This window comes from Giraffa tippelskirchi, chromosome 11, assembly GCF_054371585.1.
Source record: "Giraffa tippelskirchi isolate mGirTip1 chromosome 11, T2T-mGirTip1v1.2.pri, whole genome shotgun sequence".
Taxonomy (NCBI): Eukaryota; Metazoa; Chordata; class Mammalia; order Artiodactyla; family Giraffidae; genus Giraffa; species Giraffa tippelskirchi.
Window position 1 is genome coordinate 107,989,452 of NC_137285.1, and position 235,346 is coordinate 108,224,797.

A 235,346-nucleotide genomic window follows, 5' to 3' on the forward strand; every position below is an offset into this window, starting at 1 on the left:
CCGCCCCTGACTAATTTGTCTCAGGACCTTCCCCTGAGGCGGACACACACCCCTCAGCCAAGATGGATATCGAAGTAAAGCCTTGTGGAAAGAGCAAGACTCATTGTGTCCTAGAATTATCCCCTGACTTTTGACCCCAAGGAGCCTTTCTGCACATGTGTAGTATCTCCCTTATCCCCAAAAAAGGGAGAGTAATGATCCCTTTTACCCTAAGAGGGTTTTTCCCCTCTTTGTCCTTGCCATGACTATTATCTTCAGGCATTCCCAAGAGACAAAAGACTGGCTATTTAACCTGTTGTTACTTCCATTTTGGAGGGCAAATAGAAGACAAATGATTGTAAATACCTTAACTGGAGGCTATCTATCTCCTGTCTCAGGAAATACTAACAGGAAGCTAGTTGTAAGTATCCAGCCTGAAGCCCATAGAGGCCAGTTGTAAATGTCTAACCTGGAACCCATCAATCTCCTACCTCACTATTTTTCTGCCTCAGAAAAAATTGTGTTTCTGTGGATGAAGGTGCAGAGAAAAAGTGGTACCTACATACAATGGAATACTAGTCAGCCTTGAAAAGGGAAGTGAAAGTGTTAGTCACTCAGTTCAGTTCAGTTGAGTCGCTCAGTCTCATCCAACTCTTTATGATCCCATGAACCTATAGCCCACCAGACTCCTCTGTCCATGGAATTCTCTGGCAAGAATACAAGAGTGGGTAGCCACACGTTACAACATGGATGAGCCTTGAAGACATTATGCCAAGTAGAATAAGCCAGACACAAAAAGACAAATACTGTATGACTTCACTCATATGAAGTAGTGGAAATGTCAAATTCACAGACAGAAAGGAGAATGGTGGTTACCAGGGGCTAGGGTAGAGAGAGGGGGGAGTTATTTTTTAAGTTAGTAGGTACAGAGGTTCAGTCTGAGAAGATGAGAACATTCTGGAGGTGAAGGTGGTGCTGATGTTTGCCCAACAAAGTTAACTATTTTTAATGTCACTGAACTGTACACTTAAAATGGTCCAAAATGTCATGAGTTTTTATGTATATATATTTCAGATTATATATGTTTCAGGTTGTATTTTACCACAATAAAATATATAGTACTTATTTGATAATTTTATGAATTAGGAAGTTGTTCTTTCTGTCTCCATCCCTCCTCCCTCCTCCCTCTCTCTGCTGTTTTCCCGTATACCTCATCTCAAATTCTCTTTTAAATCCGAACATTTGGCACATATGTGTCACTCCGAATGCTAGATGTAGGTCAAAGACGTCACTATTTTAAAAAGCAAGAAAAAGAGAAGCTCAGTCCCTCCCAGTGTTTGCAAGGTGGGAAGCCCACGATCAACTTTTCAGCAGCTGCGCTTCTCAGTAGAGAAGGCACAGAGTTCCGTCTACACACTGGCACTTGGGTAAACTGCTGCTGCCAAATGAATCAGGTGGTTGAAAATGTTAATTATTTGAGTAGGCATTTCAGAAAAGCTCTGGAGGGAAAAAATCTATAACTAAAACCAGGTCAAAAAAAGGCACTGCTTCCCCTATTTCTAGTCAGATTTGCCCAGGGTCCTTAGATTATTATCAGGTCTGACTCTGAGTCCCCACCTCTGCCCTAGAAATCAGACATTCTATCCCCCTTTCTTTGTTGACAGTCTCTCTCCTGAGCCTCTCACCCTGGCCCACTGTATACTCCATCCCCAATCTTTCTGACCTCAGGTCTCATTTTCTCACTTCACTTTTGGGTGGTAACACTTGGCATCACATATGGCTTTACTATTGCTTTGGTTTAGTTTGGTTTTGCCTTTTTAGACAAAATGTAGTCCACCTCCCCTGACGTTTGGCCACCAATATCTGGAATCTGAACTTTTTTTTCTTTAATATTTATTTACCTTTATTTATTTATTTGGCTGTGCCGAGTCTTAGTTGCAACACACAGGATTTTTGATCTTCCTTGCAGCATGCAGGCTCTTTAATCGCTGTATGCAAACTGTTAGTTGTGTGGCATGTGGAATCTTGTGCCCTGACCAGGGATCAAACCCGGGCCCTCTGCATTGGGAACACTGATTCTTAGCTACTGAACCACCAGGGAAGTCCCTGGAATCTGAACTTCTGCCAAGGAACTCATGACTTGTGTCCCTGTGGACTCCCCCTCACCTGCAGGCACTTTCTCACTTCCTTTATTTCTTTGGCCATGTTGCCAGGGTAACTGGAACATCCAGAGGGAAAGAAATTAATCCACATTAGGAGGCAAGTAGATTTCTTCAACTCTAAAAATGAGAGAGGAAATGGAATTCAGAGGGAAAATAGGCAAAAACAGTCCAGTCCAGATGAAAAACAAACTCAGGTCTGAGCAGATGGATCTAATTTCACTTGGAGAGACAGTGAAGCATAGTAAATATGGTCTGGGCCTGGGGAGCAGACATTTTAGGATTCCAGTCCCATCTCAGCTCTTCAGTGTTCAGACAGGTGACTTTTCCTCACTGAGCCTCAGTGTCCCTACTGTGATAATAATACCTACCTCACGAGTTTAGGAGAATTAAAAGAGATAATATTTGTAAGCAATTCACCACAATGCCCAACACAGAGTCAATTCTGCATTAAAGATAATGATAATTATAACCAATCCCAAGTGAAGTGAAGAGCCAAGTGAAGTGAACCAGTGTCAGGTGAAGAATCAGGAAGACCAGGATGACAAAAAAGTGAAAATTGTGTCATGGCATGAAGTTTTTACCAAGGAAAAAAATAGATTCAAAAGTTCTCTTTGAGTATAGGGTGGGGTATCCTGTAAACAGTGGATTTTAAAGTGTTTTGTTTTCCTAATAAACTTATCTGTGGTTGCCAAGGGGGAGGGGCGGTGGGGGAGGGATGGAGTGGGAGTTTGGAATTAGCAAACGCAAACTATTCTATTCATAATGGGTAAACAACAAGTTCCTACTGCATAGCACAGAGAACTGTATTTAATATCATGTGGTAAACCATAATGGAAAAGAAAATGAAAAAGAATATATGTATGTATGTATGTGTGTGTATATATATATGTATATGTAACTGAATCACTTTGGTATACAACTATACTTTGATAAAATAAATTCTTTAAAAAGTGTTTGGTATTCCTCCTGTAGATAGGTTTTTAGATCAAAGATGAAAGCTGAAGGGAAACAAGTGTAGCTCAATGTAAAGAAGGCTTTCTTTCTGAGTTGGCTTCCCTGGGGTTTCCCTGGGGCTTCCCTGGTGGGCCAGCAGTTAAGATTCCGCCTTCCAATGCAAGGGGTGTGGGTTTGATCCCTGGTCCGGGAACTAAGATCCCACATGCTGTGGGATACAGCCAAAAAATTTTAAAAACAAATTTAAAAAAAAGTGAGATGACTGTGCTTTGATAAGCCATAGAATCTGAGAATGAGACTCGTACTGGCAAAGGGAGAATGGCCTTTGACTGGATGTTTATCACAGAATTCAGGCCTAGGCTGGATGCCCATGAAGATTCCTTACAACACTGGAATTCTAGGTCTGCCGTGTTCTATTGCTCACTGTAAATATTATCAAGTATTTATTGGTCATTTCTTGAGCACCATCTTGGGGTTAGAGGAGAGAAAAGAAGGTACAAAGATCTAGAGGATAAAGTTTCTGTTTTCGAAACATTTCAAGTCTCCTTAGGCAAGCAAGATACACGATTCAATTCGATAAATATTTATTAAAGCTGACTTCTGGTGAAGCCTGTGCTTGTCGGTAGAAATTCAAAGAGGAATTGAGACGGCCCCAAAGATGCCTACACCAGAGCAAGATGCTGTACTCTCAGGGTTAACTGAGTTTTTTACCTAAGTTCTAGATGAATTCAGAGGGAGGAGAAATCCTCTCTTTTGAGCAGGAGCATAATTATGTATAAGCTGTAAGGCCTTGCTGAATACTTCGGACACACGACTCTCCTGACTAATCTCAAGAAAAAGTGTTTGTATTTTGATGTGAGGACTTGCTATGAACAGGGTTATGGGATGGAAGAAACAAGACACATACCAGATGTCAACAACCAGAGGAAACAATAGGACCTTCCACCCTCCAGAGTAGTGACGGTAAAGGCAAGGAGTTGGAAAGACAGGAAGTGAGCAAATGGTACCCTACTGGGCATAATGTTGAGGAAAAATAGTACCACTGACTAATTTTTTTAAAAATTTGGTTGCTTTGTTACTTTGTAAGTTGTTTAAAGATTACTCAAGCCTTTGATAAGTTCCCAACATATCCAATTTTCTACCATCACATCTTCACTCTATCTTTGCCAGAATTTCTGACTTCCTTAGAGACAGAAGAAATGAATAGGAAGGGAAGTAATATTTTGTTTTAATATTTATTAAGCTGCTCCAAGTCTTAGTTGCAGCACATAGGATCTTCAGCCTTCATTGCAGCAGGCAGCATCTGTAGTTGTGGCATATGAACTCTTAGTTGTGGCATGTGGGATCTAGTTCGCTGACCAGGAATCAAACCCTGGGCCCCCTGCACTAGGAGCATGGAGTCTTAGCCACAGGACCACCAGGGAAGTCCCAAAGGAGTAATATTTTTTGAGCCTCAACATCAGATACTTTCCAAACTTGTACGGTCAGTCCATTCAAGATGGTTTGTCTCTTGCTCTCTGTACATTTCCTGCTTGACCAATCCTTGCTTCAATCCTCTTAATTATGGGGCTTCATTAGTAACTGCCTATGTGCTTGACCCCTGCCCCAGCCTCTGGTTTCCGTGGTAATTGATGAGCCAACCTGATATCAATTCCCCCTATAAATGGTAGCGTCCTCCCCGAAGTGACAAAGATTGCTGCCATGTCCTGCCTGCAGTCTGCTGCACTCAATAAGGTGTTGCTCCAGGGACCTGCTTCATATGTGTAAGATCTCATCCAGTAAGCCATGGATGTCTCTGTCTCTATACTCTTTCTTCGCCTTAAGGCTGGGCAACTACTAAGGCTTGCAGGCTGCACCCCAACAATACTTTATCCTAGTTTCTCCTGAAGACGGTTATGTGTCATAATCACTTTCAGTTAATCAGTGCAGAAACTGACATACAAACATGCTAGTAAAGCACCCAAGGTAACACAGTGGAGAGGGAAGAATTCAAAATCAGATCTGTCTAGTTCCAAAGCATGTCGTTTTGAAGTACCCGACACTGTTTTTCAATGATGCTGATGGTGACCACGAGGACGATGGTGATGTCAGAGATGATGATGTGGATATCGGTTGCAATAAGCTGATGAACTCACATGTACAATCATCAGGTTCTAGGGGCAGAAGCAAGACAATGTTAGCAACCAACACAAGAGGGACCTGTAACACCAGACTACAGGGCAATAGCGTCATACTCTAAAGCAAGCCTGCCCACTTCTGAATCCCAGGAGTGAAACAGTTCTGGCAACACAGTTGCTTCCAATTTAGCCAGTTCAATATTTCATTTTTATCTTTAACTGATTTAAAAGTCAGCGCTTATCCTTTGGTTAAATTTTAATGAGTCTTTTAACAAGATATTAAGACAAACTCCGTGCATGACCTTCAACAAGATTGCAAATGGCTTAATCAGACATGATTTTGTTTATTATTTTATTTAGACTTATTTATAAGTTAAATAGAAAAACTCTCATTTTCATGAAAAACAAATATTTTTGACTGAACAATCCAAGACACCTTGTTTCGAGTGGGAACAAGGAATTCTTTCATTTAATCCCAGTAACAAACCTGACATTCCCATTAAAGCGAAGGTAGTCAAATGAGGTTACCATGCTCCCAGCTGAGCTGTGTGTTCTTAGGGTGGAGGAGAGGGAGGGAAGAAAAGAAATCAGAGAAGAGAGGGGAGATAGAATGAGAAACAGATGGTCTCTAATTTTCAAACCGGAAATTTCTTTTGGTTGTTTACCGTTTGTAATCTGAACCAAAAAACAGAAGGCAGATACAAGTGCCTTCAAGTGATAACTCCCTCTGGCTTGGAGCAGAGAAAGGGGGAGCCTTAGGGCCCTTTGTCCCACCCCACACGTGGTCCTGACCACAGGATTCTGCTGGCCCTGGCATCTTCCCATTTAGGACTTGGGAATCTCTGGTCCTGGGGAACTGGCCTTGCTTTGAGCTCTGTGTGTGGTTTGCATGCTCAGACTGATCCACATTGTAATGAGTGAAGAGGCCAGGGGCTGGGTGGTGTGTCTGCTGGTTCTTCCAAGTTCCAGTTTCATCTTTCCAGTTCACTACCACATTGGCTTTTCAAATGCAATGTGTCCAAAATTAATTTTGCAAATGTTTCTCCAACTTTTGAGAATGGCATTTCTTTAGTCCTTCAACTTCAAATATTTTTCTTTTTCTTTTCAAATATTGTTCATTTACCTCCCATATCTAAATCATTTTCAATCCTCTAGAATGGGTAGATTTACTTCCAAAATATCTCTTGAATTTAATTTTTTATTTTCAACTGCACTGCCAACATTCTGTTTAAGCAGTTTTCTCACCTGGGTTTTTGTAACATCATAATCTCTCTATATAACTGAAAATGATTTTGACTTTATACCAGAGGGGGAAAAATCCTCTGGTCCTTCAGAGTTGGTGTAATACATTAATTTAAACATATGCAGGCATAACATTAAAATTATGAACTTTTTACCTGTAGTAGTTATTACTAGGAACAGTCAGCCCCCCATATCTGCAGGTTCAGTATCCATGAGTTTTGCATCTGCAAATTACACATCCACAGATCCAACCAAACTCAGATCAAAGATATTCCCCCAAATTCCAGAAAATTCCAAAAAGCAAAACAGGAGAATTTGTCACACACAGGCAGCTATCCACAAAGCCCTTACATTGTGTTTACAGCAGGAGACATAAGAGACACAGGTTCGATTCCTGGTTCAAGAAGATCCCCTGGAAGGGAGCATGGCAACCCACTCCAGTATTCTTGCTTGGAGAATCTCATGGACAGAGGAGCCTGGTGAGCTACAGTCCATGGGGTCACAAAAGAGTCAGGCAAGACTGAAGCGACAGCACGCACGCACGGATGCATGCAGTATTTGCACTGTATTAGGTATAATTAGTAATCTAGAGATGGTTTAGGGTATACTGGAGGATGTGTGTAGGTTATATGCAAATACTATACCATTTTATATAAGGAACTTGAGCATCCACGGATTTTGATATCTGTGGGTGTCCTGGAATCAATCCCTTGAAGAAACCCAGAGATGACTATAACTAAAAATTTTACATTAAAAATAAACATGCAAGACTAATGAAACTATAATACATTAATTTAAAGTGACAGTATATTGTCCTGCTGAAACTAGTGTTAGGTAAATTTGTTTGTTTGTGTTTCACTTGTTATTAGCTGAATTCTTTTGAGTGTAGTGGGCCACTTTTTGGGCTTCCCTGGTGGCTCATATGGTAACGAATCTGCCTGCAACGCAGGAGACCCGAGTTTGATCCCTAGGTTGAAAAGATCCCTGAATAAGGGAATGGCAACCCATTCTAGTATTCTGGGCCACGTTTTGAGTTCTAGCACATTGTTTTTTAAACAAATACTCTTGAAACTGTCACTGAATGATTTTTAATAGTATACCCCTAATTCTAACACACAAATATTTGTAATGCTTTCTTATTTACTTGCTAATGAGCAGTTTCAGGGCTTCCCTGGTAGCTCAGCTGGTAAAGAATCTGCCTGCAATGCAGGAGATCCTTGTTCAATTCCTGGGTCAGAAAGATCCCCTGGAGAAGGGATAGGCTACCCACTCCAGTATTCTTGATCTTCCCAGGTGGCTCAGACAGTAAAGAATCTGCCTGCAATGCGGGAGACCTGGGTTCGATCCCTGGGTTGGGAAGATCCCTTGGAGGAGGAAATGGCAACCTACTCCAGTATTCTTGACTGGAGAATCCCCAAGGACAGAGGAGCCTGGTGGGCTACAGTCTGTGGGGTCGCAGAGAGTCAGACATGACTGAGTGACTAAGCACACACAGCACAGTGCAGTTTCAAATTAAAATGTGCAGAGGCAAGATACTCAGGAAAGATGCACCCTGAAGAGTTTTCATGTTTCAAACTGGTTCTTTGGGATCCAGGATGCCAACACTTCCATGTGCCAGGTAAGGTCTCAATTTCCTCACTCATCTCTGTATAAGCTACTTTGCAACTTCTGTTGTTTTTTTAAAAAAAAAAAATTATTTGGTTGCGTCAGGTCTTGGTTGCAGCACATGGGATCTTTCAATGCAGTGCATGGACTCTCTAGTTGCAGTGTGCAGGCTCAGTAGTTGTGGCTAGGGCTTCATCCTCTGCAGCATGTGGGATCTTAGTTCCCCGACCAGGGATTGAACCCACATCCCTTGCATTGCAAGGCAGATTCTTAACCACTAGGCCTCCAGGGAAGTCCCACAGCTTCTGTTCTTTTCTGGTGCTGTGACATCATATTGCCTTCACTTGGTTGTCAATGGATCATAAGCACAAATTCAAACACTAGAAAGTAAACTCCATAAGCGGAGGGTTTGTTTTTGTTTTGTTTGTTTTTTGTGAAAAACATTAAGCATACATAAAGTAAGTAAGAAGAATAGCACAATGAACTTTTTCATATCTTTTGCCCAGCTATAACCATCTGCTCGTGGGTGATGTCATTTCATTTATATTCTCACCCACTTTTCCTCCACCCCTAGTCCTCAACTGGGCAATTGTGAAGCAAATCCTAGACACCAGGTAAATCCATACCTAAACATTTCAGCATATACCCCTGAAAGATAAGAACTCCTTCTATTTATTTTTAAAAAAATTTTAGAAGCTATTTATTTATTTATTTTTGGCTGCACTGGGTCTTTGTTGCTATGCACGCGTTGTCTGCAGTTGCTGTGCACAGGCTTCTCATTGCAGTGGCTTCTCTTGTTGCAGAGCACAGGCTCTAGGGCTTGCAGGCTTCAGTATTTGCAGCACATGGGCTCAGTAGTTGTAGCTCATGGGCTCTAGAGCACAGGTTCAGTAGGTGTGGCACACAAGTTTAGTTGCCCCACGCAGCATGTGGGATCTTCCTGGACCAGGGATCAAACCCATGTCCCCTGCATTGGTAGGTGGATTCTTAACCTCTCGACCATCAGGGAAGCCCAAGAACTCCTTTTAAAACATGACCACACACCGTGATGATGCCTGACATTTTTTTTTCTTATTATTGATAAATAACCAGTTAGTGTTCAAATTTGCAGAGGGAGACTTTCATCTGTTTTGTCTATAGCTGTATGCCCAGGGTGTAGAACAACAGCTGGCACATAGTAAGTGCTCAATTAATATTTGAGTAAAGGAATGGACATTGAATCTGAGTGGCAGAATTCTGTTATATAATGTGGTCATTCAAATACTCTAGGATATCATAGTATTTTAAGATTCTCATTAGAATAAAAGGGCACAATTTGAAAATTATTGTAGAATTCTCAGAGCACTGAGAATATATCCACAAACCCCAGTTGAGTAACACTGGTATATATAATAGATTAATATATATTAATCTGCCAATTAATCTTCAAGTTCTTATTTTGGCACTTCTGATCTTAAAAACCTTTGGTACCTCCTGTTACTTGTAGAGTTTCAATCCAAATTTCTTGGCCGGGCATTTGGGGCCCTTGGGACTCTGGCTTCAACCTGCCTGGCTGATCTCTCAATGCGGTCCTCCATCATCATGTTCAGAAGAGTCTAAGGAGGCTGCTCTTCCCGGCTCTCTTACTTTCTCCTCCCTTCTCATGACCTTCCTGATCCCTCCTCTCCTTGTTCCCCATCAGTAGTAATGGAAACCCTTCCTTTTCTTCAGACAACCTCAAAGAGCGTCATCCTCATGAGATCTTTGGTGATGCTCCAACTGAACTGAATCACTCTCTTGAATTCAGCTACCATTGGGTGGTACATCTATTATCACAGTTTTAATATTCTACCTGGTTTTGGGTTTGAGGTTGTGTTTGTTTGTGTTATTGAAGTATAGTTGATTTACAGTGGTGTGTTAGTTTCAGGTTCAGTTTTACATATATTCTTTTCCCTGAAAGTTTTTACAAGATACTGAATATAGTTCCCTGTGCTCTATAGTAGAACCTTATTCTTTAACTATTTTATACACAACAGTCTGTTTCTGCGCTTCTTTGGTGGCTCAGATGGTAAAGAATCTGTCTACAATACAGGAGACCCAGGTTAGATCCTTGGGTCAGGAAGATGCCCTGGAGAAGGGAATGGCTACCCATTCTAGTAAACTTGCCTAGAGAATTCCACTGACAGAGAAGCCTGGTGGGCTACAGTCCATGGGGTGGCAAAAAGTCAGACACGACTGAGTGACTTAACACTTTCAGTTTTTCAATCCCAAACTCCTCATTTTTCTCCCCCACATTTTCCTCTCTGGTAACCTTACGTTTGTTTTCTATGTCTGTAAGTCTGTTTCTGTTTTGTAAATAAGTTTATTTATGTCATATTTTAGACTTCACATATAAGTGATATCATATGATATTTGTCTTTGTCTGGCTTACTTCACTTAGTATGATAATATCATTCATGTTGCTGCAAATGGCATTATTTCATTCTTTTTTATGACTGAGTAATATTTCATTGTATATATATGTTTTTGTTTTGTTTGTTTTAAGCCTCTTCTTAGACTGTGGGATTTTTAAGGGAAAGCTCTGGAAAGCTCTGTTCTATGTATTCCCTACCAGCTTTGGCTTACAGCTTTGTGCTATTGCTTTCAACAAATAATTGTTGATTGCGCAAAGCTAGGAGAAGCTAGTGATCTCTTTTCACTCAAACTTTCATCTCCTTCACACTCCTCAATTCCTTGTTCACCTCAGTTTAAGCTTAAAACTCTTCACGGGTTTCCCATAACCTTCGAGGTATCATCTAAATTCCTTGGCAGGGCTTAGAAACCCAAGCATAACCAGATCTGCCTACTTCAGCTTCATCTCTTCCTATCTCCCCAACTACCCTTTATTCCTCTGGGTCCTGAACTCTGTGTCCTGGTCTGCCTTCTGCAGTCACTCCATTCTGTTTGCTTGAAACACTGTCTCCTAACCTTCTTCATCTATTACCATCATCTAGGTTTTAGCTTAGGTGGCACTCCCTTTGGGAAGCCTTCCCTGATCTCCTAAAACTGGCCCAGACATCCTTCTTGTGAGTTCCCGTAAAACTCAGAACTTCACAATCACAGCATGGATCGCTCTGCATCATGATTGCCATCAGCCTTGTCTGCTGTCAAGAGCACCAATGTATGTCTGGAAGGCAGGGTCACAGTGTCACTTGCCACTGTATGAATTGAAGCCCACATTATATATGTTGCTGGTAGTGATGGGGGACTGAAGAGGTGGCAGTGGTTACATGATGTGAAGTTATGGAGGAAAACAGAGGCCATAGTGAAGAGGGCCTTGAAGACAGCGTCAAGGAATCTGGCTTTATCCTGAAGGCAGTGGAGGACCCTTTAAAATGGTCTTTAGGGACTTCCTGGGCAGCTCAGTGGTTAAGACTTCACTTTCCAATGCAGGGGGTTGGGGTTCGATCCCTAGTCAATGAGCCAAGATCCCACATGTCTCATGGCCAGTAAGTCAAAACACAGAAAAAAATGGAAACAATATTGTAACAAATTCAATAAAAGACTTTAAAAATGGTCCATATATAAAAAATATATATATATATATAAATATATATCTGGGCTTCCCTGGTGTCTCAGTGATAAAGAATCCACCTGTCATCCAGGAGACATGGGTCTGATCCTTGGTCTAGGAAGGTACCACATGCCACAGAGCAACTAAGCCCTTGAGCCACAACTAGTGAGCTCTAGAGCCCAAGAGCCACAACTGCTGAGCCCGTGAGCCCTGGAACCCATGCTCTGCAACAAGAAAAGTCATTTCAGTGAGAAGCCTGACCACCAAAACTAGAGAAAAGCCTGAGCAGCGATAAAGACCCAGCACAAAGATAAATAAATTTTAAAAATTATTTTTTTAATCTTTAAAAATAAATAAAAGGATCTTTAGCTAGGGAAAGACATAAGCACATTTCCTGGTAAGGTTTTATTTTTTATTTTTCTGTGTGTGTTTTTTAAAATTTATTTTGTTAAGTATACTTTATTTACAATGTTGTATTAATTTCTGCTGTATGGAAAAGTGATTCAGTTATACAAATATATACATATTCTTATTCCTATTCTTTTTTTTCCATTGTAATTTTTTAAATTTGTTTATTTTAATTGGAGGCTAATTACTTTACAATATTGTAGTGGTTTTGCCATACATTGACATGAATCAGCCATGGGTGTAAATGTGTTCCCCATCCTGAACCCCCCTCCCACCTCCCTCCCCATCCCATCCCTCTGGGTCATCTCAGTGCATCCTGGTAAGGTTTTAAAGAGAGTACTTTAGCTACAGCGTAAAGGACGAAAGCCAGCCAAGACTAGTGCCTCCCTGACCCCAGCTTTAAGCATTCTTTCCAGCCTGCCCTGCTCTTGGGGCATTCACATTTCAGGTCCCTCCTGAGTGCCCGCCCCTTGCCAAAGCTGACTGGTCCTGGGTCCTGGGGTCTTGTTCTGTGACAGTGGCTACAGAACTAATCTGCTAATGTGCTCACAGGGGCCATAGATCAGTCCTTCTAGATAAGGAAGTGCGATATAAAGGTCATGGCCTGGAGTCACAACCCTGAAGTTAATTTTCATTTCAGTTACAGCTAGCAAGAGACCATGAGTGAGACGCTTCTGGCTCTAAACTTCACACGAGGTTGCTGCGAGGATCAAAATCAAGGTAACTTTCAGTTTTAGAGAAGAGATTTTTTTCTAGCAAGGGAAGAAAAGGAATTGGAAAAGTCTCATAGCATAATTCGCCAGGCTCCTCTGTCCATGGGGATTCTCCAGGCAAGAATAATGGAGTGGGTTGCCATGCCCTTCTCCAGGGGATCATCCCAATCCAGGGGTTGCACTGCAGGCAGATTCTTTACTGTCTGAGCCACCGGGGAAGCCCAGATAAGACTCAGATAATGCTAATTTTTACTGTTTTAGTTCCTTTTTTCTTACACTCCCAGAAAACCACCTTAAATTAATTCTCTATGATCTGCAAGTCTATTCCTCATTAATGTTAAATATTATAATTTAAATTTAACATTATAAATATTTTATGTATTAACATAATATTAGTATTAAATATTAATATTTAGCATTAATACTGTTCTAGGCTCTTGCTTGGATTTGGGTCATATTCTGATTGTCTTAGGACAGGTAAAAAAAACCTATTTTAGGTGGACTAATGTGTGCATAGTAGAGCTCATATTTGTTTAATCAGATTCTAAGTTGTAGGGTAACATTTTCCTATTCTGTCCTATCTGTAGGGAGAGAAGACACGACCATAGTCAGGATCATGGGCCTCTGCACACCTCATTCATACTCCAAATGGGGTCAAGTCAGAAAGCCAGACACCTCTGTTCACTTTCTAAATCACTTTTAAGCACCTCTTCAGGTGCTCAAAGCACTGAAGAATGCTTGGGATTTTTCCAAAAGTGTGATTCTGAACCCTCTTGAAACTAGATAACGTTTAGGTTGGGAAGGAATAGCGGATGGGAATTCTCCCCAAATTGTGTAGATCATTCTTATTCTAGTTCAATTAAGGTGCAAGCTGTCCGCTCCCTCTGCCCTCCTCGCACCCCATACACACACTCAGCACTTCCATGCTGAGACAGACACAGAAGAGAGGGAAGAAGTCAAAGTCTGGAATCTGAATCCCTAGGGTGGAGCCCCAGTTCTCATGCTTACAAGCCCAGTGGCTGAAGAGAGCGATCCCTTGCTGAACTGCAGCCTTGCTGTTGTTCCTGTTCTTCAGTCACTCAGTCACATCCAACTCTTTGTGACCCCATGGACTGTAGCCCGCCAGGCTCCTCTGTCCATGAGATTCTCCAGGCAAGAATGCTGGAGTGGGTTGCCATGCCTTCCTCCAGGGGATCTTCCTGACCCAGGGATCGAACCCAAGTCTCTTACATCTCCTGCATTGGCAGGCAGGATCTGCAGCCTCCCACCTGTAAAATGGGGGTAACCACAGTAGTAGCCCTTCTGGGGTCTCACGTGGTGTCACAGACATGGAATGACTGTGAAGGCACCTTGATGTTCTAATACTCCCGAAGTTGCCATTGTTTCTTCCTTTGCTCTTCTCTCTGTTTGCATAGCTCAAGTGAAGCTGAGTTGGGAGGAAAGGTGTGCAAAGTGGAAGACCAGAGTCCCGGGGCAGTTCAGGGTCAGAGAGCATGTCAGGGAAAGATGCCGGGCAGGCAGAGCAGAGGCTGCAGCTGGGGTCAGTCAGAGGAAAGCCAGTCCTCCTTCATGCGTTCCTTTGTCCCTTCCTCCCACTCCCTCCTTCTGTCCCATTGGCTGCACTTGGAGAAGGTGATCAAAGAGTAGACACCTTGAGTCTTCCTCCGGGGCCTTTACAGTCAGGTGAGTAAACCCAGGAGCACAGAGGGACCAATGGCGGGGGGCGGGGCTGAGTGACATTGCGGGCACCCCAGTGAAGACCTGATGCCCGGAAACTGGGAAAGTGCTGGAAATGCAGGTGAGCTGCACGGGGTGGGGGTGATGTAAACTTCCTGGGTCTGTTGAACCAGAGCTCTGCCCTTCTAGAGGCCACTCTGACCATCATTCTGAGACGGGCTTGGGACCTGGGACCCTTTGCAGTAATGCTGCAGTGCTTGCATCTGGACACACTTTCCTTGAGCAACAAAATACTAAGAAACTATACGGGACTAAAAATAACTGCAAATTCTGGACCCCAAAGATAACAAAGAGACCAAAAAACCCAGCTGCCACTTCTGGGGAGCCTGGAGTGAAAACAGGGAGTTGAGAGCAAAAGCAGGGTACTGCTCATGCCCCCTGTACATACCACCACCTACGGGGCAGGTGAAACACCTAAACCACCCCTCCAGTCTGGACACACCCCTCTCCTCACCCCATATAAGGAACAAGCTCGCCCCTTTTTTTCTTGCTTTTCCCTGGTGTTATCAGGGGCACCAGTAAAGCCTGGCCTGAATTTCCTGTCTAGCCTCTAGTCCATTTCTATTGACTGGGGAAGGCCAAGAACCCTGGTTGGTATCATTGCCTTCTAGCCATTTCTACAAAACCCTAAGAACAGCTTCGTTTTTTAGTCGCTAATTTGTGTCCAACTCTTTGCGACCCTATGGACTGTATAGCCTGCCAGGTTCCTCTGTCCATGGGATTTCCCAGGCAAGAATACTGGAGTGGGTAGCCATTTCCTTCTCCAGGAGATCTGGCAGACCCATAGGTGTCTGTGTTTCAGTTTGGAAGGCATTTCATTTCTTTTCAACAACTTGATGCTCTGCATTGTTGTTCAGTCGCCCAGTCGTGTCTGACTCTTTGTGACCCCATGGACGGCAGCACGCCAGGCCTCCCTGTCCCTCACCATCTCCCAAAGTTTGCATAAGTTCATGTCCATTGCGTCGGTGATGCCATCCAGCCATCTCATCCTCTGATGCCCTCTTCTTCTGCCCTCAATCTTTCCCAGCATCAGGGACTTTTCCAGTGAGTCAGCTCTGTGTAGTAGACACATTTTACAGGTGAAGAATCTGAGGCCAGTCTCAAGTGACTTCTCCAAAGTCACACTGCAGGAAAGCCACAGAACCTGGCCCAACCGTGAAACCCCATGATGAAACCCGGTGATCGTAGCAGGACAGCATCCAGCACACTGAGCTGAAACCTTTGAACTTGGGCAAGTGGGAAAGCAGGCCTGAAGGGAGGGGGAGATGGTCTTACTCATCCACCACCCGCTAGCTCTCTCCCTCCCTCCTCCTGTCCTCTGCTATCTCCCCCCAGAGCATCCATCGCCCACGCCATCCCCCACCAGCTGCAGTTCTTCTGACCACAAAACACTTCCCACTTCACATCCTGCCCCAGACCTAGAAGTACAATAGCCGCCACAGCAAAAGGAAGCAGTTAAAGGGCTGATTCCTCCCTCCCTCTCGCTTTCTCCCCCTCCTCCCCTCTCTCACCTTCTCTCCCCCAACCCCTCCTTCATCCCAGCCTAACATAGCCAGGTTTTTTAACCCATTCAGTTTACTACTGGGGACCTTCTGGAACTGCATTCTCCCCTTCTGATGGGCCCAGGAGATTTGAAATTGCCAGGCATTTCAAGAAATTTACTTCTTTTCGTTCCTTGCAGACCATCCCTGCGAAACCAGCACCAGCTCTCATTTTGTGGTTGTTCCCCTGGGGAGGTGAATAACACACAAAGAGGCTTCCTCTGCGGGCTTCCATGAGTAAGAGCAGAAACACTTCGGAACTGGAGGGGGATGGGCTTGCACTCTGCTTCTACCTGTATCTGTTCTGTTTCCTCTTTTCCTGTCCTCCTTCTCATTCTCATCCCAGGATTACAGGTGGTCCGCTAGTCGGCTAGACCCAAGCCCACTGCAGAGAATGACTTTTCTCTATAGCAGTCATAGGCTGACCACATGCCTGTTAAGGACAGTCTGACTTTAAATATTGTCTTATTATCAAGGCCTGTGAGCTGAGGTTGGGTTCAAAAAACATGGTCACTTCGTTTAATATCTTCCCCTGCGGACTTTCAAGGCTCATTTCTCAGCCATGTTTCTTCTTGAGGAAGAAAGCCAGCCTGGCTGTGTCCCTCTTGTCTTCATTTTTGTAGCATGTGCTGACCTCCCCCACCCAGTCGCAAGAATTTGAAGGGATTTGAGCATGAGAAGAGGCTGAGATGACAGACCCTAAATGAACCTCCATCGTCCAAGCCCCGATGGATGATGTCCTTGACCTCACATGGTCCCCACCTGGTAGTTGGGACAATTAGCTGCCTCAAATGTGAGCACTGTCACTGCAGGATTTTTTTAAAGGTGATTCCCAATTTGGCCACCTGATATGAAGAATGGACTCATTAGAAAAGACCCTGATGCTGGGAAAGACTGAGGGCAGGAGGAGAAGGGGGCAACAGAGGATGAGATGGTTGGATGGCATCACCGACTCAATGGACATGAGTTTGAGCAAATGCTGGGAGCTAGTGAAGGACTGGGAAGCCTGGCCTACTGTAGTCCATGAGGTCACAAAAAGTTGGACACAACTTAGCAACTGAACAACAAACAAATTTCCTCATCTGTCAAATGGCAACAATACTTGAAACTTCCAAAGACTATTGTGAGACAATTCATGTGATAACTGGAAAGCACCCCATAGAAGAAGGCTATTCTGATGCCCACCCTGTTGCAGGCTCTTAGTAGGACTTCATCAACTCTGAACAAGGAATGAGGAAATAATGGAAGAAACAGTGAATGAATAAATGAATATAATGCTTTATTGTCAGTTTAAGAGTGATGGGCTAAGTCACCTTTAGTGGGATTTGATAGCCTGCAATCAAATGTATACAAACAAATCTATGCAAATCAAATGTGCATACAAAGATGTATGCACTAACTTCTTTTAATCTTCACATTCCTTTAAGTAGCTTTTCATTTCTTTTTTCTTTAAAAAAATGTTTTATTGCAATATGGTTGTCTTATGATGTTATATTAGTTTCTGCTGTACAACAAAGTAAATCAGCTATGTGTATACATATATCCCCTCTTTTTTGGACTTCCTTCCCACCTAGGTTACCACAGAGTATTGAGTAGAGTTCCTTGTTCTCTACAGTGGGTTCTCACTAATTATCCATGTTATGCATACATGCGTGCTCAGTCACTTCAGTCGTGTCCATATCCTTTTGACCCTATGGACTGCAGCCTGCCAGGCTCTTCTGTCCATGGGATTCTCCAGACAAGAATACTGAAGTGGGTTGCCGTGCCCTCCTCCAGGAGATCTCCCCAACCCAGGGATCCAACCCACACCTTCTGCATTGCAGGCAAATTCTTTACCATTGAGCCACAGGTGAAGCCCTCTCTGTTTTATTGAGAGTGTCAATAGTGTATGTACGTCAATCCCAGTTCATCCCACATCCCCTCTGGCCCCTTGGAATCCATACATTTGTTCTCTACCTCTGTGTCTCTATTTCTGCTTTGCAAATAGGTTCTTCTGTACCGTTTTTCTATATTACACATATGTGCAATTAATATATGATATTCGTTTTTCCCTTTCTGACTTACTTCACTCCATATAACAGTCTCTAGGTCCATCCATATCTCTGCAAATGACACAGTTTCATTCCTTTTTATGGCTGAGTAAAATTTCATTGTATATATTTTCACATCTTTTTTATCCATTCTTCTGTTGATAGACACCTGGGTTGCTTCCATGTCCTGGCTACACTAAATAGTGCTGCAGTAAATGTTGGGGTGCATATATCTTTTGGACTCACTGTTTTCTATGGTATTTATTTTTTCTTTTTGCAGGCCAGGAATGTGAGGCTCAGACTTGCCTACAGTGAACTAGGTAAGAAGTAACAGAATAGAAACTTGAATTCAGGTCTTCTCCCTCTAAGCCCACACCACTACCATTTCCCTCTGGAACGCAGTCTCAGCTTTGACTTTGCCCCGCCATCCATGCAATCACGGTGCCCTCCTCCCCTTCATTCTCTTTCCCATTCACCTGTTTTATTTCCTTCACCTCATGTATCACTTCCGCTATTGGACATCATCTTATTTGTTATTGTTGCTTTTAAGTCTGTTGGCTGTCCTGTGTGGAGAAGCAATGGCAACCACTCCAGTACTCTTGCCTGGAAAATCCCATGGGTGGAGGAGCCTGGTAGGCTGCAGTCCATGGGGTCACTAAGAGTCAGACACGACTGAGCGACTTCACTTTCCCTTTTCACTTTCATGCATTGGAGAAAGAAATAGCAACCCACTCCAGTGTTCTTGCCTGGAGAATCCCAGGGATGGCGGAGCCTGATGGGCTGCCATCTATGGGGTCGCACAGAGTCAGACACGACTGAAGCAACTTAGCAGCAGCAGCTGTCCTGTGAGCCCGGCTCTGTGCTGAATTTGACTTTCATTCTTTAATGAAACAATCACAACAGCCTTATGAATTTAGTATCACTTTTATCTCTATTTTATGTATGCAAAAATGAAAATTTATAGAGTTTAGGTTATCTTGCAAGTTTACACAGAGTAGCAGAGTTCCTCTAGGTAAAAGAGTTCAGATATTTGGTATCTGACTGCAAATGTTCACACTTTTCAATTGTGTGCCGTCTCCTAAAAGTGCTAGATGACTGTTTTTAGGATAGAGGTGTTTTGTCACTGTTGTTTCATTGTTTTCAGAATTAATATATAACTTCTACAACATCTCTTAAGAAAATTGGTGACACTCTAGTATCTACTGATTTCAGGAGGATTGAGAGTTACTGAAATAAATGACATAACAGACGTGTAGAATAATGGAATGATTCCATTGTATTTTTCAGACTCTTGGAGACAAGTAGCAGTGTGAGCCTCATTAATATCTGGCCTGAAAATGCATGTTCTTACACTTCTCCGCAGATTTTACCGAAGATCATTACCCAAGAGCATATGCTGGCTGGTCATGAGAAGGAGATGGCCCAGATGTGTATTGGGGGCTAAAAGTAACTTAACAGACTAAAATCTGCTGGCTATCACCTACCACACAAATACTAGAGTTGACTATAAATGACTGGAGAGAGTAAACAGAGCGTGGATTTCATCTTCTGAAACTTCTAACTGTATGGTTTGGGTAAGTCTCTCAGTTCTCCAAGTCTTGATTTCTCATCTGTAAAATGAGGAAAATAAAAACTTTATTTTCAGGAATGGTATAAGACGTGGGTTCGATGCCTGAGTCAAGAACATCCCCTAGAAAAGGCAATGGCAATCCACTCCAGTATTCTTGCCTGGGAAAACCCACGGACAAAGAAGCCTGGTGGGCTACAGTCCATGGGGTTGCAAAGAGTCGGACATGACTGAGCAACTGAGCACACACATACACATAAAGGAATAAATGAAACAATTCATATAAACTACCTGGTGTGCTGCTGGTATTAAGTAAACTTTAGTTTCCTTCCACTATCGCCTGGCTCATAATGATTTACTAGTCCATACACAAGATTTGATTCTAACATAAAGAATAAGATCAATACTGCAAGCAAAGAGACTGGAATGCTAACATCCAAATGAATGCTGTCCCCAGCATAGCAGTAAGTCTTGGGGCATTACCCACTTGGCCTAACTATGCTGTGTTAGCTCAAAACATTTTTGGAATGCTTTTCTCTACCAGTCAGCCGTCTGTACAGAAGACATGCGCAGGAAATGAAATCAACAACTTGCTTATTTATCCATCTCGGATTGTTACTCATCCTGAACAAGTGAATGAATGATTATTTTCAAAACAGATGAACAGATAAGGAACAAACCACAGCATTACACCAATTTGTGGAGTGGCCTGCTCAGCTCTCTAGTCAAGTATCACTCAGCTTCCCAGAAGTTTTTCCAGAAATGCTCAGAGAAGCACTTGTTAGCAATTTTACCAGTAGCCACTTTCTAAAAGGGGAAGTGGATTGGCTCTGAGGGACAGTGTGTATTAGTCACAGGAGGCGAGGGATGGTGACATTCTTAAAAACAGAGGGGACCGGAAATAGTATTGCAGATACCTACAGCATTCCTTTCTCTAAACAAAGATTAAAAAACACTAGCTTTAATGTGGGTGGTGTGTAACAAGGCTGGTGTTGGGGGTGAGGCAACCCCATTTCAGGGAGTAGCAGTCCCCAGGGAAGGACTTGAGAACTGTTATTTACAAAAAAATTTGCTTTGTGAGCTTCCTGAACTACTTTACTTAGATTTCAAAGGCCAATGACGTTGATACTCTTCACGGGTAATTACTTGCTAGATGTGTGGATTTATGGGCCTTGGGGCTCTTGCTGCTTGTGCTGGAGATTCTTTGTTGAAAGAAGGCCTGCATCTCCCATTTCATCTCTAGCTGTGCTAACTCTGCTCCAAGGCCATCGGACCATCCCCTGCTCAGGTTTGCCAGCTTTCTTGTAAATGCATCACTACTATCAGACAGAAACCCAAAGTCCTTTGTAATGTGACAGGCTTAACAGCAATTCCTTAAGTCCAGCTCTCTATACATTTATACAAACCCTTCCTTTAGCCATATCATCCAAAAGTACACTTCCCATTCCATGACACCTTACTCAGAATTTTAAGCTTGCATCTCCCATGAACAAGAACATTCTCCTTCATATCACACTTAGGAAAATCAATATTAATATAATAACAGCAGACAACATTGAGTCCATATTCAAATTTCCCAAATTGTCTCAAAATATTCTTTTAGGACTTCCCTGGTAGTCCAATGGTGAAGAATCCACCTGCCAATGCAGAGGACATGAGGTTCAATCCCTGGTCCAGAAAGATTTCACACACCACTGGTCAACTAAACCCATGTGCCACAACTACTGAGCCTGCACTCTAGAGCTCATGAGCTGCAACTACTGAAGCCCACACACCCTAAAGGCTCTTCACAACAAGAGAAGCCACTGCAATGAAAAGCCCACATATCATAACTAGAGAGTAACCCCCGCTTGCTGCAACTAGAGAAAAGCTCCAGCGCAGTAACCAAGACCCAGTGCAGCCAAAAAATAAATAAATACAAATTTAAATGTCCTTTCATAGCATATTTTTTGGATCCAGGATCCAATCAAGGTCTAAGTATTGCATGTGACTGTTCTGTCTCTCTACTTTTTCCCCATGTAGAGCACACTACCTTCTCATTCTGATCTTCATGGTGCTAGGATCTTTAATAAGCCTCGGCTACTTGTCCTGCAGAATGTCTCATGCTCTGGATGAATGACTGTTTCCATGGGATTAGATTCAGGTGACATTTCTGACAAGAGCATCACATAGGCTGTGATGTGTACCACCCACTGATTCTCATCTCAGGAGTCACAAGTCAGTCACTCCGTGGTTGGCAATGCCAAGGTCTAACTCTTGGTTAAGGCAGAGACCACAAGGTCTCTCTTTTCTCCTTTTGTGAATTAATAAATAAGGTATGGGTGACACTTTGAAACACTGTGAATATATCCTACTCCCCAACAACCTTTTTACACAGCGAATGTGAGGTTGTGTGCTCAGTTGAGTCCGACTTTTTGCAACCCCATGGACTGTAGCCTACCTTGCTCGTCTGTCCGTGGAATTTTCCAGGCAAGAATACTGGAGTGGGTTGCCATTTCCTCCACCAGGGGATCTTCCCAACCCAGCAATCAAACCCATGTCTCTTGCGTCTCCTGCATTGGCAGGCAGAGTCTTTACCACTGTGCCACCTGGGAAGTCTTTTACCCAACTTTAACATCTATTAGTGATTCTTAATAGAATCTCCCATTATTACACTGAAGGTTGCAAAATGGTGATTTTTCTAATTCTATCATTGTTCCTTCACTCATTTGTCAGCATTGTTTTGTGAAAAACTGTTTTTTCTTCCCCCTCCCTTTTCCCCTCTTCTTTTTATCTTTGAAAGTATCACTATGGATTTATGGGTTTTATTTGCCTGCTATAATCCAGTATCATCATTTGAGGGCAGGGAAGGGGAATGTTCAAATTGGATTTAGCTATGGGAGCTCCTTCAATCTGACTCCTTATACTCTTCATACAATCCCATTCATTTGGGGACAGTTCAAGCTTTGTGACATGAGATGTGCCAAGCCAACTTTGTACTTTCCCTGCTTGTGACCTGGAATCAGCATCTCTCCATGGAGGCCTGCCTCTTTTTAGTAGGAAATGGTACTTGGAAATCAAAATCTATATGCTGGGAGTGCTTTAAACTACAATTTTAAGATGCAATTTTAAATCAAATTTCTAGACTGCTGCTAACCAGGCCTGGGATTACTCAGACATTATGACAGTCAATAGCAATACGTCATGACCCCAGAGGATGCTTAAACCTTCCTCCTGGGAAAAATCTCTGTCTTTGATGCCCTTCTGAGGCTGAGGGGTGATCGACGCCTTCACTTGGCCTCACCTGAGAGAGTTATCTACACCAGAGGTTCCTAGCCTCCAGGATCTAATGCCTGGTGATCTGAGGTGGAGCCAATGCAATAATAGAAATAAAGTGCACAATAAATGTAATGCATTTGAATCATCCTGAAACCATCCCCCATCCCCTGGTCCAAGGAAAAACTGTCTTCCATAAAACTGGTCCCTGGTGCCAAAAAGGTTGGGGACCACTGATCTACACTACTTTAAGGAACTTTCCTTGCACTTTAGAGTGCCAAGTCATAAGACATTTTTGGTCCCAGCCCAAGAAAGACAGAAGAAAATTAACCAGAATGGCTCTCATTTCTGCAAAACCTGGGTTTAAACACCAATTTTCTCTCATGCATCATTCCATTATCATAGTTACATTGAATAATTTTTTCTGAGCCTCAGTCTTTTTTGTCACTAAGAAAAATGTATGTAATGTAACTTCTTTATATTGTTTTGTTTTCTTGGGGGGAATAATAATTAGACAAGGTATTATGCCTAAAAGTGCTTGAAAATTGTAAAGAGCTACTGGAACACTATTACTAAAGAGGAAGTGAAAGTGAAAGTCACTCAGTCGTGTCCGACTCTTTGCGACCCTATGGACTGTATAGTCCATGGAATTCTCTAGGCCAGAATACTGGAGTGGGTAGCCTTTCCCTTCTCTAGGGGATCTTCCCAACCCAGGGATTGAACCCAGGTCTCCAGCATTGTAGGTGGATTCTTTACCAGCTGAGCCACCAAGGAAGCCCAAGAATACTGGAGTGGGTAGCCTATCCCTTCTCCAACGGATCTTCCCAACCCAGGAATCAAATTGGGGTCTCCGGCATTGCAGGCGGATTCTTTACCAGCTGAGCTACCAGGAAGAGGAGGGTAAAATTTTCAGTGGGTGAAAGCAGCATAGATACTAGAAATTCAAGAGTATCTCAGTCCCTAGTTCTTTAATTAAAGTCTTTAACCAAGGAGCTGTTTGCACTTGCATTTCTTCTCTTGGCTTCTCTTTACAGGAGCTTCTAACTAATAAGCAGAGAACCAGCCATGAGGAAACTTCTAGGATTGGTCTGCAGGCTCCATCCACACTCATGCTGGACACAGCCCCAGGAGCACCCACAAGTAGCTAGATGGGGGTGGTGGTGGTGGTGGTGCAGTGACTAATGTCAAAGCCAGGGCCTAAAAAAACAGAGTCACATGTCATATAAAGATGTATGTTTCCCAGGACTTCCCTGGTGGTCCAGTGGCTAAGACTCCATGCTCCGAATGCAGGAGGCTCGGGGTTCCATCCCTGGTCAGGGAACCAGATCCCACATGCTGCAACTAAAGATCCCGCATGCCACAACGAAGATCAAAGATCCTGAGTGCTACAATTCAGACCTGGTGCAGCTAAATAAATAAATAAAATATTTTTTAGAAAAGACACGTTTCTCAAACCATCCTTCCACTGAACATTGGAGGTTTGCATAAATATCACCTCTCTTCCTGGTTCAGGCCACCTATTCAAAGAAGGCCATTCTTCCCTCTATAACCCCTACAAGCCTCTGGTCACAGGGGCTCCACTTCTGGTGTGTGGTCCTTAGACAGACTTTTCCATAAGGATGGCTTTAAGGAGACTTGCTTTGAGCTTACTCACAGCATGAATTGGAGATGTGGACTAGGATCTGTCTAATCACCAAGGAAACTGAAGGAGAGAGAGGTGAGGTTCAGGTAAGGGCTCTGAGCCAGTTCAGCCAGTGGGGTGGGAGAGAGAGTTTCTTAGCCCTGGTCTCAAGATCAAGGAAGTGAGGAAATGCAATTGCACATGTGCTATCAGGGCATCTCTCATCTCAACTGTAATGCAACTCAAGTCAATTCAAGAGCATTTATTAAGTGCCTACTGAGAGCACAGCTCTGAGTAAGGCACATTGAGCCTTATGGAGGTCACACTGTCCCCTGGAGGTAAGCATTAAGTGTATGAAATGCCTTTCCCCGTGCTTAGTGCTATGATAAAAGGGAAACGGAGGACGAAGTGGATTGCAGATTTCACTGATGCAGTGTGCACAAGGCAGGCCGGTGAGCTCAGGTAAGTACCCTCCGAAGAGATCAGGGGAAGGAAGAGCTTCAGGCAGGGGAAACTACATAAATTGAGGACAGGGGCCTTTTCCAAAGGGATTGGGAAAGTATGACTTTCTTACTCGTTTCCTGCCCCTCCCCATTATGTCTGCTCTCATTAACCCAAATCATGCAGTTGAAAAAGCTTCTCTGTCTCTCTCTTTTTACTTTTTTCTCTTTATTTTGGCTGTGGTGGCTCTTTATTGTGGCATGCAGGCTTCTCTCTTGGGGCCGGCAAGCTTAGTTCCTCAACCAGGAATCGAACCCATGTCCCCTGCATTGGAAGGCAGATTCTTAACCACTATACCACCAGGAAAGTCCCCCTCAAAAAGCTTCTTTTGAACCTTGAAGTTCATCCAGCCTCACAATGAATTGCTCTAAGAGCTAGTCGTGTAGGAGGACTAAATAATGGCCACCCAAAGGTATCAGGTCCTCATCTCTAGAACCTGTAAAATGTGTCTTTGCAAGGAAAATAAGAGGTTTCACAGATGGAATGAAATTAAGGGTTTTGAGATGGAGATATTAGCCTGCATTTTCCAGGTGGGCCCTGAATACAATCACAAGGATCGTTATAAGGGAGAGGAAAGAGGAGTTTTCAGACAGACACTTAAGAGGAGAAGGTGATATGAAGGCAAAGCTGAGAGAGATTTGAAGACGCTGCCTTCAAGACCAGAAGGATGCAGCCACAAGCCAAAAAATGCCAGGAGCCACCAGAAGACGGAAGAGGCAGGGAATGGATTCTCCCCTAAAGGATCTGGGAGGGTTACAGCCCTGCTGACACCTTGATTTCAGCCCAGTGACTCTGACTCAGGACTTCTGGCCTCTAGAACCGTGAGAAAATACATTTCTTTTGTTTTAAGCCACCCAGAGTGTGATAATTTTTCATAGCAGCCGCAGAAATGAACAACATTCAGATTCCTCAGGAGATGGATAATCTGTTTTGCTCAGGGGACTTTAGGAAGAAAGAGAGGGAAAGAGGGTGGTCTGTTCCTTGCTGTATTCATTTTGCTTTTATTTTTCAGGTGATAGTCTGGTCACCCACCCCCGGGGATGGATCCAGAATCCCCACAAGACTAGCCAGCACTGATGGTCTCTGCTCTAAAGAGCCACACGTGTGGAAAGACTTGTCCTGTAATTTTGAAGATGACAAGGCTGACTGTGTCATCTTCTCTTCTGGGCTTTTTTGCAACACTGCTCACTCAGGGCACAAATTTTCAAGCAAATCTATCTTAACAGACTCTTCAGGCTTATACCATGCTCCCAACTAGCTGGGAGCTCTTAATTCATTGAGAATTGTCTCCATCAATGACAAACATTTAACAAGTTCACATGGGAGGTAAAAATATATAATGTCTGCATGTCACGACTGAGAGTTCACATACCACAACTAAAGATCCTGCATGCCACAACTAAGACTCAGCATAGCCAAATAAATAAATAAATATTTTAAAAAAAGGATATAACGATAGTGAGCAATCTCCACTCTCAAGTAATTTATAACTAATTTGCCTAGGCCTGAGCATTGATCATTTATTTTACTAAAAATCAATGGAAGAAAATGTAACTGTTGATCACTTCTGTCTGAAGTGATTGTTTTTCCTTCTTTATCCGATTGACATTAATTTTACGATAAAAAAATACCTCACTGTATTGCTTCTGTATTTTATAAAGTATTTACAATTAAATAGAATGAAAAAGTGAAGGACAAGAAAGGGAAGGATATTGTAAATTATCCATGAGATTTTAAGTTTGAAATGTGCTCTGAGTTTCAGAAGCTGGGGGCCTAAGAAGACTTCTTGGAAATTTCAGTACTTTGATTGAGCTTGAAGAATGAGTAGCATTTTGAGATGTCATGCTGATTTTCCTTGTGTCTTCATTTGTTTGAGCTGCTGTAACAAAATACCATATACTGGTGGCTTATAAACAATAGAAATTTACTTTTCATTGTGCTGGGGGCTCGAGGTCCAGATCAGGATGTCAGCATGGTCAAGTGAGAGTCTTCTTCTGGGCTGCAGCCTTCGCAGTGTCCTCACATGTTGGAAGGGGCAAGGGAGCTCTCTGGGGTCTCTTTTATAAGGGCACTAATCCCATTCATAAGGGCTCAACCCTCATGACCTAATCACCTCCCCAAAGCCCCTCCTCCTAATCCCATCACCTTACAGATTAGGATCTCAACATATTAATTTTGGGAGAACATAAAATTTCAGACCATAGCTCCACGGTTTCTAAGTGGTTTTGTATTATTCATCCAGTCATTGGGTGGTGACGAATTTCCCAATAGGGTATCAAAGCTGGGCTTACATTAGCCAGGGAAATATTACCTATAAAGAAGTCTGGTTCTGCAGTAACCCAAATTCTCCAACCCTAATCTATTATCTGAATCTCCTCCATTTCCTCCAAGCCCTGTGCTTCTGCCATGCCAGTCTTCCAAGATGATCTTTCAAAATGACCAGATCTCTCCCATCTTTGGCCTTTGCCCTTGGCGTTTTCTCAGCCTAGAACATCCTTTCTTTCCTTCTGTTTCTACTCAGCCTCATCCCACCCCTACTTTCCCATTCCACTTCTGATGTACCTTCATTCATTTTTCAACGTCCAGCTCAGACATCACATTCTCTGGGAAGCTTTCCCACCCACCTTTCCACCATTTGGCCCCTGTCACAACTTAAGGAAACCTCTGTCTCTCAATCATCCTGTTTTCTTAGGGTCTAATCATGCCTGTCTCCCACTTGGCAAACCTTGAACCCACCCCTGTCTTTGAGCCCATTGCATATAGTAGGTGGCCACTTACTGTAGAAGGAAAGAACTACTGAAAGGAAAAATTTTGTCTTTTACTTGTTAGTCACCTGATGATGAGTTTAGCAAAGGTTATTTCAATCCCAGATCTGCTGCAACCCCTTTTACTCACACATCTTCCAACAGTCTCAAGGAAGTCTGTGGTTCATTTAGTAGTATATCCAAATAAATTATCCCCTCAAATGAGTTGCCTATTAAAATGTTTTAATTGATATTAATGAATTAAGGTTAATTGTAATATGCCCTGAAGCTAGATTCTGATGTCTTATTTTTCTTTTTTCTTTTACATGGAGATACCAGTTGCTTTTATTTTTTTATAATTTTATTTATTTATTATTTTGGCTGTACTGGGTCTTCATTGCTGTGCAGGCTTTTCTCTAGTTGTGGTGTGCAGGCTTCTCATTTCAGTGGCTTCTCTTGTTGCAGAGCACGGGCTCTAGGACACACAGGCTTCAGTAGTTGGCGGTATGTGGGCTCAGTGGTTGCAGCACATGGGCTCTAGAGCACAGGCTCAGTAGTTGTAGCACATGAGCTTAGTTGCTTCACAGCATGTGGGATCTTCCCCAACCAGGGACTGAACCCGTCTCTCCTACATTGGCAGGCGGATCCTTTACCACTGAGCCACCAAGGAAATCCATCTTTTTTTCTTTTTTTAAAGAAAATATTTATTTATTTTATTTGGCTGTGCCAGGATCTTTGATCTTTATTGTAGGATGCAGAATCTTCAGTTGCAGCATACAAGATCTAGTTCCCTAGAACTAGATAAGGAATCGACCAGTAATTGAACTTGGGCCCCCTACATTTGAGCACATAGTCTTAGCCACTGGACCACTAGGGAAGTCCCACTGATGTCTTAGTTTTCAATGCCAGTTCACTGTTTAGCAGCTATGAGACCTTTGGCATGTTACCCAACCTCTCTGAACCTCAATAGGTTTATCAGTAAATTTCCCATGTAGTTATCTCCCTGACAGTATTGCTGATGGTGTGAAGTAACAACATGTGCGAGTCCTAGCCTATAGTGGCCACTCAACATATGTTTATTCTTTTCCCTCCTAGGAGCATCATGACCAGATGGTTGCAGGGTAGGGAAGCTGGAGAAGGAGTAGGAAAATTGGCAGGAGCAGGCAAGTGCTCTGTGGTCACTGAGCACTCTTCCTCCGCCCTGTGCTTTAGATGAACCAACTCATTTAATTCTCATGGTGACCCTTTGAGATTTGGTGCTGAGAGGTGAAGCAACTCCTTAACTGTATATGTTCAGTTGTCTTTTCCCCTCCCCCACCTCACCCTACTCCCTGACTCTCAGGGCCACGGGGAAGAAGCCCTGGGGAAGCATTTGCCAATTTCCATGGTGTAAACACTCCCACCATGGCTGATTTCCTGCTAATAATGATTTGACGAATGGTTCCAGGTATTCCTGAAACAATGAGCTCTGCCCTAGAAGCCTGAACTGGCTCTGCAAACCCACTGCAGGTCTTCATTCTCCCCTCCTTCCCTGTGCTTCAGCTTCTCCAGCCTCTTTTATGTGCCTTTGAGTATTTTCACCTTTAGAAGGGTTTGCATTTTCTGTGCTCACTGACTGCAAGTCTCCCCCCTCCACCTCTTCGTTTGGCTGCCTCCCTCTGATCATTCATATCTTAGCTCTGAGGTCACCTCCACACAGGTGACCTTCCCAACTCGCTTTTGCTAGAGGAGTTTCCCACCCTCAGTTTCTTCTAAGCACATCACTCTGTTTTCCTTCTTTATAGCACTCATCATTGTATGGAATTTACATTTACTCACTGACTATCTGTTACTTCCCACTAGAATGTAGGATCCTTAGGAAGAGGGACTTTGTCTTCAGCACATACATAGTAGGTACTCAGTGAATAATTGTTGAATGGATGAATTTGTTCAAGGTTACATGGCTTATAAGGAAGAAAGTGGAAGTCAAACACAGAGCCCATACACTTGAACTCTGACTATATTACCTCAAGTGGTTTGTAGGATAATCTGGAATATAGAATAATTATGTAGCCACAGGCAACCACAATGCAAAGAAATCTCTTATGTGCTGGTGATGGGAATATAAATTGGTGTAACTACTTTCGAAAACAGTTTTGTATTATTTTCTAAGTAGAAAGTGGCCCAGCTTCTACTCCTAGAATTGGTTTTCCCTGGTGGCTCAGATGGTAAAGAATCTGACTGCAGTGCAGGAGACCTGGGTGTGATCCCTGGGTCAGGAAGCTCCCCTGGAGAAGGAAATGGCTATCCACTCCAGTATTCTTGCCTGGAGAATTCCATGGACAGAGGAGCCTGGCAGGCTGTAGCCCAAGGGTAATTCTTGCACACATACGATTGGAGATTTATAAAGAGTGGTGTTTACAATAGCTAGGACATGGAAGCAACCTAGATGTCCATGGGGTTGCAAAGAGTTGGACACGACTGAGCAACTTTCACTGTCACTTTCATAGATTCAATAAAATTATATGAAAAGGAAAAGAAGGGAATGATGAATATAGAATATAGGATGAAGCCACTTAGAGTACGGGAAGGCAAGGAATAAGCTTGTTGGAGCAGGGCGTGGTCATTTGGTAAGATATTAGTTACTGTCAAGGTTCTAACTTTTGTTTCAGGTGAAAGTTTTGTGGGTAATTATGGATAGGATCACCAAAGCGATGGACATGAGTTTGAGCAACTTCCAGGAGTTGGTGATAAACAGGGAAGCCTGGAGTGCTGCAGTCCATGGGGACGCAAAAAGTCGGAAATGACTGAGCGACTGAACTGAACTGATTGTATTATTAAAAATGAACTGATTAAATATGTAGCAAGGTGGCTAAAATTGAGCCACATATGGACCATGGATTATGGTTAATCTAATTATACAGTCCTAAATTCTAATGAAACAAAGAAACTGCACAAATGTCATGAGAATAGGAAGGTGAGTAGGACACAGGGATAAACAGTTTCATTAAGGCTTCATTCAGCAAGCATGTGTCACTTTGGTATGTTCATATTCACAATTCCATTTTAAAGATGAGAAAACAGAGGTAAATTATCTTACATTCCCAAACCTTCACAAAATCCTAGAAGGGAAAGTGTCATAAAATATAGCTAAACACTTTCTAGGGTGGCTGGGGAGATGATGGGGCAGGCAACTGGATGGGGAGGCAGCAGCTGGCACTTTTAATATTTTAATTTGCAGAATGAAGATGGAAGAAATAGCTAACTTGCCAGAGTATTATTCTACTGATGGCCTGCCATTACAAAACTTCCCCTATTTGTATAGGTCATAAGTTATTTATGTTGACATTATGTATTATGCATGATTTGGAAATATATCTAACATCAGTGTATACAACCCCACAAAGATTCCTTAAAATGCACTCTATGAAGTTTTTTTTTTTTTTTTTTTTATAAATTTATTTATTTTAGTTGGGGGCTAATTACTTTACAATATTGTAATAGTTTTTGCCATACATTGACATGAATCAGCCATGGGTTTACATGTGTTCCCCCTCCTGGACCCCCCACCCACCTCCCTCCCTCTATGAAGTTTTAAACTTCCATTTTTAAACAGAAATATTCAAAAATTTTATCTTGTAACCTCTGAAACCATTCTGAATTTTTAAATGGTAAAAATTATTTTTCCAAGTATTTTGATCCATGATTGTTGTTTCCACTTTTTTAGGGCTTGAAGGTTATTTTTGCTTGGTTTGTTGTTGTTGTTTTTGTTTCCACATACCTAGGTTTTTATAGCTACTTAATTTTATTCTATTTCTTATAAATAAAATTTCCCCCTTATGTTGCCTGTGTGAGTTTCTCAGTCGTGTCCGACTCTTTGCAACCCCATGGACTGTAACCCACCAAGCTCCTCTGTCCGTGGATTCTCCAGGCAAGAATACTGGAATGGGTTGCTGTTTCCTTCTCCAGGGGATCTTTCTGACCCAAGGATCAAACCCACATCTCCTGCATTGCTGCCAGATTCTTAACCACTGAGCCACCAGGGAAACCTGTACATTTGCATGTTGCCTATACATTTCTTTTTTTTTGGATGTCCCACATGGCATGAAGAACTTCCCCAACCAGGGTTTGAACCCATCCCTCTGGCACTGGTAGTGTCAAGTCTTAACCACTGGACCACCAGGGAAGTCCTGTACATTTCCTTTTGTATACAAAAAGAGAAGTTGTGTGAGAAGAGGAATAAGCTTTTTTTTAAACTTGTACTGTTTATTTCCTAACACTCCTATTGTCACGTGGCAAGTCAGGGACACAGAGCCCTCAGCAGTGACAATTGGGATGAGGCTTTTCCAAGGAGGAAGCACAGACAATGGAGTATCTCCTGTGAGGATTCCAAAATAGACCCACTGGGATTATTGTTCAGAGATGGATGAAAAGAAGTAAAAACAGACTCCCTGCGCTTTCTTTTCCTTTTGCAATTGAGGGAGAGATCTTAATTTTTTCAACATATGAGAAAAATATAAGATTTTTGTTGGGTTTGGAGTGATGCTCCAAACTTTGTTTCAGTCTTACTTTTTCCTACCATATAACATGGCTTCACAGATTCAACAACCCATTGATAATTGTGCAAGTATAAGCATCGTGCCAAGTCCTATAGGCAAATTCAAGACTGTGAAGTGGTCACAATCTTCAGGTCCTTCGAGCTATTGTAACTGTGCTTTGGGACACAGTAGAAATGATATGACTCTTTTAAATTTAAATTTTATTTTTAATTGAGATATAATTAACATATAGCATATATTTAAAGTATACAAACATATTGATTTGATACATTTACATTGCAATATGATATCCACTGTAGCATTCTACCAAGTCACACAACTATTATTTCCTCTAGTGGTGGAAATAATGTGACTTTTTTTCTTTTTTATTGAAGTATAGTTGATTTACAATATCATGTTAGTTTCACATGTACAGCACAGTGATTCATCCATACATATATGTATATATATCTTGCTTTTCATACTCTTTGCTCATAGGTTATTACAGTGTATTGAGTAGAGATCCTTGTGCTATACAGTAGGTCCTTGTTGTTTACTATTTTATATATAGTAGTGTGTGTATGTTAACCCTAACCTCCTAATTTATTCTTTCCCCCACCCCATTTCCCTTTTGGTAACATAAGTTTGTTTTCTATGTCTGTGAGTCTCTTTTTGTTTTGTAAATAAGTTCATTTGTATCATTTTTTTCAATTCCACATATAAGCGATATCCTATGATACAACAGCTTGACGTTTTAAAGTCTGTTTCACCTTAACATTCGACCTGTGTGGACCTTTCTCCTTTGCCCTCACCCTTATTCCTCACCTGTCCCTCCCTTTCCAGCTAGCTTGGGTCCCCCCTGCCCCTGCCACGCCCGCTGTCCCCTGCTCACCAATCCCACTCCATTCCCCTCTGCTTTCTCTCCTATTAAATTATGGTCTCTCAGAACTAAATTGGGCATTAAAGATCATCTAGTTCAGTCTTTTCCAAAATGTTTTTTGATCCTGTAAACCATCTTCCCATAGAAAACCTTACATAAAACCCCCAAGACATACAACTGATCAAATGTACCCAATTCAAAAAGAGGAAGGGCAGAGAGGACACCACGCTTTGCCCACCCTGACTTTCAGTTGATAACACCATCCTCCTCCCACAAGAGTCCCTGAGGGTCCCTGGGCAAAGCCCTGGGAACCCGCAGCTTAAGTGAAGCCCTCATTTGGCAGATGAGAAAGAGGCCCAGAGAGGGACAGAGAACATATCTAAGTAACAGCTTGACTCCCAGTTCTGGAACCTTCCTCTGGTGCTTCTTTTCTTTCCTTACCAGATAGTGTCAAAATCTTCTGATCATGAAGAATGCCCTTGACCTCTAGGTGCCAGTGGCATCCCAGCAATTCGACATCCCAACTCTGAGGACCAGAGACATTCTGCAGATTTTACTGCCTGTGCTTGAAGGGATAGCGTGATCTTTTCTCAAGGGCAGAGAGAAGCAGAAGGGAAAGACACAGGACTTGCTTTCAGAAATTATGAGCCCAGTTATTAGTAACTGGGCCTATCCTGGCATCCTTCTGGCCATGTCGGAAGAGCTGCCACACCAAGAACAGAAGGGTTTGTGGGAACTTACCTGGAGTTCCGGGCCTTCCCAGGTGGCACTAGAGGTAAAGAACCTGCCTGCCAATGCAGGAGACAAAAGAGATGTGGGTTCAATCCCTGGGTTGGGAAGATCCCCTGGAGGAGGGCATGTCAACCCACTCCAGTATTCTTGCCTGGAGAATCCTATGGACAGAGGAGCCTGGCAGGCTACAGGCCATAGAGTTGCACAGCCAGACACAACTGAAGTGACTTAGCACACATACATGCACCTGGAGGTTCAGTGGTTAAGACTCACGGCTTTTGCTGCACAGGGCCTGGGTTCGATCCCTGGTTGCGGAACTAAGATCCCACAGGCCACATGGCATGACTTAGGGAAAAAAAAGAGAGAGGTTTGTGGTTCAGGGTGGATTCTGACTCAACCTGTGGATACAGGGGAAACTGACAACTTGCTTCCCTTCTGAAGGAGCTTGAAGCTGATGTGTCAGCTTCCTCACCATGCGAGGGCCCCTCCCACCTCCCACTGCTGTCAGATACCCTGTCTAATGAATAGTCATTCCTCTTCTCTTTGTGATATAACAATACGGACTTTTATAAAGCCTTCCCTAGCTTTCAAAGTCCATACAATTAAAGCACAATGCATCTTAATTGCGAGCACCTTCCTCTGTGCAGAACTGAGGGCAGCCATCTTAAATAAAATGATGGCTGGCCCTTGGCTGAAGGGTGAGGTAGTCGGATGGAGAGGTTAGTAAAAGTGCCCCAAACGCAGCTGTCCGCATCTAAGGTATCTGGTTTTCAACAGTGTTTTTCCCAGGCTACCTAAAACTATTTTTATACCCATCATTTCCTCTCACAGTTTGCATAGAGGAGGGAGGAAAACTGTTCAATTTTTTGAGAGGAAACAGAGATCCACAATTCTGTGTCAAGGGACAGAGGAGGGAAACTGAGTCTCCATAAAATCAAGTTCCCTTACCAAGTAGTAGTAGTAGGGTTAGTCGCTCAGTCGTGTCTGACTCTTTGTGACCCCATGGACTGTAGCCCGCCAGGCTCCTCTGTCCATGGGATTCTCCAGGCAAGAATACTGGAGTGGGTTGCTATTGCTTTCTCCATCCCTTACCAAGTTTATGACTAATTTCTCTATACAAAACTTTATTCCCTTTCTCGCTCCTCCGACCTCAGTCTTGGGCTAACCGAACCCTAGTCAACCAGAGTCAGATGACTAAAATTGCTGTTATTGATAACATCGGTGTTGATAAAATTGCTGTTGTATCATTAGATATCATCACTAACAAACAAATTCGGGTTTCTCCAGGGCAAGATGAGCTAACAAGCCCCCCAAGCCATGGACCACCTGGTCAGAGAATTGTAAAACAGAGACATCCTGACTCCGAGAAATGCCACAGAAATGTCACAAGATGATGATTAAGCCCAGTCTTTTTGTTCTTAAAAAGCAAAAACAAAAAGCTCTAATTCAAAGATCAAATTGGAGTGGATCTGAGGCTTATCTCCCAACTCCCTTGCTTGGCACCTTGTAATAAACACTATACAGTAAGTCCCCTACATATGAACCTCCAAGTTGAGAACTTTCAAAGATGCGAATGTACATACATTCACAAGTCCAATCATGTAAGTTAGTTCACGTGTCTGGCGTATAAGGTCCTGTGTGTGTATCCTTTACAAGTGGTTGTGCTTTTGTGTGCTTTACTGTATAGTACTGTATTGAGTACAGTAATACAGTATATTTCAAACCCAGGATGTCCAGAAGCAAGAATAAGAGCAGCAATGATGTAGCTGGTACTGCTAAGAAGTCCCAGTGTACTACTGTACTTTTCAAGGTACTGAACTGTAAAATTAAAAATATTTTACTTTTGATGTTTGTTTTTATGTATTATTTATATGAGAAATATTATACCCCTATTACAGTACAGTACTACATAGCCAATTGTGTTAGTTGGGTACCTAGGCTAACCTTATTGACTTACGAACAAATTGGACTTACTCTTGGGGCAGAACTCATTCGTATGTAGGGGACTTATTATACTTTCTTTTACCACAACCCAGTGTCAGTAGAATGCCTTTGCTACACGTTTAGTGAGTCGACTCAAATTCGGCTTGGTGACAGGAGGAGTCAAAAAGGTTATTATTTGAACATGTTATTTTACTGGCTGGCATCTCTTCATCATCATCATAATGGCAGTAAGTGGTTGTATGGACAAATTTTAAGAGTTCAAATGACTTACCGGCCATGTGATCTTGGACAAGATTCTTGCTCTCTGTCTGCTTCAACATCTTCATTTGTAAAGTGGCCAGTGATAATATGGTGGTACCTACTTTATTGCCATGTCAAGGGATTAATAAGTTATTTGTGCAAGAAGCTAAGAACAGCATCAATGTGTAGTGAATTTTCAGTAAATTTCAGTTATTTATGTAGTATCGATACTTATGGTTTTACAAACTGCTTCCACAAGACAGTATCACTTGACTAGGTTTCAGCTCATTTAACTCTCAACCCAAGGTTTTGGAAGAAGTTAAGAATATCAGGTAAGATCCAGTGCCCTTTACCAAACACATCCCAAGGAGGCTAGTCCACTAGATATGGTTTCCCCAGCCCAGTTTTGTCTCTTTGCTCTGTGCCCAGGAGAGGCCCTCCGCATGGCTTTGGGACACTTCTGCTTAGGCAGAGGCCCCCACCCAGAAAGTATGAACTTTTTCCCCATCCCTTACACAACAGCAGATAGAACTATGCACATTGTTGCTTAAGCCCCAGTAGTCCTTCTCTCCCCACTTCCAAACACTGCTGGATATTTTTTAGAAAACTATATTCTGGGCTAAGAGAATTAAGCTGTGTCATTTCCCCTGGTAAAAACCCTTAGATGCTTTAGAAATCAACATCAAAAAGCTGCTCCTTGAGAGATGGTCATCAGCCTTCCCCCCATACTCCAGGCAAGGGAAGGAAATGACATTTTTGGAGAGCCCAGCCCTGTGTAAGGCTAGTTACTATGATGCATACAGATAAGGACTTGGGGCTGTAGAGGGCAGAAACAAGTTGTCCAAGGCACCAAAAGCTCTGGCTCTGACGTGTCATGTGTACCATCTTCCTCAACCTCTCTGGGCTGTTTTCTTGTATGTAAACTGGGATAATAATTATACATGCACCATAGGGTCATAAAAATTATATGAGTTAATTTATTTATTATCCTGAACACAGTGATTGACACATACAAGAGCCTAATGAACAAATGTTAGGTGGTAGTATAATCATTACCTGAAAAAAAGCAGCTAGGGTTTACTCTGTGCCTTTTCCATTACACCAAGCAGGGTCCTCCTAGCTAACTGAGGACCATGAACTTGTCTCTGAATGAAACAGCTTTAACATCCTCAAGCCAAGTTCATGGTGTGGAGCTGTAGGGAGAGAGGGTGGCTAGGACTTCCACCTTCTTTGAGGTGGGAGTAGTTTAGGCAAACGCATGATGCAACTTACTTGTCACCGCTGAGCAGTGATGAAGCAGTCTTTCTCTGAATGCTTTTACTGACAGGGTACTCATTCGCTATTGAAAATCAACCCATTCGGCGCCGAACACCTCTTACAATTATAAAGTGTTCTTTCTCAGTTCCTGCTCCCCCACCCTCCTCCACATCCCACTTCCTTCCTTTCCGCCTTCTTCCTCCTTTCATCTTCCCCTTCCTCTTCTTTCTGCAGTTCTCTCCCTCCTTTGTCGCTTCCCCCGGTAGCTCAAATGGTTAAGAATCTCTCTGCAACGCGGGAGACCTGGGTTCGATCCCTGGGTTGGGAAGATAGCCTGGAAAAGGAAATGGCAACCCACTCCAGCATTCTTGCCTGGGAAATCCCATGGTCCATCATGGAAAACACAGAAGGTCTTCAGCGTGGTTCCTTGGCCAGCTGATGGGAACTTGGTCTCCAGTTGCCATTAACAATCCTCTGGGTCTTGCACGGTCTCTAGGAAGCAAAACCTTTTATCTGGATGCTATGGCTTGGCCTTCTGGTCCATTCATGTCATCCAACAGTTTGCCCAATTTCCACTAACAACCCCATCTAGAACCACAGGAAACTTGAAATGGGTTCATCTGGTGTCTTGAGGCCCCGCTGGCTCCGGATGGAAGCCATGGAGAAGCTGGATCGCTGGAAGTGACTCTCCGGAACCAGCGTACACAGGCAGCCCTTGCTGGTTCCAGTTCTCTGCCCAGAAGCACTTGGACTTTTACAGCCTGCGCCCAGCCGGGAGCAGTCACGGGCCGTGCTGCCGCTTTAAGAGAGGGGCGGGGCCCGGGTACAGGCGAGGCAGAGCCGGCCCACAAGGCTCCTTTTCCTTTTTGATCCATTCAAAAATTACTCATTGCAAATTCCCGGACTGCTGGGAGAGGAGAAGGAAGGGGGCGGAGGAGAGAGGGCTGCTGCGGGCGCCGAGCAGGGGGCACCCGGGGCCCGAGTGGCGGCCGGCCGGCCAGGCAGAGAGCGGCTCGCGGGCAGTTTTGGCTCCGGTGGCCTCACCAGGAAGCGTCAGTCTCGACACCAGGGAACCTCCGAGCGCCGCCTGCGCCGCCGCCTGCGCCGGGCTCCGGGTCCCCGAGCCCCCCTCCCCTGCCCCGGGCTGGCCCTCCGCCCTCCCGGGCCCTCCAGCTCGGGCGCCTTCCCGGGCGATGGCTGGCCGCTGAGCATGGCTCAGTACGGCCACCCCAGCCCGCTCGGCATGGCTGCGAGAGAGGAGCTGTACAGCAAAGTCACCCCGCGGAGGAACCGCCAGCAGCGCCCTGGGACCATCAAGCATGGATCGGCGCTGGACGTGCTGCTGTCCATGGGGTTCCCCAGAGCCCGCGCGTAAGTGGCTGAGCTCGCTGCCCCGGCGACCCCTCCCACCCCACGCGGCCGGCCCTCGGCTTCGCTCCGGCTCGCCTCCCCTGCCCGGCGGGCGGCGCGCTCCCCGCTGCCCATGACCTGTTGGGGGCAGGCTGGGCGCGCTGGCGGCCCGGGACTCGGCTCCTCCGGGAGGGGCGTGCAGGGGAGAGCGCTGCGCCCGAGCGCTGGGCCGGGGGCTGGCTGGGCATGACTACGATGCCTACGATGCCTACGATGAGGCGTGCCTAAGGGCGCGGGATGCCTACGGGCGAGGGCACCGGGTTCGAGTCCCGGGACCGTGGCAGGCGCCAGGCCTCCTCGGGTGTTGCTGAGCCGTTCTCTCCCCAGGCTCCCCGAGGTCTCCAGCGCTGAGCCCTCGGGGGAGGCGGGGCCCCACAGAGGCTTCGGGCACCCTCTGGATCCCGAACGCCGGCCTGGCTGGAGGATCCACTGCTGACTGGGAGAGGGCAGGGACGGACGGCGGGGCCGGGAGCCTGGCGCTCCCGCGGCTGCGGCTTTCGGCTCCGGATGTCGTTCTGGGTTCTGTCTCCCTCCGGAGTAGGAGCAGCGGGAGCGTAGGGGTTGCTGCGTGTTCATTGATGGGGAGGTTGGAATGAGAAGGGGAAGTAGTTCCCCCAGGGAACCTGGGTTCTCGTCAGTGGTGACGGCAGCGCAGGAATCTGTGGGTGCCTGAGAGTAAGGGGGGGGTACGTCCTCCCTCATCCCTTTTCCTCCTGGAGGGTGGGGTAGGGCAGAGCGGAGAGCGCGCAGGTAGCGGTCCCGGCAGCCTGCTGGTAAGAGGCCTGGTCGCCAGGACAAGGTGGCAGTGGCTCTAGGAGTTTTCGGAGGCTGGCCACCCAAGTCTGGACCTCTGCCTGGAAGGAAGCCAGGGCCGGGTGGCCAGGCCCTTCTCCCCTCTTTATTCCTCGCATGCAGATTTCTCAGGCCGGGACAAAAGGCCTGGGATCCTTGCTTCTTTGAGTGACATCACCTGCACAGGGAGTTAGGCAAACTTTATCAGCAAGGGCCAACTTGATTGAAGGTTTTTTTTTCTTTCCTTTTCCTTCTTTTTTTTCACATGATAGCTCTAAGTTTCCCTTACTTGGCCTCTGGGCAAACCTTTATTCTTTACTGACTTGGCTGTAACCTCTTATCAAAGCTTATTTCTGATTTTATCATTCCACCCAACCTGCTGGGACAGGTTGGTGTACCCTATGGTCGGAAGGCCATAGAATGGACTTACAGCTCTGCCTCCCACTGACTTCCAATCACTGGGGCTCTGGTTCCTAATGCCAGAGTTACAAGGAGGAGATGCGCTGAGCTCTGCAAGGGTATGCCAGGCATGGAAGCTGCAAGTCAGGTCCTCCTGTGTGATGGATGTGCATAGCTGTCCTTAAAAAGGGGAGATAGGGGTTGGAAGTCTGTGGGTCGAAGCTGCAGAATTAGAACAGTCCCCTGCATCTTCCTTTTCTGAAATGAGGCCAGCATTCAGGACCTAAATTGCTTAATTAAGGGAAGAAATACTTACCTGAATTCTTCAGACTGTCACATTCGCTCTTCGAAGTGGCTTTAATAGGACATCTTTCCTGCACAGATGGGTCTTTCCTGCGTAGATGGGTCCAAGAGGCCTCATCTATGCCCTGATAGATTAGGATGATGGTTTAATTTTGGCTTGTTCAATCCTTGAGGTCTTTTACAACTAGCATTTATTTGTTGGTGGTGGTATTTAGTCACTAAGTCGTTTCTCACTATTGTCACCCCCATGGATTGTAGCCCTCCAGGCTCCTCTGTCCATGGAATTTCTCAGGCAAGAATACTGGAGTGGGTTGCCATGTCTTCCTCCAGGGGATCCTCCTTCATCCAGGGATTGAACCTGCATCTCCTGTGTCTCCCACATCGGCAGTCAGATCCATTACTGCCAAGCCACCTGAGAAGGTAGCTAGCCTTTACTATGTGGTGTTCTAATCACTTCATGTTTATTATCCATTTTATCCTCCCAGCAGCCCAGTGAGAAGGGTAATTATGTGCCCATTTTATGAACTGGGAAAGAAGTTTTTTAGAGAGGTCACATAACTTGCTTAGGCTCACCGCTGTGAGCAGTGAATCTGGGATTCACACTCAGAGCAGGCATGTGTCTGCTTATCCCAGGCCTCACAGCCAGGACCAGGATGTAGTGAATTAAAGTGGATAAAATACTTAGAATGGTGATGCCTGGTACATAGTGAGCGATCTTTAAGTGTTCCCTCGTAGCTCAGTCGATAAAGAGTCTGACTGCAATGCAGGAGACCTGGGCTTGATCCCTGGTTTGGGAAGATCCTCTGGAGAAGGAAATGGCAGCCCACTCCGGTATTCTGGCCTGGAGAATCCCATGGACAGAGGAGCCTGGCGGGCTACCATCTATGGGGTCCCAAGAGTGGGACACGACTGAGCGACCAAGCATGCACTGTATTAGCTTTTGTGGCTGTTGTAACCAATTACCACACTCTGGGTGGTTAAAAAAAAAAAAAAACAAATTCTCTCCCAGTTTTGGAGGAGGCCAGAAGTCTTAAATAAGCATCACTGGGCTGAACTCAAGGTGTTGGCAGGACTGTGCCCCCTCCGGAGGTTCTAAGGAGAATCTGTTTCTTGCCTCTTGTAGCTCCTGGTCTGCTAGCATTGTTTGGCTTGTGGCAGCATTCCTCCAGTCTCTGCCTCTGTGGTCAGAGAGCCTTCCTTTCTTTCTCTGTCAAATCTCCCTCTGCTTCTTTCCCACAAAGACTCTGTGATTGCATTTAGAGCCTCCCCAGATAATTCAGGATAATCTTCCCCATCTCAAGATCCTTAACTTAATCTTATTAGCAAAACCCTTTTTTAACCATAAGGTAATATGCACAGGTTCCAGGAATGAGGGCATGAAAGTTTTAGGAGGAGCCCCTATTCAGCCTATCAGAGCTACTGTTATTACTAGCATCACTTCTCTTTACTAAAAGGTCACAGAGCGGGTCATGATGAAACATCCTGGGAAGGAGGTGGGTTTACTGTTCGGTCTCCCCAAATTCTCTGTCTTGGGGGGTCGGAGCCCTTGGTGATCACCCGATCTAGTCTACTTCGTTCCTGGGCTGACATCTCTTATATTTAAGCCGAGGGAGGCTGATGTGGTCAGCCTTCCTCTTAATAACTTAATCAGGTCAGTAAGAAGAGGGTCTCTCCCCGGGGTCGTCTGAGATTCCAGAGAGCTGACTTGGAGCTTCATCTTGGAGAGCTGTGAGCAAAGGGAGCAAGGGTATCAGATTTTGCTTCTGAGTAGCCTCATTCTTAGCCTTAAGCCTGGAGTCTGATGAAATGGCAAGCAGGAGAGAGCAGTTGGCGGTTCCTTGGATTCAGGAAGACCTGCCTGTGGTGATGCTTCAAGAAGAGATGAGATCGACGTCTGGAACTTGGCCCTTTGGAGGGAACGGTGGCAGCCAGGGCTGGCGGCTCTGGTTTCCCTTCTGGGTGTGACTGTGTCTGGTCTTGTGCAGCAGCAAGAAGGGCCCTTCCACTGGGCTCTGGGTGGGCTGCAGGGAGCTCCCACACTGGCAAAGCCCAGGGCCCCTGCCAGCCTGTGTTGCGCTCTGGTCTTAAATAAGTCACCCAAGCCCTCAGGGCCTGGCTGGCTTCCTCTGAGGGGAACGGGATTAATTAATGCAAGCTTGTTAAGTGCTTCACTGAGAGCAGCGCTGAGCAAGCAGGGTGACCTCGGGGTATGTTCCTCTAGCTCATTATACCCCTGGAGCTGTGTTAGGTTTTTTCCAGTCCAACCCTGTGACCTTTGGTCCAACTTAGACGCTGCTGTAGAAGAACCCACTGTGTGAGGAAGAATTGAGAAGTGGTCATTTTTATGGGGGGTGTGTGTGTGTGTCCGTGCACACACATGAATTCAACCATAATGCAAGGAGGTGTTAGAGAGTCCTTAGGAATTAAGATTTTGAGGGGCCAAAGTGGCCTATTCCTTCCTTTTCCTTTCTATGGGCTTAGCTCCTCCTTTTCCCCAAAGTTCTAAAAATAAAGTCCCAGCTTTGTCAAGACTGGAGTGAGGTTGGTCGGAAGGAAAAGGAAGAGTGTGTGTGCTGGGAAGGCCTGGGGCCAGGACGGGGCGGGTTGTATCACCCAAGAAAGCAGGAGGAATTCTGATGGAATGTTGCTTTTATGGTTTGTTTTTGTCTTGTATCTTTTTTTTTTATTTTTTTTATTGCAGTATAGTTGATTTACAGTGTTGTGCCAGCTTCAGGTGTATAGCCATGCAAACACAGAAATCTATCCCCTCCCACATAGGCCATCCCAGAGCTCCCAGTAGAGTTCCCTGCACCACACACCAGAGTCCCATTAGTTACCTGTTTTACATATAGTTGTGTGTATATGGCAGTCCCAATCTTCCCGTTTATCCCTCCCCCCTACTCACCTCCTTGGAGTGTTGCTTTGCATTCCCTACTTGCTTTCTGTGGTTCTGGGGGACAGTGAGGCTCTTTTTCTTCTCTCCTCTGCAGCTAGAGGCCAGTTCTGGGAGCCGTCACCCCACAAGTGAATTTGAGGAGGCCCCCTCAGTTGGTAAAGAATCCACCTGCAATGCAGGAAATGTGGGCTCGATCCCTGGATCGGGAAGACCCCCTGGAGAAGGAAAGGACAACCCACTCCAGTATTCTTGCCTGGAGAATTCCATGAACAGAGGAACCTGGTGGGCTGCAGTCCATGGAGTCGCTAGAGTCGGGCACGACCGAGTGACTAAACTACCACCACAGATATTACTCTGGCCGTTTGTCTTGGTCCCGTTTATTTGAGGCTGCCTGCGGCTAATGCTTTGCCTAGAGCACATGGCTCTCTAATGATCGAGAAATAGAATCTTGCAAAAGAACACTAAGGCCAGGGTCTGATGCCCTGAGTCCTAGCCTAGCTTCCAACCGACACTTGGAGAATTTAAGTCTTCTGTGGCATCCCTTTCCCTCAATATCCTGATCAGCTACTGTGCATGGCAATCCCTGTTTGATATAACTCAAAATAAGGCTTTGTGAAGACCAGACAAGCTGATGGGCGGAAGGGACTTAGAAAAGTTAAAAATAGAATCTGGACCAGGTAGATAGGGTTGTTGTATTATTGTGATGGATTGAAAGAAAAGAAAAGGCGTGAGATGGTGGTTGGGGTCTCCAGCAAGGATTTACGTGTGCAGTTCGGTTATTGCTGTTTGAACAATGCCCAGCTAAAGAGCGGGACAGTGGCAGAAGGAAAGAGCTGGACTAAGCGCCTTTGACTTTGGACAGTCAGCTGCGTTAGCTACGTTTCCCTGGCCAAAGATAAAAGCAGTTCCAAGCTGGTGACACAAGGAATTGACGCACCTTCCAGAACAAATGAATTCAAGTATCAGTTTCCCTGGCCTTCTCCAGCTTACCTGCTGCTGGACATTGGATCCCCTGAAAGTACCTGGTCAGCTCAGTGTCTCTGCGTGCACGTGTGCTCAGTCGCTTCACTCTGTGTCTGACTCTTTGTGACCCCACAGACTGTAGTCCGCCAGGCTCCTCTGTCCATGGGATTCTCCAGGCAAGAATCCTGGAGTGGGTTGCCACGCCCTCCTCCAGAGGATCTTCCCAACCCAGGGATCGAACCATGTTTCTTGTGTCTCCTGCATTGGCAGGCGGATTCTTTATCCACTGAGTCACCCGGGAAGCCTAGCATCTCTGAATCATGGTCAGTTCTGGGTGGGGGCTGCAGCTGCTTTCCCAGGGACCTTGAGCAGAATGAGGAGACCAATCAGGGCCTCCTTGGAGTGACAGGATCTTAGAGGTAGACGGGCAAGAAAGTCTCTCTTCCGCCTACAGTTACCGTGTGCCCATGTACCACTCCCTTGCATTTGTGTGTTGTTTTGTGGGTGAAAATTGCTCTCCTGCGCACTCAGTGTCCCTCTTGATCTTGAGAAAAGCTTCATTTTAAAGATGAGGAGACTTGAGGCTTAGAGGGACTTACTCTGCATTTGGTTATGTTGCTGTGACAGCCTTAGGCTAGAACTGCAAGTCCAGTGAACTTCCCATGCTACCCAGAGCAGGGGTCCCCAACCTCTGGGCCACAGACTGGTACCTCCTGTCAGGTGAGCAGTGGCATTAGATTAGAAATAAAATGCACATTAAATGTAACACATGGAATCATCCTGAAACCATCCTCCTTCCCCTCCCCCCATGTATGAAAAATTGTCTTTTATGAAACTGGTCCCTGGTGCCAAAAAAGTTGGGGAGCACTGAGCCAGAGGATTTGGCTCCAAAGGAAACATGCATTCTTTTTAAAATTTACTGAGGTCTAATTTATGTACAATAAGCTAAACTTATTTAAAGATTGATCAGTTTTGACAGAGGAATGAATATACCCATAGAATCACCTCTTCTCAGCTCTTCAAGACAGCTTGTGTCCTTCACTCCTGTAAGTTTCCTTGTGTCCCCATGTGGTCAGTTCCTTCTCCACCCTTATCCCCGGGCAGCCACCAGCCACCAAACTGCTTTGTGTCACTGGTGATCAGTCTACATTTTCTAGACTTGCATACAACTGGAATCATACAATGCCTACGTCTGGCTTCTCTCCTGATATTTTTGAGACTCATCCATGTTGCATGTAACAATAGTTTGTCTCTTTTTATTGCTGAATAGGTCTTATATGTTCAGATGGACTGGTAACGTAATTATAATCCCTTGTACTCAGCATCTGTGAAAATTCCCTATTATGCCCTAATACTACTTTCCATTTTTAGGCCACTTTAGAGATTTCAAGGGGCTTCCTTGGTGGCTCAGACGGTAAAGAATCCTCCTGCAATGCAGGAGACCCAAGTTAAATCCCTGGAAGATCCCCTGGAGAAGGGAATGGCTACCCACTCTAGTATTCTTGCCTGGAGAATTCCATGGACAGAGGAGCTGGGTGGGCTACAGGCAAAAGGAGAAGAGGGTAACAGAGATGGTTAGATAGCATCACCGACTCAATAGGCATGAATTTGAGCCAACTTCAGGCGATAGGGAAGGACAGGGAAGCTGGCATGCTGCATCCCTGGGGTCACAAAGAGTCAGACACAACTTAGCGACTAACAACAATAACAAAGAGATTACAAAGCTGATTCATACACATAATCACTATTAAGTTTCAAACATTGATAATTTCATGAGAAAACGGAGGTTCAGTAGATTAAGTGCCCCAGAGAGTGAAGAGACTCTATCCTGTGGTTTTTGTCACTACCCCGCCCTTGGTGACCTCTAACTGCTTTTCACTGAGTGGATTAGAATGCTCAGAGCTAAGGGCTTTGCTTTTCAGAGGCAAGAAACCAAGGCAGTCCTATTGCCCTCCAGCTCTCCTCCTGCCAACTGCGGTGGTGGCGGAGCTCAGCACCACCCCATCCCTACAGGCATCTGGTGTGGATGTGTGTGAGGGGGGTCCCTCTTCTTGGGCAGCCAGGAACCGAAGAGACCCCAGTCACCATCTGCATAACACACTGACATCTCACTCATGACAGCTGTTGGCACCGCCTGGGTTTGAAGCCCAGCTCTGCCTCTTCTCTGCTGGTGACCTTGGTCAAAGAACACCCTGAGCCTCAATTCTCTGTCTTTATACTGTTGACAGTGTTGACTGGAAAAAAATGAGTGAGACTTCCCTGATGGTCCAGTGGTTAAGACTGGGCACTTCCACTGCAGGGAGTGTGGGTTCAATCTCTGGTCGGGGAACTAAGATCCCACATGCATTATAGCAAAAAAAAAAAAAAAAAAGTATAGCCAGAAGTTGAGAGTTATGTTTTTTGAGGGGGGACTTGCTGAGAACTCAAGCCCAGGAGGCAGCCTCTCAGATATCTCTAGGGGACCTCTTTGAAGAGGTGAGGGAGCACTCAGGTTACATAGAAATTTTTCAGCAAAAAAACAGGTAGTCAGAACATCAAGTAGTAGTGAAAGTGTTAGTTGCTTGGTCGTGTCCAACTCTGCGATCCCACAAACTGTAGCCTCCTCTGTCCATGGAATTCTCCAGGCAAGAATACTGGAGTGGGTTGCCTGCCCTTCTCCAGGGGTTCTTCCTGACCCAGGGATCAAACCCGGGTCTTCTGCATTGCAGGCAGATTCTTTTCTGTCTGAGCCATGGAACATTAAGAGATCACTATTAAGTAAAGAAAATCAGACATCTCAAGTTAATGAATGAACCGCTTTTCTATGTATGGGAAGATGCAAGAATCGGGGCTCACTGAAATCATTCCTTTGATGTGCACCTCAGCTCTCGGGCCAGCATCCTGCCTTTCTCCATCCTGAGTCCCCTCGGTGCACCATTGGGGGCAGCTGCAGTGTCTGTTGGCTTGATGACTGCAGTATCTTTGTTTACTGATATGGCAGGTGACATTCTTTGTCCTCAACCATAACTGTACTTACCTTGAGGGCAGGACCCTTGTGAGGGTTAAGGTTGCCGAATCTTTGGGGAGTGCCTATAACTCCTCAGTGGGGAAGGAGGGGTGACTCCTACTCTGATGGTGATTTCATTCTGCACGATTCCCTTTGTCTTGGGGTTCTCAGTTGCCTCCCACTTTTGCATCTCTCTGCTCCTCACTGAGCTGTGGCCGTGAAGTCTTAAGTGTGGAGCAGGGGCGAGGCAAATGGCCACCTTCCTCAGCATCTTGTCTTTGCAGAGCGCCCCAGGGCTGCTGGCCAAGTGGAAGCAGACCTGAGCAGAGCCAGGGCCACCCAAACTGCTGACTCTAATAAGTGGCCAGGCTGGGGATTTGAAGGAGGGCCATATGGTTATCCTCTGATTGATGTCAAATGGAATCAGACTCCAGCCCTGGAGAGAAAACAAAAGCACACTGAAGAATGGCTCCTTCATTGGGAAGTTCTCTGGGTGCCATTGGAGGGTTTCCTAGAGGCTTATGGGAGAATCTTGGAGAAGGCAATGGCACCCCACTCCAGTACTCTTGCCTGGAATATCCCATGGATGGAGGAGCCTGGTGGGCTACAGTCCATGGGGCGCGAAGAGTCAGACACGACTGAGCGACTTCACTTTCACTTTTCACTTTCATGCACTGGAGAAGGAAATGGCAACCCACTCCAGTGTTCTTGCCTGGAGAATCCCAGGGACGGGGGAGCCTGGTGGGCTACCGTCTATGAGGTCGCACAGAGTCGGACACAACTGAAGCGACTTAGCAGGAGGATGGAAGGATAGGTGCAGCAGTGGCCTGAGTCCTCTGGATCTTCTGTCAGGAGCTCAAGCTATAATAGGTGTTGTCCTTCCTTGCTGGTCCCTCTTGCTAACTTCCCGTTTCCCTGGTGACTTTGCTATCAGGTTCTTTGCCACCTGCTGCTTAAGAGGATGGGGCTTATGGTGAAGTGCCTCAGATGGACATCCAGAAATTGTCTAGCTCCTACTGTGCGCACAGCATCCCATTAAATTCTGTGCAGGAAAAGATGAATGTCAAGTTCTTCCACCTAGCACTCTGAAGCCATCCGCTGGCTCTAGCTGGCTGCAGGTCCTCCATGGTGACTCTCTGAGGAGCAGGTTGCCTTTTCTCCACCTGCGTGAATAATCCTCTACAGATACCTGACAGGCTCTGGATTCAGTTCACACCCCACAGGGTACAAGAGTAATGCACAATGAAAGCAAACTCTGTGCACCTTTCTTTCAGACCCTGGCTTTGGGCTCTCACTCTGCTCTCACTTATTGGCTGTTTGGACTCACGTATATCCTTTTCCTTCCCTGGGCCTCAGTGTTCCCACCTGTAAAAGGGGCTAAGGTCAACCACCCCTCAGATCCCAGTTCTGCTGACTCGGGGGTGATATGGACAGCGTTTTCATTCCACCCAAGGATGTTTTCAGTGCCTCCTGTGTGCTTTTCTGTTCTGGAGTGTTTGGCTTCTCTGTTTTTTGTTTTGCTTTGTTGTACTTTCCCCTGTGCTATATGGTCAAATTCTTCTCCCTTTCGAGGAAACTCTTTAGGACTATTGATATTCTAAAGAGTAAATAAGTGGAAAGAAAGAAATGAGGCAATTATAATGGTGGGGAGTCATCTCACTAGTATGCATTGGTATAATTTTCAAATTGGTAGAATGTGCAAATTCTTGCAAAATACAATCAAAATGCTGGTGAAATGAGAGAGAAGGTTAGTGCCTTGGGTCCAGCCCTGGGGGGAAGGAAATTGCTCCTTGGCACCTTTTTAATTAAAGGGACATCAGCAGCTGTTTTTGCAACAATTCCCATTGTGTTCTGTTGCCCCAGTGGAAGCATAAACATCCTTGTACAGAAAGCACCAGTGGCAATGAACTCCACTAGGACCAGCTATTGCCACACACAGTGGGAAGCTGAGAGAAACACCAGCCTCGCAGCTCACAGCAGTCCGGAGCATGCCAAGGGGAAGCTGAGCACACAGATGGCCAGAGGCAGCCAAATGTTTCTGATTTCTTTCCAGCTTTTGCTGGATAAACCTTCTCTGTGAATCAGGTAGCAGGATTGTTTAGAATCCTACTTCCGCGTCGACAGTGCCCCATTCAGAAATATTTACTGTGAGCGTTTGCTCTCTAAATGTTTATTCTCTTCTCTTGGGCAGGAAGCACAGAGAGAGAAGGAAAGATACCTGCCTCCAATGGCTGCTTCTGTGTACAGTCCCTTTAAATACAGGCAAACACATGCAGAACCACACAGGGTTGCTGGGTTTCTGAACCCTAGGCATCTGCTGTCTCCTTTCTTCATCAACCTGTCCTTGAATTGCCTGCATGCCCTTCCTCTTTCTGCCTAATCAGATTTCCCCTGCCCTGGAGAACTAGTTCAGCCACAGAACAGCTGACTTCCCTTCCCTTTGCTTTCTTCTCCACCTCCCCGCCTCTTTTTGTCTCTCTTATCCTCTCTCTTTCATCTCTTCTCCCTCAAGCCTTCACCTTGTGAAGTAAACAGGGTAGAGAGCATCATCTTTCCATCACTGATGATGTGCTTTGTCCAAGGTCTTCAGCCACTTCTGCATAGTTATCTTGGGGACCTCTTATATCTTGACAATCGAAATCTTTGAAAAACAAGACTAAGAAAAAAAAGTATATATTTTTATCTTCATGAAAAATTCCGAGTAAAGCCATTTAAAAAAATATATATATATAGATACAGATATTTCAGGGTGTATTTATGGGCAACTGTTATAGCCTAAAATAAGAGAAGTGGGACTACAAAGATAATTAGATGTAATCTTTGCTCCCAGGGGGCTGACGATCTAGTGTGGAAGATAGAAAATTATGATAAGATGTCAAAATGTGATGTAAGTGGTAGATGCAGTATCTAAGTGAGATGAGGAAGAGGTGATATAACCAGACAAGGGGGCCCCAAAGTAAATTTAAAGGACAAATAAGAAGGGAGCAATGCTCTGCTTTGGTTTGAGAGGTCGGAGTCAGGGAGATCAGCAGACAGTTCAAATGATTTCATATTACACTGCAAATGAAGATAGAGGCAGATTTTAATTGAAACTAGCTGTCATCTTGCCACCACCCCCTTCCCCCAGCTAAGTGAGTAACTTGTTACTGTTTAGCTTAGAAGGAAAAGAAAAAATCCTGGCTACTAAAGGAAACAGCCCATTAGCTGAGCCCAACTTTGTGTCTGGCATTCTTTTATTCATTCTTCCACTGGGCATTTGTGTTGCTTCTGCTGTGCTGCTCAGTCACTCAGTGGTGTCCGACTCTTTGCGACCTCATGGACCGTAGCCCACCAGGGTCCTCTGTCCATGGGATTTTCCAGGCAAGAATACTGGAGTGGGTTGTCATGCCCTCCGCCAGGGGATCTTTTCAACCCAGGGATTGGACCCATGTCTCTTATGTCTCCTGCACTGGCGGGCAGGTTCTTTACCACTAGCACCACGTGGGAAGCCCATATAAACTATAAACATGATTTAATAATACAATTAATGCCATATTAGAGGTTTGGAAAGAAGCTCTGTGAGAACACAGAGAAAACAATTAGTGTAACTTGAGAAGGTTTAGGAAAGCAGAGGAGGTGACAATTAAGGCAGAACTTAAAGAATGAATAGACATTCTTTAGGTATAAAAGAGGGAAGAGCATTCTGAGAGAGAACAGCATGAAATTCAGAGCGTAAGTCACATGAGGGCTGCAGACTGATGAAAAGGAGATAGAAAAGTCATGAGAGATGAGAGTGAGAAATTATTGGAGCCAGATTGTTTCCTAGAGATTAAAGAAAATAACATTTGAAGGCAGAGAAGTCAGTATAAAGTGGAACAGTGCAGAGAAAACTAACCATGGAAGCCAGTTAGAAGGTGGTTGTAATAGTCCTGGTGAAAGATGAACAGGACTTGGATTAAAATACATTAAGAGCCAGATGCTAAACAGGTTCTTGAAATTGAAGTGACAGGATTTATGATCTGTGGGGTGTGAAGAGTAGGGGAGCATAAATGTAGCTCAGGATTTCCGGCTTGGGAAACTAGAGAGGCGGAAACATTATGAATTGAGATAGAACATATGGAAGATAGATAAAGAGCAGGGGTCCGCAACATTTTTGCACCAGGGACCGGTTTCACGGAAGACAATATTTCCATGAATAGGGAGGAGGGATGATTTCGGGATGATTCAAGCACATTACATTTATTGTGCCCTTTATTTCTATTATTCTTACATCAGCTCTGCCTTAGATCATCAGGCATTAGGTCCTGAAGGTTGGGGACCCCTGGTTTAGAGGATGAGGCAACGAATTTGACTTGAGACATGTTTTAGGTGCTATAGACATACAGGTACAGATGCAGCTGGAGATGGGACTCTGGGGCTCAGAGGAATGGTTACGGCTAAATTTGGATATTTATGATAGTAGAAGGTGTGGGAGTAGGTGTAATGAACCAGGCAGAGTATAAAGAAAAAGAAAGTAGGGTGGGAGGGAGGTTCAATAGGGAGGGGACATATGTATACCTCTGGCTGATTCATGTTGATGTATGGCAGAAACCAACAGAATATTGTAAAGCAATTATCCTTCAATTAAAGACAAATAAAAAGAAAAGGAAAGAAATCAACCCCCATGGGTAGAATTCTAGGGCACCAATTTTTGGGTAGAGAAAAGAAAAAAAACAGGTGAAAGAGGCTGAGACACATGGTTCAATGGGCAGGAAAAAACAAAGAAATGTCCTGGAAGAATATAAGGAAGAAGAGAATTTCACAGAAAAGATTCAGGTCAACCAGATGTTTCTTGCCCTTTGTGTTTCCAAAGTGAGTAAAAATCACTGGAAGTGAATGCAGTGGGTTGTCAATGAGATGTTATCAGAGGATGATTCTAAAGCTCTCTGTAGGGTGTCTAATAATTCCCTTCAGCTTCCCCAGACTCCATGACCAGGACCCTGAGATGCTACCCAGCTCTTTGACAGCTCTTTCCACAGAGAGCTGGAATCTGTTCTCTGAAACTGAGACCGCTGACAGAGCTGACTGAATAGACAGATGATCTGGGATTTCTGATGTAAGAATCATCTGCCCTTTAGAAATCCCCCATTGCTAAGTTCCACGTGTAGATTCTACCTCCCCTCCTCCCATCCCTACCTCAGTGCCAAGCTTCAGCCCCATTCATATGACATCTGAACTCTGACATCCGAACTTACCTGTTCTCACTGGAAACCAGGCTGAAGTCACCTGCTTATCCTTGCTGGTGTGACCCTTCATTTACTTATTTATTGGCTGCGCTAGGTCTTCGTTGCTGTGTGAGGGTTTTCTCTAGTTTCTGTGAGCAGGGACTATCTTCGTTGTGGTGCATGGGCTTCTCATTGCAGTGGCTTTTTTGGTGGAGCACAGGCTCGAGGTGATCAGGCTTCAGTAGTTGCAGCACACAGGCTCAGTAGTTGTGGCGCACAAGCTTAGTTTCTCTGCAGCATGTGAAATCTTTCCAGACCAGGGGTTGAACCTGTGTCTCCTGCATTGGCAGGTGGATTCCCATCCTCTGCACCACCAGGGAAGTCCTGACCCTTCTTTTTTCAATTCAACAAATCTTTCCCCATCCTTGCTATGTGCAGTCAATGCATTAGGCACCATGGATAAAGCATTGAGAAACTGTCTCAGTTCCTCCTGTTTTATATCTCAAGAAGCTGAGATCTCAGCCTGCCATGTGCTAAGCTCATTTTCTATCATTTCCTCTCTCTGGTAAGTCCCTGCTGCCGCCACCTCTCTATCAGGAAGAGCTCATGTCGAGGAATGCTGGGGATCCATGCTGTGTCTATAAGACCTCAAGATTCAGGAGGGGGCTGTTGGTCAGGGGCTGGACCATCTTCTGTGCCCCCGAGAGAAGGTTTTCTCTAGTCTTCTAAGTCCTTGCAAATTGTTCTGCATACTTGGGTCTGTCTGTACTCACCAACAACCTGGAGATGAGTAGAGGGGTGTGGAATCTGGATGGGTGATGGGTGATTTGGAAGGAAATGATAGAGGAAAGAAGACGGAGGAGGAAATAGCAGAAGATCTTGAATGGGGAGGAGGGAACATGAATCAAGGTTGGATAAAGTAGACTTATTCCCAAAAAAGGAGTTGTATTTTTCATGGTAGGTTGTATGTTTCTGGGAATCAAATTTCTAAGAGCTGACAGACCCTGAAGATGTAAGCACAATAAATAGCTTTATTTTTTTAAATTAGAAGTATATATTTATTTTGCTGTACCGGGTCTTAGATGTAGCACACGGGATCTTCAGTCTTCACTGTGGCATGCAAAGTTTTAGTTGAGGCACGTGGAATCTAGTTCCCTGACCAGGGATCAAACCCTGGACTCCCTGCATGGGGAGTCCCGAGTCTTAGCTCCTGGACCACCAGGGGAGTCCCTGTAGTTTTTAAATTTAGGTGATTTGTTGAGTGATGGTTCTTCATGAGTTGCAAAAGGATGTTGAGGAACAAAGATGAACAATATCCTATGTGAAAGATGTAGACAAAGACAGGTGCTCAAGAAATGTTAGTTATTATTCATAACTGAGAGAGTTCCTAATATTTAGCTGCATAGTAGCAATCATTTGCTCCTGACTTGAGAGTCACCTATGACAGAAGAAAGGTTTTGCTTCAGAGTGAAGAACCTCAGATAAAGTTCCTGACCTTGGTTGAGAATGACTCAAATACCTCTTTCGAAATAGAGTATTTCTACTTGTAAAAAAACCTGCAGAGGCAGAATCTCAGAAATGTCTAGTTGGAACTGCTAGTAAAGATTATCTATTCCAGCTCCCACGTTTTACATAGAGTCAAATGAGACGAGCAAATGAAGTGACTTTTTCAAGACCCATATCTGGCTTGTGGCCAAAGCAGAGCTGAAGCCTCTCAGTCTGACCACGGTTTCCTTTTTTTTACATTGGGTTACCACTCTGAGTCCAGGCCCTGCCTCTAAGAAATCAACTTCTGACAAGGTTTTGGCTCTGTTTTCTGAAGAAATGGACTGGTCTGTTGTCTGGATTAGCCTTTTCATATATTGTGTTGGGTTTTTTCTTTCCCCTTCACTCCCCTTCTTCCTGACTTTTGTTTGCATCTCAGCCCATAGAAGAGGAAGCTGATCTGTGGAGAGGCCAGTTGGAATGGTGACCTCTGAGATGCAGGGTAGAGTGGGTGGGTGAGGAAGTGTCACACCAGGAGCATTGTAGGTGTTGAAGGTGATCCTTTGTTGTCTCAGTCACCCACCCATGAGGGGTATCTTCTCTGGGGGAAAGTAAATTGGCTTTAGAGACAAAAGATCTGGTTCACACTCTGGATCTGTTACTTTCTGAGAATGTGGCTTTTAATTTTTTTATTTGTACATTTGGCCATACCTCGAGGTGTGAGGGATCTTAGTTGCCCAGCCAAGGATCAAACCCATGCCCCCTGCACTGGCAACCTGGAGTCTTAACCACCGGACTGCCAGGGAAGTCCCGAGAATGTGGTTTTCGAACGGATTATTTTTATACGTTGGATGAATCAAAATAAAGCAATGTATATAAATGTAATAAAAACCACAAAAATGCAGGCAGGCACATGTAAAGTGATACTACTATTTGTTATCAATGGTTGGGTCCTGGTACTTTGAGGCTTTTCCAGAAAGTCTGTGACCTGTTGGTTTTACGTGATTTCTGGTAGGTTGTTCTAATCTTCCCTAACCAAGCTTCGTTCTCCCAGAGAAGCTAATTCACAGTGGGGAACATGAGAAGCCCTTTGAGAGGCTGGTTCCGTCAAAGTAAACACTTCCTTTTGGAAACTTGAGTTTTCACTTCACCTTTTTTGGGAAGCAGGGACATGAATCATAATGAGTTAGAAAGTGACTTTTGTAAAAATGAGAGGTTTTGTGAAGTAAAGCACATGTGACCAAAAACATATATGGTAGTTTTCTGTTGCTGCTTTAACAAGTTCAGTGGCTTAAAAACAATGCAAATTTATTCTCTAAAGTTTGGACAGCATAAGTCCCAACAGGGCAGTATGGGCTCAACTCAAGATTTCAAGAGAGATCCATTCTTTCTGGAAGCTCTAGAAGAGAATGTTTCTTGATGTTTCCAGCTTCTAGATCCACCTGCATTCCTTGGCTAGTGGCCACTTCCTCCATTTTCAAAATGCATCACTCCAATTTGTGCTTCTGTCATCATATCTCCCATCAGTGTCCTTCTCCTCCCTCTCTCTTTGCCTTACAAAGACCATTATGAGTACATCTTTCCAACTCAAGATCCTTGGCTTATTCATATCTGTGAAGTCCTTTTTGCTGTGTAAGGTCTGGAGATGAGAACATAAGGATCTTTGTCTACCATGGCATGTACACGTGTAAGCACTTTGCGTGTCTCCTTAGTTCATTCTATTTCTCACAGAGTAGAGGTCTGCTTGGCTCTCCTCATCTGCAATTACTATTGTTCACTCCTCATCTGCTGTCTCATCACCCTCACTGTTCCCAATCCATGCACCAAATATTCATAGCTAACTTTTGCTGAGTGCCTACTGTGTACAGTTGTGTTGTCATTGTTTAGTCACTAAGTCGTGTCCAACTCTTTTGTGACCCCATGGACTATAGCCTACCAGGCTCCTCTGTCCATGGGATTTTCCAGGCAAGTATACTAGAGTGGGTTGCCATTTCCTTCTCCAGGGAATCTTTCCAGTCCAGGGATCAAAGTTGTGTCTCCTGCATTGAGAGGTGGATTCTTTACCACTGAGCCATCAGGAAAGCCCTACTGTGTACAGACAACATTTTAAACAGATGACGCATGGGTTATTTTGTTTATTCCTCCAGTATTCTTACCTAGATAATCCCGTGGACAGAGGAGCCTGGTGGGCTGCTGTCCATAGGGTCGCACAGAGTCGGACACGACTGAAGCGACTTAGCATGCATGCATGCATTGGAGAAGGACATGGCAACCCACTCCAGTATTCTTGCCTGGAGAATCCCAGGGACAGAGGAGCCTGGTGGGCTGCCGTCTGTGGGGTCGCACAGACTCGGACACGACTGACGCGACTTAGCAGCAGCAGCAGCATAACAGCCCTATGAGATGGGAGCTATTATTATTCCCTTTTTACAGATGAGAAAACCCAGGCACAGAGGGTTTTTTTTGTTGTTTTGTTTTTAAAGTTGCCCAAGATCATACAACTAGCAAGTGATAGAACTTAACTTGGATCAAAACTCTAGGCAGTCTGACTTAGTGTGATTTCTTAACCAGCCTCCACAGGATTGACATGTAACTGATGTTTAGTAAAAGTCAATGAATTGCAGGAGGAAAGGAGGTCCGAAGAAGCAGTGTGCTGTTGGTAGATTACACAAAACTGGGGTCAAGAGGGCAACCTGCCTTGCTCCTTGGTTTGGTTGGGGCCCCAAGTAACTGCAGTGTGGTTGACTGTGTAGAAATGTGATCTGGAGTTGCAATGCTGTTATCACCCTTTCTGAAAGCGTTTGTGTGTGTGTGTGTGTACTACTCATTTTGGCTCCAAACTGAGAAGACAGGTTTGTGCTCAGGAGTTAGAACTCGTTGACATCCACCTCTCCCAGCCACCACAGGCTGCTGCCAATTGAGCCTCCAAGTGGAAACAGAAAGCCTGCTCCTGTTCCTGTGGCCCCCCAGCGGGGATGCTTGGACAGAGTGTAGAGTGGTTTGCTTTGTACTTGAGTTTGTGGTCAAAGCAACATACATTTGAATTCCTATTGTACTTTGAGCAAGTTACTACACTCCTCTGAGCCTCAGTTTTCTCATTTATTAAATGGGGATAATGAGATCTGCCTCAAGGGGTTGTTATAGTGATTAAATGAGATAATAATACATAGAAAAGAGTGCATAGTAAATGGTAGGTACATTGGTTAAGATCGGCAGCTCTGGAGCCAAGAGGCAGTGTAGTGTAGGAGGCACGAGGGTACTCCAGGGGTAGGTTAATGAACCAACCAACCAACGTGCACAGTCACTCAGTCATGTCCAACTCTTTGCGACCCCATAGACGGTAGCCAGCCCGCCAGACTCCCCTGGCTATGGGATTCTCCAGGCAAGGATACTGGAGTCAGTTGTTACTTCCTCCTCCAGGGCATCTTCTGGACCCAGGGATTGAATCCAAGTCTTTTATGTCTACTGCATTGCAAGCAGATTCTTTGCTACTAGTGCCACCTGAACTCTGGAGTCAGGGTGTTGTCTGGGGGGCATGAGGGGACTCCAGGGGTAAGATTATAAGCCTACCTAAATTTTTGGTGAAAGTACATTTCCAAGTTTGCTCCCCAGTGTCTTTATTGGGATAATTTAAATAGCCTTCATTCCACTGGGTAAAGTTCTCGGGGAGAGGAAGGAGCAATGGAAGGAGAGGGAGGAGCCCGCTGAGGAATGTGGAATGGCTCTTTTCCTAACCTCTCCTGCCGTCTTCCTGGCTTCACAACTCTGCAGAGCTGCTCCCCTCATCAAGAAGAAGCCCTAACATGTCAGCAGGGCGGGGAGGATGGCAGGGTGTGCCAGGGGAGTCCGCTTGTAAGTAGGCCTGGAAAATCAATTGATCCATCAGGAGGAGCCTCATAGGAGCCTCAGACCTCATGCAGACCTGCAGCAACTCTGCACATCAGAGCATTTGAAGTTCTTATCTCCCTCTGAATGTGAGATCACAGGCTCACAACCGATGGCTGGACAGACGGCCTGTACCCCTTTGCTGTCTGGCTGCTTCGGGCAACTCCGGGCATCCATCAAGGCTTGGCAGGGAGGTGGCAGGTGTGGTCGTCCTGTTAGGGCTGTGGCTGCCCGCCCTTCTGGCCAGTAGGGCGGGGACATGGGGTGGAAACAGAGCGACTGGAGACCAGTAAAGCCACTTCAGCAAGATGGCCTATTTCGTGTGTGACTGGTGAAGACTTTAGAAGGGAATGACTCTCTGGGGACCTTGAGCAGACAAAGAAGACTGCTGTTTGCTAGACAGTGGGCTTGGAAAGATGTGGAGGATAAGGGGAAATCTCAGTGAATTTCTTATTTATTTCTCCTTTCCCTCTATTGCAGGCTGGCGAACGAGCCACTGTTTTTCTTTTTGAATTTATTTTTTATTGACGTATAGCTGATTTACAATGTTGTGTTAATTTCTGCCGTATAGCAGAGTGACTCAGTTATACACATATATACATTCATTTTTATTGCTATATTCTTTTCCATGCTGGTTTATCACAGGATATTGAATATAGTTCCCTGTATTATATATACAGTAGGGCCATGTTGTTTATCTATTCTGTATCTAGGAGTCAGTCGCCATGGCTTTCTGAGTTGGCCTGGGAAGCAGGTAGCGTGGGGGCTAAATATACTTAGTCTGAAGAAGACCTGAAGGGATAAGGAAGATGCTGAGGCCAGGCAGACAGTGGATGCTATTAATTCAACAAGAATTTACTGAGCGATGACTTTATGCTGGGCACCCAGGATTTGTGCTGGGTGCTGGAGGTTGAAAGATGGGTAAGACCCAAGTCCTGACCACAAGGGGCTCCCCAGCTCTTGGGGAGGACAGACTCAAGCAGATGACTTTGATGTAATGTGATAAGATAGTGAAGGAGGGACGGTTTCTCTCCTCTAATATCCGGAGGGCTGTCATGTGAAAAAGAGGATGCTTGTGTTAGGGACTTCAGTGTGTGGGTAGAGTTGCTCGCAGGGGTAGGGGGAGGCGCTGATTTCAATTCACCAAGAAAACAACTTTTGCAAACCAGGGACCCAAGTCCAGTATGCTGTGCCATCCAAGGCAGTGCCTTCTCTCTCTGGTTGGGATTGATTGTAAATAAGCTTCCTCATCAGCCTCCTCAGAAGGACTCAAGCCTTCTAGGTTGGTGTCAAGAATGGATCTGAAGTCCCTGGGTGGGGGGTAGGTTGTGTGTAAGGTGGACCTGCATAGGATCTGAGGTCTGTTGGGAAGAGTATGGAATCCAAGGGGTCCTTTATAAGCTTTTGGATGGGTACTTTCACATGTGTGATTCTCTTCACAGCTCCAGCAGTTAACAGATAGCGTCTCCTATTTAAAATATGAAAAAATAATGAAGCTCACAGAACTAAAATACACACTAAGCTATTAAAGAGTGTAACACGGTGGTCCCAGAACCAAAAGCATGAAGATAGAAGGACCCCCGAGGCACCACTGACTCCCCAAGGTGTTGAACAGCCAAGGTGGAGGAAGACGGTTGGAGGAATCCCACAGCAGGGGTGTGTGGACCTTCCTTCTAAGCCTGCTGTATTTAAAGTGTCAAATCTCTTGGGATCCTCTGAGCACCTGACTCCCAGGCATCATCTTTTGGAGCAGCCCCTCCAGGGTTAGTTAGGCATGGCTTATCCTCACAGCAGGACTGAAGGGACATGCTTTGATGAGCTGAGGGAATGGAGCACAGACCTCAGGGGGGTGAGCCTTGACACTCACCTGCTGGGCAAGTGGTACCCACTGATGGGCATTTTGGGTTGCGGAGATGGGCAGAGGCTGAGAGAAGCAGCAGCAAGCAAGATGCAGTGAAGGACATGGCAGATAAGTCCAGTGTAACCTCGCCAGGGCAGAACAGCGGCTATAAGAAGGAAGAGAAAGAATTGTTAAGCTGGAGAGAAAGGGAATGAAGTGGCTTTGAGTTTCTTAATAGATTTGGGAGACTGGAGTTTTCAGCAGTAAATGGAATAGCTTTAGGTCAGCCTTTCACTCCTTACAAGAGAAAATTCCAGAAAGGCTGATGCTCTTCCTGTTTTCACTGCAGTTTCTGGTGATGGAGAGAATGTATATTGCAACACTTTTTTGCTGAAGAATCCAAGGCTGTTTCCTTGTTTGGTCCTTTTCGCTCTGGAATTGCTTCTGTTGCAGAAGGAGTTTGCTTCTTTAAAAGAAAAAGAAGGTTATGATAAAGGAGGAAGTGCTGTCATGTTCCTTCAGCCTTTCTCAGCTCACTGCTAAACTCCTGCCAGAATATTGAAGCACTGTTTTAGAGCTACATGTCAAGGATTCGGGATTCCTCTCCTCCTTCCATTGATTTTCTTTTAATAGGGTTGTTTGTGTTTGTGTGTGTTTCAACACACATTTATTGGGCCTGCACGGTGTCAGCGTCAAAAGAAACAAATACAAATAAGAAATGACCTCAGGCTACCTTGGTGCTTTCAGTCTGATAATGAAGAAGTCATCAAATAAGTATGTTGCACTCTGCTACGTGCCTAGAAATACAGAGATATGAATGGTGTTTTGGAGGAATCACACAGGAGCAAGAGAATATCTCTGCTTGGAAGGTCTTAGTTCTTCCAAAGATCTGGATATTGTCAAGTGAATATTGTATTAGGTCCTCAAAAGTGTTGGAATTACATGCACTTTTCTTAAGCTTTATTTAGAGTGGTTTTAGGTTTATAGTAAAATCAAGAGGAAGAGCAACTTCCCTGGTAGTCCAGTTGCTGATACTCTGCTCTCAATGCAGGGGGCCCAGGTTCGATCCCTGGTCAAGGAACTAGCTTCTACACACCACAACTACAGATCTTGTATGCTACAATGAAGACTGAAGATCCCAAGTGCCGCAACTAAGTCAGCTCAGCCAAATACATACATAAATAAAAATAAATATAAAAATTTGAAAGGAAGGTACAGAGATTTCTCATCTACCCATTGCCCCTACAATGCACAACCTCCCCCCTAATCAATGTCACTCACCAGAGTGGGACATTTGTTACAGTTGATGAACCTACATCAACACATCATAATCACCCAAAACTTGTAGTCTACCTTCAGGTTCACTCTTGGTGTTGAATGTTTTACGGGTTTGGAGAAATGTATAAAGACAGGTGTCCATTATTGTAGTATCCTGAAGAGGATTTTCACTGCCCTAAAAATCCTCTGTGATCCACTTGCTGCCCTTATCTATCTCTCCTTCCTCTTGCAGCCTCTGGAAACCACTGATCTTTTACTGTCTCCATAGTTTTGCCTTTTCCCTAATGTCATCTGGTTGGAACCAGACAATATGCAGCCTTTTCAGATTGGCTTCTCTTACACTTACTAACATATATTTAATGAGGGCTTCCCAGGTAGCGCAGTGGTAAAAGAATCCACCTGCCAGTGCAGGAGATGCAGGAGGCACAGGTTTGATTCCTGGGTGGGAAAGATCCCCTGGATGAGGAAATGACAACCCACTCCAGTATTCTTGCCTGAAAAATTCCGTGGAAAAAGGAGCCTGGCAGGCTATAGTTCTTGGGGTCACGAAAGAGTCAGGTATGACTGAGCATGCATGCGTGCATATATTCAATGTTCCTTCATGTCTTCATGGCTTGATTACTCAATTTCCTTTAGCCCTGAATAACATTCCATTGCCTAGATGTACCACAGTTTATTTATCCATTTACTTAACAAAGAATATCTTGGTGGCTTCCAATTCTTGGCAATTATGACTAAACTGCTGTAAACCTCTGTGTGCAGGTTTCTGTGTGGACAGAGTTTTCAACTGCTTTGGATAAACAGCAAGGAGCATGATGGTAAATACCATTTTTAATCCTCCTTTATGTGCCAGTCACTAGCCTCAGCTCCTGCAAACGCTAAGTCACTCTTCACTGAAAGCCTATTATTAATAGACCAGTTGACAAATGAGAAAATGGGAACTCAGAAGGTGATCTAACATGCATTTAAATGGCAGAGCTGGGTTCCCAACCTGAGTTTTTCCATTAGAACCACAATCAGGACACCTCAGTTTCTGCTTTACTGGTTTATTTTCATTCCTGGATCACTGCTTTAAACTCACGCACAGAGCTCTAGCACCCTGACTGGCAAATAAATGTTACCAGCAACCCAGCCAGCTGCCATTTCCTGTGTTTATAGACCACATAGCAGGAAAGTGTTTTAAGAGCTGTTTCGAGTGTTGTGTCTGCTTCTCCATGCGAAAGTGTGGATGCCGCTGCTGAGAGGGAGGGTGGGGACATGGGATGCTTTGTGTCGGGTGGCGGTTGCCGTTTGGTGGGGATTTGGAAAGGAATGCATACGCCCCTGGATGAGATCAGAGTCTTCGTTCTGTTTGGTCTGACACCAAGTGGTCTCAAAAAATCAATGGACTGTGAGGTCAGAGTTCTAGAACTGACTCCACTGTCCATCCGTCTTGTTACTATGGTTAAGATGATCCGCGTCCGCTTTGCACATCTGTGCAATTGAGTTTCAAGGACCTCCAATAAGCCAAGCACTGTATAGATCCATGGGCCCCAGAGACAAACAGGATGGGCTCCTGACCTTCTGAATCCCTGAGATTAAGAAGGAGGGCGGTATGGAAGCAGCAGATAATCATCAAAGAGGTTCATTGTGCTGCTGCTGTGCTTCCTGCAAGCTTTCAGTGGACCATCTTGGAATTGTAGAGTGTTTGGAGCTGCTGCTGCTTTTTTAAATTATTTTTTGGGCTGCGCTGGGTCTTTGCTTTCTCTAGTTGTGGTACAAGGGCTCAAGGGCACGCAGGCTCAGTGACTGTGGCTCGAAGGCTATGTTGCCCCGCAGCATGTGGGATTAAGATCCCTGACCAGGGATTGAACCTGCGTTCCCTGCATTGGAAGGCTGGTTCTTAACCACTGGACCACCAGAGAAGTCCCTCTGGAGTTTCTTATGGACAGAGACACAGATAGCTGGTGACAGCTTACATCTGTTGTGAACCTACTGTTTGTTGTTTACTCTTTGTTTAATCCTGAGGAGATTTGTAAGTAGTATTTCCATTTTACAAGTGAGAAACAGTGAGACGGATCAACTTTTAAAAATTATCCAACTGGTAACTGACTGCAGCGACATCCCAGAATTCACCTGACTTCAAAACCTTAAGCCTTTCTACCTCACCTAACAGCCCTTTGAAGATGTCATTTCTTGAGTTCCACGAAACCAACAGTCCAGCATTGCTCCACTATTGAAACGACTTCTGTGTCTTTCACTTCAGTGTTTCTGGGTATCAGTGTCAGTCAGGAGGAGTTGGTCACACCCTGGCTACTGCCTTTCTTGACCCTTCTCTCCCCCAACCTTCCTCTCTCTTTGACCACTCAGCTCTCATTGACCACTTAAGTTCTTGCATTTTCAAAACCGCTGGGTCTTGCTCAAATTTGTTAACGAATTGACAAATCAACAGATGTCTTCTTCTTGGGTGCATTTTTCTCTTAGGTGCAATTGTATACAGTCTCTTCAAGTATATGTTCTTTTGAGACAGTTTCTCAAAAGATTGTATCACCTGTTTCTCATTCCTCCACCCACCTGTCTACTCTCATATCAAAGCAGAATGTGTGTGTGTGTGTGTGTGTGTGTGTGTGTGTGTGTGCATACGCTGCCTCAGCACATTAGATGTGCCCCAACCCACATCTCTGTGAGAGTGCTTTTCCGATCACATCATCATGGTTGGTTTACATTCGTCTCCCAGGCTAGACTGTGTCTCCTTGGGGTGATAGTGCCCTGGTTTTTTATTTCTCTGGCACTTTGTATGGTGCCTAGTACATGGCAGGAACTCAGTTCATTCATTCATTTCTTTATTAACATTTGTTATTGTTATGCCCTGTGCTGGGTGCTAGGGAGACAATGGCAAGCAAAACCAGAATTGTCCCTGCCTTCCTCAGCTGAATAAAAGTTCACTAGAGGAAACTGAAATTGATCAATTTATCCGTGAAAGACAGCTGCTGTCTTAGTCTGTCTGAGCTGCCCTTAAGAAAGTACCGTAGCAGGGAGGGATAAGTTGAGAGATTGGGATTGACATATATAACATAGTTAACTCATAAGGACCTACTCTATAGCACAGAGAACTCTACTCAATACTCTATAATGACCTATATGGGAGAAGAATCTAAAAAAGAGTGAATGTATATGTATAACTGATTCACTTTGCTCTACAGCAGAAACTAACACAACATTGTAAATCAACTATATTCCAATAAAATTTAACTATATATGTGTGTGTGTGTGTGAGTGCTCAGTTGCTCAGTAGTGTCTGACTTTTTGAGACCCCTAGTGAAAAAGTTGGCTTAAAGCTCAACATTCAGAAAACTAAGATCATGGCATCTGGTCCCATCACCTCATGGGAAATAGATGGGGAAACAGTGGAAACAGTGTCAGACTTTGCTTTTTTGGGCTCCAAAATCACTGCTGATGGTGATTGCAGCCATGAAATTAAAAGACGCTTACTCCTTGGAAGGAAGGTTATGACCAATCTAGATAGCATATTTAAAAGCAGAGACATTACTCTGCCAACAAAGGTCCATCTAGTCAAGGCTATGGTTTTTCCAGTAGTCAGGTATGGATGTGAGAGTTGGACAGTGAAGAAAGCTGAGCGCCGCAGAATTGATGCTTTTGAACTGTGGTGTTGGAGAAGACTCTTGAGAGTCCCTTGGACTGCAAGGAGATCCAACCAGTCCATCCTAAAGGAGATCAGTCCTGGGTGTTCATTGGAAGGACTGATGTTGAAGCTGAAACTCCAATACTTTGGCCACCTCATGCGAAGAGTTGACTCATTGGAAAAGACCCTAATGCTGGGAAGGATTGGGGGCAGGAGGAGAAGGGGACGACAGAGGATGAGATGGCTGGATGGCATCACCAACTCGATGGACCTGGGTTTGGGTGGACTCTGGGAGTTGGTGATGGACAGAGAGGCCTGGCGTGCTGCGATTCATGGGGTCGCAAAGAGTCGGACACGACTGAGCAACTGAACTGAACTGAACTGAACTGAGACTATAGTTGATCAGGCTCCTCTGTTCCATGGGATTTTTTTTTTTTTTTTTAGCAAGACTGCTGGAGTAGGTTGCCATTTCCTCCAGGGGATCTTCCCGACCCAGGGATCAAACCAAGGTCTCCTGCATTGGGAGGCGGATTCTTTACCATTGAGCCACCTGGGAAGCCCTATACACACACACCACACACACACACACACACACACACAAACACACACACTTACACACAAAGTAACACAGACTGAGGGGCCTAAACTACATGCTTACTTAGAGTTTGGAGGCTGGAAGTCCAAGGTCAAGGTCTAGCAGGTTTAGGGTTCTGGTGAGGGTGCTCTTCCTGACTTGCAGAGGACCACCTTCTTCCTGTTTCTTCACATGGCCTTTGCTGGGTGGGTTCTTGGGGTAAAGAGAGAGACCAGGAGCTCTCTGGTTATCTCTTCTTATAAGGACACTACTCCTGTCAGATCTGTGCTCCACCTCATGACCTTATCTGTCCCTCATTCCCTCCCAAAGGCCCCGTCTCCAAATACTATCATGCTGGAGGCTAGGGACTCAACAGATGAATTTGCAGGACTGGCATGAGGACACATTCCATCCAGCCCATTGCAACAACTATCAGTGACCTTCTGGAGAGAATGCCTCAGTGAATTTAATGATAGGAATTTGGGGAGAAGGAGAGGTGGGGAGGATGCGTGTAGAGCAGGTGGAGGCACATTACAGGATAATTTATGGCTCCCTCTACACACTGTCCCCTCCATCCCCCTCTCCTCCAGCCTGGGCTGACAAGAGGGGATCATCCTTGCTACCCCTCTTTCCCTTACAGCTGCACTCAGTCTACATCTGACTATCTGATCTACCTGCTCTGAGTGTGGGTGGCCAATAAGGAGATAGAAACCATAAGAAATGAGAAGGGAAATGCACACAGCCTCAGAGAGAGAAGGTGGTGATGGCTGTATCTCTTTTCCAAGCCTTTCACTCCCCACTTATCAGAGCTTTGCACGGGGCGGTTCCAGAATAACTGACTCACTGGAAAGGGCGGAGATTCTGCCAATACTGCTGCCGGGACCTGGCCCAGAGAGGCTACAAGCTGTGTCTTCAGGCTCTGTCCCGGGCTCAGAAGTTCTCTGTCCTCCACAAAGTGGCAACCGTGGAAAGGGACTGCTATTCCCAAACCCTCAGAGTCTCAGAGCACAGGCAGAATTTCCCTCTGTTTGAAATGCCATGAGACTAGTTCCTCCATCGATTTCTAAGTCACAGCTCAGGAAAAAGAAAACACACACCAGGATTCTGAAGGTATGGGCTGTAGTCCCAGCTTTTCACATGATGATCTGCGTGATCCTGGGCAATTCATTTGTCTCATTTCAAATAACATGCGTGATACCCCTGCCCAGGTATCAAGAACTGTGTTTGGTCAGTGAGCATCTAGGAACAAACAAAACTACTTATCTATTTTTTAATATTTATTTTTATTTACATATTTATTTGGTTGCACCAGGTCTTAGTTACAGCACATGGAATCTTTTAGTTGTGGCACGTGCACTCTTAGTTGTGGCATGTGAGATCTAGTTCTCCGATCAGGGATCGAACCCAGGCCCTCTGCAACCAGGCCTTAGACCACCAGGGAAGTCCCAACAGAATGACTTCTGCTTTAAGGACATCAGTGTCATAGACCATGTGATTCAGGCTTCAAAGAGGAGAATGAGGTGGAGACTCAGGGATCACACTAAAGAACCACTTAGCTCAGCCTCAGGGAATCTGGGAAGACGTCTTTCAAAGGAGGTACTACTTGACCTGAAGGACAGAAGGTGGAGGGATGAGGAGAAAAGAGGATGTTACAGGTGAAGAGATCAGTGTGTGCACAGGCATGTGGATGAGAAAGGCAGGCATCAGGGAGCAGAGGGCATGGGTGTTTGCACATGGAATGTGTTTCCTGGTATGTGCGTGAAAGGCACTGGGACCAGCGAAGCTGGACAGATGGGCAAAATTCACATTGTAGTAAGGGTCTGAGTTAATTCAAAGGCTCTGGAAAGGCACCAAAGAATGTTAAGCAAGTCCACGGCGTAACCAGATTTGTCTAATAGAGCCGAGCTTTGCTGCACAAAATGTGGTCCCCAGACCAGTGGCTTTGGCACTACTCAGGAACTTGCTAGAAATGTAGAATCTGAGCTCCACCCCAAACTCACTAAATCAGAATCTACATTTTAGTAAGATCCCTAGGTGATCTCTAAGTATGTACCTTAAAGTTGGAGCCATACTGAACTATAGTAAGAATCAGCAAACTTTGTAAAGAGCCAGAGAGTAAATATTTTAGGTTTTGCTGGCCACATGGTCTCTACGGCAACCACTAAGCTTTGCCTTTGTAATGTGAAAGCAGACAGACAATATGTAAACAAATGAGGTGGCTGTGTTCTGATAAAAGTTTATTTATGGGCACTGAAATTTGAATTTCATGTCATCTTCACTTGTCACGAAATATTCTTCTCCTTTTGATTTTGTTCAACCATTAAAAAAATGTAAATACCATTCTTAGCTGGTGGGTTGTATAAAAGTGGGTGGCAGGCTGGATTTGACCATGGCCCATCATTTCCTGATGCCTGATCTCTAGGATTCTGATCCTCAGCTTTCAAATAATATCTCCTGATAGTTATGCTTTACTGTGAAAGTCCAGCAAGCTGAAAATGACACCTAAACCAAACCTTTATTTTTCAGATGAAGAAACGGAGGCCCAGAGAGGGGAAACTGACCTGCTCATAAGAAACACAGCTACTTACTGATTAGGACTCAAACACAGACTTGCTTATTACCAAGTGCTCATCCTCTGCTCCTTATAGAGCTGCTTTGAAAGAACTAGAGCCCTGTTTTTTTCCCCACAACTGCAGCAGAAATAAGGAATGCTTAAAAGGCCAATTAACTTTTTATTTCTGATAAGTTACAACTAGTTAAGGGCTTTTTAATGTCAAAGCTGCTTTGACAAAGCCAAATACTGTGAACGGCCTGTGTTCGGAAAATGTATTATGCAGAGCAAAACTGTAGACTTTTCAACACCTGAAATAAGATAACAAAGCTCTTTTTTTATTTAGCAAAATTTAAGTTAGATTAGGTGCAGCTCCATAACAAAGGAAGTTTGGCTAGACATTGTTTCAGGTGTACCTATTTGTTTTTATTTAAAACTTCTTAGTTCATAGTCATTGATGTAGCTCATTATAATAGTTGTTTGAAAGCATAATAGAATGAATCTTGTGTTCCATTTGTCTTCTTATCCAAAACTGAAGAAATCCTAAGGGATTCTTAGAGCAAAATTCAAGACACTGTAAATGAGAACAGAGACTCTACTGGGAATTCCCTAGTGGTCCAGTGGTTAGGACTCTGCCCTTTCACTGAAGGGGGCACGGGTTGGATCCCTGCTGGGTGGGGTAACTAAGAAAATAAAAAAATTAAAAAACAATAGTGATGCATTAAAAAAAATTGGGTTATGATGTAATTCTGCTGAATACTATTTACCACATTCAAATAACAACAAATGATTGAGGGATAAAAAAAAATCTACCAGTGAATTCCACATTCTCTTTATCCCCAGCTATGGCCCTTGGTCCAACAGAAACAGTCACTCTCAAAGGAACTGGAGTTTCTGCCTCCTCGTACCTCTTGTGATTTGTCTTTGAATATAGCCAGATGGTGATGAGATTCAGAATGTAGGTCTTAGATCCGGCAAACTAAATACTCCACTTGGAAACAGTACTGCAGGGAGGTCCTCCAGAAACGTAGCTGAGCACACCCCTAAATAAAGCGGGGCTCGGGCCAGTGCTGTCCTGCCCCCTGTTCTTCCACCGTGGCACTGGGACAGCGCACTGCCCCACTGAGGCACAGGTTCACTTGCATCCTCTTAGACATGCATATCCGCATGAGCACAAACACGCACACGTCCATGTGCCTCTTGTTAGCCTGATCCAGGCGCGGCTGGGGAAAATGTGCTTCTACTCAGAGGCTGGGAGAAGCCTGTGAGGTTGCTGGGTGCTGCAGGGGATGGGAGCACAAAGGATGGTCATCTGTGGCCATCACACAACAAGACTTGGTCGGAGCATCCTGGATGCCTGGGTTCGTCTGAGGAAGCCTCATGTCCTGAAGGTGTCCTGAAGGTGTCCTGAAGGTGACGGCGGCAACGCTGATTCATCACTGCCCCCGCCCGCCGTGGGGAGGGCGGGCCAGCTGTCAGAACACCATTCCCCTGCTCCTGCTCTCCATCCTGCCTGCTTCCTCCCCAAAGTGACCAGTTGTGAATCAGCCGCGCAGATAGAGACAGGAGGGAATCTCAGAGGGTGAGAGTGAGCAGGACTGGCAGAGCACAAATTCTCCTGCTGAGTAGTGCCCTGCTGACTCACTTTGAGGCCTTGAACAAATTGCTTTTTCTTAAATAATTAATTATGATAGTTTTCATTTATTTACAACTTGACCGTGTGGATGGTAGCATGGAGCCACCGTTCAGTGGCTCTGATCTCCAAGTCTCTGATCCACTGCCTCACACTGCCTCTCATCTTCCCAGAGGAGATCCCCTCTCACTCTCAGCACAGTTCTTTGATATTGAGGTGGTCATAGTCCCATTTTAGAGATGAGCACATTGAGACACTGAGAAATTCACAGGTCCTAGTTGGGGGGTCAGGAGGGAATCCAAATCTTCTGACCCTAAGTCCCAGATTCTTCCCAGTCTGCCTTTCCCAGGCTTTCATTTTTTCACAGAAGTGAAGAAATATTTCTTTTCCTTTTCTTGGGTTCCCAGAGCCTGAGATACACATTTCTAGCTAACTGGGAGCTTCTCTGAGGAAGACATGAATCAGGATCTGTGGGTCCGCTGTCTCTGCAGAGTTGAGGACTCACCCAGCCCTGGGCTGCCTGCAGCTTGCCCTGCCCCTCCAAGAGGGCCAGCACCCAGCACAGTACTGTCACAGAGGAATCTGCTCTATGGAATTTGCCAGATCAAAAATTCAATAAAGTACTGATTTTTAAAATTTTAATAGAAATCTTTAGACTTATCCAAAGGTAGCAAGAAGAGTAGAATGAAACAACATATCTAGCCATTCCTGCCTCGTTGTATTTTATCTGCACCACATACGTGCCTACCTATTTCTCCACCCTCCTCCAGGTTATTTTGAATTAACTCCTAGATATATCATTTCATCTGTAAATAGTTCCATACATGCCACTAATAAGAAGAGATTACAACTCTTCTTAAAATATAACTACAGGATCATGATCACACCTAAAAAATAATCATGTAATATCAAACATCTAGTCAGTGATCACATAACCTCTATTGCCTGATAATGTTTTTTTAAAATGTGTTTTTGTGTGAACCAGGATTCAAATAAGGTTCCTACACGAATTGACAGATATGCTTCTTAGCTCGATACCCTCCCTTCCCGCCCTTCTCTTATTTTTTTAATTTGAGATTTTTGGCTGATTCATGTTAATGTATGGCAAAAACTACCACAGTATTGTAAAGTAATTAGCCTCCAATTTAAATAAATAAATTTAAAAAAACTCAGCAAAACCATATTAAATCCTCAGCAAGTTGGTAGCACATAGCAAAAACTATTTCATATTAAATAATATTATTTAAGAAAAGGAATAAATGTTCATTTGAGTAAAAAAAAAAATTTGTTTTCGGTCAATGAAACTAGGTCATAGGTCTGTAGTTTCCCTTAGTCTGGATTATGCTGGTGGCAGCCCCAGGACGTCATGGGTCCTCTTTTTTTGGTAGTTCTTATAAATTGATTATTAGATCAAGATGAAACTACCCATTTTTAGTGTAGATTTCTTTTCGTTTATCTATTTTATTTATTTTCTTTTTTTAAATTTATTTATCTATTTTATTATTTCTTTTTGGCCAGGCTGGGTCTTTGTTGCAGCACGAGGACTGTGTCTAGATGCAGTGAGCAGAGGGTAGGGGCTACTCTTTGTTCGGTGCTTGGGCTTCTCATTGTGGTGGCTTCTCTTTTTGTGGAGCATGGGCTCCAGGGTGTGTGGGCTTCAGTAGTTGGGTACACAGGCTAGTTGCCCCGTGGCATGTGGGATCTTCCTGGACCAAGGATTGAACCTGTGTCCCCTGCATTGGCAGGCGAATTCCCAACCACTGGGCCGCAAGGGAAGTCCAAAACTATCCATTTTTAATGTAGATTTTATTTGGCTCAAAACTTTACCTGAGCAGGAACTCTTGGTGAGACCCCAGATAAAGCACAAGTCCTTACGAGAGAATCACTGATGACCGAGTGAAGACAGAATATTTGTCTTGTTAAACCACTTTTCAAAATGTGTCCTGGAGTCTGTGTCCACATTCACAATGGCTATAGATACACGATGGGCCAGTAAGAAGTGATCTCGTGAAGAAGCATGAATTGAATATCTGTCATGTTTGTCCTCCATGATACTTATGTGTTGGGGATTCAAGATCAAATAAAGCATAGCCTTGGCCTGGGGCTGCTTCTCCTCTAGAGAGGGACAAACCAGTAAATCAGGGATGATAGGTGAGCTATTGTTAAAATACTGTTAAAATATTGTTATTGTGGAGTTACTAATGGATGCCAGAGCTGCAGAGAAGACGGGTATTCATCTCACTGGGTGATGGGAGGCCTCCTGGAGGAAGTGAAATATTATAAAGGATGAAGTATGAACAATTGTTAAACTGAAATTGTTTGGTTCAGTGTTCTGCATTTGGAAAACTGGAGAGGAACTCAAAGTGATACAGGCTTGTATTCCTTTTTGTAAGACTTAGACAAGGATTCCCAGCCAAGGCTTGAACTTATAACTGAAAGATCATTTATCCAGATCTCTTACTCCTTAACATCTTTGGCTCATCAACACTTCATCGTGCTGTTATTTTGCCAAGAATATAAAGAACAAACCTGTCTTCACATGTCCCAGGTCTGAAACTGTGAATCTTGTCCTGTTGGAAAAAGTAACTTTTTTCTTTCATTAATTCTTGGTCTTCTTGGATTAACACTGAATTTGCAGCTAGCATTCCTGCAGCCTCGGAACAGGAAAATGGGGAAGGCAAAAGCCCACTTGTGCTCACAGTGGGAAGACAACTGACCTTCTTTTCTGTTTGTTTGCTTGTTTTTTCTGTGCTGACTCTCCTAATAGAAAGCAGCTTCCTGGTTACTGCCTTTATCCTTATTACATATACTTGCCTGACTATATAACCTCTCCCTATTTACCAGGGAGGGGGACACAGTTCTTGAGGCACTAGCCTACCATGTTCCTCTGTTGTCTACACTCAGTTGCTTAGTCATGTCTGACTCTTTGCAACCCCATGAACTATAGCCCACTAGGCTCCTCTGTCCATGGGATTCTCCAAGCAAGAATCCTGGAGTGGGTTGCCTTTTCCTCCTCCAGGGGATCATCCTTACCCAGAGTTTGAACCCGTGTCTCCTGTGGCTCCTGCATTGCAGGCAGAATCTTTACCCACTGAGCCACCTGGGAAGTCCAAAGTGTTTAAACGCTCAGTTGTGTCCGACTCTTTTCAACCCCATGAACTGTAGCCCGCCAGGCTCCTCTGTCCATGGTATTTGCCAGGCAAGAATACTGGATTGGGTTCCCATTCCCTTCTCCAGGGGATCTTTCTGACCCAGGGTTCGAACCCAGGTCTCCTGCATTGCAGGCAGATTCTTTATCTTCTGAGCCACCAGCAAAGCCCCAAAGTTGCCTGGCAAAGTAATAAAGCCACTCTTTTCTTTCTCCATTAAAAAAAAAAATCAGCTTCCTGATAGCAAGGACCTTGACTGTCTCCTTCATCACCCTGATCCAACTGTCTAGAAGAGTTTGCCAGAACATGTGCTCCATAAATATTCTAGAATTAGTGTATTCATCTTTGTCCACTCCCTATTCGTCTTATTCGGAGTAGTCCCTTCTGAACATTTCCTCCAGGAATGAGCTCACGAACACGTAATGTCTTATAGCCAGGTGCATCCCCATTATAACGATGGCACCCTCATCCTTACAGTGCACTGCAGCTTGCAAAACATTTCTGCTTGTATTGTCTTTCTTGAGCTTCACCTCGGCCTTGTTAAGGTGAAGGCGGAACAGATACTGTTACTACTGTTTCTCGATGAGGAAACTGGGCCTCTGAGTTGCACAAGGTCACAGGGCGGAGCAAGCAGGCACTGACCCCAGGCCTTCCTGGTGTCCCCGGTGCAGCTCACTGCAAACCATCAAGCCCGTCTCCCGTGTCTGCTCACGGGAAACAAAACCAACAAGGAGTCGAGTTCGTCCCAGGCCAGTTTGCAAGCCCTCTGGGGAAGCTGCATCCCAGCTTCAGCCTGATGAGGCTACAGTCTGGGCTGCTTATGTGCCCTGTGGAAAATCAGCCAGACAAAAGCTAAGGGGATCCTGGAGAAGCAGACTTTTTCTCCAGTGAGCTGAGTCATGTCAAATTAGAGACAGTAAACGCCCATGAGAAACTGTAAGAAAACCAGCCAACACATGACCTAGGGGAGAAGCAGCAAGACTGGTATCCACTCTGTGAGGACATGCAGGACCCTGCCTGACTTCAGGGCTCGGAGCCCGGAGCACTGGTCCCTTTCCTGGAAACCAGGGGCACCATGACTGCAGTGGGAGATGTGTAACAGAGGTTGAAAGGGGGCTGAGGGGCTCTTAAAGGTTCAGAAAACAATGACAAACCATTTGCAAGCTGGATGCATGCAGGGTGAGTGAAGCTCAGTCCTTAATGTACAGAGAAAGAGCATGGCCTTGAAGGAAAGGCTGTCTAGGCAGAAGATAGAGCCGGGGGTGGTGGATGCTGAGGGGAAAGTAGAGACTAGAATATTCTATGTCCTTTCCCTTTCCTGCCACAAATGCCTCATTGAAATAACCAGTCCAGGCATCTTCCTCCTTCCCTTACAACCCTTCTTCCCCTGCCTTCACTCCTACATGCCGACCGATCTCAGACAAATCAGTCAAACCTCTCTGAATGAGCCCTATTTTTCTTGAAATAAAATGAAGTTCTTTTTTTTTTTTTTTTCCACCAGTGAGGTAAGCATCTAATAAATAGGATGAGGTCAAGGCATCCCCAAGTATTTGTAGTTTAGCAGTTGCCATCTGTTTGGGATCCTGCCTAAATCTCAGGTGGCTGTGATGACTGATTAAATAGCATGGCACTTTGATTCAAAAACTTTCCATTTAAGATGGTCCCTCACAACTCCGGGTTTCCGAGAGAAGGTTTTTGCTCTTCTTCTGCAGTACGGAGATTTTAGAACTTGAGGATGATGGAGTACAGATGTGTTGTGTCAGGGTAAGGATGGGTGAGGAGAGGCTGGGAGAAATATATTAACACATTATTGATCAGAGACATATTAATACGTCTTTTGTTATTTGAACGTTATTGACCAGAAATGTATCAGTATCACTTACATAACAAAACAAAAGTGTCAGTTTCTGTAAAAATTTCCCGGTCAATAATGAGTTAAGCACTGACTGCCTGTTTCCTACTATGCTTTCGAGAGCCTCTTCAAACCTGTTTCACAGGTGAAAATATTAAGGATTTGCCCAGTGTCACTCAGCAAATGGGATCAGGATTCTAACCCGTGTCACCCTGAAACCAGAGCCCGTGTTCTTTCTCCCACTCCTCAGAGTCTTGCCACTTCTCTGTCACCACTTTCTGGGCACTCCCCGGTCACTAAGAGAATTCTCCAAGTCCTGAAGCCAACTCTATATTATCTCTTCTCCCTATCCTGACACAAGTGCCTCATTTAAATAACTACTCCTGCTAGAGATAATGATAACAATAATAATAATAATTGAGCAGAGAGTGTTCATGGATTTTGTTTTATTTGATGGTTTCATTTTAGGTTCACTGCCTGACTTCTTTAGGGCATAGTGATCTGGGTAAAATGGCATCACAGGAGCCACAACCTTAAAGAAAGATGATTCATCTGCCTTGAAATTCTACTCAATCCCACACTCATGCCTGAGGAATAAGGGGAGTAGCTGAGGGGACCTCTTGCTTCTGACTGGGGAGATGCCTGCCGTATAGAAACTGAATTTGTTAGAATATCCTCTCTAGAATCCAGACACTAAGAAGGATGGGGATGGGCTTCTGGTTATTTGTGATGGGCCTTTGCATAGCCCCAAAATTTAAAAAATGATTTATATGCTTACTATATAAATTTTGGAAAACACAGAAAAATACAAAGAGGAATAAACAAATACCATAGTATATCTGCTGCTGCTGCTAAGTCGCTTCAGTCGTGTCCAACTCTGTGTGATCCCATAGACGGCAGCCCACCAGGCTCCCCCATCCCTGGGATTCTCCAGGCAAGAACACTGGAGTGGGTTGCCATTTCCTTCTCCAATGCATGAAAGTGAAAAGGGAAAGTGAAATCGCTCAGTCGTGTCCGACTCTTCAAGACCCCATGGACTGCAGTCTACCATGCTCCTTCACCCACGGAATTTTCCAGGCGAGAGTACTATAGTGGGTTGCCATTGCCTGCTCCGAGTATATATAATCATATATAAATTAAACACAGTTGGGTTTATTAGTCATTTGTTGCAAACATTTTTTTCTGTGTCATTAATTATTCTCACATGATATCTCATGCATTTCTAGAATGCCATTAGATGAATATACTATTTAATCAATTCCCTATTTTTGGAAATCTGGGTCATTTTGTTGTGATGAACACTGTTACACAAAAATGTGTGTCCTGAAAAGCAGAGTGAGACGAAAAGCCTTGGTTTTATCTTTTGTAAAACGGGGTTGATAGTACCCATTTCAAAGCCCTGCCATGAAGATTATATAGTATATATAAAGCACTTTGCACAGTGCCCTGCACTTAGCAAGCTCTTCATAAACAGTAACTTATCATTGGCTTACTTTATGTCTGATTATTTTCTTAACTGCCAAAAAGTGGAATTACATTCTCAAGGTTTTTGAGGCTTGTGTGGTTTAACTGTGTTAGCCTATCTGAAGGTCAGTGGAAAGAAGGTTATACAGGAAGCCACGGTGGCACGTCAACTCAGCCAGTGAGTAAGCTGATCAGTTAAGGCAGCCACCAACCCACAGATGGGGTCCTGCTGTCCCCAGCATCCCTGACCAAGATCAGAATTTCTTTATTTAAAGTCTTTTTTGAACTTGTAACAATATTATTTCTGTTTTATATTTTGATTTTTTTTTTTTTTGGCCATAAGGCATATGGGGACTTTGTTCCCTGACCAGAGATTGAACCTGTGTGCCCTACATTGGAAGGCAAAGCCTTAACCACTAGACTGCCAGGAAGTCCCAAGACCTGGGCTTCTAATGTGCCAACATATTGAGTGACCCAGCTGCTGCTCAAATTTAAACATATGCCCATGAGGGCCATTGAGAGCCAAGTAAAGTTGTCCCTCCCACTGAAACTCATCCTTGTCCCCTTATTTTGCATCTTTGTGCCTTAATTTGTAAGGAACAGTGGCTGAGGGTGGTCTTCTAGTCACCGTGTAATCGTTGCTACTACTGGAAGCAGATTCGCCCCAGGACGTGACACCCTAAGAACAGGTCAGATGTGTCCTCTCGCTCTGTATAACACATTACCGAGTATCATAGAATTTCAGAGCTGAAAGAAAACTTAGTGACGGTTGGGCCTGATCCCCTTACTTCTGTGAAAGGCTGAGGCCCAGAGCATTTAAATGATTTGTTCAAGGTCATAAAACAAACAAGTGGCCAAGCCAGAACCAAATCCCAGGTCTTCCGGATCCCTCCCTCTTCCAGGATTTTTCTCCCTGGACCGTGCTTATTTCCAGCAAATGAAAAAGAAACCCAGCACTCGAGGTCACGGTTAACTTGTTGTCCAGATACGTCTGCCTCTCTTCCTCAAACCGAGCATTTCTCCTGAGGGGTTCATCACTAGGAAAATGAAACCGCATGGCTGCATGTTTCACCATAGGCCTGTGCTGGACCTTTCCTGCAGAGGATTCTGTTAACATCATCAAGAAGCAGGAGGGGGCTTTAGGAGGTGGCTCTTGTTTCTTTTTTTCCCTCCTAAACATTTCATACAAATATTTGAAACTGATTCTTTAGGAGAAAGTCTTTCTCTTCTGGACCGAAACTAGTGTAGCCAAACAGCATTTCTCTCACTTCTTTGGGTATGAACTAAAAGAAGCTGGCCTTTCTTACCTTGATGCTTTCAACACAGGACTTTGAGTGAAGAAAGAGCAGCTGTGGTCCTATCTCTGGTGCAGAGGATGCGGTTAGAAACATCGCCCTAAGCCCCTTGCCCTCCCTGGGGTGCAGCTGGATTCTCACTTCGCTTCTCAGTCAATTTCAAGTTTAAAATCTTTATTTAAAAAGTTTTTATTGAACTTTCAAAGAAGTCAGTTCATCATCTGTTATGACAGTAGTCACCCCACCACTGGCAAGAAAATCCCCAAATGCCAGACTGTAAATTATTTTACAAATGGAAGAGACACCTCTGACATTTTTTATTATTTTTGGCCATACCATACAGGCTCTTAGTTCCCCAACCAGGGATCCAACCCAAGCCTCACTGCAATGGGAGCACTGAGCCTTAACCACTGGACCACCAGGGAAATCCAGAAAGAGACACCTCTGGAATCAATGAAAGGCTGCCTAGATTTGCCTTCCAATGGGTAAGAAACTGGTGACTTTGTCCAGTCTCATGGTTCAGGCCTTGTTCTTCGGGCAGGGCCTGTCTGCTGGCTTCATTGAGCTCTCAAAGGCCACAATCAAAGCTCCCCACAGCAGACCTGGGTCCACCTGCCCAGGACTGGACTTCTGATCCTGAAGGAGGGCAGTAAGTCAGGCAGAGTAAGGTCACAGATCAAGCTGGACTGGTTGTTACAAATATCAGAGCTTTTCAGGCCTGGGTCCATTTCTTGGCTCTGCCACTTATGTAACCTTGGACAAGTGACTTAATCTGCTTAAGCCCAGCCTTCCTCGCCTACAAACTGGCATCAATACAAGTCCCTACATCATGAGGTTGTGCGATAATTAAATGAGAGAATGCTTATAATGCACATGGCAGATCGTAAGTACTCTATAAATGTCAGCAACCAATGTCATGTTTTCTTGCTTTTACTGACCATGACTCCAGATCCTTTAAAATGGTTGAGAGGAGAGAGGTGAACAGAAAGCTGTTTTCTTGCTAGTCATTAATTCCTTTCATTAGAAAATATTCATTGATTATGCATCAGACATTCTCTAGACCTTGGGGATACAAAACCGAGAAGCTTATAGTCTATGGAATTGTGGTGGCATGGAAACAAAGAATTGTACTGAGGGTGGGATAAACCCTCCAGGAAAGTGTTATATGGGTGGGAGGGGGGGGGTGTTGTTGTGGAAACAAGGAGCAAGGACTGTCACAGCTGGCTTGGGGAATGGGGCCTGAAAAGCTTCTCAGAGCAGGAACATGGAAGGGAGTTTGCAGATTGTCAAAGGCATTCCCAGCAAAGACACAGTCTACACAAAGACTCAGGAGACGGGAAGGCAAGGTCTGTCTGGTACAGCGAGAGCATATGGGAGAGTAGCCAGAGACACTTTCATTCAACATCAGGGATAGAAGGCACATTTTCAACCCTCATGGAGTTTAGAGACTGGTGGGGAGAGAAAGACAAGCAAATTAGTGATTATCATGTGATAATTGTGATGATGAGGGTACTCATGTAGTGGGCACACTAAAAAGCATGGTTAGTCTCAGCCTGAAGTGGTAAGGGAAAACCATGCAGGGAAGATGACACAACCTAAGACTTGAAGATCTGAGACTAGGTAAGATGGAGCAAAGCAGTGGGAGGAGGAAAAATATTCCATAAAGGATACAAGTAGAAAAGGGCATGGAGGTTTATGAGTGGGCATGGATTCTTTGAGGAGAAGTAAGCCTATAGGTATGGCTGGGATAAAAAATGATGAGGCTAAGATACATATACATAAGCTCATTCTACAAATATGTGTTGAGTGCCTCCTGAATTCCTGTGGAATGTTCTAGGCTCTGGGTAGAGGACCAATCATGAAGTGGGCTAGAGAGCACAGATGAGGTTTTTAGTGATAAAAACCAGTTTTAGTCTGATTTGAGTGATATGCAGATATGACCCCAAGAAACAGTGAGTCACATGGTGATCGATGAATCACTTTTCTGATTCTGAAGAAGGATGAAGGATCTTCAGGACTGATGAATCCTTTTCTGATTCTGATTACAGGGGGAGGGTCTCAGCTCAGTTAGTTAATCTTTAATAACTCATACTTATTAATCTATCTTTTTAACAGAGAGCTATAGGTCTTCGCTTCAGAACACTCAGACAAGAATGTGTAACAAGATAGTTTTGTGTGGTTTTTTTTTTTTTAATTATTGGATATTTTCTATTGATGGCAAGTGAAACTAGTTTTCCATTTATAGACATCGTAACAAATTTTCTCTAAAATGTGTTTGAGGTAAAGTAAATGAGACCAACCCTCCAATCTAGTAGAGTACAGATGCAGATATAGCAAAACTAATGAGTTGATCTAGAAAGAGCTGAGGCCTTGAAAGTACTGCTGATGGTAAGCTGTTGCAAACATTGGAAAGGGAGGGAGAGCTGCTAAGAGATGTATTTGAACTAGGGGTTCCTTGGGTGCCAAAAATTACATGTGCCATATTGATGTGTTTTGGTTGAGCCATGTGACTTGTGGCATCTTAGTTCCCTGACCAGGAATCGAACCTGCACCCTCAGCAGTAAGAGCCCAGAGTCCTAACCATTAGACAACCAGGGGATTCCCAAGTGTGCCATATTGGTTTTGAGGTCCCAACACCTGGCATAGAGCTTGGCACTTAGCATGTGCTTAACTTGGGGCATGCCATTCACAACTAATAAGTTTTGGATAAATCCAAAACTTGCATTTATTCCTGCTTTTCCATCCACATCTGTCATCACTCACTTGTATAGATGCTTAGAAGCAGCTGGAAACTCTGGCATTATCTGACAGGAGCCTGTGGATGGACAGAAGTTCCCATACTCGGACCAGCATGCTGAGGAGTGTATGCACCTGGGTCTCCCCTTGCAAACATGTTCTTGCTTACAAACATGGTCTCCCCTTGCAAACTGGAGTTCTCCTGACTCTTGTGATGACACTTTCACCCTCCCAGGACTGTCTCCTGGAATCCTATGGTATCACTCCATTAATCTCAGAAACATGACAACCGGAGATGGTGGATGCTGATAGCATCTAATTCTGTCACTGTTTCAGTAGTTCTAAGAGACTTTTGTGGTTTCTTTCTTACTCCTTAAAAAAAATTTCTTTTTCACTACTCATAAGCATTTATGCTTGTCATGTTTGATCCTCTTAGCACTCTGGATGTGTTGTTTGGACCCTCATTTACACTGTGCCTCTCTTTGTGGAGGTCTGATGATGTTCAGGAAAGACAGAAAAGAAATGCCTGGCAGTACTTACGCATCAGTTCATCAGTTCCTGCATCCCAGCCATATCAAAGGGGGTTTAAAATGAAGGTTTCAAATACATCATTTAGACCTGCCCATAGTATAGAGTGTTGGGAAGTTTCTAAACAGGCACATTGAGCTTACAGCCCTCGGCCTGATGACCAAACGATTTTTTTTTTTTGGGTCGCTGCTTTGTGGCATGTTGGATCTTAGTTCCCGAACCAGGGATCAAACTTCCACCCCCTGCATTGGAAGCACAGACTCTTCACTGCTGGTCTGCCAGGGAAATCCCCTAAATGATTTTTAATTCCTCAGTTCTAAGCATACAGAATTTTTTAAAATTTTATTTTATTGAAGTATAGTTGATTTGCAATGTTGTGTTAATTTCTACTGTACAGCAAAATAATATATATATACAGCAAAAAATATATATATATATTCTTTTTCATTATGGTTTATCACAGGATATTGAATATATAGTTCCCTGTGCTATACAGTAGGACCTTGTTTATCCATCCTGCATATAGTAGTTTTAAGCAGGTAGGATTTGAACCTTAATGATGATTCCTACAAGGCACTGTATCACTAAAGATATATCTTAAAAGACGGCTACACGCTTGAGTGAGATGCACGTGTCTCCAAGCCACTGTCTAGCCTTCCTTAGGCGTGTTCAGCACTGCAGCCACAACAGAGCAGCATTTGCAGGTGACTTCATGGCCTCTGGCTTCCCATCGGTGCAGGATACACAAAAAGCAGTCCTACTCTGGGGGAGGCCTGAGTCTGTTGACAGACGTTTCTCCTTATCTTGTTTTTGCATCAGTTGCAACACCATGTCTGTTCAGAACAAGCGTGGGTGGGGGTTCCTCCTGCCCTGCCCTATGCTAGCTGTTAAAATGAGAGGGTGGTTTATCACATTGTTTTTCAAGCTAATATCAGGCCACCTGTAGTTAGTGACTCCAGTGGGTCACGGGAGGGATCCGTTGATGGCTAAGGGAAACAAGCCCAGCTTTTTAGAGGGGTTACATCAACAATGCACTTTAGTCATTCGATTTTGGAAATGAGAATTTGGGGCAAGTTTGAGGTTTTGTTTGATTGCTAAGGTCATTGCTAAGTCACTTCAGTCGTGTCTGACTCTTTGGACTGTAGCCCACCAGGTTCCTATGTCCATGGGATTCTCCAGGCAAGAATACTGGAGTGGGTTGCCATGCTCTTCTCCAGGGGGCTAATGTCATTAGGTAGCTCTCAAAACATTTAGACTACATTTTCTTTCTTTTTTTTGTTCTTTAAACTTTTTATTTAGTGTTGGAGTATAGCCAGTTAACAACATTGTGATAGTTCAGGACAACAGAGGGACTCAGCCATATGTATATACCTGTATCCATTCTCCTGCAAACTCTCCTCCCATCCAGGCTGCCACATAACATTGAGCAGAGTTCCATGTTCCATACAGTAGGATCTTATTGGTTATCCATTTTAAATATAGCAATGTGTACATGTTGATCCCAAATTCCCTAATTATCTCTTCCCCTCTTTCATCCCCACTGGCAACCATAAGTTTGTAAACTACATTTTGAAACTCATATAATTGGACAAATTTTCAAATCAATCTCCAGGAATTGTGGCAGGCAACTGACCACTAACATTCCAGTCGCGCTTCCTAGTCCACAAAGCACTTATATGTATACAATTATTCCCATATTACAGATGAGGAAACTAAAGATCAGAAATACTAAGAAAATTTTGACTGAAGTCATGTGTTTTATGGCTAGTGACTAAGGGAGCTAGAAGTCAGCCCTGGATCCAAGCATCCCTCAGTTCTGAGTCCTTTTACCTTCACCATCCTGCCTCTTGTTTGTTTCCACCTTCTCGTCCAAGTTCATCTGTCTATTTGCTGCTTCAAAGCACCTCAGTGCCTTGATAGTTGAGGTTTAGGGAGGGCAAGGTGGCCATGTAAGATCATTGGGGATCAACTCATTACATTGCACCATGGATTCATACGTTCACAGCAATTCAGAGCTAGAATTAAGGAAACAGACCAGTATTAACTGAGAAGGCCGCTGCTGTGCTGGGAGTTTCATGGACCTGTCACTGTGCAAGAGGACAGATACTTATCTACCTACCTCCTCCCTTAATTCCCCACCAGCTTCTTGAGATAAGGTCTCTCATCCCCATCTGAGAGAAGAGAGCACTGGAGTTTGGGGATACAAAGAAAGTTGTTGAACAAGTAAGTGGAGCCTGAATTTGAACCTTTGTTTATCTGATTCCAAAGCCAGCTTGGTCCCACCACCGCATTCCATGGATGAGGAAACCAGAGCAGTGGAATGTGATCTCATGGCAGTAACAGAGTTGAGTCTCATCAGCCTCATCCCAGTCTTCTCAGCACAGCTGGCAGACCTCATCTCTTAGGGTTGGGATTCTCCTCTGTTCCATCAGATGAAAAGTAGTCAGCATTGTGGATGACGTCCCCTTCCCCCACCCATGACTCTGTAGTCATGAGAACTTTTGGTTGCAATTCACCCCAGCCATTGATTTCTACCTCCTGGACCTTGTTCAGAATCTACCATGCCCATCATCCAGGCTCTGACAAAAGTTGTTCATAAGTGATAGCATTTGACTCTTTGATTTTTCCCTAACTTGCAAGAAGATAGGAGCCCAGGGTAAATGATAAATAGGCATCAGCTTCGAGGATGCTAGAAACAGGGCCCTGGGGCATCCTGAGTGCCATGTGTGGAGGCTCCCTATGGCGCTACAAAGGCCAGAACCTACAGTTGCCCGCACCCCCCACCCCCAACCCCAGTTTTCCCGCAGCCTCCATCCCCTGCTTCTTACACTCTGCACTCCAGCACCTTTGGAAATCCATTTGCTTCAGTGCTGTCACTGATGTTCATTTTAAGTTATGCATAGAAATATATCATGGATGCAAACCCTGCATAGGGATTAATTCTAAATCTTTGTAGAAGACAGGGCATCAGGGCCATAGGAGGGAGGAATAACTATAAGATGCCTGCTCTACATAGTTATTGCATTTAATCCTCACAACTCTAGGAGGTGGGTGTTCCTCCCATCTTCCAGAGAAGATTGGGAGATTCGTATTGGGGTAGGGAGGTTTGCTCAAGGTTTCCCAGCTAGCAAGCGGTAAAGCCAGGATTATAATTCAGCTTTCTCTCCATAACCAGTACTCTTTGCTCTTTACTGTGTATCAGCCAGAGCATCTTGCAGGGAGGGGATAATATAACCCCTGAACTTGAAGGATTTCTGTGCGTGGCATGTGGAGCCACAGAATGGGGTCTGAATCCTGGTCCAGCAGAATCCTAGCTGTGTGTTCCCTCTGTGCTCTCTCTTCTTCTCCAAAATCTCTCAATAATAGTTGAAACACATCAGATGACCTATTTTTCTGATCTCTAATAAGCTCTACCATTATTAATTCCTTGACTCAATCAAGGACTTCATAATGGTACCCACAGGCAAAGGTGGAGCCAGAGGGAGGGAGTAGCTGTCAGGAACTGTACTCACCTGGACCATCCTGGCGGCAAGTGTGCGGTGTTAGGAATCAGGCGAGGTTGTTAGAGGAGGCCCAGCGCGCATGCGCCTGGGAAGCCGGAAGACGCTGTAGCCGCCATGATGCTTCTTGGAGCAGCTCCGCAGTGTGAGTAAGAAGTCAGTCCCCGGTGGTTAGCTGGGGGGCCAGAAGTGATTTTCTGCAGATTTGGATTTGGTTTGAGATCTGGCTCCTCAAGGCCTGGAAGTAAGTGTGGGGGCCGCAGTGCTGAGTGGACAGAACTTTGTCTCCGCCTTGGTTTGGGCCCTGATCAGAGTTAACCGTTGGTGGGTGCTTTTTTTGTTTTTAAATCATTCTCTAAGTTAAGGATTGTTTGTTAAACTCTAGACTTTAGTGGATAAACTTAACATTTCTTTGCGTTTAATTTTTTTCAATATAAGTTTTCGTGCGTTTATTGTGTTCACTCTTCGTAATTTACTCCTGATCTTGAGGTTAGCCGTTTGGAAAGTGGTTCGGAAGCTGTTGTTGACAGGTGAGGGGAAGTTTAACCTTGGGGAAAACTGTAAACTGCCCCAAACAAGGGGCTTTGGTGCCTTGGGGACAGGCCCTGGGAGGTTGTTTGCTCCAATTTAACGAGGAATCATCATGTCTCATCACGAAAGGAACATTAGTGCCATAGGTGATATTTTCTGATTTATATTGAAAATTCCTGGCTCCTAGTGTATTAATTCTGTCCAGCCCGCGGGCCTGTACCAATCTGCATGATTGTGTGATTCTGCTCCATCTGCGTTCAATTTCTTCGCATCTTTGTTCGGAGGCATTAACAAATCTGGTTGTTTCTTGGGAGGGTCTAAGGACAGGATCCATTGTTTTTGGATTATAAAGAAACAAAAAGATGGTGGTGGGAAAAGTTCTAGTTGGTCTTTTTATTATGCACCGTAGCCAGGAGGCTCCCCCATATAATTAACACAAGTGTGGAAAGTTAACTGTTCCATCTAAAAGGCTGTGGGAGAAATTACAGAGCATGGAAATAATAAAATGAAGTCTTATTAACAAGAGCGAGGCCCTTGCAGCAGCAAGTTCGCTGGTGACCTGATGGGATGGAAGCCTTTTCAGGTGGCTTTTTGGGCAATACTCACAGTTTCCGACGTCGCAGGGCTTTTCACAAGGAGGTTTTCTTCCTTCTGACACGCACCTCAGGGCCCTGAGTTGCATGAAGGTTTCCCCAAAGTCACAGAGTTGTGTCTACACTCACACCGTAGCACCTACCCACCAGCCCACTGCTGCTCATAAGGAACATAGAGTGGTCAGAGTGGGAGGGATGGAGGGCTAAGAATTGGACCAGTTCTTTCCATGTGACTTTCCACTAGAAATGTCCCTCCTCCACCTCAAAACCTATCTTGACGACCGTTGCCCACAGGGAGCCATGTCCCTCCTCTGAATTCCTAGGGCACGTGTTGGCCTCCTCCCTCACGAGGCCTGTACCGCCATTTAACTGTTTCCTGTGTTTTAATCTTGATGCCCGTAGAGACTACAGTATCCACAAGGGCAGTAGCAGCCTTGCCCTTAGTCACCACACGAGGCTTGCATACACTATACTGTACACTCCAGAAAGAGACTGGCAAACACCTCATGAGAAATTTTAAAAAAACTAAAATTATTTGCTTTAGAAATGAATCCAAGTCTTTGAAAACATTTCATGCAAAACGCTAATGATATCCGCATGGAGAGAGATGTAAGAGTTTAAACTGGAGATCTGGTGAAAGTTCTTACAGGAGGGCAGAGAATATCATCCCATAAAGTAAAATATATAAGGCTTTATCCCAGAAGGTCTGAAGACTCCTTGCCTTCATCATTCAAGATCAGATTGGAGACTTCAGGGACCCCCAAATTGCTAAAGATTCTAGAAACCAAAAATGCGTATGGGGTTTGGTAAAACATGAAACAGGAAGAACCATCAGATTTTAACTCAGGAAAATTTTTGTCTGACTCTTTGAACCGTATTAATGCAATTAAATGAAGGAGTGAAATTGCTCTCAAACTTACTACTAATCCTGACTTTGCATTCATTTGTTATTTGTGTTCATTTATTCACTCATTCCTTTGGACACGTCACATGCTCCCTGAGGACCGAAGCGTGTCTGGTTCATTTTTGGAATGTCCTCTTCCTTTCCATTCCCATGAGCTTGGCTCATGGCAGGTTTTTCTTCATATGTGGTTATTGAATTGGCTTGGTTGTAGACATGCCACATACTTCTTTGAAACGTCTTTTTACTTTTCAAAACAAATATCATGCAAGTGATTCTTATCTTCTTGAAAAATGGGAAAATCTGCCTGATTGAGAGTCATGGACTAAGTTTTGAAACTTGGGCAGTTTATTGATTTTTAAAAAGATGTTTCAATCATGTCTAAACAGAAACTTTTAAAAATATGGTTTTTTTAAAGGTTACTCTCTATTTACAGGTATTACAAAATATTGGCTATATTCTCCGTGTTGTACAGTACATCCTTACAGCCTATCTTCTACCCAACAGTTTGTACCTCCCACTGGTTACCAGTGGTTACCCACTTGTAACCATTCGTTTGTTCTGAGTCTGCTTCTTTTTTGTTATCGAATAGAAACTTTTAGACCTTGAGAATAAGTGGGGCCATGTGAGACTCCGGGGTTCTTGGCATGAATATAAAGTATTGCTTATTGTTCATTTGAGCCCCTCATTTGTGAGAGCAAGCATCCTGCCTCTCAGAGCACAGGAAGGGACTGTCTGAGGTGCTTAGAGAAAGAGGACTTGGAATCCTGTTAACTGGTTTTGGGTTGAAGCACATATTTCTAGGGTGGAAGAGAGATGAGCAACAGCAAGGGCCCTGGGAGGTGTACTCTAGGGACCTGGCATCCTTGAAATGTGTCTTTTTGGCTTCAAAGTGGTGCTTCTTCCCTGTCGTGGCAGACAGGAGGATCTCTTGGCTCAGGGGCCAATGTCCTCTACAGGCCAGCACTCCTGGCCTTGAGAATGACTCACTAACCTGACTTGCTCAAGGAGCCTGTGGCTTACACTTACCCTTAGAGATCAAAGCGGAGTTGCCAACAGCAGCAAGTGCTTTCGTAAGCTGTATGTGAACTCAGAGGAACCAAAGTGGGTTGATGTTTTACGTTGGGGCTGAGTCCCTGGCTCGAGAAACCTGCCAGTTGAACCATCTATTTGGCCAAATATAGAGCATTCTCCACCTCTCAGGGCCTGCCTTTGAGAAGTGGCTGTGAGAAGTTTAGACTTTGAAAACACTTGTTGCTGTTTACCTTGGTGGACAGTTGTCTTGTGAAAGGTCAGACAGACCAGTGGGGATGAGAACAGTTTCCATGGGGACCTGATAACAGGGGTCTCTCTCTCTCTTTTTTTTTGGGAGTATAATTGCTTTCCAATGTTGTGTTGGTTTCTGCTATACAACGAAGTGAATCAGTAATATGTATACATATATCCCTCTCCTCTTGAGCCTCCCTCCCACCCCTCTAGGCCATCACAGAGCCCCAAGCACAGCAGTCTTAAGAGGCTTCAGTTGGAGCAGATGTGGAGCAGAGCCCGATTTTAGGGCTGGTGGAAAGAGGAGGCACTTTCCCTAGAGGGATTATGGACTGATGCCCCCGGAAACTGTTGTTTAAATCATTATTTTTTAAATAGAGAACTTTATCCCAGGGTTTCTTTAAGGACCACACTTTCTAGAGGTGGCAGTGGGTGGAAACAGGCCACCTTCAGGGGATAGAAGAAAGGAAAATAAAGCCACCCAGATGAAAAGACCTATGGTTAAAGAAGAATTTGTATTAGGACTCCAAATCTAGTTACTCAGTGGAGGGAGGAGGCAGGTGCTAACCTGGCCAAGATGACACATTTGGCCACATCCCAGCTTCCCAGCTGTGCCCTGCCTGTAGAGACCCAGGTGGCCCTCCCAGCTGCCAGCCAAGCTCACAACTCCCAAAGGGAAGTGACTTTGAGGCCGCAGCTGGCTCAGCCTAAAATCCTCTCCACCACCACCACCAAGCAACCTAAGAGCCCACAGTCCACTGTCTGAGGGCCAGTGACCCCTTTGCTCTACACACCGTGGTAATTTTTCATAAAAACTGTAGAAGCAAGGGCTGCTTTCCTAGTCCTAATGAAGAGAGACTGTTTGCCAAAGAGCTACCTTCCCTGATGTGCTTCTATGGCCCAGTAGCTTCTTTGCCAGTGACCTTGAATGTCCCCAACCAGGGGGCATCCCCATCACCAGCTACCTCTTGTGATCTGTTAATAGAGAGGTCGAGAGGCCTTGTGAGCAGGCAAGTGGAGGTGGATTCTTTCTGACCTTCCCATCCACACTGGCAGTCTTGATCACCAGACTTTGTGCTACCCATGCTCTGCCCAGCTCAGTCCTCAGAGGCTGTGAGGGGAGCAGGTGACCAACTGGAGTCCTGTGATCCCAGGTATGGTGTCAGTCTCCACAAGTCACCCTGAGGCACTGGTGCACAAACTGGCTGACCGGGTCCGGGCCTTGGGCCACCTAACGCCCTAACGGCTCTTCTTCAGGAATCAAAAAAATGTTCATGGTAAAGAAGGAAGATGAAAACATTCTCTTACTTGCCAAAGCTCTAGTTTTTAATGCTGCTCCCAAATTCAGATCTAAGGCATGGGACTTGAGAATGTGTGAGTGATCTGGTAGAATCCATCCATCCATTCCCGAACAGAGTTGAAAAGGTAAATCTGAGACCTCCCTTCTCAACCTTAACCTAACTCTTTTGGTGGCTTCTATAACCTGAGCACTCACAGGCATCAGAGGTCTTGTTTGTCCATCTGGCCAGCTGTGGGAAAGTTCCTTCTATAAAGATCTAGAGAAGAGGGTTTGTTGCCAACAATTTGGGATATGGAGTGACAGTGTACATTTTGCATTTTACTCTGGTACCCTAGATACAAGATTCCCCTGGGGAATTTACTGATCCTCATCAGAGTGTATTGGGGGAAGGGTGTGTGTGTGTGTGTTTGGGGGATGGCCTTTTTTGGGGATAGGCTTCAGAACAGTGAATTTTAGGCTTGTTGTTCTCCTAATGTTGGAATCTAAAGAGGAGTGGAAGTCTTTCAGAAGACCTGTATAGATGGATAGGTCTAAAAATCTTGGCTAGAAGGAATACCAAGACGTCATAAAGGTATAGAAAACTAATAGCTTACAGCTTAGTTCATATTCTGAAGAGATACGGTAAGATGGGGAATTTCAGCTGCACATACCTGTAAATTATTTTGTGTATGCCAAGCAGAAGATTTTACCATTCTAGATAGAAGAAAATGGTTTGCCTTTATCTAAACTGATCTAAATCTAAATTTAGGACTGATGGGCTATATTCAACTCTGCCTTTGGTCCCAAATCTTATCAGTATTGTTGTTAGTCCAAAGTGAAATAAGTAAGCGATCACTGGTGGAAAGTTTCCAGCTGATCTTCCTTGGATAGAAGTGCTTCTTATTCTGAGATTGTATCCTTCCTACTTTTTTGAAATTAAAACCTCCTTTCTGTTATGAATCATGGTGATAATTGGTAGTGGGAACTTTAGAATAAGATTCTCCGTAAATGAAAACTTAATATCTCCATGAGTCCACTCAAACCTCACTGGCCCCTTCTTTCAAAACACATTGGGCCATAAAATACAAATATCTGGGACCAACTGATCTACCCATCTTCTTATAAGATATCAGGCAGATAAGACTTTTCTGCTTATTGTGCTAAAAGATTCTATAAACCAGTTCTGCAGGCTTTTCCCATACAGTTGGCCCTTGACCAGCATAGGGTTTAGGGATATTGATCCTCCTTGGATCCATTGATTCAACAAATAACTGTAGTATTCACTATTGAAAAAATATGCAAATAAGTGGACTCATGCAGTTCAAACTCATGTTGTTCAGAGATCAGCTGTACTTTTTTTCTGGCCCTGATGGGAAGTCAGAGCCTTCCCTGGCTTGTGCCTTCTCTGCTTGATGCCCTTCTATTTTATCTTCTCAGTGAATCTCCTGACAAGAGAGCTAATGTGCCCCTTCCTCCTCTGGGCCACCCAAGCCCCTTGTTCATACTTTGTTCTGGCCCTTACTTAGTCATGATCGTGGTCCTGCTGGTGACCACTCAATCATCATTGTGTCTGACTCTTTGTGACCCCATGGACTGTAGCCTGCCAGGCTCTTCTGTCCATGGGATTTTCCAGGCAAGGATACTGGAGTGGCTTGCCATTTCCTTCTTCAGGGGATCTTTCCAATCAATGGATTGTACAAACTGTCGTCTCCTGCTTTGGCAGGTGGATTCTTCACCACTGAACCACCTGGAAATCCCTGCTTACCATGATAAAAGATAATTATTTGATTGAGCCTCTTTCTCACTAGACTGGGAGGTCCCTGACAGCTTATCTTTTTGTCTTTTTTTTTGTCCTTACTAAACGTAATGCCTGATAAATATGTATTTGTTGAATGAATAAGTATCCTAAATATCAGGTTACAGTTAATGTCTATTAGACTCCTTTGTCTCCCTCACTAGTAATAAACAGCTAGCCTCCTTTATAATAATTCTCATGATTCATGGATCCTGTGATGAATCCCCTCTTCGGCCATCTCTTCTCCTAATGTTATTGTAATACTAGTAGAGAGGCACTGGGCCAGGAAGCTGCACACCTGGTTTCTACTTCCAACTGTTAACAAGTCTCTCTTTGGAGACTCCATGTACTCTCGGTTAAGGAAGGGGACAGAGAGCCAGGGTCTTGAAGGTTCTCATTATCCTCAACATCCTACAGAAGAGCATGCAGGAGGGAGGAGGGCCTCAGATGTGAGACACATGACTGTTCTCCAGAAAATTTCCCTCAAGTCGTTTAAACTTGAGTTTGATTTGGAGTAACCTGTGTGTTCATGCATCCAACAAAATCTATTGTCAAATAGATAGTACCATTCACTTTTTGTCTCAAAAGGTCCAATGGGTTTTGAAATCAGAACATCTCAAAGTTGGATGTTCTGAGTTTGGTCTCCATATTCTAGGAGACATGTAACATGGGATAAGCCTCCATCTGGGCTTCAGGTTTTCTCATGGGCAGAGCATGTATAATGATCCTTCTGTCGTAGTTGTTAAGAGAGCGTAATGGGAAAATGTAACGCATCCAGCATGGTGCCCGGGGTACACATGTTTAGCACTTGGTCATTCCCCATCCCTTCTCCTGAATGTGGGGAGCCTTCTCATGACACCCCCAGACCCAGCCTACTTAAACAGGAGAAACTCATCCTTGAAACTTTTCACCTTCTTTGCCTGTCTGTACTTTTATGTCTTGCTGTTGTTCAGTCCCTCAGTCGTGTCCAACTCTTTGTGACTGCATGGACTGCAGCACGCCAGGCTTCCCTGTCCTTCACCATCTCCCAGAGTTTGCTCAAACTCATGTCCGTTGAATCGGTGATGCCATCCAACCATTTCATCCTTTGTGCCCCCTTCTTTGCTTTCTAATATGCCATCTAGGTTTGTTATAATTTTCCTTCCAAGGAGCAAGCGCCTTTTAATTTCATGGCTACAGTCACCATCCACAGTGATTTTGGAGCCCCCCAAAATAAAGTCTGTCACTGTTTCCACTTTTTCCCCATCTATTTGCCATGAAGTGATGGGACTGGATGCCATGATCTTAGTTTTTTGAATGTTGAGTTTTAAGCCAGTTGTTTTTGGGGGGGGGAGGGGGTGGTCTACTTTTTTGTCTACCAGACCTTTGTGTTTACTTTGTAAAATGCAGGCTGCTTGAAGAGAAGCTTCAGTCAGAGGGCAACACTGATATCTATCCCACAAGAATTTGGGAATGATGGGATTTCAGGAGTGAAGGTTTCAGGGAAGAGTAGGGATTCATCACTTACAGGTCAGTCCCAGTAGAGCTGGCCAAGTGTGCTGCCTGATACATGAGCTTTAACTTCAGTAACTCAGAATGAGAAGGCCAACAGGTGTGGGTGTGGGAAGAATTAAAGAGTCATTGTGTGTCCTGCTGCTTCTGTTCCTTGTTAAGGATGGTGAAAATAACTTCAGCAGCTGATGGTTAACGTGTCCAGGTGTGTGCCTGTGCTCAACAGTCACCACGAACTGCTGGCATCCTGAGTGTAATTCTCTAGTCCACGGCTTTTGCAGATGGGGAATTTGAGTCCCCACCCAGCTTTTTCTTCCAGTGACTTGGAAGAGATTATCACAAGGTCTCAGAAAGCTAGAGCTGTAAGCCGTTTTTGGTTTGTGTTCATTCATTCATTCACTTGTCTGGGATTGAGAGAGAATTCTCACTCATAGATGTAAGATGATGGATAATAAATGACATGATCTGGCCTTCCAGGTCCCCACAACAAGGGAAGGTGAGACCAACAGAAGTAAAGTTAGAAGATATAAATGCAGTTTAGGAAAGACATCTGGGAGCAGGAGGAAGAACAAGTCCAGGATTGTGCTGTGAGCTGCAGAGATGGTGGGGGCCGCTGTTGGCAGGCTGATGCCATGCCAGGCATGGTGCTGTCCTTCGCATGTGTTATCTCCCCCTGGGTCCCCACTCCTCTGTTGGGCAGCTCCAGCCTCCTCCCATTTTTCGAGGAGAAGGCTCAGACATGTAGCCCCATACCTGACGCTCCCCATCTGAAAAGTGGTAGAACCAGAAGTGAAATCCTTGTCCGGCTGGTTGTAGGGTCCCCAGCCTTTGCCTCCAGAATTCTTGTGATCTTGAGCTGCAGTTAATGGTAGCTGACCTTGGCCAAGCCACAACTGAGACAGTAAAGGTGCTAAAGCGGAAGTGATGAAGGTGGAGGTGCCCTCAAGAAGTGCATCCTGGGGAAGTTGGGAGGCGTAACTGGTAGGCTCTGGAAACATAGAAAGCTTGTGCTGCACACCACTCCCCTAGAGCTTATGTGCTGTCTTTCCACAGGGAAGGGAAGCCCAGGTGGAGGCTCTGGGGAGGGGGGAGTCGGGGGAAGTGGTGGAGAGGTAGTGGAAACAGCTAAGCATACCTTCTGGGTTTTCTGGGACAGTCTTCACCTGTAAGGCATGCCTTTCGTTGGTAGTCTATAGGGGAAAAAAAATTATCTTGACAACTGCTTCTGAAAATAAGGAGCCCAGTAAAGTCATAGGGTCAGGAAGGAGGTGAAGGAGAGGGGAAGTGACAGTTGATTGAGGACTGTTGGAAGCAAGATTCATAGAAAGCAAACTCTGAGCAATCCTGACTCAGGGCCTCTGTGTCCAGACAGGATCCCTTCAGCCAGAGTTCCCAAGGAAGCCCCCGTCCTCCCTTGTTGAAATCTCTGGCAAGGAAGCTTCTCAGCTTGCAGTTCAGATTCCAGGAATCTCTGCAACAGATATATTTTAGTAGAGAGGACCCCATCCTCAGTCCCAGCCCTGGAATTCTTCATGTTTTTAGTGCTTAGGGGAAAGAGAGGAAAGCAATTGGATCCCATTCAAATCCATCTCCTTCCTTCCTTTTTCCTTGCCTCTCTCTCTAGAGAGATGGGTCCCCCTCCCAGGTCATCAGTGACAAGGTTGATGCCCATGAGTCCTAGGCAGACTCACAGGACCCATGCAGGGAGGAGCTAAGATCGAACCAGGATGGCTAAGGGGGAAAGCAGGGCTGAGAGGTGGGCAAGGAAGGCTGGGCGCTGGCAACCCTCTAGTGCATTGTGAGGCCGCCTCCTAGGAAAACATCCGCCTAGGACACTTTTGAGTACATTCCCTGGAAATGTCACCCTGGCCTTGGCCTCTTTGCCATCTCACCCTGCACACTGGGCACAGACATGTGGAAAAAGAGCCGAGGTTTCTGACAGAACTGATGTCCTGTGTTTAGGCAGACCCCCTGCTTGCCCCGGTGGCTCAGATGATAAAGTGTCTGCCTGCAACGTGGGAGACCTGGGTTCAGTCTCTGGGTCAGGAAGATCCCATGGAGAAGGAGATGGCAACCCACTCCAGTACTCTTGCCTGGAAAATCCAAAGGACAGAGGAGCCCTGTAGGCTACAGTCCATGGGGTCGCAGAAAGTCAGACACGACTGAGTGACTTCAGTTTTTTCAATTTCTTGCCCTGAGCCTTTCTTCTTCAACCTCTAAAGTGGGAATGATGGGACTTCCCTGGTGGTCCAGTGGTTAAGGCTCTATGCTTCCAACGCAGGGGGTGCAGGTTTGATCCCTGCTCAGGAAACTAGGCCCCCAGATGATGCAAGGTGCTGCCATAAAATAAATAAAATGGGGATACTGATCTCATCCCCAAGGCCCACACACCCGCCCTCTCCGGGATACTGCGAGGACAGGAGAGTCAAAGCGAAGAATCTCAAGGCTAAAAATCACCCCAGAATTCATTCTGCCCATCCTCCGCCTCCAGTCCTCTCCATAACAATACCCACAGCAGACAAAGGAATGTGCCAGGGCATAGAGACCACCTCGGAGGAAGAACCCACAGCTTCCCCTTGGTTGGGAGCCAAGTTACAAGTTGTCATGCCAGCTTTTTTTGTGTGTGCTGCATGGCTGTTCATCATCAAGTAATTCAGGCCACTCAAAAAAAAAAAAAAAACTTCCCCCAAAATGAGGGAGTGATTTGCAGCATCTGTTACTTCCTTTTTAATTGAATCTGTTCTTCTCAGATACCAGGAGCAAGTGCCAAAGTCAGCAGCAGAATTCAGCTGTGTACATTTTGAAGGTGCTGGAAGATAAATTTCTGTGCTCTGTATGGATGCATATTGTACAGAAACCAGATGGCCACACTGTCCTCAAGGTCCTCTTGCGGGCAGTGGCCACTCTAGGGTGAGGAGGTCAGTCAGCTCTCGTAAGGAGCTGCCTCAGTGGATCCATGCCCATGATGGACTTGGAAACTTCCTCTAGAGAGGGGGGCATGGCTTCACATGAGACAGACTTTCTCAGCAGCCCAAATGGACCCAGAGTTGCTCATGCCTCCTTCCATCCTGCTCCCCACTTCCTCATCCCCCAGCGATGGGTTGGCATAGCCAGGATCCCATGGTTCTCATGTGTTGATTCTCCAGCCTTGTTGAGAACCAGGAGGGCTACCAAGGTGGTGCTCTGGAATTTTCTGCCCCACAGAGTGTCCCATCTGGAAGAGTTCAAATGCTGGGAGGCAAGGAGAGGAGTCAGTGGGGACGTCCCTTCCCACCCGTGATGTTGAAGACAGACGCAGACATACATGTGCATTTATATACATGTGCACACACAAACCCCGGAACCGTGTAAAGCTTCAAGTACAGCTTCTTAAAAACAGTTGTTTCCAGAAGAATTTGGGATTTTGCTCCATTCAGGAAGGTTGAGCCAGAAGCATACAAGAGTGTACGCTTTTGAGCTGAGCCCCAGAAAGTTCACTAGGAAGTCATCCTTTTTTGTGACTTTCTGAGCCTTCTTAACCAGAACTGGGAGATCGTGATGCCCCAGAGGCTCAGCCTTCTTGTGCTGTGAGACTGGACAAAGGAGCTTGGTCAGTGTTCCCCATTTCAGCCAGGGAAGTCAGGGCTCAGGGTGGGGATGATGCTTTCCCTCAGGTGCACAGAAGGTACGTGGTAAATCCTCAGCACAGCATCAGTGAAGGGAGGCCTTGTGGGAAGTAAAAGGCCTTCTGGTTGGCTGACGTTATAGAATCAGAGGAATGTACATAAAGTCAGAGATCTTGAAGGCATGGAGTAGTACCGGCGAAGGTCAAGATCTGTAGATGGGAAAGCCCTTGGGGAGAAATATGCTGTGGCAGTAGAAGGACAATCATAGCCTTAGCATCTGGAGAGTGTATGTTACTTGTTCAAGGAGCTAAGCTTCTTGTTAGCAAATGTAAATACAGACATCCTGCATTTTTCTGAGAGCCCTGCCCAAATTCTTGATAAGAAATGTTCAGAGAATCAGAGTATTTTATTTTGGGGACTTAGAGTTTACTATTCTAGTCGCTGACAAATCTGGCTACATGTCACAATCACCTGGGGAGTTTTGAAAAAATAGTGATGTTCAAAGTGTTCCCCTGAAGACTCTGATGCACTAGGTCTTGGTAAACCTGGGGATGTGGGACGTGTGTTTTGACTGAGTGCACTGGTAACCCAGATGTGTGGCCAGCTCGGTGACCTGGTCTACCACGTCTGGCTGGTAACAAAACAGATTCTGTGTAGCTCACGGCACTGGCCTGGAACCTGGATGACCAGGTTCTGAAAACAGGAACCAAGGACACCGCTGCCATCATCTCTGTACTTTGGGTCACTCCTTTAAGGTTCCAGGTCCTTAACTGGAGGAGTTGATTGGCTAAGTCCAGGTCATTTGTCTGGATATCATCTGACAGAAAGTCAAAAGAGAACACCTGCCCCATCACTTACTTAGGGGGCTCCCCTCTCACCCTTATTGGGATGCCCCCTAATAAGAATGGTGCTCAGATACTGGACAGACAAAGCAAGAGCGATCACTGCAAATTCCCTCTATCAAGGGAATGACACCAAATGTTCATCAGGACTGTACTGGGACGCCCCCCCTCCCCCCGCCATGGTCGGGGAGCTCTCCACCTTACAAGGTGGTCCATTCTGTCTCTGGACATATTCTATGATTAGGAAGTTCTTCACAAATCCACCTCCCTAAAATGGCTACCCACTGGCACTCAGGCTCAAGTCTTTCTCCAAGTCGCAGCTAAACATGAATAAGGGATATTTAAGAGAAACTTCCAAGCTTCCTCTTCTACTTTTACTTTAACACCTGAAGCAGTTGAGAGGCAGACCCCTTCCTCCAGGAGTCTGGTCCAAAGGAGAAAGCACAGGATCAAACTCGGTCCTGACTCTGAATCCTGGCTGTGCTGCTGCTTCATGGTGTGACTTTGGACAAATGTATTCAACAGAAAACTGGAGATACTAATGGTGGCAGATTTTAAGCTCAAACTCTTGACCGATGTGCTTCCTCCTAGCCTTGCTCACAGTGAAGCCGTACTAGCTGATGATAGGGAGGCAGGGTGGTTAAGAGCAGAGGTGCCAGGCACGCCTGAGCCTGACTCTGGGTCCCTCTTACTATTTGCATAACCATGTACAAATGATTTACCTCTCCTTTGCTCATCTGTAAAATGGGCATAATAGTAGTAGCTATACCATAGAGTTGTTCTGGAGGTTAATTGAGATAAATGTCAAAGGCTTACATGTTGCTTGGTATATAAATAACATTCAGAAAGTGTTATTTCTTTTTCTTATTGATTGGCAGTTGAGGAGGGGGCATGTATAACTCCTTGACTTGGACTCGCTGCCATTGGGGAAGATGGCTGCCTCTTGCAGGAGAGTTTTCATTCTGCTGTCAGTGTCCATGAGGAAGGAGACGGGGCACACACTGGTTTATTGTGCTTTGGCAGCGACCATCCAGAAAGCTTCTGGATCAGCAGGCATCTGTGACTGGTGGGGTTTTGGCTGAGCTGTTGTTGAGAGCCATTGACTCCATCTCTTGCCAGAGGAGACACAGCACATCTTGTGGGAGAAACACTGATCAGAAAGTCTGTGGTAACTGCTCCTCTCCTCCTCCTACTTCCCCCACCTCCTTCAAAGCACACACAGACACACACACACACACTTCTTTTTTTCTCTCTCTTTTTTAAAACAGGGAATAATTAAAAAACCCAAATCCAAACATCCAGCAGAAGTTTATGCTTGAATCTCAGAACACAACATATGGCTTCCCAACCATTGCCAGATTCTGCAAACCACAGAGAGAGAGGTCTTCAGCCTTTACCATGGCCTCTCCTAGTTTTGGGACCGATTGCCACAGAGTCAGCACCCCTCCCTCAAAGACTCGGGGTCCTGGAGTTCAACCTCGTGAATTTTACTCATAATTATATTTTTCGCTCCTTTGAAAACATTCCAAGAACGGCTGAGATTCAAATGCTTTTCTTCCATCTCTTTACTAGTTTCTCACCTTCTGCATGGGGTTTAGAAGCAATGGGGACCACACAGAGAGGATTTGGAGGTGGAATTTTCTGGTCGCGTCACACTGTTCCTCTGTTGGGGCAGAAAAGCTGTGTGGTGGTGGCAGCAAGCTGGAGCTGGTGAGAACCCATAGAGGAATGGGATTCTGGAGACACAAGTAGGATTGGTGCTGAACCACAGTAAGGGCTCTCTGTCCACCCTGAGTCTTGGGCCATGACGAGGCTCTTTCATCTTCTGAGGCCTAGGGACTCTTCCCTTCCAGTCTTGGCTGCTCCAGAGAGAAGTCTGGGTTATAGACACATAATCTCTCCACTGGGCAGATAACACAACTGGAATATGGCCCGATGGGATAAAATTCTTGTCTGTGAAGTCCAGATATCCAGATCTTTGGGTGTCAGAACAGGCTGCAGGCTGTGTCCCAGAATGGTTGAGGGGAGTGGGGGGTGGATAAAAGGAAAAACTCCCCCTTTCCTCACAGTGAAAGACTTAGGGCATGGCTGGCCAACCTCCTCATTTGTGGGGATCACAGAGGAAGCCAAGTCGATTACAGACTCATGCCGCCTCCTCCTCTGCTGCCCAAGTAGAGAGACAGGTTCAGCCCGAGTTTCCCATAGCACAGCTGAGGCCACAGTGTAACAAGCTGCGCAAGACTTGAGCAGCCTCTCAGGATCAGGGCGAGTCTTAGGTCCAGCCCAGTCTCATGGGGTTCCCTCAAGGCTACCTCTCAGCCTGGGCCTGGCTGCCTCCATGTGGCAGATCCCTCTACTCCCTCAGGTCCCAGGATAATCTTCCAATATTGCCAGATTCCCTGCAGTCTCAGCAGAAGCGAGCACGGCCCAGCAACAGGAGGATTCTCTCTTTCCTTCCCTTTCATCACTTCCAAGACCTACTTTCCAAAAATCTTCATTGCCTGCCTGGGAATGGCTACAGCCCGGACTGATGGTGGGAGTGTTGGGTCCCTCCACCATTCCTAAGGAAGTGATCCTACTCATAGCATCCCATCAGAAGGTAAAGGACCTGTCACCATGGAAGAAATGTCCTTGCAGGAGCTGACATCTCAGCTCAGGATTCTCAGGAATGGGAATCCTCTCCCCACCCCCACCCCCGACTAGGCCATCTGGATCCTGTGGGCTCTGCCACATGCATTAGCTATGGCAGGGGCTACCAATCAGTGGAGAAACATGACAAACAGCAAAGGCACTTGTGAGTGTCCACTGCCCTGTCTGGGGGTTTGGGGGTGTGGTGGCTATAATTAGCTTTCTAGCACTCTGTGTTCACAGAGGGGGAAACGAGCCCTTGGAGATTGTATAGTTTCCACTGCTCTGCCCCGTGATGTCACCACAGGTGCCTTCTGGCCGACCCCAAGCTTTTCGTTCTCCAGGAACTGCTGTGACTGTTGGTGGCAGTTTTGTAACTCGGAGAAGTCACTGGGGGCTTGGTCAACCACCAGCAAATGATTTCCTGTTCCCTTCCCCGCTACCCACCACCACCACCCCACCACCACCCCCCCGCCAATGGCCCAGCCCCCATGACACCAGGCCAGCACTTGCTTGGTGAGAATGAATTCAACTGTAAGTGGATTTCTCACCCAAGTTTTAAATACCTCCAAGAAAGTAGATGTACATGTATCTAGTTGGATGTGTAAAATACAAGTCAGATAGAACTCCTTTTCCTGTTCTAAAATGACCTATCAGAAAGCCCCAGGGCCCTGGGTTCCTGGCAGCTCCCTGGGACATCAGTACATGGTATCAGCGTTGAGAGCTGTGTCGGCTTGTGGAAGGAGTGAGCATATGGAGTCCAATGGCCTTGGGTTTTCTCAACTCTGCTGCCTTTAGCCGTATGATCCTGGACAAGTTATTTAACCCTTGAACACTGACTTCCTGGTCTGTAAAATGGGAGTAGTAACTTGCCTCACAGGTTTGTGTGAGGATTAAGTATATGTGTTAGTCTCTCAGTAATGTCTGACTCTCTGAGATCCCATGGACAGTAGCCCGCGAGGCTCCTATATCCATGGAATTCTCCTGGCAAGAATAATGGAGTGGGTTGCCATTCCCTTCTCCTAGGGATCTTCCCAGACCCAGGGATCGAACCCAGGTCTCCTGCATTACAGGCAGATTCTTTACCATGTAAGCCACCAGAGAAGCCCAAAGTATGATATATGTAAAAGCAAATAAAGAAGGGCTCCTGAGACACTGAATGATGGTATTTGTTCTGTTAATAGTAATAGCCTGGAATAAAGTAATTTTGTGATTGGAACGAATAAAGGGATGATAGAGGGTCAGAGGTGAAAAGCTAACTCATGGAGTGTGTCTTTTTTGAAGAGGAAGATAAGGTTCTTTGTTAGGATTTGCATCAATTTGGAGTAGAAAGAGGATGATTCTACCTACCTTGCTCCTCCAATATGATACAATTCCTCTGATGGACTTGCTCGATTGCAATTAAAAGTAATGATTTTTGAGCATTTACCATGTGCCATTGTTCTAAGACTCGCACGTGTATTGATTATCTTAATCTTTGTTACAACCCAAGGTGGTGGGTATTACAATTGTCCATTTTACAGATGGATTAACTGATGCATTGAGGTTAGTTAAAAGAAACTGCCCCATACCACACAACTAATAACTGGAAGAGCCAGAAAGTCAGTTCCCTCTCTGAGGTTCATTTTTCTCTTCAAAGTTTGGGTGAGGGTTAGAGATTCACTAATGTCCAGAGTTCTTTGTGTGTCCTAAATTTACTTGGGGGAACTTTCTGGAGTATGTGGAAATTTGAGTTACTTTAGTGATATTGGTGATGGAAAAAGAAACCATTTAGGAACCTTTCAGTGACCTGAAACTCGTTAAAATATTGCATATTCACTTGCCTCCTTTTTCACTTCTCTTTCCTTGTCTTTCCTCTTCCTCTAAATTGGTCTCTAAGAGGGAAAGACCTGAAGTATATACACATCGTTAGCTCTCAGAGCCAATCTCCTTTCCCATCATATAAGTCAAGGAGTGTCTGAAATTGTTAAGAAAGCCAATCCTATGAATTCTCACCACAAGCAGAGAAATATATATATATATATATATGTATATATATTTTTTCTTTTTCTTGAATGTTGCATTTGTATGAAGTAGTGACTGTTCACTAAACCTGTTATGGTCATCAGTTCATGATGTATGTGAGTCAAATCATTATGCTGCACACCTTAAACTTATACAGTGCTTTATGTCGATTATATCTCAGTAAAACAAAGATAAAAAAAAAAAGAGCCTCTGATCAGAGATTGTAGCAGTCCAGCCTAGCATCTTTTTGTTTTTTAAGATTTTTTTTCACGTGGACCATTTTTAAAGGCTATTAAATTTGTTACAGTATTGCTTCTGCTTTATGTCTTGGTTTTTCGGCCTCAAGGCATGTGGGATCTTAGCCCCCCACCAGGGATTGCACCCCCACCCCCTGCATTGGAAGACGAAGTCTTCACCACTGGACCTCCAGGGAAGTCCCCAGCTTAGCATCTTGAGAGATCATTGCAGCTGTTTCTCTCTTGCAAAGCCTAAAGCATTAGAAACAGATCCTTCAATAATAAAACTTCTTGAAGAGTCATCTGCACTGGCTATTTCTATTTTGTTTCCTCCTCTTGTAAATTGAGTCCAGCCATGCTTTTGGTCCTGCCCAAACTGCTCCTGTCATGGCTGGCAGTGGCCTCGGCCTCACTACCTTCAGTCAGTTTTCAGTCCTCCGTGTGTCCCTCAATGGTGTTTGAGCCAGGTGACTCCTTCTTCCTTCTTGAGGATACCTGCCTGCCAGGAGTCTCTTGTCTTGATCCTCATTAGTTGCTTCTGCTCTGACTTATCCCCTCACCCTCTATATTTTGAAGGATCTCAGGCTGAAACACTGACCACTTCACCACTTCCTATCATCCAACATAGGACTGATTATGTCACTCCCACTGCTCAAAACACCCCCCATGTTTTTCCTATCAGGGTCAAAGTAAAATCGAAAGTCTTCAAGTTGCTCTCTGTTGTGTTTCCTTGGCATTTCTCTGAGTTTCGTCTCCAAGGAGTAACCCTCCCCCGCCACTCCCCCACCACCTTGCTCTTTGAACAAGCTGCTGATCTGCTTACTGTTTCTTGAATACACAAAATATGCTCCTGCCTCAGGCCTTCTGTACTTGCCAGGAAGGCTCTTCACATAGAGGTCCACACGATTCCCTCCCTCCCTGATTCATTTATGATCTCATCAAACTGCCGTATATAAAACAGGAATCCCTTCCTGTTGTTCCTTGCTTTGTTCTTTTCCAAAGTTCTTATCATAAGATGCAGTATTTATTTATGTATTATCTCTGAGAACATAAACCACCTGAGGGTGAAGATTTTTGTATGTTTTATTCACTACTGTATCCCCAGGACCTGAACAATGCCTGGCACATGGTAGATGTTCCACTAATAAATTTATTAATATTAATAAACGCTATAGGTCAATTTTTACAACAGATTCCTGATGAGCAGCCCAGCTCTTTATTGAACTCTGTTCACTTAGAGCAAGTGAACTCTCACACTATTGAGGATAGGAGTGGGAGCATGGTGTTTGGGCCGCTCGTGCTTTTCTGCTGTAGATTCTTCTTCCGTCTGATGGTATTTACTGTCCCAAGATCTCAGCTCTCACTCAGATTTGCCTGAGGATATTTGTCAGGATGATCTGGACTAAGAATTCAGTGATGCTCAAGATGGTTTCCCTGAGAAGATCCTCGTTGGAACCCCATCCCTTTACAAGTCCTGAATCCAGACTGCCTGTTCTGTAGACATTCTCAGATGCATTATTTAAAGTTATTTCCAGTGGTGCGTGGGCTGGAGGTGGGAGCTACATTTGTTACTTAGTGGTTTCGAAAAGCCTTCCAGGATCTCTTTTCCTCTTTACCCCAAAGAATTTGCTCACTCTTAACCCTCCTCTGTTGTTACCTAACATAACCTCTTAGACTTCATAGCTCCCCAGCAAACCTTAGTGCGTTTCATCGGCATGCCCAACTCTTAGTGGGTGAAGTTTAGGAACATGCCATCCCTTCTTTGGGGATGTCTCTTCGAGTGAGACTTCTTTTCCTTGGGGAGGCTGAGAATGATATTCATAGAGGATACTTTATATTGAATGAACCAGTTACACATACTTTTAATTCCTTGGAGAATGTTCCATATTCACAGTACAGCATATTAGTCATAATACTTTTAAAGAATAAAAACATTGCATTGAATTCACATGGTTTTCCATCATGCTCTACAACCCTTCACGTCTGTTATTTCACTTGACTCTCATGTAGCTTCCTGAAATAGACAAGTGGTATCCACATTTTACAGATGAAAGCAGAGGCGCCATCAGGGGAGTGACTCGATTCAGACTGCTCTTGGTCAGTGGCCCAGTCTGTCTCAGGTCTTTGGTGCTCCCACTTCCTGGACTGCAGCCTTTGGCCTCCCCTCAGGAGTGATAGGTGTTCTCTGGTTCTCCCCTGCACCCATGGAGCTCAAGTATCAAACACTTGATGATTGCCTTTTCCTGTGGTAGTCCATTTCTAGCTTGCAGCATTCTACCGTGGATTCTGCCAGGTTCTGAGGGGGTAGCACGGGGAATGTCTGTGTGTCTGGGGACCATTCTTTCCCTAGAAGGATGCTCAGTGGCAGAAGGGACCAACACAAATGAGACATAAGACCCATGGAGGGCTGCCCTTCCCATGTTCATGGATACCCAAGCTTCAGCTTGGTCCAGAGTTGGGCTTCTTCTCTGGACATCCATCAGGAAGTCACATCCCTTAGAAATCTTCCACTTGTCTGACAGGCAGCTCCAGAGGGGTACTCCTGAAGCATAATACTCAGACTAGTATTTCTTTGACCATGAAATTACAGTAATGGTAACCTTTGTACAGTGCTTTAAAAGTTACAGCCATGCTTCAGAAGCACCCAGGGAGCTTTTTAAAATTTGGGTTCCTATTCTGCCCAGAGACTCTTAATTCAGTAGGTTTAAGAAGGATCCAGAAATCTGTAATTTTTTTTAAAGGGAATTCCTTGGCAATTCTAACAGTTAACCAGGTTCTGAAATCACTGTTCAGATTACAGAGCCCTTTTGTTTATAATATTCCATTTGTTCCTCACAACACATGAGGAAGCTGTTAACCTGTTTCGCAGATGGGGCGTGATTGTGGTAAAATGACTAATTCCAAATTCCTAACTTAGAGAATGGCAGGGCCAAGGCTCCAGCCTTAAGTCTTTGTCTCCAAACCTGGTTCTCTTTGCACTCCATTCTCCCTTAGACTCCTCCCCTCTCTCAGTTGCCCTGGGGTACTGGTTTTCTTCCTACCCTGATTGCGTGCCAAGAATCTCACTCACCAGGCCCAACAACTGTTCTTCCCTGAGTGCAGCTCTGAGCAGGTTTGGGGAAGATGGTGGAAACCCAGGCCCCGGGAGAAGTTTTTCAGACCATCCTTCTGTGTCATTTATCTGGGAATATCAGGCAATGATGGTGGCCAGGCCCAGCTCCATCCTGGAGGGACCCCCACCACCAGTTGAGGGTTTCAGAGGCCCCACCCTGGCCTTCATGCCCAAATAAATCTTCAGCCCGCTTCCACGAAAGAATTCTGGAGAGCAGAGGCAGAAACCACTGACTGCTGGCATGGAGAGATGGTGGTAAATCTCTCTTCTTTCCATGTGCATGTGTTTGGAGCTAGCTCATCATGGAGAAACCTCAACATCTCAGGTTTCATTGTAATAGGAAGGATGCAGGGTGGCCCCAGGGGTGGATATGGGAAATTTTGAATGAATTTTCTGGTGTCTGTGGATGAGGAGACGCCAGCGTGTAAGGGTCATGGGAGGGCAGGGCTCCCTTGTTCCAGCCATCCCATACCACTGGGCACACCGTGTGGTTGAAAGGCTTGCATTGGCTTTGGAGGGTCCCCTCCTTGGCCCCGACCCCCCACTGTGCCTGCTGTCTTTGGAATTTCAGAAGTTAGATTCTGGAGGACCTTTGCTTTAGGAATAGGGGCTTGATTTCTAGTTATTTATTCACTAATTATAGGTGTCATTGCTGCTGCTGCTGCTGCTGCTAAGTTGCTTCGGTCGTGTCCAACTCTGTGCGACCCCAGAGACGGCAGCCCACCAGGCTCTGCCGTCCGTGGGATTCTCCAGGCAAGAACACTGGAGTGGGTTGCCATTTCCTTCTCCAATGCGCGAAAGTGAAAAGTGAAAGTGAAGTCGCTCAGTCGTGTCCGACTCTTAGCGACCCCATGGATGGAAAATCCTTCGTCCATGGGATTTTCCAGGCAAGAGGACTGGAGTGGGGCGCCACTGCCTTCTCCGATAGATGTCATTACATCGTGGTTAAAAGCATGGGCCCAGTCTAGTCTGGCTGTGCCACGTGCTGCCCTTGTAGCTATGTTGCAGTGCCTGTTTCCTCATCTGTAAGATTGTGACACTGGTTCCCACTTCCTAGGGTGGTGAGGATTAGATGGACATGAAGAGCACTTAGAACGGAGGCAGGCACTTATAAGGTGCCGCCTACTGCTCTCCAAACATCCGGCTTCGTGGCCTGCCCTGCTGTGGCATCAAGGAGAAGAGCCAGGAGCCCCGCCTTGCAAGAGTTCACAGTTTACTGGGAGACAGACACAGAAGCAGATCACTGACATCAGATGGGAAGTCCTGTAATAGAGGGACATTCAGAGTGCCATGAGGGCACAGACACGGGACCAGCTGTGTACTGTTGATACCCAACCGGGTTCTTGGCCTTTCCCAGTCAATAGAAATTGACTAAAGGCCAGACAGGAAATTCAGGCAAGGCTTTATTGGTGCTTCTCCTGCACCAGCTGTAGGAGGGAGCGAAAACATGTAGCAGGTTTCTTTGATGGTTCCTCATATGGGATGAGGGTAGGGGTGTGTTCAGAGGTCGAGGTCGAGGAGTGGCTTAGGTGGTTTGCCCGCCCCTCTGATGGTGTTGAGTATCAGAGGGCATGCACAGTACCCTGCTTTTGCTCCCAACACCCAATTTTTGCTCCTGGCGCTTCATAAATGGCAGTTGGGAGTTTTTGTCTTTTTGTATCTTTTGGTCCAGAACTTGCCGCAGCTGCACGTGCACACTTTTAGTCCCGTATAGTTTCTGTGTGTTATGTAGCTCGAGGAGAGTTGTGTCCCGGGCAAGCTTTGTCTCAGGTCCACGTCTCCATTTTGTCTCACTGCAAGGGGCTGGGGCGAGGCCAGAGCTGGAGGCGGCTTCCTAGCAGAGATGGCAGCATTTGATTTTGAAGGATCAGTAGGAATCCACCCAAGGGAGAAAAGAGGGAAAGTCATTCCAGGCAGGGGCAGCAGCAGGAGCAGGGCCACAGAGGCACAAAAATTCGACTGGGGAGGAAATTATATCATGTGAAGAATGTGATGCCTCCACAGGGGGCAGGAGATGAGACGGAGGGTCCACGAGCGTAAATGCCAAGGGATTTGGACTTTGCCTGAAGGAAAGGCGCTCACTGGGACCATTTGAGCAACGTGCTCAAGTTTGTATTTTCACGAAATCATTCCAGTTGTTGGGAGCAACATAGAACAATAAAAAAGGAAACAGACCAACTGGTTGACTTGAGTCTCTCACCCTCGTTAAAGATGAGTGCTGGTCATCCACCCTTTCAGAGAGCACCCAACTCCACCTGTGGCTGGCAGACAAGGGCATGGAGAATTCGGTGTCAGTTCTGTCCGTGAGTCTCAGGGTGACCTTGAGAAGGGCCCTTAAGTGTCTGGGCCCCCGGTTGCTCTGTAGGTCAGTGGGGGTTGCCTACTCCCTCTCCTTCCCCCATCTCTAGGTCATGGAGGAGCAGGGTGCTTCACTCCGTTCTCTCCAGCTGTTCCCCCCTCAGAAGGAAAACTGTGGGTTCAGTGCCTGTTTTATCTTTCTCTAGAGTATATTTGCATTTAATTTTATTATTTAATAGATAGCATTCTCAAGATGCAGAAAGCATTGATATAGGAAAAAGTTACCCATCACTAGTCTTGCTCTTACTCCTGTGCCCACCCCCCCACCTGCCCCCACCCCTCCACAAGAAGCCCCTCTGCCTAGTTCCTTCTAGCATTTACTTGTGCAAATAAAAACAAATACAAATTTAGATTCTTACTGTACTCCTTTCCTTATATAAGTGCTGACACTTCTAGAATATATATCATTTTCTTCTTCAGGCCATATACCAACAAGCTCTTTGAAAAATAAAAATCTTGCTTATCAAGGGCTTTCTGACTCGGCCAGTTATTTCCTCCAGAATTTATTAGCGGAGAACTCTGCTGTGACATTGTTTCCCTGCTCTGTAAAATAGGGACAATCTTCTGTCTATCCTGACCGCCATGGGGGAAAGTTATCAATCATTTCACACATAAGTCACTTCATGCTAGTGGAAGGGAGTCTCACAGTGGGACTGTTCTGATGATTTCTCAGTGAAATATTCCCCTCTTGTTTACTGGTTCCAGGATTTTCTTTTTTTTTAAATTAAGACTACTAATTGTTGGGGGGTTTTTCCTTCCCTCCAGCTCTTTCTCTTTAAACTTCTAAGCCTTAATGGGCAGCCTGTGTCTCCGCCAGGGCCGTGTGGGGGTGATTTTAAGCCGCATCCTGCCGGGGACGCCTGCCTGGACACATGTGGCTCCTGGTGCTTCTCCTGGTGTCTGGTGCAGTCTTCTCTCTCTTTTTTTTTTTCCACGTGTGCTGAGCCACACAGAAGCTTCAGGACTTCATATCACAGCACAGCAGTGAGCCAGAGCTAGCTGTAATTAGCGAGAACTGCAGATTCCTCCCAGTCGGAAAGACATCGTATCTTTGCCTTTTTGCTTACGGTGGAGGATTTTTCTGCTTTCTCTAAGGTCGCTGGAGAGGCTCAGAGGAAGGAAGCTGTCTGTGTGAGGGAGGAGGGGCTCACTTGATGAGATCTCAAGATCTCCGCAGGCCGCAGATTACCCTTTAATCTTCCCCGGCTGCCTGTCCCCAGGTCAGGAGGTAACTGTGACACACAGTAGGGCTAGCAGATGGTGGGAATGGAGCCTCCGAGATGCGCACCAGGAGAACGAGGACAGTGATGCTATTGTCTGGCAACCGCAGAACCTGGTGCATGTTTTGAAAGGGATTTGGTTTGGTTTTACTGGCAAGCTTCCTGGAAGTCTTTTCTCAAGGCAGAGAGTTCATGTTAATTCTTAGGTAGGGCATAAAGCCGTTGTCTCTCATGTGGACATGGTAATGGAGAGCTTAATTCTGAGTCATGGTTCAAGACTTTGCTGGTGGCAGCTTTGAGAATTTGAGAAACTCAGGTCCCACCCAAGGGCCTAGAGGGCTTTTGAACAATCCTTTCACCCTCCTTGCCCAACCAGGCAGGACAGCGGCCAGTGCATCTTCTCTATCCAGAGGACTAACTGCCCTTACCTACAGGGAATTGATGCTTTAGGGACTGCCTTCTGCTCTGTTGTCTTAGCACATGTTGAAGAAGAGCTGCGTAGTTGTCCTGGGTAAATTGAAGAGGATTCCAGAGTCACTGAGTTCCCTTACAGAAGGTTTAGCTGTAGACAGCATGTTAAAAAGCAGAGACATCACTTTGCCGACAAAAATCTGTATAGTCAAAGCTATGGTTTTTCCAGTAGTCACGTACAGGTGTGAGAGTTGAACCATAAAGAAGTCTGAGTGCTGAAGAATTGATGCTTTTGAACTGTGGTGCTGGAGAAGACTCTTGAGAGTCTCTTGGATCTCTCAAGAAGATCAAACCAGTCAATCCCAAAGGAAATCAGCCCTGAATATTCTCTGGAAGGGAATGATGCTGAAGCTGAAGCTCTGATACTTTGGCTACCTGATGCGAAGAGCTGACTTATTGGAAAAGACCCTGATGCTGGGAAAGATTGAGGGCAGGAGGAGAAGGGGGCGACAGAGGTTGAGACGGTTGGAGGCATCACTGACTCAATGGATGAGTTTGAGCAAACTCCGGGAGATAGTAAAGGACAGGGAAGCCTGGTGTGCTGCAGTCCAGACTGGTGTGTTGCAGAGTTGGACACAACCGAGCAACTGAATAGCAACTCATTCCCATGGGCTTCCCTTCAGGAAGACATTTGCCTGAAAGGACTCTGGGTGCTGCTTGCAAGACGTTCCCCTTTGTAAATTGGCACAGACAGCTTTCTGCACTTTCCTTTGCCAGGACCACTCTCTGTGATATTTCTGTTGGAGCAGGTGGGGTTCAACTTGAGGAGCAGGAAAACCCACAGATTGGAGCCACCAGCCTAGGGCCTGTATCGTAGGTCTGAGCTGAGGAGACCCACAAGCACTTCTGTTACAATTGGAGAACTTTCCTTCTCCATGAAGCAGCTCCCTGTTGAAACACTTTTAGCTTCTCCATGGAGACACGGGTGAGCCCTAGCCCAGCACCAGGTCCGGCTCCCTGGGTATACACTATCATTGGTGGTTAGATTGGACCCTTCATCGGACCCAACGTTGCCAAAGTGCCTGCTCTGTGCTTGGCACTGTGCTAGAATCTGGCAGTGCCGAAATAAGATTGAGCCCCTGCCCATGAACAGCTTACAGTCTAGAAGGAGAGGCACCAGTGTACACCCAACTACTAGCACAGTGCCAGATACATGGTGGTCACTTGATGGCTTTTGAGCTTGGAAGTATAGAATAACAGAGCTGGAGGGTCTCAGGGTCACAGTGTCCCTCCCTCTCATGTCAGAAATGAAGACACTGATGGTTGAGGGACTTACATTCAAGGCCACCCAGACAGGGGCAGAGAGAGAACTCATCCTCAGTTCCTGCTCTCAGCTCTTTGTAGCACCCCACACATCTTGCTTTGGGCATTTAACTAGAAAGATCAAATCCTGAAAAGTAGAAGCAGTACCAGAACGCATAGGAGCCCACTTGTACTTTACGCCTGCTGCTGCTGGGCGACCTGAATCTGTAAGCACTCAGGAACTCCTGACACTGGTCCTCAAACCAGTGGACTCGAGTGGGCTCCTCAGAGGCAGCAGGGGCCCAGCTGCATGCAGTTTCCACAGAGATGGCATTCTTGGGAAGCTGGAGCTCCTGAGCTGGGGAGTCCTCAGTTTTGACCTTGTGGCTCTTTAAGCTAGAGTACCAAATGGTTTTCAGGATAAGGTGTGTGAGAGGGTCTGGTTCTTAAACCACACAGAAGGGCTTTCCACCCTGCTGAAATAAGGCTGGGACCTTGTTTGACCCTGATTCGAACAGAGTAACTGTAAGAAGATGTTGTCGAGATAACCAGGGAGAAAAGAATGTGGATTCTCTATTTGATGATATTAAGGAATGATCATAAATGGTAGATATGATCATGGCCCAGTGATTGTGTTAAAGGAAAAATCATCACTTAGAGAGATATACTGGGTTGTTTGGAATACTCTAGGGAAAAATACAAGTTTTCATAAGTGTTTGGGGTAAGGTGATATGATGTATGACATTTGCTTTAAAATATTCCAGGAAAAAAATTGAGGACTAGATGAACAATTTGGCAAAACATTGCTCTTTGTGGTTACTGAAGCTGGGTGATAAATGCACGGTGGTTTTTTATACTATTCTGTCTACTTTTGTATGTGTTTGGAAAATTCCAGAATGAAAAGTTAAATAGGGCCTTGATCTCTCTCCTTGCCCTTCATGCCCACCGATGAAACTCTTCCCGTGAAGGTGGAGGCTGTCACTGCAATGACAGGCCACACGAGGAGGATGCTGCAGGGGCCCTGAAGTAGTTGGCCAAGTCCCTGGTTAGCTTAGAGACACACGGAAGGGCTGAGCACTCCTTTTAAACCAAGGTGACCTTGTGCGACGTCACCTCACACCCCTTTCTCATCCCTGTTGTGTCTTGGAAGCTATCTCCTCCTCAGCCAGAGGGAACTTAATGCCATCCTTGGTGTTTTCCATCCCCTGCCGTCAGACCAGAGTCTCCTTAGACTCAGCCAGAGAGGCCCACCTAAGGCAAACTCTGCTGAGCAGTTAACACAACGCGTTACCAGAACTGCATGCAGGGGCATGACAGCTTCTCTCCCCAGTACCCTGTGTGCAGGTGTCTGAATCCTTATTCACCCTCGGTCCGTGTCTGTCCCTTTCTTCTCCCTCCCTGACAGCAGGGCCGGTGGATCTCCCCAAGATGATCTGCAGGAGGATCTGCAGTTACGTACAGCTGTTATAGTGTGGACATTTCACTGTTACTAGTTCATCTCACTTTTTTCCTCTCTTGTCTTGTTCATGAAGTCGTTGTACCCAACCTTGATCTTAGACCGGAGGGTTCCAGTCTGGTCTTCTGTGGCTGTGCCCTTTAGAGCAGGGTGAAGACTCCCTAGGTCCATGGGATCATGCTTACCTGGAGCCTGCGTCCCTCCCCACACACATCATACACACGTCACATGCTCTGGGTATTAAGGATCCAAAGGACTATGAGGCTGCTTGCTGGGTGTCTCCCCTCTGTCCAGCCTCCTAAGGACAGACACCCCCAGCCCTGAAGGTGACCAGGGAGCAGCTGTTTGTTGTGTGGACAGAGCTTTGATCTGCTCCTGGGCTGTCCATGCACAGGCATGTGAGGCCCCTAACCAGGAAATCTAACCAGGGCTTTATGTGTCTAATAGGAGGATAGTGGAGTGTTAGTTGCTTAGTCATGTCCGACTCTTTGTGACCCCATGAACTGTAGCCCCCTCAGGCTTCTCTGTCCATGGAATTCTCCAGGCAAGAATACTGGAGTGGGTTGCCATTTCCTTCTCCAAATAGGACCTATTTTATTTACCAGTTTGTTTGCTTGATTTATTACTTATAAGAATGAGACATTGGATAGATGGGTCTCCTTTTACGTTCTTGCCCAGGCCCTGCATATTTTAAGTACCTGCATCCTAACTGAGATGCAGGATTTTTGCTCATGCCTGGAGTTCATCTCATCTTGAGATAGGCTCATGTTCTCACACAGTATTTCCTGCGGCTTGTAAAATACAACTTGTGAGGCCCTATTGTAGCACCACTTATTTCCTGTGTTTATAATGGAGGTGAAATCATGGTTTGTCTTTCCACCACCCTGCTTCCCATTCCCAACAAGCAGGCCTCGGTTACGTAAGCTAACGAGCTAATCTAAAATAACCTTAAAGCGAGGGTCACCTATGTGTGCCAACAACTTTATCATAAAAGTCTTCCCGTGTAATTTCCTATGCTTGTTGAAAGGGACTGGCAGTGTTCTGGCCTCTGTTCAATGGGAATTAGCTGTAAGACCTAAAAAGTTGAGCTGTTTTTTAAATTACAGTTTCTCAAAGTGGCTTTTCCTCTTCAAATAGGTGCTAGAATTCCACCTTCCCTGCCTCTCCCCCTCCAATGAAACATTTTCATCTCTCTCAATGAGTTCTATTGAAATTCCTGACTTAATGTGATACACTCATCATTATGTTACCGACCAGAGTTCTTGGCTCCTTAATCAGTAGAAACTGTTAAAAGGCCAGACAAGAAATTCAGGCAAGGTTTTATTGGGTCCCCTGCTACAGCAGGAGGGAGTGAGAACAGGTAACAGATTCCCTTGCTTGTTCCCAAAAGGGGTGCAGCCTGGTTTTCTATGTGGAGTAAGGACAGGGGTGTGTCCAGGAGTCAGACCAGAGGGGTGGCTTAGATGGCCAGCCCACCCCTTTGGTAATGTGTGCAGGGGGCATGCACAGTACCCTACTTTTGCTCTGGGCTCAGAAGTGGGAGTTGGATTCCTCTGGTCTTTTTGTATCTTGTCCGTAATTTGTTCCAACTGCTCATGCACACAGTTATTTTTAGTCCCTTATAATTTCTTTGTATTTTGTTGCTCCAGGAGACATTTGTTCAAATGCAAACATTGCAGTAAAGGATCCCAGGTTCCAGCCTGTCTCAACTATACCCCAATAATATCCAACAGAAAGGTTTTGAAGGCTTTTGGGAATATTAGAGCCCATGTCTCCCACTCATATTGGTTGTGTAATTGGCCTCTCTCTCTTTAGAGACACTAAGCCCTCATGTTAAATAGAAAATAAGAATATGGTAAGAAAAAAAGAAAATGTCTATACGTATGTAACTGAGTCACTTGGCTGTATAGCAGAGATTAGCACAACATTGTAAATCAACTAAACTTCAATTAAATAAATGGGAAATAAGAGAGCACTATGGATTTGGGAAGGGAGAGTTGGGGTCAGAAGAGGAAGTAGGCGGCTTCACACACGCAGCAGGTATGTTTCCTCCACACCAGAAGACCAACCTTGACTGCTTCCCCCCTCACTCCATCTCAAACCCCAGTTAAATTTTAATCCAGATCACGTGAATGCAAAGTGTTTTCTCCACGCTCCATTATTTCATGGAACTCCCAGTTGCCCAGTTTAACATGTGCTTCAGAGAAAGATGTCTGGCAGGGATTGGATGCTGGTATTGCCTTTGGAAAGGGGAGTCTTAACATCCTCAAATATGTCTTCACGTGCCCGAGTATGTCAGCGATCAGTCCCTGGAAACATCCCAACCATCCAGTTTGCTTGTTTCTGTGGCTGGGCTCAGGCACCTTGCCCCCAGTCTTGGCCCCAGTCCAAGTTTCACATTGGCCATCCCTGACATTCGACATGTTTGGTTCTTGTCCATAAATGGGTTTCAACAGACAAAATGTATGCTCCTCCTTTATTCAGAAGTACATTCATTCATACATTTATTCCACAAATGTGTGGAGGCGTGGGGGAAGGGAGACTGATCACAGTGCAGGCCTTGCCATAAAGGCAGCCAAGGTGTATGAGTAAATTATCACAGTGATTAGAAGAGTGTGTGATAATAGAGGTAGGTTCAGAAATGTATGAATGCAGGAGAAGTAGTGTCTTGTCTGGAGGAACAGGGTGAGATACCTGCGGCTGAATCAGGCCATTGAAATTTACATTCTCCTCTCTTGAGACTTACTCTCTTCAAAGGCATTTGGTTTTCATGAGCACAGAGAGGGCTAGAGGCCTGATGATCCACTGGGGGCCTGGTCCACAGTTGCTTTGAAGAAGGGAGAATGGTAAAGAGCTTTAGCTGCTGAGCCAAAGGAAAGGACTCTGCCCAGGCAGAGGGGGTTTACCAAGGAGAAAGGAAAGGGTTCAGGGGCTGGCCCCCTTTTGCTTGGGCAGCATTCACAGATTTACTGGTTGTTGGTATGCCACTAGGATGAGAACCAGCTGTCCCAAAAGCCTAGTGGGAGTTGTAGTCAGCACTGCTTATCTGAAGATGTGGCATACTTCACATACAAACTTCACTGCAACTATGCCTTGATTCACAGCTTGAAATAACTCATCACTGGATGGGTATTTTAAGATGCAGCTTTCATCAAGAAGCTTCCATTAAAGCAGTTCTAGTAGAGTGAATAATCATTTCCCCCCTTCATCAGACATGCTTGTCTTACAGAATTATGAGTTCAATTCTCACTTTTTTTAGTCCCATCTTTTAAAAAAGAAGAAGAAAAAAAAAAACCCTCCGAGAAATGATCCTGCATCTGTATCAAAAAGTTTCCCTTTGCATTTTCAGATCCGTCTTTTCTGGGTCAGCATTTCTCTTTATGGCTTTCCTTATCATAGTTGTTTTTTTTTTTTTAACTTCCTGTTTCCTATCGAGCTTTGTACAAACTCATTTTGTCTTAAGCTATTCAAGAGTGAACTTTTCCCCTTTTTGTAGGCCAGTGCTTTTTCAACAACTTCTTATTCACTGTATACTCGAAGGTCATACTTGTTCCAAATGTTTTGACAACCTTCAATTATTTGCACTTAAGGATTTGAGTAGAAAAATAGAGCTGCATAAATTACCAGCAGAATGACATTAGAGCATGACATAGATGACACCCAATGACATGTTCCCCATGTGTTTATTCGCCCTTGGAATATTCTTAAGGTCTTGTGTTGAGCACACTACACTGCTTTCAGTGCAGTTGTTATGCATCAAGTAGATGGGCAACAAAACTGACTGTGGAGAACCCACCCCTCGCCATGTGGGTGACGGTAAAGCTAAGCAATGAGACTCTTCTCTAACAGGAACGACTCATCATGAAGAGAGGCCGGGTAATCTAGTTGAGGAAAGAAATGAAAGCTGAGATAGATACCAGCCTGGTTTACGAAGACCTTGGCTTCATTCCTTTACTATTTTTGTAAAAATTTTATATATTTATTTGGCTGTGTTCAGCCTTGATTGCATCATGCGGGGTCTTTCACTGCAGCATGTGGACTTTTAGTTATGGTGTGTGGGCTCATTAGTTGCAACACGTGGGCTCTCTCGTTGTGGCACGTGGACTTAGTTGGCTCTGTGGCATCTGGGATCTTAATTCCTCAACCAAGGATCGAACCTGTGTCCCCTGCATTGCAAAATGTATTCTTAACCACTAGGCCACCAGGAAAGTCCCTTTATTCCTTTATTTATTCAGCATCTAGTATACGATGGGCTTCCCTTGTAGCTTAGTCAGTAAAGCGTCTGCCTGCAATGCAGGAGACCTGGGTTCGATTCCTGGGTTAGGAAGATCCCCTGGAGAAGGAAATGGCAACCCACTCCAGTATTCTTGCCTGGAGAATCCCATGGACAGAGGAGCCTGGCGGGTTACAGACTGTGGGGTCACAAGTGTCAGATACAACTGAGTGATTAAGCACACAGCACACAGAGATTTAAAGAAGCAAAAAGACATTTCCTTGTCTTTGGGTCAGTAAAGGCAAACTACAGCTTGACAGAAGCCAAACACAGCTATGAATCCCTGGTTGAAATAGCTAACTCCACTGTACTGCCCAGAGTGAGTGTAGAAAAGTATGTCAAAGGCGTGTATGTGTGGAAATGGGGAACAGTGCTCCAGGCAGAAGGCCCAGAAAGTGTAAAGACAAGGAAGGAGGCAGAGTATTAAAGGGGAGACAGTTCTGGGTTGTTGAGATGCATGGGAGGGAAACTGCAGGGTTGAGCTGGAAAAGTAGATTTGGGCGACATCATGTAGCTTTGGATGCCAAATGGAAAAGGTTATATCCTGTAGGTAACAGTGAGTCTCTAAAGGCTTAGGTAGAGGTAATATGATCCAGTGTCCGTTCTAGACTAATAACTCTGACAGCAGTGCAGATGGTGTATCAAAGAGGAGAAGGACTGGGGGAAGCCAGAACAAACTTGTCAGGTGAGAGCTGAAGCTGTCCTGGCTCAAGACGAAAGAGCTGCAGCCACCACAGTTAATGCTGCTTTGGTACTTGATAGAGAAAGAGGCACGAGGAAGATGGGCCAGTTGAGAAAGGTTTAAAATTTCTCCTTATTTCAGTAGCATGGCCCATTTTTGAAGTGCATAGATTAAAAACATCTACTGTTGAAGTACAGCTCCTGCTGCTTCCCGGAGTTTCTCCATCTCCTTTCAGAAATGGGTAGATCATCTGCAGAGTTTTCGGGCGACACCACCTCACTCTGCATTCTTGACTCTTCAGTCTGAGGACCTATAACATACAAGGCTCAGGCTTTTAGCTTTTCCTCTTTAATCAATACCATTGGCATCCTGCTAGAAGGTAAAGCATGAAGAGTGAAGATCTATTCTTTTCCCACCATAAGTTTATGAGCTTATGGAGGACAAAAACAGGTATAACTGAATACAACTAAATGCTAACCAAGACAGATCGAAGAGCCTAGGACTGTGTGAGGTTGCAGGAAATTTCTGACACCGGGTGGTGTTGGAGCCAGGCTGTTTGTTTTTGCTGAGCATCTACCACATGCCCTGTACTTCTCTCAGTACTGAGACTAACAATCAAACATATGCTATAAGGAGGGGGACACACACTGAATAAGTAATTACAAGTACAGTGAATACTGGGAGAGAGAAATGCAGGATGTGTTGAGAGTAAGTGAGAACTTAGTCTAAGGGATCAGGGAAAGAAGCCCAGAAGATGTGACCTGGGATGTAAGAAATGAGTGGCAATACTGGTGTTGGAGAAGGAAGAATGTTCCTGAAGACAGAAGTACATGTTCACTTGCTCCGTTGTGAGAAAACGTGCTCAAAGAAGGGAAAGAAATCTAATGTGACTGGAGCATATAGAGAAGGGGGAGTGGCCTTAAAATGGTCCACATTAAAAAAAAAAAAAATCTTTAAAATAAATTAAAAACAATAAGGAACATGTTGTGGAAGCATGAAGTTAAGAGGGGGGAATGGATGGCACACGGAGCATCAGTATGTGGAAGTGGAAGTCACAGCCGTGGGATTGGCTGGGATCTTCCAGAGAGAGCAGAAAAGGGAAAGAAAGACTGGACAGGTGCCTGAGGAATACCAGCAATGAAAGGGCCTGTAGCAGAGCCAGAGATTACAAAGAAAGCTGAGAAGGGGCAGCCAGAGGAAACAGCAGAAAACCCAAAGGGTATAGTGTCGAAGGTAAAAAGCAGAGAGCAGAGAGCATCCATAAAGTGAAATGCTGCTGAAAGGCCCTGAGAGTTGGAAATGCAAAAAGCCCACTGAATGGACTGTAGTTCAAATTCTCACTCTGCTGCTCCCCAGTGACCTGAGACAAGCTAGTTAATTGCACACTGAGCCCTGTCTATCAACTGGAGTTATGGTATGGTATTCAGCATCTAAAGGCTTAGTCCATATTAGCTGTTATTTTTCATATGATTTTTGACATGGAGAACTCTTGGGGACTTGTTGGGGAGCAATTTGAGTGCCGAGGCGCCCAATCAGAGTCACTTTGAGCTAGAGAGACATGTGAGGTTGATGATTTAGATGGGGTTGTCTACATGTCAAGGAGAACTCCATGGGGAGGGAGAAACAGAAGACCAAGGGAAAGGATGTGTTAGCTTTCAATGAGAATAAAGCAAAACAGCCAAGAAGGAGAGGACCTGAGGTGTGTTGTGACACAATATGATAAGGAGGTGCATGGTCAGGAGGATGAGAAATGGAAGACAGGCCAGTGGGAATTGAGTCTGCAAAGAACGTGACATTCATGAGTTTGAGTATTTGAATTTTTATTGTGAGTATTAGGAAACCATTGACAGTTTTAAAGGAGTGGAAAGTTTAACTCAACTAGTTTTAGGAAAATTACTCTAACAGTAGTGAGAAGGAGAGACTAAAGTAAGAAAGATTTATATAAGAGCGTTCCACACTGTGGTTGCTGGTGGCAGAATTTTAATACAGAGCATTTTTGCTCTTGGTCACTCAACCTCATTGAGACTCCATTTCCCCAGCAATAAAATGGGAATGATAGTGTCTCTTAGGTTCTTTCGGGCATTGCATTTCATGTCAAGGACCTAGGATGGTGCCCGGTGTACGGTGAACAACCAATATCCTTCTACTCCCCACCCCCACCTCCCCTACCACTTTTGGTAGCTACTTGAATGTCTTACTGTCACCTGATTCTCAGGAGATGTATCTTTGTTTCCTATCTTTCTGGGCTGCACTAAAATAGAACAATTTTATTTTCTAAAAGGTGTCCTTTTAGGAGTGGGACTAATTTGTCATCTCTGCTCACCCCCTGATTTGGCACATTGACACAAGTTATTCACCAGTTTGTCCTGATGCAAGATTTTCTGTGTTTGGGGCTGGGCAGTGACTCAAGAGTATTGCTTTTCCATTAAGCTTTCAAGGCACTTATAACCTCCAAGATGGCTAACACATCCTTCCTGGACAGATGGCAAAACCCTGAAGTTGTTCCCCTAATTTCTCCTCTAATTTCTCCTTTTATCCCATCTTCTATGACATCTGATTTGGTTAAATTCATTTCCACACAGAAATAGCTCGTTTCTGGAAAAGATATAATACAGATTATATTTCTCTAAAGCCATATGCTCCATATATCCTGGCATCTGCACAGATGCCATTTGATTCCATTTCATTTTGTTCATTCAATAAATATTTATTGAGTGTCTGCTTGGTGCCTTGGCATCTATAGTGCAAAGAGGAAAAATACTCAGTTCTGCACTCTGAATCCTCCCATATTTTGTGTACGTCTCAAAGACCTAATTTTAGTAGATGGTGGCTAGGTTAAGTAGGAGGTACCAACCAGCTTTCAAGTAGCAGGGATAGACAGACAAAGGGGTTACAAGAAAAAGCTTTAGCAAAGCTGGCGTTTGAACTGAGTCTTGAAATATGAGTTCGATTTCCCCAGGTGAAGAAAAGGAGTTCAGCTTTCCTGACATGTTTCCTAATGAGACAGCATGTGATTTGAAAGAGCATGGCTGGCCCTAACAAGGGTGATTCATTCACTGTCCCAGGATGAGGATGCCAGTCATTGTTCACTGAGAGCTGAATATATGCCATGTAAGGTGCTAAGTGCCTTGTGCTTTATTTCACTTGAATCACAGAACAGCCATACAGAGCAGGTCCTATTACTATTCCCGTTTTACACAAGAGGCAACTGGTCCCCAGAGAGGTTGTGTAACTTGCCCATGATTACACGGTGACACCGCTATGACTGAACATAAGCCAGCCCACTCCAGAGACTGGATGCTGTGAACCACCACCAGCCACAAGCTGGGTGCCGGCCATGGTACAGAGGACAGGGGACAAGCAAAAGGGTGGATGGAGACAGCTTTGAGGAACTGCGTACTAAGATAGGGCTAGTAGATATATTTTTATGTTTTATTTTTTATAAAACTGTAATAATATTTCAAAGTGAAATAGCATCCATTATTTAGACACTTTTTTTTTTTTAGCAGAAGTCCTGCTTTAGTGGAAGATAATAATTGTAAATGAAACCAGAGGATTGGACTAGGAAATCTAACTTAAAAACTAATTGTTCTTGGGCTTTTTTATTCTTGCTTACTTGAAAAGTGCACATTGACACATAGATTGATTTCCAGTCATCATCAGAGTAAACCCCAATAATGTAAAAGGACTTATAAGTTACTCTTTTCACCTTAATAGTGATGAAATTTATTTTGCATTACAAAATTAAGGAATGAAGATTGGCTTTAACTTATATTTTTTTTAATTTGTTTATTTATTTTTTTACTTTACAATATTGTATTGGTTTTGCCATACATTGACATGAATCCACCATGGGTGTACATGTGTTCCCCTTCCAGAACCCCCCTTCCACCTCCCTCCCCATCCCATCCCTCTGGGTTATCCCGGTGCACCAGCCCCGAGGACGCTGTATCATGCATCGAACCTGGACTGGCGATTCATTTCACATATGATAATTTACATGCTTCAGTGCCATTCTCCCATATCTTCCCACCCTTGCCCTCTCCCATAGAGTCCAAAATACAGTTCTATACATCTGTGTCTCTTTTGCTGTCTCACATGTTGTGATGCGATTCAGATTTCTATAGGAGCTTTGCCAGAAAAAAATACCTGTTCAAATTTACTTTCAGTTCATAGAACACTGTAATGTGTTCTGGGTACCCCTCCCCTCAACAAACCATGTTCTGGATACTCCCACTCCCCCCAAAAAAACCAATGAATTTTAATTATCAATTTGAACCTAGTACCAATATATTCATGAAGTGTTTCAAAAAGCAAAAATAAACCCAAACAAGCCACAATATGAATCAAACACAGCAATAGCACTCTTGTGTTGGTTGTAAATGAATGAAATTTGGTCTCATGACAGAATTCAGCTGAAGGAGAACAACTCCAGATCCTGTTTGCTTCATTTCAAGCCCCTCAGTTTAAGGTCTAAGTTAGTTTATATAATGGTTATTCTACTTCCCGTCCTGCACGAGCTGCAAAGGAATTAATTCTCTGGATTTACAGTTTTGGCCAGCCTCCCGGGAGGAGTGCTGACCTGTTTGGATTCTGAGGTCTGGAGGTCTCTGCTTGGAGGAGCGCAGACCCTAGCAAGGAGCCCAGCTGCTCCCCTTCCCTCCTCAGAGGCCCTCATGACTTCCGGGTCCCACGAGCATGAACTTGCTGGACTTGGGTGGCCAGGCTGCTCACTCAGAGTGAGCAGCCCAGTTCCCCTCCCATGACTTCTGCTTCCTGGACCCTTTTGCTGACCAGTGAAGCCAGCCTTGAGCAGTTCCTTGGTGTGTCTCCCAGCCCAGGCAGGCCGGCTCCCAGATGACTCCCCTCCCCTCCTGCTAGGTCTCTCCTGGAACCCAGGGCCGCATCCAGTACCGACACAAGCTGGAGTTTAGCCTCTCAGGTCTGAAGGTGGAGGATAACCCTGAGGACCCCCTCCACACCCCCGACAAAACGGCACAAGGATAGCAGACGCAGGAGTTGAGTACCATTCAAGGTCATCTCAGGCATCTATCTGCTTTCTCACTTGTCAATCAGCGAGACTCCATTGGTCAGAGTCTCTGACCTCAGGGAGTATAAAATCCTGGAAAGGTCAGGAGAGGCTTTTAAGGAAAGAGTGGGACTTGGAGAAAGAGTGGTTTGGACCATACTCCAGACAGGAGGGGCAGTGCAAGCCAAGGGGAAGACCAAGACATTCCCCCAGTACGGGCGTCTCTCATTTCGGTCCCAGAGAGCTCCAGGAAAGGAAATTCCAGGGCTTCCCCTGAGCCTGACCTATCCTTTTCCTGTGACCTCTGTTGTCCTGTTTATAAGTCCCGGCTGTTAAATATATGAAACCTACAAGGCAGGGAACGTGACAGTGGAGGGCACGGTCTGACAGAAGTGCTAGCCTGGCGGAAAAATCCAGCCCGGGCTCGTTTTCCGTCCCCTCTTGTCTCTTTCCAGCCACGCACACGCTGTCATCACTCAATCCGAGTCTCCTAGGCTGGTTTGGGAGGAGAGCCTGCCTCCAGCACCCCCCTCTACCTACCCTCCAGAGCATCCTTTGGCAGGAATACAGCACAAAGGGCTGTGTGTGTGTGCCCTCCCTCTCAGCTACAGAGCAGCAAGGCCAATTTCCTTTGCAAGGTCACTGCTGAAGGAAAAAAGGTTTTTAATAAACACTTCTCTCGGAGAGAGAGAAAGCGAAGTTCCAGAAATGTCATTCATTCCCAGAAATGTCGTCTCGCCAGCCGCTTCCCCTCCATCTTGCTCTGTTAAGTTGTGGAAATCAGTTCCAACTGCCCTGGGCGATTGAAGTTTATATGTGGACCTACCCCAGCTCCTGGCGCCAGGCCAGCTAGTCTGTTTCTGGGCCTGTGGTTTGGTGTGTGAGAAAGCGGGGGAACAGGGATGGGGCCAAAGGTGGGGCGTGAAGTTCACCAGCCCGTGACAGAGCTTCAGTCCTCTCCCTCATCTTTTCTCCCTGCTCACCGTTAGCGTTGCTCTGGCTATTCTGACACACTGTCCGTCTCAGACACACCTGCACTCAGAGCCAAGGAGGCAGGTGGAGTGCTGACACTCCTGAGAATGATGCCTTGAGGTCAGAAGGCACCTCCTGGGACAAGTAACTAATCTCTGTGCCCTCAGCTTCCTCATCTGTAAAATGGGCATAGTATTCACCACATCATGGAGCCGTCTTGAAGATTGAAGGAGATGCTGGTTATGAAAAACTGTAGAGACTTCCCTGGTGGTCCAGTGGTTAAGATTCCATGCTTCCACTGCAAAGAGCATGGGTTTGATCCCTGATCAGAGAAGTAAGATCCTGCAAGCACATGGTGCAGCCAGTAAAAAAAAAAAAAGAAAATACATGGTGTTGCAAGGATTTCGTCTTAGAAAACAGATCCCTGGTCTGTTTCATCTTGGAGTACAGGTGCAGGAAAGGCACAAAACTAAATCTTTCCCTGGTATGAAGGAGCATGGCTGAGTACGTAGCAGAGGACCTAACGGGTGAGGTAGAACGGCTCCTAGGAGTTGGTCCTGGAGGACTCCTGGAAGAGGTGGTTTCCAAAAAAGAGAGGGCTCTGTGTCTGCAGACAAGAAGGCAGAGGGCATTCCCTTCTTCCTCAGAGAAAACCCCTCGCTGAGGGAGAGGTGCGGTTTGATCTGGGTGACTGCCTTGGCCAGCTGAATGGTCTGCAGCTGCTGTGCCCTGGAGAGGCGGGCCCAGGCTCCGCCCCACTGCCTGGCCTGAGCCTCGTGGCTGTGAAGGGGATGGGCACCCATGAGGCTTCCCTTTTGAATCCAGCCTGTGCACCTGGGCCCCTCACACAGCGCTCGACTCAGCCACACCACCCCTCCCTGCTCAGGCTTCCTGTTTTGAAACTACCAATAGACGGAAAATGTGAGTGCTGTCACTTTAACGGCTCAGGCTGTGTGTGTGTATGTGCGTGCTGTGTGAATGTGTGAACTAAGTGTGAGTGGGGGCAAGTGTGTGAGTGTGAGCATGCGTTGTGATCCTGTGTGCGTTCTGTGTGAGTGCATGTGTGAGAGTGTGATTGTGTGAGCCTGAGTGGAGTGTGAGCATGTGTGCTTGTGTGTGTGTGTGTGTGTGTGTGTGTGTGAGAGAGCGAGCATGTGTGTGCCGCACGGCCTGGGAAAGGCAGCTGAGGCCCAGAGCTTGCCCTTGCCAGGACACCTGTGGGAAGTGGCCTGCCAGGAGCTGTGCCCTCCCTGCACACCTGTCTGCCCAGCGACACGAGGGAGGAGCATGTAAAGTTAGTGTCTGCGAGCGTTCTGGGGAAGGTGGCTGAGGCCCTTCCTGTTAACTCTCTAAAGCTCATCTCTCAGCTTGTAGAAAGACCTTTTGTTTCTCAAGCTTTAAAACAGAAATAATTTCTTGTCAATCCAAAAATGGCTTCCTAAGGAACTAGTTCATGTAATCGACCTCACTCAAAAGGCAGGCAGCGTGTCCAGTCCGTGCCTTTATCCCCAGGACCTATTACAGTTCCTGGCAGGTAGCAGAGTCCAGTGGATTCATTATGCAGGTACTTATGGGGTGTGTACTATATACCATGGATTGCTCAAGGCTCTTGGGATTCAACACAGATCATAATAAAATCTCTGATCTCAGGTAGCTTATAGTCAATGAGAGAAGACAATTGCAATCCCACAGATAAAAATATAAATATGGCAGGTGTTGGATGGAAGAATGGATTCATTTTAAAGCTCTTGGCTTTTTAGATGCTTTTCTAGCTCTTGCTGGGTTCTGCAGTGTGAAGGTCATAATCAATACGCTTTTCTTCATTTACTAAGATAATAAAATTGACCCATGGTATTTTGGAAATAAAAAATTTCCCCTAGTGAGAAAAGATGAATAGACAGGTTTCTCTTTCCTTCCCTTTCATGCCCCTTCCCCACCCCACTGTTGGCCTTCCTGAAGCTTCTAGCACCTTCCCTCCTTCCCTACATCACAACTGCTGTTCCTTCTGTCTTCTTGTCTGGATGGCAAAAGTCCACTCACCCATCAAAACTCCGTTCAAATCCTGCCCACTCTATCAGCAGAGTTAATTTCTCCCTCTTGGTGACCTTTTTTTAAAAATTATTTATTTTTAATTGAAGGATAATTGCTTTACGATATTGCTTTGATTTCTGCCATACATCACTAGGAATTAGCCATAGGTATACATATATCCCCTCCCTCTTGATCCTCTCTCCCACCTCCCACCCTTTCCCACCCCTCTAGGTTGTTACAGAGCCCTGGTTTGAGTTTGCTGAGTCTTACAGCATATTTGCATTGGCTGTCTATTTTACATATTGTAGTGTGTATGCTTCCATGCTACTCTCTCCATTTGTCTCACCTTCTCCTTCCTGCCCCCTGCCCATAAGTCTGTTCTCTATGTCTGCATCTCTATTGCTGCCCTGCAGATAGGTTCATCAGTACTGTCTTTCTACATTCCATATATATGTGTTGGAATATAAATAATTTTTATATTTATTTTAAATATTATTTATATGGAATATAAATAATATTTATATAAAAATAAATATAAAATATAAACATAAATATATATGATATCAGTTTTCTCTTTCTGACTTACTTCACTCTGTGTAATAGCTCTAGGGTCATTAGAGGTGACTCAAATGCATTCCTTTTTATGGCTGAGTAGTATTCCATTGTATATATGTACCACAGCTTCTTTATCCATTCATCTGTTGATGGATGACATCTGGGTTGCTTCCATGTCCTAGCTATTGTAAATAGTGCTGCAGTGAACATTGGGGTATATGTATCTTACTCAGTTTTGGTTTCCTCATATTTATATGCCTAGAAATGGTATCCCTGGGTCATATGGTAGATTTATTCCTAGTTCTTTAAGGAATCTCCATACTGTCTTCCATAGTGACTGTATCAATTTACATTCCCAGCAACAATGTAAGAGGGTTCCCTTTTCTCCACACCCTCGCTAGCACTTGTTTTTTTGTGGATTTTTTTGATGATGGCCATTCTGGTTGGTGTGAAGTGACACCCCATTGTAGTTTTGATTTACATTTCTCTAATGAGCAATGTTGAGCATTTTTTCCTGTGTTCATTAGCCATCTGTATGTCTTCTTTGGAGAAATGTCTGTTTAAAAACCTATTTTTGTTTGGGTTGTTTGTATTGAGTTATATGCTGCTGCTGCTGCTGCTAAGTCACTTCAGCTGTGTCCGACTCTGTGCGACCCCATAGACAGCAGCCCACAAGGCTCCACCATGCCTGGGATTCTCCAGGCAAGAACACTGGAGTGGGTTGCCATTTCCTTCTCAAATGCATGAAAGTGAAAAGTGAAAGTGAAGTCACTCAGTCATGTCTGACTCCTAGCGACCCCATGAACTTTAGCCTACAAGGCTCCTCCATCCATGGGATTCTCCAGGCAAGAGTACTGGAGTGGGTTGCCTTTGCCGTCTCCGTGAGTTATATGAGCTGCTTGTATATTTTCAAAATTAATCCTTTGTCAGTTGTTTCATTTGCTCTTATTTTGTCCATTCTTAGAGTTGTCTTTTCACCTTGTTTATAGTTTCCTTTACTGTGCAAAAGCTTTTAAGTTTAATTAGGTCCCACTTGTTTATTTTTTGTGTTTATTTACATTTTAGGAGTTGGGTCATAGAGGATCTTGCTATGATTTATGTCATACAGTGTTCTACATGTTTTCCTCTAAGACTTTTATGGTTTCTGGTCTTAAACATTTAGGTCTTAAATCCATTTTGAGTTTATCTTTGTGTATGGTGTTAGGAAGTATTTTAATTTCATTCTTTCACATGTAGTTATCCAGTTCTCCCAGCACCCCTTACTGAAGAGAACATCTTTTCCATATTGTATATTCTTGCCTCCTTTGTCAAAGATAAGGTGCCCATAGGTACCTGCACCCTTTAAATGACCTCCAGAATGTGTGTATTATGGGGCATTGTGATTATTTGTTCCATGCTTGTCTTCTGCCCCAACCGAGGCCAGGAATTCTGTTTTTGTCTGTCAGTGAATTTCCAAGAGCCCAGCACATGTGGGATGGATGATGGATGGATTGTTGGGCACATGGATGGTCAGACTAAAGAGATGTCACCCCAGGATGAGGAGACCAAGACCCAAAGAACATGCGAGGGATGGAGTTCTAATCTTGGCTGATACTGAATCTTGGCTTCTTTGACATTTTTATAGAGGATCCGGAAGTTCAGAGTGAAACTCACACATCTGTGGATGACACAAAGCTGTTTGGTAGTGAGGTGCCAAGCCATGGGAGGATACCCCAAGATGTGAGTTGGCAGACAAGTAGAACTGGCTTGGGTGTGAGCAAATCAAGCCCCTGCATTTAGGTAGAAGTTATCTGAGGTGTAAGATGTGCTTCTTGGCGATTTGCATTGTGGGAAAGAGTGTGGACCTGGTGGTCGCTCCGTTCACCCAGTTAATTGAACTCCTACTGTGTGCTGGACTTTGTGTTCAGGATTGACCTCCTACTCTTGAAAAAGATCTCAGTCTAAGGGAGAAGGATAGTTCCAGTGTAGTGGGGAAAATACACATGGAAGGAAATAGAGGTAGACATAGAAGGGAATAGAAATAGGCCAGAAGTGCTCGTAGAAGAATATAATCAAGTGCTGTAAGACCTCACAAGTCAGCCGATCTGCTGGGGTGGGGCCATGGAGGGAGGATTCATTCATTCCTCCCATACTGAAGGCACATTCCAAGAATTCAGTGTGTGCCATATCCTGAAGGCACACAGTTAAACAGATAAGGAGCTTACAGTCCAGTGGGGGAGGTGGAGAAGTGAAGTGTGCAAGGGACCGCCAGCAGAAATATGTAATTCAGAAAGGAAATTCTGGTAGGATTCCACTAAAGAGATGAAATCTTGACTTAGACTTAAAGTCATCTTCTGAGTGCATTAGACAGAAAGGAGGTGTAGAAAAAGGAGAGTGGGCAAACCCTCAGGGTATTTTGGGCAACTGCGGGACTCCTGTGGCTGAAACTGAGATTGCATCAGTTGAGGGCTGGGGAATAGCATGGTGGGGTGAGGGTAATGGCAGGAGAGGCAGCCAGGCTGGCGGGAAGCACTACAGGCTGTGACCAGGGATTTGGGGGTTGGAAGTGGGCGGGTGGGGTGCTCTGAAGGATCTTACATAAGACAGTGGCATGATCCAAGTTAGTGTTTTAGGAAGATGATTCTGGCCTCAGTGGAGGAAGGACTGGGAATTGGGGAACAGAAGAGAGGGTGAGACCAGCAGCCAAGAGGGTCTCTGAAATCATCCAACAAGAGCTTATGTGGGAGAATAGAATGAATGAGTGGACCCAGCATGACTTAGGGAGTGGGATTGGCCTGGTGACATCAGCCAATAAGATTTGGGTGATGTCATCCCACAGGGTGCCCTGTAGGGGCAATTCTAAGACCAGCACTAGACAGCAGTGGGGAGAGTTACTGGAGGCCTGGGTCCCAGGCTGAGCCGTCGCTCCGTGACCTTGGACAATTGTCGAAGCCTGCTTGCGCCCATAAACCATAAGGTCAGCACTTTGAGTGATGTTTGGGCTCTTGCGCATTAAGATATAAAAACCAAGACTGAAGAGCTCCAGAGAAGGGCATGGGGATATTAAGGGGTTGGAAAGTTTTCTTTCTCTGTGGAGACACAAAGAAAATATTAGAACTATGCAATCCGGAAAGAATGAGGGGAGTCTGGTAAAACTTAGGCTTTAAAACCCAAATAAATAATTAAAATAAAGGAGAGGAGACAGAGGCAGGCAGAGTGCCTACATTCAAATCCTGACTCTTGGAACTTCCCTGGCGGTGCAGTGGTTGAGACCCTGGGCTTCCACTGCAGGGAGCACAGGTTTGATCCCTGGTCAGGGAACTGGGATCCTACATGCTGCCGGGGGGAAAAAAAAAATCCTTACTCTACAATTCGAGATCCTCCTAGGCCTTGGGCAAACTCCTTAACTCTTTTAGCCTTAGTTTTCTTGTCTAACAGGGATGGTGATCCTAAGCTGATGACATAATGATGATGTAAGCAGTGAGGATTGAATGATGGTAAAGAGCTTAGTACAGGGAGTGATAAGCACTGACTGTGAGCCATTAGCAGGAATTGGAAGAGGGTCTCTGCCCAGTTAGTCCCACACCCTTCGAGACAGAGGAATCCCTCCCTTGTGCTTGAAGAAACAAGTTGTGGCAAGTAAGAAGAGGTAGAGGGCTCTCCCACAGTGGATGGGAAGTGATGAAATTCATCAGGCCAGAAAAGAGTGCGGGCAACTCTGGACTCGCATCCTGCAGGCCGGCTGTCGTAATCCCCGGTCACTCGCACGCATCAGTGCTTACTGCTGACTGACTACCTAACCAAACCTCTTGGCCCTCACTGAGGGATGGAGCCTGTGGAGGAGGAGGGCGAGAGCCCTCAGCTTTGACTGTTCTTACAGCGCAGGACAGCAATGCGCTTTCCTGGTCCTGGAGTGGTCTCTGCACAGTGCATGCCCCAAACCACACATGGCACTCGCTTTATGCTCCCTGGGAGAGGAAGAGCCTTCTGCTGACACACAGAGATTACTCAGGTCAAATCTCTTGTGGCTTTCACTGTCACCAGAAACCCTCCCGTGAGAGGCAGCTGAACTGTGAACTGCCTGTCTTTAGTTGGTGTACTCTGTAGGGCTGGCAGCCTGGAATGTCACTACTGTCAATGGTACTAATCTCTGAGCTGAATTCCAGAGTGAACCTACTGCTATATGGATCCATAATTACGTGGAGCAGGTACTTACGCTTTTACCAGATGCAAAGCACTTCATATACTGACAACATTTGCCCCAAACCTAGAAAATAATCACAGTTGACGGCAGTTGTGTTGTGTGTTACAGCTTTTATCTGTGACACTAACAGGGAGAGTTTATTGAGTGTGCACGTGCACCAGGCACTATGTCAGTGAAAAATCTCCAAACAACTGCCATTTTCTAGTGTCTCATGAGAAAACTAGAGGTTCTCTATACTCAGTAAATTACCCAGGAATCCTATAGCTAGTGGGTGATGGAACTGGATTCAAATCCAGGTTTGTCTCTTGAGGCCATGGGTATGACCACTATGCCATACTGTCTTTTGTTGTTGTTTAGTTGCTCAGTTGTGTTCGACTCTTTTGTGATCCCATGAACGGAAGCCTGCCTGGCTCCTGTCCGTGGGATTTCCCAGGCAAGAATCCTGGAATGGGTTGCCATTTCCTTCTGCAGGGGATCTTCCTAACCCAGGGATGGAACCCGTGTCTCCTGCATTGGTAGATGGGTTCTTTATCACTGAGCCACCTGGAAAGTCTTCACACTGTCTTTTACTTCTAACAATAGCTTTGTGAAGCAGTGGTTATCACTCCACTTTTATAGATGAGATGCCAATGTCCAGAGAGGTCTTCCCTAAATCACAGGTAATAAACAGCAGAGCCAAGCTCAAAGCCAGATCTTCTGACCCCGTTTTCAGTGTGTTTATTAGTGCAATTCCCATCCCTCTATCAAAGAATGCCTGGACTCTGAAGGGAACAGGCTTGCCAGCACGGATGCCTTTTGTTGAGGTGGGGTTCAGGGGCAGGGGTCTCTCTTCTGGCATAGTGTTCAGGCTGGTTGAAAGGCATGGTGCTCAGGCTGGTGGTTTCTCCCCTTGTGGACACAATATACTCTGTTATACCCACATAAGGTGGTGGTGTTTTGACCTAAACCCCTAAAACTACAGAGACCTCCGCTTAGCCAGTGCTATGTGAGCTAAGGACACTTGACTAACAGTATCATTCTGCATGAGTTAAGGGGTCACGTCCCATCCTTTTATTGTGTGAAAGAAACAAAAAGTCTTCTCCCCCAAAGAGACTAGGAAAATGATTCCACAGAGGCCGAAATCTGGACTCTGCCTCAGTTCCACCTGGTAGCTTCCACTTCTTGCAGTGCTTTGAAGGTTCACCTAGCATGCTTCAAGATGATGGCCTTGATGCCTGCATTTGAAGGTCCTAGTCCAAGCTGTCATCCTAGGGGAGCTGGGGGAAAGTCACTTGAACAAAAAGCCCCCATTCTCCACCAGTAAAATTCAAATGTTCACCCCTGTTTTCAACCTCTTGGGAAAGTTGGAGTAGTAGACGCCTGTGAACCATGCTTTGAAATCCTAGGAGGAAAGGCGTCATAGAAACTTATTTTATTATCAGTATCACTGCAAAAGGTTTATTTGTGTGATGGTTGAGGTAGAGTTGAGAGGAATGAACACCTGCAGGAAGAACTCTGTTTTATGCCCAGGTTTTGGGCCGCTGCTGTTCAGAGCACATCTCTGCCTCTGGCTTTTTGGGAAAGCATGTAGTCTATTGCAGTGCTCAGCCAAGAGCAGAGAGCTTTTAGATTACACCTGGCTACATTTATTTCATAATTATCCCATGAACTAGGTATCCCTTTCCTTAGGTGAAGCAGCTGGCTTCCCAAAGTGAAATCCCAATTCCCTTGTGCTAAGGAGCATTTCCCCAGTAGGCTTCCAGAACACTACCTGGAGGCTCTTTGGGAGAAACACTCCCACAGCCCCAGGAGTTTCTCCCCTCTGGGAGGGTTCTCTTCCGCCCTCCCAACCCTCCAGTATATCTGTCCACTTGCAGGTTCCCTCCCGTCTGAGACCAGTTGTGGCTGATTTGGGAGAAGCTGGCAGCCTGGCTGGCACCTGGCTTCGGGGACACCAACAAAGCCCCCTCCTGGTTCCAGCCTGCCCAATAATTAGGTGTTTTAATTGGACTCTATTTATACTCAGCCAGGACTGTTGTGCTGGCTTAGGTCTCACGCAGGCAGTGGCTGCCTGGCTGCAGCCCTGTTCTCCCCAGGGAAGACAGTGTTTACCGTAAAGAGGATGGAGTCTGGGGCCACACACCCTGGCCTTCTGCAGTGGGTTCGGATCCTGGTCCCACCTTCCGGGATGACCTTGGCTAATCACTGCGCTCCACTTTTCCCTCAAATGTCATTTTAAGTCACCGGGCTCCACATCACATCCATCCTTGCTGTACCTCCTCCTCAGTCCCTGTGAGAAGCCTCTAGGGGAATCGTGGGGGTCATGGAGGTTTGATTCAGGGTGAGACCATTTACTGAAACTAAAAGGAATCAGTTCTCTGAAGGAAAGCCTCATTTAACTAAAATTCTGTTCCTGTAGGCTGAAATAATATCAACCTAAAGTATAATAAAATGGGGAAAGAAAGTTATTCTTACTTAGTAAAAATAAGACATTGAAGCGTGTGTACTATTAATAAAACATGGAGTCCACTGCATAGTCCACTTGTACAAAGCAGGTTGGACTGTCTTTTCAAGCCTAATCATCTTCTTGGCCTACCCTGTCCCCTATCCATCTGGCCCTATTTATACCCAGGCCTCCAGGGCCAGGCACCTCGCTCCCAGCTCTAGGTTCCCCTAAAAAACCCACTGCTGCCTAAGAACAATCTGCTCTTTTGATTGTGGTTCAGTGTGGTGGAGGAGCTAAGACACAGGAAGCGATCAGGACAAGCCCATGCAGGAGAACTTACCATGTAAGTTCAGGAGAGGCACTTAGAATGCCTGGGTTTGGGGGCACGGAGTTAACAGACAGGGTGAACTAAGGGAGCGGGTGCAGCTTGAAGAGGTGGGAGAAGCAAAGGCACACATGTAACAGGAATAATGGTTCTCATCTCAGGAGTGTCCTATCTGATAATCACGGAATGGGAGCTTCCTAAGCAAAGGGGACATATAATAGTACCACATATTAGAAGACAGAGATTGGTCTTGATCCTAGAGACAGTAGGGAGCCATTTCAGTCTTTGGAGCACCAGCAGTGCTAACAGTGGTGTTTCAGCAAAAATACATCCTTGGAGGTGTGCACAGTGGCTTGAGGTCATGATCCCAGGGCAAGGAGAGCAGTTGGATAAGACAGAATAGTCTTAGGGATCACGGCAGTGGGACTCAAAAGCAACTTGAGGGCAAAGTCAATGACATAAGCTCCAAGTACTTTCTGTTATCCATTTGGTCCATATAAACAACTCCTGGGGGAGAGTATTATTACTGTCATTTTATAACTTACGAGAGAGATTCAAAGGAGCTGCTTGACTGACCCCTGCTTGTCCCTCTGATTGGAATCTGGACTAGAACCTTTCCCAGTCCTCTGCCCCTTCCAGTACATTGATTGGCCTTCTCTTGTTGTTTTTCCTTTCTTTTTTAAAAATATTTATTTATTTGGCTGTGCTGGGTATTAGTTGTGGCACACAGGATCTTTGATCTTTGTTTCAGCATATGGGATCTTTAGCCACAGCATGTGGGATCTAGTTCACTGATCAGGGATAGAACTCGGGGCCACTGCATTGGGAGCACAAAATCTTAACCACTGGACCACCAGGGAAGTCCCTTGTTGTTTTCATATCCCTCTTAGTACCCAGGAGAGGGATGCACCAGTAGGGGCTCAAAATCTTCTTAGAGAATGAACACTAGAGGAAGTCGGAGTTTCTCGGAATAAGTATGCCACAAAGTTTTAGCTTACCAGCTAAAAGAACTGGTGCTACCATTTTCTTTGCCCTATCCAATCTGCCTATCCATGAATGCAACAAATGCATTCAATAAAGTGCCAAGTATGTGCCAGACACTTTACTGGGTACTGAGATCAGAAATGAACAAGGCCAAGTCCCTGTGTGTGTGTTTGTGTGTGTTTTAATATTTATTTTTCTGGATTCACTGGGACTTGGTTGTGGCATGCAGGATCTTTAGTTGAGACTTACAAACTCTTCTTTAGTTGCGGCATGTGGGATCTAGTTCCCTGACCAGGGATCGAACCTGGGACCCTTGCATTGAGAACATGGAGTCTTAGCCACTGGACAACCAGGGAAGTCCTTCCAAGTCCCTGCTCTTGTGGAGCTTGCATTCTAGTGCATCACTGTCCACAGGAAGGCTCTGTAGTGATGAGAGAGTCCAGATCTGCACAGCCAGCATGGTGGCCACCAGCACCTTAGATGGAGCTAACGTGATGAGGAAATGAATGTTTAAAATACTTAATAGTTCTGTTTTGCATGTAGCTGGCATATCGCCCAACATGGTTCCCATGGAATGGTTTTATGGACAGTAGTGAGGAGAATTCCATTTTGACACTCAACTGCTAAGAAAGACAGACTAGAGGGCACAATGTCTTTTCTTCGGACTAACGGAGGCTGCCTTTCTAGTATGTGACTGCCACTCCAGAAGTAGAGATGGGCCTTTTAGCTTCCCTGGTAGCTCAGATGGTAAAGAATCTGCCTACTGTGCAGGAGACCCGGGCTCGATCCCGGGGTCGGGAAAATCCCCTGGAGAAGGAAATGGCAACCCACTCCAATATCCTTGCCTGGAAAATCCCATGGACAGAGGAGCCTGGTGGGCTGCAGTCCATGGGGTCGCAAAGAGTCGGGCACAACTGAGCGACTAACACTTGTGTAACTTGTGACTTCTCAAGGAAATTGTCTTCCTGAAATGTTAAAAAGGGCATCTCATTTTCCTGAAGCATCATTCTCTTGAGGTCTTAACTACTGAACCTGTGTTCAGTGGTTGGAGGAACCCAACCTGTATTGCATCTGGGAGAGCAGCCAAAGGGGGCAGACAAAGCACAAATGGCCGAGAGCCAGAGACTATGGTCCTTTCCCTCTGGGGTGAAGCACAGCGAAGCTTGCGGCTGCGCCCATAGAGAGGGTTGCAGTTTGAAGTGGCCGCTTTCCGTTGCTTTCGGTATTTGTTAACGTGACTCCTGCTTTGGTATCTGGTGTCACGTCCAACTGAAGATTCTCTGTGACCCCTCCATCCCTCCTCTGCGGGCCACTCTTCATAATCAGCCTACACCTGGCACTTCTTTTTACCCATCGTTGTCATCTAAGGGTAGAGAAACAACTGCCTCCACCCAGTGTATGGGAGGGAAGAGGACCCACAGGACATATAACTCACGGGCTGTGGGAACTGCAAGGGGACTCCAAGATCCATCTAAACCTTTCTATTTTCCACAATCCAAGAGGGCTAGGAACTTGCCCAGGGTCACGTAGTGACAGAGCCAGGTCCAGAATTGGCTGTCCCACCAGGTCTTTCTTCTGGGGAAACTCAGTGGACAGAGGGGCAGAAAGAAGACCAGGGGTTGGAGCAGTGGGATGGGTACATGATGAGGATATGGAAGTCCTGGGTTCTTTTTTTTTTTTTTTGGCTGCGCTGGGTCTTCATTGAGGCATGCAGGGGCTTCTCTGGTTGCAGCACAAGGGCTTAGGTGCCCAACCAGGGATTGAACCTGTGTCCCCTGCATTGGAAGGAAAATTCTTAACCAGTGGACCACCAGGAAAGTCCCAGTCCTGGCTTCTAAGTTGACTTAGCACCAGCTCACCATGTCATTAGGGAACTCACTTTTCTTCTCTAAGCCTCAGTTCCTTGCCCTATGAAATGGAGAAGTTAGACTCCGCCTTCACAGTCCAGTGGTGAATAGGAGTTTCACTGAAGCCCCAGAGCTCTGAGCACATTTAATGGTTAATACCCCGTCGTCTCACACTGCACAACACTCTGAACGCACTTTAATATTCAGGCATAAGGAATGTGCAGTCCTTGCCCCTCTCAGCTTCTCGGTTTCCCACCTCTTCCACAAAAAGACTGAGATAGCAGTTGACTTTCTGACTTATAGCCTTCTGTGTAAAGGGCCTGAACACTTTATACTTTTCTTTCTTTCTTTTTTTTTTAAAGAAAAGTAAGGATCAAGTTGTTGGTTCTGGGGAGGCAGCTGGGGCTAGAGAGTGTGGCCACTCAAGAGTGATGTCTCAAGGAGCTTTGCGCAGCCAGCTTCAGAAAAGCTTCCAGTGTGAATGAGAATGGCTCTGGGAGCCAGGCTTGCTCTCTGCTCCTAAAGAATAATGCCTTCAACTCTTATCTCTCCCTCCCACTCCAAGAGGGAGGCTTATCAGCTCAGGGGGAAGCCAGCAGGGGGAAGTGACTCACTTTGGATCCTCTTCTGAGCGTTTGTCAGCTGAGGCTCCAGGTCCTACGATTCTAAGACTGGATTTATATGTAGGAAAAAAGAGAACAGAGCAGAAAGCACTTTTGTAAATCTCGTGCCTAAAGATAAACCCGGTCCAACCATAGGTAATTAATTATAATCTACTTTGGTTTCCTTACTTACTCACTGGTTAATTTGATTGTCATGTTTCCTGGGGTTCAGAGCTAATTTCAGAAACTGTTTGTATCCAAACACTGCGGCGCCCCGGGCCCTATGTTACCGTGCTGGTGCTGAACGCAGGACACAGGTGTTGCTGGGCAGTTCAGGGGCTGCTTAAGAAGAGGGTCAGTTAATTAGGCCAGAAAGAATCAAGCCCCTCATTTCAGCATAAGAAGAGCTTGTGGTGACCTGAGAGGAATCAGGGCCCACTGTGGTCAGGGTTGACAGTGGAAGGTGGCAGTAAAAATAAACCGTGTGAAAAATTCTTAAGCGCTTTTGGCCTTGACAGTCACACAGAGCTCCCTAGAGCTGACTCAGGTCCTCTTGGTGCCTCGGGAATGTAGCGCTGTGTCTTGCTCACTGGAGCCAGGGACTGGGCTGCATTCTTAAGCTCCCATGTTCATAAATCTGAGTGTAGTAACCCTGCCTCCCTCTCTTAGCCTCAGTTTCCTCAAAGACCTGCCCTGAGGATTCAGTAAGGTAGTTTCCTGATACATCCTCCTTCCCTGCCTCCTCCCGAAGCACCCATGCATCCCCAGGGTCTAGTTCCCGCACCCCAGGGAATGGGAGCAGGTTGGCTCTTTGCTGACTCTGCTCCCTTCGCACGAAGGCTGTAGTGCCCCGGTGTGGAGGGCCGTAGTAGGGCGGGGGTACAGAGGGAGCAGTGGAGGGAGGAGATCAAAGAAGGAAGAAGGAAGCTGGACCAGGGGAGGGAGGGCTGCGCTGCCTAGACCACGCTGGGGGACCTGAGGCAAACCCAAGGGTTGCCTCTTGGCACTGCTTCCTGTGAAGTGGGTCCCAAGGCCCCTCAGCACACTAGCAGCTGCCCAGGGACTCAGGAACTGGTGTCAGATGAGAAGGAAACCGAGCAGCAGGATCTAAGCAGAAGAGGCAGCGCCACCGCCCAGCAGTGTGCCAGGAGCACAGTTTGAGGCCTGAACTGTGCCTTTTGTCTGCTACCACGGGTCTTAGTTCTTCACCTGTAACACAGGAGGATTGAGCTCGAAAGCCTGAAATTCTTGTGTTGTGTTGTGTGTTAGTTGCTCAGTTGTGTCTGACTCTTTGTGACCCCATATGGACTGTAGTCCACCAGGCTCCTCTGTCCATGGGATTCTCCAGGCAAGAGTACTGGAGTGGGTTGCCATTTCCTCCTCCAGAGGATCTTCCCGACCTCAGGATCAAACCCAGGTCTCCTGCATTACAGGCAGATTCTTTACCATCTGAGCATCCTAAATATCATATCTTAGTACACACACTGTTAGCAGAATCTGAAATCATGGATGGATAGACAGACACACACATGCTCAGGGGTGCCCAACACAGTCCTGGATATTAGTAGACATCTGATAGGTCTAGATATTCTGGGCTGTAAGATACTAGACAGGTGGGCTGTGTTTCGCTATGCAAAAAAAAGTAAAATGAATTGTTGCCCTCTGGTCCCTGTTTTCTTCCCTTCAAAGACATTGAGGGAGGAGGGCTTGTGAGGTAGAAGGACTCAAAGCTCTCAGAAGCCTCATGGGAAAACAACATCTTATTTATTTAAAAACAAACTAACCAGCCCCTCCTTTGAGTGGAGCTTCCTCAGGGTCCTCAGGGTGGCAGCAGGCTTTCTTCCTGTCCAAGGGGACCTCGCCTGATTTCCTGAGCTCTGGGGGCAGAGGGGCAATGGTCCAGGGGATGGGAGTTGAGACCACTGTTAACTTCCTAGTGTGTTTGGTAAAGTTCCACTTATGTACAGAAAGTGCCCCTTGAAAGGGGAAGCAGTAAGTCATTTCAGGAAATTGGCTTGATCACTCAGCAGCCTCTCGGCGTTGGAGCAGGCATGGTAGAATTTTCTGGGATTTCAGCTGCAGTGTCAACCTCTCAGGCTTCAGCCAAGAACTGTTCAGTCCAGGAGAATCCCAAAGCGGCCTTAACGTTAGACCAGGGAAAGTGGGGGAGGGTGGTGGGGGTGGGGAGGGAACCAGTGGCCACAGAACATAGACCTTGAACTTGTCACTTCTTGCCATTTCATACAATGGCAACAGAGCCCTGGAATCAGCCTTGGTTCCCCAGGGGACTGAGCTCAGGGAGGTTAGGTCACTGACCTGGAGCACCGCATCTTGAGAGGAGCAGCTGCAGATCCGGCCCTGCTCTGACTTCAAGTCTGTGTCTTGGCCACTCCATTCTGCCCCTCCATTAAGTACCACGTTGTGACCCTTGGCCTTGTAACAGCCTCAGTCAGGTATGAATGATGGCAGGAATGAAATGGGATGTATGTGTGATGAAAGAATGAGACGGGCCAGTTTCAGTTGGTCCTGGAATTGAGGTGTCCCATCTTCTGAGCGAAATACAGAGGTGCCTCCTTAAGACTGAGGTTGGTCTCACCAGCCTTTACAGGCCCGTGCTCAGTTGATGTTACTTTCCTGCCTGTTTTCCCTGGACATCCGTTTCTTTTCTATCACGTCACACTAGAAACTTTGTGACTTTAAACACACACTTTTTTTAATCTCCCAGTTTCTGTGGGCCAGGAGTCCAGGCCTAACTGGGTTCTTTGCTCAGAGTCTGGTTGCAATTAAGCTGCTGACCAGGCCGTGTTGTTATCTGGCAGCTCAACTAGGACCGACCTCCACCCTCATTCAGGTTGCTGGCAGAATTCATTTCCTTTTGGTCGTAGGACTGAGAGCCTCAGCTTTTCGCTGGATGTTGGCTTAAAGCCAGTCTCTGGTCTTAGAGGCCACCCACATTTCCCTGCCACGTGACTCTCCCATAGCAGTTTACAACATGCTGCTTCTTCAAGGCCAGAAGGACAGTGAGTCATTTAGAGTCTGACATGTGTATCACAGTGGATCACAGCAGTGACATCTATCAGCTTTACCGTATTCTACTGGACGGAAACAATAGAATTGGACAGACCCCTATGTTAGGTCTGACCTACACTCTGTGGGAGAGGATTCTTCACCGGAGTGAATGCCAGGAGACAGAGATTACTAAAGCGTTGCCGTAGATTCTGTCTGCCACCCTGGATATCTAGATCTTTAACATCTTCATGAAGTTCACTTTTTAAAAAAATTTATTTAACACCTACTCTGAGCCGAAGCATCTATTAGGCAATCATCGATAACGATATCATCTATTAGGACTGTGGTCTCAGTTTCATGTGGCTCACAGTCTGTTGCACAAGATAGATCATTTACATGTAATGCAGGAGGTGCGGGGTACAACCACAACCAGGGTGTTCTGGGGGTCCAGGCCAGTCAGGGACAGCTTCCAGAGGAGACAGAACATGTGGAGTGTGAAAGCATAAGTAGGAAGCAGCCAGGTGGCTGAGGGGAGGGTTGACCTTGCAGGAAGGAGGACCACACAGGAGGCAAGTTTGGAACGTGAGACGGGATCCAGGGAACAGCATGCCTGAGGGTAAGGCTGAAGAGCAGACAGGACTGAAGCCATGGATGGAGCAGGGTGCACGGTAAGGAGTTTGTACGTGTTCTTGGAGGTGACAGTCTGGAATAATAGGTTGGGCATGCTTTATATTGAGCCCTGAGTGGCAGCAGGTGCCTAAACCAGCCAGCCCCCTTAGTTCTGAATACCTGTAGCCCTTACTGATGCCTCTTTCTGCCTCTTCCTGTCGTGGGTACAACTGCACTGGTTTGTTGCTCATACAGTGGACTCCAAGACGGTCCAGTTCTTTTGCCAGCCTGGATTTTGATCTCCACAAATAGCCTCTTCTTTTTTCTTTTTTAGTGTAAAAAGTGAAAGTGAAGTCTCTCAGTCATGCCCCACTCTTTGCGACCCCATGGACTGTAGCCTACCAGGCTTCTCTGTCCATGGGATTTTCCAGGCAAGAGTACTGGAGTGGGTTGCCATTTCCTTCTCCAGGGGATCTTCCCGAGCCAGGAATTGAACCCAGGTCTCCCGCATTGCAGGCGGACGCTTTACCCTCTGAGCCACCAGGGAAGCCCCTATTTTAGTGTAAATTACTCCTTTATTTATTTATTTTTTTTGAGAAAATTGGTTTTATTTGAATTGCTCATTTTCTGTACTTTAACTTTTCAAATTAAACCAACATTGTAACAATACAATAAAGAAAAATTATTAGAAAAGAAAAACAATCCATTACCGTGTTACAGCTTCAGTGTGTTTTTTTAAAGTCACCTATTCCTTTTTTATTGAAGTACAGTTGATTCACAGTGTTGTGTTAATTACTGCTGTACAGCAAAGTGATTCAGTTATACATATATTTGCATTGAATTTGTTACCTTCTTTTCCATTATGGTTTATCATAGAATATTGAGTATAGTTTTCTATGCTATACAGTAGGACCTTGTTGATTGTCCATTCTATATATAAAAGCTTACATCTGCTAACCCCAACCTTCCACTCCATCCATCCCTCAACCCCCTTCCCCTCCCCTTCCACCTTGGCAACCCCAGCTTGTTCTCCATGTACATGATTCTGTTTCATAGATAGGTTCATTTGTGTCATATTTTAGATTCCACATGTAAGTGATATCATGTGACATTTGTCTTTCTCTTGACTTCAGTTGTTCATCTCTGTGTCCATGCATGTTGTTGCAAATGGCATTGTTTTATTCTTTTTTATGGCCACATAGTATTCCATTGTGTATCTGTACCACATCTTCTTTATCTACTCCTCTATCAATAGACTTTGTTGCTTCCACGTCTTGGCTATTGTAAATGGTGCTGCAGTGAACATTGGGGTGCCTGTATCTTTTTGAATTATAGTTTAGTCTGGATCCATGGCCAGGAGTGGGATTTCTGGATCATATCTTTAGTTTTCTGAGGAGCCTCCTCCTGTTTTCTACGGTGGTTGCGCCAATTTACATTCCCACCAACAGTGTAGGAGGGTTCCCTTTCTCTTCACCCTCTGCAGCCACAAATACCTCTTCAAATAAGTGGGCGGCAGAATAGGATTGGATCTGGTAGACTTTGGCTCACACACAAGACTCAGTGGTGTCTCTGCCTTATATCCACCTTCAGAGGTCCTCTGAAGAATCCCATAATAATAACGCAACCTCCTGAGAGAAGACCCTCCACTTAATTCTTCAAATCCAGGGCTTATTTTTGTTTATACACATACTCCTTTGGTAACTGACTTTGATCATTCAGTGAAGGGAGAGAATGGGAGTGGGGCAGGGAGGTAGGGTGCTGACCAGAAGAACATGGGTTTGAAAACAAGTCCTGTTTTAATGCCGAAACTGTCACTGACTTATGTGTGCCTTCAGCAACGCTCTTAATCTTCCTACACCGTGGTTTCTTTGTGTATAAGATGGAGGCAGTAATATCCAGTCCATCAGATTGGTTTAAGAATCATACAAGCTGACACCTGCAAATGCACAGCGTATGTCAGGTGCCCCTTTAATGTTGGCTTCCTCCTCTTTCTGATAGCTACTTGTTGAACTGGTCATAGGGTGACTTCCCTTAAGGGTAGTGGCCATGGTTTCCTATCATTATATTCACCACCCTTAGCACAGGGCCCAGCAACAGAGCTGGACGTGATACGTGCTGGTGATGGAATGTTTAACTGAGTGAATGAACAAACAAATGAACCATCACAAGTTGTGAGAAGGCAGTGCCATCGTGTTTTGTAGCACATTTGCGTGGAAGATCATCACTGCCCTTCACCTCACCGTGATCCGGAAGCAGGGTGGCCGCGCTGGTCCTGACGTCTGTCTTCTCCAAGATGTGTGGAGAAGGACGTGTGTGCTCCTGAGCACACTCTTGAATGTCATACCTCCCTCTTCCTGGCCTCATTCTATTATCCAGCCTCTCTAAGCCTCACTTTCCCCACCTGTTCGGCGAGGGAATTGAATGAGATCATTTCTATTTAAAACGTCAGTACAGTGCCTGGCTCCTAGTAAACACTCACTCCATCTTGGCTTGTGTGTAGAGGTTCACGGCGACGGTGTAAAGCGACAGCCGCTCTGTTTGGTCTCTACTTTTCTCTGACCCCCACACACTGTGAGTCAGAGCCTCTTGTGAAGCTTTGGGCTGAAACCATTTCAGAGGGACTAAAAGCCGTCCATGTTTAAGTATTTTTAGCTGATGCTAGTGACTTGGAGAGGGAGGGAGGTGGAAATGGGAGGAGGAAAAAAATTAGTTTCTGCAACCTGGAGTGACTCCTCCTTTTCATCTGTTTCTCCCAGTTCCTTTTTGGTGGTGGTGGAGGTGGGGCAGCTCCCTCCGTATGTGATAATTCCCGCTTGCCAATCGTTGTGGCCAAGATTAACCTCATAGACTCAGTTGTACCTCAGAGCTCATGAAAAAGCAGGTTAAATAAGGTCCTACTGTGTAGCCCTTGGAACTCTGCTCAGTGTCACGTGGCAGCCTGCATGGGAAGGGAGTTTGGGGGAAAATGGATACATGTATATGTATGGCTGAGTTACTCTGCTGTGCACCTGAAGCTATCACAGCATTGTCAATCAGCTGTATTCCAGTATAAAAAGTTAAAAAAAAAAAAAGCAAGCTAAAGCCACAGTCATGCTGCTGTGTGAGCTGAATAAGAATTTTGACCTCTCTGTTGCCGCCTTCTCATCAGTTCAGTTCAGTTCAGTCGCTCAGTCGTGTCCGACTCTTTGCTACCCCATGAATTGCAGCACGCCAGGCCTCTCTGTCCATCACCAACTCCCGGAGTCTACCCAAACCCATGTCCATCGAGTCGGTGATGCCATCCAACCATCTCATCCTCTGTCGTCCCCTTCTCCTCCCGCCCCCAATCCTACCCAGCATTAGGGTCTTTTCCAATGAGTCAACCCTTCTCATGAGGTGGCCAAAGTATTGGAGTTTCAGCTTCAACATCAGACCTTCCAATGAATACCGAGGATTGATCTCTTTTAGGATGGATTGATTGGATCTCCTTGCAGTCCAGCTCATCAGTGAAATGAAAATAACATGGATGCTCTGTCTACCTCTCAGGGCAGTTAGGATGGTCCAGGAGTGATTATATAGAAATCTTGAGCAAAGCCTCAGCACTGCCATCCTGTTTATCGGTGAGCCCTGTCCTTCTCCTCCCCCTGCAAGTCCCACCTCCCCAAGCGCAGTCCTTTGTCCTGTGTCTTCCTGCAGGAGCTTTCCTGTCCACCTCGGAGCACTTCCACATTGGGCCGCCAGCCTGAAAGGCGTCTGGGGGCTCCCTGTGGCTCTTTATTAACTGCTACCCCCCACCCTCCACTGTACCCTCTTTTATGCAGGGAGACAGAGACTCTGCACAACAGACACTCCACCCCCCACCCCCTCCCAGGGGTGCCTGATCTCCATGGTTTTCTCTAGAACCCGTAACCTAGAAACAGAATCTTCTGGACTGACAGAGTCAGTGAAAACTGAATGCGGCGACTTGTTAGAGCACTGACCCGCTTCCCATCCTCCGATCTCTCTTAGAGGAGGAAAAGTGTACGAAAGCACGCAGAAATGGTTAAGTCCCGGAGAGGACAGAGGAGATTGTCATCAAAAGATAAATCTTGGCCATTTTTATTGAGAACTTGTTCCAGGCAGAGGACTGGGTCACATGTGACTCTAACATTGGTGATTTCTTTTCACCTGATTCCGGGATCCCTGGATCCCCAGCTTGCTGTGTGTCTTTGGCTGGAAAAGTGGTGGCTTCTGATCTTCTGTTTCTCAGGGAATAATAGTTCAGCATGCACAGAGAATTGAACTTTCGATACATGTGTCCTGTTCCTTTGGGATGTGGTTCAGCTCATATTCCCCCTCAGCCTGGGGAACAAAAGCCCTACAGGGAGAGCCAGAAACAGGATCTCAGAGGGGGAAGGGAACTCTGACCACTCTCTCCCCAGCACTTGATGACCACAGACACCTAGATTGGGGCTGGCTGTCCCTCCTTCCCTTGGATTCCTTCAGTGAGAGGAGACTCTGTCCCTCCCCTGCTCGGGGCCTCTCAGTGACTCCCAGCTTCCTTTCTGATGGAGGCTGAACTCTCCTGCCCGCCTCCCAACAGTCTGGGCTGTGTCCCCCTTGGTGAGAGCTCCCCTGTAGACTTTCTCTATAACAGCCACATATCACTGGCTGGTTTTCCCTCCGCGCCTCTTCCTGTGTTACTGCCTTCTCTCGGAAGATTTCTTTCCTCTCTCCAGTCTCATATACTGCTCAAGATCTTCAAAAATGGTTGTAGGTTGTTTTTAGCAGAGAGGGGATCTGGGTCTTCTGTTGCCCAGTCTTGAAATATTCCTATTAGCATGGAACTCACAGACATTTATTCTGGGCAAATAGCAAAGATTGTTAGATAATATGCATAGGCGTCTATGCAGATGTTATTTTTAAGCACCGAATATATGCCAGACGCTGTGCTGAGCTCTTCAAATGGTCTGATATTGATATTAATCATCGTTATATCACATGGTAGGTATTGTTAGCCCTGTTGAAGAGACTGGGAAAATGAGCCTTCTGATAATTAACTCGTCCACAGTCCCACAATGAGTAAGAGGTGGGCTCCTGAGAATGTGCCCCTTTTTACACGGCAGACACTCCCTTGTTGCCTCTGTGCAAAAACGCATGGATCTCAGGGGGCGGAACGGTCTTTGTCTAGGTCCCGGGGGAGACTTATAACAGAGGCAAACAGAAGTGTATTTTCTTATGTCACCACCCATGGTCTAATGGCTGGTTTCCCAATTACAAACGGCTGCCTCCCTACAGCAGAGGTTAGAGCCCCTGCCCCTTCTTAGCAATAACAAAATAAGGCCTCTCCACTGGGCTGCTGGGCCCCACCACATAAAACATCAGGGGACCCGAGCTGCATTTCCCCTGCTAACCACCCCCTGAGGAGAGCTGCCTAATAGACTCTTTATGGGTTGGGAAGTAGAGCCTTATTGATGGAGAGACAGAAGGGCATCACCACAGGCTGAAGTTCTTCCATTGGAAGGCCTTCTTAAATCCCCAAAAAGCTCAGTGATTTTTTTCTCCTTCTCTGATTAGCTCCATATAAAAGCCCACAGGTTTTTCCTCCCATTGGTCAGCTTCCTGGTGGTAGCATCCCCAGCCCCCTGGCAGGCATGCTGTCCCATTGATTGTTAGATGCACAGCTCTCAGACAGGCCATTAGGCCCTGGCCAACTGAAAGGGTTCACCACCAGGAGACTGATTGTGAAATTGGGTCTTTATGATCAATATATCTTTCTCCATTAGGTTCATTTCCTCTGAAGAAAATGGGTCGGCCCATTAGGGTTTATGTGTATTGACAGGCCTCTCACTGCCTTCCTTCAGCTTCATAGGGAGGGGGCCAGAGATGGGCTTGTTAGCCTGAACTGCCTGGGTCTTTGCAAGCCTATCTTACTGGCCATGATGACAAAAAGTAGCCAGAATCCCTTGTGTAAAAGTGACAGAATCCATGATTTTGTTATATAGGAAAGAGTGACCAAGTCTCCTAGGTACAGAAAATGTGGTGAGTTTGGGCACAGCTGGAAGAACTTTCTGAGCACAAAGATTACTGAGCAAAAAAGAAACACTGTTGTCGCCTTTTCTTAAGGTCTGTAAGGACAGATAGGAAAGATCCCTTGAAGGAAGTACATCCAGCCTTGTCTGGTTAAGGAGGAATGGACAGGATGGTCTTAAGATCCTTTGAAGCTGCAGAATCACTGCGTATCACTTTTTGTTGCTTCTGAGGACCTCAAAACACTTTCTAAGGATCCCATCTCTCTTCCTCAGCCTCCCTGCGTGCATGCTCGTCACCTCCTCTTTGGAGATGAAAAAACTGAAGCTCCGGGCAGCTGAAAACCAGTGCCCATGTTCTAGATCCTGAAGGGACCCACTTGGGCAACAGTACTTGGCCAGTCCTTGATTTTTATTTGACTTTTAATAAAATGCCACCTCTTCCCCCTCCTTGGCTGGTGTGACTCTTAGCCTCTCCACAAAGCTGCTCCACTAAGCTAAATATAGCCCCTCATATTTGTTTGGCTTTTTATCAATTAAAAGTGGGATTAAATCTATATGGATCTTATTGGCCACTGGTAGCCATGAGGGTGGGCTTCCCAAATGTTGCTATTGGTAAAGAACCTGCCACCAATGCAGGAGACATAAGAGACATGGGTTTGATCCCTGGATTGGGAAGATCCCCTGGAGGGGAGGGCATGGCAGCCCATTCCAGTATTCTTGCATGGAGAATCCATGGACAGAGGAGCCTGGCAGGCTGAGTACATAGGGTCACACAGAGTTGGACACAACTGAAGTGACTTAGCACAGCATAGCCGAGAGGGTAACCATATCAGAAACCAAAGTCTTGATTAATAGGCAGTAATGGGTGAGGGGGCTACAGGATGTAAATTTAGGGGGTTACTTTGGTTGCTCTCAAATCCTCTCCATCACTGGCCACGGAGTAGCCTGGACCCTTGTCTGCTCTGTATTTTGTGTTCCTCCACCCCATCCTCATATCTTCCTGGTCCTGCTGGGGGGCGCTGCTCATGGGGGGTACTTTCTCTTGCCAAGAAGTCCCAGTCCAACCTGGAAGGCATCCCAGATCTGCAGGATCACACCCAGTGAGGCTTAGAGTCCACTTCTCCCTGAGTTTCCAGAGAGGATGGAGTTGGGAGGCTGCTTGCTGAGATGCTGCCCAGGTGTCTAAGGCTCGTGCTTTGAGTCCTCAGTATACTCCTTTGATTCATGCAGACTTTGGTCCCTTCTTCAGAACCAACCCTTGGGTTGGGACAGCCACAGAGATGACTGGACAGCTGACCTGTCAGGGAAAAGCCACCCAGGTCCAGAGAGGCTCCTCACAGTACCGGCTTCACCGTTTGTCACAAGGCCTAACATCTGAGTGCCTGGTACATAGAAGGCCTTCTACCATTGACATCCTTGTCCTTATTTTTCTCCTACGAGAAACAGAGATGCAGAATTACCCGCTTGCCCTTGGTTCTCAGTATAGCCGTCAGCTTCAGGCAGGCTCAAGCTGCTGCAAATCATCCATGGAGGAGCTGGCACTGAGCGGGGGACTCTTCATGGAGCACAATAAAAGTCTCTGTATCTCTACCTAAAACCACATTACAAGACAACATCTGTTTTTCAAATACAGACACCCTTTTAAAATTCCTCAGTTTTGCTTAGTGGCACCAGTGGCTTCTTTATATAACTAGACTCTCCAACCAAGAAAAATAGAAGTTGGGTTCCAAGTTTGCCCCAGTCTGGTGCAAATCCAGGGAAAAGAATGAGATATCTGATTAATTAGGTCATCTTTCAATTGAATTCACAGTATTAGATGTGGAAAATTTAACAACTGGTATCTTAGAAGTAGAGAGCATTTTAAAAAATCCTATATTAGCTGTAAATGTATCTAAGTTGAGATTGTCTTAGCTACACAAGAGAAAGATATAATTCAACTTTGATTGCCCAGGGAGCCTTATCCACTGGGAGGATTATACACTTGACCTCTTGTATCTTTTCTTCACAAATGAGTAGGTCACAGGGAACCACTGCACAGAGCTTATGGGATGCTGAGACCATTAGCACACACCTACCAGCAAACCAAAGCCAAGGACTGCACAACCTCAAGTAACTGAAAAGCTCAGCAAAACTCAATTGAATCAAAGTCTTACTATTTCGAGGGAATGTTATTGCTATTTCCATTGTATGTACACTGCCTGTTGTTTTTCACTGCAGGTGTCAGATATTTGAGAGTTGTCAACTGCAATAAAGTAAAAGATTAACTCCCCTCTGTGAGTGAGAGATGAGTCAACCTGAAGAACCTGGGGCTGATAACCTATCTGCCTGAGCCAAGGATGGCAGGAGTATTTACTGACCTCAGTACTGAACAACTTGGGAGCTGAAGGTATTCCTTAGACAGGAAATAGGAATTCAGTCGGTAGCCAAAAAGAAGTGTCTGGCTTTCAAACAGAGAGACTAGGAATCATAGTCAAGCTAACAGAGAAAGCTTTGGGGACGCGGCACTCTGTACATAGACCAGCTGTCTGTTAATGGTATTTGGTCTAGCTGTAGTTAGCCGAGACCCCCAGGTTCTCCAGGGGACAATAACAACTCATCACTCACCACCCCAGGCCAAACTTGTTCTACCCTGCCTTCTCACTTAGGGATATCTCCACCATCCATATAAGCCGGTAAGCTACGATTGCTAAGCCATCTCCAAGCGTCACTCAATCTACAACCCAAAATCTTTCTTAATATCCCCATCCTCATTATAGTTCAGTCTCTTCAATGTCCCTCTTCTGATCGATTGTCAAGGCCTTTTAAATAGTCTCCAACACTTGGTTTAGTCTCCCTTAAATCTGTCCCTCATACGCATATCCGATCATGCCTTCATTGTTACCCACTGCATAAAGCCATCAGGTCGAAGCTCGAAAATGGCACAAAGACTTTTGTGAGCTGTCCCCTCCAACCTTTCCAGCTTCATCCTCACCTTCTTCTTCAAGCATTACCATTTTTGGTCTAGTATCACCAAACTCCAACTTCCCTACCTATACAGTGCTGTCTCTCACCTTCATGCGGTAGCTCTTGACATGGTCTTCGCTTCAGAAACCCTTCTCTCCTTGTGAATTTCTCTAGCTAGCTCTGACTCTCCATTTAAGATTCAAATCAAGGATGTTCAGAGCATCCTTGAGTGTCTGAGTAATTTTTACATAGAGCCTGTAGACCAACAGAAATACCCAATGGTTTTGTGTATTTAGTAGCTAAACCCAAACAACTCAATTAATTGCTCTTAGCAACTTAAAGGCCGTATGAAAAAATAATACACAAAATTGAAAGAAAAATATTTTAATTTCATTCTTAAAAAACCGCAACTGCTTACTAATGGGATATACGTATCTGTTGGGCACTGCACAACAGCTCTAACCTTAGGATCAGGCTGGACATTGCCACTCTTATTTCCTGTTCCTCATTGGGCCACACTGGGTACTTGCTTTTTACTACAGTAGTTGCCAAAACCCCAGCTTCACAAAGATAAGACACCAGGGGAAGTATAAGAAAGTCATCTGTTGAAACTGTAACTTTGAGATTGACATGTTCACACTGCTATATTTAAAACAGATAACCAGCAGGGACCTACTATATAGCACAGGGTACTCTGCTCAATGTTATACAGCAATCTAAATGGGAAAAGAGAGTTTGAAAAAGAAGAGATACATGTATACTTATAAATGAATCACTTTGCTGAATCACACCTCGAACTAAAACATCAGCCTTACTCCAATATCAGATGAAAAGTTACAAGAATGAAACTGTAACTACATTGAGCTCTAGCTTATGGGGGATGCTCAACAGATAATGAGGCTGACTTTGTTGCATTCGCGAGTTAACAATTTCCTGTGGCATCTCTGAGTTGGCTGTGGTGTGCTGACCTAGAGTAGCTTTGTGGACAGTTTGAGAACCTCAGCCCCTCTACCCGAGTCAGCAGCCCCCTATTCTGAGCTACCCTAGCACTGGCACATTTGGCACTTCTTTTATCACGGCCATTAACGTGTCACCGAGTAAGCCACTTGTGTGTCTTGATGCTATGAACCCTTTGAGGACGAGGATCGTCCTTCGTCCTCCTTCACTTGCTGATGAGAACACAGTGCCTGGCACACAACTGGTGCTCGGCTGGGAGGACCTGACCTACTGGGAGCATCAGAGACGCCAGTGGAACCCAGAGCACCAGAGCGGCTGCAGGGGAGGTCAGCCTGGGTGACAATTAAGCAGGAAATTCCAGTCGGGCTCAGAACCTGTGTTTCGGAGGGAGAGAGGGGCTGAGGATCCTGCTGGGCTCAGACATAGGACCAGCCGAGTCCACTCATCAGGCCTGAGTTCAGCCACGGGCCCCAGAGACCATGTTTTCTGAGAGGGCGCCAACCAGTCAAACGTCAGATGAGAAAGCGACACCCAATAAACTCTTGGTTTTATTCTTGGTTTACGTTTGGTTTCCTGGTAAAAGTTCCTTGGGAGGAGAAGGAGATCAAGAGAATGGAGGGAAGGTGGGTTTGGGGGAGGAAGGAAGGATGCTCTGCCTGCCACAGCTGCAACCCTGGTGTCTGGGAAGAGCCGTGGTTCTGGGACCAGATCTACCGTGGACCCAAAACTCAGCAGAGCTGCCGGCGGAGGCCAGAGCTGCGGGCAGAGGCCAGAGCTGTGGGCAGACAGGAGTCCTGGCCGTTCCAGCTGTGTGAAGCACACCCGTCCGTGGGTGCTCCTGGGTCCTCCCCATCTGGCTCATTTCGTCACAGCTGCTTGCCTGATTGTTTTGATGAGCCATTGCTTATATCTGCTTAGTGCTTTTCTTGCCCATCTTTAGCAGGCATTCGAGTTTGCATAATTTTTTTTCCCCTCACACTCTGCTAAGAATGAACCCTAGACATAACTGGGAAGGTTAGAACCAGGGTCCAAAGTCAAATTTGTGTTCTCAGGTAATGGCAAAACCTTAGTGGTTCACATGTCTCTCCGATGCTAACCAAGAAAGTCCCGTCTAAATAATGAGTGGCTGTCATCCAGTGACTGGAGTGCAGTCCTTGGAGTTTAAAGCGGTATTCCCCCTTTATCTGCCCGGTGCACTCTGCCAACTTCTGAGTCCCTCTGAGGGGGTAGCAGCTGTTCGAGCTCAGCCTGGTGTTTGGGGTCCACCCCCCATGCCCCACTGTTCTTGGCACTGGCCCCACCAATGGACCATGGAGGTGGGAGCTCTATGGCAACAGGCTTTCTTCAGAGGGTTGGAGTGGGGAGATGTTCTGCCACTGCCCGTGTTCAGTCTGTTCTGTGGGCCGAGTTCTGGGAACAAACTCAGCCCAAAGCACTGTCAGCCTGGCATTGGGTGATGGAGCAGCAGAGCTCAGGACCCTGGGGAAGCCTTGCTATTCCTCCTCCATGGCCTCCTGCCTAGAGAATCACACACCTGGGTCAGATCGGTGACTACTTTCTAGAAACTCCCCAAACAAAACCAAACCAAAAAGCCACTTTAAAGCATGTTGTGTGTGTGTGTGTTTAGTTGCTCAGTTGTGTCCGACTCTTTGCAACCCCATGGACTGTAGCCTGCCAGTCTCCTCTGCCATGAGAATTCTCCAGGCAAGAATACTGGAGTGGGTTGCCATTCCCTTCTCCAGGGGACTTCCCCAACCCAGGGATAGAAGCCCTCAAAGCATGTTACTGCCAAGAAAGGTCTTCCCAGTGTCTAACTTGAGTCCCTTGTGATATGGCCAAAAGGCTTTTTACTTTAGCTGACCCTCACAGGAGAAGTTACATCAGATATGATAACCTTCCATAAAATTGAAGACCTCTCAGCCTTCTCCAGAAAGAATAATTTGGGTTTCCTTAGCCTTTCACCACAGCCTTAATACCCAGACCTTTTATTATCTTTCTCAGTTGTATCTGAATCCTCTCCAAAACTTGGCTTATGAATTGCAGGGACCATAACTTAATGAGAGCTTTCATTTCCAGAAGATATTCCTAGTGCTTAAGGAAAAATAAACTTCAGGTAGGATATATTTCACTGGAGAAAGAACCTAGAAAAAAATGGATCCTTGATATAAAAAGCACGTCGTACGAGTGAGCTTTCCTTTTCCCAGTTGTTTTTGAAATGATAGGCTTTGTGTGTGTGTGTGTGAGAGCTTAATCTCTTGGAGATTCTAACCTCCAAAAGACCATGTTTTGTATTCTCTTGTGGGAACATGGCTTTTTTCAGGACCTGAAAAAAGCAAGACAGGTGGCCTCTGTCTAGGAAGTGGTAAAGGAAACAGGGCTAGCATCTTGGCAACAATTAAGCACCTTATCCAGGTGTGGGAAAGTGGGGGTTTCCTACTTCCAGCATTTTTCTGCACCAGCCTCTGTTCCAAGGGGTTCCAGGGAGTCTGTCTTGCTTCTCCATAACCTCATCTTACTGTAAGGAGGCTTGTCTTCTAGAATGTTGTTCTACTTAGCTGTGCAGATGTTTTTATTCTGATCATTTGATATTTGTGCTTAGATTTTTGTGGGGGGAAAGGCATTTCTCCTTGGACCATGGAACAGAGCAACTGGGGCTGGTCTTGAATCAGGCTGGAGTCTGCCCTTCACCCGGCGCTCACTGATTGAATCTGGCTGTCCTGATTACATGACTCGACTTCATTCACCTGAATTTCCCCTCGTCAAGTGAAGCAGTTGGGCCCCTCGTTGACATCTGAGGTTCCTTCCAATCTGACCCTCTGTGATTGTCACAGCGTCATCAGTTCTCATTGCTCCGTAGAGGGACCAGGAAAGAAAGGAGGAGTTGGGTTCAGCAGCCAATCGGGAAAAGGATGCTTGGAAAGAGCATCAGTTTAAACTAGAAAATCCTCCCCTCTCTTCTCTTCCCAAAGACCCCTAATTGGGGTAGTATAACCGGACAGGAGTAATTGATTATTAATCACCTCCAATGTGTAGGGCACTGTTCAAGGCTTCTTGCTTGTAGAGGAGAGGTACTTGGTGAATTCTATCTCCATAGCCCCCACACCCATACCACCACTCCCTCCCCAGATCAGGTGTCTCCATCCTATGCACTTAAGGTTCTCTGTGCCCTCCCCTCGTTGCATTGACCACCAATGTGATTAAATAATTATCTGTGCAATGAACACAGTCGTGCCTGTTTGGCTGAAGACCCCGTGAGGCCAGGGGCCATGTAAGTCTCGATTTTCACTGTATTCCTAGAACCCAGCACAGTGCTGACAAAGTCATTGCAATTCAAGATGTGTATATTAAACAGTCATAAACTTGAATGCATGAATGGATGGACAAATAGCAAAACTGGGTACAAACCCAGAACTGTGGCTTTTGGAGACCCATCTGACATTTCAGAAGGGCTCTCCTCGGATGCTTGTGTACAAGGCTGTGACCCGGCTGCCAGGACCACCCTGTGAGACCGCCCCGCTGCACACAGAACTCTTGAGCATTTCTCCAGCAGTGGCCTGACAGCTTCCCTTCTCTGGCCAGTCCCCTTTACCATGTGCTGTGTATGCGCTCAGTTGCTCAATTGTGTTGGACTCTGCAGCCTTTTGGACTGTAGCCCGTCAGGCTCCTCTGTCCATGGGATTTCTCCCAGCAAGAATACTGGAGTGGGTTGCCATTTCCTCCTCCAGGGGATCTTCCCGACCCAGGAATTGAACACTTGTCTCCTTGGCAGGCAGATTCTTTACCACTGAGCCACCTGGGAAGCCTTTACTCAGTGCTGCATGTCCCCAAAGATGTCTGTAAAGTCGTTGGAGACTCTGGATCCAGTCTGAGAATGCTGGTGGCAATTGGAGGAAAGTGGGAGGAGGCTTTGGATTGAACCAGACCCATTGTCCTTGTGGACATTTAGCCTCAAGCACCACTTTCTAGCCCCAGCACCACTTTCTAGCACACCTTGCCAAAAGGCTACAAATGAGAAAGTGCTCTGCAGGGGATCTGGGTCAGGAAAAGTGAGTGGGTGAAAGGGAAGGAGGGGAAAGCAAGACGTGACAACCTTTAGGGAAGCAAAAATTAAAGTCTTTAATGTGGAAACGGCTAAAAATAGATGCCATGAGCTGTCAGGCTGCTTGTGAATTGAATGCTAATGACATGGAAATTAATCACAGGTTCTAAGGTCCACAGGCTTTGCTGTGACCCCTGAGGGGACACCCTGCTGCGGGTGTCTCCCCCACACCCCTGAAGAGGCTTCACCGTGCCTGCTTCACAACCCAGCTTTGTCCCTGTGGTGGGAAAAGCTGATAGGAGGCTAAAAATACTAACAATAGAAATCTGATTTCTCCTTCCAGACAAAAAGCCTTGGCATCCACGGGAGGAAGAAGCGTTCAGGCAGCATGTGACTGGTTGGTATAAAATAAATAAATTGAGAAAAAAGCATGTAATTAATCCCAAGTGTGTGTGTGTGGTTGAGTGGGGATGTGCAGCCTGTCTCTAAAGGACCCTCCAATGGAGAGAGGAGGCCGTGTGACAAGCCATTTGCCCCCTGTGCCCTGGCCCCAGAGTGTGCTCCCCTCAGAGCTGTTGAAAGAAATTCAGAGCGTTTCCAAGATGCAGTCTCTGTCATGATATTCACCCCTACTCCCCACTCAGTCACTTAAAGATACACTGTCGATACTGGGCAAATCAGTTGACAAACATCCACTGACCTTCCAGCAGGATAGGACTGCCCAGGGCTGACCCCACAAAGCGACCCCCTGGAAGCTTCCCTTGTCTTCAGAGGCACGTGGGTTTAAGCGTAGACTGAGCTGGAGGGACAGGCAGGCTGGACCAGTACTGGTGGCCTAGGAAAGAATTTGGAGCTGATCCTCAACGCTTCCTGGAGAGGGTGGCCTTAGAATTTGGGCGGGGGGGCAGTTGTTGGAACCCAAATGTGACAGCACAGGCAGGAGAAGAGATGTTGGTGCGTCTGAGAGTTGGTTACAAAGTGTGAGCTTCGGGAGGTAGATTTTTTAAAGTACAAAACCAAAGACCCTCCTGCTTGCCAGTGCGTGATGAGTGGAAGCTGCAAAGGATGGATCTTAATTTCGGTTCTCCCTTGGCTTCCATGGTCCTCAAGTGAGGCCAGCTCAGCCCCCGTCTCTCTGGCAGGTTGTTCTCCCACGTCGGCGACCCCTTCCTGGATGACCCCCTGCCCCGGGAGTACGTCCTCTACCTCCGCCCCACTGGCCCCTTAGCGCAGAAGCTCTCGGACTTCTGGCAGCAGTCGAAGCAGATCTGCGGCAAGAACAAGGCTCACAACATCTTCCCCCACATCACCCTCTGCCAGTTCTTCATGGTGAGCCACAGCCCCCCACCCCAGGGTGCCCGCATCCCTCTGGCCCCGAGGGGCTGGAGTCAAAGCTGGGAGCCTCACAGGATGTTGGCAGAGACAGTCCCGGCTCCAGAGCAGGATGAGCCTTGGAGGAATGAGTGAGGTCGGCTGCTCACCCCAGTCCTCCTCCTTCTCTATTTTAAGGATGGGGTATGCTCTGCAGCCTGCAGGATCTTACTTATCCCATCAGGGATTGAACCAGCACCTCCCTGCAATAGAGGTGCAGATTCTTAACAACCAGACCACCAGGAAAGTCCCTTGTCCTCTTTCTAATATCTGCCAAGACCCGGGAGCACACCATGTCTGGTGTAGCATCGTGGTCACCATGTGCTCCTCAGGACCCAGGGGACAAGCCTGACCCTCTGCGTGACCCACTGTTCTGGCAGCCATGAGGGCAGTGGGTTCTCTAACCTGGCTTCCCCCTGTCTATTGTCTCCCTCCCCTCTGACAAAGAAAGAGCAGGCGTTAGAGAGCTGGGGGTGAGAAACGGAGTCTATAGACGGGGAAGCGACGTTTACCTCCTGCACACTGTCTACAGGTTTTGCCATGCTAGAGGTCTTTCTAGAAATGGAAGGAGATATCTTTCTCCTGCCATTGTTACCTGACCCATAATTCTAGCCTCATGAAGCTTAGGTAGTGACTGAATTAAATCCCTGTCATTCCAGTAAACACATTTCATCTCCTTTGGTTCTCTGCAGAGACGGAGAATAACAGATATATCCAGCTATAGTCATGATAAGGCAGAATGATCACACTTTAAGACAATATGTTCTAATATTTTGGGTGGTTTTTCCAGAATCTCATTCATATTCCCCCACCACCACGCCCTTTTATAGGTGAAAATATGTTCCTAACACCTTGTCTTTCACCATTCATGCTGAAAATTAAAATGATCATCATTTCCTCTTAGTCACCCAGGATGTTTCTCAAAAGCACGTGGAGTTTTAGACACTCTGGTTCTTTCTTCCAGCTCTCAGGGGGATGGGGGGATAGGAGGAGGAGGATGTGACAGCTCTTGGAGCCTCATTCTCCCCCAGTATCGTGGGGGTGGAGGTGGCATCAGCTTTGGATCATTTAGGCTGAAGAGAAAAGGCACAGATGATGCCAAAAACACACAGCAACCTACCTCAGGGTGCTGCGCGCTCTCCGGGCATATCCCTCATGCTCCGTTTCTGCTGGCCCAGCCCTACTGCATTCTGGCGGGGCTCAGAGCACAGCATGGAGGGAGGGAGGGGAGAGGTGGTCCATTGCCCTGGTTTAATCTACCCGCTGGATAATCTGTCTCCAGATAAATGGGAGGCTGCAGGTCCTCTCCCTCCTTGCAGACAGGAGTGATGGTTCCAGGGCTGCCGCCTCAGCCCCCAGTATTGGGCAGAGGATACAGAAGTTAAGTAGCAGCAGACACCACCCCTTGTCTCTGAAAGAAGCCTCTTGCTCCCCCCCCACCCCCGCCCCCACCAGTGTGAGGACAGCAAGGTGGATGCCCTGGGGGAGGCCCTGCAGACAACCGTCAGCCGCTGGAAATGCAAGTTCTCAGCCCCGCTGCCCCTAGAGCTCTACACCTCCTCCAACTTCATCGGCCTCTTCGTGAAGGAAGACAGCGCAGAGGTCCTCAAGAAGTTTGCTGCCGACTTTGCAGCAGAAGCTGCCTCCAAAACTGGTGAGCCGCCAGCTTCCAGGCCAGCCAGCCCTGGGAATCGGGAAGTCAGGAAGGAAAGGGACAGAAAATGATGGTGGAGTTGGGAGGTCCTGCAGGAATGGGCAGAATGTGACCAAGAACACAGCTGTTTCCTGCAGACCCCACAACTCTTGCCCCTTTGAAAAGCATTCAACTGCAGTTCTGCTGACCTCCTTGAGGGCAGGTGTGATGACTGTTCCTATTGATCTGTAAGTGTGTTCCTTTACAGCCCCCCATCGGCTCCTCCCTTCATTTCAGGAACCTGTTTTTTTTTTTTTTTGGCTGCACCTCTTAGCCTTAGGGATCTTAGTTCCCCACTGGGGATTGAACCCAGGCCACAACAGTGAAAGCACTGAGGCCCAACCACTGGACCGCCAAGGAATTCCCAAGGAACCTTCTTTTCCTCCTCCCAACCCCCCTCACAGGCAAGCATTTATCTGGGTTGCCCTGTCCCCTCCATGAGGACTGAGGCCTTTGTTCAGGAGGTTGCACGGCCCAGAGAGGAGAGGGGAACCACTTAGCATCCAGTAATAAATCCACTGAGCCGATGACACCTTTCGTTCGACTAGCTGAAGCCCAGTAGACGAGCCCCAAACGTTACCCCTTCACGATGCCACCTGCTCTTTGCATGGAAGGCCTCAGTTCAAGCCAGCAACCGAGATTTACTGTCAAAGGAGGTTTACTGTCAAAGGAGGTTTACCGTCAAAGGAATCTGCTCGGAGGGGTGCTCAGGATATGTATCGACTCAATGGCAGAACCAGCATGCATGCCTTAGGCCCTTAGGTCACCTCTATGCACTGGGAGCCGGGTCTCCTTAGACCCCTACCCCACCCCCTCACCCCCCCAGGGCTCATCTCTGCTGACTTGGGTGGAGCCTGCAGTACAGAGGGGACAAGAGGCCAAGGTTTGCAAAGCCTTCCCTGGTGACTGCAGGTGCAGACAGCTCACTGAGCTCCACAAGGGCTTCACCTGCCATGGGACGGACTGACAGACAGTGGTGGGGGAGTCTACTCAGTCTCTTTAGAATGGAATCACAGTCAGCAGGTATTTATTGGGCACCTACCATGTGTTTCTCCATGAGGAATGAAGCAGGGAAGAAGCAGTGGTTTCTCCCGGCAGAGGCATGCTTGGGAAACCCCATTCGTGTAATGAGAGCTGTGAGGAGAGAGGCCAGCCTGCCCCCGCGGGGTGGAGCAGGGCCCCCTTCACAGAGGAGCAAAAAGGCACCCCAGGAAGGTGTCGATCCGGCAGACGGGCGTAGGGCCCTGCAGGAGGGCAGCACAAGCACAGGCAGGAAGGAGCGGGGCATTTGGGGGGCAGCGGGGGGGACAGCACCCTGACCAGAGCCGAGGCCGTGAGCGTGTGCCCACCGGGGTCCTGGGTGTTGAGCGCGGAGCTGGCGGAGCCCTACCGTCTGCTCCCTGGGCTCCTGACCTTTGGCCTCCACCTCACCGGCCCATGTCCCTAGCTGCTGTTTTCATCCCCGGCTCAGGCCTTTTAGGGCCTCCCTGGTAGCTCAGCTGGTAAAGAATCCACCTGCAATGTGGGAGACCTGGGTTTGATCCCTGGGTTGGGAAGATCCCCTGGAGAAGGGAATGGCTACCCACTTCAGTGTTCTGGGCTGGAGAATTCCATGGACAGAGGAACCTGGTGGGCTACAGTCCATGGGGTCACAAAGAGTCAGACATGACTGAGTGACTTTCATCTCAGGCCCTTTTGCTGAGGGTCCTTTAGCAGAAAATCTCCAAACAGGGCGCAGGACTCTAGGAAGAGTGTGGTGAGGGCCCAGACTCAGCGAGCTCTGCACTCTCGGAGGGACCTGGGCCCTTAGGTCACCTCTATGCACTGGGAGCCGGGTCTCCTTAGACCCCTACCCCACCCCGTCACCCCCCAGGGCTCATCTCTGCTGACTTGGGTGGAGCCTGCCCGCTTCACAGACACTTAATATTTCAGACAAATGGCATCATCGGCAGATTATTTCCTGTTCCCATCCCTCCACCTCAGGGAAACGGCTCTTTTTCATCCCACAGTAGCTGTTGTCAAAACCACTAAAACTCCCACAAGAACCAAGTCTGATGTAGCCACAAAATCCCAGTCCCTCCCCAATGAGTAAAGCAGGTCTCAGCCAGGACGCGGCTGATTTATAAAGCGCATATGGCGGGCCCTTGCTGGCTTTCCTGCCAGGAAGGGGGTGAACCAGCTCCCCACCAAATGTCTGAGCCATCTCCCCAAGAACGGGCTTGCCAGGCTGGCATCTCAGCCCTGGTGCTGCCCCCTGCTGGTGACTCGGAGAACTGGCTGGCCCTCCCTCACCCACTGGCCCAGCCTGGACAGGTCTTTAGAACTTGTGCCTTGGTATTCAGAGGTGTGGCAGAACCAGATTCCACCAGTGAGTAGGTGAAGTGTCATCCTTCATCCTTGGTGGTTTAGGGAGATTCATTTGTGTGTATTCACTCATTTAACAAATACAGAAAGTCCACGGGGGTGCCTGCTGAGCAAGGGAGGAGGAGGGGTTCTTGTAATCTACAAACAAGACACAGAGCCCTCACCTCAGGAGCTTTTACACCAAAGATACACAATGCAGTATAACAGAAAAAGTACTCAAAGCCACCAACCCAGGGCTGATCCCTGGTTGGGGAACTAACTACTGCATGCAACACAGCATGGTCAAAACCCCCCGGAGGCCCAAATCTACTTCCATCTCTGTGTGACTAGAGCAAGCCCCTTGATTTCTGGAATTCCCTTCGGTCGTATCTTCTTCAGTGTTCCAGCTTGGACAGTAAATGACTCTCCCCAACTGAAAGACGCCATATGAAAGACAAAAGGCATTGTCTTGTGTAGGTAGGCTGGTTTGTTTTTTTAGGGTGTCTTAGATGGTCTGCATACTTGAAACCTGTGGCTCTTAATCAGGGGTGATTTTGCCCCCCTCCTCCCACCCCGGTACACTTGGCAGTCTCTGGAGTTGTTTGGTTGTCACAACTTTGGGGGTGCTGCTGGCATCTGGTGGGTGGGGGCCAGGGATCCAGCTCAAGACTTAATAATGTACAAGACATCCCTGCTACAAAGAATAATCTGGTCCAAAATGTTTTAAACTTTGAAAGTAATCCATCTCCCCCCCCCCCCCCCATTTCTCCATCAGAGCCACCCAGAAGCTGAGAGACTTGATTTCAAAACAAAGACGATTCAGCTTTGGGAGTCGCAGGATGACAAAATTTGCTCCATACTTAGCTCATCCCTTTAGGTCTCGATTTCCTCATCTGAATGGTGGGGCCAGTGATACTCATCTGGATTTGTTGTGAGCAGCCAACAATCAAAACGATTGCCTCCCAGCTGATCCAGAAAAGCCAGACACGTGGCTGTTTCTGTCTTGGACTCTGGGTTGTTACATCCCCACCCACTCTTATTCAGCTGCTGTGAAAGAGGGAAACAACTTTTGTCTGACCGGGGGGCTCCCTCCTCTACTTGTTGGGAAGCAGTTTTATCAGGGCACCATTCTGTGTTCTTCGTCGTGTCTCCATCACTGCAATGCACCAACTGCCTGTCCCCTCCTTCCTCTAGAAGTGCACGTGGAACCCCACAAGAAGCAGCTGCACGTGACCCTGGCCTACCACTTCCAAGCCAGCCACCTGCCCACCCTGGAGAAGCTCGCCCAGAACATCGACGTCAAACTCGGGTGTGACTGGGTGGCCACCATATTTTCCCGGGATATCCGATTTGCTAACCACGAGGTAACATCTCACTGGGGCTCCTGCCCCTGCCGGGGGTGCCGGGCGCCGTCAGCACCAGCAGCACTTGCTGCTGAGGGGAGACGGACACCCGAGGAAAGCAGTGGGGCCAGCACTGGACCGGGAGTCCGCCGGCCTGGGCTTTCATCCAAGCGCTGGCCGGCTCACTGGGAATCTGTAAGCGTGCATCTCTTGTCTCTGGGTCCCAAGTGGCTAAGCTGTGTAATATTCCCCACTGTTCTGCCTGCCCTGCCAACCTTACTGGAATAGTATAGAAATGAAACAGGAGAATCGATAGAAAAGCAGGTCGGTAAATTTTAAAATATTCTATCTGTTCACAGGATTAATAGGTAGAAGACAACACCCTGATCTTAGGTGAGAAAGATAACTAAATACAAAAGAAAACCTGTGAACACATAGTTAACAGGTATTTGCTGTGGCACGCAGGTTACCCTGGAACTTACTAAAATTTTAAAACGTCCTCTCCTCAAGGAGTTTGAGTCCAGTGGGGAAGAGAGAACAGATGCATATGGAATGAAGGCACGGACCAAATATCAGGACAGTGTGTGTGCGTCACACAGGAGGCATAAGAGGATATGAATCCCAGGACAGGTGGAACAACTGGCACGGTGCTGGCATCCTTCTTTTGAGGGAACTCGCATTGCTTTCCAGGATCAGCATGCACCACTTCTAAAGAGTCGTGCCGTCCTTTTTTTCCTGAAAGAGAAGCTGAGATACAGGAATTCAGTGACTCGTCCAAAGCTCAAGAGCAACTTAGGGCCAGAACCGAAGCCAAAAGCCAGAGGTTCTGATCAGTCAAGATGGGTAACCCACCTAAAAGGAGACCACAGTCTGCAAAAATTGTCCTCTGGTTTAACTACATTTGTGACACATAATTAATTTCCTAGTTTTTCAGCAGCAGAAGAACTGATATTTTTGTTTATATAGACTTTTAACATCCTTTAGACATTTTTTTAAAAATTATGAAGAGATTCAGGGTCTAGGTCAGGCGACCTCATTGTTGATTTGAATGTGGTGGGAAGAGCCACCCCGTGATTGAGGTCCATGGGGTCCGAGAGGGTCAGGGATGTGTGGCTTTGTCTGGCTCTGCTGATGGGGCGGTCACATCCTCCTTCCAAGTCATTCGATGCAAGTTTCTGTAAAGACACAGCAAGGAGACTGGGCTTAGCCTTCCTTCAAAATTCTGACATCTCCTGGACTTGCTTTGCATGAGCCCTAAATAGAACAAAAGAGGTGTGGCTGAATGGATTCCTTCCGAGGGCAGGGGAAAAACTGTCAAGGGTGGTATGCCAATGGGCTGTGAGAAGTCACCTTTCTAAGAGAAGGGAGGTGGCGATGGAACTTTCCAAGGAGTATCTTCTAATCAACACTGCCCTCCAGTTAACTCAGAGGGTAATTGCTTTTCTGCCTGACCCACATTCTGCTCATTTGGCACCGAGGGAATGAGGCAGCTAGTGCCCACAGGAATTATTTTCTAAAAATAACATGGCCTCTTTTTATCTCTTATCTGTAAAAGCTCATTTATTACTGTTCCTCCTGATCAAGCTCTCCCTCCAGGGTCATCTGGTTTTACCTGAGCCTTCTGCATATATAAAATTCACCTTCCCTTCTACCTCCTCCTGTGCTCAGGAGTCAGGATTGGGTGATGAGTCCAGTGAGGTAACAGATGTCCAAAGAAGGCAAGTGGTTTAGGCAAGAACAGTTAGCAAGGGAAGCTTAGGAATCTTCCGAGATCTCACCCCTCTGCTGTTCAGGTGCTAACTTGTTGTGGGCTTGCAAGTGCCTGCTTGTGCTTCACACTGTCTCTTCCACGTTCAGTGTGCCATGCTAGTTTTATGTGCCAAGCACTGGAAACCTAGAGGAAGGACAGAGTTCTAGAAAAAGCATAGATTTTGAAGTCTAGCACACATGGCTTCAAATCCTGACTCCCCATTTTAGCAATAGTTAGATTCGCTTTAACAACTTCTAGACAGTAAACCCAGTCCTTAGTTCATGTGTGCAAAACAGTGATGACATTTTGCCAGACTGTTGGCATGGGCTAGAGGCCATAAGAGAGGTTGCAGCAACAACAACAAAACTGCCACAGCTGTAAAAAGGGCTTCAAAGGCAAAGGGGGTCAGTTCCTATCATCACGAAGGGCTGTACCTGCTCTTCCTAGGGTAGCAAACTTTGAGCTTAGTCCCCAAGTAGGAAGGAAGGAAAACACACTTGAAATAGACTCAAGAATTCTTACAAGTAGATGCTAGACATAAGAGAGTAAGTATCATGTAGGACAAAACTTGGAGAAGGGAATGGCAACCCACTCTGGTATCCTTGCCTGGAGAATCCCATGGGAAGGGGAGCCTGGTGGGCTACAGTCCATGGACTTGCAAAGGGTCAGACACAACTGAGTGACTAACACTTTCAGGACAAAACTAGGCAGTGTGTCCTGAGATCTCCCAAACTTGGGCTGGCTTTTGCATGCCATGTGCTTTCGGTGAGCCGGAAAGAACTCTGGGGACCTGAGCACCAGTTATAATTTGAGATTTGCTGCAGTGCCTTGATTTCCTTTATTGCTTATTCAGTAAATCAAAGCTCCTTGTTGTCCACCTGCTCTCTGCCTAGGAGTTGTCCCCTCTGCTCCTTTCTATGCCTTGACCTCCCTTCTGGCTCCTAGAGCCATAAGACTCACCCCCAAGTGAAAGGAGGGATGAGGTCTTCTCTGTCATTTTTGAGTTTCTCAAAAAAAAGGCATGCCGCTGAGTCAAAGGCATCATTACCCAAGACTGTGCTGCGCTTGAGCATCTAAGGAACCTGAGTTTAGACTTGTTCCCTGTGACTCGGTGCCTCTCTCCACCCTGTTCCAGGAAAAGCAACATTCCTTTTGGTGTCTCATCACATACCTAGCTTAGAGATTTAAGTGGTTGTTTGTGAATTTTTTTTTCTTTTTCCTTAAGCTGTTTTTTAACAACCTAGCAAAAAAACCTTCCTGGTTCATTTTGGAAATGTGGTTTGAGTTTGTATGTGGCTGAGGAGTGGGGAGGCGACAGGATGGAAGATCTAGAGCCGATAGATGCTGGAGTGAGGATTCAGAGAGGAAGTGGGTGCCCTAAATAAAAGGGATGTCAGAAATCCAGTGGGGCAGTCAAGTTCTGTGCATTATCACGTTCATTCTCTGGGGGTAAAAATCATTTTTACTGGCTCCTTTCATTAGAGATTTCCAGAAGGAAATTCTTTATGACATGTTCTGATGGATCACCTTGACCCCAAGGAGCTGATTAGCTCACAGGCCTACCTAGCATAGGCTTTAGGGGTTAGCATCAGCTTGACGGAAAGATAACCCCTTGAAAGCCAGGTGTCGTGGTTCAATAGAAATAATTATGCCTCCTCTGTGTACCAGAGTCCTCAGGAGTTTTCTTAGATTGACTCATTTAACTTTTATAGTCCAAGTATTATTTTACAGATGAGAAAATGAAATGTTAGCCGCTCAGTCATGTCCAACTCTTTGCAATCCCATGGACTGTAGCCCACCAGGTTAGTCTGTCTTCTCCAAGCAAGAATACTGGAGTGGGTTCCCATGCCCTCTTGACCCAGGGTTTGAACCCGGATCTCCAGCATTGCAGGCAGCTTCTTTACTGTCTGAGCCACCAGGGAAGCCGCTGCAGATGAGAAAAAAACAGGCGAAACAAAGTTAAAAACCCGTACGTGGGAACCAGAATACTTAGCCTTCCTCTAGTGGCTTCAGGATTGAAGGAAAAGCTGATAAAACAGCTCTGTCTTAGTGTCCCCTTAAGAAACACATAGAAAAATATTTTCCTTACTATTGAGGTCTCCTGCTGTTAACAGAAAAGTAGTAAAATATTAATAGATGTTTTCCAAAGTATCTTCATACCTCTGCCTGTGATATTTCTGTATACCAGAAAAGGAGGCAAAATGTGGAATAAATCAGACAAGTCACATGGCCTGGGGTTGGCCCGAGGGGCTTTTTCTGAGCCCGAAGTGGGAACACGTGGTCTTCACTTGTTGACTGACAAGAGCTGGTTATACACAGGACACTGATGGCTGTGAAAGATATTTTTCTTTTGAGGTCTTTGTTAAACATGGAGGTTTAAAGAAAGCTCTTTGAAGGCAGGACCATGTCTTATTTGAGCTGCTCAGTTACATGGAGAGGAGATCACTTCATCCCCAAAGCCTTCCTAGCAGTCTCTCATCTGGGCGTTGGTGACATTGCATGGAAGACTCCTTTCCACGAGCTGTGTGTCCAAGGTCTCTCATGGCATTGACCTGGCAGACAGAGTAGGGAAAACGAGGTCCAAACCCATCTGTAAAGCAGTTTACTGGAGAACCTACAGGTTTTCATATGAATTTCTAAAAGCCATGTCTTTTGAAGCAAAGCTATGCCTGAAGGAAAGTCTGGAACCAGCCAGAAGCAGCAGCACACCCTGAGAGGAGAAGAAACACCTTGTGATCTGAATCCAGACCGACTCGTGCCTGCAGAGCCCAGAGGTGCCTGTGGGCGAGAGCACAGCACACAGGCGGGCCCTGAGGCGCCCAGCAGAGCTGGTCAGCCATGGGCCTCACGCGTCCCTCTCCTCCTCTTCCAGACATTACAGGTGATCTACCCCTACACCCCGCAGAACGACGACGAGCTGGAGCTGGTCCCCGGGGACTTCATCTTCATGTCGCCCATGGAGCAGACCAGCACCAGCGAGGGCTGGATCTATGGCACATCCCTGACCACCGGCTGCTCCGGACTCCTGCCGGAGAACTACATCACCAAGGCTGACGAGTGCAGCACCTGGATATTTCACGGGTGAGCCCATGCCAGGTTCTCTGCCTGCTGCTTTTCGAAGAACACTGTGGCCTTTGAGGAGGTGGCGGGACACACAGGGCAGCAGTAGCAGTACGTAGAGTCCAGTGCTCTTGGTCCCAGACGTTCAGGGAAGGGCGGAGCTGGGGCATGGGAAAAGTGGGAGACGGCGTGCCCTGCTTCACCCCGCCTGCCCCGACGGCTGGAACATCTGTCAGAGTACTCGATCAGAGACTAAACAGGCTGCTTAGGGGACATCTCTTCAGGCCTCAGTATGGGTCATCCCACCACCGAGTCTTTATGGCTTTGGGGCTTCTCTCCACTTTGTCCTGGGTCATTGCATAGACTCCCCAGAGAAGCAGGATAGATTCCCACTATGCCAGCCAGCCAGTAGTGAACAGATCTGCCAAGGTCAGGGGACCTAACTGCCTGAGCCAGTCCTCAGACCTGGCACATGAATGCCTAGATGACAGAGACCATTTCTGTGGAAATGAGTAACCTCCAGAGCCTGAGAAAGGCAGGAGGTCCCTTCCCCACCCAGGTCTTCTGTGGAGTGATAGCTTTCCACCCACCCCTCACTCCTGCTTTACCCCCAGACCAGCCTGCTCTCACGTTGAGAGTGGCCTCTGGTGCGTCGCCAGCTTTGTCCTGATAGGTGCCTTTTGTTCCTCTTTTATGTTTCTTAATCTGAGAAGTTCAAAGCCAGCCCTTCCCTGGTGCATCTGGGCATCTGGCTAGGGTGTGCATGCTGGTTTGTTTCCCTCCCTCTTGTTCTTGCTATGTGCCAACGTGGCTGAGAGCCGGAAGCTCTGAACACCAGCTGCATGGTATGTAATGTTGTTATTACTGTCATAAAAGAGAAGCAGAGACGGGCAATTTCACTGAGTGTTTTGCCTAAAGGGAAAAAAGAAAAGACAGTCCCCTCCCCTGATTAGCAGCGGGCAAACCACAAACCCGGTGATGAGAAAGAGTATCTTCTTCCCTAATAACCCTCTCCAGCAAGCCTCCCTCTTCCTTCCCACCCCCACCTCATGAACATCCAGCACTTTGTGGCTCAGAATGGAAGGTCAAAGCTGCCTCGTGTTCCCCAGACCTTTGCTTCTTCAGAAATGTTTCTAAGTTGGGTTCCCAAAGTCACCATTGTTTTTTGTTTGGTTGGTTGGGCTTTTTTTTGGCCATGTCATGTAGCATGTGGGATCTTAGTTCCCCAGCCAGGGATTGAACTCGTGCCCTGCTGCCTTGGAAGCTCAGAGTCTTAACCACTGGACCGCCAGGGAAGTCCCCAAAGTAACCATTTTATCCCTATAAAAAAAAACAAGTGAAGCACAATATTCATGAAGAAACATAATCAATTTGATGATATCCAGCTCCCAGATCATTCTTACCAGTAGGGTTGACTGTGGACAGAGAGCATGTAGGGGAATTTCTGCTGACCCAGTTCAGGTCTTTGCATCCAGACCGCTCTTACCAGAGTTAGAGCTCAGCTGAAGCAGGGGGGCAGCCTCAGTGACCTCAGTCCATGGATCCCAGGGAGGTCAATGTGTCACCTCCCTTTATTTGGGGAACTGTGTCTGAAATTTCACTACCAGCTTCCACAGCCTACCCAGCTGAGAATGGGGAAATACTAATGTATTAGGTGTTAGGATGCCATAATTAAGAATTTGAGTTTTTATTCCAGTAGTCTTGGATTCAAATCCTGACTCTCCCACGCACTAGCTGTGTGACCTTGGCCAAGTTGCATGACCTCTCTGAGCCTCAGTTTGCTAATCTATGAAATGAAGATAACAATTGCATTTCCCTCGTAGGTATCTGTGAACACTGCTTCTTAGGGATCAGTGCCATGTGTAAAACAGCATTGGGTCTAAAATAGCCATTAGCTTTATGGTGGTTATTTTTCTCTAACTTGTCTCTCCTAGTCCTCTCTTACGTGCTCACCAAATCAGATGTCCCTTCCACTGCAGTGATCCTATAGAAGAGTAGCACTTTCCTGTTTACCCCAGAAGTGGAAATGACTCAGAGAGGCTATCAGATAGTCTTGTTTCACCCCCAATCCCAGGTAGCCCAGGGGAGGGAGAGTCACAGGGCTCCTCGGGTAGGACCTGCTGACTTGCTGAGAAATTGCAGAGGGGATCCCAGCATCAGGTAGGGACTTGGGGGTCAGCGACCCTTCACGACTCTTCTTCCTCTGTCCTTCTCAGTTTTCTGAGTCCCTCCTAAGTAAATATTTTCCTACCACCTTTGTGAGAGCACCTCACTTGGTTCTATCTCCAGACACATGTCAGTTGGCAGAAGCCTCTGAGTTGGGGTGAGCTAACCAGTCCTCCTCCTCGGGAGGCGTTCCCGTGGTAATTCGGGTATCAGGTGCATTGTCCTCTCTACTCTGCACCTCATCGGACTGTGGTCTGACTGGAACTGTCAGCCTCACGCTGTCTCAGTGAGTCGGGACCTTTGATTACAGTGACGCCTGAGAAGCGGCGGCGGCTGGCAGTCTCCTTGCCAGCTGAGCTGAAGGAGAAGGGATCCGGTCAGTGCCTTCACAGCTGTTAACAGTGCAGAAATCCGGGAACATGTACAAGCACGATGTCAGGATGATTCCATAGATCCAGACATTTCGGGCCCTGGAGCTTTGATGAATCAGACAGTGAAACTGAATTTTCTTTAACTCTGTGATGTTTAGGAGGGTCTCAGTTTAAAATGAAAACAGCCAGTCTAAGAGACTGTGAGTGGCACAAGATTTCCTTAGAAATAACAAAAAAAGAATAACCAGAAAGCTAATGGTTGTGTTAGATTCAGTGCTGTTTTGTACATATGGAACTTTATCCTGGTTATAAAGCAGCAAGAAATCTAAAATTAAAATGTTCTCCCTCGACACCACCCATTGATGCAGGAGGAACTGTCCATCGCATTTGCCTAACAACCATATTTGAATTGCAGTGTTTTATTAGATAAAGCTTTTTGGAAGCTTTGCTAATCAGAATAATTTAAACATGGCACGATCTGCTGCCTGTCTTTCAGCAAGACCTCTTTGGGGGCTTCTATAGTCAGTGTTACATCCAGAAACAAGAACTCTTGGCTCGTAGCCCTACACAGCTGGTGAGAATGGTGTCCTCTGCAAAAATGCTGTATTTAGTCCTCTTATTGGAGGTGTGATTGAGACGGAGAGGGGTTTGGAGACGGAAGGAGGTGGCGTAGGGGGTGATAGCCAGGGGCTTCTGTGGCTTCACTTGGAGCCACAGGCAAAGTGGTAGGGAGGGTCAGAATCTTCCCGCTCCTTTGTCAGTTCAGATGGAAATCACCGTGGAAAAGATTAAAGGCAGCAGGAATTGTTTATTTCTTTGGAGCCAGAAAGAGAGCTGGAAACAATGGTGCAGAATTGATAACTCATTATTCTGCAGCATGCCTCTGGTGCCAGCCAGGCCCGTGGCACCCGAATGAGCCCAGCACCGCAGGCTCCGTCCCTGCCCAGAGGGATGAACATGTCTGTTCCAAGCACAGAAATCCATCCACCCCTGATTTATTACCTGCAAGACTTCAGTATGAAACAGGGTGTTCCTTATAAAAATATCCAATCACTGTGTTGTATACTTGAAATTCATATAATATTGTCAGTTATACTTCAATGAAAAAATTTTAAAAAGACGTTCCTCCTCAGCTAACATTTTCCTTGTCTCCCTCCACAGCTCTTACTCCATCTTAAACACATCCTCTTCCAACGTGCTCTCGTTTGGGGACGGCATCCTGGAGAGGCGGCAGTATGAGGACCAGGGCCTGGGGGACTCGACGCCCCTCACCATCATCTGCCAGCCCACCCAGGTAGGGCTGACCATCAGGGCCACATCCTCAACTCTGCTCAGGAGTCACTGAGCACCTTTTTTTTTCACAAAGGGTGAGGCATTGACTTCTCTCTCCTGAAAGGGTTACCGATCTCTCAGGGCACACGATCCTAAAAGATAGAAATTTAAGACTAAGAGTCAGGTGGGTGGTACTGACAACGATTACCAGCTTCTGGGTCTAGACTAGTAAGGAAGACTGCTCCGCAGAGCGAGGGTCGTGTTCTCTATAAAGAGTAACACAGTGGGCCCTTGAACAACCCAAGGGTTAGGAGTGCCAAACCTCCAAGCGGTGGAGGAACTGTAACTTAGAGCTGGCCCTCCGTCTACCCAGTGTGGTACCCTCCTATCCACCATTCTGCAACCTCAGATTCAACGCTCTGCAGATCGTAGAGTACTGTAGTATTTACTTTTGAAAAAAAAAGGCTGTGTATTAGTTGGACCCCATGCAGTTCAAACCCAAGTTGTTCAAGGGTCACCTGAAGTGTCTATTTCACAGGGCATTGTGAAGATTAAAGGAAATAAGAATACGGTTCTTAGTACAGTACCTGGCACATAGTGAATGCTCAGTGTATGTCTGATATATGCCAGAAAGATGGCGGGAAGGGGGTTTTGAGTTTTAAAAGAACTTTTTATTCTGGAGTATAGCCAGTTAACAATGTGATAGTTTCAGGTAGACAGCAAAGGGACTCAACCATGCATATACATGTATCCATTCTCCTCCAAACCCCCCTCCCATCCAGGCTGCCACATGACATTGAGCAGAGTTCCCTGTGCTAATACAGCAGGTCCTTGCTGGTTACCCAGTTTAAATACAGCAGAGAGTACACATCCATCCCAAGGGCTTCCCAGGTGGCGCTAGTGGTAAAGGACCTGCCTGCCATTGCAGGAGATACAAGAGATGTGGGTTCTATTCCTGGGTTGGGAAGATCCCCTGGAGGAGGAAATGGCAACCCACTCCAGTATTCTGGCCTGGAGAATCCCATGGACAGAGGAGCCTGGTGGGCTTCAGTCCATGGGGTCACACAGAGTTGGAAACGACTTAAGTGACTCAGAACACACACGCACACATCCATCCCGAACTCCCTAATTATCCCCTCCCCACATTGTTCCTCCTGGCAACCATAAGTTTGTTCTCATAAGTCTGTATGTCTGTTTTCTCTTTCATCTGTTTTCTTTTGTAAATAAGTTCATTTGTATAATTTCTTTTCAGATTCCACATATACGGGATGTCATACTATATTTCTCCTTCTCTGTCTGACTAACTTCACTTAGTATGACAATCTCTGGGTCCATCCGTGTTGTGGCAAATGGCATTATTTATTTCATTCTTTTTAATGGCTGAGTAACATTCTGTCGTATATGTGTGCCACATCTTTATCCATTCCAGGGAAGGGTGGTTTTGAACAGTATATATTAATACAAAGCCAAATGCAAGTTCAAGGGTGTTAAGGAACGAGAGACTAGCTGACACTGGCTCGAGTCCGGAACTTGAATTAGGAAGCAGTAGGAGCTGCTACTGCTAAGTCACGTCAGTCGTGTCCGACTCTGTGCGACCCCATTGACGGCAGCCCACCAGGCTCCCCCGTCCCTGAGATTCTCCAGGCAAGAGTACTGGAGTGGGTTGCCATTTCCTTCTCCAGGGCATGAAAGTGAAAGTGAAAGTGGAGTCGCTCAGTCGTGTCCGACTCAGTGACCCCATGGACTGCGGCCCGCCAGGCTCCTCCGTTCATGGGATTTTCCAGGCAAGAGTACTGGAGTGGGGTGCCATTGCCTTCTCCAAGCAGTAGGAGAGGCAGTGGGAAAGACCACACCACCATCCCATATACCAACCTTGCCAGGGCAACAGGAAGCACATGTAAAGTGTGTGTACTGTACTGGCCAATGCCAAGCCCACAGGAGTTGGCCGCCCCTGAGGAAGCTGGCAAGAGCTGCCTCCATCAGAAAGAAGAAATCTAGAAACATCCATAAGGATCCACCCAGCAGTGATAGAAACCAGGGTCATTCAAACAAGCCTTTGACTGGACTTGCCGATTTCATCACCCAGAGGTAGCTGTTGTCCTCAAGCCATTTCCAGGAACACGGTCGTACGGGCAGCCGGACAACAAAGCCTAACCTGTGATTAAACTGGCAAAGCAAGACCTTCTGACTGGAGGAGACTACGGACCACATGGCCTTACCACCATGTGGTGGTGATTAGGCAGGTGTATTTGTGGTAATGAAAGCTCTCGCCTCCTGAAGAACCTGATGAAGCATCTCCTTAGGGGAAGAAGCTGTTCCCTAGATGGCGTCTCTCCATACTGGCTAGTGTAGCCTCTCAGCTGTAACTCAGGTTGCCTTCCTGTTCAGCAGTAGCCAGGTGTTACGCCTATGAACAGCAACAGTAACGATACAACCACTTTCATAACCCTTATTTTGCAGAGTACCTGCAATTCATCTCATTTAAGCCTCAGAATAGCTTTCGAGGTCAGTAGATGAGGCTTACTACCCCCATCTTATAGACAGGCCAGCTTAAATCCAGGGTACTTAAGGGGCTTATTCCAATCAAACAGTGAGACTTATTCTAGAGCCCAGCTCACCCAGCACCCAGCCTTGAGACATGTCTACTTCCTTGTGTGCCCCCACCCTTACTTACAGCCTTTTTTTGTCCACAGCCTCTGAGGATCAGCAGCCAGCCGGGCCCTCAGAAGAGATGCCTCTTCGTGTGTCGGCATGGTGAGAGGATGGATGTTGTGTTTGGAAAGTACTGGCTATCCCAGTGCTTTGATGCCAAAGGTGAGTGGTAGGTTGGCCTGCTCAGCATTGGAATACCTCTCACAGCCTCTAGGGGGCAGAGTCAAGCTACATTTATCTAGATGGAGTCATTGTGTTGTAGAAAATGCCTCTTAGCTGTCACACTGTAAGTACTTCCTGATAGTCTGGAGTGTTAGACTGGAGGCAAGAACACTTCTCTCTCCCCTATCAACTGGGACACCATGGACCAAAAAAGGCAGATGTCTTGCCCACAGCCATAGTACAGAGGCAGACGCAGGTGTCCTGATTCCATGTACAGAACTCCTTCCAGTAAGTTACCCGGGCTCATTTGGTTCCATTTTCATTTGTCTAAGATAGGCTTGCATCTCAGAGAACCTGACCTGCTTTGGAGTGTCTGGTTGTTACTTTCATTTAAAAACCGTCTCTTGGGACCTTCCCTGCTGGTCCAGTGGTAAAGACTGTGCCTGCCAAATGCAGAAGCTGGAAGTTGGGTCCCTGGTCCAGGAACTGAGATCCCAGATGCCTTGTGGCCAAAAGAAACAAAACATAAAACAGAAGCAATACTGTTACAAATTCAGTAAAGACTTTAAAAAGAAAAAAGAATACTAGTTATTAAAGAAAAAAACAGACTTACCTCTTGTCACTTTTGTCAGCAGAATGGAAGCATGGATTCGAAGACACTCTGCCAAAGGAAGAGTGTCAGTATTTTCTAGAGAGCTCAGTTCAGTCTCTTTGGACGAAAGGGAATGGAGGTGGAGGGGCTGGCAGGGTCGGCACTAGAAGTCCTAAGGAAACAAGAAACTCACGTCGCCTTGGTCTGACATTTCTTTCCAGGCCGCTACATACGCACCAACCTGAACATGCCTCACAGTTTACCTCAGCGGAGCGGCGGTTTCCGGGATTACGAGAAAGATGCTCCAATCACGGTGTTTGGATGTATGCAAGCCAGACTCGTGGGTAAGTGTCCCAGAGTGACCACAGAGCCTTTCCTGGCTACTTCTTCCAAAGACTGGCTCTGGTGGATATGCCAAGGACACTGGCGATGGCTTTCCTACGATTACTGCATTTCCTCAATTCAAAAGAGATTTATTAAGTAACCATTAGGTTCAGGGCACTGGTTTGGTTTACCAAAGTGAACGAGGTGTGATCCCTATTGAGGGGCGTGTGGCCTAGTGATGGGGCAAGGTCAGGCTCAGCATGGCAGGTAGGTCAGCTTCTTGCGCGAGGGTGAGGAGGAGGCACCCAGGGGTGGCTGAGAGTATAGAGGCCAATCGGTCTCCAGGATGCTCAGCTCTGTGCAGGTCTGGTCCCTTCTCGCCAGGCAGAGCCAGCAGCCTCATCCCATTCAGTCATTTAACACACATGGATTGATCACTTACCTTGTGCAAGGTACTACACTAGGTATTAGGGATCTAAGCATGAGTCCCTACCCTCAGGGAATCTTATAAGTGGATGAATATCATAGAGTGTGCTTTACTCAAGAACGCAACTATGTACAAAGTGTTATGGGAGCACAAAAGAAGACATAAGCCCAGAAGAGAGTAGAAGTTAGCAGGAGGGCAGGAAAGCATCTCAGTGGGAGGATCAACATCAAGTCATATAGACTTGAGAAGCAGCATCTACAGTACAGAGGAAATAAGCTGTCTTGTTTCTAGAGCATCAGTTGTGAGCAGAGACTGGCAGGCTGGAGACAGAAAAGTTTGTGGAAGACTTGGACCACCATGGAAGATGTTTGGACTTCATCCAGGAGAGAAAGATGGGCATTTTACTGCTTGTTAGGACCAGAGAGAGAGAAAGCGAAAGACCAGAAGGGGTGGGTCCCTTGGTCTTCCATAGAAATACTGAGCAGGAGAGTTGTTGAAAATGAGACTGGGACTTCCCTGATGGTTCAGTGGTTAAGATTCCACTTGCCAATGCAGGAGACACAGGTTCAACCCTGATCCAGGAAGATCCCATAGGCTGTGGAGCAGCTAAGCCCTTGTGCCACAACTATTGAGCCTGTGTTCTAGAGCCCATGCGTCACAAGAGAAGCCACTGCAGTTAGAAGCCTGACCAGTGCAACTAGAGAAAAGCCCAAGCACAGCCAAAAATCAATCAATCAATCAATTAAAAAGAAAGTGAGACTGAAACTGCTGGCCCCACGTGAGCCCCCATCTGAGAAGAGAGGTTTGCAGGGTCTGCCTGGCACCCTCTCTTCCACATTGAAAGTCATGCTGAGGCTGTGTATAAATTATCAGATTGATTCTTCTCTGGTTTCCTTTGCAGGGGAAGCCTTACTGGAGAGTAACACCATCATCGACCACGTCTATTGCTCCCCGTCCCTGCGCTGCGTCCAGACTGCATACAACATCTTGAAAGGTGAGACTTGATGAAGGTCAGCTAGTCCATCCCTCTGTCACCAGGCAACCCGACACTTACTAATAAATTACCCTAGATTCAGGGGAACATCAGCCAATTGGAAGTTTCCAATTTGAGATGTTTAGCAATGATACTTTCAGAAGATGACTTTGCAAAAGTCCCAAAGTCATACTCTGGCAGCAGAAGCAAGATGAAGAGAATATACAGGTAATGTTTTTCTTGAAAATCTAAAGCTCTCTTCAGTGAATTGCAGGCTTGTAAAATGTTATTGTCTGGCAATGATTTAGAGCTTACGGAGCATGATTTTTTTTTTTTTTTTGGCACTAAAACAAATTGTCTCCTCCCACTCTGCTCTGTCTGCTTCTCCTATTCAGCAGCAGCAGTTCTCCTAAGTGTCTGGAAATACGAATCATCCTTGTTTTAGTTGATTGGAATAACTTCAAAAGCACCATTGTTATATAAAGATATTCAGCTTTTGCCCTAAAATCCACAGAAGCCTGTGTTACAGGACTCTTCATTCTCATTTCACTGAAAGAAAAACTAGAACAGGCTTGACTGTTTACTTGTACCAAACAACAAATAAGCCACAAATAGCTGAGCCAACAAGGAAATTACACTATATTTGAGACGTCTATTTGTTTACCTTAAGTAAGCCAGAATGCATCTATGTATTCAAATGCATTATCTATTCCATTTGCACAGAAAAACTGGGCTAAATGCAATACAGAGAGTTAAACAGAGCCAGTTCCTACTCCAAGAACAATCACACTATCATAAAACACAGGAGTTGTGCACTGGCATTGGCAAATATTCAACATTCGATTTTCTAATAGATAAAATAAATATATGATATGCAAATATAATGGAAGCTATTATATAAATGCTAAGAATTTCTGAAGTTTCTTGATAAGAACATCTTGGAACTTACTTTATAAAGAATTATAGTAGTCACAGAGCTGTACAAACTACCCAGATAATGATTTTTTAAAAAATCAGAAACCATTCAAAGTGCACATACATCATGGTGGTATTGCCAGAATATTATACTCACATGTTTATGATACACAGCAATGAAAAACCCTTGTCTGAACCTGCATGCTTCTACCATCTTTAAGCTATATATAGCATCCAATAGGAAACAGAAGATTTATCAGAATTTTTATAACAAGTTGGTCTCTAATTCACTTTTCCAATGAGAACATAGTTGTACTTTGTTCATCTTCATTTTATCTCTAAGGTTTACAACAGGAAAATCACTTGAAGATCCGAGTGGAGCCTGGCTTATTTGAGTGGACAAAATGGGTTGCTGGAAACACCTTACCTGCATGGATACCTCCATCAGAGCTAGCCGCAGCCAACCTGAGTGTTGATACAACCTACAGGTAACTCTCTGAAACCGCTATTTCCTGAGGTCAGTGTGGAAGTACTCTTCACCAGGCCAGGCTAAGTAAGGACATGAAGGACTGGATGTAGCCCACAGACAGTTGTCCATATTGGAGGAAGTCAAGCTACAATTTAAAAAAAAAAATTGGAGAAAGTCAACATTCCCGTGTATTTGGCATTGCTGTGGAGTATGTCTCCCTCCAACACACATTCACTAGGGTTTTCTGATTTTACTGTATCCATTTCAGTGGCTAATAAACCCACCTGCAATGCCAGAAGCACACACCAGCTAATGATCAAGCAGTTCAGAAGCTTGTTGGTGAATAAGGGAAACTGCGGTGCCTTGACTTGGATCGTCACTTTCGATTTTTCAAAGTACTGTTAATTATCTTTATTCATTACTGCCATAACCCCAGGACGGCAGCAAGCCACTTTCATATAAGAGAGCTCAGTGACCTCTGAAAGTTACCCATGTAGTGGACACATCTGACAATAATAACTTACCTTTATTGATCATTTTCTTCATGTCAAGCACTGTGTAATCAGTTTTATAGTAGTCCTTTGCTTTTTTCATTAGACTGTTATTGAAAAGAAATATTTGTAGGTTGTAACATAATTACATTAACCATCAGAAATCCACTCAGCGCTTCGTAGTGACTTGATAGAAAAGGCTTTTTGTATTATTACATGACTTAGTGACTAAACAATAACAAGCCATATTTTAACTATTTTTAGTAAGCAATGAGATTTTCCTCACCCCTGTATTTGGTTTAAATATTTTTGTTGGTTGTTCTCATTACCTTGTCAGTCTGAAGTAAAGTTTCAGGTTAAGTGTAAGAAAAAAGAAATCCACTCAAGCATTTGTAAAATGTCTTTGAGGAAGAATAGATACTCACCACCATTACCGTGGGGAATTAAATTCATAGTTCTTAAGACAGAATTTGGAACAACTATTCACTAATCCAAGCAGAGCTTCCTTCTTTGTGACATCCCATGACCTTTCACTTCAAATACTTACCCAAACCTCAAAGCAATGCCAGTTTCTGGCTAATGTCTGAGAGAGTTATCTTTTCGTCCATCCTCATTTTTGGCTCTGCATAGACCTCAGGTGACCCCCTTCATTAATAAATATGAGGAATGAGCATTCCTCAGAAATAAGATTAATCAATCAGTTGGATCCCCTGCTGAAATAATTCACATTTTGTCCTGTCCACACTATGGCCACTATTGTCCTGTTCCTTGGGGAAACAGCAGTAAATTACTGTCCCCGTGCCAACTGCCGTCATCCCTATGCCCTGCAGAGAGAGCAGGTTGCTGCCAACATGGGTGAAATGACTTTCCTGACATACCACCCAGCCCCTCCCAGGCCAACTGTGTCTTCAGTCAATCCCCCCCTTAAGTGCCTCCCCAAGGTTATTCGCACATACCCCATCAGTAGGATGAACAGAAGGATGACTGCCACCCGTGGGGCCAGGACATGGTTCATATCCCAGATTTTCTTTTCCTCTACAAAAAATAAAAATTTAACCATTTTATGTTTGCAGGAGGGGAGTGAAATTAAGCATCTAATTCTATAAATTAGTTGTGAAATTCACCCATCAAGCATGTGAGAGGCACAATCCCTAGAGTTGATTTCCCTCTGAAAGTAATTATGTCAGGTGAGCAGGTCTTTTAAAGCAAGCAGTGGTACCCAGATGATTGAAGAAACATGGTTATGAGCAAAGAGGCAAAGACCAATAGCCAGAGTACTGTAAGTCAAGCAGGCACAGCTTATAGATCCATATCACCTTGAACAGGAGGGAGGAGAGATGCTGGTAACTAATATACAAGCCTCATCCACAGGTAACAAGTCCATCTGAGTGTAGAAAGCTGCCCCAGTGGAGCTGGGTGGGAAGCACCAAGACAGAAAAAATGAAATACACACCAGTTGGATGGGACTTTAGAACAGGACCCTGATGACTGGGGGAGGTAGCAGAAAGGGGGTGTGGAGCTTTGGATCTGGAGTATTAGAGGAACAACAAGTCAGACTTTGGCATGGGACTCAGGGCAGAGGCCTACTCTTCTAGCCTGGACCAGAGTAGGCTGGGGAGTAGAGAGTGTACCGGGAAGAATACTGTTCCAAGGATACTACCCGAGTACCCAGAGATCTGGGCTCCAGTCTAGTTGGTGGTTGGAGATGCACCTGACTCTGAGAACAGTACATGGGTCCTGCATGTGTGGCTGGAAGCATGCTGCTGACAGGAGTGAGAAAGCTGTGACAGTCCTATCCTCATCAGGACCTATTCAAACATGGAAGCCATTCACAGGTCACAGGTTCAACTTCAAGGCCAGCACTGATCAAAAGGAACTGGATCCCAGCATCTCCCAACTCTTCACTGACACAGATCGTATACATTACCATGTGGTTTCCCCTGCAGTGACTCCTGGGCCATACAAAGAGGCCTTTTGTCAAGAGTGCTGGGGGCATTCCTGGGAGACCAGGTGATGTAAACGGTAATGGAACTGGATGAGAAGGGAGGAGGAGAAGAAAGACTTTGCTTCTGAACAGCGAGGCACATCCCTAGCGAGCATCGTGTTTCTCCCTATTCCCCAGGGTGTTATGAGATTCAGAAGGTTGTTTCCTAGGAGAGAGATGCTTGCTATGAGAATGTTATTTAACTGAGAGTGGGTTTCCTTCAAATGGAACAGCATCCTTCCTCTCCAGACAGTAAACCCAAGTTCACAGAAGGGCAGTTTTGAGGAGGACACTGTCAGAAACCATCCAGGGTGGAGGATAACTTTACAGGCATTAAGTTCAGTCTCAGGTTCAAGTCCATGCTCTTAAGAGTTCTAATGATGTAAGCAAGTCATCTGAACCCTTTCTGAACCTTCTTTTTGTCATCCATAACCTCAGAATTTGCAAAAGGGTTGCTAGATGGGATATGTTCCAAGAACCTGGGTGCTTTGCACAGAGCCTGACACATAGGAACCTCTCAAGAAATCTTAGCACCAGCAATGCCTGCTGATGAAGATCCCATGAGAATTCGCTTCAAGAACACACTAGTTCCTCCATGCACCAAATTCCAACAACAAAAGACAAGGAAGCAGAAAATATCATATAGTTGTACTTTAAAAAAACAAAATAAACAACTCATAGCCCAGAAAACTAAATAGTAAAAGAAGGTGGAAGCAGACAGAAGTGACTGGGATTGAAGACATTCAGGGTCACCAGGATCAGAGGGCCCTACTTTGAACATGCTTTTATATGCTGTGTACATTGTGTCATAACTATCATTTACATCAATAGCCTACTCACCCCAAACACAGAAACTGGCTTCTCCTAGGGCCAGGTATGTGGTCTCTGTTAAAACTAAGAAAGAAAAGAAAAGGAAAGGTTATTAGCTCACAAACCCAATTAACATATGCTTTTAAAACCTATCCTTAACAACTTCCCAACTCATTTTATGAGATTAGCATTACCCTGATATCAGATAAGAAAACTGCAGGAAAAAGAACTACAGGTCAATAATCACAACAAAACAGTAGCAAACCAAATTCAATAGCACATCAGAAGGATCACATACCATGATCAAGTGGGGTTTATCCCTGGGGTGCAAGGATGGTTCAATATGTAAAAATCAATAAATATATACCACATTGAGTAGAATAAAAATTATATGATCATCTCAATAGATACAGAAAAAGCATTTGACAAAATATACCATCTTTTCATGATAAAAATGTTCAGCAGATTGTGTATAGAAGGAACATATGTAAACATAATAAAAGCCATATATGGCAAGCCCACAGCTAACACACTCAACAGTGAAAGACTGAAAGCTTTCCCTTAAGGTCAGGAACAAGACAAGGATGGCCACTCTCACCACTGCTATTCAACATAAAGCTCTGAAAGTTCTAGCCAGAGCAATTAGGCAAGATAAAGAAATAAAACTGTGTTTTCAGATGATGTGATGTTATATATACAAAATCCTAGAACTGTCAGAAGTAATCAACAAATTCAGTGAAGTTGCCGGATACAAAATCAACATACGGAAGTCAGTGATGCACAAAAGTAAATTCAGAATGTGTCAAAGACCTAAATGTAAAGCCAGACATTATAACACTCTTAGAGGGAAACACAGGCAGAACATTCTTTGACACAAATCTCAGCAATATCTTACTTAATCCACCTCCTGGAATAATGAAAATAAAAATAGAATAAAGATGTGGTACATATATACAATGGACTATTACTCAGCTATAAAAATAACAAAATAATTGTAGCAACAATTTGCAGCAACATGGATGGACCTAGATGTTACCATACTAAGTGAAACTCGTCTGTCCGTGGGATTTCCCAGGCAAGAATACTGGAGTGGGTTGCCATGCCCTTCTCCAGGGCATCTCCCCAACCCAGGGATCAAATCTGTGCCCCTGCATTGCAGGTGGATTCTTGACCATCTGAGCCACCATAGAAGCCCCCAAAGTAAGTCAAAAAAAGACAAATATCATTATCGATCATGTGTGGAATCTGATTTTTTAAAATTGTATAAATGAACTTATTTACAAAACAGAAATAGAGACTTTGAAAACAAATTTATGGTTACCAAATGAGAAATGGGGAGGGGGGCAGGGAGGGATAAATTTGGAGCTTGGGATTAACATATATACACTACTATATATAAAATGGATAACCAACAAGGACCTACTGTATAGCACAGGGAACTCTGCTCAAGTTTCTGTAATATGTAAGAAAGAATCTGAAAAAGAATGAATATATGTATATCTAAATCACTGTACACCTGCAAGTAACACTGTAAATCAACAATATGCCAATAAAAATTTTAAAACAATACATTTTTAAAAGTCAACTAACAATTTCAACAACAAAAAGAAGTCAGCTGTATTTTTATACACTAACTATGACCATATGAAATAGAAATAAAACAAGCCCATTCACAATAGCACCAAAAACAGTAAAATACTTAGGAATAAATTTAACCAAGGAGGTGGAAAGATCTGTACTCTCAAAACTATGAAACTCTGGTAAAAACTGAAGAAGATACAAAGGTGTGTCCTACACTCTTTGATCAGAAAAAATAATATTGTTAAAATGTCCATACTCCCCAAAGCCATCTATAGAGCAAACATAATTCCTATCAAAATTCTAATGGTATTTTTCTCAGAAATAGAAGAAACAATCCTAAAATTTGTATTGAACCACAAAAGATGTTGCTGCTGCTGCTAAGTCGCATCAGTCGTGTCCAACTCTGTGACCCCATAGACGGCAGCCCACCAGGCTCCTCCGTCCCTGGGATTCTCCAGGCAAGAACACTAGAGTGGGTTGCCATTTCCTCCTCCAGTGCATGAAAGTGAAAAGTGAAAGTGAAGTCGCTCAGTCGTGTCCGACTCTTCACGACCCCATGGGCTGCAGGCTACCAGGCTCCTCCGTCCATGGGGTTTCCCAGGCAAGAGTACTGGAGTGGGGTGCCATTGCCTTCTCCGCAAAATATGTAAATAGCCAAAATAAACCTGACATCACACTTCATGATTTCAAGTTATACTACAAAGCTGTAGTAACTGACATAAAAATAGACACACTGACCAATGGAACAGAATCGAGAGCCCAGAAATAACCCTCAAATATTTGACAAAGGAGCCAAGAATACTCAATGGGGAGAGGGTAGACTTCAATAAATGATGTTGGGGGCTTCCCTGGTGGCCCAGGGGTTAAAAATTCACCAACACAGGGAAGGCTGGTTTTGATCCCTGCTCTGGGACATCCCACATGTCGTGGAACAACTAAGCCTGTGCGTCACTACTGCTGGGCTCACGTGTCACAGCTGCTGAAGCCTGTGCACCTAGAGCCCGTGCTCGGAAACAAGAGAAGCCACAGCAATGAGAAGCCCCCGCACCGCAACTAGGGCAAGTCTGCACACAGCAACAAAGACCCAGTGCTGCCAAAAATAAAAAAATCTTTTTTTAAAAGTGACGTTGGGAAAACTGGATAACTACATACAGAAGAATGAAATTGGACCCCTATCTTACACCACTCTCAAAAATTAACTCAAAATGGATTAAAAATTTAAAGAACTGAACCCATAAAACACCTGAAGAAAACATGGGAAAAGCTCTTTGACACTGGTCTTGGCAATGATTTTTTTGGATATGACACCAAAAGCATAAGTAATAAACAAAATAAGGAAGACTACATCAAACTAAAAACCTTCTATAAAGCAGAAGAAACAACAGTATGAAAAGGCAACCTACAGAATAGAAGAAGATATCTGTAAAATATATATCTGATAAGATACAGAATAGGAGAAGATACTTGCAGACTATATACCTGTTACCTAATCACATACTTAACATCCAGAATATGTGAATGATTGATGCAACTCAATAGCTAAAACACCATCTGATTAAAAAGTGGGCAGAGGAACTGAATAGTTTTTTCCCAGAGAAGACATACAAATGACCAAGAAGTACATGAAAAGACATTCATCATCACTAATCATCAGGAAAATGCAAATCAAAACCACAGAGAGATCTCACTTCACACCTATTAGAACAGCCATCATCAAAAAAAGACAGGATGGTAAGTGGTGGCGAGGAGATGGGGAAAAGGGGTCCTTGTGCACTGCTGGTAGGAATGTCAACTAGGACAGCCACTGTGGAAAACACCATGGAGGGTCCACAAAAAATTAAAAATAGAACTACCATATGACCCAGCAGTCTCACTTCTGGGTTATATCCAAAGGAACTGAGAACAAGATCTCCCAGAAAGAGTTTGACATGATATCACGTGTGTGAAACCTCAAAGAGCCAGTCTCAGAGAAACGGTCGAGTAGGGGACACCCACAGACATACCACGTGACCGTGGGGGAAGGAAATGGGAGAGGTTGGTCAAAGGGGTACAGACTTACAGTTACCAGATGAATAGTTCTGGGGACCTGATGTATAGCACTGTGACTATAGTTAGCAATACTGTGTTATATACTTGAAAGTTGCTAGGAGAGTAAATATTTTCACCATAAAAAAGAAAATGGTAATTATGTGACATGATGGAAGTGTCAGCTCAGACATGAGATCCCCAGAATGTATTCATCTTATACGTAAGTTTGTATCTCTTTGTTTTGAATGTATAAATGTATCAAATCAGTACTTTGTACACCTTAAACTTAGACCCTGTTACTGCTTATATATCATGTGTAAGCGTACAGAGCCTTGGGAAATCTCTGATTACTTAAATAGATAAAGAGATCTAACCTCTGCTTTGCTTCCTGTTACATGGGTGACTAGGACAGATTGTCAGTAAAGTTAATTCAGCTGCCCTGGGTCATCCTGCAAGGGAAACCTGCGCTGAATGTCTCATCCTCCAGCTGGTCACTCTGACACCGTGCACACATGGCATTCGTCTCTTCTGCACATTTGAATCCCACTTCTACATAGTAGAAATACTCTTTCCTATGCCTCCATCCTTTCTAGGGAAATGGATAAGCAGAAACATGGGAACTTTCGAAAGGTCTTGAAATAAAGCTGAGAGTAACATCAGTTGCTTTGTCTTGAGATCAAAATGTTTTCAATGCCTTGGTTCATTTTTCTATTGCAGACCTCACATTCCAGTCAGCAAATTAGTGGTTTCAGAATCCTATGACACCTATATCAGTAGAAGTTTCCAAGTAACAAAGGAAATCATAAGTGAATGTAAAAGTAAAGGTAGGTGTTACCTTGGACTCCATACTTAAATCTGTGATCATTTCTCCATCACGGTTAGTCAGCTATTCAGGATAGCTCAGCGTGCTTTGTCAAACTCATTTAATAGGAAAGAAAAATGTGTATAGACCCTCTTGTAGATACTTTCATGTAAAATTTGTCATATTCTCTTGAGTACTTCAAATGCTAGATATTCCATGGAAATACATCAGACTTAGTTGCTATTTGAAATAACAGAATTTTGTATCTCAGCTATATATCTTGTACTCTCAGAAGGAGGTTCCCTATTATAATTTCCATAAATTCTTTAGCATAACACAGTTTTGCCTGAACACACCTACACAAACACACCTACCATCATTGCTGCTGCCACTAAGAGCAGTGTTCTATACAACTCAAGTCTGCCACTGAGTTATATAGTCCTTGAACTCAGTATTTAATGATATGTAAGACTACAGTATTTTTAGTAAAGAGGGCAGGTTACAAAAGAGTCTGCCCATTTCCAGCTCCCCCCCCACACACACACAAAAGAGTTAAAATATTCATCTTCATAGAGCAAAGGCTGGATTTATATATACCAGAACATTAACGGTGGGGAGCCCGGGTTAACAATATTGTGGATGGTCCCCACATTTCAGTTACCGCTTAGAAGCCACTCACTTCATTACCAGCCCTGTAGGACCACCCATTCCCCCTGTAAAGAAATCCAGCATGTTCTGTCAACCAGGAAGTCTCATGTGCTCACAGTTTTACAAGTGACAACATCGAAAACTGCATTAGAGGTAATAGCAGAGAGCCCTGTAGACATAGAACAGTACTGTATCTTGATTGAGGTGGTGGTTACAAAAAGCTGCACGTGTGATAGACTTGGGTAACCTGGTAAAATCTGAATAAAGCTGTGTGGACTGTACCAGTGTTCATTTCCTAGTTTTGATAGTATACTCTAGTTAGGCAAGATTTTGCTATGGGAAGAAGTGGGGTGAAGAATACTTGGGACGTCCCTGGTGTGTACATGTGTATGTACATACATATTACATAATACGTATACATAGTGTGTATAAAATATACACATATATATAATATGTAAAATATATATTTGTAACCTGTGAATCGAGTTACTTTAAGATTAAAAGTGTTGTTTTTTTTTTTTAATGACATCAGCCTGCCTTAATGATACAAAGCATTTTCAAAATATTGCTTGGCCAGATTGTCTTATTTCTTGAGAATGTTTGCCTCTCCCTGGAAAACTTGACTTTCGTACTTACAAGGTTTACATGTGTCTTTATAGAAACAGATTTTCCAGTCTTTGTTTTTTCCCCCCAGGAAATAACATCCTGATTGTGGCTCACGCATCTTCCCTGGAAGCATGTACCTGCCAACTGCAAGGCCTGTCACCTCAGAACTCCAAGGACTTTGTACAGATGGTCCGAAAGGTAATCCTCACTTGCGTTTCAGGGGCCTGTGGTGCCTTACGGTTTCAGAATGGTTCAGTGCTGACTGATAGCAAAGTTCTTTGGAGCTGGGAAGGTGATACATTTATTGGTTCACTCACCTGAGATGTATTGAGTGGGACCCTGTTTAAGGCACTTTATCAGGCCTTGGGTAAGAGAAAAAGATGTGTTTGAGCTAGATCTAGCTTCTGAGAGCTAAAATTTAGGAAGGAGCTAAGAATTATAAGCAAAGTGTCTGGATTTCCCTGTGGGATGGTGGATTGGACAAAGAAGAGGTATGTGGGCCAAATCAGACAGCTCAGCTGGAAGGGAGGTCTTGGCAGGTAGGCCAAAGGAAGCAGTGAGTCAAAATGATGAGGCTGAAAGGCAAACCTGGGAATAAGGCAGCGAGACAGAAAACCCACCAGGCTGACTAGCACATCTGGATTCCTCCTCCTCCTGCCTGTGGAAGGTTTTCCATCAGCCATCCTCCCACGCACGCTTCCCTCCAGCCTGAGTTACACGCTTCCTGTATCTGTCCCCAGAGAAACCGGTTCAAACTTGATTGCAATTCTTTTCTCATTTTTAGAAAACTTCGTTTGTCTTTCCTTCCTGTTAGTCTGTAAGCTGCTTGAGGGCAGAGACTTTTGTCTTATTCATAAACACAGCTCTGGACAGACACACACACACACAAATAAGTTTTGAAATGCCATGCCTACTGAAGTTAGGAAGGGCAGAGCTTCAGTTTTGAATGTTAGATACACATGCCAAAAAAAAAAATGATAATAATAAGAGATAAAGCAGGATGAAACATTTTTAAAACTCGAATAATCTTTCCCATTGTCCGAGTATAATTTCAGAAACTTTTGAGCTGCATTTTCAGCCTAACTTGCAATCGGGAATGAACTCTTAGCACCTTAGCTTTATGCATGATTGCTTTTGTCTCCCACGCTATCAAGAAAGCATCTATAAACAGTTACTTATCTATACTAGGAGAGCCCACCATTTAACAAATCCCTTCCAAAGACTCCTCTTGCATTGTAAATACTCTTCCTTCTAATTGATCAGTTTTATCCATTTCATTTTCTTTAGTGATATTTTGGAGGGGATGCTTGCCTGCAAAGCCCCTATTCATTCCTTTGAATTTTCCTTCGTCCAGGTAAAAAGTAAAGCACTCAATCTCTGTTTTCTATTTTCCCTTTCTTTTCTATCTTCCTTCAGATCCCCTACTTGGGATTTTGTTCCTGTGAAGAATTAGGAGAAACTGGAATCTGGCAGCTGACAGACCCACCAATCCTCCCTCTGACCCATGGACCAACTGGGGGCTTCAACTGGAGAGAGACCCTGCTACAAGAGTAACCGCGCAAGCGAACGAGAAGAAAAGGCTTGAGGAAAGCGTGGGGAGAAGTGTCGGTGTGTGTGTTTAGTACCAGTGGGGAAGTCTGCACCACATCCTAAGTGGACAACTCGGAATAATTTAGCATCGTTCAGGCTTTAAAGTTCTTAGGATGAGACCGTGTCAAGAAGAGAAAGACTTGATTCAGGGATAAAATTCATTCTGTCTGGACCCTTTTGAGAATTGTCTTCCTACATCAGGGCACCTGCTACCGCGGAGGGTATTTTCTCGCTTCCGTATGTGCTGGCTAAGGAGCCTGGGTCCTCCCAGAGGGAGCCGCCAGCTCACCCTGAGGAAGGATGCGGGAAGGTCCAGCTGGAGAGACTCCAAGCTGCCAGGGGGATAGGATTTTCTTCTGGACTCCATGCTCCAGTGAAAGCCAAGCTGCAGGACTCCTTTAAGCTTACTAGAAAACGTGTGGCTTCCCATCAAGTTCAACGCTCAGTGCGACCCACACACTAGTGCTGCTGGCTCAAGACATCTGCTCGGGCGGGGACCCTAACCTTTACGCTGGTACCACCCCATCACATTTTCTCTACAGCTGACTGCAGCTTCTTGCTACAGTCCTACCCTCTTGCTTCCGTGAAACAGAGAGATAAAGCATTTTTGCTCTCCAAAGCACTTTTGGATACTCAGGAGGAAGATAAGATGCACATGTGAGGCATTCAATTGTAGGCGCAACAAACTTGCAAAACATCACGTGACTTGGAGTGACTCGTGTCGTAGCCTAACGAGCCACAGCACTTCTGAATCATTTGCGATTTGCTCACCTTTGCCCCAAGAGTCTAGACCATGTTAACCAGTTAAGGATGTTGACATTTTCAAAAGATGTATGTCAGATACATCCTTTGAGTCAGCAAGAAGCTCATTCTTGTGCAATATGGACATCTTTCCAAACCATACCAAGGGTCAGGTCATCATACACTTAACAGTACATGTCAGCCAGAACAGAACGTCCACAAACGCGTCTATCACAGCCAGGGCTGTACTGCGAAGTCAGGGAACAAACTTAAATGATGACAATCACGACCGCACTGCTGCTTGTGCTGTCGTGTTGGTTGGTTTGTTTTGCTGTGATAATTTAAAATAGGTAGGTAGGGCTACTTGAGGAAAGTTGGGAGAGCCACATGCTGTGGTAGCTCGTCACACCTGCTTCCTGAATTTAGAGGGAGTTTATTTAAAAGGAAAATAAATGACAATCAAACCAAAACATCAGTTATTGATCTCTAGTTAATTGTGTGACTAGCTGACTGTCGATGGTAGCAGACAGTGGTCTGGCACGGTGTAGTTCACTCTGTAGGATGTACCTGCAAAATGAAATCCCAGCCATTTGAAGAGAACATTCATGTAAAACAGATCAGTGTATACTGTAGCATTAAATAAGCTTCAAAACCCAAATGCAGAAAACACATGGTATATAAAAACAGATCTGTGCTCCTACTTGAAACCAGAATTTGATGATCCCTGAAGACAGGAGGAAGTGAAAGGTTGCTGGCTATGTATGTTAATCAGCAAGAGGATCATTGTTGGGTTTAAGTCACTTCTCTAAGATGTCATGAATTTTATATTTTAAGAAACAAATCTTGATTTCTTCCAGCCCTGCACACTGATCCATCCTCTGGATCTAGAAGTAACTGTGCTGACATGATTGATTAAAAGTTTTCAGCTCAAAATGGGGGAAGGACATTAAAGGTGTTAAGAGAAAAGTCACATTATGGCCAGTGTAATGTCACTGCCGGTCATTCTTTTATTTGTAATGAGGTGAATCCACTGTCACCAGATCTATAATGTTTATTAGATTCTCCACAAATTTTCATGGACTTTCAGTGCTCAGAATAATGCTTGAACATCTCATATCCGATTTCCTTGAAAAGTGTAGCAGTGTGTGCTGGGCAGGGTCTGTACTTGTACAGAAGAAAGTTCAGAACTTACCCTCTCTCTCCCTCTCCGTGGACTTAGGCCTTTGATGACCTGATAGGTTGGTTTAGGTCGGCTGTAGTCCTATGTGTGAGCAAAGGAAGGCAGAGATCTGAAATAATTTCTGAATAATTTTAGGTGGAAAACCTTGAGTAAAAGAGTTAATTCCTCTGATTACCCAGATTGTTGGTAAGAATGGCGTGAATGATATCAATTCGCATGAAATTCTCTTTTTCCACACTTACCTACTTGAAAAACTAAACTCGGACCCCATTTGAGAAATTCTTTGGAAATTACATTGCGTCTATGTATACTAAAGAGAAAAGACAACTGTATTTGATTTCATATCCATTTAAAATTTTCAGTTGCTATCTATCACAACTCAAAGTTCAGGCTGGTTCTTTTTGATCTGAGGCTGATGCTTATTAACAAATATTTTGTGGGGTTAGGAGAAAGCAGGAAGGGGGGATGGAAGGAAATGCCAGACAGAAGCAGCAAATGGTTGCTTGTAAGAGGAATTTTTTTTTTAATGTGGAAGGTTATCTGAAATAGACAGATGAAATTAAAGGATTTAATCTGAGCTTGAAAGTCTGAAACAGTCGGCTGCTCTCACACGTGTGCCGCATCATCCCGCTGACAACCCAGCATTATTCACAGATAGACTTTGGTTTCAGTGATTTTAAAATGCCACGTCGGTTCCTCTGTGGACTAGAATAATTGGCACATTTTAATGCACAAGCTGGGGTTTCATTTTCCCAGGCTCCTTCTCTCTCCCTGCAATGGTAGCTAGGAGCGCATTCCTTCACCCCAGCAAGGAGTTCAGAATACAGTGTTTTCCATTACATTTAGATTCATAGAATCTGAATGGCTGATTAAATGGCCATCTGATGGCTGAAAGAGGGGGTATTTTTCACCCTGTATTGAAAGGTTTGGAGGAGTTTTTAGTTTTTATTTTCATTATACTTTAACCAAAGAATTATTTTAAAGTAACCTTATATTTGAAAGATGATTTTGCAAAAAATAAAATAAAAATAAAAAATATCTTCTGGAGTGATGTCAGTTTGGTAAATCACTGTTGATAATTTTCTTGCATTTTAGGCTGATGTGGTCGTTTTCCTGTCAGTGGAATCTGAAATGCATATCGATTGTCATCCAGTTGTGCTTAGTATTATCCTAAATGTATCATTTCCACTCAACTAGCTGTGTTTGTATTAAACCAGGTCTCTTATTTCAGTCACCTACTGTCATTGGGACTAATTGAAAAACCACAGTCAGAGAAGTTCCTATCTCGTTGCCTTTGTAGAAAGGCGGCCCTGTGTGATCAGTGGGGAGGCATTCCACGTAACCTAGGCACTCGGCAACTCCAGTGTTTAATTTGAAAGCAGTGATGAATTGCTCTTTTGAATGTACTCTTAAGTCACGCGTGTGTCAGAATACAGATGAACCCCCTTTAATTTTCACAGGCACAGTCACAACTGTGCTGTGTCTGCACCAACTCCTCAGATAATGCGGCTCAGGGTTATTTGCATTTAAATTGTAGTCCTGCACGCATGTGAAAGCTCAGAGATGCCGGTGGGGCTGCCTCCCCAGGAGAGATGTGATCTGCAGAGGAGGGTGGGGAAAGAGCAATTTAATGTCTATACTATTTAGCTTAATGTTCACTTTACAAAGGTGATGGTGGGATATTTTGTTAGTGATGGCAGATGCTTTTCATGTTTAAATTTAGGATTAAAATTGGATCTGCTCCTTTAATACTTCGACATATTGAATTTTTCTAGGGAAGTGACTGGCTATAACAAAACTTTAAGGGAAGGGAGGAAAAACTGCCTCTATGTGCAGAGGAAATAACTCGGGTTTTAAATACATATAATATTTTGTTCAGTGTATGTAGGCTTAAAATTATGATGATGGATAGTCAAACTTAATATATAATCAGTTCTTACAATGGTTTTATACTGAACCATTTAGCTGCCATTACACAGAAATTTGAATTTTACAACTGCTCAACTATTCTTGGACTTCTGTACAGGATACATATATATATACATATACATATATGTATGTATGTATAATGGGAAACACATACTGGTTCTTCCTTTGGTTACACTCAAGATGGGAACAGCACCCTGAAGCATTTTGGTTACGCATAGGCCATTCTAAACCCGCTGTTAGGGGAGGTGTATTGGTTTCTTTCTCCTTTATAAGGCTACTGTATCATTTAATTTTCTATGTGATTCAGGTGTATTTATTTGGTGACAAGGCTTTGTAATTATAAAAAAGGGAACCCACACCTGACTGTATCGCCAACTCCCTTGTAAACTACCCGTGGCGTCTCGTTTCTAGTCGCGTGCTCTTTCTCTCCTCGACACAGCTCCGACACCATTGTAATTAGTTCATCCATTCCATTAGCATCTCCATTTAAGTGGTTCCCAGATGATTTAATAAAGAGAAACGGTGTCTTCAGTCGATCCAGAGCAGTCTTATATTACATTGAGTGGTCTCTACTCCTATCATGTCCTCAGATGTTGCTACGGTCATTATTATTTCATCAGTGTCCATTAACAACTTACTGACCAAACAAGTTTTATTAATAATATGCCTCGTTGCCAAAATGTTAATGACCAGAGGTGGTTCAATATTCATTCACATAACAAATCGCCAACCACAGGTGTTAGTTTCTGCAAAAATCCCCCCTGGTCAATAGTGTCAAGAGTGAGACCCCTCCCTCAGAGGACCAGAGGGGCACTTGCTGCTGATGGAAGCAAAGAGGATGCTCCAACAGCATCGCAGGCCTGTGGTCCTTTCTGGTTGGGCATCTCTCGGAGACATCCTGGTTGAAGGGGTGAAATACCATCCCAGAGTGAAAGAGTGAGCTTGAAAACACTTCGTCTGCCCCACATGCGAGCCTTCATCCCTCACCACTACCCATCTGGAGGAGGGGTACCAGGAACGATGCCAAGAGAAAGAATTTGGAGGAGAGAGAGGGCAATTCCAGTTCAAACTGGGTTCCACACTACTAGAAGCCACAGACCCCATCTCTGAAGTCATGATCATCATGTCAATCATGATTGAGTTCCTCTGCTCAGACGCTCAGTCGTGTCCAATTCTTTGCGACCCCATGGACTGTAGCCCGTCAGATTCCTCTGTCCACGAGATTTCCCAGGCAAAAATACTGGGGTGGGTTGCCATTGCCATTTCCTCCTCCAGGGGATCTTCCCAACCCAAGGATCAAACCCACGTCTCTTAACATCTCCTGCATTGGAAAGTGGATTCTTGATCACTAGCGCCACCTGGAAAGTAATGATATGTTGAAGCTGCTGCTGCTAAGTCGCTTCAGTCGTGTCCGACTCTGTGCGACCCCATAGACGGCAGCCCACCAGGCTCTGCCATCCCTGGGATTCTCCAGGCAAGAACACTGGAGTGGGTTGCCATTTCCTTCTCCAATGCATGAAAGTGAAAAGTGAAAGTGAAGTGGCTCAGTCGTGTCCGACTCGTCACGAAGCTAATAGGTTTTAAAATAAGCCATATATGCAAACTCATACCCAGAACCTGAACACAGGTTTCGCTGGCACCACTAGGACTATGCTGGCAGGGGAGGGGACTTAACAGCTAGTGTTCATATCTGATAGAAGATCAAGTTATGGTTCACCTTGTGGCTGGTTCTTGGCTGTTCTCTGCTTCAGAGATTCCCAAGCTCACTTTGCCCTTTTGTGATACGTGTAAAGGCTGCCTGTGCAGCCGCAGAAAATCACTGTGCCTTGGATTTAAGCTGAAAGCAGCAAAAGGCCTTTTTTTTTTTTTTGGAAAGTTGTTTGAGGACCAAAAAGCCATCTTCCTTTGGAAGAAAGAGAATACGTCATTTTGCCGAAATAAACATGTAAAACCCAGATGGCTTGCCCCTGGCCACAAAAGGATGCCAAGATTTTATGTAGCCTGCTGGTTGTCATTGTACTGATGGGACAATCTGGAAAGTCTTTGTATCAGTGGAGAGGAACTTAATATTGTACCACAGAAGAAGCCCAAATTCCAGAGTCAGAGCCAGGTTCTGATCCTGCCTCAGCTGCTTTTTAGGTCCCTTAAACTCATTTCACCTGTAAAAGTGGGCATATAATAATTTTTTATAGCATATAAGCATATAGCATACTTAATGCGTGCTGCTGCTACTGGAGTGGGTTGCCATTGCCTTCTCCGACTTATGCGTGCATGGGCTACTAACTCCAGTATTCTTGGGCTTTCCCTTGTGGCTCAGCTGGTAAAGAATCCACCTGCAATGCAGAAGACCTGGATTTGATCCCTGGGTTGGTAAGATCTCCTGGAGATGGGAAAGGTTACCCACTCCAGTATCTGGCCTGGAGAATTCCATGGAATATACAGTCCATGGGGTTGCAAAGAGTCGGACACGATTGAGCAACTTTCACTTTCACTTCACTATGCGTGCATGCTAAATCACTTAAGTCATGACCAACTCTTTGCAACCCCATGTACTAGCCTGCCAGGTTCCTCTGTCCATGGGATTCTCCAGGCAAGAATACTGGAGTGGGTTGCCATTTCCTCAGGGGATCTTCCTGACTCAGGGATTGAACCCGTGACTCTTAAGCCTCCTGCACTGGCAGGCAGGTTCTTTACCATTAGTGCCACCTGAGTGTCAAATGGGATAATATAAAATACCTAATACTACATGCTAATAGCGAAATCACTTCTGCTAAGGCCAAGGTAAAATCACAGATCTAGCCATTCCTCTTGTCTTTTGGGAATATGAGGGACAAGGAATAAAAATGGCCTCATTCATACTGATGTCACTTTCCTATCTGCCCCATAATTTAGCTCCTGTAGTAAGAAGAGTAAAAAGTGGGTGTGCTGCTTGAATTCTGTGATTTGTCCAAGAGGCTGCCCTAATGATTTCTATTTGTATAACCGTTTATAGTTTTAAAAGCACATTCTCATTTGATCTGCAAAACGATTTTACACAGTAGGTGAGATCGGATATTATTAACTTGTGTGAGAAAAATTAAGATACTGATGGACCTAGAGATTGTCATACGAATGAAGTACATCAGAGAAGAATATCGTGTGGCATCTGTTACATGTAGAATCTAAAAAGAAATGATAAAAATGAACTTATATACAAAACAGAAAGAGACTCACAGACTTACAGAATAAACTTATGCTTGCTGGAGGGAAGGATGGGGGAAGAGATAGGGAGTTTGGGATGGACATGTACACACTATTTAAAATGGATAACCAACAAGGACCTACTGTCTAGTACAGGGAACTCTGCTCAATGTTATGTGGCAGCCTGGATGGGAGGAGAGTTTGTGGGAGAATGGATACAAGTATATATATGGCTGAGTCCCTTCACTGTTCACCTGAAACTATCACAACACTGTTAATCAGCTATACTCCAATATAAAATAGTATTTTTAAAAAGAGTAGTGCAAAAATGAAAAGAAAAGAAACATTAAGATACTAAGATCCTGAGGTAGTGAACTTATCCTTCTTTCTACAACACTGACTGAATGCAATGTTCCTAGCAGGTGGTGAACATGAAGCACCTTCATGAGCATGGCAGGAAGTGGGCAGAAATGAGGCTGGAGAGCAGGGCAGACCCAGAAACAGGGTCGTGTGCACCAGGGCTCGGCATAGCATGGCCCACAAGCAGGATCTGGCCCACAGCCTGCATCTGTCATAAGCTAAGAATGTTTTTACAATTTTAAGTGTCTGAAAAGGATCAAAAGAATTAGATGTGAAAAGATCCATGCACTCCTATGTTCATAGCAGCACTGTTCACAACAGCCAGAACATGAAAACAACCTGAATGTCCACTGGCAGATGAATGGATAAAAACATGGTACATATATACAATGGAATACTGCTCAGCCACTAAAAAGAAGATAATGCCATTTGCAGCAACATGGATGCAACTAGAGATTATCATATTAAATGGAGTCAGTCAGAAAGACAAATACCGTATAATACCACTTATATGTGGAATCTAAAATATGGCATAAATGAACCTGTCTACAAAACAGAAACAGGCTCACAGACATAGAGAACTGACTTGTGGTTGCCAAGCAGGGTGGGAAGAGGGACGGACTGGGAATTTGGGGTTAGTAAGTGCAAAGCATTATATTTAGAATGGATAAACAACATCCTACTGCATAGCACAGGGAACTACATCCAGTCTCCTGGGATAAATCATAATGGAAAAGAATATTAAAAAAAGAAAAAATGCATATGTAAAACGAATCACTCTGCAACAATGTAAATCAACTATACTTCAGTTAAAAAAAAAAAAGAATATTATGTCAGGGCACAACTCTATAACTGTAGGATATCCAAATTCCAGTGCCCACAATAAAGTTTTATTGGCAACAGCCATGTTCACTGATTGGCATATCACTTATGGCTGCTTCCTGGACACAAGGGGAGAGGTGAGTACAAGAGGACACAAGACCCACAAAGTCCGAAATCTTTACTACTTGGTGCTTCACAGAAAAATTTGCCCGCCTCTGCTGTGGACCAAGGTGAAGTATTTGGATTTTGTTCTAAGCCTAGAATCCAGTACAGAAACCATTCCCACTGCATAACAAATGAATCGATTGGTGATGTCGAGTAGCGTGACAGCCAGCATTACTGGGGGCCTGATCTCTATCAGGCACTTTTCTAAGTACTTTACCTGTGTTGTTGTTCAGTCGCTAAGTCGTGTCTGACTCTTGCAACCCCATGGACTATAGGCCGCCAGTCTCCTCTGTCCATGGGATTTCCCAGGCAAGAATACTGGAGTGGGTTGCCATTTCTTTCTCTAGGGGATCTTCCCCAGAGATTGAACCAAGGTCTCCTGCATTAGCAGGCAGATTCTTTACTACTGAGCCACCAGGGAAGCCCTATCTTACCTGTGTAAATGTCTTTAATCTTCTCAACAACCCTATTCAAGATACTATTTTTGTTCCCAATTTACAAAAAAGGAAGGTGAGTCTTAGAATCAAAAACCTGCCCAAAGTCACATAGCTGGATTTGCCAGATCTGAGATCGCAGGCATTTTCAGCCTGGTTCCAGAGCCTGGGCAAATAGTTTGAAATATTTTTGAAACAAATTTTAGGGAAACTATCTCAGAACCCTGAGGCACCTGGTGAATACTTGGATTCTTCAGAACACTGCTCTCATCCAACCCCCTTGTTTGCACATGAAGACACCAAGGGAAGTCATTTGTTCTGGGAGATCTGTGAGCTAAGACCAGAAGCTGGCGCTTGCTGCTCCGCGATCCCTTCCCCCAAACCACAATTTCCTTCTGAAACTGGCTCTTACCAGGCTTCTGTTTTCAGAATGATCTGTTTGATTACATTAAGTTGTAGGCAGAAGCCGTAAGAACGAAAGCTGAGCTGATCCTTTCCTTTTCCAAGCGCATTTCGCTTGCTGTGGTTCCCATGAGGATGAGATGCAGCCCCAGTCCCCTGAGGTCTGCAGATTTATGGAGCATCTTCAGTATGCCGCCCTGCTGGCCACATTGGATACTGTTTGATTCAGACTTCCCAGTCACCTTATCTTGTGATTATTCTCCCCATTTTACAGATGAGGATGCTGATCCCAAGAGACAAGTAGTCTTCTTGGGGGTACATGGCTGCTAGTGACAGGATCTAGGTGAAAAGTCCAAGTCTGTCTGCCTCCTGCCCCTTCATCCCACTAAGCTTTGCTGCTCCTAGGAAGCCCTTTTCTCAATCAGTAACTAGTTACAGGGACGTTGCTAGCAATCCAGCGGTTAAGACATCACCTGCAGGGCGTGCTGGTTCGATCCCTGGTCTGGGAGCTAAGATCCCACATGCCTCTGGGCCAAAAGACCAAAACATAAAACAGAAACAGTATTGCAACAAATTCAACAAAGACTTTAAAACTGGTCCACATCAACAAATTATTAAAAGAAAAATAACTAATTGTAGAGGCTGCTTCTCTGGTTTAGAAACTCCCCAAGCGCTCTAAGTCAATGCCAGTGCTTGGAGAATCTGGACACAGCCTGATGGGGCATCCCGAATCTGCTGGGAAATGCAGGTCAGGTCACCTCTGGGCCTGGCATTGGGAAAGGCCATGGATTTGTCACATGAAAGGTCAAGAAGAAAGGTTAGGCCCCTCTTGTAATTGCAACAAAAACCCCAGAGACTTCTACACATGGGGAAATCCCCTGTCTTTTCTGACCCTTCAAACAGTCCATCTTTCACCTACATGATAAATCTTTTCAGATTTTTTTTTTCTTCCTGACAACCTAGGTTGACCAGGATAGTGATGTTTATTTCTCTCAAATCTGTCCCCCTATCGGGTGGTGGTTTCTCTCAAACCACCACCCTATCGAGCGCTACTTCCTATGAATACAAAAGCACACTATGGGGATTTCATACAACTCAGAGCAAAGGGACAAATGGACTTTCGGCGCTGAGACCTCCCACATACAAAGTGGTCAGCAGACACTTTTCCATTAGAAAATAATAGGTAGACAGTCACTCCTTGACCACTATGCTGCAACCTCACCTTTTCCCTCCACTCGCTAAGCAGCCACAACTTGCTACCTTCCCCTGCTGAGCCCCCTGTGGGTTGCAGGCCGAAGTGGGGGTGTTGAGAGTGGGAAGGACGATGCAAACCACAAGGGCATGTCACTCAGAGCCTGCCTTGCAGCATTTCCCCCACGGACCATTTGTCATCTCTGAGTCCAGTGGACTATTGTGACATTTCTCTAGGTTGGCAACTGGTTGATAGCACATCCGGGGGTGAATACAGTTACATTCATCATCTTCCAGAGGACAATTCAAAGTAAGATCTTCTTTAATGCTCTGAAAAGTTATTAAGACAAACATCCTTTCAGGCTCAGAGAAAAAGAGCAGTGTTTCTATCTCAAATGGAGGATTCAGTCATTCTTTCATTCACTCACTTATTTGACAACCTATTTCAGATGCTGAGATGGAGATTTGTGTGCTGGGGTTTATAGCCGTGGCCTCAGGACAACACTTGTGAAGGAAGTGAGATGAGGCAGAGAGAGATGCTGAGCTGGGGTGCCGTGGCACCAAAGGTCTCAGCTAACCCTGATCCTGAAGGGAGCTCTGGAGCTAGACCATTTCTCTTTAGAGCTGCTCCGCCTGTAGGCAAGGGCACAGGGCCTTTCAGCCCCTCTCAGGGTCCCCTTGGAGGAGGTAATGTCTTGGATAAAATGGTTCTCCCCACTGGGGGCAATTCTCAGAGAAGGACCCAGCTGACATGTCCCAGCCTCTGGGGAATGGAGGGAGAATCTGGGGAGCTCTCCTGAGTGTACACTCCAGGTGCCAACTAAGGACCAGCATTTACTTTAACACCTCTTGCTAACCTTGAACTTTTTCTGTAAATTGGAAGATTATCACAAAAAGCCAATGTAGTTCCTCTTATTTTAAAGTTTTGCTACAACTGATTCAATTTAATAATCAATTATTTAGCCCTATCCCATGGTAAACAAACCAGAAGTCCATCTACAGATGAGTGGGCAAACTGGTTAATTCATATCATGAACTACTACCCAGCCACAAAAAGGAATGAACCCTCAACACATTATTTTGAGATGAACAGTGACAGAAAGAAGATCAGTAGTTGTGGAAGAGGGGAGCTATACAGGGACAACAGAGGATTATAACAGGCAGGCAGAAACTTTTGGGGGTGCTGGATATGTTCACTGTTTTGATAGTGATGATGATTTAATGGGTGTATGAATATGTCAACATTTATCAAATTGCCCATTTTAAATATATACAATTCATTATATCAGTTATATCTCAATAAAACTGTGTAAAAGATACCTATGATCTTTGACTAAACAACAAAGCTACAGTAATCAAAACAGTACAGTACTGGTACATGGATAAATGAAACAAAACAGAAAGCTCAGAAATAAACCCACACACTTATGGCCAATTAATATATGATAAAGAATGCAAGAATATACAATGGAGAAAAGACAGTCTCTTCAATAAATGACACTGGAAAAACTGGACAGCTACATCAAAAGAATGAAATCAGAACATTCTCTAATATCATATACAAAAATAAACTCAAAGTGGGAGAAGAAAGACCTAAATGTAAGACCAGATACTATAAAACTCTTAGAGGAAAACATAAGCAGAACACTCTTCGACACAAACGGCAAAAATATTTTTTGGATCCATCTCCTAGAGTAATGAAAATAAAAGTAAAAATAAACAATGGGCCCCAATTAAACTTAAAAGTTTTGGCACAGTAAAGCAAACCATTCAAAAATGAAAAGACAACCTATGACCTGGAAGAAAATATTTGCAAATGATGCAACCAACAAAGGATTGTTTTCCAAAATATACCAATACAAAAGCTCATACTGCTCGATATCTAAAAAACAAACAACCCAATCAAAAAATGGGTAGAAGACCTAAATAGACATTTCTTCAAAGAAGACATACAGGGAGACAACAGGCACATGAAAAGATGCTCAGTATTGCTAATATTAGAGAAGACGAATCACCTCACTGAGGTCAGAATGGCCATCATCAGAAAGTTGACAAATAATAAATGCTAGACAGATTGTTGAGAAAATGCAACCCTTCCGTACTGTTGGTGGGAATGCAAATTGGTGCAGCCACTGTGGAGGAAAGTATGGAAGTTCCTTTAAAAACTAAAAACAGAGCTACCATATGATCCTGCAATCCCACTCCTGGGCGTGTATCTGGAGAAAATCATGGTTCAAAAGGAAACATGTACCCCAGTGTTCATCACAGCACCGTTCACAACCCCCAAGACAAGGGAACGACCTAAATGTCCATTGACATATGAATGGATGAGATCTAGGATGATAAAAAGGAACTATCATGGGGGCAAAGAAAATGGAGAATAGACTTTTCCCTCCCTGGGAGAATAGAGGATAACAACAGCTAACTCATATAGCAGTTACTGTGCCTGCTCAGTCGTGTCCAGCTGTGCCTGCTCAGTCGTGTCCAGCTCTTTGTGGCCCCATGGACTGTAGCCCGCCAGGCTCCTCTGTCCATGGGATTTCCCAGGCAAGACTACTGGAGTGGGTTGCCATGCCCTCCTCCAGGGGATCTTCCTGACCCAGGGATTGAACACACTTCTCTTATGTCGTCTGTGTCGGCAGGTGGGTTCTTTACCACTAGCACCATCTGGGAAACTCTACACATCCTTGAATTCTCACACCAAGCATGGGAGTGAGTGCTGTCATTCTACCCATTTTACAGATAAGAAAACTTCAGGCTTTGATTCCAGGGAGATGGTTCCAGAGTCCATATTCTTAAACACTAATTACTATTCCTCTTTGAGAAGTGCCAGATCAATCTGGGCCTCAGAAGACAAATAGAATCTCCTCAGAAAAAGAAGGTCAGTTTAAGCAGATAGGTAGTTTGAGCTACAATACAGTGTAAACTATGACTATGAAAATGTGCTGTATGCTTGAACCAGGACAAAAATTTTCTATGGGTACATTTGGGGCAAGGGTAGAAAAGAAGGCTGAAACAGTAGATTGGGGCCAGAGTGTGAATGGCCTTGAATGGCCTGCTGAAGAATTTGTACTATAGCCTTCAGGCAAAAGGAAGCCGCTAAAAGCTTCAGAGCAGAAGAATAACATCAAATCTGTGTTTTGACAGAGAATGGGGAAGTCGACCTGCCTGCTGTGAAACAAACACCTGGCAAATTTCATGTGTCTCCATTCTCAAACAAAAGACCATTTGATTCACGAATATTGTCTAAAACCACAATAAACCAACAGATTTCGGACAAACCGTGCTGTAGATTTAGGTTTCAATCTCAGAACTTCTTTTTTAAGATAGGGAAAGATTTTTTAATCAAAACACAAAAAGCACCAATCATAAAAAGAAAAAGTGACACACTGGACTACATTAAAATCAAGGACCAGGACACTGTGCTTCCGTAGCAAGGAACACAGTTTCAATTTCTGGTTGGGGAATTAAGGGCCCACGTGATGCAAAGTGTAGCCAAAAAAGAGGAAGAGGCTTTTAAGAGAGTAAAAATGTAAGCCACACACATGGAAAAGGTATTTCTAACACCTGTAACTGACAAAGGCCTTATTTCTAGAACGTACAAAGAAGTTCCATCAATTAAAAGGCAGACAATCCTATGGGGGAAAGACTTGAATGAGTACTTCACAAAAAGGTTACCCAGGTGACTATTAAACATAGAAAAGCTGTCAACCTCATTAGACATCAGGAAAATACAAGTTAAAATTACAATAAAACAAAGAGCTGAGATTAAAGGGCAAGCACGGGTGATAAGGTGAAATAAAGAAAACCCCCAAGCACTGCTGGTGGGAGAGTAAATTAACAGAACTTTAAACAGACACATAATTCCTAGGAAAGTACCCAAACAAAATGTGTGCGCTTGAGCTCCAAGGGCCGTGACAAAAAATGTTGAGAGCTTTACTTTCAGTGACCCCGAAACTGGAAACAGCTGTGTCTACAAAAGAAGAATAGACAAAAGTGATAAATTTATAAACTAGAATATTCTACAGCAATGAAAATGAGCATACTACATCTACATGCAAGAATATGAATAAGTCTCACAAACATAATATTGAATGAAAGAAGCCAAACACAGAAGAACACGTGGTTTATGATTCCAATTATATAAATTTCAAACACAGGGAAAACCATTTTTATAGTGTAAACGTAGAGATATTATTCATCTTTGATTATCTTTGGGGGAGGCAGGGAGGGTCTGATTACAAGAGGGCTTCTGGGGTCCTTTGTTGTTTTTGTTTAGTCACTAAGTCATGTTCGAATCTTTGCGACCCCATGGACTGTAGCCCACTAGGCTCCTTTGTCCATGGGAGTCTCCAGGCAAGAATACTGGAGTGGGTTACCATTTCCTTCCCCAGGGGATCTTTCTGACCCAGGGATCGAACCCATGTATCCTGCATTGGCAGGCAGATTCTCTATCACTGAGCCACCTGGGAAGTCCTAGCAATGTTTTCTTTTTTGACCTGGGTTACGGTTACTCTCTGGTCACCTGAGTCTTGTATTCATTAAGTTATTTCTACCTATTTCTCCACATTTTTACCAAATAGAAAATTAGAAAAAACCATGATTGGAAAAGAGAGAAGCAAAGTGACTCTTCTCCAGGTCCTGAATTTAGTTCCGAAGAGGTCAAAGCTTTTTTTCCACCGGCTTAAAACGAGAACTTCCATGATGACATTTTTACTTTTGTTTCTTGTCAAAGTGATTTTATTTATTTTTTTTTTACCTCCTCTTAAGTACATTCAAGTTAAATGACAAGCTCAAGATCTGAAAAATCAAGCAGTAACTAAGTCCAGACCTGCTTCTGGCTTTATGAGAGCACATCTGACACACTGTGTCAAGAGGAAAAATTAAGCCTTTGCTCTTGTGCTTTGACAGGAAGGTTAGAAACTTCTATAGGGAATAGCATTCTTCTAGGTGAAAACAAGTGTGAGAAACTAGTAACTAGCCACAGGCAATTCACACCCTTGAAGGGAGGCCCAAAGACACCTTAGAGCACTTCCCCTGGGCTTCCTTAGAGAGAGCAGATCAAGCGTCACTCCAAGGCAGAGACAAGACATTAGAGGGAAAATCAAATGCTTAGAGAGCCGTGGAGCCATAGAGGGAAACACTTGAAGTTCCTGGAGGGAATCTTATGGCTGGAGTGGGGCGGGGGTGGAAAGGGGGCAGGAATCAGACCAAATACTCAACAGTCTTGGTTTGTACTCTCAGTTCTGCCACTGACTGTGTCATCTCAACCAAACCCTTCAATTCTCTATTTTGAAAAGTGGCACAGTGCAACTTGAGCACCAAAGAACTGCTGCTTTCGAACTGTGGTGCTGGAGAAGACTCTTACGAGTCCCTTGGACAGCAAGGAGATCAAACTAGTCAATCCTAAAGGAAATCAACCCTGAATGCTCATTGGAAGGACTGATGCTGAAGCTCCAATACACAGGCCACCTGATGCAAAGAGCCGACTCATCGGAAAAGACCCTGATGCTGGGAAAGATTGAGGGCAAAAGGAGAAGAGGGAGGCAGAGGATGAGATAGTTGGATAGCATCACTGACTCAATGGACATGAACTTGGGCAAACTCTGGGAGATAGTGAGGGACAGGGAAGCCTAGTGTGCTGCAGTCCATGGGGTCACAAAGAGTCAGACACGACTCAGCAACTGAAAAACAGCAATGCAACTACTACTGATTCCCCACTTCTAGAAGCAAGTCCATACATTTCAATATATTCAACAAGGAGAACCTTCTATGGCCCTAGTCACACCAGCTAGTGGCAGAGATGGGGCTACTTCCCACATCTCTTGGTTTCAATTCCAGAAAACTCTCACCATCAGTGCTGCTCACACTCGCCTTCTGATACCTGGAGACCTTGTTAAACATACCAGCAGCTACTCATTCCAGTGAAATTTCCATCAATCAGTCTGGAGTGGACCCTACCAGTCTGCATTTCTTAGCTGGGGGCCCAAGGCATTTAAATCCTCAAACAATTTGAGAAACAGGACACTATATCCTACTAAACTACAAGCAAACTCAATTTTCTCTCTTTTTATTCTGTATCTGTTAAATTAGGGAAAATATTTGAAAGACGTTTTTGATGGATATAATGTTACCCACCCAAACTATCAATACATTTAAGAATATTAACATTTCAACTAGAACCAGTAAATATTATTTCCTTTACAATTCTCTAAACATTGCAGACTAACCTATTTTCTAAACATAAGTCTATTTGTATTGTGCTGTGTGTCCCTGAAAAAATGAAGTAAAGTCTATCTCAGTTCGTCTAGTTAATGAGATCAAATACCAAAACTGCATTTTGTCACCCCCAGTAGATCATATTCTCCTTAAACACAAGGCTTTATCTTTCATATCTGATCATATCTTAGAGCAGTACTTAACAAGATGGCTAGGTATGGATAGTGGATGAATGATGGAAGGGTGGGTGGGTGGGTGAAGGATACATAGATTTTTTAAATGAGTAAATATATGAATTAGTGAATTCTGCCCCCTGATAACTACAAGAAACTGCTGCCAGAGTTAGAAACATATTCACAAGGGTTCAGCAAAACTTGCCTGATTTAAATTGTTTAATAAACTAGAAAAGTGAAAGGAAGCTGACATCACTACACGGGAACCTTTTCATTTCTCTCCCACCTCCTCTCTCTCCAAAAGCCCTCCACCTCGTTGACTTATAAGGACTACCCACGTGCGGTAGAAAGATCTGTACCACCAACACATCACTCACCCCTCTCCACCATGGGGGTGACACATGTGGTCCCCTAAATGTTCCACCTGGAGGTATTTTGAGGGCAGCTAACTAAGAGGGGGCTTCCAGAGCCTATGGAGGAGGTGTGACATGAGGTCACAGAGCCACTGCCTCCCCCTCTCAAGAGAAACCACTCTGCTCTATTTATTTCAGAATCCAGAGGAAGTCGACAAAGGGTGACAACAGCGGAGCACAGCATGTGGTGGAGAGTCTGCAGCCTGCTGGCGTGGTTCCCCTTACAAGGTAAGGACTCAGAGCTCGTGTTTTTTTGATGCTCAGTTGACCTAATGTTTGGGCACATCTATCAGTCAGTCTACTGCTCTCATAGAGGACTGACTGCAGAAGCAACTCAGGTAAATCTCTCACTTTCCACGTAAATCTCTCAGATTCCACTACGATTACACATTGGAGGGATGTTACAGGATTAATTGAATTTCGTGTTCAATTGCTAAAGGGTCTATAGAAAGGGTCATTGCAGTGCGTGTCTCAGTGGAATATGTGTTATGGCAAAGTGTAACTAACAAGTTTACTGTCTTTTAAGGGTATACCAGTTGAAAGAGCGTCAGTTTGGCATTTTAAAACCTTTTTATTCTTTGGTCTTACTGTACAGCACAGGGAACGCTGCTCAAAGTTATGTGGCAGCCTGGTTGGGAGAGGGGTTTGGGAGGAATGGATACATGTATATGTATGGCTGAGTTCCTTTGCTGTCCACCTGAAACTATCACAACATTGCTAATTGGCTATACTCCCAATACAAAATAAAAGGTTAAAAAAAAAAAAACCTCCTTGTTGTATAAGCCTGAGTCAAATAATTTCTCTGAAACAGTTTCTACATCTTGAAATTAAAATGATAACGATGTTTGATCTACCAAACCCTATTGTTATAAGGATCAAATTTCAGTTGTAAAAGTACTTTGAAAATGGCAAAATGCTAGACAACCCTTAATTAGTTCAGAAATCATGATTCCAGTGAAAACTGTGTGCTTATTTTTTGAGTCGCTTTACATTTCTTTATTATTTGCAAATGTGATTTTGGATGCTTAATTCTAATGTTGCATTATGAACATTAAAGAAAGACACATAGTTCTTCTTAGCACAGGTTAAATCATTCCTGCCCCAGAGTGGGGGCAGGATGTATTGTCCCTGAATCTCTGATTGCAACTTGTACCATTCTCTTGCAAAGAAAATCACATGTATACAAGGTTGCTTGCTTGTTGAGTACTTGTTTCCAAATACTGAATCTATAGTTATCTTCCAAGTGAAACATCTCTCCTTCTAAATCTTCCTTCACCATAGAACTGCATCTGGAGAATGTATCTTTTAAAACTAGACTTCCTTATGGCTACCAAAGGAGAAAGGGAGGGGGATGAATGAATTAGGAGTTTGGGATTAACATGCTCACACTACTTTATATAAAACAGATAATCAACAAGGACCTACTGTAGAACACAGAGAACTCTACTCACTATTCTGTAATAACCTATAGGGGGAAAGAATATGAAAAATATGTATAACTGAATCACTCTGCTGTACACCTGAAACCAACATAACATTGTAAATCAACTATACTCTAATACAAAATAAAAATTAAATTAAAAAAAACACTAGATTTCCTATTTTACACAGTATTCCAATTTCCTACTTTATACACTTCAATTAGTGCTCTCTTTTTTGGTCCCTGTACCCTGAGGCACTAAATAAAGATTCAATTTTGGTAATAAATAAGTTTCTTCAATAAGTGGCTTGAAGAAGAGCTAACACATTCATAAAAAGTACATTTAAGTGGCTACAATTAGAAAGCTTTCTATTATTCCAAAATTTAAAGCCTTTAACTGACCTTCACTTTTTCAGTGAGTCATTTCCTTTCAAAAATACCTCACAAAAATAATGTTTAAATAAAAACTATAATAATTGTGCCCTAAAGTAAACCTAAGGTAAGTCTTTTAGAATATAAATTACTCAAGTACTGTTTACAAAGAAAGGGGAGTAATGTATTTATTGCATCAGGCACAGTGCTGGGTACTTTATGTTAATTTCATTTATCCTAGCCAAAAAAAAATGAGAGAGGTATTCATATCCCTAATTTATATATGATAAAATTGAGGTTACAAGAAGTTAGATAACCTGCTAGTAACTAACCATGTAAATATCAGCAAAGCACATAGTAAAAGTACTATCTCAAGAAAGTTTTCAGAGAGAGTGTATGAATTGGATTGTGACAAAAAATATGTTTCTTGATATGGTTCAAAAGTTTGAAAGCCAGTGATTTGCACAATATGGAAGACTCATTGTTAAAAAATCCTCAACTGAAAACTCATCCAAAGGGGGCCATCCAGAGGGCATCTAGGGTCAGTGGTATTTGAGAACCAATCGCCCACTGTCTTCTGTGTGCTCAGTCCCTTCAGTTGTGTCTGACTCTTTACAACCCTGTGGACTGTAGCCCACCAGGCTCCTGTGTCTATGGGATTCTCCAGGCTACAATACTGAAGTGGGTTGCCATGCCCTCCTCCAAGAGATCTTCCCAACCCGGGGATCGAATCTGTGTCTCCTGGATTGCAGGTGGATTCTTTACCGACTGAGCCACTTGAGAAGCCCACTCTAACCTAATCTTACTCATGCCCATCAGGGTCCCAAACAGGATAGGAGCTGACCATGCTGCTTTCTTATCAGCAAAACAGCAGGAAATCATCTGTTTGGGCAACATAAATTGCCAGCTGTTTTTAGCTAATTGAATTATGGGAAGATGATGACACCTTCTTTTACTGCACAACTTCTATGGATACCAAAAACTTACAGACCAAAACAAACAAACAAACAAACAAACACAAAAAAACCTATAATCTTGGAACCTGCCTTCTTTTCAGGATTCCTATTGGCAGCCCCTAGGGTGAGTAAAACACAGTAAGAACGGAGAATTTTTCAAAATTCACCCCATTTTCCTATATTGTGGATGATAAAAACCCATAAATTTGCACCCTCTATTCTGGTTGTTTCATAGAGAGTAGGATGCAGGGAACACTCCAGTTGCAGATGGAGTAAGGTCCTCTCAATACTTCCTTTGACCAGGAAAGAGTCATCCATTTACTGACATGTTGAGACAGATTCTTTAAAGCTATACTGGAAATCATTTAATTTTGACAAAGTTTGATTCATTTTCACACATAATTTTCTCTACTGAGTCTATCTAAAGAATAACAATGATGCCTTTTTGTCATAATCTGAATCCAAGCACGTTTTGCCTGCTAACCTCAAAAGAGGAACACAAATAAGGGGCTCTGATTTGAGACTTAACTCATTGTATGTGTCTCTGGTTCTAACTTAGCTCCAGGCTTTATTATTTAACGTAAAGTGAGCATCCTATTAATACATTTATTAGTGAATATATACATTTACTCATATTTAGCCATTGATTGAACAAATACTTAAAATCTGAGATTGTGCTCAGCCCTGGGAATACAAACAACTTTCGTATGAGGAGTTTGTAATCTATCCACAAGAGACATACTCGTAACTGAAAAAGTGATGTGTGAAGTGCTGTAAGAGAAGTCTACTTGAAGCCTTCGGGGATTTGGAGGAGAGAGGAGGTCACTGAAGGGGAGAGAGAGGCGAAAGGCCAGTTGAGTTGAGCAGGTTCGACAAAAGTAGTGTAATTTGACTTGAGTCTTGGAGGAGCTAAGAAAGGCATTCGAGGCTGAGAATAGCATGGACAAAGGCAAAGGATCTTCTTGAGTCCAAAATTTCTGGAGTTTGCAGGCGGCCATTTACATGGGGCACCTGAAAGGGAGTATCAGCAAATAAAACTGGAGACGACAGAGGTCCAATTATCTGAAATACTGGCCTGATTCATATAGGCAGTGGTAGCCACAGCAAATATTCTAATGAAGGGATTGATTGAATTTGTATATTTTAAATGTAATTTTTTTTAAGAATCTGAGTTTTTATTTTATTTTTAACTTTTGGCTGAACTGCACAGCTTGTGGGATGTGCGATCTTAGTTCCTTGACCAGAAATCGAGCTTGGGCCCTTGGTAGTGAGTGTGCAGAGTCCTAACCACAGGACCACCAGGGAATTTCCTTTAAATATAATGCTGAAGCAGATGAAAATGGTAAGTTAGAGGGAGCAGAGGCTAGAAGGAGGTTACTGCAATGGTCCAAGAAAAAAACAACGGAGGCAGTGATAGTAGTGAAAAAGAGGAATGAATTGATTCAAGAGATGTTTTGGAGTGGGAAGAGGCTGGGGTCCCTCTCAGATACCTGGCATGCAGTGGCTTGTGATGACAGTGATGACCACAAAGAAATGCCAGAATGAGCGGGTGATGTGTGTTAGGTAGGCGTGGAGCACAGAACGGTAAAGGTGACGGGCTCCAATTGGACATGCTGAATTCAGGGTCCCTGAAGAACAGACAGGCTCTGTCCTGGGGTTTTAAAATTGGTTGCAATTCAATAATTGGGCTACTAAGAAAAAGAATCTTTTCCTTTCTTCAGTCTGCCATGATGACCTATAGTAGGGTGGATATGCTGCAACTCCCCAAACCTTGGGAAAAACCAAGGACTCTTAGGAACTGTGCAGATTTTATCTACAGGTGCTCTGGTAGGTGGTTATGATGGCTGCTTGCCCTTCAGCTTCAGAGTCAGTCAAGTGTGCTTTGGTGTGAAGCTATTCCACTCCTAGGACAACTGGCTCATGGGATAGGGGGTGGAGATGATGGTGAAGGTCATAGGTTCCCTTTCCACATATAAACCAACCACACAGACACAATCTATAGCCCTAGACTTAACTAGTGACCTCATGACACATGGCGGTACATGGATGGATGAACCCAGTCACGGAGATAACGACCAAGCCCAGAAGTCAATAATCCACTCAATAAACATGACCTACCAGTAGTAAGTGGTGACCTCCTAGGAGAGACACCACAGTGATTCATTGCCAAGCTCGGGATGCCCAGCATTTGGGAGTCACATCAGAGAACTCTGAAGACTGACAGAGAGAACTAGCAAGTAGGCACAGGGCACTTGCTGTCTGCGCTAGAAATGCTAAGGTGAATAAGAATATAATGTAAATGTTTTTAGAGCCTGCAGGGAAGGAAGTGGTGAGCTAAGAAGATACCCCACACCCAATCCCTCTGACAAAGAAGGTGAAAGTTTGACTCTCAACTTTGGTGAAAAAAAGATTTTAAAAACAAGTTCCATTGTAGTTTTCAATAGTAGCAAGAGCATCATGGGGAACTTTTTTCTTAGAAGATGTGGCATCAAAACTTAGGTACCACTGCCCTTCTCTTCTACTCTTTGACATGACTTAGACACGTTAGCCAATATTTTTAAGTACCGCAGCTGAAGCAGTGTGGTACAGTGGCTTCTCACTGAGCTAGTCTTCCTTTCTACAATGATTTCCTGTCTCTGAATCAAATATGGGGTCTACATGCCAACACTGCAAGAGAAACAGGCTTAGGAAGCCAAATGCAAGGCTAGGAGCCAAGAGCAGAGGAAATGACTGGTGTTCTAAGCCTCAGATGCAGTTCTTTCCATCTGGAAGTTGGTACCTCTTCTTGTGGTCAGCAGCCTGACCCCGACATCTCAACAGCAAGAGCAAACACTCATCTTGGGAGATAGAATTCTTTGCCATATGTTAAAATGCCATACTACATTTTCATACAATTTTTAAGACACTGTAAGGATTAAATGACATGATTTAATTTATAAGCATGCATTCCCAAGAAAAAGACAATGATATATACACCTTTAAAATGGGAGACATTTATCCATAAACAGAGCAGACATAAATCTCTCCTCTCCCTTCTCCCCCAGTGTGGGCTTCCTGTCTAGACAATCATTTTATCAAAGGTAAGAACATTGGCAAAGCCTCTGAGTGTCAACTTCTTACCCAAAGGATGAAATCAGGGGATGTTGCTTAGCACTCGTTTTCATCCTATCATATATTTATGTAGTAACTTTCCTCTTCTCTCTCAATATTCTTATGAACAACAGGAGAGCAAAGATAGCTATCCATTGCCTGTCTTACAGTGTCATCATGAAAGCTGTCATTAGACCATTACTTTCCAAGCTTATACTGTGATCGTTTCTGTTAAGAAAGAATTGTAGATAAATATAAAGCACAGTCACTGCCCTCTTGAAGCTTCAATCTGTGGGAAGCAAGATCATGCACAAGGGCTAGAGATAAAACAAGAATCATATAATGGAATGATACAGTACAAGTTGGTCTAGATTCAGATTCTTGGCTCAAGGTTGATTACCCTTAGAAGAAATTCCATTGTCATTTCAATGGATCTCTACTAATATTATCCTTATTACCCAATCATGGGTTGATTTTATAAATGAGAATATTTCCAAATGACCTGGCTAAGCACAATTCTGGCCTATGCCTCAATGGTTTTTTTGAAAACAATCTCTTTTTATTGAATCCTTGTTGTTCATTATAGTATTGGCTGATGATATGAGTATTTTTCCATCAGGACTCAAGCTAACTCTTTTCCCATGAAAATCAATATGAATACAATACAATAATTTTGGGTGATTATTGCTGGAGGCTAGGTTGAAATTAATGACCTCAAAATGGAACAAACTAAAAAGTCTGTAACAATTAATTCCCAGAGCTCTTCAATGTGCTTTTCCTAATACTTGAAATTTATCACAAGGAAATAAAATCATTTCTTTTTCCTTTTTTTTTAACAGCAAAGATGATACCGTAAAACTCATTGCATTTGCTATTCATATTTTATAATCCCATGGTATTCTTCTGTTTATAGACATGTTTTGTACTTTCATTGATAAGAATTGTTTCATCCTCAGGAAAAAGAATTGTTTCATTTTAAAATTGAAAAAAAAAAATGGCAATAAATGTGCCAAATCAGCAGTAAAGCCAATTTATTCTTCTATCAATTTCTTTTTTGGGAGGATAACTCTGCAGCTGCTTAGAACTATTGTTTCTCATTCTCTGGGGGCTATGATTTGGGGAAATTATAGACTCTTACATGTGCCCGGGGAAAGCGCTGCTGTGGAATATTAAATCAGAAGAGATCCAAGAACATCCACCCTCTGGTGGAGAAGCTCTTCCACCCCAGGGGCTTACCTACTCCCCAGGAAGAGCAGCTCTGTAATTCACAAGAGCCCCAGAGGATATAACATTCTTTCTTAGAATCTGAGACCACTCCCAGCCTCCCCCACCAACTGTACTTGAAGACACGAGTCAGCCCTTTTATAAACAGAGGCCAGAAAGGCTGAATTTTCTGGGGTCTCATCACTTAGGTAGTCCAACCCAGTTATACAAGCATGGGCTTAGAAGGCCACAGACCTGGGCACTGATGCCGTCTTGAGGACCTCTGTGACCTTGAACCTCTACTCCCTCATCATCAAGTGAGCAAAATCACTTTTCCTTTAGAGCAGGGATATCCAACCTCTGGGAACTAATGCCTGATGATCTGAGGTGGAGCTGATGTAATAACAATAAAGTGTACAATAAATGTAATGCACTTGAATCATCCCGAAACCATCGCCCCTCCTCCATGAAAAAATTGTCTTCCACGAAGCCAGTCCCTGGTGCCAAAAAGGTTGGGAACTGCTGCTTTAGAGCATTAGTTTGAAAGTTGAGTTAAATATCAGTGACATGGAAGACACTATTTCCAGCATATGGCAAGGCAAGTGCCTCATAGATGTTGTGTGCCTCATAGATGTTGTTCAACTTTCTTTTCATCAAAACCCACCCATTCATTCACACTCCTTCGAGAGACATCTTGATTGCTCTAGCACACTGTTTTCCTCTTTTCCTTGCAGTTTTTGGTGTTGACTTTGGGTTCTGTTTCTCTAACAAATGTATGCAAATGACCAAATGATGAACGAGGTTGCCTCAAGTCTAAGCCCTTTCCTCAATTCAGGTGTAGTGTGGCCCATGCCAGTCTGACGGTCCCCGATTGTCTTCCTCCTCAGAGGCCTTTCGGACCAACCACATGGAAAGCGTCACCATAGAGGAAGGCCAGACGCTCACTCTAAACTGTACCGTTTCTCAGGAGACCACCTCTCTGCAGTGGCTGGCCCCCTCGGGCTTCACCATTTTCTTCAATGAACAACCTGGTAAGTGAAGAAGAAAGAAACCACCGCCACACCTCAACCAGACGGATTTTCCAGACAGACAGGCTGGTGGGCCAGAAAGTCAGCATGAGTCACCCCCATGGTGGGCTTGGCCCCACCTACTGTGACACGTAAATCGCACCCAGAAGCCTGTTGTTTTACACATGGCTGCTTTTTTTCTGGCAGGAAGTCTGAAATGGAAACCCCCCCAGCACAGTTGGTAAAGGGGGCTCAAATGACAAAGCCCGTTTCCACCATCCCACCTCACCCCCAGGTCACTTTTTGACTCTTAGCGACCATGAAACCACCAACAGCACAATGATAGCCACCAGCAGACAGACAGATGGGGGGCCCGTGGTCCTTAGGCAGCCAACACGTCACCCAACTTCTAGAACCAGCTGCTCTGTTTTCCATCTAAGCAACCCAGAGTCACAAATCAAAGCCCACCCCAACCTGGCTCCCCTTCTCCCAATGGTCTTAACAAAAACTCAGGATCACTGAGCAATAGAAATTGATGGCACGTTTTACTCTGAAAAGGAGAGCAGCCTTCCTCTCTCACAAACACACACTGAGTCCTAGATGCCTAAGATGGAAGGGAACTCTTTTTTCCTCCAATTTTATTAAGATATAATTGACATATAACATTGTATTGGTTTAATATGTACCATATAATGTTTTGATATATGTATATATTGGAAAATAATACCACAATAAGTTTAGTTAATATCTGTCACTTCACATGGTCACAGCTTTTTTTTTTTCCTTGTGGGAAGGGATTTTTTTTAAAATCTATTTAGTTCATCTCTTTGGGAAGTATTTTACGAAACCCTTCCTTTATAATGAGACTATTTTTTTAAACTCTGGACTTTTTAAGATTTTTTTTTTAATGTGGACCATTTTTAAAGTCTTTATTGAATTTGTTACAATATTGCTTCTGTTTTTATGATTTGGATTTTTGACCCCAAGGCATGTGGGATTTTAGCTCCCTGACCAGGGATCAAATCTGTATCTGCTGCATTGGAGGGCAAAATCTTAACCGCTGGACCACCAGGAATGTCCTGATAATGAGATCATTTTATATCTCCATTTAATACTCCTAATTACCAAATGCTTGGAAAAGTATCCAACACAGCAAATTTCATTCTGCTTTGTAAAAGCAGACCCTCTAGAAAAACTTGATGTGCTTTAGAAAATATGATTAAATATTGATAGGTTCACTGTAAAATAACTAAATATATTATTTTAAGCTAAACCAACTAGATTCCAATAGAATAAGCACATATTAATCAATAAAAATTCTGAGAGGAAACCTTTAAGGAGAGAGAATTCTGTTAAATAATGCTTTCTGTTGCTTTGTTTTGGTTAAACTGGGCTTCCCTGGTGGCTCAGCAAGAATCCATCTGCCAATGCAGAAGATGCAGGTTCAATCCCTGGGTTGGGAAGATCCCCTGGAGAAAGCTATAGCACCCACTCCAGTATTCTTGCCTGGGAAATTCTATGAACAGAGGAGCCTGGCGGGCTATAGTCCATGTGGTCACTAAGAGTCGGACACGACCGAGCAACTAAACAACAACAACGATACTGGGATAAGATGGACGTTCTCAAATGCCCTGATCTAGCATAATGGTTCTCCCTCAAGGGTAATTTTTTGCCCTCCAGGGGATATTTGGCAATGTGATAGTTTTGGTTGTTATAACTGAGGAAAGGCATGGAGATCTGGACTCTAGTGAGAGACGCCAGAGATGCTGCTAAACACTGCATAATGCAGAGTGTAGCCCCCTGTACCCTCACTCAACAGAGAATTATGGACTCAAATGTCAGTAGTGCTGAGGCTGAGAACACCTGGATTCCAGCTCAGGTGACACCAGTGTCCCAGGACACCATAACCATTATTTCAGATGAGAAACAACCTTCCTTGGTCAGCCAATTAAGTTTAACTATTTTGGCTTGTTCACATTATAAATCTTAACATTAGAAGAAGAAAAAAAAAAAAACAAAGAAAACCACTCATTTCAGGAGCCTCTGATTTGCTAAAGGACCTTTGAATTGAGATGGCAATCCCAGATCAAGAGAGAATTAAAAAGAATACTTGCTGTTGGCTAGAACTTTCTGGAACTGTGGGAGATTTTATGTTCTTGTGGGGTTTTAATTTTTTGGCTTTGTTGTTGTTTTATTTTCGCCATTCCCTAAACATTTGAAAGGACTAAGTCATAATCCTTGGGAAACTTTAAATAATAATGAACTTTTCTTCTAAACATATCTCGGTTATTCATTGTCATATGAAATCGTAAGAACAGTAGATTTTACAGCTTTGTCATCAGGTCAATTTGACAACTATGTTTGTTCCAATCTTATTCATATGACTGTAGAATTTAAATAGTGATCATTATGGATAGCTTTCCAATAGTTTTTTAAAATTGAATTGGAGTATAATTGCATCACAATGCTGTGTATGACAAGACAGAGAATCGGGTTTCAAAGACAAATCACAGTGGGGCATTTACATAACGTAAAAAAAAATTTTTCTTAACATCCTCCTGCCACCTGAACCCTTTGCCAGCCCAGGGTTCATAACTTCCTACCAGCATAAATAAAGCAAACTGCTTATTTCACAGATCCTAGTATCAAAACACTTTATTTCCTAAACTAACTTAGAACAATTGAGAGGTCTCCAGCTGGTAACACTAGAATTTGGAAGGCAGCTCAGTCAAAGATGCAACATCTGTCCCTTTAAAGTGCAATCATCCAAAGCTATTCCTGTGAAAAATCCATCCACTGAGAGTCTGCATTCATCTGATACCTCTCCTTATAACAGCTCTTTTTCCTTCTTGTACAGCTTTAAAAAGTTCCAAATACCAGCTTCTTCATTACTCCTCCGATCAGCTCTCCATCAGCGTGCTGAATATAACACAGCATGATGAAGGCGTGTACAAGTGTCTGCACTACGGCAAGTCCGTGAGAACAAAGGAAGTGAAAGTGATTGTGTTAGGTAGGTGTCTGAAAGCCAGTAAACCCAGCCTGGGAGTGATACACTTAGGAACGGGATATATCATTTTAAAACTCAAAATTATAATTAAAAAATGTTGCCTGCAACAAGGCATTTCCTGGGCACCTCTGCCATCTTTCATTGAGAAAAAACAGAAAGGAGCAATTTGAGTGGCAAGCCCCAGACTAAAATGTGAGTTTGTGAAAATCGTCTTTGGCATCAACCAAATTTTCTCTGCAGAGAACTAAAAGGAAAGAGGATTCATATTGGCTAAACCGTGACTCTGTGCCAGGCACTGTGCTGGGCTGCAAGGAATCAAAGATGAATTAGGCACAATCTCTGCCCACAAGGAGTTTGCACACTTGTTCAGGAAGGCAAAACACGTACATACATCTAGAGCAAACTTCTGACAGCATATCCTAAGATAGAATATATTCAGATGTAACTCTACTGGACAGTCTGCTCACACCCTCTGCAAAACAAGTTCCTCTCTTCTGTTGGGGGATGGGGTTGGGAGGCTTGGCTAGGAAGTGACAGCTGGAACTTGCTCAGTTCTGCAGATGGTCCTTTGTGTTCAGTGTTAAGTCCTACTATCTTGACTTTTTTGCTTTTTGTAGCAGAACAGATCAATTTAAAACATTGCCTTTTATTGACCTCTAAATACCATAATTCCACATATCACACAAAGAATTCCTAAGGCTTCCCTTCTTGCATTAGTTGAGTGTGGTACCTGCCATAAAGTAAAGGCACAGTGACAGAGTCTCTGGGAAGGAGTGGCTCCCTAGGGGTTCTGAGAAGCAATGTGACTCAGCTTTGGGGTCACCTTTTCCCCATGTTGCTGGTCACCCTCAACATCACTCTGGGTCAGGCGAAGTCTCTGCTCTACTGGGTTCTCATAACGCCTCTCATTACACCCCATGCCTACCTCTGTCATTGCAGCTGACATGTGATCTTTCAGTGAACAGTTTAGGGGGCTGCTTCCATCATCAACACCCCTCCTTGAGGGGCCCCAGCATCTAGTACATACTCAGAGCTGACTTCATAATGTCTTAATGGCAGACGGATGAGTAAATAGATGTTAAAGGGTCCCATTCTGTACCCCACAGTGTGAGGTACAACAGAGAAGAAGACATAAGCCTATCTGAAAAAATTTTTCTAGACAGAAATAAAAAGAAATCGGGCTGATGGGCCCTTTAGACAAATGCCTCTTTGATGGGAGGAGGGGACAGAAGTAACTTATACTGAGGTGAGACCTAGACTCATGAAAGTTTGGAGCTAAAACAGCCAACTCATAAACCAACTCCTTCACGTCTCAGACAAGGAAACTGATACACCAAGAGGTTGTGGGACTTACCCAAGTTCTTACAAAGAGTTGGTGACCAGAATTCCACCTTCTATTCCTCACCTAGTGTTCTACAACTCAAATACACTCATCTATAAAATTTAAGAATTACTGTTGTAACATAGTCTGCTTGGGAATTTCCAGAGAATAATCACACACTGGGTGACAAATATTCTGATGACAGTCAGAGTGGCTTAGAAGTACATAAAAGCCCCTTGACTATATTCTGAGAAAGCCCAAATGAAAAAATATGCCATTATTTAGACTGCCCCCTACAATGATCCCTACAGATTATTAGGCTCTGTGCATTGCTGAGATATGTAGACCAGCTAGTTAAGCACAGAAAAATCAATTTTCTTCTAGCAACTCCTGTCACACCAACCCTGCAAGTTTCACTTATCAAAATGCACAATGGAGAAGAACACGTCATACTGAAATGCTCCACCGTGAGAAACAAGCCCCCTCCACAGATAACCTGGCTCTTAGGGAATGGCGTGGAGCTCTACGGTAAGTGAAGAAACCACTTTCTTTTCTCCTTTGTTTTCCTTCCTATTTATATTTTTAAGGAATTTTTAAATGTTCTGGCACCCTCTGGTGGCAGAAAGTGCCAGAAAACCCCATTCAATATTTCATCCATTATTTTCCAGACAAATTATCCTTATTAACCAATCGATACTATGCCTTATTCCTGAAAGCCTCAACACAAATAACATGGTTACATGTTTTTGTTTAAAACAAGGTAGAAACCTAAAATGGTACATGTATTAAATATTATGGTTTCATAGACTCAATGGACATGAGTTTGAGCAAACTCGAAGAGATAGTGAAGGACAGGGAAGCCTGGCGTGCTGCAGTCCATGGGGTCAGAGAGTCAGACACGACTGAGTGACTGAACAACAACAAAGGCTTTGTAAAATTTCATTTTATGAAGGGCGGGAGAGGATAAGATGGTTGGATAGCATCACTGATTCAATGGACATGAACGTGGGCAAACTCTGGAAGATAGTGAGTCAGGGAGGACCGGCATGCTGCAGTCCATGGGGTTGCAAAGAGTCAGACACGACTCTGACTGAACAACAACAAAATTTCATAAAAGGCGAAATATAGCTATTACCTGTACCTCTGAGCATAAACTTTGTATCAGACACAGAATTGGAAATATGTTTAGGACTTCCCTGGTGGTTAGGTGGCTAAGACTCTGTGCTCCTAATGCAGGGGGTCCAGGGTTCAATCCCTAGTCAGGGAACTAGATCCCACATGCTGCAATTAAACATTCTGCATGACTCAACTAAAGATCCCACATGCCAGAACCAAGACCTGGCACAGCCAAATAAATAAATACATTTCTAAAAAAATATATTTAACATAATACATGCAATTGGGACAGATAAGATCTTGCTTGAACAATGGAGTATCATGTCATACTCCCTGTGGCAGATAAAACTATTTTGATAACAACAACAACAAAAACCTAAGCTTTGAGCCTTTTAACTGAAGCAGGAAAACCAACTGTCATGCTTGGGAACTGGTTCCAGTTTGTTTACATTTCAACATACATTTCATTCAATTTTATGTAACCATATGTCCACTGCCAATTCTAGACCTCTCTTTAATCTGCCTTATTCATTCCACCTGAGTAAGGTCTTGGGTCTTTGTGTTCCACAACATTAGGCTGTCTTTCTTGTGTAACCATGATAAGCTTTGGATTTTTTTTCCAGTAGTGCAGGGTTTATAGAAATTATCCACTCTTGTTCATCTGCTTCTCTTTGGGACTGGGGCCAAGCATGTCCCAAGTGGCTGAGGGAAATTAGAGTGAGGTTAGAAGTCTAACAGGTTTGCCAAGCTGTCAAGGCCACTGGTTTCTCAGAGAACCATGCCATCCAATAGCATTAAACTGTCACGACCTCACACACCACTTTAAATTGCTCCACAGGTGAAACCCACCATGAATATGAAACTGATGGGAAGAAGTGTAATAGCACCAGCACCCTGAGAGTCCACACATACGGCAAAAACTCAACAGCAAGTTGCATTATCCGACACAAGGGCCTGCAAGGAAGGACACTGGCAGCACCTTTTCAGTTTGAAGATTTGGGTAAGAACTACCAATACCATTATCTCTGATTATCTTAAACTTACCTTATATCACACTATCAAACAAGATGAAATGGAGTAGGAAAAGTCCTTCAGAGTGAGCTCACTGTCAACAAAGCTTTTTTAAATAACAAATGTCTTTCATGATTGAAATTTCTCCAGCTGGGCGACAGAGTTACTGCTCCAACACTGAGAAGAATCCCAGTTGTGTAGAAAGCCTAACAGAGTGCCATATGCAAGCAGTGTCATGCTTGTTTTTTTATCGTGACAGCTGGCATAACTTGACCTAAAACAGTTTTATTGCAGTCATGTTTTTGGAGAGACCATGCGAAGCTTACTACATCCCCGTACTTAACTCCCAAGGGGATAAAACTAACTGAAATAAATCTAAACTTGTCAATATCATTGTATGTTAACAATCATGTATCCCCATTAAGTCATGGCTATGCTTTAGATTTATTTTGTTATAACTGTTTTAGAGGGCGTAGTCTACCCATGTTAATATTCTGAGCAGGGACTTCCCTGGTGGCCCAGTGGTTAAGATTTCGGCTTCCGATGCAGGGCATGCAGGTTCGATCCCTGGTCGGGGAGCTAAGATCCCACGTGCCTCACAGTCAGAAAATCAAAACATAAAATAGGAGCAGTATTGTAACAAATTCAATAAAGACTTTAAAAAATGATCCACATCAAAAAAAAAAAATCTTTAAAAAAATATTCTGAGCAGAACACCAAAAAATAAGAATAATAAAAATGAAAAGAAATTAAACATTAAATGTGAAGAGGAGTTGCCTCCGTTTTCAGAATCTCTGTTCCCTGATCCCATCACCAAAGGTTTAAGAATTCATTTAAAAACTATATAAAACATTTTGAGCTGAGAAGCAGCCTCTAAGAAGTAGCAGGCATCACACATCTATATATCATTCATAGGACTCCAACCTTCATTACTTTATAAGGTACTTCTCAGTGTGACCCTGGAGAAGGGAATGGCAACCCACTCCAGTATTCTTGCCTGGAGAATCCCATAGACAGAGGAGCCTGGCGGGCTAGTCCATGGGGTCGCAAAGAGTTGGACACGACTGAGCACTCTTGGTGTGAGGAGAGATTCCTGAAGGATAAGCATTCCCTCACACTAGTGAAAGAGGAAGCTGCTGGATGACCATGAGTTGGTTGAAAAAGCTCTGTATCAAATGAAATAACTGATGAGGAAAGGTGCTTGTGAACAGGAACCTCACTGTGAGAAAACTGTCCTGTTGCTCCGTGGGGGCTGGCGCTGTGGTTAACAACTCCCCACTCACTACCGTGTTCTCCGCCGGTCACTTTCTCATCAAACCAAAAGTAGGTCTTGAGGAAGCTGGGTTTAGAAGCATCAGGGGCCCCCAGATCGGGCGGAACTGTAATCTGACGTAAATATTCTTTCCTCTCTGTCATTCATCCCCCTCCTCAGCCTCCACCCTCAGCCGTGAAAGGGAGCCTAGGGCACATGGGGAGGCGGGAGGGTCACCAAAGAGAAAAGGAGGCTTTTCTACCTAAATGGCTCTGAAAGATGTTCTGATTTTAAATAAAAGAACCAACAATATCAATAAACATATTTTAGTTTTCAGCAATTGTTCAAACCATCTACCAAAATTACTGCTGAAGGAGAAATCACAGTTTCTCCTCCTGGGTGGCCATAGTTCTATACATACACAGTGTGTGTGTGTGTGTGTGTGTGTATATATGTGTGTGTGTGTATATATATACACACACACACATACACAAACTATTGAATATATATGTGCACAATTGTATATACACACTATAGCATATACTTACAATATATACAGTGTTTATAGTATATAGTTTGTGAAATATATATATAACCTGTTTTGCACATAACTATGTAACTATATGAACTCATATAGTATACATTATTCTAGATCTTAATCATTATTGATAAATTTTATTCTCTGTGTCCCCAGTAGTTGCCCCATTATCCTTATCTTGTAATCTGCTTCCAGCTCTTCTATTTGACTTGTCTTCGAGCTTTTCACTGCCAGCAACGTCTCCTCTCTTCAATTTTCTCTTTGTGGCCACAGAGCTCATTTTGCCTTATGATCTGTTTTACTATTTCTCTAGTGTCTCGTTAGTGGTTCTTCTTTTCTCAGAGCCCTTGGCATGTGATTCAAGCATTTTTATAGTTTTAAATTTTTAGTGTTTGATTAAGAAAATAATTTACAAAGCCACAGAAAAATCCTTTGATTAAATGAAAGACTGAAAAGCACTCAGATTCCATAAAGATATTACAGATCAGTATCAGTATTTATAAATTAACAGGTATTGTTTTTATAAGTTCTCTGATTGCAGGTCTGTTCGTTGATTGATCAAACCTATGCTAAGTTGAACCTCTAGATACATTCCTAACCATTGATTTTATAGTCTACAATAGCATTTAGTAAGCCTCTTAATGAATAGTCAGGTTTTGGGCTACACATGTCATACAAATGAAATAATTTATTCTACCAAAAAACCCCAAGAGGTAAATGTATTAGTATCTCCATTTTGCAGGTAAGGGAAAGCCTTGCATATGAGAGATTAGGGACCTGGTCCAAACTTAATCAGTGGCAGGCAAGGACCAGCATTGGAATTCAGCCCACTCCGACACTGACTCCCAAGCCACCTAATAAATAGGCAGGTAGATATGAGATTAAGTAGATAGATAGATTGATAAGTATTAATAGGGAGATACAGATAGAGATGAACAGTCTTTGCCCACCACTGCCCAATGCACCACCCACCACTGCCCAATGCACCACTCCACAGAGGTCCAGCCTGCTACGCTTCTAAGCCAGGCAGTTTAGCAGATGGACAATCAGCGGGATGTAGATTCAAACACCAGCACAAGGGCTGCAGAACACCTAATTCTGAGGTTTCTGCAGAAACTCCACAGGCAGGTAGCAGCCAAGCATCTTCTCCAATCTGCTGTACTGAGCACAATGTGGGTAAAATTGCTCTCTGTAGTTGCGGAATTCTGTTTTTCCCCTTTTCTAGTTACTGATCAAGAGACAACTTCAGCTGCCCTGGAGACAAGCTCTCTATCCTCTCAAGACCCTCAGCAGCCCAATAACACTGGTAAGTATCAAAAATATTAAAACTTAAAAAGAAAATCATGATTCTCTGGGAAGGTCACTTTTCCCATTCCAAGTTTCAAGAACGTTTTTTTTCTTTTAATTTGTAATAAGACCATATAAGGCTCCTTCCAACTGGCTCCAGCTTTATGGTGACCAGGAGAAGGACCGTATTCAGAGAGTTCAGTTAGTGGGAGGGACTTCAGGGTAACTAACACCTTGTAAGTTCTCTCTCTCTCACACACACTCACATGCATGCACACACAACTGTGACATCTGAATCCCTCTGTGGTAAAAGGCAAGGTTGCATTCATTTATAGGAGACTCATTTCTTTGTTTTTCGATCAAGAACAGACCAAACACAAAATAAAGACTTGATAACAGCAAAGCGCAAAACGCAGGAGCTGGAGTTTCGCTGTTGTCACTGAATGACAAAATCACCCTTGAAGGCTCATCAGTTACTTGGTTGTCAAGAACTCAGAGACTTTTGTTTTGTTTTTGTAATCTTACTTATTTATTTTGGTTGTGCTGGGTCTTAGTTGCTGCACACAGGCTTTCTCTAGTTGCAGTTAGTGGGGGCTACTCTCTAGTTGCAGTGCACGGGCTTCTCATTGTGGTGGCTTCTCTTGCTGCAAAGCACAGGCTCTAGGGCACTTGGGCTTCAGTAGTTGGGGCATGTGGGCTCAGCAGGTGCAGTTCCCGGGCTCTTCCCGGGCTCTAGAGCCTGGGCTCAGTAGCTGTGGTGCACAGAATTAGTTGCTCCATGGCATGTGGGATCTTCCTGGATCAGGGATCGAACCCATGTCCCTTGCAATGGCAGGCAGATTCTTAACCACTGAGCCACCAGGGAAGCTCCTGTTTTGTTTCTTCAACTTACCATATGTATTTCATTTTTTTAATTTCCTTTTCTTTCATTAGTGAGGTTCGTATAAAAAAAAAAAACACAGAAGCAAAAATGCATGTTTTTCAACCTTACTGTACACACCTCCAAACTATAGAAATGTAACATTCTGAGTGCTAAAATATATTTAAGAACTCAGTTTTTGATGACAAGATTGAATTATAAATGAAGGAGAATTTAGAAAACCTGGATTATAATCCCAGCTTTGTTAGACAGTGAATCACTCACTAGATGATTAACTCTGGGCAGTGATCACATATTTAACTTATCTTTGTATTTTACCTAGCTTGATATCTGCCAATAGCAGATACTCACAAAATGCAGTGTGAATGAATGGATAGACGGATGAATGAATGTGTGCGTGCAGTTGTCATGGTGCTTTGAACAAGACAGTAAGCCTCACTCAGAAAGGCATATATCCCCACATATCCTCTCTTTCTGTTTCAAATAGAGTCTCTCTAAAATTGTGTGGTGGGAGAAGTGCTTTCATATCACTATCATGTCCATAGTTCTGAGTATCAGATCACATTTTTAAAATCTTTATCTTCACTAATACTTAAAAGTAAATGTTTAGGTTCTTTAAGCACTGATAAATACATATGTACCATACATACATATATACTTTTTCTGCGGGGCGATGGAAATTGAAAATATTATGTGGTGGAACAGCCACATCCCTTGCTTAAATAATCCAATATTTTTAAACGTGTGTAGAATCTAGTTGTCTTTAAATCAGCTTACACCACTACTGATAACCCAATTTTCTCCTCTGCTTTTTCATATATAACAGAAGATTTAAGAAATATGGTTTCTAAAATTCCTTTCAGCTTTCAATTTCTACGACTTTGTTACTGTTAATAATACCCATTTTCAATAGAAGGGGTGGTTTCATTCCCCTCAGGGCCCACTTGGTGGCGCTGTGCAATGGGCTACAAACCAAGAGTGCAGACGGGGAAAAAAACAGGGAAAAGCAACAACAAAATCAGAAAAAAAGGATCTCTTATTTTTATAATTTCTCTTACCTCGCAAAAATCATCATAGTACACACTATTTCTAAGGAGGAAGCAAGCACTGGGCTGAATGGCAACTGAGCCAATTTTCAACCTAAAAATCACTGCTTTGTGCATTTCAGGTTGTAGGGTTTCTATTCATCAGGCTTGGGGTACCATTCTTCAGTATTCAGTCCTGAAGCATCCTAAAACTGTTTCAACTAATAGACCTGATTCAGGGAGGAAATATAAAATAATATTTTAAATTTGGGATTCTGAGTTTTGATATTGGCTCTGCCACTTATCTGTTATAGAACTGAGACAATTAACTTCCTGAAACCTGTTTGCTCAGAGCTATAGTGAGAAGTAATGTATACCAAATGGTCAGTTTAAGGTCTAGCACAGAGTAAGTGTTCAATAAACATTCACCTTGGAAAAAAAGGGCGTCCCTGTGGCTCAGATGGTAAAGAATCTGCCTGCAATGCAGGAGACCTGGGTTCCATCCCTGGGTCAGGAAGATCCCCTGGAGAAGGAAATGGCTACACATTCCAGTATTCTTACCTGGGAAATCCCATGGACAGAGGAGCTTGGCAGGCTACAGTCCATGGGGTTGCAAAGAGTGGGACACAACTGAGTGACTCTTTCTTTAAAAAAAAAAAAAGTGAACCTAACCATTTGCAACAATTTTTGGAAGAAGTCAGTAGTTCAAAAGTGATATTGTTTTGAATGAGGATCATTAATTTGGTTTCCAAAGGTGCTTTGGGATGAATATGTGAATATACACCACATAGCACATACACTGTCATATGTATATCTCATGTCTAACTTTCATCTTAGTTGCAGTAGTGGAAGATTCTAGTTCATCAGAGATTGACAAGGAAGAGGAAGAACAAACCACTCAAGTCTCTCACTTGGCTACTGGTGAGTGTCCCCAACACTTATTTATTTAGAACTGACACTTGATGTTTTAACATCTTAATCAATACATTTAGTAGACTTTTTCAGTCCTCATTATCCTTGACCTTTTTATTGATTAAGCATTCCCTTATGCCTTGACCTGTCTCTTGACCTAGTCATCTCTCTGGCTTCCCTGACTTGCTCTGTCTGGTCCTATTACTTTGCTCACCACTCCTCCTGGTGTCCCCTCCTCCTCTGACTTCCTCTATGTAGATTTGATTCTACTTCTCCATCCCTGGTTATTGCCTTAATCCTTAAAGAGTTTCCCCTTTCCCAAGAGTGTTTCTGGTGCCATCAAACAGAAGAGTTCCATACCTGCATTTCCAGAACATTCTCCTGAGCAAGAATCCCTGTTTCATTCCATTTCCCACATATCTCTGGCTGAATTTTCTGCCAGTTCCTCAAAAACTCAACATGGCTAAAAACTGAACAGCACCTTTTCCCACAAAATCAACTTGCCCAAAGCATCCCACAGGCCCAAAACCTTGGTGTCATCCTTCCCTTCTGTGTTTGTGTATACAGACACACGCACACATATAAAATCAGTAGGTTCCCAAAGAGTTTTGAGTCTTCTCTTTTGTCCACAAGCACCGCCACCTCCTTGATGCAGGCCCCCATCATGTCCTGCATAAAGTATTGTAATGTCAACTTCTCCTCTTGCTGTGATTTTTCAGTATCCTACTATCAAAACACCCCTTTGCACCCTCTACACCAATGATCAGAAAACTGCTATGGTTCACCATTCACAACACAGAGCCTAAGCCTTCAACCCTCCATAGGTGCTACCACCTACCTCTGCAGTCCTGTCTCTATGAAGTCCTGATCAAAATACACATTTTTCTCTGATCACTTTCCATCTCATTTTGATGCCCTGCCCTAACTGCCCCAATGAAAGAAAATCCACATTACTCTTCTCCTGACTCCTCCTTCAAGACCAGCATCCTCGCTGAACACTTTCCTGACCAGCACAGGGACCACTCCAGCCTCAGAATCCCTGAACACATTATTATACATAACATATGTGGGTCTAGAATCTAGCACAGTTATCTTACTGCTGTTTGTTTTTTTAATTGAAGGATAATTGCTTTACAATATTGTGTTAGTTTCTGCCATACATCAACATGAATCAGCCATAGGTATACATACGTCCCCTCTCTCTTGAACCTCCCTCCCACCTCCCACATCCCATACCTCTAGGTTGTCACAGGGCCCCGGATTGAGTTCCCTGAGTCATACAGCAAATTCCCACTGGCTATCTATTTTACATATGTAGTGTATATGTTTCCACTCTACTCTCTCCATTCATCCCACCCTCTCCGTGCCCCCCTCACTGTGTCCATAGGTCTGTTCTCTATGTCTGCATCTCCATCGCTGCCCTGTAAACAGGATCATCAGTACCATCCTTCTGGATTCCATATATATGCATTAATATACAATATTTGTTTTTCTCTTTCTGACTTGCTCCACTCAACATAACAGGCTCTAGTTTCACCCACCTCATTAGCACTGACTCGAATGTATTCCTTTTTATGGCTGAGTAATATTCTACTGTATAATGTATCACAATTTCTTTATCCATTCATCTGTCAATGGACATCTAGGTTGCTTCCATGTCCTAGCTATTGTAAATAGTGCTGCAGTGAACATTGTGTCTTTTTCAATAATGGTTTTCTCAGGACTGCTGTTTGTTTTTATTAACTTGTTTGTTTATATATAAAGAGAACTACTCCCTAAATCATAGGATTGTGCCTTAGCAGCTTCAAGCACAATTTTCTATGAGTAGCTGCACTCCTTAATGGCTTGTTGGTTGAGATGAAGGGGACCGTGAATGACATTCTGCAAATGTAGAGCCCAAGAAATCAGAGTACTAGAAAGATCTTTAAGAGCTCATCTGGTTTATCTCCAGATGCCTTCATGGAGGACCACATTTAACCTAGCCAAGATTAATGAAATTTCATTTTACTTGCAGAGTTTTTCAAACTCCTTAGTGACATATCTTGCTACTTAACTACACTTTGCTAAAACTCCATTCCTTACAGCTAATTTGAACCCTCTGACTATTCTTCAATAGCCTCACGTTTCCTCTAGAAATGAAAAGTAACTAGCCAGATATCTATGTAACTTAAAAACTTCTCAAATCATCCCATGAAATTGCTTTGTTTATATTCCTGTTTGCTTATTTTCAGAGAATGAATAATGTGACTCTCTTTACCTTCAGGGTAAAGCTCTCCCTCATCTTTTCCTCTCAGCTATTATCCTTCATTATATTTTGCAAATACCGTACATATTCCTCAGTGATCAAAAAACCCCTCAGCCTGTCTCAAGCCCTTGCATCTTCCCTGCAGAAGCAAATCGGCAGTATGGGGGACTGACGAAGAAGAAGAGTGGTGTCCTGCTGCTGACCCTCGTGTCCTTCCTCATCTTCATACTGTTCATCATTGTCCAGCTCTTCATCATGAAACTCCGGAAAGCACATGTGATATGGAAAAAAGGTGAGTGGGCAGAGAACCTGATAGAGGCTCCAAGATGCTGAAGCCGCTGGCCAGCCCAAAGGGAAATTCCATCAGTTAAAGCTCTTCCATTCAATGCTGTACCATCTGAGCAGTGTACCATTCAATGCTATAATCTGTCTAAGCAGATATCCGAATTTCCAGGGATTATAGTCAAAGAATGCATGATCAAGAGAAACTAGAGTAGCTCTAGGAACTGGCATTAAATTGTGAAGGCTTCTATTCACAAAAGAATACCAAATAGAGAGCATATTCATCCATTCATTCAATAAGCATTCACTGAACACCTACCATGTGCCAGGCACTCTTCCAGGAACTGAGAACACATCTGCCAATAAGGCAGACCAAATCCCTGTCCTCAAGGAGTTCCTATTCTAGGACTGATTGACCAGTTAAGGGTTGAATATAACAGACTGTTTGTGGGCCCATTCTTACTCTGTAAGAATGCACTCGGCCTCCGTCAACCATATGTTCGTAATTTTTCCTAAGCATTCTGATTTAAAAGTTATCATTGGAAACAAAATTATTTAGCTAGCATAGAAGATACCTATTAAAATATATAGACTCAACATCAGAGACAGAAGGGACCTTAGAAGTTAACCAGAATAACCATCTGCTCTGTTCGTCCCATAAATGCGTGCCAAGATTAAATCCCTTTTTTAATTCTCAGTGGTTATTTAGACCTGGACTGCTCAATACAGTAGCCAGAATATGGCTAGCCAGCATCTGAACTGTGGCCAGGCACCCTTGAGAGGTGCTGTAAGGATTAAATACACATCCAGTTCTGAAGACTCAGTTCACACACATACACACAAACACACAAGAATATGTCTAATAACAATATACTGAATCTACTAGTTAAATAAAACATATCAATTTCACCTGCTTCCTTTTAATTTTTGAAATGGCAACTAGAAAACTGTAAATTACACATGTGACTTGCATGATGGTGCTCTTGAACACTGATGATTTAGCCATATATGTCTCATACACCTCCAGTGACAGAGAACGCATTACGTTCTATGGCAAAATACTATTAATACATCTTTGAATGGCTCTGATCCTCTTACAAGTGTTGCTTCTCATGTGGTACATTTATATGATGGAATATTACTCAGCCATTAAAAACAATGAAATAATGCCATTTGCAGCAACATGGATGGACCTAGAGATTGTGAAGGTACTGAGTGAAGTCAGTCAGACAGAGAAGAAGGAGAAATAAGTGCACACCTTTAGTGAAGCACTTAATATGACATCCCTTATATGTGGAATCTAAAAAGAAATGATACAAATGAACTTATTTACAAAACAGAAAGAGACTCACAGACTTAGAGAATGAACTTACGGTTGCCAGGGGTTAGGATGTGGGGAAGGGATAGTTAGGGGGTTTTGGATGGACATGTACATACTGCTATGTTTAAAATGGATAACCAAAAAAATAAAATAAAATAAAATAAAATGGATAACCAGCAAGGACCCACTGTACAGCACAGGGAACTCTGCTCAGTGTTATGTGGCAGCCTGGACGGGAGGGGAGTTTGGGGGAGAATGGATACGTGTATACATATGGCTGAGTGAGTCCCTTCACTGTTCACTTGTAACTATCACAATATTGTTAATCAGCTATATCCCAATACAAAATAAAAAGTTAAAAAAATTTTGTAAGTATCGCTTTTCCTAATTTAATATCTATCTTTTGAGATATTCAGATGGACTAACATTTTTATCATAAACAGACCTACATATTGAGTCTGGATTTCCAGTTGTACCCACACAACAGGCAATCGCCACAGTATTGTTTCAAAACCTCCCATTGATACCTCCCCCATCATACTTCTTTAAGCGCTACTAGAGTTGTTTCTTCCCCCAAAAGACAGTATTTGACTCTAATATGCTGTCATCTGACTTCTGCAACTCTTATACTGCATAGCACAGTACCTGTAGGAGTCACAGTAAAACTAAAAAATAATTTACTGAACTAATGAGTACATGAGGTATGGGGGAGGAAGTGGTAAGTCTACTATCACATAAAAACAGGTATGATCTTACTCAAACGTACATTTCTAAATACAGATGATGTCTGTGGCACCAGAAATCAATAACAATTTTTTCTTCTTGCAGAAAGTGAGATTTCAGAGCACACTCTAGAAAGTTACAGATCGAGGTCAAATAATGAAGAAACATCATCCCAAGAGAAAAATGGCCAAAGTAAGTTAACTATGGGACCTGAGACATGAAAAATGAGGTTCATTAACTTGTTGCCTTTCATGAGGAGAGGAGAAATCAAAGTTTGATTTTTAGCACAAGAAAAAGCAAATCACCTGAATCACTTCACAGAACTTAAGGAAATACACCTAAAAAAAACAAAAAGTAGCAGTTAAGTTTTCATAGCTGAACATAAGCCCCTTTGGGAAGCCATCCCTGAGTCCTTGTTGTCAAACATAGCTACATTTTGGACTGTATGCCCCTCCTGTGCATCCTACATACAGTTTTACCAATGAAGAGCTTCCCACACCAGGCTGTCATTTTTGGTGTGTTAATCTAGTTACCACAATACACCTCCAGGTGCTGAGCAATTGGGTCTACTCTATGTGTACCCTCAGATCCTAGCATAGGGCTTGCCACATCACAAGTGGAGAGTCTGATAAATTTGTATTAAATAAATAGGGCTTTCAAGGTGGTGCTAGTGGTAAAAACAAACAAACAACAACAAAAAAAAATCCACCTGCTGATACAGGAGAGATGCAGGTGAAGAAGATCCTCTGGACAAAGGCATGGCACCCACTCCAGTATTCTTGCCTGGGAAATCCCATGGACAGAAGAGCCTGGCAAGCTACAGTCCAGGGGGTTGCAAAGAGTCAGACACGACTGATGCAACTTAGCTCTCATGCAAATGAATATAAGGCTTAACAAATTCAAGCAGAAATGTGTACGTCTTTTGGATTACTTTAGCATTCTTCAAGTAAAATATGAAAAAAATCTAAAAGGAGATTCACTGTGTGTGTGCATGTGTGTGTGTGTGTGTACTCTTGACAAAGATAAGCTAGATGGAAGCTAGGGATACAGCACAGCAAGAATCTTATACGTTCCAAGCACTGTTTCCTCCATGCAAATTAACTTATTCCACCTGCCCAAAGTTGCAAGACAATGCAGTGAGCTTTGCCACTAGTTGCTACTGGTTTTCTTGAGGCTTTATAAGAAGCATTTCTTTTGTAACACCTCTGGCTTTTTTTTGGTTCTGACCTAGCAAGGTGTGAAATGGAAAGAAAGACTAGCTGTAGTACTAGGAAGAGGGGCGCGAGTGAGCCGGGTGTGTGAGACCCGGGGTGGGAGGGGCAAATGTGGGTCAGCTGCCTACAGGCTGTTACACTGCAACACATGTTTCTATGACGTCAGTATAGAGTGTAACTGGGGTTGTTTCCTATACCCATTCCCCCAGGCAAGGGGAACAGAGCAGTGGGTGTAGCTTCGCTGTTCACCTGAAACTATCACAACATTGAGAACTGGGTATACCCCAATGTACGGGCTCAGTTGCTCAGCTGTGACAACTCTTTGTGACCCCATGGACTGTAGCCCACCAGACTCCGCTGTCCATGGGATTTTCCAGGCAAGAATACTGGAGTGGGTTGCCATTTCCTCCTCCAGGGGGTCTCTCCCACCCAGGGATGAAACCCGTGTCTCCTATGTCTCCTGCATTGGCTGGCGGGTTCTTTACCACTATACCTCAATACAAAAGAAAAATTTCAAAAAAAATACAACAAAAGTGGGAGTAGAATTGTAACCTTTAGCAGGAAAAGAAAAGCCCTCAGTTCAGCTGCTGAGCAAGCAGAAGCCCTTGTAATTCACCTTTAAGAAAGTTTAAAATGAGCATCTACATAGAAGAAATTAACACATTATAAATCGGCTATTTAATATATTTCAATAAAATTTTTTTTAAAAAAATTTAAAAAATAGAATAAGCCTGTGCACTCAGGACTCCCTACCCAGAAAGATCTGTCCCCCACCCCAATACATACTCCCTGCGGTGGAAGGATTGCCACAGCTGTGGGAGGTGGCACTGTCTCCTGGGATCTGATGCCCCACTTTCATCCTCCTTCCCTCAGAGCCCTCAAATCCAGCATTTCAACTCTATCATTTCTGCTTATTGTCTTCTGGAGACACTTCTAGACTCCGTGTACAGAGATGGATGAGCTTTCAGTGGGCTGCTCCTAACCTCTTAGTCCCATAAGCCCTTTTACTTTCAGTATGAAATCATGTTAAAGGCAATGTATTTTTTTCCAGCAACACATCCATTAGTTGATAGCAGAGATGTCTATATATCTTATTTCAGGTTTATGAGCGTGTTTACATAAGAAGACTTTGAAAATTAGGCTATAGCTGAGCAGTCAAGACCATGTGTACACAGCAGTGAATTGCAGATTTGAGTTTTTTAAGACATTAACATTCGGACCTACAAATACCACAAGGCGATCCGCGTGTTTTAAATAAATGGGTGCAATATTGTTCAAACTAAATGTTTGGGTTTGCCACGTTTTTCTTTCAGCTTCCCGCTCTAGGAGCTGCATAAACTACATCACACAGTTGTACTCGGAGGCAAAAACAAAGACGAAGGAAAAGGCACAACCTTCAAAATTAAAAGGAGAGCTGACTCATATACCAGAGAGCATCGTGTAGGGAGCCTTGCAACAGAAAATAGGATTTCAGGGCAGCCTCATCATCACCTGGGTGGAGCAGCCTGTGGGAAGGCGCTTAATTACCGTCACATGAAAAACGTCCTTTGAGTGCAATGCAAGATGGCGTCCTCCAATGGTAAAGCACCCCGGGACTCAGAGCAATAAGTGAGGACTAACCCATGGACATAAAGCTTTGTAGTTTAAAAGAAATGAAGAGAACTTATTATGCCTGACACTACTTCAGAGCCGGAGGATTCTACTAAGCTTTGGGATTAGGGTCAATGTGATGAGCTAACATTCTTACTGTAAAGGAAACAGGAGATTTTAGATGCTGGGCTCTAGTGGAACTACTTAAAAATTAAAAAAAAAAAAATTTTTTTTTAAATCTTTCTTTCTGGTTTCCAAATAAAGATCTTTGGGATAAAAAGGACCCTAAGAAGGTCTCTAGTCCTAGGAGCTGCCTTTCAAAATGGACTTTCAGCAGCTGTAACCAGTCCCTGCCCTGTCAGGGAGAAGTAATGAATGAGTCAGATGAACACGAATGTCCCAAAGTTCATGCCCCAAGACCTAAGGGTAGTTCAAGGCAGACCCAGAGATTCCGTGTTCTTAGAATTGTCTTGCTAGTTCACAACAGTTGACCTGGTAGACCATGATTTTACCAGGACACTTCATTATAAAAACATGTACAAAAGAAAATAATGAGTTGAATTTCCTGATGACTGATCTAATAGATGCTTTTTAAAAGTTATTTAATAAAAAGTAGACTATGTATTTGTGTTTCTAGTGGTTGTTCCAAAGTGTACTTCCTCCCTTTGCTTTTACACATGAAAATGTGTGAAAACATTTGACATGTCTCATTCTTTGGGTCTGAATAAACTATATCTAAAATAATACCACCTGCTGTCCCCACCTCTCCCTGCACTGCACTACCACACATAAAATTTATGAGTTTGTATTTGTTACAGAGGCCAGATCCAGCTGTGATTTTTTTCATGTGATAATTTTTTAAAAACAATCACAAAATTACTGAAAGGCATACAGACAGAATGAAGTGCTTTTCCCTCTAATCCAGGGGTCCCCAACCTCTGGGATCTAAAGACTGGTGATCTGAGCTGATGTAATAATAACAGAAACAAAGTGCCCGATAAATGTAATGAGCGTGAATCATCTCAAAACCATCCTCGTCTCCCTGGTCTGTGGAAAAATTGTCTTCCATGAAACCAGTCCCTGGAGCCAAAAAAGAGCTGGGGACCGCTGCTCTGAACCATTGTAAGTTGACATGATGACTGTTTAGGCAGGAGCAGGATCCTATCTCACTCCTGACATACAACTTAAGGTGGTGTTTCATGTGTCCTTGCTTCTGCTCATTGGAAAATGGAGCTGAAGAATAACTAAGAAATCTCTATCCTTCTTAGTTTTACCTTTCGGGGATTAAGTCAAAAAGATGCTTATTTTACTTCCTTTCGAATGACTCAAGAAAAACCAAACCAAAATTCTCTGACTGCAAGCATCTCTCCTTAGGTAAAAATAACAGAGAGAAAAATTCTACTACCCAACAGACTGAGCACACATCAAATAGGGAGGCTCCCCTCAGAGGAAGAGGACAGTTTGAACTGCTAGTCACTCACAAGGTCACTAATTTAACCCAATAACATAATTTCCTGTTACCTCCCCCCAGTGAAGTCATGGTAATTTGCTATATTTATCATAAAGTTTTAATCTAGATGAAATGCAATTCTATTTTTACAGTGTAGCACCTACTAAGAGAGAAGCCTTTTCCTTCCTGTAATGCCTTCATGAGCAAATTTGTCATCACTGATCATTACCCTAGACCTGTTCAAATACGCTAATTTTTCTCACCTTTTCTGCTCTACATCTCATTTTCATACAGAAGCAAACGAAAACTAAGGCAATAACAACTTCTTATATTTTCTCCATATGCCTCAGTTTATTTTTTAAGAAGATATCTTGCCTAATTGTAGAGAAACTTAGCTTTGTGGAAGCACCTTGTATTGACATTTAAACATATAAAATAATTCTACCAGATCTTTTGCAATCCCCTGAAAGAATGAGTCACAATTTTTAATTAAGATTGGATACCTCTTTTGAGCTACCTGATTTATGAAATAAAAATTGTGTTGCATTAGAAAAATACTAGACTCTTTGACTTTCAATGTAATGTGGTTTGAAGGAGACTAACCCTCAGAGATCCAGATGAAATTTTCAAATTAAGCTACCCCCTTTACTATAAATAAACATCAAATCAATAACTAATATTACTCTTAATTACTTTTTTTTTTTGGCCGTGCTGCAGCTTGTGAAATCTTAGTTCTGACCAGTTATTGAACCCAGGCCCTCAACACTGAGACTGGACTGCCAGGGAATTCCCTAAATATTACTCTTTAAAATGGGGGTGTGTGCTCTCCTTCTTTCGCTTTTCCTTAATTCTTTATTCCCAAGTTGTGGTTAGTTGGTTTTGGTCACAGAATAACTTCCTGTATTTTAAGCTTCCTCATCTATAAAATGGGGATAAAAATTCCCACCACACAGGATTAGTGTGAAGACTAAATGAGATAAGAGTACTAGTTTCTCCCTGTACTAGTTTAAGACAATGGGATAGAGACCACTAAATCCTGGGTCTACTTACTGAGAACATCCTGATAACTGGATATACAGAATTTTAACTTTAAAGCTAATAATGCACAAAGGCACTGCTATTGAAGAAAAACACATAGAAAAGCTTTTAATGAACTCTGTCACCTCATCTCATAATAAAATAAGCAGCAATTAGAAGAACATGTATTAATACTGATGCTGTAAAATAAAAATTTTATATGCGATAAAGGCGGTATCTCAAATGATTTTCAAAAGAAAAGATCAACACTTTACTAACTGATAAATGAATACATAAGACATAGTATATTTATACAGTGGCAATAAAAAGGAATGAAGCACTGATACGTGCTACAATATGGGTGAACCTTGAAAATATTATGCTATAAAAAAAAGCCAAACACACAAACACAAATTCTATGATTCTATTTACATGAAATGTCCAGAAAAGGCAAACCCATAGAGACAGAAAGTAGTTAGTGGTTGGCAATGGCTGAGATGAGGGCAAGGAATGAGGAATGGCTGCTTTGGGAGAGATGTTCTGGAATTAAATAGTTGTGATGATCGCCCAGCTTTATGAATATACTAAAAACTACTGAACTGTGTGCTTTAAAGGGGTGAATTGTGCAATGTGTGAATTATATCTCAATAAAGCTGTTATTTTAAAAAATCACTTTGTAGAACTTGTTTGGATCCTGATTCAAATTTACCAATTGCAGAAAGACACATGAAAGACTGTCTGGAAATTTTGAACACTGACTTAGTATAAAATGATATGAAAGAGTTGTTAATTTTATTTCAGATGTGACAATGCCACTGTGGTAATTTAAAAATTGTCTCTTAGATGCATCCTAAGTACTTATGGATAAAACTGTATAGCAGCTTGGATTTACTTTGAAATAATGCATTGGGAGTACAGAACAGTATGCGTAGGAAACAAGTTCACTCACAGATTGATCTTTGTTGAAGCTGAATGAAGGTTACTTATGAGTTCATTATACCTTTCTCTCTGTTGTATGTTCTTAAACTGCCATAATAAAAATGCCTTAAAATTATTTTTAGACAAGCAAACCAAGGGAACAAAACAGAAAAAGAAGAGCAATCATCGCTTGTTAATCTGTATTCCTAAGAATCATCCTATGGGATCATCTTGTTCCTAAAGCTTTTGATGCCAGCAGGCAGAATTCACCCCCCACACACACAATCACAGTCTCGCCCAGCTCTAACTAGTTCTCCTAGAACATTGTTAGCATTCTCTGCACATCTGCCCGTTGAATTGCATTGTCTGTATAAACATATATTTATCACAACTTCACTCCTCTAGAATTCTCAAGATTGGTTATTCCAAAGAAGCAAATTTTTCTGGATGATTGCGAGTTTATCCCTTGAAATTTTAAACATTTTAATATTTTGGATAAAAATCTTTGTAAAATATATTGCATGACTTTTACCTTTCTAGTATTAAACTGGCCTATTCTTTATGGGTTTTTTAAATTAATCATTACGAAAATTAATCAGGTTTACTGTAGTACTGGGATTCTCACAGAGGGTTTTCAGCTATATACAGTGGCTTGCTGCCTACACCAAAGGACCCTCAGGTGGCTTTGGGTCTTTCTGAACATCTCTTATGTCACTTGTGTTTCTTCACTTCCTGGTACTGTCCTTTCTGTCCTCACAGTGCCGTCTCTCCCCATTCCTAATTTAGTACTTCTAATTTAACATGTAAGTGAAGGAACAAGACACTTCAATTTGGTAGAATTACAGAGTAACCACACTTTCCAGCTATGTGCTCAGTCGACTCAATGGACATGAATTTGAGCAAGCTCTGGACAGGGAAGCCTGGCATGCTGCAGTCTGTGGGGTTGCAAACAGTCAGACCCGACTTAGTGACTGAACAACAACAACAATCTATTTTAATAATTTTTTGACCTGTTTTTCTCATTCTTTTTTGTTTTTTAGTTAGTTCAGCATCAGATTGCCAGCTTAATTCTGAACAGATGACACATGCAAAAGCATTTTGCAAACCCTGGGAAATTGCTAATCATACATAAATTATCATCATTATTTCCATGAAAGTCGCTCAGTTGTGTCTGACTCCTTGCAACCCCATGGGCTGTAGCCTGCCAGGCTCCTCTGTCCATAGAATTCTCCAGGCAAGAATACTGGAGTGGGTAGCTGTTCCCTTCTCCAGGGGATCTTCCTGACCCAGGAATCCAACGGGGGTCTCCTGCATTGCTGACGGATTCTTTACCATCTGAGCTACCAGGGAAGCAGGAGATAAAAACGATGCACTCTACGGCTTTATTTTGTTCATATGCTTCCACCTTATAATCCTTAAGAATTCTGAAGACCAGTGTATCACTGTTCTGCTTATTAAACCACTGTCTCTCAGCTTCAAACATACTCATGTACTTGGCTGTCATGCTGGATTAACCTCTGCAAATCTTTTTCCTTGGCCAGTCACTCCTTGTTAGGCTCTGCCAGTAGACAGCAGTAGAGAGACACTACACTTCCCCAGAGTCCTCTACTTCTCTACCTGCTGTTTCTACACCCCCACAGCTCAGCTTGTTTCCGTAGCAGCAGTCCGTCACAGTTTTCCCAGCGTTCCCAGAACCAGCTTCAAAGCCTCTTAAAGACACCAGCACTCACCAGCTTGGAATCTCCTTCTCCCAGCTCTGGCCCCTTCCTTCCAGCTTCCAGGTGATCATTACAAATTCTTCCCTGTGTTCTCACAGAAATAGGGGCGGTGGTTGATTCCTGTACCTACTGTTCCAAGGACACCTGGGTTCCCTTTGCTACTTTTCAGTTAATAAATGTTCATGTTAAATTATTTCCATTAAAATTACTGTTGCTGGGCTTCCCTGGTGGCTCAATGGTAAAGAATCCACCTGCTAATGCAAGAGATGCAAGTTCGACCCTTGGGTTGGGAAGATCCCCTGGAGGAGGAAATGGCAACCCACTCCAGTATTCTTGCCTGGGAAATCCCATGGACAGAGGAGCCTGGCAGGCTACAGCCACACAACTTAGCAACTAAATCACCACCAATATCAACTGTATAAGATGCTAGACAGGACTACCCTCGTGGTCCAGGGGTTAAGAATGCGCCTACCAATGCAGGGGACACAGGTTCAATCCCTGGTCGGGGAAGATCCCACATGCTGTGAGGCAACTAAACCCCTGCACTACAGCTACTGAGCTGGTGCTCTAGAGCCTGTGCTCACTAACAAGAGAAGCCACCACATCAAAATGAAGAGTAGTGCCCACTGGACACAACTAAAGAAAGCCTGCACACAACAACAAAGACCCAGCGCAACCAAAAATAAAAATATACAATTTTAAATGCTGGACAGAATAACATCAATGTTTTCAGCAGCCTTGCTTTCATTTCT

General features: G+C 44.6%; 2 protein-coding genes and 2 long non-coding RNA genes across 10 annotated transcripts; 2 read left to right on the forward strand and 2 right to left on the reverse strand.

Annotated features, from left to right (window-relative positions):
• The first annotated feature begins 38,109 nt into the window (after window positions 1-38,109).
• Window positions 38,110-185,721, forward strand: UBASH3B (ubiquitin associated and SH3 domain containing B). Of its 5 annotated transcripts, none has more exons than XM_081541334.1 (14): window positions 38,110-38,649; window positions 152,431-152,488; window positions 153,230-153,416; window positions 154,914-155,112; window positions 158,689-158,858; window positions 163,460-163,668; window positions 167,346-167,478; window positions 170,150-170,270; window positions 171,084-171,206; window positions 172,515-172,607; window positions 173,845-173,989; window positions 181,582-181,688; window positions 183,009-183,118; window positions 184,337-185,721. In XM_081541334.1, exons 1-14 carry the CDS (start codon window positions 38,598-38,600, stop codon window positions 184,472-184,474), a joined length of 1,845 nt encoding a protein of 614 aa, XP_081397460.1. In that variant the 5' UTR covers window positions 38,110-38,597; the 3' UTR covers window positions 184,475-185,721. The 5 variants fall into 5 exon arrangements, with proteins under 5 accessions (XP_081397460.1, XP_081397459.1, XP_081397461.1 ...); XM_081541333.1 differs by having other exon boundaries at window positions 152,431-152,484; XM_081541335.1 differs by lacking the exon at window positions 38,110-38,649 and adding an exon at window positions 83,693-83,747.
• LOC145526220 (uncharacterized) lies at window positions 166,973-171,602 on the reverse strand. The gene is made up of 4 exons (XR_014068775.1): window positions 171,126-171,602; window positions 170,884-171,034; window positions 170,630-170,772; window positions 166,973-167,608 (listed from the first exon to the last, which is right to left on the reverse strand). It is a non-coding gene; the product is annotated as an uncharacterized LOC145526220 (long non-coding RNA).
• LOC145526219 (uncharacterized) lies at window positions 172,911-213,775 on the reverse strand. The gene is made up of 6 exons (XR_014068774.1): window positions 213,700-213,775; window positions 198,794-198,887; window positions 177,286-177,339; window positions 175,418-175,496; window positions 174,495-174,568; window positions 172,911-174,115 (listed from the first exon to the last, which is right to left on the reverse strand). It is a non-coding gene; the product is annotated as an uncharacterized LOC145526219 (long non-coding RNA).
• On the forward strand, window positions 201,856-230,113 carry CRTAM (cytotoxic and regulatory T cell molecule). Of its 3 annotated transcripts, none has more exons than XM_081541338.1 (10): window positions 201,856-201,947; window positions 209,648-209,791; window positions 212,625-212,777; window positions 214,480-214,623; window positions 216,050-216,211; window positions 219,238-219,318; window positions 222,042-222,125; window positions 224,507-224,653; window positions 226,793-226,879; window positions 229,215-230,113. In XM_081541338.1, the coding sequence occupies exons 1-10, from the start codon at window positions 201,902-201,904 to the stop codon at window positions 229,343-229,345; spliced, it is 1,179 nt and encodes a 392-aa protein (XP_081397464.1). In that variant the 5' UTR covers window positions 201,856-201,901; the 3' UTR covers window positions 229,346-230,113. The 3 variants fall into 3 exon arrangements, with proteins under 3 accessions (XP_081397464.1, XP_081397465.1, XP_081397466.1); XM_081541339.1 differs by having other exon boundaries at window positions 222,048-222,125; XM_081541340.1 differs by lacking the exon at window positions 201,856-201,947 and adding an exon at window positions 201,975-202,057.
• The last annotated feature ends 5,233 nt before the right edge of the window (window positions 230,114-235,346 follow it).

Excerpts from the sequence above, each read along its gene's own strand:
- UBASH3B (XM_081541333.1), top strand. The coding sequence starts at position 38,489 with ATGGCTCAGTACGGCCACCCCAGCCCGCTCGGCATGGCTGCGAGAGAG. Across the intron at positions 153,417-154,913 it reads CCCTCTGCCAGTTCTTCATG|TGTGAGGACAGCAAGGTGGA; the intron begins GTGAGCCACAGC and ends CGCCCCCACCAG. Across the intron at positions 171,207-172,514 it reads TATGCAAGCCAGACTCGTGG|GGGAAGCCTTACTGGAGAGT; the intron begins GTAAGTGTCCCA and ends TTTCCTTTGCAG.
- CRTAM (XM_081541338.1), top strand. The coding sequence starts at position 201,902 with ATGTGGTGGAGAGTCTGCAGCCTGCTGGCGTGGTTCCCCTTACAAG. Across the intron at positions 216,212-219,237 it reads TTTTCAGTTTGAAGATTTGG|TTACTGATCAAGAGACAACT; the intron begins GTAAGAACTACC and ends CCCCTTTTCTAG. Across the intron at positions 219,319-222,041 it reads TCAGCAGCCCAATAACACTG|TTGCAGTAGTGGAAGATTCT; the intron begins GTAAGTATCAAA and ends CTTTCATCTTAG.